The following is a 278,008-nucleotide window of genomic DNA, read 5'->3' on the forward strand; positions in this document are numbered from 1 at the left end:
TTAAAAAAAAACTCAGAACTGATGACCAAGAAGCGTTAATTTTATTGTATATAAATCAAAGCATTATATATATATATATTTCAAGTCATTAGATATTATAACATAAAAGTTTAAGAGATAGATGGTAGGTAGATAGATGGATGATAGATGATAGATAGATAGATAGATAATAGATGGATGATAGGCGATAGGGAGATAGATAGAGGATAGATAGATAAAAGTTTCAAATCTCTAAAAGCCACTATATAATACAAAATGTTCACCAACGGGCAAGACAGTTTTTAAATAAAGACAGCAGATTTTTAAAAAACCATTGCAGATGCCTAATTGCCTATAACATATTGATGAGTAAAGTCTGTGAGGCCCACAGAGCCCTTTCTGGGCCTGGCCGCCTCCACTGCCAGCGGCCCTGCCTGGGTGTCATTAGAGGCGGAACAGCATCTCACGCTGTTTTCAGAGGCCGCGATGGCACCTCTTCGCTGCCTGGCTGAAATCATAGGTCAAGCCACGCAGAAATCCCTCTGGTTTGGGAAACGGGCATTTGGGCTCCGATTGTCCAATGATCGGGGCCGTCAGCCTCCAGCCCGAGCCGCCCGCAGGGACGGTTTCCAGGCCCAAGGCCAAGGCCGCGTAGGCCAGGACAGCCCTCGCTGACGTCAGCAGGCCGAACTGGAGAGGGAGGGAGGGAGGGAGGGAGGAAGGGAGGGAGGGAGGGAAGAACCCTCTGGGGTCCCTGGCCGCCTCGAAGGAGATAGGTGACGTGTGGTGTTCCGATAAGAATTTTTCCCTTTTCAAATCCGTTCACTAGGATACGGCTCCGTGGACAATCACAGTGCCTGCCCGGCTGGTGTGGATCAGTGGTTAGAGCGTCGGCCTGCAGACCCAAGGATTGCGGGTTCGGTTCCCGTTCAAGGGCACATACCCGGGTTGCAGATTCTACCAGGGCAGGTGTAGGAGGCAACCAATTGACGCCTCTCTCACTCATCCACGTTTCTCTCTCCCTCTCTCTCCCCCTCCCTCCCTCCCTCCCACTCTCTCTAAAAATCAGTGGGGAAGATATCCTCCGTCGAGGATTAACAACAAACACAAGAAAGCTGAGAACGATCTCTAGCCACCCCCTCAGTCTCTCCTTCAGTTCTGGAATTTTCCTCTTGCCTCTGAAAGGAAAATCCCCTCATTTTGGTGAAAATATATATAATTCAATATATATATATATATTTTTTATATATATATAATTGAATTTTTTTTTGAGAGAGAGGAAGGGAGAAACATCAACGTGAGAGAGCAGCATCCATCGGTTGCCTCCCACATGGGCCCTTGACCGGGAATCGAACCCTGACTTCCTGGTTCATAGGTTGATGCTCAAGCACTGAGCCACCCAGCCAGGGCCCCGTAGCTTCTTGCTTCTACTCGTGAACTTGGTCCATTGACTTGCTCCTGTTTAGATCAAGATAAAAATTCCAAAAAGAAAAAAAAAGGGGAAGAAAGTGCATTGAGGGCCAGTCAGGTCCAATCACGAATGTCTGAGATCCCACCCCCCCTCCTTCTCCATTTGGGGGGCATAAGTGGTTCCCACACTTTGCGGGCAGCGTGTCTCCTCGGACTCCCTTGGTAATCCATGTGAAACTGCAGGGTTGCCATCAGCGGAGAAGTGAACTCCAGCACCAGGCCCGTAATGTGGATAATTTGACTCGGTAATGACATAGGACGCGCAATCAGATGGCCCTGCCTAAACCCTGGGCCGCCAGACCCTGGGAAATGCCCTGATTTCTGACTGTGGTCTTTCGAGGATCCCCTGGGGCCATGGAGGCAAGGCTAAGAGCCTCCTGGCCGCCGGTGACCCGGCTCAGGGTGGGACCACAGCAGAGGGCACACGCAGGGGGATGCGTGGCAACTCCTGTGTGTGCACGGCTGGTGTGGCCCAGTGGTTGAGCATCGACCTATGAACCAGGAGGTCATGGTTCGATTCCTGGTTGGAAGGAAGGAAGGAAAGAAGGAAGGAAGGAAGGGGAGACCCCCAAAGCCAAGTACAAGGGGTGACCCAGTGGGTCAGACGCTCCATCCTGACCTTGAAGCTGACAGGCAGGGAGGACCAAGCCATTCCCTCCAGCCGGCTCCCGGCTCCCGGGGCCTCTTAGGGGCCTTCATGGAACCCCCTCCACCCTCTGGAACTGGGGCGGCCGCCGCTGATCGCTTTTAATCCAAAACACATTGGCCACTTCCCCTGATACCTAACCAAACCCGGGGGGGAGGGGAGCTCGCCAGGGCGCTCGGACTCCATGATGTGTGTCCGGAAGGCATGCGCACCCAGGGGCTGCGAGGCAGGTGCGTGGCCAGCCATCGGCCAAAGGAAACAGCTCGGAGACCCACCACGCCGGGTCGAGGGCGGAAATGGCCGGAGCTGTGGGCAGCGGAGCCCAGCGAATCCCTCCAGCGTCCTCTCATTTCTCCCCCATCGCGTCATCGCGGGGAGGTGTGGGGGAGCCGGTCAAACCCTATGACTTAAGGGAGCGTTCAGGGCGAAAGGCGCCGTTTTATAGGTCGTGGGTGCGCAGCCAGAAAGCACACGTCGGGTTTATACGTCACGTTTCTTTACGATCAGAAGCAACGCCCTCCCCTGAAGGCGCCAAGCAGAGCAGGGAGGCGGCTGGGGGTGTAGATCCCTTGGAGAGGCTCTAGACATAAAAAGATAAGGGGCGTGCGGCCGGTGTGGCTCAGTGGCTGAGCGTCCACCTAGGAACCAGGAGGTCACGGTTCAATTCCTGGTCAGGGCACATGCCCGGGTTGCGGGCTCCATCCCCAGTGGGGGGCAAGCAGGAGGCAGCCAATCCATGATTCTCTCTCATCACTGAAGTTTCTCTCTCTCTCTCCCCCTCTCCCTTCCTCTCTGAAATCAATAAAAATATATTTTAAAAGAATTGAGCCCAACGTAGAAAATATGCGAGTGCAAGCCCAGAATTCAGCAAACTGGGCTCAAAAGAGGCATTGTAGCTTCCACTGGGTTTAAAGCAGTGGTTCTCAACCTTCTGGCCCTTCAAATACAGTTCCTCATGTTGTGACCCAACCCTTAAATAATTTTCATTGCTACTTCATAGCTGTCATGTTGCTACTGTGATGAATCGTCATGTAAATATCTGATAGGCAGGATGGTCTTAGGCGACCCCTGTGAAAGGGTCATTCGACCGCCAAAGGGGTCGCGACCCACAGGTTGAGAACCGCTGGTTTAAAGGCTTTTTTTTTTCTTATGAATCCTCACCCGAGGTCACTTTTTCATTGATTTTTAGAGAGTGGAAGAGAGAGGCAGAGACAGAGAGAAACATGGATGTGAGAGAGACACATCGATTGGTTGCCTCCTGTATGCACCCCGACTAAGGAGGAGCCTGCAACCGAGGTACGTGCCCTTGACCGGAATCGATCCCGGGACCCTTTGGTCCGAAGGCCGGAGCTCTACCCACTGAGCCACACCGGCCAGGGCAAGGCTTCCGTTCCTGATGGTTGGTTACCTGCTGCCGATTTCCTGGGTTCGAAGGGAACAACCAAAGTGCTCACACCTCCCCAGATAACATTAATCTCGCAGCAAACCTAGCGCCCAGTCCCAGGCGGGCGGGCGGGCGCTGGGGCCGGAGCCTGGGACCTCCTGCGTTATCTCCGCCATCACCGGGCCTGTCAGGCCTGTCGCATACCTGCAGCCCACAGCCTGGAAATCGGGGACTTTGAAGTCCCGGGGCCGCTTTATCTCTGGTCATTTTCGCCAATTCTTAGCGTTCCTGTGTAGGATGCTCGGAGATGCGGGGAATGAGCGAGGGCTTTGTCTGCGGGATCAGAGCGATTTGCAAGCTTCGCTGCAGGGCGGAGGGGGAAGAAAGGGACTGTTGAGCTGGAGTCCGCCAGCAGCACGGGGCCTGGCCGCACGTCAAACTCCCCGATTGCCAATGGCCCAGGCACCGGTGGGCAGGCAGGAGGGCTGTGGGCACGTGGAACTCCTCAGAGCCACACGGGAGAGCGTCCCACATACATCTGTCTTCATCCTAGATTCCTTTATTTTTTTTTTTTAAATATAGTTTTATCGATTTCAGAGAGGAAGGGAGAGGGAGAGAGACACAGAAACACCAATGATGAGAGAGAACCATGGATCGGCTGCCTCCTGCACGCCCCACGCTGGGGATGGAGCCCGCAACCCGGGCCTGTGCCCTGACCACGGAATCGAACCGTGACCTCCTGGTTCATAGGTTGAAGCTCGACCACGGAGCCACGCCAGCCGGGCTAGATTGATTTATTTTTTTTTTAATTAAAAAGGGAATTCATTCACGGGGAAGAAAGAAGTCCAACTGTACCATCCACCGTGTCTCCCTGTGTCCTGAATTCCCAGCCGGTCGGGTTCTCCCCCTTCCTCCTCCTCTGACGAGTCATTATTGCCCAACGTGTGTGGGTGCGACTATTCTAGGAATTCACCAAGAGCGGTCACCCCGCCTTCCACGGCGAAGGGAGGGCTGCCCGCCTGCTCTTTTCACTTATCTGTGTGTTGCGGAGGTTGTGCCTCCGCTGTAATAATGGCCAACTCGTACCTGTTCGAATGATGGCCTTGGCTGTATATATATATATATATATATATATATATATATATATGTATATTAGTCCTAACCCAGGATACTTTTTCCATTGATCTTTAGAGAGATGTAGAAGGGAGCGAGAGACACACACACACACACACATTGGCCGGTTGCCAATTTTAAGGCAAAAGCTGGATACTTTTATTTTTTTTTTTAAATATATCTTGATTGGTTTCAGAGAGGAAGAGAGGATAGAAACATCCATGATGAGAGAGAATCCTGGATCGGCTGCCTCCTGCACGCCCCACACTGGGGATGGAGCCCACAACTTGGGCCTGTGCCCTGACCGGGAATCGAACCGTGACCTCCTGGTTCACGGATGGACGCTCAACCACTGAGCCGCGCCGGCCAGGCTGTATGCGTTTCTTAATACTCTTGATCGCCAATAAATCTTCTAGTAAATTAGATTAACAGCCATTCCTACACATTGGATACTCAGAAAAGCTGAGTTTCCAATTATATACATTTCATTCTTATAAATCTTTATTAATGCGTAGTAACGTATAGATTTATTTAGTTGATATACCAGTGCTATAAGATAAATCTTTACTAATGTGCAGTAACTTACAAATTTATTTCATTGCTATAGTCGTGCTATAATATAAATCTTTATTAATGTGTAGTAACGTATAGATTTATTTAGTTGATATAATAGTGCTATAACATAAATCTTTATTAATGCGTAGTAACGTATAGATTTATTTAGTTGATATAATAGTGCTATAACATAAATCTTTATTAATGCGTAGTAACATATAGATTTATTTAGTTGATATAATAGTGCTATACTATACATCTTTATTAATGTGCATTAACATAGATTCATGTCACGGACATAGTAGTGCTATAATATAAATCATCATTAATGTGTAGCAACTTATAGATTCATTTCATTGATATAGTCATGCTATAATATAAATCCTTATTCATGCATAGTAACGTATAGATTCCCGTAGATGATACGGTAGCGCTACGAATTTAAAAGTCGCTGGAGGGAGATGAATTAATAGAATATGTTTAGGCAAAACCCGTCGGCACCTTAGACAATGCTATTCCTCGGGCTCCCGGTTCTCTTGCCCTCCCCAGTGGATGTGTAGCCGTTGACTGTCAACACCCTTCCCTGATGGCCTCACTCCTCCCACACGGAGCTCTCTGTTCTGCCTTTGGCGTCACGCACGTGAACAGTCGTTAGGAAGATGAACTCAGACGGGATAATGCGGGGCATGGAAACTGTTAGGGGTGTGATCCTTCGAGCCACGCCAGCAAAATTTGCTGGTGACCTTGACCTCAGAGGTGGCTGTGGCCGGGGCAGCCTATTGTCTGCGGTTCTCAGAGGGCTGAGCGCTGCATGAATGAGCTGGGCCTCCCTCCCCCCTCCTCCCCCCGTCCCCCCCCGCCCCCCCCTCCCGCTTTGAGTTTTCCCAGTTACTCCGTGAATCAAATTACGGGCACCTCTGCTGGTTTCCCCTGTGAAACAGCAGCTCTTACTGTAACCAAATCGGACCCTCTCGGAAGAGCCGTGTGCGGCCGCCGAGGACCCTCCATTCTCAGGCCAAGGAGAAAAGCGCCTTTGTTTTGAGGATCAGCACCTGGAACACGTTATCCAAGAGGGGGGCCGGGCTGGGGGGAGCTCCCAGGACCCAACCACACCCCTGCCTGCGGAGGGCCAACCCGCCCAGAGCTTCCTCCGGCTCTGGCTCCCTGTGGCCCAAGTTCGTCAGACCTTGCAGCGGGCAGAAGCCAAGTGCAGAGGGAACCGCACATCGACACGGGAAGGATGGCCCAGCCTGTGGCTCAGTGGTTGAGCTTCAACCCAGGAACCAGGAGGTCACCGGTTTGATTCCCGGTCAGGGCATATGCCCGGGTTGCAGGCTCCATCCCCAGTAGGGGGCGTGCAGGAGGCAGCCGATCCATGATGCTCTCTCATCATGGATGTTTCTATCTCCCTCTCCCTTCCTCTCTGAAATCAATAGAGATATATTTGAAAATTATCTATATATATAAAAGCCTAGGCGACTATCCATCCGTTTGACCGTCCGACCGCTAGCTATGACGCACACTGACCACCAGGGGGCAGACGCTCAACGCAGGAGCTGCTGAGCTGCGGTGACTTGGCAGCTGCGGTTCTCGGGTGACACACCCAGAACCAGAGAGGAGGGAGCCCGATTACGGGGGGCGTCACCCGAAAATCGCCTTTTCGCAATCCAGGGCCCCTCAGGGGATGTCAGAGTGCCGGATTCGGCCCCATCCCTGCAGGTCGGGCCGAGGGACCCCACCGGTGCACGAATCCGTGCACCGGGCCTCTAGTCATCATAATAAAAACAATGGAGAGTGGATCATTCCATTACAAACAGTACGAATGTCACTTTACCTCCCAGACATCAGAGTGTTTGCAGGAAGAAGTCATCTGGGGGCAGTGACAGTCTAGTCCTAAAAACGTTCTCCCAGTTACGGAGACCATCCCCACCCCCGCCCTCTGTGTCAAGGTTTGTGCAGCCCATAGTTTCAACTCCCGGATGTCATCTCCCCAGCAAAGAGCTCTCATTCTAGTCTAATTACCCGGCTGTTGGAAACAGGAAATGAAGGGCTGAGCTATTGAACATGGGGGGAAAAAGAAACGACGAGACCGACTTCTTCCCGATATTTTTACCGTTTCCAAAAGATGGCTGCTTCGTCTCCTCCTCAGGGCGATTCGGCACATGAAAAATCTTCCTGATTCCATATTTTAACAGGGAACCAAAGAAAGGACCAAGAGGGTCACAGTGTGTCCATCTTTAGGACAAATAAAAGCAAATGCGTGGGTGTGGGCTGTACAGAAACAGGTCCTATATTTTAAAACGCCTCATCACATATTTGCTTAAGGAATTGCTGCACCGCGAGGTCAAAATAACAGACTATGTCATATGTATTTTCCTCAGAGAGATATAAATATAAAATTAAATATAAAACACTCTCAAATGTTTGTTTGTGTTGTTGTTGTTGTTAATCCTCACCCGAGGATATTTTTCCCATTGATTTTTAGAGAGAGGAAGGGAGGGGGAGAGACAGAGAGAAACATCGATGTGAGAGAATCATGGATCGGCTGCCTCCTGCACGTCCCCTATTGGGGATCAAGCCCGCAACCCGGGCATGTGCCCTGACCGGGAATCGAACCGTGACCTCGTGGTTCACAGGTCGATGCTCAGCCACTGAGCCACACCGGCCGGGCACCTCTGTGGTTTGAAGCACCCACATCCGGGTATTGGTTACTGCCGCAGAACCAGGCCTATCCTGACTAATACGGGGTCCACGGGCATCTCCCATTCCTCCACCTCCATCTCGTCCCACTTTGGGGGCCCAAGAGAGCCAAGACGTCCCCCGAAGCCCGCGGGATCGCACCCTTCCCGTGGATCGCATCGAGCCCCGTCCAGGAGCCGGCTGGCGGGCTGGGCACTGTCCCCGTGGCTCCGGTGGCTTGCACCCCGGTGGATGGGTGGGGAGAGCTTGGGCACGAGTCAGAGGAGCGGAAGGTGCTAACTGCGGGCGGGATCCGGCTCCCAAGGTCAACATCAACAATGATTGACCCTCTTTGCTTTCTTTTCCAGAACCTCCCAGGACTGGAGGGAAATGCCTGCGTGGCCACCCGGCAAACAAAAGCCCGCGAAGATCCGTTTTCTTTTCTTTCCTCTCCCATCAATCCCCCAGGATCCGTGTGGTTTCGCGCTTCCTACGCCGCCTGTCCTGCCCCTGTCCACACACACACACACACACACACACACACACACCCATGGCGGCCCCTCCCAGCCCCGCCGCCGCCCCCCTCTCCCTCCCCGTCTCCGTCTCCGAGCCGCAGCCTCCTCATTAAGAAGTGTCGGAAAACTGCTGGAGTGAGAAATGAGCCTGTGAACGCTCATGTCCTAATTCAGGGTCAACAGGGAGAGTGACAAGAGGCGACGGGGAGGAAACGGGGGCCCGGGCCCTGAGGCCCTTGTGCCCTCGCAGAACCGAAGCCACCGTCGGTGGGCGTGCGTTCAACCCAACCCAACCGCATCCGAACCAAGTGCCAAAGCCCAGCTCCCAGAGGCCGTCCCGGCTCAAGCCACCTTTTTTTTTTGGTTTTTTTTTTAACCCTCACCCGAGAATATGTCTCCATGGCTTTTTAGGGAGAGTGGGAGAGAGAGGGAGAGACAGAGAGAGACATCGATGTGAGAGAAACACATCTATTGGTTGCCTCCTCCACGTGCCCTGACCAGGGCCCGGGCCGGGTAGGGGTCTACAACGGAGGTACGTGCCCTTGGCCTGAATCGAACCCAGGACCCTTCGGTCTGCAAGCCGATGCTCTATCCACTGAGCTACACCGGCCAGGGCGATGCCACCTTTTTCTGCAGCCCCGTCCATCCCAGCCTGTCAGCCCCGATCAGGGATCAGGGCGCCCCATCAAAGCGTTCTTCCTCCACACACACCTTCTGCTATCAGTGCCCGGCCGGCGTGGCTCAGGGGTTGAGCGTCGACCTACGAACCAGAAGGTCACGGTTCGATTCCCCATCAGGGCACATGCCGGGGTTGCGGGCTTGATCCCCAGTCTGGGGCGTGCAGGAGGCAGCCGATCCACGATTCTCTCTCATCATGGATGTTTCTATCTCTCTCTCCTTCTCCCTTTCTCAGTGATAACAATAATAATAATGATGATGATAATAATAATGATGATAATAATAATAAGATGCATTGTTGTGCCAACTTCCTAAGCTCAGGCCCGGGCTGACCAATGAGGGCCCGGAGCTCCCATGGCATGGCCGGTCCCTACTGGCATTGCCCCTAATGAGCTGGGGGTGGGGGGCGGCCCGACCTAGGCCCCAGCCGGGACTCACATGATCGCATCAAGCTGTTGCATCCGAACAGGCCTGGTCAATTTCCCTGAAAGCGACACAGAGCCCCGCTTCCTGGGAGAGACACAATGCAGCCATTGTCTCTGCCCTCCCCTCCCCTCCCCCTCCCCTCCCTCTCCGCCCTCCCAGCCCCAAACACGGCCGCCGCCCTGTGCAGAGCCGTCTGCTGGTGCCCGAGCCCCCTGAGCAGCGGGTTCCCCTGCAGGCACTGTTCCCACACTGGCCACGTGGCCCAGGGACACCGTCTTTCCCGGCTCAGGAAGGAACCCGGCTTGCGACATGGGACCCTGGTGGCCGGGCCTCTCAGGGGGTGGGGTGGGGAGCCACACGCACCCCCCCCCCCGGGTCTGGGCAGAAGCCAGGCTGCTGAAAGCCTGGGAAGAGGCTCCCAGGGGTCGGGGGCCCTGGATGAGGACAGAGAGCGGCCCCCAAAACCAGCTCCCCACCAAGGCTCTGGGCAGCTTACCCAACCGCTGCTTCCTAACCATCGCCCGGTCCCAAGGGCGCGGGCGGTTTCCCAGAAATGGCTGAGAGGAGAAGGACATTCCTTTCACACCCATCCGATGCCCCCCCCCAATGCCCCCCCTCCCCGCCGACCCTCACCTCTGCCGCCCTACTTCGTGTCCTGAGGAATCAATGTGGGGAGGGGATGGGCCAGGGGAGCCCCGAGGTAGGGAGGCAGGCAGAGCGGGGCCTGGGGCAGGAGCGGAGTCAGGACGAAGTGAGAAATGGGGGAAACCTGCCCTGGCCGGTGTGGCTCAGTGGATAGAGTGTCAGCCCGTGGACTGGGAGGGTCTTGGGTTCCATTCCGGTCAAGGGCACATACCTTGGTTGCAGGCTCCCCAGCCCTGATAGGGGTGCGTGCAGGAGGCCACCAATCGATGTGTCTCTCTCACTTTGATGTTTCTCTCTGCCTCTCCCTCTCCGTTCCACTCTCTCTAAAAAAATCAATGGCCCGGCCGGTGTGGCTCAATGATTGAGCCTCGACCTATGAACCAGGAGGTCACAGTTTGATTCCTAGTCAGGGCACAGGCCCGGGTTGCAGGCTCGATCCCCAGTGGGGGGCGTGCAGGAGGCAGCGGATCCGTGATTCTCTCTCATCACTGCTGTTTCTCTCTCCCTTCCTCTCTGAAATCAACAAAAATATATTTAAATCAATAAATAAATAGATAAATGGACAAATATCCTCGGGTGAGGATTACCCACACACTGATGCTCCATCACTGAGCCACGCCGGCCGGGAGGTGGGAAGGATTTTGCAGGGGGAATGGGGTAGCCAGGAGGTGACGTCTCGGGCAATGTGTTGCTTATAACAAGGGCAGAAGTACCTGCTACCTTCCAGGCTGGGGCTGGCCTGTCTCTCTGCAGCCGGCCCACCGCCTCCTCCCACCCCCACATTTCGCAGCCCGCTGCGCACGGCGGGCACTCAGAAAATACTTTGACGATGAAGCCACCCCGAAGGGCCTGGGGACCTACCAACGGGCCCACTTCCGCAGCTCACTCTTGGCCGCTGGCGAGGGTGAGATCACTCGCGAGGTATTTGGTCGTGTGCTCCTTCTTAACGATCTGAGTGAGGGAAGGGTGGACGCGCAAACGCAGCCCAAGAATCCCTCGGCTCCGGCCCCGCGAGATGAAGCTTCACAGAATGACTGAATGCTGTGTTCGGCTGTGGCCTCTTACAGCCGGGTCGTGTCTCCGCAGAGACGGGAGTCAGACCGCGACGGCGACGGCTTGGGCACGTTTAGGGAGTGATCGCTCCCTGTGCAAAGGAGAAACAATAAACGGTTTGCCCGAGACGGACAGCCGCCTAGACCTTTAATGCCAGTTGGACATACAGCCCGGCCGGCGTGGCTCAGCGGTTGAGCGTCAACCTATAGACCAGGAGGTCAAGTTCGATTCCTGGTCAAGGGCACATGCCCAGGTTGCGGGTTCGATCCCCAGTAGGGGGCGTGCAGGAGGCAGCCGATCCATGATTCTCTCTCATCATGGATGTTTCTATCTCTCTCCTCTCCCTCTCCCTTCCTCTCTGAAACCAATCAAAGTGTTAATTAAAAGAGAAGCAGCAGCCAGTGGGCCTTGCGGGCCAGCCTGGGCACTGACACCAGTTAGCTCTGGCTCTGTGTCTGTGATCCAGGGACAGTGCGGGGGGGTTCTGAGGCCAAGGAGCTTGTGCAACACCCACTTACTGTCATTGGGGAATTCCTGCTTCTCACCTTAAAACAAACTTCCGCGGCAATTTCCTACTCAGTTTGGTCTTGCGACACCTCGTGGCCAAGCGGAGAAGTGCAACGGGGCCGCTGGGCTTTGCAAGCAGGTGCGAAGGCTGGCGCCGCCTGGGGTGGAGGGTGGGCTGCAATTCAGAGTAACCGAGGGGCCCAGGGGAATTATAAGGTGCACATGGAGGCCACGCACAGGCTGTGATTCTGGGTTGTGTTCCTGGTATTGATGCTTCTTTAAAATTACTGGCGAGAAGCACACCTTGTCCAGTCCATTGTCTTTAAATTGATAAGCTACGTTTGATGAGAATAGAATAGAATAGAATAGAATAGAATAGAATAGAATAGAATAGAATAGAATAGAATAGAATAGACTATATAATTAATGTAATATTATATTATGTTACATATAAGTAATATAATATATAAATAATATAATATGTAAATAATATCATAAAATATATAAATAAGATGTGATAGTTTACAAACTCAGTGCTTCTAAACATGCTCAAAATAAAAAGCACTATAAATCTGAAAATGCTATATAGGTAGCTAATTACTCTATTCCCTTGTGCGGGGTGGTTGTTTTGGGGTCACCATAATGCCAGATCAAAAGAAATCAGATGAGCCCAGCTGGCCGGGCTCAGTGGTTGAGCGTCGACCTAGGAACCAGGAGGTCATGGTATGATTCCCACTCAGAGCACAGGCCCGGGTTGCAGGCTCGATCCCCAGTAGGGGGCGTGCGGGAGGCAGCCGATCCGTGATTCTCTCTCGTCATTGATGTTTCTCTCTCTCCCTCTCTCTTCCTCTCTCTGAAATCAATAAAAACATATATTTTTAAAAACTAGACGAAAATATACTTAAGTTGGCGTCCCATCTGTTATGCCTACACGTATGATAAAACATGTGATTCACGGAGTCTTTCTGATCTCAAAAGGACTGCTTGGCTGACTCTGACCCCACAGAGGCACAACGACAAGGAGAACACAGACCTTAACAACTTCTCCACTCCCCACCCTGTGTCCACCCCAGGCTTGGAATCAGGGCAAAAGCCCAAAGGAGATTATTCGATAATTGATGCTCCTTTACAAGGAGTCCGACTGGAAGGCAGAAGGGAGGTCTTGTGGGGCTGGGCTAGATGGACCAGCCCAAACAAACACACTCAACTTTGCTTTCAAATATTTGGGGTTTGGCAACGGCTATCTTGCCACGCCCCCTTCCCCGGACATGTTGTATGTACGCTTGTGGATTCCCAGGGAAACTGAATCTGTATGTTTCTGATTCACTCCGGCTTCCCTCCTCACAGTTTGTTTAGCGAGAGCTACTTTGGGTCCAAGAGAATCTTCCGGAACTCTTTTCTCAGCCCCGTAAAGGACTTTCCTTCTAACCAGGAAGTGCATTTTGTCCCGAGTACATTGAACTCAAACCCCCAAGTGATTTCAGACGCGTCTTAAAGCTCAGGATCCATGGATGTTGAAAGGGGTTGGAAAGTTTGCAAACACTTTCCCACATCACTGAGAAAGTCTAGTGATGGTACGGAGAAGGGGAAGGGGGACATGTTACATGTTGTGAGCTTTAAAACTGAAAGTCTGGCCCGGCCGGTGTGGCTCAGTGGTTGAGCGTTGACCTATGAACCAGGAGGTCACGGGTTCGATTCCCGGTCAGGGCAGGTGCCCAGGTTGCGGGCTCGATCCCCAGTGGGGGGGCGTGCAGGAGGCAGCCGATCCATGATTCTCTCTCATCACTGAGGTTTCTATCTCTCTCTCCCTCTCTCTTCCTCTCTCCCTAAAATCAAGAAAAGCATATTTAAATAAAAAATATAAAGAGAGTTAACCTGGTGTTTATTTTTTTTTTAAAGGTGCAGCGTGGAGGGATGCTGCTAACATTTTGTCCCTGCACCTTCGCTGGGCTCAGCTCTGCCCCCTTGACCTGGGGCTGCAGGACAGGGGCTCCCTGTGGTGAAAGCGGGGTGCAGAGGCAGGTCCGAGAACCCCCTCCGCCGCCGCGCCCTGCATCACCCACCCCCACGCGTCTGTCTGGCCTAGGTTCCCCAATTTGCGGGTGATGTCTGGGGCAGGTACCCACACGCCTCTGTTTACTCACCTGGAAAATGGGAAGAAGCAGCTCTTGCATCCCTCCCACTGCATGGCCAGGGGGAGCAGGGGGAGCTGCTGGTCTCGACAAGCCTGGAACCAGGCCGGTCCTCTGGGAGCCGCCTGCTAGGCTGAGCGCCTCGCTCCGTCCCCGGGCCCCAGGATCACGTGTGTGGGCGCCCGCAGGTGGCACTGCAGTCCGAGCATGAAGTGAGGCCGCCTGCGTTCCTGACTTCACGGTGAGCAAGTGGCCAGCGGCTGTCCACCGCCTTGGAGCGAAGAGACCCCCTAAGGGAGCAGAGATTGGAGGCCCAGCCTGCCTGCCCCCTTCCCTCCATCCATCCAGAAGTTATGCATGAACAGCTTCCTCTACACATTTTCAGATATTTTTTAAAAATATATTTGTGCTGATTTCAGAGAGGAAGGGAGAGGGAGAGAGAGAGAAGCATCAATGATGAGAGAGAGTGATGGATCGCTGCCTCCTGGTTGCCCCCTGGGGGATGGAGGCTGGGGGCCAGGCATGTGCCCTGACTGGGAATCGAACCGTGACCTCCTGGTTCATAGGTCGGTGCTCAACCACTGAGCCACGCCAACCGGCCTCACCTATAACCCATAGGGGCATAGGACCCTGTCACCACCAGAGGGCAGGGGTCTGATGAGAGGTTTGCAAAAGCTTTTATGCTTCCTCCGCCACGCAGAACACCCAGCAGCGGGAAAGGAGAGAGGGGCAGAGATGGACACATGAACCCCCCAAAACAAACAGGAGGGGCCCCGGGCAGCAGGGAGGACCCCATCACTTGAGATTACTTCCGGAAGGAGACGGACTGAGGGGCCGAGTATGGCTTTGTCCCCGACTTCGGGCCCGTGTCATTTGTCCAAAAACTGGAGGGAGGACATGTATGAGCCAGGCTTCCTGTCTCAGATGGGAGCTGGGGCACATCCCTGCATTGCTGGGACACTTCTTTTCTTTCTTCTTCTTTCTTTCTTTTCTTTCTTTCTTTCTTCTTTCTTTCTTTCTTTCTTTCTTTCTTCTTCTTCTTCTTCTTCCTTTCCTTTCTTTTTCTTTTCTTTCTTTTTTTTTTTTAATAAGAGAAGCAGAGCCACGTCCTGCCCCTCTCCCGTTGCGCTTTCAGAAATGCCCCCCGCCCGGCCCGCGTGGCTGGGTGGTTGAGCATCGCCGTAGGAACTAGGAGCTCACGGTTGGATTCCCGGTCAGGGCATCTCTTTTTTCATTATTTAAAAAAAAAAAAATGCGGTCTAATTCGTGCATTTTTCAAAATCAACATCATCGCATCCGGCGCGGCCCCGGGCTGGAGGGCGGTGTGAGCCTCTGAGGTCAAAGGTTCCAGTCGCTTTTCCTCCGCCTTTTGCCCCTTTGCGCGCGAAGCCCCCGGGGCCCGGGGGAAATTCCTGGCCAGCCGACCGGCCGTCCCACCGGCCGTCCCAGCCTGTGGATCCCGGACGCGGAGCAGGCTCCTACCCCCCACCCCCCACCCCCCGGGGCGGACGGACGGGCGCGCATGGCCGGAGCACGGCGCACCGAGCGACCGAAGTTGGCCGAGCGCGCAGAGCGGCGGCGGGCAGCGGGCGCAGGTGCCGCGGGCGCATCCGCCCGACTTCGGGGAGCCAGCCGGGCGCTGCGGTCGGCCCTGGCCCGCTGCCCGCGCCCTGGGACTTTCGGGATCCGGTGGCGCTTCGGGGAGCTCCCCCAGCGCAGCCGCCTGGGCGGTGGAGCGCGCGGCTGTGTGGCCCGGCTCCCGCAGGGGCAGCGGGCGGGCGGGCGGGGTGGGTGGCGGGGGGGGGTGAGGCGGGCCAGCCCCCTCCCCTCCCGCAGGCCCTCCCTCCTTCCCGTCCTGCAGCCAATTAGACGGCCCCCTCGGGTGGGAGGCGTGGGGCTCTCCATAAAGCCGCGCGGAGCTGTCACCCCTGGAACAGACCGCGCAGCGCCCGGGACCTGGACGGAGGGAGCCCTTGGTGCGGACTCGGGCGGGCGCCGGGGGCCGGAGGAGCGCGCGGAGGAGCCATGGCCACCACCAACGGGGCCGTGGAGAACGGGCCGCCCGACAAGAAGCCGCCGGCCCTGCCGCGCCCCATCCGCAACCTGGAGGTCAAGTTCACCAAGGTGAGGGGCGCCCAGCCCGTCCGACGGCAGCCTGGCTGCGCGCGCTGGGACACCCGGCCGGGGAGGAGCGCGGGCCGGGAGCCCCCCGCTGCCCCGTCCGCTCCGAGGGTGTCGGGCGCTGCGGGCAGCCGCTCTCTGCGGAATTCGCCCGGCGCTCGGGACCGAAGCCTCCCCGCCTGGGCCGGGCCGGGCCCTCCTGACGCCGCTGCGGGCGCAGGGCTTCCGAGGCGGGAGTCTGGGTCCCGCGCGCGCGTCCACCGCGCACCCCGAGGCGCCACCCCGCGGTTCCCACCCCCGATGGGCTTGGCTCTTGGGCGGCAACGCTCGGCGCTTTCAAACTTTTAAAAAATATATATATATATGTTCTTATTGATTGGGGAGAGGGAGAGGGAGAGAGATAGAAACATCCATGATGAGAGAGAATCATTGATGGGCTGCCTCCTGCACGCCCCGCACTGGGGATGGGGCCTGTGACCCGGCTACATGCCCTGAACCGGGAATCGAAGCTGGGACCTATCAGTCCACAGGCGGACACTAGCCACTGAGCCAAACTGGCTAGCTTGGGGCTCCCAAACTTTCAACCTCAAAACCGTGCAGACCTTGGGAGCGATGCCCACCCCCCCTCCCCCATGCCCCCCCCCCAGACTCTGCTGTGGGCTTTGCGGCCTGAACCGGTGGGCCTTGGGGAGGGGCAGAGGGTGCCCGGGAACACGAAGAGAGAAGGTCTGAGCCCTGGCAGGTGTGGCTCAGTGGGTAGAGCGTCTGCCTGCAGACGCAAGGGTCCCAGTTGGATTCCGGTCAAGGCCAGGTACTTCGGTCGCAGGCTCCTCCTGGGCCGGGGCCTTGGTCGGGGTGCGTGCAGGAGGCAACCAGTGGATGTGTTTCTCTCACATCGATGTTTCTCTCTGTCTCTGCCTCTCTCTTCCACTCTCTGAAAAAAATCAATGGAAAAATATCCTCGGGGGAGGATTAATTTTTTAAGAGAGAGAGAGAGAGAGGTCTCAGGCTCCTCTGGAAACCTGCCACCGGGAGCAAAGGAGAAACATCAGGCAGCTCTGTGCTTCGCCTGCACCTGGCTGGCCCGTGGAGCGAGGGGAAGTGGGGAGAGGCTCATGGGAGAAGTGGCTCAGGAGCCCAGAGGGCCTGGCGTTGGCAGATGCGCTCACATCTGGGCCTGGGGAGTCGCGGGCGGCAGGGCCCCATCGTCCCGCAGTCCCGGGGCATTCTCTGCCTTTTGGGGAGGCAGCCCGTGGGGAGGCTGGGGTGTCGGCTAAGCAGTGAGATGACCTGCTCCGGGCAGCCAGGGAGAAGGCGAGGCCAGGAGCCCCGCAGCCTGGTGGAGCGCATCCCCAGAGGCCGTGAGGCTGTTTGGAGGCCTGGGCGGGGGCCGGGGGTGGGGGGGGCCTTGGAAGGGGCTCAGACCCAGAGCGCAGTGGCTTTATTTAGACATCACCTAGGTCTCCCTTTATCATTCCTTCATAGCTGTAGCCCCCAGCGGACGCAGCACTGAGAAAATCTCCGTCATCCATTTCACTTTCCAAAGTAGCGATTACGCCTCTCAGCCCGTTTGAATCGGGCGGGGAACAGTGCGGGGTCTCTGGGCACTTCCTGTCCGCTGGGCCTCCCCGCCCATGACTTTGACATTAACCGTGTTCCAGGGGCCTCTCTCCTGCACAGAGGCCCCTCACCATCGATGCCGGGGTTTGTTCTGTTGTGGTTGTTGTTTAAAAACATGTTTATTGATTTCTGAGAGGAAGGGAGAGGGAGAGAGAGAAACAGCCATGATGAGAGAGAATCATTGATGGCTGCCTCCTGCACGCCCCACACGGGGGATCGAGCCCGCAGCCGGGGCATGTGCCCCGACCGGGAATCAGGCTGGTTCATGGGTCCACGCTCAACCACTGAGCCACACGGGCCGGGCTGGGGATCATTTTTAATGTCGTTTCCTTCTCGGTATCAGCTTCAGGGTAAAAATCCCAGCACGGATTTTGTCGGCGCTCACCTCTCGGTAGCAGTGATGTTGTTTGATTTTATTTTTTGTTTTATGGGGTTTTTATAAAAACAATAAAGAGGCCAGAAATTACATAGACGAGTGGGGGTCCTATCAGGGATGCAACTGCATATGGAAGGGTTATGTCTTTCTCCGCGAGTCTATCCAGCGTATAGAAAGCAGCATCTTAGCCCGGCCGAGGTTGAGCATCGACCTAGGAACCAGGAGGTCAGGGTTCGGTTCCCGGTCAGGGCACATTCCCCGGGTTGCAGGCTCCATCCCCAGTGTGGGGCGAGCAGGAGGCAGCTGATCCGTGACTCTCTCTCATCATGGATGTTTCTATCTCTCTCTTCCTCTCCCTTCAATAAAAAATATTTTAAAAGAGAAAGAGAGATGGAGGGGAACGGAGAGGCGGGCTCCTTCGGGGTTCCCAGGCCTTAGGGGTCCCCAGGCCACAGTACCCGCCTTCCCTGGGGAGGGCGAGGCCTCTGCAAGCTCCCACCCCTGCAAAGGCCTCCCCACAGCATCTGTGGGGCCCGCAGCCTGTGCGGTGTGGCGGAGGGTGGGCGGCCAGGGGAGCCAGGCCTGGGGAACCTCAGGCCGGAGAGGCAGCCGGCCCAGCCTGAGAAAGAAGCGGGGACGCAGAGATCCCGCGCGGAGGCCCTCGAGGCCCAAGGCGGGCCGTGGGGAGGTGAGGGGGAGCGTGTGAACCGGCGACGGGTCTGTTACTTTTCAGATCGGATTCTTGGCACTTCTCGCTCAGGGAGGGTGCGCCAGAGGTGGTGGGCCTGAGCCGGGGCCTCGAGGGTGGCATTTCCCAGGGTGAAGTCCAATTTGCAAAAGGAGGACCTTGTCTGACCCACCGCCTTCATTTGCTTCTCACTTTTTTTTGGTTTTTGAATCCTCGCGGAGGATATTTTTTCCATTGATTTTTTTGTTTGTTTTTTTAAGAGAGTAGAGGGGCCGAAACCGGTGTGGCTCAGTGGATAGAGCGTCGGCCTGCGGACTGAAGGGTCCCAGGTTCGATTCCGATCAGGGGCATGTACCTGGGTTGTGGGCACATCCCCAGTGGGAGGTGTGCAGGAGGCAGCTGATCGATGTTTCTCTCTCATTGATGTTTCTAACTCTCTATCTCTCTCCCTTCCTCTCTGTAAAAAATCAATAAAATATATTAAAATATATATATATTAAAAAAGAGAGAGTAGAGGGAAGGGAAGGAAGGAGGGAGGGGGGAGAGGCAGAGAGAGAGAAACAGCGATGTGGGAGAGACACATCCATTGGCTGCCCCCCCCCCCCCCCCCGCAATACCAGGATCGGGGATGACTGCAACCCAGGCACGTGCCCTTGACCAGGAATCGAACCGGGGACCCTTCCGTCTGCAGGCTGGCGTTCTAACCACTGAGCGACCCCGGTCAGGGCGCCAGCTGTATTGTTTCGAGCCCCAAATCAGAACAATGGGCCTAGGACAGAGTCACTCCCCTCGGCTTGCGCGTGGGTATGAGCCAAATCTGACGGAAGCGTAAACGGAGCTTATACTGAGCTGCAGGCGAAATTCAGGGCGGATCCGGCCCCAGGTGGGGTGCGTGCAGGAGGCGACCAATGGGTGTGTCTCTCTCCCATCGCTGTTTCTCTCTCTGTGTCTCTCCCCCTCCCTTCCACTCTCTCTAAAATTCAATGGAGAAAAAAAAATACCCTCGGGTGAGGATGAGCAACCACTAAAAAGCAAAGAAAAGAAACGCAGCCAGCAGACTGGCAGGCCGGCCACGCGGCCCGCCTCCTTCTTCACTTGTGTTTTTGCTTTCTCCTGGAAGCCACAGTGGAAACCGCTTACGAGTGTAGTCTCAAGAAAAAAACGTGGCTAAATTAGAAACATCACGATGGGAAAAATACGGCTGGAGTTGAGCAGTCTGCATTTTTTTTTCTTTTTAAGTTGCTGGTTAGGGCCCGGCTGGCATGAACCAGAAGGTCCCGGTTCGATTCCCGGTCAGGGCACAGGCCCGGGTTTCGGGCTTGATCCCCAGTAGGGGGCCTGCAGGAGGCAGCTGATCAGTGATGCTTTCTCATCATTGATGTTTCTCTCTCTGTCTCCCTCTCCCTTCCTCTCTGAGATCAATAAAGGATATATTTTAAAAACCGTAAGTTGCTGGTGAGAGAGGACTTCCAGGTCAATGTCACGACCGGCCAGGTAATTTTCGGGGGGCAGGAACACGCGTGGAGGTGAAGTCTCACAGACACCCGATCGCTCCCTCGCCTTCAAGTATATTCTCTGCTGCCACCTTCTCACTTTCCGCCCTCCCCCCTGGAACTGATACCGGGAAGCTCTGGATTCAGCAGTTTTCGCTGACAGTCTCTATTATCTCAGCCACGAAATTCCATCCTCCGACAAATGGGCCTCTCCCGCTGCTGGCTGCACGCCCCTCCCGGGCCAGCGTCTCCCTCCCCGGCTTATTAATGTCTCGCTGCTCCCCAGCGAGGGCCGGCTGGATGGCGAAAGTCAACTCTGGGATTCGGTTTCCGCTGGAAGAATAACGCTGTAATTGAAGCTGGCCCCCGTCCGAGGGCGGGTTTACCCTGGGGGCCTGGCGCTGAGCTCCCAAAAGTCAGAAGGGCAGGCACATCGCCGGCGGGCGAGGGGCGCTGGCAGCTCCGGATTCCACACCGCGTGGGTGCGTGGGGGGCGGTGGGGGGCTCTGCCACCTTCCCAGCCAGAGCTGGCCTCTGTATTTTTTTTTAAATCTTCCCTCAAGGATATTTTTCCATTGATCGTTTAGAGAGAGTGGGAGAGAGGAAAAGACAGAGAGAGACCTTGATGTGAGAGACACACATCGATGGGTTGCCTCCTGCACTCGCCCTGACCAGGGCCCAGGTCGGGGAGGAGCCTGCAACCGAGGTATGTGCCCTTGATCAGAATCGAACCCGGGACCCTTTGGTCCACAGGCCAATGCTCTCTCCGCTGAGCCAAACTGGCAATCCGGGACCCCTTTCGAAATCTGGGACCCCCGGGGGATGTCAGACTGCTGGTTTTGTCCTGATCCCCGCAGGCCAGGCCAAGGAACCCCACCAGTGCACAAATCCGTGCACTGGGCCTCTAGTATGCATATAAGGTCTTTGGTTAATCTCTTCCCGCCCTCCTCCCTCCCCGCTTCCCTCTGAGATTCATCAGTCTGTTCCATGTTTCCATGCCTGTATGTTGAGCGTCTGCCCCCTGGTGGTCAGTGCACATCATAGCTACTGGTCGAATGGTCAGATGGTTGCTTGGGCTTTTATATATATAGATATAACTCAGTTATTCCTCTGTGATCCATGCTATTGCTTTAAAAAGAGAGAGAGAGAAGATTTTAGAAAATTTTTTGAATATTTTTTGCTTTCTTGTGACAAAAGTAATTCTCTGAACATGAGACTTGGTCCTGGCCAGTGTGGCTCAGTTGTTTGGGCATCGTCCCGTGCACCAGGGGGTCACCGGTTCGATTCCCGGTCAGGGAAGGTGTCTGGGTTGTGGGCTCGACCCCCAGAATGGGGCGTGCAGGAGGCAGCCGATCCATGTTGCCCTCTCATATCACAGATGTTTCTCTCCCTACCTCTCCCTCTGAAGGTGGGTAAACAGTTCTTTAGAAAAAAAAGAAAAAGAAAGGTTGCCTTGTCCTTAGATGATTGACGGAAGCCTAAAAAGTTACAACTTCCTTTCTTGGGTAGGTGTTCATCAACAACGAATGGCACGAGTCCACCAGCGGGAAAAAGTTCGCCACCTACAACCCTTCAACGCTGGAACAAATCTGCGAGGTGGAGGAAGGCGATAAGGTGGGTGTGCCCCGCGCAACCCCAGGTACCTCAGTTCCAGAGGCAGAAGGATGAGGAGGGGCGTCGGCTCAGGTGTGAGATGGGACTGGTCCCCTCTCGGGTAGGACCTGGGTTCGCTGCTTCTCGGACGCAGGGCCCAGAATTGGGTCAGTTAGGAACCGGGGGCTGCAGATGGACGTTTCCCCATCTGGGAAGATGACTGTATCCACCTCACATGGCGAGAGGGAAGGTTTTCATCCATGATTCCAACCTGCAGGCATTGAGGGGCCTTTCCTGAGAGCATTGCCGGTGGGTGTGTTTCACCACAGGCAACATTCTGGCGAGAGACACTAAAAAAAAAAACAACTTGAAGGAAAAAGACTTGCTAACCAAGTCACTCAGCCATAATAATGTCACGTAATTGCCGGATTTCTTTTCTACGAGGAACGCATGTGATCATGTAACATATTATAATTAGCTCATTATGATAATACTAGTGACCCGGTGCACGGATTCGTGCACATTGAAAGGAAATTTATTAGAAGGTGGCCAGCGGGGCAGGACTGGGTGAGAGAGAAGGGCCAGACACGCCCTGGAGCCAACCTCCCACGGTCCCTCCCCTGCCAGCCGCACCTGGGGCATCGCCATGGCTTGAAGGGCGTCTGTGGAGTGAGCAGGGTCCTTCTGGCAGGTGGGCCCCTTGGCCTGGCCTGGCCGGCGGGGATCGGGCCGAAACCAGCTCTCCGACATCCCCCAAGGGGTCCCGGAGTGCGAGAGGCCATTCTGCAAAGTTGCTGTCACACAGGGTGTGGAACGCAAACACACGTGTGCCGTAAACCAGATTCGGGGCCGACAGAGCCCCAGCAACAACAGAACCCAGGGCCGAAGGTGGAATCACGCAGCCCCGCGAGGAATCGGGCTCCCTCCTCCCTGGTTCTGGGGTGCATCACCTGAGAACCGCCACTGCCCAGTCACCGCTGCTCAGCAGCTCCTGCAATGAGCATCTGCCCCCTGGTGGTCAGTGCGCGTCATAGCTACCAGTTGGACCGACTTTTAGCTTTTTATATATATAGTTTTTTTGTGTTTTTTTTAAATATATTTTATTGATTTTTCACAGAGAGGAAGGGAGAGGGATAGAGAGCTAGAAACATCGATGAGAGAGAAACATCGATCAGCTGCCTCCTGCACATTTCCCACCGGGGATGTGCCCGCAACCAGGGTACATGCCCTTGACCGGAATTGAACCCGGGACCCTTCAGTCCGCTGGCCGATGCTCTGTCCACTGAGCCAAACCGGTCAGGGCTATATATAGTTTTTTTAAAGGTTATTGTGTTAAAAAAAAAAAAAAAAGGAAAGAGAAAGACCGAAGATGTAAAAAAGTAAATTGTCCCTTGAAAGCCCCCAACCACCCCCTCCTTCGTCTGCCACATGCGGGAAGCAGGGCTCTGCTGCCCTCCGTCCCGAACTGCAGTGTCGTCGCGAGCTGACAGGCTCTCTCTTGTTTTGGCCACTCAGCCCGACGTGGACAAGGCCGTGGAGGCCGCACACGCCGCCTTCCAGAGGGGCTCCCCGTGGCGCCGGCTGGACGCCCTGAACCGAGGCCGCCTGCTGCACCAGCTGGCCGACCTGGTGGAGAGGGACCGCGCGGTCCTGGCCGTGAGTACACGCCCATGAGGGGCAGCTCAACTCTTTTACTTTTTATTTCTTTCTGTTGATTTCAGAGAGGAAGGGAGAGGGAGAGGGAGAGGGAGAGAAACATCCATGATGAGAGAGAATCATGGCTCGGCTGCCTCCTGCACGCCCCCTACTGGGGATCGAGGGTACAACCTGGGCATGTGCCCTGACCGGGAATCGAACCGTGACCTCCTGGTTCACAGGTCGACGCTCAACCACTGAGCCACACCGGCCGGGTGGTTATTTCCTTTCCTGATCTGATGGCGGAACGAGCAGTCCATCCCGCACGCAGCCAGGACGCTGCAATTGCTCCTGGGTGGAGGAACACGGGGTGCATCGCCCGGGGACCTGAGCTCTCCTCCCTCCCTCCCTCCCTGGCCCTCGTGCTTGCCCCGAATCCCAGCGAGGGCAGCTCCCTCCCGGGTCAGCGTGGCTCTTCCTGCAAAGACAGCCAGCTGCCAAACTGGCTTTTTCAAGCACAGTTCTGTTCCCCCCCGTGGCGGGCGGTGAGCTCACCCGTCTGCAATGCGTGTGTGGACTCGGAGCCCCGGGCACCCCTCCCCGCCCGTCCTGTCCTCAGTGTCAGTGTCATCGTGGGGAGCGGGGACCGCAGGGCCACCTCCCCCCCTCCCCGGAGGCCTCTCCCCGCCACCCCCATTGTCTGCCAGTCACCGCTGCCGTCGGGACCGCGGTGCCCACGGGATAGTAAGAGCCCGAACTTGGCCACATCATGAAAGCGACACGACACGACCGCGATTGGCACATTCGGTTTTTATGTCTTTGTTGTTGCTGTTGTTGTTAATCCTTCCCCCGAGGGTATTTCTTTTTTCCATGGATCGTTAGAGAGAGTGGCAGGGAGGGCGGGGGAGAGACCGAGAGAGGGAAACGTTGATGTGAGAGAGACACGTGGACTGGTTGCCTCCCGCATGCGCCCCGACGGGGGACGGGGCACGAACTCACAACCCCGGTACGTGCCCTTGACCGGGAATCGAACCCGAGACCCTTCCGTCTGTGGGCCGACGCTCTAACCACTGAGCAAACTGGCCAGGGTGTAAATTCAGGTTTGTGTGTGTGTGTGTGTGGTTTTCTTTTTTTAATATATTTTTATTGATTTCAGAAAGGAAGGGAGAGGGAGAGGGAGAGAAGCATCCATGATGAGAGAGAGTCATGGATGGGCTGCCTCCTGCACGCCCCACACTGGGGATGGAGCCCACAACCCGGGCCTGTGCCCTGACCGGGAATCGAACCGTGACCTCAGGTTCCTAGGTCGATGCTCAACCACTGAGCCACACCGGCCTCTCTTCCTTTATAAATCATCCTCCTCTCGCTCAGCGACCCTAAAAGGAGAATGCAGCCCTGGGCTATGGGTCGGGGCGGCCACTTCCTGCAGAGTCGGATGGCGGGCAGTTGCCGCCCTGGGCCCAACTGGGGCTGCTTGTCTGAGGGACAAAGGGGGCCTCTGAGACCCCGGCTGGAAATAGAAAAGAATCCCCGCCATTGAGGAGCCGCCATCTCCCCCCCATAATGGCCTCCCTCAGCACCGAGGGCCAGGGCGAGCCCGCTCCCTTCCACGGAGCATCCGGCCTTGCCGCCCAGGGAGGGGCCGTTGTCTTTGTGCTGGTGGCCCGACCCTTCTGGGCTCCGTCCCTCGCTCTTTCCACTGCACGCTGGTCGGTCAGCTGGGCCACGAAGGAGGAAACTGTGTCCTCCCTCCCTCTCTCTCTAATATTTTTCCATTGATTTTTAGAGAGAGGGAAAGACAGAGAAAAGCATCAATAAGAGAGAGACAAACTGATTGGTTGCCTCCTGCATGTGCCCCTCTAAAATAAATAAAAACATTTTTTTAAATATATTTTTCAGAGAGGAAAGGAGAGAGAGAGAGAGAGAGAGAGAGAGAGAAGCATCAATGATGAGAGAGAATCATGGATCGGCCGCCTCCTGCGCGCCTCCCACTGGGGATGGAGACCACAGCCCGGGCATGTGCCCTGATCGGAAATCAAACCGCAACCTCCTGGTTCCTAGGTTGACCCTCAACCACCAAGCCTCACTGGTCGGGCAATAAAAACATATTTTTTTAAAAAGAAGAAAGAAGAAAAAGGGCCCTAGCCAGTTTGGCTCAGCGGATAGAGCGTCGGCCTACAGACCGAAGGGTCCTGGGTTCGATTCCGGTCAAAGGCACGTACCTCGGTTGCAGGCTTCTGGCCCTGGCCGGGCGCATGCGAGAGGCAACCGATCGATGTGTCTCTCTCACATCAGTGTTTCTCTCTGTCTCTCCCTCTCCCTTCCACTCTCTCTAAAAACCAACGGAAAAATATCCTTTGGTGAGGATAAAAAAAAAAAAAAAAAGAAAGAAACAAATAGTATAATTAAAAATATTTTTAAAATAATAAAAGAAAAAAGGAAAAACCATCCTGACCGTCGCAACGGGTCTTATTGTAAATGCGGTGTCTTGCCCTCTAAGGGACACAGAGGACTGGGAGGCGTGGAGATCAGTGATCTGGGACCCTAACTCCCTGCCCCCCACCTCGCCCCCTCCCCGCCCCCCCACGGCCCAACCCCTGTTCTTCACCACCTGGCATGTAAGGAGGAGGATGTCTGAGGCTCATGTCTGGTCCTTGCAGACCCTGGAGACCATGGACACGGGCAAGCCGTTCCTTCACGCCTTTTTCATCGACCTGGAGGGCTGCATCAAAACCCTCCGCTACTTTGCGGGGTGGGCAGACAAGATCCAGGGCCGGACCATCCCCACAGGTGAGCCGACACGGGCTGCTGGGCCTCCAATGGAGTCTTTGGGGGGGCCCTGTCTTTCCCTTCCTCTGCGGGCCTCTGGCCATTTCCCCTGTCCCCCCATCCTGCCACTAAGGAATTTTGCTTTTTTAAAAAAAATAATATTTTTTATTGCTTTCAGGGAGGAAGGGAGAGGGAGAGAGAGAAACATCCACGATGAGAGAGACTCCTGGATCGGCTGCCTCCTGCACACCCGCTACTGGGGATCGAGCCTGCAACCTGGGGATGTGCCCCTGACCGGGAATCGAACCGTGACCTCCTGGTTCGTAGGTCGGCGCTTAACCACTGAGCCACACCGGCCAGGCAGGAATTTTTGCTTTTGGAATGGAGTTGAACACCGCCTCTTTGTGTCATAGGCCAGACTCAGAACTGACACCTTCGTGGGCTTCTGGGTTACTGCCCTGTCTTGTTCCTCCTTGAAATTCTTCATCTCGGTCATCGGTTCTCAACCTGTGGGTCGTGACCCCTTTGGGGGTCAAACGACCCTTTCTCAGGGGTCGCCTAAGACCATCGGAAAACACATAGATAATCACATATTGTTTTCGTGATGAATCACTATGCTTTAATGATGTTCAATTTGTAACAATGAAATTGGGGGTCACCACAACATGAGGAACCGTATTAAAGGGTCGCGGCGTTAGGAAGGTTGAGAACCACTGGTCTAGATTCACGTGTCATCCTCTCCCCCATGTCACCTCTCTCGCAGATGACAACGTTGTGTGTTTCACCCGGCATGAGCCCATAGGTGTGTGTGGGGCCATCACTCCTGTAAGTACAGGGTTTCCCCCTGCTGCTCCCATGGGCCCGTTAGAACCAAGGTTTTTGGTTTTGGGTTTTTATTGTTGTTTTTTAAAATATATTTTTATTGATTTCAGAGAGGAAGGGAGAGGGAGAGATGATAGAAACAGCAATGATGAGAGAGAATCACTGATTGGCTGCCTCCTGCACGCCCCACACTGGGGATCGAGCCCACAACTCCTGCAGGACTTCTCAGAGCCTTTAAGGTGCTGATGTCATTGTATGTAAACCTCCGAGGGGAGGAGGCAGTGCTCGCACCGTGGAATCCCTTCTACCAAAGAGTAACTGTCAGCCTCAGTAACTGCACGTAGGAAGCACCAGGCTGGAATGCAATTCTGATCATTGCAAACTCCTATGTTACCCGTTAAGCCCCAAAGCAAGTGTCCTCCATGGAGCAGGGTAGCGGGTGGGTCCGGGTCCCCCACGTTCCCCTGTGCCCTGTTGCAGTGGAACTTCCCTCTGCTGATGCTGGTGTGGAAGTTGGCGCCGGCTCTGTGCTGTGGCAACACCATCGTCGTGAAGCCGGCCGAACAGACGCCCCTCACCGCCCTCTACCTCGGCTCTCTGATCAAAGAGGTGAGCCGTCCAAAAGGAAAATATTGTGTGTTCTCGGTCACATGCCCACTCCCAGGGAGCAGGCCGCCGGCGCGAGATAAAGCTGCCCGGCCGAGCTGGGCCGTGCGTGACAGCAGAGCCGGCTCGACCGCGAGTGGGAAGGGGGTGACGCCTGTTTCACTTGGCAAGAGCCCGTTCGTTCTCTCTCCTGCCAGTGGTCACTGACCCGCAAGAAGCAATTCCGCTCCTCCCACTGAGCTGCTAGGAGCAATTCCGCTCCTCCCACTGACCCACATGAGAAGATGTACCTGGCATGATGGGCTCAAACCTACTTTAGGAGCAAGTGTTTTCTCTAAAGAATTTTTCAGGAGAGTCACCTGTTAGGGAACTGAATAGTCAGAGGTTAGGGCCTGGCATTTGTGGGGTCATCTGGGCAGCTCCCCTAAGTAGCTGTCACCCAGCCAGGCTCACCCGCGATCATTCGCTCCCCGGGCAACCACCATTCAAGGAAACAGGCGGCCCAAGGGACACCTCCCTCCTGTCACACCAGGCAACATGGCTCAGTCACACTGTCCCCAGTGTCCATGTTGCAAAGGGAGAGAAGGTCCCCTCATGTCACTTCCACCAAGCTAAGGATCAGATGCACGACCTTTTTTTTACAAAAAATATATTTTTATTGATTTCAGAGAGGAAGGGAGAAGGAGAGAGGGAGAGAGAAACATCAATGATGAGAGAGAATCATGGATCGGCTGCCTCCTGCACGCCCCTTAGTGGGGATGGAGCCCACAACCCAGGCATGTGCCCCGACCGTGAACTGAACCGTGACCTCCTGGTTCATAGGTCGATGCTCAACCACGGAGCCACGCCGGCTGAGCAGGCCACCACTCTTTGTCCTCAGAGGCCCATTTAGGGTGAAAAATGCTGCTCGGAAGGAGGCGTGTGCACCTCACCCTGGCCCCCTGGCCGTCCGGGTTGGGGTCCTGGGGTGGATGGCTGACCCAGGCCCAGACCGTGCAATGGGGATGCCTCTCTGCTTGGGGACATCGCTCAGCCACGACCCTCTGGGCCCAATCGTGGGTCCATGGTGGTTCCGGTCCCTGGCCTTCCTTCAGTGCCCTCTCGGTCTCCTCCTAGGTCGGCTTCCCTCCTGGCGTGGTGAACATCGTGCCCGGATTCGGACCCACCGTGGGAGCCGCCATGTCCTCCCACCCTCGGATCAGCAAGATCGCGTTCACCGGGTCCATAGAGGTAGCCCCCTCGCCGGCCGTGGGCAGGGGGCTGGGGACCTGTGCCCTGTTCCTGGGAGGGGCCGGCCTGTGACTTGTGTTCCTTCTGAACCGGACCGCGTTTCAGTACGGGGACAGTCAGTCTTCCAAAGTCACTGGGCCAGTTTCCAAACGAAATAAATCCTGAACGGAACCCAGGAGCCCTGGCAGAAAGGATGGCTAGATAAGATAAAATAAAAATGTGAAGCATCCGTAGGACAAACAGTGTCGTAGTTAAGGTTAAAAGGTAAATAACAGCCCGGCCGGTGTGGCCCAGTGGCTGAGCGTCGACCCATCAACCAAGAGGTCACCGGTTCGATTCCCAGTCAGGGCACATGCCTGGGTTTCTGGCTCCATCCCCAGTAGGCATTCAATCAATGATTCTGTCTCAGCAATAAAAAAATTGTTTAGTTAAAATAAAATAAAATGCACCCACACCTCGTTCGGGGGAGCAGCCTCAGCTCTGGGGGAGCCCAGCCCTGCCTCATTTTTGTTGTTGTTGTTAATCCTCACCCGAGGATATTTTCCCATCACTTTCCAGAGAGAGTGGCAGGGAGGGGGAGAGACAGAGAGAGAGAGAGGAACATGGATGTGAGAGAGACACGTCAATTGGTTGCCTCCCTCCTGGGCCCTGACCGGGGCCGGGGATTGAGCCTGCAACCGAGGTACGTGCCCTTGACGGGAATCGAACCCCGACCTCCCGGTTCATAGGTCGACGCTCAATCACTGAGCCACGCCGGCCGGGCTACACACACAAGGTCTTTGGTTGATCACCTCCCACCCACCCACCACCCTCCCTGCCTTTCCTCCGAGACTCCGCATCCATAGAACTGACCCTCATCCTGAAGAGCAGCCCCCCAAATTCCCTAAATATCAGGGGCTCCCTCAGCTTCTACCAGAGTCTAATAGAAGGGTCTGAGGGGTAGAGCAGCTGCCCCCATGCCCCCGGGAGCCCTTTCTCAGAGGGGCCGCCGGCTCCTCTCCTGTCTGGCTGTGTGGCTGGAGGGGACGGGGGGGGGGGGGGGGGGGGGGCCAAATCGCTGGGCCTCCGGACTCCAGCTCCGCCCTGTAAGTGGAGCAGCTGGGCCAGGGGTTCCGGCCAGGCCAGCATCTCAGGGTGCTGGGAGCGGCCGAGGGAGGGAGGGTGACGCACATGTACTTGGGCCACATCTGGCCACGTCCAAGGTTCCATCCGGTCCGGGTTTGTTTTTTTTTTTGTTTGTTTGTTTTTTTCATCCGGAAGGTTGGCAAGCTGGTTAAAGAGGCCGCGTCTCGCAGCAACCTGAAGAGGGTGACGCTGGAACTTGGGGGGAAGAACCCCTGTATCGTGTGTGCCGACGCCGACCGTGAGTCTCTCCCTAGGGGGTTCGAGGGTGTCTCCAGGCTTCCTGGACCAAACTCAGAACCAAGGGGAACACACACACACACACACATACACGCACACACATGCACGCACAGGCACAGGCACAGGCACAGGCACACATTGGGGGTGCGTTTCCACTTTGGGCCCTGCTCACCTAAATAGATGGAGATGAAACGCAAGTTCCATTGGACGCCCGGCCGGTGTGGCTCAGTGGTTGAGCATCGACCTATGAACCAGGAGGTAACTATTCCATTCCCAGTCAGGGCACATGACCAGGTTGCGGCTCGATCCCCAGTAGGGGGCGTGCAGGAGGCAGCTGATTCATGATTCTCTCTCATCATGGATGTTTCTCTCTCTCCCTTCCTCTCTGAAATCAGTAAAGATATTAAAAAAGAAAAAAAGCAAGCTCCATGGGAGGGAGGCATGCCCAGGTGGGACCGCCTGATTCTGCCCTTCAAGGTCAAGTTGACCTTCCCAGCCCCGGGGAGTGGGAGCCATGAGAACAAGGCCAGTTTCTTCTCCAGATGCTCAGGCCCCTGAGCTGGACTGGGGCTGGGGTAAGAGGAGGAGGAACAGGGCAGGTGTGTCCCACTCCTAGGCATTCATCATTCTCTCATTCCTGCCCCTTAGGGCAGGGGTGGGCAAACTTTTTGACTCGAGGGCCACAATGGGTTCTTAAACTGGACCTGAGGGCCGGAACAAAAGCATGGATGGAGTGTTTGTGTGAACTAATATAAATTCAAAGTAAACATCATTACATAAAAGGGTAAGGTCTTTTTATTTGTCTTATAGTTTTATTCATTTCAAACTGTCCTATCCGTGGGCCGTAGTTTGCCTACAGCTGCTTAGGGTCATATTTATGTCTTGCAAAGAACAGCCTCACGACCTGCCCATTAGGGCCAGAAATTCCTTTCTTGAGGAACAAAGCCTTCCATTGCACATGCAGATGAAGGTTGGAATTGCAAATAGCCCTGAGACAAACACTATTTCTCACTAAGGTGTGAATGACTGATAGCATGTCCTCTCCTGGAAGCTGGCTTTCCATGGGACAGAGGCCTGTGGAAATGGACTGTTTATGTTGTTCTGGACTTGGTGTTCCCTTGTGGAAGCATCAGCAGCAGCTTGCTAATGGTTTTGGGAACCGTGTGTGGGTGTGGCCCCACTGTGACCCACCCTCAGAGCTCCAAACGCCAGTCTTAAAGAGCCAGGACTCCCATTTGGTTGAGTGCCGCCATTGCTGGGTACCCCATCTGCCCCGCAGCTCCCCCTCTTTTCCTCCCAGGGAAGCAAACGACAATGAAAACACAAGACTCCTTTTTGGCGGTTGGTCGGACCAGGATCGTAAACACTCAATATAGCCATCTCCTCTTCCCGTGGGCAGTGCCAGGCCACAAAATTAAATCCTGAGGCAGCTGGCATCCCAGGCATGATATCAACGAGAACATGTCGCTTTTCCCCCGCCACGGCGGCCCCGCCCCAGCTCCCAGCAAGAAATGAATGAGTTATTTTGGACGAAGGCCTTTTTAAAAAAAATATTTTTTTATTGATTTCAGAGAGAGAGAGAGAGAAACATCCATGATGAGAGCAAATCATGGATCGGCTGCCTCCTGCACGCCCCCTACACTTGGGATCAAGCCCGAAACGCAGGCATGTGCCCTGGCCAGGAATCAAACCGTGACCTCCTGGTTCATAGGTTGAGGCTCAACCACTGAGCCACACTGGCCCGGCCAGTACCTGGTTTTAATTCAATGCCAGCTCAGCTCTGCAGTTCAGGTTCAGGCCCTGCCAGGCAGAACCCATGCTTTCTCTCCTCTCTAACTCTTCCACGTCCCGCATGGGGCTCTGTTCCCTAATAGGACCCTTCTGTCGCAGAAGGCGCAAAATCTGGGCTCCTTTCAAAGTTCTTGCTGACGGGGCTGCATCCGTACTCAGCAGATGTTATTCCAAAGGACATTTGTCCCACCCGGCCGGCGTGGCTCAGAACCAAGAGGTCATGGTTCGATTCCCGGTCAGGGCACATGCCCGGGTTGTGGGCTCCATCCCCAGTAGAGGGTGTGCAGGAGGCAGCCGATCCATGCTTCTCTCTCATCATGGATGTTTCTCTGTCTGTCTCCCTCTCCCTTCCTCTCTGAAATCAATAAAGATATCGTTTTTAAAAAAGGGGGGGTTGAGGATGGGTCCCTGAGCAAATGAAACGGGGCCTGGGACCATTCTCTGCGCTGATCCGCGTAGTAAACACACTGACAAGTCCTGCAAGGGCGGGGGGGGGGGGGGGACTCTTCAACTCCAAACTCAGCCGACCCCAAAATGTGTGCCCTCCTCCGTGCGTTTGGGGAAATGCTGGGAACGAAATTAACTTCTGAAGTCCGTCCGGGAGCCTGTGTTCCTGTGTGGGTAGAGCTGCAGCTGTGGCCAGTCCTGCCCTAACGACTTGATTGCTTCCTCTGCCCCCGCCGCCCGCCGCCCGTGCTGCCTCGCCCTCCAGTGGACTTGGCCGTGGAGTGCGCCCACCAGGGAATATTCTTCAACCAAGGCCAGTGCTGCACGGCCGCCTCCAGGGTGTTCGTGGAAGAGCAAGTGTACCCCGAGTTCGTCAGGAGGAGCGTGGAGCGCGCCAGGAAGCGGCCCGTCGGGGACCCCTTCGACGCCAGGACGGAACACGGGCCCCAGGTAACCTACTGATGTGTGGGAACCCGGGGGGCGTGTCGGGGCAGCCCCTCTGGCCCTGGTTCGGCCGCTCTGTGCTGGGTAACCCCCGGGTCCCTCCTGGAGCCTTGAGGGGCGCTGATGTGCCTTCCCACTGAATGGTTTTCTTTTTTTAATTAAATCCTTATCGTTGAGAGTATTCCAGCCCGGCCGGTGTGGCTCAGTGGTTGAGCATCGACCTAGGAACCAGGAGGTCACGGTTCGATTCCCGGTCAGGGCACAGGCCCGGGGTGCAGGCTCAATCCCCAGCAGGGGGCGTGCAGGAGGCAGCCGATCCATGATTCTCTCTCCTCATTGATGTTCCTCTCTCTCTCTGAAATCAATAAAAATATATTTAAAGTAAATAATTAAAAAGAAACCACGAAACCCCAGTGCAGACGGACAGCTCCGGGGTGGGGCCTGGTTGGGGCAGCCAAGGACAGGATGAAAATGATCATAAGCACAGGGTTTTATAACCTCTTTAAAGGGCACGTCCTGTATCGCTTTCTCACTAGTGACGCGGGCCGGGCCGGGCCGGGGATAAATATTTCAGAGGGCAGCCTGGCGTGCCATGCATTATGGAAGCGGGCCTCGGCTGCAGCCGCTGTGCCCGGAGCCAAAGTCCGGCCCAGGCGCGAGGTTTCAAATCCTGTGGCAGGACTCGCCCGCTCGCCGCCTGCCCACCGCATGGGTGCCCGTGTGTACGCGGGAGGCTGGGGGTGGGGCATGCGTGTGGCTCCATGGGGGACGTTATGAAAGTCGCAAGCTCCTTCCAAACCTCAGTTGCCTCGACTGGAAAATGGGAGTCATCGAAGGCTCTTTTGGAAATTTCAGGGCACCCAACACGTTGTTATTATTTTATTTTTTTAAATATATTGTTAGTTGATTTCAGAGAGGAGGAGAGAGACAGAGAGAGAAACATCCATGATGAGAGAGAATCATGGATCGGCTGCCTCCTGCACGCCCCCTGCTGGGGATGGAGCCCACAACCCGGGCATGTGCCCCGACCGGGAATCGAACCGGCGACCTCCTGGTTCCTGGGTCGATCGATGAGCTCACTGGCTGGGCCGCCTTTATCATTTCTGCCAGCATTGCCAAATCACCTTCAGAGAGGACGTATCAACCCCCGGCTCCTACCAACCTGCAGCCTCATTACCAGGCTTTGGCATTCCGCCCGTCTGACAGTTAAGCGTGCTATCTCGCTTGGCAACCCGCCTGGCTTTCATGTGTGCGTATCTCTCATCGTGAGTGAGGCCGGACGTCTGGTCAAGTGTTCGCAGCCGTTTGCGTGTCCTGTTCCATCAGCCGTGCGAGCGTGATGCGCTGTGGGGTCGCTCTCCGTGTTTCTTCCTGCTTCTAAGAACGCTTCGCGGACGAGAAAGATCAGCTCTGTCTCTGTGACGTGACCTGTTAAATTTCCCCACTTCGTTTTGCCCTTTGACTTTGCTTGGGATGTTGTTGCTTTTTTTTTACGTACTCAGGTTTATCGGTGTTTGGTTTTTTGTGTGGATTTGTTGTTTTATGTTTGTTTGTTTTTTTTCATATATTTTATTGATTTTTTGCAGAGAGGAAGAGAGAGAGATAGTTAGAAACATCGATCAGCTGCCTCCTGCACATCTCCCACTGGGGATGTGCCCACAACCCAGGTACATGCTCTTGACCGGAATCGAACCCAGGACCTTTCAGTCCGCAGGCTGACACTCTATCCACTGAGCCAAACCGGATTCGACTGTTTTATGTTTTGTTTCTGGATTTTGACTCCTCTACGCCATAATTCTCCTTCCCTTCCTTGTCCCCTTGTCATTCCTTCCCTATAAAGTGAAAAGCTTTGTCCGGCTGGTGTGGCTCAGTGGTTGAGCATCGACCTAGGAACCAGGAGGTCACGGTTCGATTCCCGGTCGGGGCACAGGCCCGGGTTACGGGCTGGATCCCAGTAGGGGGCGTGCAGGAGGCAGCCGATCCGTGATTCTCTCTCATCATGGATGTTTCTCTCTCTCCCTCTCCCTCTCCCTTCCTCTCTGAAATCAACAAAAACACATTTAAAAACGACGACGACCCAAAAGCCTGGCGTTTCTCCCTGTCGTGCTTTGCAGATTGACCAAAACCAGTTCGACAAAATCCTCGCGCTGATCGAGAGTGGCAAGAAGGAGGGAGCCAGGCTGGAATGTGGGGGCTCGGCCATGGAAGACCGGGGGCTCTTCGTCAAGCCCACCGTCTTCTCCGAGGTCACAGACACCATGCGGATCGCCAAAGAGGAGGTACTGGGGGCTGCAGGAGGAGCGACGGCCCAGGGACCTGGTGCTGAGCTGAGGGGAGGGACTGCCGGGGGTCTTCTCGGGGGCTCAGCGACCCCAGATATCTGGCGGGGGGGCGGGGGGCCTTTTCTTTTTTTTAAATATATTTTTTTTATTGATTTAGAGAGGAAGGGAGGGGTGGAGAGAGAGAGAGAGAAACATCAATGATGAGAGGGAGTCACGGATCGGCTGCCTCCTGCACGCCCCCTACTGGGGGTCGAGGGTGCAACACGGGCATGTGCCCTGACAGGGAATCGAACCAACCGTGACCTCCTGGTTCATAGTTGGGCACTCAACCACTGAGCCACCGCCATTCTTGCCATCGATTATAGATTTTTGGGCCGGTGCAGCCGATCCTGAAGTTCAAAACGATCGAAGAAGTGATCAGGAGAGCCAACAGCCTGGAATATGGGCTCACGGCGGCTGTATTCACGAAGAACCTGGACAAAGCCCTGAAGCTGGCTTCCGCCTTGGAGTCTGGCACTGTCTGGTGAGTGTTGGGGGGTGTTTTGGGGGATGGTTCGGGGTCCCGGGCGGCTGGCAGGCTGGCTTCATGACTTCATCAAATCACAGTCATATATTACAGGCCAAGCTCTGTCTTTACTTTGCTGGATCCTCACGACCGCCGTCTGTGAAATAGGCACCATTATCGTCTCCATTTCTACCTGAGGACATGTAGGCTCAGAGAGGTGTAGTGACCTGCCCAGGGTCACACAGCACACCTCTCTGAAATGTTTTTTTTTTTAATGTCTTAAATGTTTATTCATTTCCTGAATTGTTGGGGGAAAAAATAAGCGAGAAGCTTTATGCCAAGAATACTCAGATCTCAGTTTCTGCCGGGAAGCATAGAAGGCGGACATTAAAAGCACACCGTCTCCGTGATTAAAACTCACAGCCGGGTACGTGCAAAATCCAGGCGGGTCCCCTCCGGGTAATCATGAGCATCGTCTCCTTCTCTCTCCAGGATCAACTGCTACAACGCCATCTACGCGCAGGCTCCGTTCGGTGGCTTTAAAATGTCGGGAAACGGCCGAGAATTGTAAGTGCCCCTGTCCCTCCACGCCTGTTTCTGCCTGTCCGGTGGGTCATGTTGGTCACTTATTATTTCTCTATTTATTTCTAAAAATGTATTTTTTAATAGATTGCAGAGAGGTAGGGAGAGGGAGAGAGAGAGAGAGAAACATGAATGATGAGAATCATGGATCGGCTGCCTCCTGCACGCCCCCTACTGGGGATCGAGGGTACAACCCAGGCATGTGCCCTGACTGGGAATCGAACCGTGACCTCCTGGCTCATAGGTCGACGCTCAACCACGGATCCACGCCGGCCGGGCTGCATGTCTGTGTTTCTGACCCTTGGCACATATTTCCCAAGGCTTTTGATAAAGCCCTCGGCCATAATTCACAAGGAGCCCGGACACAGACTTGGAAACCGATTTCCGTGTTCCGCTGTCCCCAGTGAATGTCTTCATGTTGCAAGAAGTTCCCCTTTTTCCCGCTGGCACCCGGTTCGGTGAATTCCATGGTTTTCCCCGGCCCCATCGCCCGGGCTGGGCTGGCAATTTGCCGCCCACCCACGGGCCCTCCGGGGCCTGTGCCTCCCCTGGTCTTAAGAAGAAGCCTGTAATTTCTCTTTCTTCAAGGTGCTTTTTAAATTTATTTTTCATTTTGTTGTTGTTAATCCTCACCCAAGGATATTTTTCCATTGATTTCTGCCCCCCCCCCCATGGATTTTTTTTTTTTTAAGAGCGAGTGGAAGGGATGAGGAGAGACAGAGAGAGAAACATCGATGTGAAGAGACACATCGATTGGTTGCCTCTTGCACGTGCCCCGACCAGGGCCGGGGATGGGGCCTGCAACCCAGGTACATGTCCTTGACTAGGACTCGAACCCGGGACACTTCGGTCTGGGAGCCGATGCTTTAACCACTGAGCATAGCCTCAAAAAAGCCGAGCTAACCCCAAAGGGCCGATTCCGGGTCAGGGCCCATGCCGGGGTTGTGGGCTCCATCCCCAGTAGGAAGCGTGCAGGAGGCGGCCGATCCATGATCCTCTCTCATCATGGATGTTTCTCTCTCTCTCTCTCTCTCTCTCCCTCTCCCGTGTGCCCACAGAGGCGAGTACGCGCTGTCGGAATACACCGAAGTGAAAACAGTCACCATCAAACTGGACGACAAGGACCCGTGAGGGAAAGGCGGGCTCTGTCCTCCGACGTCTGAATGTGGCCCATCCATCCAACCTGCCGGAGAGAGAGCGACCCTGCTCACTCCCTGGCCCTCTCTCTCCTGGAGACCTTACGTCCACTGGATGGAAGGGAGAGATTCTCATTTCCTCCTCATTCCTGTTGCATTGACCAGTATGTTGGGGGGTAGAATTGCAGTTCTGCCTGGAGGTGGCGCTGTGGAGCTTTCCTTTCTTTCTTTCTTTTTTTTTTTTTTTAAATATATTTTATTGATTTTTTACAGAGAGGAAGGGAGAGAGATAGAGAGTCAGAAACATCGATGAGAGAGAAACATCGATCAGCTGCCTCCTGCACACCCCCTACTGGGGATGTGCCCGCAACCCAGGTACATGCCCTTGACCGGAATCGAACCTGGGACCCTTCAATCCGCAGGCCGACGCTCTATCCACTGAGCCAAACCGGTTTCGGCCTTTCTTTCTTTTTTTTTCTAATCGTCACCCGAGGATCTTTTTCCATTGATTTTTAGGGAGAGTGGGAGAGCAGGGAAAGGCAGAGAGAAACATCGATGCACGAGAAACACATCGATGGGTTGCCTCCTGCACGTGCCCGGACTGGGGAGGAGCCTGCCACCGAGATACGTGCCCTTGACTGGAATCGAACCCGGGACCCTTGGGTCCCCAGGCCGATGCTCTATCCACTGAGTCACACCGGCTGGGGCACCTGCTTCCCTTTTCAACCGGGTCCCCTGGGAGGGTGAGGAGGCTCAGGGCGTGCCAACAGGAAGTGGTGGGTGAAGCCTCCGGCGGTCGCTTCAAAATGCTTTGCTGACTCTACTCCAGGAAGAATTTGGGAGGAACGTCCCTGAATGTTCTAGAAACCTGGCCCTGTGTCTGGGGGGCCCTCCCATGTACCTGTGCCTCCCATTCACAAGCCCCTCCTACCTTTTATATGGAAAGGAATAGTACTAAGTTAAAACAAAAAAACAAAAAAAACACCCAAACAAACAGAATTGCAAGGATCCACAAGGGGCCGCTATTGGGAAGCAGGTCCCCTAGAAGGTCGCTGAAGGTCTTGGGTGTGAAGGGGCATAAGTCTTCCTGCCTTTGGTCTAGGACTGAATCAGCAGCCCAAACACCACGGCTGGGGTCCCCGTCCCTGTGGCCGGTCCAATGTCCTGATGCGTACAACAGCAGAGCAAATCCGAGCGTCAGTGCGTCCCGCATGTCCCCAAGCAGGGCCATAACTCAATTTGACAAAGGATGTGTTTCCGTCACTTGGATTAGTGGTTGAGCTAACGTTCCTTTTCCCCAGTTTGATGTGCAAAACATACACAACTCCACAGGCTGCTGTTCTAACACAGCCCTGGTTTAGTAGAGTCCTATAGAGTCCTTTTTTTTTATTTTTATTTTTTTAATCTCAGAGAGGATGGGAGAGGGGGAGAGAGAGAGAGAGAAATAGAGACATCAATGATGAGAGAGAATCATGGATCGGCTGCCTCCTGCACGCCCCCTATTGGGGATGGAGGGTGAACCCGGGCATGTGCCCTGACGGGGAATAGAACCGTGACCCCCTGGTTCATAGGTCGGCACTCAACCACTGAGCCACGCTGGCTGGGCCAGGCTTAGCATTTTTTTTCCAGAAATCTGCAATCCACCATTCACTGTCGCCTCAGCACCAGTTCGTTCTTACCACTTACACTGTCAGTACCTTGTGAAATCAGGACTTAACGCATACACTGAATTTTCAGGATTTTTATCTTAAGTAATTATAGACACTAACCTTGATAGGAATACATTAGAGGGTTCTTATTCTGTCATGGTACAATAATAATGCCTTTAATATGAAACGGGACATTATTTATAATTGATATAGTTAATGTATCTTTTTATAGTTGTAAGTAAACAGAGGTGGTATATTTAACCTTCTGTAATATACTGTATTTAGAAATGGAAATCTATATAGGCTTAGATGTCACTCCTTCGAAGGTTTACTCCTATGGTACGGTTTAAAAAAAATCTATTGGCCTGGGAACTCCGACCCTAACTGCAGACTGTGTTAACAACGCAACCACAATAAAATACAGTTGGATATTTGAGAAACGTTATGTGTGTGTGTGTGTTTTAAGGACCAAATCCACTTTAAGTTATGACTGACCTTTCTCTTTCTTAGACCTTCGGTACAAAACGGCTTATGATAAAGTAGAATCGATCCCTTAAGAATAGCCCTAGCCAGTTTCGTTCAGTGGTTAGAGTGTCGGCCCGTGGACCAAAGGGTCGCAGGTTCGATTCCCGGTCAAGGGTATGTACCTGGGTTGCAAGTTCGATTCCTAGCCCGGTTGGGGTGCGTGTGGGGGGCAACCCATCGATGTGTCTCTCTCACATCGATGTTTCTCTCTCTGTGTCTCTCCTCCTCCCTACCACTCTCTCTAAAAAATCAATGAAAAAAATATCTTTGGGAGAGGAGAAGCAACAAAATAACTTCAGAACAAGATGACAGGTGCTCCACTGAATTTAGCCTGAGTGGGGCATTTCGGGGAGCATTTAGTCCAGACCGGCCGGTGTAGCTCAGTGTTTGAGCATCGACCCATGAACCAGGAGGTCACCGTTCGATTCCCAGTCAGGGCACATGCCCGGGTTGTGGACTCAGTCCCCAGTAGGGTGTATGCAGGAGGCAGCTGATCCATGATTCTCTCTCATCATTGATGTGTCTATCTCTCCCTCTCCTTTCCTCTCTGAAATCAATAAAAATATTTTTTTAAATATATATATATATTTTATTGATTTTTTACAGAGAGGAAGGGAGAGGGATAGAGAGCTAGAAACAGATCAGCTGCCTCCAGCACACCTCCCACTGGGGATGTGCCCGCAACCAAGGTACATGCCCTTGACCGGAATCGAACCTGGGACACCACTCTATCCACTGAGCCAAACCGGTTAGGGCTAAAAAGTATATTTTTAAATAAATAGATAGATGAATAGATAGGTAGATATATAGAGATAAATTAATTAATTAAATGCATTCAATAAATAACGAATGAATGAAGTTGAGTTGATCCTGTCCCCAATGGCCAAGTGGCCACGTCTGCTCCTGTCTGCCCAGGCGCTGCACTGGCGTGCGCTTCCTCGCGGCGCCGCTAGATGGCGCAGCCACAGCGCTATGGCCGCCACGCCCTGCCAATTAGGGACTCTTCCTCCCTGCCCGCGGCCCCCCAAATCCTACCGCCGGTTGTTTTTCTTATTTATTTGCTTGCATGCTGGAATGAGGACCGCAGTGGTGGGACGGGATTGCAAAGCTGCACCCCTCCTTCTGGAAGGGCGTCCCGTGGCTGGAGAGCTGGGGGGGGCAACTTCTTGGGAGCGAAGCCAGGCTGCCCCCCGCCCTGGTCCCCTTGCCCGCCAGGCGGGGTGTCGGCGAGGTCGTGCCGGGGAGGGGGGAAACGATGGGGGGGACCTGGGGGTGCCCGGCTTTTGTGAAATGGCCGGGAGGGTGGTGGCGATTTGTCTGTGCCTTGAGCTAAATCTTGGGAATGCCCCCGGAAATGCCAGGGTGGAAAACCATCACCATTTTCCCCTCCCCGAGCCGCGTCTCTTTCTCCCGGGGGCACCTGGAGCCGAATCTGACGCCCGCCCGTCGCGCGAACTTGAACTTGCGTCTTTATGATCTGCGTTCGGGTAATGGTCTCAGGGGTGCGATGCACATACTTGTATTAGGGGGGAACATGCATAATACATTGCCAACCTCCCTCTATGCTTTATCTACACTTCCCCCTCCCCATTAAAGAACAGCAATTTATTTGTTTTTTTAAGTATTTGAAAATTGATTTTTAGAGAGAGAGTAACGTCCATGTGAGAAGAAAACATGAATGGGCTGCCTCCTGCACGCCCCCTGCCGGGGACCGACCGAGCTTGCAACCCGGCTGACCGGGAATTGAACTGGCAACCTTTGCAGCGGTTCTCAACCTGTGGGTCGCGACCCCTTTGGCGGTGGAACGACCCTTTCACAGGGGTCGCCTAAGACCATCCTGCATATCAGACATTTACATGACGATTCATCACAGTAGCAACATGACAGTTCTGAAGTAGCAACGAAAATAATTTTAATGGTTGGGTCACACCATGAGGAACTGTATTTAAAGGGCCAGAAGGTTGAGAACCACTGCTTTAGGGGCTCCGGACAACGCCCAACCAACTGAGCCACATTGGCCAGGGCAAGATCCCCAATTTAAAGTAGCTCACCACGCCCTGGCCTGTTTGGCTCAGTGGACAGAGCACCGGCCTGCGGACTGAAGGGTCCCAGGTTCGATTCCCGCTCAAGCGCACATGCCCAGGTTGCGGGCTCGACCCCCAGTAGGGGGCGTGCAGGAGGCAGTCGATCCATGATTCTCTCTCTCCATGGATGTTTCTCTAGGCCCTTCCTCTCTGAAATCAATAAAAGTATAGATTCTAAAAAGATGCATCATCATAAGATAAATCTTTCAAAAACATGAAAGACAAGAATCCACCAAATAGTAACATCTTGGTATACATACAGCCATCACTAAATTGGCAAACTCCTGTAGTCGGGCGGGCGCCCGAGGCGGGCCATCCCGCGGACGCGCGGTGCGGGTTCCGGATCGGCCGCGGCCACTCCCGGCCCTGCGCGCCCGACGCGCCGCCTGCGCGCCCGCCTCCCGCGGCCCCCGCCGTCCCCGCCCGAGGCGGCTCAGGATTGAGGAAGTGCGTCTGGCCCGCCCGGCCCGGCCCCCGCGCGCGGCCGGAGCGCAGGGGGCGCAGGGCAGTGGCACCGCCAGGCCCCGGCCCGCCCGCGGGTGTCCGCCCGGCCCTGGCGCCCAGCCCCGCCGCCGCCGCCGCAGGTAAGCGCTGCCCGTGCCGCGCCCCGCACCCGGCGCCCCGCACCCCGCGCCCTCCGGCCGGTCCGCCTGGCGCGTGTGTGCATGGAGTGAGGGTGAGTGTGGGCGCGTGTGTGCATGTGAGTGTAAGTGCCTGCGTGTTGGGAAGGGACTCGGAGGAGTCTCTCTTTGCCCAGGGGACGGCGTGGTGATACAGGAGGGCCCAGCACACCTCAAAGTCTGGGGCCTGCTCTGTGCCCCTGGGGGGCGTCTCTGGTCCCTAAAAACAGCCACGTCTACGGGGACTCTGCCAGCCACCTCCCCTGCGGCAGATGAGGGCTGTCAGGTTAGGCTGCAGGTGTGTGGGGGGGGTGGGGGAGAATTGGGGGACCTCTGGGGATCAGGGGGAGGTGGTGATGGAGAACTGGGAGACTCCTAGGGGTGGGAGGGAGAGAGTGACTGGGGATTGGGGATTTCTGTGGACAGAGCAACCTGCCCCTTCACAGCCTGAGGCCACAGATTTTTCCCCCCACAAATGTCCCGTGCAGGTGACAGGGAGGTAGAGAAGCAGGTGCCTCGCCCCAGACCCCCTGCTTTTCGTGTTTGCCCCTGTTCGTCTCAGAGTGCCCTGGGCATGAGAAGGGGAAGATTAGAACATGCACAGTTTGGGACAGTGTTAGCATCCAATGCCTTTTGTAACCTGACTTCTCTTTGCTCATGTCCCGGAAGAATAAAGGAAAGAAATGAACATACCCCTGGAGTTCATACAAAATAATGTCGAATGCAAACTGTCGTGGAAAAATCACAATTTAAAAGAAGTAAGACCACAAAAACAGCCCGGCCAGCGTGGCTCCGTGGTTGAGCGTCGACCTATGAACCAGGAGGTCAGGGTTGGATTCCCAGTTAGGGCACGTGCCCAGGTTGTGAGTTCGATCCCCAGTAGGGAGTGTGCAGGAGGCAGCGGACCCATGATTCTCTCATCGTTGATGTTTCTGTCGCTCTCTCTTTCTCTCTGAAATCAATTTGTAAAAGCTTTTTAAATAATAAAAATAGGTAAATCAGCCCTAGCCGGTGTGGCTCAGTGGATAGAGTGTCGGCCTGAGGACTGAAGGGTCCCAGGTTCGATTCCAGTCAAGGGCACGGACCTTGGTTGCAGGTTCCATCCTGGTCAGAGACATGAAGGAGGCCACCAACTGATGTGTCTGTCTCACATCAATGTTTCTCTCTCTCTCTCTCTCTCTCTCTCTCTCTCTCTCTCTCTCTCTCTCCCCCCTTCCCCTTCCCTTCCCTCCCCTCCCTGCCCCTTCCCTTCGATTCTCTCCATAAATCAATGGGAAAATATCCTCGGGTGAGGATTAACTACAACCACAAAAATAGTCACATCAGATAGTCACTTCCGTAGCTTCTCCTTGTTGAGCGGCATGAAATCCAGGAGAACTTCCCTTCACACCCCAGCTGGTCTGGCCTCTGCCACCTTGGGCCACCTGGCCATTGCCCCCAGCCACCCTGGCCCATCTCCATCCCGTGGCCTCAGCTGCCCGCCCCCCCCCCCGCCCCCCAACTCCACATGCCAGCACCCTCTCTAAACCCAGCCTCTCTCTGTGTCCTCCTTAGGGCCTCTGCCGTGTTCCTACTTGATCTGTTCGACTTTTTTCTTTTCTTCTTTTTTTAATATAAATTTTTAAAAATATTTTTTTTTTACAAAAAAGAGCTGGGTGACATGAGCATTTGTAACATGCTTAACGTCCAAGTCTTCCAACTGGTTTTTGCATTGATTTTAAAATATGTATTTTTTTTATTGATTTCAAGAGAGGAAGGGGGAGGGAAGGAGAGAGAAACATCACTGATGAGAGAGAATCGTGGATCGGCTGCCTCCTGCACGCCCCCTACTTGGGATCCAGCCCACAACCCGGGCATGTGCCCTGAATGGGAATCAAACCGTGACCTCCTGGTTCATAGGTTGATGCTCAGCCACTGAGCCACACCAGCCAGGCTCCACTGATTTTTTAGAGCGAGTGGAGGGAGAGGGAGAGACAGAGAGAAACATCGATGTGAGAGTCACATCGATCGGTTGCCTCCCGCACGCACCCCGTCCAGGGCCCCGGGGAACCTGCAACCAGGGCATGTGCCCTTGATGGGAATCGAACCCGGGACCCTTCAGACCGCAGGCCGGCGCTCTATCCACTGAGCCACACCGGCTAGGGCTCAGCTTTCCTTTTGAAGTTCTTTTTCATTAAAGTGTTTGGGTGTCTTCCTTCGGGCAGGTCTGGAGAGTTGGCCGTAGAACACTGGTGAGGTTTTAAGATGTGTGAAAGGAATGATCCTGGCAGGAAACTCCCAGAAGCCCTCGCTAGGGTGTCTGTGCCAAGAAGGAAAAGAAAATGTGACATTTCCAGCCCCACAAACCCGTTGCGGGGCCCTTGAGCAACCCCGGGCGTTACCTCATCTCCAAACTTCTACCTTAAGCGCCTCGGCCAAAAGACAGATCATAACTGAAAAGCTGCTTCCGTGGCACAGGTCCTCCCTGGTAAAGTGATTTTCAGAAGGAAAGTGAAAATGAAAAGGGGAACAGAATGTACTGGGTGAGGGGTGGCCTGAAATATTTTAAAGGTTTAAAAAGAAAACACTTAAGCAGAATTACAGGGTAAGTCAGACACTTCTCTTTTCAGAAGGGGCGCCCGCCTGCCTTTGGGGGTTGGAAGGGAGTGGGATTCCTCTGCCAGCCGATGGAAGAGGTTAGGAGCAGATAGCAACGGTTCTCCTTGATTTCCGAACGTTCTTGGAGCCTTGGTTCCCTTTGTTTTGTGTGTATTTTTTTGTTCCTCCTCACCCGAGGATATTTTTCCATTAATTTTTTAGAGAGAGTAGAGGGAGTGGGGGAGACACAGAGAGAGAGAGAAGCATCGATGTGAGAGAGACACATGGATTGGTTGCTGCCTCCATGAGCCCTGACCAGGGAATCGAACCCGGGACCCTTCAGGCCACGGGCCGATGCTCTGTCCACTGAGCCAAACCAGCTAGGGCTGGAGCCTTGGTTTGGTTTTGTTAATATATATTTTTATTGATTTCAGAGAGGAAAGGAGAGGGGGAGAGAGAGAAACATCCACGATGAGAGAGAATCGTGGATCGGCTTGCCTCCTGCACGCCCCCCACTGGGGATGGAACCTGCAACCCGGGCCTGTGCCCTGACCGGGAATCGAACCAGCAACCTCTTGGTTCATAGGGCGACCGCTGAGCCAGGCCGGCTGGGCACCAGCTTGGCTGTAACACGGAGGTTCTGTTGTGCGGCTTCTCCCTGTCCCCATCTCGAGCTGATTTGGCTCAGGGGCCGTTCTAGAACCTGCTCGCTGGGGAGCTGGCCCTGGTGTAGACATCTTAACCCTCACAGCTGCCCAGTGAGCTTGCCCGGGAGGAGGGTACGCATCTATTTTTAACAGATGAGCAAACTGAGGCCCTTGTAAGTTTCGCCTTGAGGTTACGCTGCCGGCACGGGACACAGATCACCCTCGCCTTTGACCTCCACACATCATTTGCATGACCTTCGCTTTTTTTTTTTTTTTTTTTTAGCTGCGCTATATCTCTCTCCGTTTCTGAGGACGGTGGCTAATCATTGATGTTTCTCTCCCTCTGACCCTCTCTCTTCCTCTTTGAAATCAATAAAAAGATACTTTAGCCCTAGGCCGTTTGGCTCAGCGGATAGAGCGTCGGCCCACGGACTGAAGGGTCCCAGGTTCGATTCCGGTCAAGGGCACGTACCTCGGTTGCAGGCTCCCTGGCCCTGGGTGCGTGCAGGAGGCAACCAATCAATGTGTCTCTCTCACATCAACGATTCTCTCTCCCCCTACCCTCTACTCTCTCTATAAATCAATGGGAAAATGTCATCGGGTGAAGATTTTCAAAAATTTAAAAATAATAATAAATATATTTTAAAAAAAGAAAAGCTTTCTGATTTTCTGATGGTTTTCTTTTTACCACCAGAGCGAGACGGCCTTCCGCTCAGCCATGACCAAACGTCCGTGCCTTCGACCCCACCTCGGGCAGCCACAGCGGTGACCACGGCCAACGTGGATTTGGGGGAGCAGCCACCCCGAGGCTTCATGGCTGGCATGTCGGGGCGACCGCCCAGCATGTACTGGTGTGTGGGGCCGGAGGGGTCAGCCGTGAGTCCAGAACGCGCCATGGACACGCACAATGGTAAGGACGGGGCTGGCCGAACCTGCCACACGTGTCCCGGGGGGAGCCCAGGCCACGTGAGCACAAGGGGTTCTCAACGGAAGGATCTAGCATGGCTGTGAGGGGGTGACTTGTTGATTACAAAATGTACCCGGGGATTCTCACTTAAATTCTAAAAATTAGCCCCGGCCGGCGTGGCTCAGTGGTTGAGCGTCGACCTAGGAACCAGGAGGTCACGGTTCGATTCCCGGTCAGGGCATGTGCCCGGGTGGCGGGCTCCATCCCCAGCAGGGGGCGTGCAGGAGGCAGCCGGTCCGTGATGCTTCTCTCTCATTGGTGTTCCTATCTCTCTCCCTTTCTCTCTCTCTCTGAAAATCAATAAAAATGTATTTAAAATATTTTGAAAATAATAATAATAATAATCATAAAAGCCCTTGGAGGCTGGCATGCTTTGGAAATGACGTGGACATATCTCTTTGGGGCTTTCTTGGTGAATCCTCACCCAGCCATATTTTTCCGTTGATTTTTAGAGAGAGGGGAAGGGAAGGGGAGAGACAGAAACAAAAGAACCCTTCCAGGTGGCGTTTAGAAAAAGATCTAAACGGGAATGAAACACGTAGCTTTACTTTGGGGGGGGTTGGTGATGTGTGCGTGTGTGTGTGTGTATGTGTGTGTGCGCGTGCAGGCTAGGTGGTTTTCTTCACACTGCTACCTGTTTTTCTTTGTTTTTGATTTTTTTTTAAAAATATATTTTATTGATTTTTTACAGAGAGGAAGGGAGAGAGATAGAGAGTTAGAAACATCGATGAGAGAGAAACATCGATCAGCCGCCTCCTGCACGCCCCCTACTGGGGATGTGCCCGCAACCTAGGCACATGCCCTTGACCGGAATCGAACCCGGGACCTTTCAGTCCGCAGGCCGACGCTCTATCCACTGAGCCAAACCGGTTTCGGCTATATTTTTTAAATTGACTTCAGAGAGGAAGGGAGAGGGAGAGAGTGAGAGAGGAACATCCATGATAAGACAGAATCATCGATCGACTGCCTCCTGCACGCCCCCTACTGGGGACGGAGCCCGCCACCCCGGCATGTGCCCTGACCGGGAATCGAACCTGGGACCCTTCAGTCCGCAGGCTGATACTCTATCCATTGAGCCAACCCGGCCAGGGCGACTGCTCCCTGCTTCGACCTGCACCCCACCCCGCCTTGTGTCTGTGGAGCACAGTTCAGGCTTCCAAAGGCCAGGGCTGTGTGAGCGCGTGCCTGCCGGCTGCCCGGTGGCGCCCAGCTGGTGTGTGTGTATCTGTCCCGTGTTTCGGCCTCACTCCTGTACCCCGGAAGGAAGGCAGGTAAGGTTGTGGGGGCTGTGCCCTCGCCTGAGCCCTGGGCCGGGCCTGCAGGGCAATCCATCCTGACAAACAGGCCAGGGCACATTCCCATCCATGAACACGGTCGGAGTGGACAGACCTGTCCGGCCGGCTGGGGAGGCTGCCTGGAAAGAGGAGAAGGGAGGAAACGGAGATCCTTCAGGCCCAGGCCCCTCGGGGAGCAGACTTGTGCGCATGGAGGGTGAGGGGTGCTCGGACAGACAGAGGGACGGACAGAGGGACGGACGGACGCCCCCAGGGTGGCTCACGCCCCCCTCCTCTCTGTGAGGGGTCCTGGCGTCAGCAGCCCGCCGCTCAGAGCATGGTCCTCCCCTCCCCCAGACCCAGCATGGACCAGAGGAGGACAAGGAACATTCTAGAAGGTCTGCAAGTCCCAGTGTCCTTTTCTTATTCCTTTGACTTGTCCAAATCTGTATATTTAAAAAAACTTATTTCCCTAGCTGGTGTGGCTCAGTGGATAGAGCATCGGCCTGTGGTCTGAAGGGGCCTGCGTTCTATTCCGGTCAAGGACACATGCCCGGGTTGCGGACTCGAACCCCAGTTGGGGGCCTGCAGGAGGAGGCCGATCATTGGTTCTCTCTCATCATTGATGTTTCTCTCTCTCTCCCTCTCCCTGCCTCTTTGAAATCAATAAAAATATATTTAAAATAATAATAATAACTTCGCCCTAGCTGGTTTGGCTCAGTGGATAGAACTGAGGTCTGAAGGGTCCCGGGTTCAAATCCGGTCAAGGGCATGTACCTTGGTTGTAGGCACATCCCCAGTTGGGGGCAGGGGTGTGCAGGAGACAGCTGATCGATGCTTCTCTCTCATCGATGTATCCAGCTCTCTATCCCTCTCCCTTCCTCTCTGTAAAAAAATCAATGAAATACTTTAAAAAGTAAAAAAATAATAATAATAACTTCTTGCCCTGGCCGGTTTGGCTCAGTGGATAGAGCATCGGCCTGCGGACTGAAGAGTCCTGGGTTCGAGTCCCGGCCGAGGGCATGTACCTCGGTTGCAGGTTCCATCCCCGCCCCCAGTTGGGCACCGTGGAGGAGCCAGCCAGTCATGTGTCTCTCATACATCGATGTTTCTCTCTCTCTCCTCCACTCTCCCTAAAAATCAATGGGAAGATGCCCTTGGGTGAGGATTAACAACAACAAAAAGGTGATGAAGAAGAAATGTAGGTCTGCTCTGGCTGGTATTTCTCAGCGGTTAGAGCGTCAGCCCATGAACCAAAGGGTCCCCGGTTCGATTCCCAATCAAGGGCACGTACCTGGATTGCAGGTTCAATCCCCGCCCTCCCCCCAACCCCCACCGTCTCAGTGTGTGCGGGAAGCGACCAATCTATGTGTCCCTCCCACATCGAAGCTTCTCTCTCTCTCCCTCCCCTCCCTTCCACTCTTTCTAAAAAAAAATCAATGGGAAAAATATGCTCGGGTGAGAATTCACAAAAAAAAAAGAGGAAATGCCAGCTCTCAGATCAGATAGGACCCTGTCTTGCTTTGTCTCTGCCCACTTCCCCTTGGGGACTCTGAGGCCCAAGATCTGCCCCATCTGTCCCTGCCCCGGGGGGTCCTGCTCCCAGGAGTCCCTGGTCCTTGGCTCCATAAGCTGGAAACTCGGTTCTGTTTTGCTTCCTGGGGGGTCAGGGGAGTGGGAGAGGGGGATGGGGAGGGCTCCCTCCCTGCCCTCTCCGCTGCCCGCCCAGCTTGCAGACTCAGTGGGTGAGGCCGGGCATTTCTCCTTTACGGCCTTCATCTTCCTCAAAAGCTTGTGGGAACCTGGTTGGGTGCTGGCGTTCGAGTTGGGATTCCCCGTTGCTGTGGGCCGCAGCCCGCAGCGACGGGTGGGAGGCAGGGAGGCTGCGGTGGGCTGCCGGGGGGGTTCGCCTGGACTGTTTCTTTCTTTAAAAAAAAAAAAAATGGCCCTGGCCGGTGTGGGTCAGTGGATAGAGCATCAGCCTGCAGACCAAAGGGTCCCGGGTTCGATTCCGGTCAAGGGCACGTACCTCGGTTGCAGGCTCCTCCCGGGCCCGGGCCCTGGTCGGGGTGCGTGCAGGAGGCAGCCCATGGATGTGTTTCTGTCACATCCATGTTTCTCTCTGTCTCTCCCTCTCTCTCACTCTCCCTGAAAGTCCATGGGAAAGTAAAAATAAATGAAATTAAGTTAAACAGGGTGTTTTGCATGGTTTCATATGAATTTCTCTTTTTTTAAAAAAAAAAATATATTTTATTGATTCTTTTACAGAGAGGAAGGGAGAAGAATAGAGAGTTAGAAACATGGATGAGAGAGAAACATCGATCAGCTGCCTCCTGCACACCCCCTACTGGGGATGTGCCCGCAACCAAGGTACATGCCCTTGACCGGAATCGAACCCGGGACCCTTGAGTCCACAGGCCGACGCTCTACCCACTGAGCCACACCGGTGAGGGCCGAATTTCTCTTGTGCAGTAGGTGAGGCTCAGCATGTTTTGGCATGCGTGACTCTGGTTATATCTACTTTCATGTAACTTCCCGCGCGCCCCAAGGTTGTGGGTTCGATTCCCGGTCACGGCACAGACCTCGGTTGCTGGTAGGAGTTGGAAAGCCCCGGGTACTATCCTGAGACAGGCTGGCCGCTGACCTGACATGAACCCCGCTGCCCGTGTGCCAAAGCGGCCAGACCCCAGGGCAGGCGGTGTGGACAGGGGCCGTGCGACCGCGTGGAGCTGCTCTCGGAAAGCAGGATCCAGAAGGGCCTGAGGCACCTTTGTCCGTGTTGAGCGAGAGGATTCTGTGCCCGCTGGCCGTGCTGAGCGAGGCAGCCGATGGCCAGGGTCATAGGCCAGCATTTCCGTCGCTCTGGGTTTCAGCACAGGTCACTGTTCTCCGTAAAAGAATCCACGGTTCTCTCTCATCATGGATGTTTCTCTCTCTCCGTCCCACTCCCTTCCTCTCTGAAATCAATTTAAAAAAATATATTTAAAAAAATACATTGGTGCCTCACTCTAAATGTCCATCTGCATTGCAATCGTGTCTTCCTTCCCTGGTGCCCAGCTTTGCCGATAGCGAGTTGAATCCGGTTCGAAATTTTGCTTGGTTACGCTGGAAAGTATATATTTTTATTTAAAATAATGTTTTATTGATTTCAGAGAGGAAGGAAGAGAGAGAGAAAAACATGGATCGGCTGCCTCCTGCACGCCCCCTGACTGGGGATGGAGCCCACAACCTGGGCCTGTGCCCCGACCGGGAATCGAACCCTGACCTCCTGGTTCACTGGTCGATGCTCAACCACTGAGCCACACGGGCTGGGCTCGATTGTACTTTTTCTCTCCGGGGAAAATAGCAGCTCTCTGTGTGCTACCCCGCTGCGGGATCGGTTTGTATAGACGTACACACGGGGCTGGGCGAAAGTAAGCTCCCCAGCATCATCCAGAAGACAGTCCTTAGTAAATAAATAATAAGCCGGGAACCGGCTGTGTGTCTCGCGCACTCACGGCTGTCAGTCTACTGGTGCCCACCCCGTAGCGCCATCCATCGGCCTTTGACGAAGGGCACGGTGTCCCCAGGGGCCAGATGGGGAGACCCACAGAGAGGCTGTCTGTCTGGCTGCGAGGCTGGGCTGGGCTGGGTGTGGCGTGGCTGTCGGGTGTGAGGGAGCCAGGCCCCCGGTGAAGGTCACCGCTGATCGCTCTCCCGAAGCCGGGGGTCCGAGGGGCCTGGCGTGATGGGGCCGGGCACCCGCCATCTGGAGCCGGGGAGGAATGACCGCGAGGGTCACCCCGGGGGTCACGCCGCCCTCCAGCCACGAGCATCTTCCCCGAAGGAAGAAAGGCTTGGATTTCACCGTAATCCGACCCAGAGATGAAACTGCTGCGCAGGCTGAGGCTCTGGAGCCGGAGCTGGCAAAGGCGGCAGCGTCCCCCGCGAGGAAGGCCTGGCGAGTCCGGGCTGAACCCCGCGGGCCCCGGGAGGGTGTGACCTGCGGGGAGGGTCCGTCCCCGTGGCCCCCCACCCCACCCCTCTGGCTTCGGCCACATGGGGACGCCCTGGAGGATGTCCCGGAAGGTCGTTAAGCAGTGATGAACAGGTCAGTAGCATCCTGGGGTTGACTTGGGTGTGTTCTGCAGAGAACTGTGCGTTGATAGATACATTTTTATTTTATTTTGTTGTTCTTATTATTTTCCTTCGTCCTCACCCAAGGATATTTTCCCATTGATTTTTAGAGGGAGTGGAAGGGAGAGGGAGAGACAGAGAGAAACACATGCATTGGTTGTCTCCCCCACAAGCCCTGACCAGGGCCCGGGCCCGGGAGGAGCCTGCAGCCGAACGAGGTGCATGCCCTTGACCGGAATTAAACCCGGGACCCTTTGGTCTGCAGGCCGGCGTTCTACCCACTGAGCCAAACCAGCCAGGACGATAGATATATTTTTACTGTGTGCCGCCCTGTGCGTGGAGACGACTGTGATTTTTTAAATGTTATGGGTGTGCAAATAAGACCTGCGTGTCTTTTATAGGGTGTACAGGGAATGCCACAGATTTTAAATCGACTGACCGTATTTAGTCATGTTTTCTTTGGTGAGGGTGAGAGAATTCAGTGTTGTATATATAAATATATAGAGAGAGAGCCCAGCTGGCACGGCGCAGTGGTTAAGCATCGACCTAGGAACCAGGAGGTCAGGGTTCGATTCCCGGTCAGGGCACAGGCCCGGGTTGCGGGCTCGATCCCCAGTGTGGGGCGTGCAGGAGGCAGCCGATCCATGATTCTCTCTCCTCATGGATGTTTCTCTCTCTCCCTCTGAAACCAAGAAAAATATATTTTAAAGAAACAAAAGCCTTTCTAACGATTCCCATGAGCCAGCAGTGATGGTCAGGCAGCCTGTGTGCGCTTCCCTCCACCCAGGTGCCGGGGACATGGGCAGCAAACTGGCCACACCGGATGGCGACCCCGGCGGGCGGCGTCCTGGGATGGAAGACATTCACGCCGCGTACAAGCGGGGAGACCCCAGCACAGCCCGCCACCTTCTCCGGGAAGCCTGTGAAGAGTGCGCCTCCCAGCGGGAAAAGGTAAGGTCCAAGCCGGACCCTCCGGCCGGAACGGGGCACCCGGCGTGGACGAACCCGATTATAGACCCAGGTTATAGACACACAGTATACTAACATCAAATTACTGGTGTGTTGTTGTTTTTTAAAATATATTTTTATTGATGTCAGAGAGGAAGGGAGAAGGAAAGAGAGAGAGAAACATCAATGATGAGAGAGAATCATGGACCGGCTGCCTCCTGCACGCCCCCTACTGGGAATAGAGCTCACAGCCTGCACATGTGCCCTGACCAGGAATTGAACCGTGACCTCCTGGTTCAGAGGTTGCAAAGATCAATCACTGAGCCACTAGGGCTGGGCTGGAGTGGCTTTCTTTGCAGACGGGTTTGGGAGGTAGAGGTATGGGGCCGGGGCTCCTCATTTTGCACTGTTTATGCTGTTGGAATTAATTTTTTTGGAGGGATTAATCCTCACCCGAGGATATTTTTCCATTGATTTTTAGAGAGAGTGGAGGAGAGAGGGAGAGACAGAGAGGAACATGGATGTGAGAGAGACATATCAATTGGTTGCCTCCTGCACGAGCCACGACCTGGGCCCGGGCCAGGGAGGAGCCTGCAACCGAGGCACGTGCCCTTGACCAGAATCGAACCCGGGACTCTTCGGTCCGCAGGCGGACGCTCTATCCACTGAGCCAAACCAGCTAGGGCATGTTTTTTAAAAATATCTTCGAGTGAGGATTTTTTTTAAAAAGATCGTCATTTTAAAGGTGATTGATATTAACATGACAATCACTGATGAACTCCTTTGCCTTTTTGGGGGGCCACGTCTTGGAAATCGCATGTGCCTTACACCGTTGGCACCTCGGGGCCACATTTCAGGTCCTCAATAGCCGCGCGTGGCCAGGAGGGAGCGCCCTCCCCCACAGCTCGGCGCTAGCCTTCCCCGGGGGGCTCGGTAAAGCACGCAGAGACGATTCTCTCGGCGATTTCCCACAGCGCTGGCCTCCCCGGGGCCCTCTTGCTGTTTGCTTTGACCAGGGCCAGCTCCTGAGCATCGCAGCGGCCTACGGGGACCTGGAGACCGTCCGCTATCTTCTCACCGAGAGGCAGGTGGAGCTGCCCACCGAGCCCACGGACGACAACCCCGCGGTGGTGGCGGCGCACTTCGGGCACACGGAGGTCGTGCAGGAGTTGCTCGAGTCTTTCCGAGGTAAGTCCCAGGACGTGAGCTCTTCCCCGCCCCTCAGGGGCCCCTCTTCTTTAGGAATCAGACAGGCATGGGGCGGGGGCTGCACCCCAAAAGGCTTATCTCTTCTTCTCACCTTTACCCATGCTGAGTTCCGGTGCTTACACTGTAGGCATCTATGTGCCTTTTTATAAAATCTAATCGAGAATTCCCATGGCCCGCTCTCCCCGCCGATTCCCCTCTGGTTTACATTTCGCGTGAATGTGCTACATTTGTTCCAACGGTTGAGCCTATATTGATAACATTACCACTCACCAAAGTCCTTTTCATCACTGAATCCTGTTCCATGTTTTGGATGTGCCGTCTGATGTTGCTTTTTTAGTAGCAAGTGATTTTTTTTCTTCTGGGAGACTCAGGGTGCTCTGGTCTCCTTTAATTTCCCATGGTGGCCTCGGATCTGCAATACCGTACAAGTGCAGGCATCGCTGCAGTTATAGGCTGAGGCATTGCCTTACCAGTGGTCATTGAAAATGAGGATTATTTTGGGGGAGTGTAGAGCAGGCTTCAAGGATGTGCAACAGTGGTGCCACACGGGGCCCTTTGCTTGCAAGGGCCCCCCACACTTGGGTCCGACGCTCAACCACTGAGCCACGCCAGCCTGGCACAGTATCTCATGTTCTGAATGCTGCCTTCTCTCCCTTGGCATTATGGGATGAGCAGGTGGGTTTGTGATAATACGCAGATTCAGAGGGACTGTTCCAGAAAAACGCGATCAAACTCGGCAGAAGCGAATTCCATCTGGAAACAGGACAGCTGGGTTTCATTGATGATCCAGGGGGGCGGTCAGCGTAGGGGCCACCAGTGCCATTTGGGGCCACTGTCCCTTTGCCCTTCTGTCTCCCGCCAGGTCCTTGCAGCCTCCAGCGGCTGCTGAACTGGATGCTGGCCCTGGCTTGTCAGCGAGGCCACCTGGGGCTGGTGAAACTCCTGGTCCTGACGTACGGGGCCGACCCCGAGAGCTACGCGGTCAGGAAGAACGAGTTCCCTGTCATTGTGCGCTTACCCCTGTACGCGGCCATCAAGGCGGGTGAGTCCCCCGCTCAGTCCTGCCCCTGGGAACTGGCATGGTTCTGAGGCATGAGACAGTGTCTCCTCCCTACCCCCGCCTGTCAGTTACCTGCGTGGAGACATAACAACTCCTGCTATTTGTTTTTTTGTTGGTTTGTTTGTTTAACATGTTTTTATTGATTTCAGATAAGAAGGGAGAGGGAGAGGGAGAGAAACATCAATGAGGAGAGAGAATCACTGATCAGCTGCCCCCTGCACGCCCCCTTCTGGGGATCAAGCGTACAACCCGGGCATCAAACCAGTGACCTCCTGGTTCATAGGTCGATGCTCAACCACTGAGCCACCAAATGTCTGCATCCTCCCTTATTCCTGCCCAGTGTCACCCGGTCAAGGGGATTTCAAGGACAGCAACCGGCTGTGGCCAGTGGCACCGTTGCAGGCGGCCCTGCAAAGGGCAGAGTCCCAGACACATTCACACTGATCGGTGGATCCGGGAGGTTATAGAGACCTGAACCAGCACAAGTTGAACATGTTTCGTTCTTCGTGGCGGTGTGCCTCAGCGCCCCCTCCTGGCCACGTGTGGTTGTTCAGGATGGGGGCGACGTCGGAGACATCCTGAGGGTCCCACGTCTGCCCCCCAGGGAATGAAGACATCGCCATCTTCCTGCTTCGCCACGGCGCTTTCTTCTGCTCCTACATCCTACTGGACAGTCCCGAGCCCAGCAAACACCTGCTCCGGAGACACTTCATCGAGGCCAGCGCCCTGCCCAGCAGCTGTTCAGGGAAAGTGGTGAGTAGTCCCTGCCCGTGGATAAGCCGAGAGAGAAGACGGGAGAGAGCCCGGCCGGTGTGGCTCAGTGGTTGAGCGTCGACCTATGAACAGTGAGGTCGCGGTTCCATTCCCGGTCAGGGCACAGGCCTGGGTTACAAGCTCGATCCCCAGTTGGGGGCGTGCAGGAGGCGGCCGATCTGGCTCTCTGTTCTAGATAGATGGGCAGTTATTCCAGCAGAATTTGTACAATGAAGCTTTCTTGTCCCTGTGAATTGAAATGTCACCATCGTCACTTTCCCCCAAGATGTACCTGTGTGCCTCACGAGGTCCCGGTACTGGTCTCCTGGCCTCTTACTCTGTTAATGCGAGTTTTCTATTTGCTATTTGATTTTTCTCAGCACTATCTTGACTGCTGCTATATACGTATTTGTTCTCCCGTTTTGCACATTTTTCGCGGCGACTGGATCGACGCTCATTTCTGTCCTTCAATGACATTGTGTCGTTTTCTCCATGAAGGCCCCAGGCCTGTGTTGCTCATTTGTGTCTCTTTATTGATTTAGGCGCTATTTGCACGGAAATATATAATTCTTTATTATCCCCTTTTCCGACCGACCTGATGGTACTGGTCTGGAGAGAAGTTCTTTAGTTTCTTGTTTGTTGGTTTGGTTGCTTTTTAAAAATAACTTATGTTTATTCATTTCAGAGAGGAAGGGAGCGGGAGAGATACAGAAATATCAGTGATGAGATTCATTGATCAGCTGCCTCCTGCACGCCCCCTACGGGGGAACGAGCCCACAACCCAGGCATGTGCCCTAATTGGGATTCAAACTGTCACCTCCTGGTTCATAGGTCAGTGCTCAACCATTGAGCCACACCGGCCGGGCTTCTCTTATTGAATCTAATAGTTTTTAGAAGAGTTCCTGGGGGGGTTTTAGGTATCGGATCAAGTCACCTGCAAATTGCAAACAGGTTTGTCTCCTCTAATATTTAGACAACTTTTTTGAGTTGATGTCTTACTGTGAATAACTAGACATTTTGAAAGTGGAATCATTGTGATGGTAGATCTGTCTGTCTTGTTCCTGATTTTAAAGGTCTTGCCTGCAGCAAGTTAGGGGCGTTTGCTGTAGATTTTCTGGAAAATAGATTATTGTTATATGCAGGTAGTTTCCATGTTATTTCTTTTTGCTCAGAGCTTTTATTAGGAAAAGTTTGCTGAATGATGTCAAACCCCATTTCTATACTTCTGGAGGTTTTCTGCTTTGTTTATTCATGGAATGAATGAGGGTGATGGATGTTGGCTCTCTAACTTCTGTAATAAATGCTAATTGGCTTTTTTGCTGTTGAATTGGACCCACTGATATTTTATTGACGATTTTTTTGCATCGGTAACGTTTCGCTGAACGGGTCTACAGTTTTGTGTTGTTTTTACGAGACGTTGCATAAGGCTACGTGAATTTGACAAAACGACTTCGGGAACTTTCCGTCTTATTCAGGAAGTTTCATTAGAACTTGAATTGTTAAGGGTGACATTAAGCCCGGCCAGTGTGGCTCAGTGGTTGAGCATCTACCTATGAACCAGGCGGTCTCGGTTCAATTGCCGGTCAAGGACACAGGCCCGGGTTGCGGGCTCGATCCCCAGTAGGGGGTGTGCAGGAGGCAGCCGATCCATGATTCTCTCTCAATCATGGATGTTTCTATCTCTCTCTCTCCCTCTCCCTTCCTCTCTGAAATCAATAAAAAAATATATATATTTTAAAGAAAGAAGTAGTTGGCATCTACACTGAGTGGCCAGATTATGATGCCCACCCCATCAGTGCTTCATTGACACTTCCAAAAACACTGAATATTGAAAACTTCCTCAGCAAAGACTCTCCAGGTTTTATTATTATTATTATTTGCATAATTCATTCACTTCATTGTACTGATGGGGTGGTCATCACAATCTGGCCACCCAGTGTATATCTGTGATCAGACACAGAGAGACGACGTGGCTTCCCTTCTCCTTGGCCCTGCGGCGTAGACTCCGAAGAGAAAATGAAAGTGCAGAGCAGCTGGAGTCAGCAGGGCTCGCTGGGCTTCCCCAGAGCACCTGGGACTTTTTTCTTATTATTCAAGTGACTTTCAAAAGGCGAGCACCTTGCAGGGGGAGTGTCCGGCTGCCCGGGGTCTCGAACCTGGGAGGGCACAGTCCTTCTGAGCTGCCGGCGGAAGGGAGGGTCCGTTCACAGGGTCCAGCGATGAGTCAGGAGCCAGAGGTAAGTGTTCCTGCCCCTCCAGGTGCCCAGTGGGGGTGGAGCCGGCATTTGGGGTTCGGAATGTCAGGCGAGGGCAAGGCATGAGAAGGGTGCTTTGCCGCCAGGTATGTACAAGGCCGGGAAACGCCCTTGACTTCACTGACAGTGACCTTGCTGAAGTAGTTGTCTCATTCTTGAGTGTGTGTGTGTGTGTGTGTGTGTGTGTTAACCTCACCCAAGGGTATTTTTTCCCCCCATTAATTTTTAGAGAGCGTGGAGGGGAATGAGAGAGAGAGAGAGACAGCAATGTGAGAGAGACACAACAATTGGTTGCCTCCTTCACACGCCCCACCGGGGCCAAGCATCGAACCTGCAACCCAGGGACATGCCCTCGATGGGGAATCAAACCTGCCATTGCTCAGTGTGAGGGCTGGCGCTCTATCCACTGAGCCACACGAGCCAAGGCAATTTTTTTTTTCTGATTCTTTTTAGAGAGAATGGAAGGGAGGGAAGGTGGGGGGAGAGAGAGATGTGAGAGCCACACTTCTGTTCGTTGCCTCCCTCACACGCTCCAACCGTACCTGCAACCCAGGTACGTGTCCTTATAACCGGGAATTGAACCCGCGGCCCTTCCGTGCACAGTCCGACGCTCTATCCAGTGGGCCACACTGGCCAAGGCGAGTTGGTATTTTTTTAATGTCATCGTGCTGCCTCTGTGGAGACAGGCCGGTGGAGCCCAGAGCCCTCCTGCATGTCTCCGTGCCTGGCATCGCCTGGTTCTCAGGCTTCTAGAACCTTCCTCGGACAGCAGACAGGGGACTGCCGAGAAACCCCCGTGGATCTCCACTGTCCGCTGAGGTTTTTAGCGTGTGTGTTGTTTAATATGTTTTCATTGCTGTCAGAGAGGACGGGAGAGGGAGAGAGGGGTAGAAACATCATTGATGAGAGAGAATCATCGATGGATCGGCTGCCTCCTGCACGCCCCACACTGGGGATCGAGCCCACAACCCAGGCCTGTGCCCTGACCGGGAATCGAACCGGGACCTCCTGGTTCGTAGCTTTGAGAGGGTGTAAGACAGTGGTTCTCAACCTTGTGGCCCTTTAAATACAGTTCCTCCTGTTGGGACCCAACCATAAAATTATTTTCGTGGCTACTTCGTCACTGTCATGTTGCTGCTGTGATGAATCGTCATGTAAATATCTGATAGGCAGGATGGTCTTAGGCGACCCCTGTGAAAGGGTCGTTGGACCGCCAAAGGGGTCGCGACCCACAGGTTGAGAACCGCTGGTGTAAGCGATGGGGCGGGTGCGGAGTCTGATGACTTTAGCTCAGGAGTTGCAGACAAGACACGCAGCGCCACCTCGTGGCCAGAGCGGGAAGTGCGCCACCGCCGCCGATGTTGAACAGCAAACTCATGGCCATTGACGGGTGTCAGCCCGCGGGTGGCACGGTCCCGTCTGGGGAGCGCTGACGTCTGTCTGTCTGTCTCTCTGACCCGCCCAGCCTCTCCGTGTGAAGTGGGCCCACCTCAAGCTGCCCTGGGTGGACATCGACTGGCTCATCGACATCTCCTGCCAGATCACGGAGCTGGACCTATCGGCCAACTGCCTGGCCTCCCTCCCGTCCGTCGTCCCCTGGGGGCTCATCAACCTGCGGAAGCTGAACCTCTCGGACAACCACCTGGGCGAGCTGCCCGGCGTGCAGTCCTCCGACGAAATCATCTGCTCCAGGTGGGCCTCCCTCGTGGCCGGGGCGCGGGGGGGCGTGAGCCGGGGGAGGGTGGAGTCTGCACCCCAGTTGCTGGCACCAGCCTCTGCTGCCTCTGGTCCCTGGCTGTGTGTGTGTTTTTATGTTTTTTTTTTTAATATTTTTTATTGATTTCAGAGAGGAAGGGAGAGGGAGAGAGAGAGAGAAACATCAATGATGAGAGAGAATCATGGATCGGCTGCCTCCTGCACGCCCCCCACTGGGGATCAAGCCCGCAACCCCGGGCATGTGCCCTTGACTGGAATCGAACCCGGGACCCTTCAGTCTGCAGGCTGACGCTCTATCCACTGAGCCAAACTAGCTAGGGCTGTGTGTTTGTTTTTAAAATGTATTTTTATTGATGTCAGAGAGGAAGGGAGAGGGAGAGAGAGAGGGAAACATCAATGATGGGAGAATCATGGATCAGCTGCCTCCTGCACGCCCCCTACTGGGGATCAAGCCCGCAACCCGGGCACGTGCCCTGACCGGGAATCGAACTGTGACCTCCTGGTTCCTAGGTCGACGCTCTATCCACTGAGCCACACCAGCTGGCCTCTTGCTACATTTCGAACGCACACCCTCCTTTAGCCTCCTGCACACGGAGAGAAAGGGCGGCCTCCGTGTCTGCAGGACCGGTTTCCCTCTTCCTTCTGATGCCTTCACTTCCTTCTCCCTCCCTCAGGCTCCTGGAAGTCGACATTTCCAGCAACAAGCTGGCCCACCTCCCGCCGGGGTTCTTGCACCTCTCAAAGCTGCAAAAGCTGACAGCTTCGAAAAACTACTTAGAGAAATTGTTTGAGGAAGAGAGTGGTATGTCCCGCCCTCCGTCACCTGACCTGATGGGTCGTCTCCTTCCTGGTGCGGATCTTTTGACCAAGGCACCCTTTCCCTCCCCCGTCTAGCCACCAACTGGATTGGTCTGCGGAAGCTGCAGGAGCTGGATGTTTCTGATAATAAACTGACCGAGCTCCCGGCGACGTTTCTTCATTCTTTCAAGTCACTCCACTGCCTGAATGTCTCCAGAAACAAGCTGAAGGTGTTCCCAGATGCCTGGGCCTGCCCGTTGGTGAGTCTCAGACCGGAAATCCCAGAGGGCTCAGTGCGCTGCCTGCGGAGTGTCACCCACCAGGAATGTCACTCAGGCCCGGCTGGCGTGGCTCAGTGGGTTGAATGTCGATCTAGGAACCAGGAGGTCACCAGTTCAATTCCCGGTCAGGGCACAGGCCTGTGTTGCAGGCTCAACTTCCAGTGTGGGGCGTGCAGGAGGCAGCCGATCCATGATTCTCTCTCATCACGGATGTTTCTATCTCTCTCTCCCTCTCCCTTCCTCTCTGAAATCAATAAAAAATAGGTTTAAAACAAAAAAGAAAAGAAAGACATGTCACTCAGCATCCAGCAACTGAGTGTCTGAGGCAGGTAACTCACCGGAAAGCCAGACCATGTGGCTCTGGGCTTGAGATTTGCACCGTCAGACCCACAGACGTTTCCATGGTTACAGCGTGCAGATGGGGCAGAGGATGGCTTCTGCCCAAGGAAGGGGGGCTCGGTCCCTTTCAGACGGCTCTAAACTAAGAATGAAGCAGAGCCCTGGCCAGTGTGCCTAAGTGGTTAGAGTAGCAGCCCTCCCGCCAAAGGGTCACGGGTTCGATTCCCAGTCCAGGGCACGTACCTGGGTTGCAGGTTCGTCCCTGGCCCTGATTGGGGCGCGTACAGGAGGCAACCAATGGATGTGTCTCTCTCGTGTCGATGTGTCTCTCTCTGTCTCTCCTCCTCCCTCTTTTCCTTCCACTCTTTTTTTAAAAAAATACATTTTTATGGATTTCAGAGAGGAAGGGAGAGGGAGAGAGAGATCGAAACAGCAGTGATGAGAGAGGATCATGGATCAGCTGCCTCCTGCACGCCCCCCACTGGGGAGGGAGCCCACAACCCGACCTCCTGGTTCATCGGTCGGCGCTCAACCACTGAGCCACACCGGACAGGCCCTCCTGCTCTCCCTAAAAATCAATGGAAGACATCTCCTTGGGTCGAGGATTAACAAAACAAAACAAAAATAATAATAAAGAGGAAAGAATCCGCCTCCGTCGCACCGCCAACGAAATGGTGTTTCTGTTTCTTGGGAAGTTTGCTCGTTGGGGCGGACGGAACGGCAGAGGGAGTCTCTTCTCGCTGTGGGTTCAGAGCCAGGAAACTCGCCATCAGCAGCGCCGGCGTTTCCAGTTTAAACATCTGCGTGTGGGAATCCGGCTGCTCTCCAGAGCGCGGGCCTGAATGGTCCCATTATCTCCAAAGACAATGGGCCAGATGTTCTGGGCGGGAGGAGAAGGGCTAGGAGTCCCCCTCACCGCCCCCCCGCCCCCCTCCACCCCGTCTCCGTCCCTTCCTTGGAGCCAGGACGGGAAAACGAAGCAACCACAGTGTGTAGCCTCTTAGTGAACTGAGTCCTATTTGTCACGGAGCCATGGTGCAGCGGTCTTGTTGCTATTTTGTTGTTAATCCTCACCCGAGGCTATTTTTCCACTGATTTTTAGAGAGGGTGGAAGGGAGGGAGAGAGAGACACAGAGAGAGAAACATCCATGTGAGAGAGGCACATCGGTTGGTTGCCTCCTGCACGTGCCCCGACCAGGGCCGGGGAGCGAACCCGCAATGGAAGTACGTGCCCTTGACCGGGAATCGAACCCGGGACCCTTCTCTCAGCAGGCCAACGCTCTGTCCACTGAGCCAAACCGGCTAGGGCTAGAGGTCTGATTTTTTTTTAAATCAAATTTGGGAAGTCTTTCTCATCGGCAACGTCATGTTTACAAAGCAAATTCAGCCCGGGGCCGGTGTGGTGCAGTGGTTAGAGCGACGGCCCGTGTGCCCAAGGGTCGGATGTGCGTTTCCCGGTCAAGGCCACGTGCCCTGGGTTGCAGGTTCAATCCCCAGCCCCAGTCTGGGTGGGTGGGGGAGGCAACCAATGGATGTGTCTCTCTCACATCGATGTCTCTCTCTCTCTTTCACCCTTCCCACTTCCCATTCTCTCTAAAAATCCATGGGGGGAAAAATAGCTAATTCATGTCTTTCTCTTTCTCGGCAAACGGCTAGAAATGCTGCAAAGCATCCCAGAATGCCCTGGAGTGTCTGCCGGACAGAATGGCCGTGTTCTGGAAAAACCACCTAAGAGACGTGGATTTCTCGGAAAACGCACTCAGAGACGTCCCCCTGGGCCTCTTCCAGCTCGACGTGAGTCCCCGCGCCCCTCCCTGCCTCCCTCGCAGCGTCTGTGGGAAAACCACCCCGGTCGCTTCTCCCGTGGTTCCGAGGCACAAGGGGTGAAGGAAAGTTAAACACCTGTCCCCTGGCTGGTGTGGCTCAGTGGTGGAGCATCGACTTACGAACCAGGAGGTCACGGTTCGATTCCCGGTCAGGGCCCATGCCCGGGTTGGGGGCTCGATCCCTGGCCAGGCTAATTTCCTGCATCCTAAGACAACTCTCGAACCCACGCTATGGAATCTCGGTCAAGGTACATCGGTCATGACCTATGGCTGCCCTTGGCCGGGAAACTGACTTCTCTCATCGGCTCTCCCTTCCTTTAGCATTTTGAAAAAAGATATATATGTTTATTGATTTCAGAGAAGAAGGGAGAGAGAGAGAGAGCGAGAGAGAGAGAGAGAGAGAGAGAGAGAGAGAGAGAAACATCAATGAGGCGAGAGAATCATGGATCGTCAGCCTCCTGCACACCCCCTGATGGGGATCAAGGGTACAACCCGGGCATGTGCTCTGATGGGGGATCCAGCGTGACCTCCTGGTTCTTAGGTTGACGCTCAACCACTGAGCCAGGCCGGCCGGGCTCCCTTTGGCGGGTAACGGCGCCGTTAACTCCCTCCCTCTCTGCCCCAGGCCCTGGTGTCCTTGAAGTTGCAGGGCAACCAGCTGGTGGCCGTGCCCCCTGCGGAGAAGTGGACCTGCACGCAGCTGAAGACCCTGGATCTCTCCAGAAACCACTTTGGCAAGTAAGCGAGTCTCCGTCCCACAGGTTCTGAGTCCCGTGTGACCCCGCCCAGCAGCCCTTCAGGGTGGGTCTCTCTCTTCCTTGGTTCGTGGGCATCACGAAGCGACCCAGCTGGGGGCTTAAACAGCGGACATTTGCCCGGCTGGCAGGGCTCAGGGGTTGAGCGTCAACCTATGAACCAGGAGGTCACGGTTCGATTCCCGGTCAGGGCACAGGCCCGGGTTGCGGGCTAGGTCCCTAGTAGGGGCCGTGCAGGAGGCAGCCGATCCATGATTCTCTCTCATCATCGATATTTCTCTCTCTCTCCCCATCTTCCTTCCTCTCTCTGAAATCAATAAAAACATACTTTAACATAAACGAAGAAATAAAATGAATAAAGCAAAAAAACTTTTTTTAACGTTTTTGCCCATTGCTAAGCAATATGTATATAGGATGATTTTGAGAGAGAGAGGAGGAGGAGGAGAGAGAGAGGAACATTGATGTGAGAGAGACTGAATAAAAAGGTGAAAATCTCCCAGCTGGTGTAGCTCAGTGGTTGAGCGTTGACCTAGGAACCAGGAGGTCACCCGCCGGTTTGATTCCTGGTCGGGCATATGCCCGACACGTTTTAAAATAAATAAATACATAGTTTTGAAAATATACGGAAACTCAGCAGAATGTACACCCCAGTAGACGTGGTGAGATTCACTTTCCTCAAAGTGGCATCCGCTGGAGCGGACATTCCCGCCGGGCCCGCCCCGCTCACACCTGCCCGCAGTGGGAAGCCGGGAACCGGAAACCCGGAGTCAGGCCGGCCTTAGGTCGCCTTCTCCAGCCGTTTCTTTCCCCAAAGATTCAAACGTGCGCACGACCGGCGTCCTTCGCAGGCTGGGGGCACAGGAATCTCGGTGGAATTCTCCCCCTTCTCTCTGCAGGCTCGGGCATTATACAGTCCAGGCCCCAATAGTAAGGTCTTTGTCCTGCTTTCCTCAAATCTTGACTTTTTTTTTTTTTCCTTCTCCTCCCCACAGAAATGAAGATGGACTGAAAACAAAGCGCATTTCCTTCTTCACCACCAGGGGGCGCCAGCGGTCAGGGACTGAGACAGGTGTGTGTGTAGGTGCTGGTGATGAGGATGCTGGGGGTGATGAGGATGGTGGTACCCTGCTTTCTCCCGCAACCCGGGCATGTGCCCTGACCGGGAATCGAACCGTGACCTCCTGGTTCCGTGGGTCGACGCTCAGCCACTGGGCCACTGTGACATTCTTACAGCCACACTGTGGGATCCTGTGGAATCTACACGCAAGTACGGCCACCCTCGGTCCCCTAGGGCACCCCGCTGGGCTGGCATTCCGCGGGGAGTTAGGGTCTTTTCCCCCCGAACTCATCAGAGACAGAACTGTTTCGCTAGAATGTTAGAGCTGGTCGCACGACAAGGCCCGTTCAGCGGGGACTATTTCTAGGAAAACCAATTCGTGTTCATTCTCTTCTGTGAGGTGAGGTGGGGAGGCATAAGGTGGGGGGCGGAGTGTATGTAGGTACGCCAGCCTTGTTTTTTTAAAAAAAAAAAATATGTTTTTATTGATTACAAAGAGAGGAAGGGAGAGCGAGAGGGGGATGGAAACATCTGGAAAGTTGAGGCCCTCATCGGGGTGAACAGAAAGAGGCCCACCCTAGCCGGTGTGGCTCAGTGGATAGAACATTAGCCTGTGGACTGAGGGGTCCCGGGTTCGATTTTGGCCAAGGGCACGTACCTCGGCTGCAGGCTTAACCTGGTTGGGGCGTGTGCGGGAGCCAACCAGTTGATGTGTCTCTCTCACAGCGATGTGTCTCTCTCTCTCTCCCCCTCGCCCCCTCCCTTCCACTCTCTCTAAAAATCAATGGAAATATATCCTCAGGTGAGGGTTAACAAAGTTAAAAAAAAAAAGCAACTCATGGCACACCTCTTCCCTCAGTGCTGTTATGCTCTCGGGCTGTTGGGCCTCGGGGAAGGAATGAGCCATAAAAGATAACTTGTTTGCAGAAGGATAGTAAAATTCCAAGTGAATTCACGCGCGCTCAAGTAGTCCTATTTGTGCAGCGGCCTCGTCCAAAAATAATTTGGAACGGCCGATTTTCCGGTAACATGCAGGCGCGCGGAGTCATAAATAACTTAGGGATAAATCCTTGCCGTTCATAAACGCCCCGAGCCGTGCTCCCCCCCAAGCCGGGCCAGGCGATCCGGGGCAGGTGCCGCCTCCGTCTGGAGCAAAGGTCCTTCTCCACCCGTCTGTCCCTCAAAGAGGCTTCGTAAACACCAGGGCGAAACGGTAACGTTGGAAGGCGCCCCGGCCGACACTCAGATGCGTTTCCCGCGGAGAAAGCCAGCCTTTTCTCTTCGTGAGGGTCTTCCGGGTGAACGAGGGCAGGTTGAGGGTGATCATTCTTTTTCATTGAAAAAAAAAGAGACTTTTTAAAAATATATACGCACATATACAGTTTTATTGATTTCAGAGTGGAAAGGAGAGGGAGAGAGAGAGAGAAACATCCATGATGAGATGAGAGGGAATCATGGATCGGCTGCCTCCTGCACGCCCCCTACTGGGAATCGAGCCCGCAACCCCGGGCACGTGCCCTGACCGGGAATCGAACCGGTGACCTCCTGGTTCCTAGGTCGACCCTCAACCCCTGAGCCACAGCCTTTCGTCTTCGTGATGGTCTTCGGGGTGAGTGCGGGCAGGCTAACGTTGGTCATTCTTTTTCATTGAAGAAAAGAAAAAGGAAGGGTTTTGAGGGTTTTTTGTTAATCCTCACTTGAGGACATTTTCCCATTGATTTTTAGAGAGAGGAGAAGGCAGGGGAGACAGAGAGAGAGAAACATCGATGTGAGAGAGACACATCCACTGGTTGCCTCCCCCACACACCCCAGCCAGGGCCAGGGATTGAGCCTGCAACCGAAGTACGTGTCCTTGGCTGGAATCAAACCCAGGACCCTTTATCTGTGGGTCGACGCTGTGTCCAGTGAGCCAAACCAGCTCCAGGGCGATCATTCTTTCTAATTAAAAAAAAAAAAAAAAAAAAGGCTTGCCCTGGCTGGTTTGGCTCAGTGGACAGAGCGTCGGCCTGCAGACTGAAGGGTCCCAGGTTCGATTCCGGTCAAGGGCATGTACCTGGGTTGCAGGCACATCCCCAGTAGGGGGTGTGCAGGAGGCAGCTGATCGATGCTTCTCTCTCATCGATGTTTCTAACTCTCTACCCTCTCCCTTCCTCTCTGTAAAAAATCAATAAAAAAAAAAAAAGATTACCTTTAAAAAAAAAAAGGCATTTTGAACATTTTCGTATGCAACAGGGTAGTCCCGTACCAAGCCATCTCTACGTCAGTTGCGTGCTTATTCCCATAGGGGGCGCTGCACGGCGCCCCATTCAACACTGTCGCTAACCAGGCAGCCTTCCGGGCACCGGTTTGGGTATTCCGCTATCGTCTCCCCCGGAGCAGTCTCAGATGCCAGCTACCCTGTTCCCACTGACTCTGCAGCTCCGTGTGTGGGAAAAGCCAGAGTTGGGGGGTGGATGGAGGGGGCGGGTGCTGAGATGAGGGCAAGGGGGCAGCCTTTCAGCCCAACAAGAGCGTCTGGCTTCTCCCTCTCACTGGTCTGGCGGAGACCCAGGCAGCAGGGCTTTGGGCAGCGGCTTCAGCTTGAAAACTCTGAGCCGAAAGGGACCCTCTGGGGCCGGCCCCCCCCCTCCCCTCCCCTCCCCCCGCCCCCGCCCCAGGAGGGAGGGTAAGGCGTTTCAGAGATTCTGCCGAAACCCAGCCCGCTGACCCCCATTAGTGTGGGTTTCCAGGCCCGGAGCCAGGTTCTCTCCACTCACACACACTCGGGGCCCTGAAGACACAGGTCGGATGTGACCGTCATGCTGATCGCGTCATCACCCGGATGAATGAAATCGCTTAAATGCGAGAGAGTTGGCCTGTGGGGTGTTTGTTTGTTTGTTTGTTTGTGATAAATGTATTTTTATTGCTTTCAGAGAGGAAGGGAGAGGGGGAGAGAGAAACATCAATGACGAGAATCATGGATCGGCTGCCTCCTGCACGCCCCCTACTGGGGATGGAGCCTGCAACCCGGGCACGTGCCCTGACCGGAATCGAACCTGGGACCCTTTAGTCTGGGGCTGAGGCTCTATCCACTGAGCCACACCGGCCAGGGCCTTGTTCCCCCATCTTGGCCGCATCTCCAAGGCCACCTGGTGGACGACACGCTAGGATTAGCATCCCTAGGCCAGCGGCAGGAGTGTCGTACTCTGAGGTGGGGCCAGTTCACCCCCACGTGGCCCCCCGGGCCAGGATGGTCCCCGGGTCCGTCTCAGACGCGCCCCCCGCTCTCCCGTGTCTCCGCAGCGTGCCCGCTGGACTTCCCGGCCTTCCTCAGCGAGTCCCTGGAGGTCCTCTGCCTGAACGACAACCACCTGGACGCCGTGCCCCCCTCGGTGTGCCTGCTGAGGAGCCTGTCGGAACTCTACCTGGGAAAGTAAGTGTGCGGCCCTGGGAGGCAGAGTGTCTGTCCGTCCGTCCATCATCTACCTGCAGACACAGCCAGGAGTCTGGGAGGGGGCATTCAGGGATGGGGCTTAGTCAAGGACAAGCAGGAGGGGACGCAGGGGGGAGGGATGCAATGCGGCCGCCAGGGCTACTCTGCTCAGTTATAAAGAGAAGAACTACCTGGCCAGCGTGGCCCAGTGGTTGAGCCAGCAGGTCCCGGTTCGATTCCCAGTCAGGACACATGCCTGGGTTGTAAGCTTGATCCCCAGTAGAGGGCGTGCAGGAGGCAGCCGATCAGTGATTCTCTCTCATCATTGATGTTTCTATCTCTCCCTTCCTCTCTGAAATCACTAAAAATATTTAATACACACACACACACACTCTAGAGGCCCGGTGCACAAAATTCGTGCACAGGTAGGATCCCTAGGCATGGCCAGCTATCAGGGCTGATCTGTGGAGCAACCAACGGGGCAATCAGGGAGCCCCTGCTGGCACCCGGCTTGGCTGGCCTGGGGTCTGCGGGCTGGGGGCAGCTCCTGCGTTAAGCGTCTGCCCCCTGGTGGCCAGTGTGCCTCATAGCCACCAGTCGTTCTGCCAGTCCTTCTGCAGTTTGGTTGATTGCATATTAGGCTTTTATTATATAGAATGGTGTTGCTGTTTTTAAAGAGAAGAACTATTCATTCATGCTTTCCTTTACTGAACACCTCTTGGCAGGCACTGCCCCGGGGTTCAGACAGTGTGAAAATCTCCATGAAAAAACTAAATGATTCAAGTTGCTCTGCCTTTTTGAAAAGAGGTAGTGATTGAGTATCTTTTATTTTTAATATATTTGTATTGATGTCAGTGAGGAAGGGAGAGGGGGAGAAGAGAGAGAGAGAGAGACATCTATGATGAGAGAAACTCATGGATCGGCTGCCTCCTGCACACCCCACACTGGGGATTGAGTACATGACCTGGTGCATGTGCCCTGACCGGGAATCGAACCAGTGACCTCCTGGTTCCTAGGTCGACGCTCAACCACTGACCCACGCCCTCAGGCCGTGATTGATCATCTTTAAGGTAGTGACCAGACGAGAAAGTGGGGGGAGGAGGCCCAGTACTAAGCCACAGGGATGTGCAGAAGGCAGGGCTGCTCTTCCCACCCCCCCGCCTTTCCAGGGAGAACGGCTTTGGGATGAGGGTTTCAGTGGGATGCTCAAACTAGGGGCCCACGACATTGGGCTCGGGGTGCAGGCTCTCAGTGGCCCCTGCGGGCCTCTGAGGCTGACCAGCTGCTGCATGTGCGTGTGCGTGTGCGTGTGCGTGTCCTGTCCTCAGCAATCCAGGCCTGAGAGAGCTCCCTCCCGAGCTGGGGCAGCTGGGCAACCTCTGGCAGTTGGACATCGAAGATCTGAACATCAGCAACGTGCCCGCGGAGATCAGGAAAGAAGGTAAATAAACCGACGAAACAGAGTAGATCCAGAGACATAGATAGAACCCAGGGAACAGCCTGCGGAATCTCAGAGTCTCAGAGGGGAGGTGAGGGTGCGGGGAGGCGGGGGAGAGAGATTAACGGGGAACTTGCATGGCCCACAGACACGGGCAAGAGTGTGGCCAAGGCTTGGGGGGGGCGGGTGCAGGGAGGAGGGGGTGAATGGGGAGAAAAACATAAAAACAACAACAAAAGGGACATCTGTAACACTTTCAAAAAATTAATAGAAGTCGGGCCCAGACGGTGTGGCTCAGTGGTTGAGCATCGACCTATGAACCCGGAGGTCACGGTTCGATTCCCGGTCAAGGGCACACGCCCGGGTTGCGGGCTTGATCCCAGGAGGGGGCGTGCGGGAGGATTAGGGTTAGCGTTAGACGTTGGGTCCGACGGTCTAGCCAGGGGTGGGCAAACGTTTTGACTCGAGGGCCACAATGGGTTCTTAAACTGGACCGGAGGGCCGGAACAAAAGCACGGATGGAGTGTTTGTGTGAACTAATATAAATTCAAAGTAAACATCATGACATAAAAGGGTACGGTCTTTTTTTTTTTTTAGTTTTATTCATTTCAAACGGGCCGGATCCGGCCCGCGGGCCGTAGTTTGCCCACGGCTGGTCTAGCCACTGAGCCAAACCGGCTAGGGCAGTGGTCGGCAAACCGCGGCTCGCGAGCCACATGCGGCTCTTTGGCCCCTTGAGTGTGGCTCTTCCACAAGATACCACGTGCAGGCACGCACATACAGTGTGATTGAAACTTCCCGGCCCATGCGCAGAAGTCGGTTTTACGAGAGGAGAGAGACGAAACAAGTACACAAGATGCGTGTGGATGGGAGAGTTGGAAGGGGTCGACCTCAGCGAACGTACCTCCATCAGATGGAGGACGTTTTTAGCTAAGGCCGGCTTAGGAGTTACCCTAATGAAGTGAATAACAATGTACCTACCTATATAGTTTAAGTTTAAAAAATGTGGCTCTCAAAAGGAATTTCAGTCGTTGTACTGTTGATATTTGGCTCTGTTGACTAATGAGTTTGCCAACCACTGGGCTAGGGCTGCCATTGATTATTGGAGAGAGTAGAAGGGAAGGGGAGAGACAGAGAGAGAGAGATATGGACGTGAGAAAGAGACACACCGATGGGTTGCCTCCCTCCTGCACAGGCCCCCAACCGGGGGGGTGGGCTGGGGATCGATCCTGCAACCGGAGTCCGTGCCCTTGACTGGGAATCAAACCAGGGACCCTTCTGCTCAAAGGCCGGCGCCCTACCCACTGAGCCACCCTGCCCTGTGCCCTGTGCCCAGGCCCCAAGGCCATGCTGTCCTACCTGCGCGCCCAGCTGCGGAAGGCGGAGAAGTGCAGGCTGATGAAGATGATCGTGGTGGGGCCCCCGCGCCAGGGCAAGTCCACGCTGCTGGAGATCCTGCAGACGGGGCGCGCCCCCCAGCCGGGGCACGGCGAGGCCACCATCCGGACCACCAAGTGGGAGCTGCAGCGGCCGGCGGGCGCCAGAGCGAAGGTCAGGGACAGTCTGGGTGCAGAGGCCCCGAGGGAGGAAGGCAGCTTCCCCGGCCACCTCTCCCTCCTCCGCAGAGAGCCCGGGAGGCCCCCAGCCTGGGTCTGAGGCCCAGGACATGGGCAGGGCCCGCCCCCGGGTGCTGTTTCCACCCAGCTCTGGCCGAGGGCAGCAAATTTCTTTCTTTTTTAATATATTTTTACTGATGTCAGAGAGGAAGGGAGAGAGAGAGAGAGAGAAACATCCATGATGAGAGAGAACCATGGATCGGCTGCCTCCTGCACGCCCCGCACTGGGGATGGAACCCACAACCCGGGCATGTGCCCCGAACGGGAATCGAACCGTGACCTCCAGGTTCATAGGTCGATGCTCAACCACGGAGCCACACCGGTCGGACAAGGGCAGGGAATTTCTTAAATGTGACCTTGAAGTTTCTCTCTTAGAACTAAGTTGAGCCTCCGGGCCATTGACTCTTAGTCCTGGCTGTCAGTCAGATTTCTTTGATGAGCTTTTATGTATATTTTTAAAATATGTTGTTATTGATTTCAGAGAGAAAGGGAGGGAGAAGGAGAGAGAAACATCCATGATTCTCTCTCACCGTGGATGTGTCTATCTCTCTCTCCCTCTCCCGTCCTCTCTGAAATCAATAAAAATAATTTTGTTTAAAAAAAGGCAAACTATTGCCGAAACCGGTTTGGCTCAGTGGATAGAGCGTCGGCCTGCGGACTGAAGGGTCCCGGGTTCCATTCCCGGTCAGGGCGCATGCCTGGCTTGCAGGCTCGATCCCCAGTAGGGGGTGGTGCAGGAGGCAGTCAGTCCATGATTCTCTCTCATCATGGATGTGTCTCTCTCTCTTTTCCTCTCCCTTCCTCTCTGAAATCAATAAAAATATATGTTAAAAATAAAGAAAGAATAAAAAGGGCAAACTATTAAAAGAAAGAGAGAAAGGACAACCCCCCTCGTCTCTGGAACGCGGAGCCCGTCCCTCCGGCCAGCGGAGAACAGCTGGCCGCGTTCATCTTTCTCCAAAGGCAGGTCAGGGGGGGCCCGGGCAGCTTCGTGGGAAGGCGCTGGGCTCCAGAAAACCGCAGCCGGGGCCGCGCGGGCCAGACGCTGACCTCACAGGGCGATAGAGAAACCGCCGTGTACACAGCCCTTCCCAGCAGCCCAACAGGCAGCTTTTGTTTCCCTGCCTCCTGGGGGGGCGCCGCCCTCTGACCTACGTGACTGCGTCCGGAGGCCCCTCTCCTCTGCCTGGGCCTGGGCCTTGGCCTTGGCCTTGACCGCCCGGCTCCCAGCAGCAAGCTGTCTCCCAACCGTCTGCAGCCCAGAGGCAGGCCAGACAATGCCCCCCAATGTTCCGCAGACACAGGCGGACTCGGGGCTCAGGGCCCGGCCCCCTGCTCCGTCAGCAGGAGATAGAGGCCCCCCCCTAAATCCACCTGTACCCTCCCGCCCCCCGGGGTCCCTTTCCCTCTCACTTGGGTTACGGTCTCTGAGCACAAAGAGGGAGACGGGCAAAGGTTTCCATGGTCCGGCCTTTTGTTGTTTTTTTGCTAATCTGCACCTGAGAATTTTGTTTTTTATTGATTTCTTTCTTTTTTCTTTTGGTTAATCCTCACCTGAGGATATTTTTCCATTGATTTTTAGAGAGAGAGGAAGAGAGAGAGAGAAACATCGATGTGAGAGAGACTCATCAATTGTTTGCTTCCTGCACTTGCCCGGACCAGGGCCGGGGATCGAGCCTGCAACTGAGGTACATGCCCTTGACCGGAATCGAACCCAGGACCCTTCAGTCTGCAGGCCATTGCTCTATCCACTGAGCCAAACTGGCTAGGGCTCCATTAATTTTTTTTAATATATTTTTATTGATTTTTTACAGAGAGGAAGGGAGAAGGATAGAAAGCTAGAAACATCGATGAGAGAGACATCGATCAGCTGCCTCCTGCACACCCCCCACTGGGGATGTGCCCGCAACCAAGGTACATGCCCTTTCCCGGACTCGAACCCGGGACCCTTCAGTCCGCAGGCCGACGCTCTATCCACTGAGCCAAACTGGCTAGGGCTCCATTCATTTTTTTTAGAGAGAGAGTGGAAGGGAAGGAGGGAGGGAGAGAGACGCATCGATTGGCTGCCTCCGGCACACACCCGGACCAGGGCCGGGGATTGGACCTGCCACCCAGGCACATGTCCTTGACCAGGAATCAAACCCGAGACCCTTGGTGTGTGGGGCGATGCTGTAACCACTGACCCACGCCGGCCGGGCTGTCGTGCCTGGTTTAGGCCCTAAAACACAGCGTTCCGCGCGATGGGCTGTCTGGATCTGGCCGCCTGGAACCCGGGTGTGTCATATGCCCCTCCCTGCCCCCGCCTTGTTGCTCAAGTAGGTTGAGTCCATCGAGTTCAGCGTCTGGGACATCGGCGGGCCAGCCAGCATGGCCACCGTCAACCAGTGCTTCTTCACCGACAAGGCCCTGTACGTGGTGGTGTGGAACCTGGCGCTGGGCGAGGAGGCCGTGGCCAGCCTGCAGTTCTGGCTGCTCAACATCGAGGTGAGAGACCCGGCCCCACCGTCTTTGGGCCTCGGACACCCCAGGGCCCGGCCGCTTCGCTAGAGCGCCCCCCATTGACAGAGAAGAAGAAAAAGGAGAAGAAATGGTCAGGAAGACGCGCTTGGCATCTTTTTTGTTGTTGTTAATCCTCAGCTGAGGGTATTTTTTCCATTGATTTTTAGAGAGAGTGGAAGGGAAGGACGAAGGGGGAGACAGAGAGAGAGAAACATCGATGTGTGAGAGAGACATCGATCAGCTGCCTCCTGCACGCCCCCCCTATAGGGTGTGCAGCCGAGGTACATGCCCTTGACCAGAATCGAACCTGGGACCCTTCAGTCTGCAGGCCGACGCTCTCTCCACTGAGCCACACTCACTAGGGCCCTTGTCCCTTCATTTAAGAGCCCCTCACTATTGGGTAAAAGGCGACAGGGCTCCCCTCTCAGGTGGAAAGGTGACAGACCCGTATGCAGCTGCACTGTCTGACGCGACCAGAAACCCAGCCCCCGGGGGAGTCCCGGGGGGGCCCCAGGCACCCCTCCGTCAGTGCCTGACAGCCCCTGGGGGTTTACAGACAGGCGTGCAGTGGGGGCCCTGGGTGAGTGACAGGCTCAGGGCCACAGGCGTCCAGGTGGGCGCACCTGCTCACCTGGCAGGGGGCTCCCCTCCCCGGTGCAGGCGACGGGGGCAGGTGCTCAGCCCAGCCTGGGGCCGGGGGGTCCTCTGTCGCAGGCCAAGGCCCCGAACGCCGTGGTGCTGGTGGTGGGAACCCACCTGGACTTGATCGAAAGCAAGTTCCGCGTGGAGAGGATCGCGACGCTGCGGGCCTACGTGCTGGCGCTCTGCCGCTCCCCCTCGGGGTCCCGGGCCACGGGCTTCCCAGACATCACCTTCAAGCACTTACAGTGAGTGTCCCAGGCCGTCTCGCTCCCTCTGACCTCACCTGTGGCTGTGGCTGTGGCTGTGGCTGCTGGTCCCTGTCTTGTCCACCTTCCCTGCAGTACCTGGTATCTGCCTGCAGGGGGCGCCGAACCAAGGGCTGGGCTCCTCTGGGGCATCTTCTGGCTTAAAGGGCTGCAGACCAGCCCTAGGGAGGGCAAGGAGCCTCGAGAGGTGTGGCAGGGCAAGGCACCGTCTCTGTGCGTCCTTCCTGGGTCACCCCACCAGCCCTGTGGCCAGCGCTGAGCCTGCACGGCCCATCCCATGTGGTTGAGCATCGACCCATGAACCAGGAGGTCACGGTTCGATTCCCGGTCAGGGCACTTGCCCAGGTTGTGGGCTCGATCCCCAGTAGAGGGCGTGGAGGAGGCGGCTGCTCAGTGATTCTCTCTCATCATGGATGTTTCTCCCTCCCTCTCCCTTCCTCTCTGAAATCAGTAAAAATTATATTTCGCTCTCACAGCGAGATTTCCTGCAAGACCCTGGAGGGCCTGGAGGGGCTGCGGCAGCTGATTTTCCACGTCACGTGCAACATGAGGGACGTGGGCAGCACCATCGGCTGCCAGCGGCTGGTGGGGAGGCTGGTGGGTACCGCAGGCTCCCTGGGCCCAGTGCAGGCAGCCTCTTGGGGGGAAAGGGAGGGATGGGCGGTGAGGCCTCCCACCTGCTCGGGGGCGCAGGAGGGCAACGGCCTGCCCACCTGCCCACCTGCCCACCTGCCCCAGGTCCCCAGGAGCTACCTGAGCCTCCAGGAGGCCGTGCTGGCGGAGCACCAGCGCCGCAGGCTGAGCGATGACGTGCAGTACCTGACGGACAGGCAGCTGGAGCAGCTGGTGGAGCAGACGCCCGGCAACGACATCAGCGACTACGAGGACCTGCAGTCCGGTGGGTGGGCCGCGGGCAGGGGGAGGGGCAGAAGGGGATGGCCGCGGGCACGGGGACCCTGGAGAAGGGTCCCCGCTCTGCGCCCGTCTGCAGAGGACCGCAGGTGCACCGCGGGGATTGAGTTTGGGGTCACAAATTGACTTTTTAAAAATATGCCTCTATTTTTTTTTAATTGCTTTTCTTTTTCTTTTCTTTTTTAAGTATATTTTATTGATTTTTTACAGAAAGGAAGGGAAATGAATAGAGAATTAGAAACATCGGTGAGAGAGAAACATCGATCAGCTGCCTCCTGCACACTCCCTACTGGGGATGTGCCTGCAACCAAGGTCCATGCCCTTGACCGGATTCGAACCTGGGACCCTTGAGTCTGCAGGCCGAAGCTCTATCCACTGATCCAAACCGGTCAGGGAAAAAATATGTCTCTATTGATTTCATACAGAGGAAGGGAGAGAGAGAGAAACATCAACGATGAGAGAGAATCATGGATCGGCTGCCTCCTGCATGTCCCCTACTGGGGACCAAGCCCGCAGCCCAGGCATATGCCCTGACTGGGAATTGACCCATGACCTCCTGTTTCATAGGTGGATGCTCAACCACTGAGCCACACCGGTCAGGCCACCAATCAATTTTCATGAATACACAAATTTGCAAAGATGGAATCCGGCCCTGGCCGGTGTGCCTCAGTGGATAGAGCATAAGCCCGTGGACTGAAAGGTTCTGGATTCGATTCCCAGTCAGGGCACATGCCCGGGTTGCAGGCTCGATCCCCAGCATGGGGCGTGCAGGAGGCAGCCGATCCATGGTTCCCTTCATCATTGATGTTTCTATGTCTCCCTCTCCTTTCCTCTCTGAAATCAATAGAAATAAATTAAAATTTAAAAAAGACAGAATCTGGGAAGAACAGGAATCAATCGTTTCAGCATATAGGCAGCTGTCACGGGGCGGGCGGCCCACCACCTGGAAGGGCCCATGTGTTGGTCTGTCCTGGCCGCCCTGACAGTCGGTCACCCCCGAGTCCCCTCTGCGCTCTGTCTGATGCCTCCCCCTCTCCCCCTACTGTGCGCAGCCATCAGCTTCCTCATCGAAACCGGCGCGCTGCTGCACTTCCCGGACACCAGCCACGGCCTGCGGAACCTCTACTTCCTGGACCCCATCTGGCTGTCCGAGTGCCTGCAGCGCATCTTCAGCATCAAAGGCTCCCGCTCCGTGGCCAAGAACGGGGTGATCCGGGCGGAGGACCTGCGCCTGCTGCTGGTGGGGACCGGCTTCACGCAGCAGACGGAGGAGCAGTACTTCCAGTTCCTGGCCAAGTTTGAGATCGCCCTGCCCGTGGCCAACGACAGGTGCGTCCGCAGGCCGGGCTGTGCGGGCGGCTCCCGGGAGGGAGGAGTCCGGGGCCGAGGCCACTGGGGCCTCGAACCGGGTTTCCCCAGAGATGGGCCGTGGTGACCTCCGGCCCGTTCGGCTGGCTGTTTCTTTCTATGCACGGGGGTCTTTTTTTGTTGTTGTGAGTCCTCACCCGAGAATATTTTTTCATTAATTTTTAGAGAGAGTGGAAGGGAGGGGGAGAGACAGAGAGAAACATCCATGTGAGAGAGACACATCGATGGGTTGCCTCCTGCATGGGCCCCATCCAGGGCCCGGGCCGGGGAGGAGCCTGCAATCGGGGTACGTGCCCTTGACCGGAATTGAACCCAGGACCCTTTGGTCTGCAGCCAGGGCACATGCCTGGGTTATGAGCCTGATCCCCCATTAGGGGGCGTGCAGGAGGCAGCCGATCCATGATCCTCTCTCATCATTGATGTTTCTCTCTCTCTCCTTCTCCCTTCCTCGCTCTGAAATCAATAATTTAATCCTCACCCGAGGATATTTTTCCATTGATTTTTAGACAGAGTAGAAGAGAGAGGGAAATAAAAATATCCCCCAAATAAATAAAGGGAAAGACAGAGAGAAATATTGATGTGAGAGAAACACATCATGGGTTGCCTCCTGCTCCTGCCCTGCCCAACCAAGGCCCTGGCCAGGGAGGAGCCTGCAACCGACGTATGTGCCCTTGATTGGAATCAAACCTGGGACCCTTCAGTCTGCAGACCCACCCTCTGTCGACTGAGCAAAACTGGCTAGGGCTCAATAAAAACTTTTAAATATATGTAAAAATAATAGAAAGAAAGAAAGAAAAAGAAATACATATATATAAAAGTAAATGTTAAAAAAATAAAGCAATCAACAAATGTACGTGAATCTGAAGTTTGCATTTAAAAAAAGAAAGAAAGAAAGAGAGAGAGAGAGACACGCCGAAGGCTCGGCTGGAGCCTGCCCCTCACAGCCACTGGGGGGGGCGGGGGGGCCTCCCACGTCCAGCTGTTTGCATGCGACACACGGCCAAGAACAGCTGAGTGAGCGACACGGTGATGCACCGCTTTTCTGCAGAGCGAGAGCGCGGGCACCCGACGCCCCTCTTTTGCACAAACAGCCTCCTCTGGCTTTGAAGGCGGCCGCGCCGTCTCCATTCGCCAAGAGCAATAAACAGCGGGGAGAGCCAGCAGGCGCTCTGACCCCAGCATGGGCATTGTCCCCGGACCCGTGCGGCTGTGTTTGTTACTCCTCGGCCGCGTCCCAAGTTCACTGTGAGCAGTTCCCCCGTCCCGGCCCCGGGTGCGGGGCAGCCCCGTCACGGCGGCGATGGGCTCTGTCTGGCGCATTTAGGACCACGGATGGTTTCGAAGGGTCTTTTGCCAGCCTTGGTCTCGCCTCTGTCTTGGCGACCTCGCTAGATGCAGTCACGGTGCCCATCCTCATGTTCTCTTGGAGCATGTATCCTTTTAAAAACATATAGGTTTGTGTGGGGTTTTTCTATTGATTTTAGAGAGGAAGGGAGAGAGAAACATCAATGATGAGAGAGAATCGTGGATCGGCTGCCTCCTGCACGCCTCCTACTGGGGATCGTAGCACACAGCACGGGCACGTGCCCCGACTGGGAATCAAAACTGTGACCTCCTGGTTCCTGGGTCGATGCTCAACCACTGAGCCACACCAGCCACTGGGGGGACATTGGAGCACTTATTCCTCACATGGAAACTGCTCTCTTTCTAAAAATAAAATTCCAAGGCCTTAGAAAGAAGGCCCCTTTCTACCGGGGTTAGGGCCCTGCCACAGAACTGAGGGTTCACAGTGCCATTTATTTATTTATTTATTTGGGGGATTTTTATTTATTTATAGTAATGGGATGCTTTTCTCATTTTTAGAGAGGGTGGAAGGGAGGGCGAGAGACAGAGAGGGAGAGAAACATCGATGTGAGAGAGACACGTCGATGGGTTGCCTCCCGCACGTGCCCCGACCAGGGCCAGGGATCGAGCCTTGACCAGGAATCGAACCCGGGACCCTTGGACGGCTCACCGAGCCCTTCGGTGCGTTTCAGCTACCTCCTGCCGCACCTGCTCCCATCCAAGCCCGGCCTGGACACCCACAGCATGCGGTACCCCACGGCCAACACCATCCAGAGGGTGTTCAAGATGAGCTTCGTGCCCGTCGGCTTCTGGCAAAGGTTCATAGCGCGGATGCTGATCAGCTTGGCGGAGATGGACCTCCAGGTAGCGGCGGGTTTCTCCGTGGGGCGGGGGAGGGGAGGATGCAGGTAAGGCACCTGCCGCCGGGCCCTCACGGGAGAGAGATGCCCTTGGCTGGAAGGGTTTGACCAAAAACCGTTTTCCTGCCGGCCGGCGTGGCTCGGTGGTTGAGCGTCGACCTATGAACCAGGAGGTCACGGTTCAGTGTCAGCGCACAGGCCCGGGTTGCAGGCTCGGTCCCCAGTAGGGGACGTGCAGGAGGCAGCCGATCCGTGATTCACTCTCATCGTGGATGTTTCTATCTCCCTCTCCCTCTTCCTCCCTCTCTGAAATCAATAAAAAAATATTTTTTTAAAAAAAGAAAAAGAAACCATTCTTTCCCCAGCATCACAGTCCAGGAGAGAAAGCTTATGCCCTGACCTTCGCTCGAACCCACAACCCGGGCACGTGTTCGCAGGATGCCCTAGAGCAGTGATGGCGAACCTATGACACGCGTGTCAGGGGTGACACGCGAACTCATTTTTTTGGTTGATTTTTCTTTGTTAAATGGCATTTAAATATATAAAATAAATATCAAAAATATAAGTCTTTGTTTTACTACGGTTGCAAAGATCAAAAAATGTCCATAGGTGACACGGCACCAGAGTTAAGTTAGGGTTTTTCAAAATGCTGCCACGCTGAGCTCAGAAGGTTCGCCATCACTGGCCCAGAGGCCCCTGCCCATCACGCAGACGTCCCCTGGGCAGCTGGATGGGCGGGGTGGGAGGACGGGGTGCGGGAGACCGGGATCAGTTGTCATGATGGGGCCCAGCTGCCGGCTGCGGAGCTCTGCCCGGGGCCGGCGAGGGGCTCGGGGTCCTGACGCCGGGCCTGCCTCTGTCCCGGCAGCTGTTCGAGACGAAGAAGAACAGCAAGAGCCGCCACCGGAAGGTCACCATCTACAGCTTTGCCGGGAATCAGAGGAATCGCTGCAGCACCTTCCGGGTGAAGAGGAACCAGACCATCTACTGGCAGGAAGGCCTCCTGGTCACGTTTGATGGGGGCTACCTCAGGTGGGTGCCCGGATGGGGCCTCCCCCGAGGGGATGGGGGGGACCGGCCACCGGGTGTCCAGCTCTGCTCCCGAGAGCGGCTCATGACGGCAGCTTGTGAGAGATAGGGTGCCCCGGCGCCCACGGTTTGGGGATCATTGGGAGGATGGCGCCGAGCTTTTCCCACGTGCCTTGCTCTCTGCATCGCCTGCCTGTGGCCGCTCCTGTGGACTAGCCTTTTGTAATAACCGGTGCTCTCGTTCCTACACTTGTCAACTGTCCCTGCCATCCCTCAGCCGGGAAAAGGGGGCGTTCCGTGGAATTTATTAGATCGGGGGAAAAAGATGGCCCAGGAAGCCATTGTTTTAAAGGAAGCACTTACGCCCTGGCCGGTGTGGCTCAGTGGATAGAGCGTCGGCCCTCGGACTGAAGGGTCCCGGGTTCGGTTCCGCTCAAGGGCACGTGCCTCGGTTGCGGGGTCGATCCGATCGCCCTGGTCTGGGAGGCACCCAATCGGTGTGTCTCTCTCCCATTGATGTTCCTCTCTCTGTGTCTCTCTCCTTCCCGTCCACTCTCTCTATAAATCAATGGAAAAATACCCTCAGGCGAGAATTAACCAAAAAATAAATTAAATAAAGGAAGAACTTACTGCTATGCTGGAGGAAGTTCCTCGCAAAGAAAAGTGGGAGGAAGAGGGAGAGAGAGAGAGAAACATCCATGATGAGAGGGAGTCATGGATCGGCTGCCTCCTGCACGCCCCACACTGGGGATGGAGCCTGCAATCCGGGCATGTGCCCCGACCGGGAATTGAACCGTGACCTCCTGGTTCATAGATCAACACTCAACCACGGAACCACGCCAGCAGTATATTTACAATGAGTTTTTTGAAATATTCTACAGTGAGAAAAGCAGGGAGTAGGGGAAGGTGACTTCCTTCAAGGGCCTGATCTGGCCCATTCTCAGTGCCTGCTGCCTTCATGGCGATGTTTCTAGTTCAGGGTCACGGTGGCCACTTGGCCGATGAGAATGCCGTGGTCCCGAGAAGAAAGAACGTTCCCAGGTCGCACCTGAGGGCCAGGTCCCTTGCTGCAAAGCCCTCAGGCTGTTCAGGTCACCATGTCGGGGGCCGTATGGGGACAAGGCAGGGCCATGCACACGAATACACAAATGCAGGATCCCCCCTCCCCAACCCCAGATAGTCCTGCCCGGGCACAAGGAGCCTGGGGGCCCCTGGGAGTCGGTCCTCACCCCAGGGGCAAAGAGAGGTCCCAGGGCCCTGCACGGTCCGATTACAGTGGACTCCTCCTTGTCTCTGGCGGCAGCGTGGAGTCCTCGGACGTGAACTGGAAAAAGAAGAAGAGCGGGGGAATAAAGATCATCTGCCAGTCGGAAGTGAGGGACTTCTCCGCCATGGCCTTCATCACCGACCACGTCAACTCCTTGATCGATCAGTGGTTTCCCGGTAAGAGAACGTTTGCTTGTTTTAATATTTTTTTTTAATGATTTCAGAGAGGAAGGGAGAGGGGGGCGAGAGAAGCATCCATGATGAGAGAGAATCATGGATCGGCTGCCTCCTGCACGCCCCCAACTGGGGATCGAGCCCGCAACCGTCCTGACCTGACCGGGAATCGAACTGTGATCTCCTGGTTCATAGGTCGACGCTCAACCCCTGAGCCGCGCCAACGGAACTGAGAGGAAGTTCTCGGAACCCGTCTTTATTCGTGTTAGTGTAGCGCCTCTTGAACAAGGTGGGTTTGAACCGTGGGGGTTCACTCATATGCCAGTATTTTTTGTTGTTCACCCTCATTCAGGCATATTTTTCCATTTATTTTTAGAGAGAGTGGAAGGGGAGAGACAGAGAGAGAGAAACATCGATGTGAGAGAGACGCACCGATTGGTTGCCTCCCACACAAAGACCCGACCAGGGCTGGGGATTGAGCCTGCAGCTGAGGTACGTGCCCTTGACCGGAATCGAGCCTGCAGTCCACGGGCCGACGCTCTATCCACTGAGCCACACCAACGAGGGCTGGGGATTCCGCCGATGGAGCCACACCCACCAAAGACCCCCTCCCCCTTCCCTGCCTGCCTTCCACCCCCCAATCCCACAGGAGCTCAACCACCCACACGGCCCTTTTCAAAGCCTTTGACTGTCCGCCCAAAGAAAATACTCTTTGAAGTGACGGTTCGGCCCTCTGTTTGTTTTGTTCCGGGAACAGACACGGAACCACGGGGTATTCTCCAGGGAGGAGGCCATGGGGCAACACTGGGCTGCCTCCTCCCAGGAGCCCTCCCCTTCCCTCTGAAGACTGGCGGCTGAGCAAGCAGAGGATAGGTCTGTGTGAGCCCGGCCAGTGTGGCTCAGTGGTTGAGCATTGACCTATGAACCAGGAGGTCTCAGTTCGATTCCCAGTCAGGGCACATGCCCAGGTTGCAGGCTCGATCCCCAGTAGGGGGCATGCAGGAAGCAGCCGATCCACGATTCTCTCTCCTCATTGATGTTTCTCTCTCTCTCTCCCTCTCCCTTCCTCTCTGAAATCCATAAAAATATTTTTTAAGAAGGAACCTAAGTGCAATAGTCATGTTTCAGGCACAATCTGGGCGCTGACGAGAGCACACAGACCCCCCCTTCCGGGAAGGCCACCCACCAGGCTGGGTTTGCAGGTGCTGCCCCAGCAGCTGCCATCCTCTGAGCTGTCCCCCACTCTGTCCCCACTTAGCCCTGACGGCCACGGAAAGCGACGGGACCCCCCTCATGGAGCAGTACGTGCCCTGCCCGGTCTGCGAGACCTCCTGGGCCCGGCACACCGACCCCGGCGAGAAGGCGGAGGGCGTGCAGTACTTCGACATGGAGGACTGCGTGCTGACGGCCATCGAGCGGGACTTCATCGCCTGCCCCAGGCACCCCGACCTCCCCGTGCCCCTCCAGGAGCTGGTGCCCGAGCTGTTCATGACCGACTTCCCGGCCAGGTACGCCGCCCTGGCTGCTGGCGGCTGCTGCAGCCACCGCCTCCCGCCCCGTCCCAGGGGACTTTTAGTTATTTATTTATTTTTTGGTTAATCCTTATGCAGGGATATTTTTTCTGCCTCCTGCACGCCCCCTACTGGGGATGGAGCCTGCAACCCGGGCCTGTGCCCTGACCGGGAGTCGAACCCTGACCTCCTGGTTCCTAGGTCGACGCTCAACCACTGGGCCACACCGGCTGGGCTGCAGCGTGGTTCCTAAATGGGGTCCTTGTCCAGGGGTTGCGGAGCCCGCCGGTCTGAGCAGGATCCAGGGTCCAGCACACGTTCTCTGGGAACTGCAGCTGTGGCCCCACCCCGCCCGAAAGACGCCTCCCTCCTCCCCTGGGCGCTCGGGCGGGTGGGCGCCTGTTCTGACCGGAGCCCCCATGTCCCCCGCAGGCTCTTCCTGGAGAACAGCGAGCTGGAACACAGCGAGGACGAGAGCAGCGTCCTGGGCCAGGGCGGCAGCGGCACCATCATCTACCGCGCCTGCTACCAAGGCCGGCCGGTGGCGGTGAAGCGCTTCCAGATCAAGAAGTTCAAGAACTTCGCTAACGTCCCGGCCGGTGAGCAGGGCCCTGCCTCCTTGCTTTTCTTCTTCCTCTTTTTTTTTTTTAATACATATACACTTTTTAAAATGGATTTCAGAGAGAGAGAAACATCAACCAGGAGAGAGAATCCTGGATCGGCTGCCTCCTGCACGCCCCCTCCTGTGGGTGGAGCCCGCAACCCGGGCCTGTGCCCGGACCGGGAATGGAACCACGCAGGCCGGGCTGTCATTTCTGTTCAGACGTGTGCCCCTCCGCTTAACACCCAGCGCGGGCACTGGGAGCCTCTCACCACCGGGCGGCTGAGGGTCACCTGGGCCACTGCCCCTGGCTTGCCATGGTCACCTTGCTGATCCTAATAGTCACTGGCCCTCTTGGTAGAAAAATTAGGGCCGTCGAACAATACAAAGAACGCGGGTCCGAGAGGAAGAGACGAAATTGTAACTTTGTGATGAGCATGCGACTTTCTGCCCAGAAAAACGAAGGGACCGTTGACCGAGCTCTCAGAGTCAGGGAGAGTTTCTTAAAATGGGGATGAGAGAGAGAGAGAGAGAGAGAGAGAGAGAGAGAGAGATCAAAGATTCTAAAAAGCATATAGCCCAGCTGGTGTGATTCACTGGTTGAGCACTGACCTTTGAACCAAGACAGCACGGTTCGATTCCCGGTCAGGGCACACGCCCAGGTAGCGGGCTCCATCCCCAGTGTGGGGCGTGCAGGAGGCAGCCGATCCGTGATTCTCTCTCATCCTTGATGTTTCTGTCTCTCCCTCTCCCTCTCTGAAATCAATTTTTTTTAAAAAAAATTGTTTTTTTGAATAAAATGCGTGTGAACTGACGCCGCGCCGCCCCCTGCAGACACGATGCTGAGGCACCTGCGGGCCACGGACGCCATGAAGAACTTCTCGGAGTTCCGGCAGGAGGCCAGCATGCTGCACGCCCTGCAGCACCCCTGCATCGTGTCCCTGATCGGCATCAGCATCCACCCGCTCTGCTTCGCCCTGGAGCTCGCCCCGCTGGGCAGCCTCAACACCGTGCTGTCCGAGAACGCCAAAGGTGCCCGCCGCTCCGGAACCTTCCATGGGGGGAGGGCGGGGGAAGGGTTGCTGGCCCGGCTGGTGTGGCTCAGCTGGTGTGTCTCCTGGTCAATCTATGAACCAGGAGGTCATGGTTCAATTCCCAGTCAAGGGCACATGTCCAGGTTTCAGGCTCGATCCCCAGTGCAGGAGGCAGCCAGTCCATGATTCTCTCTCCTCATTGATGTTTCTCCCCCCCCCCTCCCTCTCTCCTCTCTCCCTCTCTCTCTCTCTCTCCCTTCCTCTCTGAAAGCAATTAAAAATACATTTTTAAAATGAATAAATGAAAAAGAAAGGAGGACAGTCGTGCTGATGATCGTCTGATGTGTCTTTCTTTGCAAAGATTCTTCGTTCATGCCCCTGGGCCACATGCTCACCCAGAAGACGGCCTACCAGATCGCCGCGGGCCTGGCCTACCTGCACAAGAAGAACATCATCTTCTGTGACCTGAAGTCGGACAACATCCTGGTCTGGTCCCTGGACGTCAAGGAGCACGTGAACATCAAGCTGTCGGACTACGGCATCTCCAGGCAGTCCTTCCACGAGGGCGCCCTGGGCGTGGAGGGCACGCCCGGCTACCAGGCCCCGGAGATCAGGCCCCGCATTGTGTACGATGAGAAGGTACCCAGCTCAGGACCCCGGGCCCATGTCAGGCAAGCCATGGATGGATGGATGGATGGATGGACAGATGAGTGATAGATAGATGGACAGATGGATGATGGATGGAGGCGTGGGTGGGTGGATGATGGATGGGTGGGCAGGTGGATGGATGGATGGGTGGGCGGGTGGATGGATAGATGTGTGGGCGGGTGGTTGGATAGATGTAGAGATGGATGATGGATGGTTGGATGGATGATGGATGGAGGGGTGGATGGATGGATAATGGATGATGGATGGGTGGGCGGGTGGATGGATAGATATAGAGATGGATGATGGGTGGGTGGATGAATGGATGGACAGATGGATGATGGGTGGATGGATGGGTGGGTGGATGGATATATAGAGATGGATGATGATGGGTGGACGGATGATGGATGGGTGGGCAGGTGGATGGGTAGATGAAGAGATGGATGATGGGTGGATGGATGGATGGATGGATGGATGAGTAGGCTGCAGGATGGATAGAAAAATGGATGAGGAATGGGCGATGTAGGTGGGTGGAAGGAAGGAAGTACAGATGGACGGACTGGAAGGTGGATGGATAAAGGGACAGAAGGATGGATGGTCGGGTGGTTCGTCATACGTTTGGACAGGTGCAGAGAGGTGGATGATGGGTGGATGGATGGGTGAGTGCCTCCCTTTGCACAGGGCCCCTGATCTCCTTGCCTAAAGGTACCTCCCTTCTCCGTCCACCTGAGGGCCAGCTCGTGAGAGCGGCTGGGCCCAGGGGGGGACCTGACCCTCCTGCCGCCCCGCCAGGTAGACATGTTCTCCTACGGAATGGTGCTCTACGAGCTGCTGTCGGGACAGCGGCCCGCGCTCGGCCACCACCAGCTGCAGATCGCCAAGAAGCTGTCCAAGGGCATCCGCCCGGTGCTGGGGCAGCCGGAGGAGGTGCAGTTCCATCGGCTGCAGGCACTCATGATGGAGTGCTGGGACACGAAGCCCGAGAAGGTACCCGGGGCACAGGACCTGGCGCCCAGCACCTCCAACCGCTGTGGTGGATGGAGGCCGTGGGTCTCCTGGGGCCCAGTGGACGGCTGCCCCGAAGGGCTCAGAACCCATAGGGCCACTCCCCGCTGCTCACCTCTTCTAGAAAGAGGTCTTTCCTGCTCCTCAGACGTTCCGATCAGTGCTGTGGGGTGTGTATCACTCTCAGGACCAGTGAGCTTGCTTTTCCTCTCCAGCGTCTGTGTAGCATCCTCATGCGGGTAAAGCGTGTCCGCCCCTGGATGGCAAGGCGGTCCCCTTGCAGGAGCAGGGGACGTAGGTGTGGCTCTGTGGAGAGTAACGGGGAGCAAGCAGGTTTGCTCAAGAAAAACAGGAGCCTCATTGTCTTTTTAAAGCCAGTGGCTGTCCGTTTGGTGTGGCTCAGTGGTCAGGGCACATGCCCGGGTTGCAGGCTCGATCCCCAGTGGGGGGCGTGCAGGAGGCAGCCGGTCCATGATTCTCTCCCATCCTTGATGTTTCTGTCTCTCCCTCTCCCTTCCTCTCTGACATCAATAATAATATTTCATGACTAGATAGTCAATAAAGCGAGTTGTTTTCAGAAAAGGCCAGCGGTTTCAAGTTTTAACCACACGGGTCACTTTTGAAAGTGTGAGTGTAAAGTGTTGGCAGTAAATGAGGTCTGAGAACATTTCTTTACAAGATTCAAAGATTCCGCACTCCCAGGATTAGGGGGTTTAATATCAGAGGTTTTAGACCAACCTGGTCACGGGAGTTCTAGTTGTCGGAGGGTCTGCTTCTGGTGTCTGTTTTGTTCTCTTGTTTCAGTTGAGTCTTGTGTTGTTTTTTTAATTGATTTTAGAAAGGAAGGGAGATGGAGAGAGAGATAGGAACGTCACTCATGAGAGAGAATCATCGATCGGCTGCCTCCTGCTCGCCCTGTAACCCGGGCAAGTGCCCTTGACCGGAATCGAACCCGGGATGCTTCAGTCCGCAGGCCGATGCTCTATCCACTGAGCCGAACCAGCCAGGGCTCTGTTGAGCCTTGAATGAGTAGATTCCGCTCCTTCCTTCCTGGTTCAAGACGGTTGGTTTCCTGGGCAGAATGGGCACCCGTCTGGTTGGTGAGTGACCCCGCTCACGGCCATGGCGGCCTCTCTCCCTCAGCGACCGCTGGCCCTGTCCGTGGTGAGCCAGATGAAGGACCCGACCTTCGCAACCTTCATGTACCAGCTGCCCTGTGGGAAGCAGACCGCCTTCTTCTCGTCCCAGAGCCAGGAGTACACGGTGGTGTTCTGGGACGGCAAGGAGGAGTCCAGGTAAGGCCTTGAGGCTTGCCACACCCTGCTGGTGTCAGAGAGGGGGCGACCATGGCATGGGGGGAAGTCGGGGGTGACCACAGTGAGAGATGGTTGGTGCATGATGGGTTGGGAGCCTGATGGAGACTCCTCAGGAGAGAAAACTGCCCCCCAGCCAGTGTGGCTCAGTTGGTTGAGCAGCATCCCATGAACCAAACGGTCGCCGGTTTGATTCCCGGTCAGGGTACATGCCCAGGTTTTGGGCTCCATCCTTGATTGGGGCATGTGAGAGTGCGGGAGGTGGCCGATCAATGTTTCTCGCATCAATGTTTCTCTGTCTCTCCCTTTGTCTCTCTCTTAAAAAAAAAAAATCAATAAAAACTTATTTTAGCCCTAGCCGGTTTGACTCAGTGGATAGAGTGTCCGCCTGCGGACTGAAGGGTCCCGGGTTCGATTCCAGTCAAGGGCACATGCCTGGGTTGCGGGCTTGATCCCCAGTAGGAGGCGTACAGGAGGCAGCTGATCAGTGATTGATCTCTCATCATTGATGTTTCTCTCCCTTCCTCTCTGAAATTAATAAAAATATATCTTTTTTAAAAAGCATATTTTTAAAAAAAGAAAGAAAACTGAGCCCACACATATAGACATGCACATATAGGTCTGTGATTAAGAGAAGCAAAGAAGCCCGGCCAGTGTGGCTCAGTGGTTGAGCATCAACCCGTGAACCAGGAGGTCTGGTTCCGCCCATCGCCGATTCTCCTCCTCCACGGTTGCCACAGGCCAGGCCGGGATGAGGGGGGCGGCCCCCGGCCCTGCGGAGCTGACCACGCCATCGCCACCCCTTGCAGGAACTACACGGTGGTGAACACGGAGAAGGGCCTCCTGGAAGTGCAGAGGATGGGCTGCCCGGGCATGAGGCTCAGCTGCCAGATCAAAGTCCAGAACTCTCTGTGGACGGCCACCGAGGTACCCCCCACCTCTCCACCCCCACCCCCCGATCCCCTACCTCATGCAGGGCTCTCGTCAGGCAGGCAACCCCGGGAGCCAGATCTACCACCTCTAAATACAGGACACTGGGCCCAGCAGGCTCAGTAGTTGAGCGTCGACCTAGGAACCAGGAGGTCACGGTTCCATTCCTGGTCAGGGCACATGCCCGGGCTGCGGGCTCCATCCCTAGTAGGGAGTGTGCAGGAGGCAGCCGATCCATGATTCTCTCTCATCGTGGATGTTTCTCTCTCTCTTCCTCTCTGAAATCAATAAAAAATATATTAAAAAGAAAAAAGAAAGAACGTCGGTGCCTCAGACCCCATCAGTGGTTTTCTCTGGGGAGCAGATGATGGGCAATTTCACTTTTCTTCTTTAGACGACGCTGTCGTTTTCAAAGTTTCTACAGAGGACAGAGATGCGACAACAAGCAACCAGAGAGCCTTTAGACGTTTCCTCTCTAAGGCCCGGAGGGTTTCCGAGGCGGAGTGGGCCCCGTAGGGACGTCCGGCCCGCGTCCGCCGGGTCTCACGCCGCCCGTCTGCCTCTGCAGGACCAGAAGATCTACATCTACAGCCTCAAGGGCATGTGCCCCTTAAACACGCCGCAGCGGGCCTTGGACACGCCGGCCGTGGTCACCTGCTTCCTGGCGGTGCCTGTGTTGAAGAAGGTGAGGTGTGGGCCGGGGGTGGGTGAGTGCACAGGGTCTGGCTCTCCCTGCCGGTTCTTTTGGGGGCGGGGATAGGGGATTGGGGGGGGGGGGCATAGCCACACCCTCCTGGGCCACCAAGCCCCATCACTGTCAGCCTTAACCCAGGAGCCCTGGGCCGTCCTCAGGGCCCTTCCTGTTGGGGAAAACCCACGTGACCAGTAAGACTAAGGGCTCAGTGGACAGCTGTCCATGCAAATACCACAGCCCTGGATTTTGGCAAAATGCTTTTATACTAGTACATATACTAGAGGCCCAGTGCATGGATTCATGCACCAGTGGGATCCCTCGGCCTGGCCTGCGGGGATCAGGCCGAAACCGGCTCTCCGACATCCCCCGAGGGGACCCGGATTGCGAGAGGGCGCAGGCCAGGCCCAGGGGCCACACTGGTGCACAGTCGGGGCCGGGGAGGGACTGAGGGAGGGCTCCAAGGCGTGTCCGGCCCATCTCGCCCAGTCCCTATCAGCCAGACCCCAGCAGCAAGTTAACCTACCGGTTGGAGGATCTACCCCCTGGTGGTCAGTGCGTGTCATAGCAAATGGTCGAATGAACGGTCGGACACTTTGCGTAGTAGGCTTTTATTATATAGGATATTTATTTAGTTTTAAGTTTCCTGTTTTTATTTTTTTTATTTAATTACATTTTTTATTGTTGACAGTATTACAGATATCTCCCATTTCTCCCCTAGATATATATACATATATATATATATATATTTTTTTTTTTTTTTTTTTTTTATTGATTTCAGAGAGGAAGGGAGGGAGAGAGAGAGAGAGAGAGAGGGAGAAACCTCAATGATGAGAGAGAATCATGGATCGGCTGCCTCCTGCACGCCCCCTCCTGGGATCGAGTCCGAAACCCAGGCATGTGACCTGAAGGGGCTCTTCCACTCTCTCTTAAAAAGAAGGAAAAAAACCATGTTGGCGGTCATAATCCAATGTAAGTTTTCCCATCTGTAAAATGGGCGTAAGAAGAGACTGTGAAAAGGATCTCTGGGCATTAGGGACCCAGAGCTCCAGGCCATGGCGCTGGGTGAGCACGATCTTATTCGTACTTTCCGAGGGTCCCGAAATATATTACGCTCTCTGCCCTCCACCCGACATAGGTTCATTTCTTTAAAAAAAAAAGTCTGAACTCAGCCTTAGAGTCATTTATGACGGTGGCCCCACGGGCGAGGCAGGGGCAGCTCGGGCCCCAAGTGCCGGAGAATAGGACACAAAGCGTCATTTAAGGCCATGGCCGGCCGGAGCCCCCGAGCCAGGGCACCACCGCCCGCACGACCAGAGGGAATAAAGCTGGCTCTGTGCGGAGCCTCCCTGCCCGGGTACCTGCCCTCGGAGGCCGCGGACGGGACGGCTGACCCCTGCATTCTTGCACGCACTCACACCCAGCCGGCCTGGCGCTCGCTGCCCTGGCTGGGGCCTGCGCTGGGGCTCAACAGAGACACAGCTCCTGTTTGCCTGGGCTGCTTCCTGTCCTAAAACCCTGTGAGGATTTCGATAGACATCCTTTTTGTTTGTTTTTTTAATATATTTTATTGATCTTTTTACAGAGAGGCAGGGAGAGGGATAGAGAGTTAGAAACATCGATGAGAGAGAAACATCGATCAGCTGCCTCCTGCACACTCCCTACTGGGGATGTGCCCGCAACCAAGGTACATGCCCTTGACCGGAATCGAACCTGGGACCTTTCAGTCCGCAGGCCGACGCTCTATCCACTGAGCCAAACCAGTTAGGGCAATAGACATCCTTTTTTATTGTGCATCTTCACCTTCTTTTTCTTGTTTGTTTTTTTTAATATATTTTTATTGATTTCAGAGAGGGAGAGAGAGAAACCTCAATGATGAGAGAGAATCATGGATCGGCTGCCTCCTGCACGTCCCCTACTGGGGATGGAGCCTGCAACCCAAGCATGTGCCTTGACTGGGATTCGAACCAGCGACCTCTTGGTTCGTTGGTTGATGCTTAACCACTGAGCCACACTGGCTGGGCTGCCTGGGCTGCTTTCTTTCCTAAAACCCTGATGAAGGATTTCGATAAATGTTCTTTTTTTGAAAATATATTTTTATTGATTTCAGAGAGGAAGGGAGAGGGAGAGGGAGAGAAAGAGAGAGAAACATCAATGATGAGAATCCTGAATCAGCCGCCTCCTGCATGCCCCCTACTGGGGATCGAGCTCACAACCCAGGCATGTGCCCTGACTGGGATTCGAACCCTGACCTTCCGGCTCATAGGTTGACGCTCAACCCCTGAGCTCCGCCGGCCAGGCACCCCTGCCTTTTCAAGACCCTTATTCCTGTTCTCCCGGCAGAATTCCTTCCTGTTGCTGGCGGGCCTGGCGGACGGGCTGGTGGCAGCGTTCCCCGTGGTGCGGGGCGCCCCTGAGGACAGCTGCTCCTACCTGTGCTCGCACACGGCCAACAGGTCCAAGTTCAGCATCCCGGACGAGGACGTGCGGCAGAACCCCTACCCCGTGACGGCCATGGAGGTGGTGAACAGCGGGTCCGAGGTCTGGTACAGCAACGGGCCGGGCCTGCTGGTCATCGACTGCGCCGGCCTGGACATCAGCCGGCGGCTGGAGCCCTACGCGGCCCCGTCGGCGGTCACCTCGCTCGTGTGCAGCTCGGACTGCGGGGGCGAGGAGGTGGTCTGGTGCCTGGACGACAGGGCCAACCTCTTGGTCATGTACCACTCGGCCACCTACCAGCTGTGCGCCCGCTACTTCTGCGGGGACCCGAACCCCGGGAGGGACGTGTTTCCCGTGCGCCCCTCGGGCCTGGAGCCGCCGGACGGCCCCGGGGCCAGCCGGCAGGAGCCCGAGGCGGACTCCATCGCCGACGTGAGCATCATGTACAGCAAGGAGCTGGGCACACAGATCCTGACGCACCAGGACTCGCTGACCGACTACTGCTCCATGTCGTCATACTCCTCGTCCCCCCCGCGGCGGGCCCCCCTGTCCCCGGACAGTTCCTCCAGCGTCCTCTTCTCCACCGACGGGGAGGGCTCGGACCGGCTGCTCGAGCCCACGGCCGGTTCCGACAGGTCCGAGCAGGAGCTGAGCCCCGTGGACGGCGAGGCGTTCAGCCAGCACCTGCAGGCCGTGAAGGTCCTGGCTGTGAGGGACGTCATCTGGGTGCCCAGGTAGGTCTCCCCGCAGCGGGGGGTGCGAGCTTGGGGGCGCCCGTCTCCCGCTCTGACTTTGGGGGCGGAGTGACGGAAGCTTGGGGGCACTGTGGCCATCCATTGGAGCTGCGCCCCCTGTTCTGAAATTGGGAGCAATCTGTTTTAAAACATACTTTTATTGATTTCAGAGAGGAAGAGGGAGAGAGATATCAATGATGAGAGAGAATTATGGATCGGCTGCCTCCTGCACGCCCCCTCCTGGGGGTCGAGCCCACAATCCCGGGCATGTGCCCTGACCGGGAATCGAACCGTGACCTCCTGGTTCATAGATCGGTGCTCAACCACTGAGCCACGCCAGCCCGGCCAATCTCTTTTTATTTTTTTTAATATGTTTTTATTGATATCTGAGAGAGAAGAGAGGGAGAGACAGTTAGAAACATCAATGATGAGAGAGAATCCTGGATTGGCTGCCTCCTGCTGACCCCCTACTGGGGATGGAGCCTGCAACCTGGGCATGTGCCCTTGACCGGAACTGAACCCAAATACCCTTTGGTCTGAGGGCCAACGCTCTAACCACTGAGTAAACCAGTCAGGGCAGTAGCTGTATTGTGGGGGGTTTTTTAATTTTTTTTTTTTATTGATTTCAGAGAGGGGAGAGAGAAACATCAATGATGAGGTGAGAGAGAATCATGGACCGGCTGCCTCCTGCACGCCCCCTACTGGGGATGGAGCCCACGATCCCGGGCATGTGCCCTGACCGGGAATCGAACCGTGACCTCCTAGTTCATAGGTCGACGCTCAACCACTGAGCCACGCCGGCCGGGCTGGAGCGATGTCATGGGCAGAGCCAGCCGAGAAGGGCTGTGCTAGCTGAGGGCACCATGGTCAAGTGCGATCAGGTTTCCTGCTGGGAAAGTGCCTGCCGGCCCCGCTCCGGTGCCCCCTGTGCCACTCATTCCATTAGCAGAAACCCCTTGTTTGTTGCCCTGCGCGCCCTGCCAGCTCCGCTTCCCCTGGCGAGCCGGCCCCGGACAAAGCGCTTCCCCTCGCGGGTTCTGGTTTCGCAGGCGCGGAGGAGATGTTATCGTCATCGGCCTGGAGCGGGACGCGGGCGCCCAGCGGGGCCGAGTCATCGCCATCTTGAAAGCCCGAGAGCTGACGTCAAGGGGGTAAGACAGGACGGCTCTCGCTCCCCAGGCTGGGGCGGGGAGGATGGGGAGAGATCCAGGCCCTCTGCCCCGTCCCTGCACAGTGGCCATCTGTCTGCCCTCCTGTCCTCCCCAAACTAGCGTTACTCCCACCGCCCTGGCCGGTGTGGCCCAGTGGATAGAGCATCGGCCTGCGGACTGGAGGGTCCCGAGTTCGATTCCGGTCAAGGGCACGTGCCTCGGTGGCGGGCTCAATCCGAGGCCCTGGTCTGGGCGGGGCCCGTGCGGGAGGCAATCTACCAGCACATCTCTCTCACATCAATGTTCCTCTCTCTGTGTGTCTCCCGATCCTTTCCATCCCCCTCTCTCTAAACAATCAATGGAAAAATAGCCTCGGGGGAGGATTCACCAAAAATAGTGCCTATGGTTAGGACCTGGTGCGGGGTGTTGGCCTAATCCACGGCCCTGCGTTCCCTAAGCACGTGGACAGGGAGAGCTTCGGGAAAAGAATCCTGACGAGGCAGGGCCGTTGAGCTCAGGCCCAAATCCATCCCGGGCCCTTGGCGAGCAGGAGTTGGAGTGGGTGGTGTTTTCTGCACCGTTTGGGGTCTGAGACCCATCACGAAACACAGCTGCTCTGATGGGATCGGGGTTCTTCCCGGGAGTTGGTCCCTTACAGACAATCCCTGGGATCCTAAACTAATGCCCTTGGCTTGCCTTTTTATTTATTTATTTTTTGAGTATATTTTTATGGATTTCAGAGAGGAAGGGAGAGGGAGAGAGAGAAACATCAACGATGAGAGCGAATCATGGATCGGCTGCCTCCCGCACGCCCCCTACTGGGGATCAAGCCCACAACCCGGGCACGTGCCCTGACCGGGAATCGAACCGTGACCTCCTGGTTCACAGGTCAGTGCTCAACCATTGAGCTACACAGGCCGGCCTTGCGCATCTTTCGATGAGTAGGCCTCTGCCCACAGGCTGCACCCCCAGGGAGAAGCAGGGCACTGAAACACATGGCGGGGGGGGGGGGGGGGTGCCCGGCTGGCGTGCCCCGGTGTCCCCCTAGGCCATGCTCTGGCCTCCCGAGATGGTACAGGGCGAGGGGCCCGGCCTGACCTCGTGGGCACCCCGGTGGGTGTTCTCAGACCCCGCCCCCTCTCCGCAGGGCTCTGGTGGATGCGGCCGTGGTGGCCAAGGACACCGTCGTGTGTGGCTTCGAGGACGAAAGCAGCGAGTGGTGCCTGGCCGTGTGGCGGGGCTGGGGCACCCGGGAGTTTGACGTCTTCTTCCAGGCCTACGAGGAGCTGGGCCGGCTGGAGGCCTGTGGGCGCAAGAGGAGGTAGCGCCCGGCCGCGGAAGAAGGAGCGTCGCCCGGACCTGGCTGGCCCAGGCCCGCGGGCTGCCCCCTCCACCTGCCGCCACAGCCCTCCTCTGCGGACCCAGAAGAGAAACCGTGTTCTCCCACGAACGGCTTGCTGCTAAGAAGTGCTGAGACGTCCCCGCCCCAGCCCTGGCCGGTGTGGCTCAGTGGACAGAGCGTGTCGGGCCTGCAGACGGAAGGGTCCCGGGTTCGATTCCGACCCAGGGCACGTACCTCGGTGGCAGGCTCCTCCCCGGCCGGGGCCAGGCCCTGGTCGGGGCGCATGCAGGAGGCAACCCATCGATGTGTTTCTCTCACATCGATGTCTCTCCCTCTCTCTTCCACTCTCTCTCAAAATCAATGGGAAAAATATCCGCCGGTGAGGATTCACCAAAAAAAAAAAAAGGAAAATGAAGCCCGCACGCCAGCAATGGTTTCGGGGTTCTCTTCTTCTCCAGGGCAGTCATCTGGCTACCCCCACCCCCCATAGCTGCTTTTACAGCCCAGGGGACCATGCTTTCGCTTCCAGGAGAAGAGGGGGCCCCTGGTCTGGGCCCGGACACAAAAGAAGGGGGGCTGGGCCTCTCCAGCATCCAGGGCCAGGGATGGAATTACACGAGCTGCTCTCCGTCGGGAGGCACTTCGGGGCAGAGCGGGAGGCGCGCTGTGACCCCTTCCCCTTCCCCTGGTGCCCCCCCCCTCTTCTAAATACATTTCACAAGCTCCCCAGTCCCCCAGGCCTGGGGCCCTGCTAGGGGAAGCTGCCTGCGATCATGTGTCTGCAGCTCAGCACAGTCTGTGTCAGAAACTCCTAGAAGGACCCTCGGGGAGCGAAACTATGGCCCAATCTGGGGAATGAATAAATGTCTTGAAGTGGCCCCCACCCGTCCCCCCGGGAAAGCCAAGCGCTGGGCCAGCCCGGCTCAGCCTTGACGGGTACCTTCCTCTTCTGCCGACAAAAGGACCCAGCGGCAGGACTTGGAGAAAGGGCCTGTGTTTACAGTTTTGTCCAATCAGCTGGGGCGCAGCTGCCGCCCCAGCCCCATTCTGTTTGCACAGAACAATCTTGTTTACCCTTTGGCCAAATTGCGGGCTTGCGGGGCCGTGGGGCCCCTGGTTGAGCAATTGCATCCTGAGGGGTTTATGGCAAATGACGCGTTTGCTCATGGACCACACGCACCAGGCCCCGCGGCAGAGGAGACCTCAGATGGTCAAGGGGCGTTTGTGGGCGCACCCGTGGGCGCGCGCGCAGGCAACCGTGTGGTTTCCCAGGTAACCATCTGAGGCTGCTTAAACCCAGAACGGGAGCATGGACCCATCCATCACTCTCCCCATTCAGGTTGTTCATCTTTCTTCCAAAGTTTAATTATGAAAATCAAACTAGAGATTTGTGGGGTGTGCGGGCCCATGGGAACTCCTTTTATCTGAAAGTAAACAAACTCCCAAGAAAGAAGGCTGGCCCTGGCCGGTGTGGTTCAGTGGCTAGAGTGGCGGCCTGCGGACCGAAGGGTCCCGGGTTCGATTCCGGTCAGGGCACATTCCTGGGTTGCGGGCTCGATCCCCAGTAGGGGGGCGTGCAGGAGGCAGCCGATCCGTGACTCAGTCTCATCATTGATGTTTCTCTCTCTCTCCCTACCTCTCTGAGACCAATAAAAATATATATTAAAAAAGAATGAAGGCTTGGTCGTCTCTGACCAGCTCTTGGAATAGCAGCCCAGGTTGCCCCCACCCAGACCCACTCCCTTCCTGGGGCAAAATGGTTCTGCCCCCAAGTCGGCTGCCCCCATAGGAGTTTCGGGGGGAAGGGGGCGCAGAAACAGCCAATCTGTCCGTCTCCCTGCTTTCGTTTACTGGCCAGGGTGGCTGAGGATCTGTGCGTCCTGCCAACTCTCCCCCCACACACACCCAGGCTCCTCAGCAGGGCCCCTCACTGGGAACCCCTCACCTCACCCCAGAACCCCACAGTAGCCCAGTAAACCCCCCAATGCAAATTGGGTCCTGTCCTTTCCCCGCCCCAAATCTGCTCCCCATATCACCTATGGCCAGACTGCTATGCCCAGGGAGCCCCCACAATCCAATCCCAGCCTGCCTTTCCTACGTGGGTCCCTCCTGGTCCTGAGCCTAACCCTGACCTTGACCCTGACCCCACCAGGGCCAAGCTGCCCTGAGGAATGGCCTCCAAGCGCCAGCTTAGGGCAGGACTTCATCCCGAAAGTTAGAAACCACACAGGACATGGCGAATGCACCTGACTCTAAAAGTAAGAAACATACATGGGAAAATGATCTCCAGGTCAAAAAAATGGAGAGTCAGCTCAGAAAATAAAAAAATAAAAAAGATCTTTGCGACAAGCGAGAGACAAATGGCTCACTTACCTTGTATACAAAGAATTTGTACCGCCCGGCTGGTGTGGCTCAGTGGTTGAGCATCGACCTATGCACAAGGAGGTCATGGTTGGATTCCCAGTTAGGGCACATGCCCATCCCCAATGGGGGGCATGCTGGAGGCAGCCGGTCAATGATTCTCATCATTGATGTTTCTCCCTCTCTCTCCCTTCCTCTCTGAAATCAATAAAAATATTTTTTTAAAAAAATACAAGAGCTTCTCTCCCTCCCTGGAGTCCAGGGGAGGAGGGGCGCTGATGCTGATCTCTGCACCCCCATTCCTAGGATCCGCCCCCCCCCCAACCAATTTCACTAGATTCTCAGGAGCAGTTCCCTCACCCACAGCCAGGGGGCGCCCCCACCCTCCTGCCTGGCCCAGCCTGGACAAGACCAAGACGGGGGAAATGGATGCCCTAGGCCTCCTGGCATCCGAGAAGAGCTTGTGGGCTTGATGAGTTTACTCTGCTGAGTAGTCCCAAGTACGATCTGCTTGTGGCTGCGTGTTGTGTGGACGAATGTCAACACGGATGCCCACGCTGCCGGGGCCCAAGGAGCCCGAGGAAGGTACGGCTGGCTATAAGCGGGCCAGGGCCACTAGCTGAGCTCCAGAGCTGGGTTTCCTCTCTTTCTATTTTTTATTTTTTTAAATTGATTTCAGAGAGGAAGGGAGAGGGAGAGAGAGAGAAGCATCACTGATGAGAGAGAACCATGGATCGGCTGCCTCCTGCACGCCCCGCACTGGGGATCAAGCCCGCAACCCGGGCATGTGCCCTGATTGGGAATCGAACCGTGACCTCCTGGTTCCTGGGTGGATGCTCAACCCCTGAGCCAGGCCGGCCGGGCTGCTCTATGTGTCTGTGCCGGATGGATGAATGGAGACTCGAGTCACAGGTTCCCACAGCAACCAAGCCCTCACAAGAGGCCGGGAGAAAGCCTCACACCACCGTCTCCTCCGTGCAGGGGTGAGCTTGGAGCGGGCACGGGACTTCCGTCTGCCCTTGATTCCTGGCCTGGGGTCTGCCCTCCTATCAGCTACTCTGACTGCTCAGGAATGGATGGGCGGATGGGTGGGTGGATGGGTAGACGGACAGATGGAAATCTCCAGGACAGAGGCCCCTGGACAAGAGCTCGCGGTGGTGGGGGTCTGAATGGTCCTCTATAAACAGACCCGGGCGGTCAGCAGCCGTCTTCCTTGACCATGGGACGAACGGTTCCCAGGCAACAAGCCCTGGGAACCCCCCACGCAGATGCCTTTTTGTCCTGCTGTGATGCTGGCCCGGGAACTCATCAGCAAGAGAGGGGGGGCGGGGGTGCCTGGCCTCCCAGAATCTGCAGCCGGAAATGACCTTGACCTTCTCCCACCCCCGTGGTGCCTGGGAAACAAAGGCCCAGAGGAGCAGCCAACCCCGAGAAGTGTGTTGTTACCAGGGGCAACGCGGCCCAGGCGCCCCTGGCTCCCACGCCTGGGAATCTGTCCTTGCTCCGCGGCGGGTGGGAGTTTGTTTCGGTTTTTTGTTTTGTTTTTTAAAGGCTGAAGCAGATCGTTTCTTAAAATGCGGCCCCAGGACCGGGCACCCCCGGCGGACCGCCTGAAAAGGCAGATTGAGGCGGAGCGTCCACACCGTCCAACAAGGACCCTCCTGGGTTCCCAGACACCGGGCACCCCGTGCAGGAGGCAGCCGATCAAGGATTCTCTCTCATCATTGATGTCTCTCTCTCTCTCTCCCCCCGCCTCTCTCCCTCTCTCTCTCCTTTTCTCTCTGAAATCAGTAATGAAATATATGTATATTTTTAAATAATATTCTTTTATTTTCAATCCTCACCAGAGGATATTTTTCCCGTTGATTCTTTTTTTTTTTTTTTAATATATTTTATTGATTTTTTTACAGAGAGAAAGGGAGAGAGATAGAGAGTTAGAAACATCGATGAGAGAGAAACATCGATCAGCCGCCTCCTGCACATCTCCCACTGGGGATATGCCCGCAACCCAGGTACATGCCCTTGACCGGAATCGAACCCGGGACCCTTCAGTCCGCAGGCTGACGCTCTATCCACTGAGTCAAACCGGTTTTGGCCCGTTGATTCTTAGAGTGGAAGGAAGGGAAGAGGGAGGGGAGAGAGAAAGAGAGAGAGAAACATCAACGTGAGAGACACATCGATTGGTTGCCTACCACACGTCCCCTGACCAGGGCTTGGGGCTCAAACCATAACCGTGGTATATGCCCTTGCCCAGGAATCGAACCCGAGACCCTTCATTCCCTGGGTGGGTGCTCTAACCACTGAGAAACCCGTCCAGGGTTCCATCCACTCTTTCTGCCCTGGGCATCTCGCTGGGCAAATGTGGAGACTGGTTAAACTGACCAGGGGTGGACACCTTCTCCTTCTTCTTCTTTTTGTTGATTTCAGAAAGGAAAGGAGAGGAAGAGAGAGACGTCGATGAGAGAGCAGCTGCCTCCTGCACGCCCCCTACGGGGGATTGAGCCCGAAACCCAGGCATGTGCCCTGACCGGGAATCGAACCATATGGAGCTTTAGTCTGGGATCCTGGAGACAGACGGTGATGCCTGACGATCGTGCAACACTGGAAATGCACCCACTGGGAATCGGTGACATGAAGCTGTCCGCTCTTTTAAGCGAAATGCTTAAAAGGGTATATTTTGCATCGTGTCTGTTTCACCGCAATAAGAACAAGACGGTCTTGCTTCTGTAAATAAACTCTCCCGACAAGCCCAAGAGGAAGTCAAAACAAAACAGTGCCATTTTGCAATGCGGCCGCCACAGGGCCCAGGGCGGAGGGCGGCAGGCCCGGGCCGCCTTCCCTCGCTGCTGCCCACCCAGGGCCGGCCTGAGCCGGGGCCAAGACGGTCTAGGGCCAGTGGTTCCCAACCTTGTTCCGGCCACGCCCCACCTGAGCTTCCCTAACATCCTGGGTACCCCCACCTCCCACCCCAGTGACATAGAATTCTTATTATTAAAAAAGGGAACTCCTGTTCCCAGGGAGGAAGCATAAAAAGCCATGAACTTGGTCTAAACAAGCTGCCAAAGACCATGGCACCCATGAAAGAGAAAAACCGAAGAGACGAAAGGATAGTGGACGTACTGAGGAAGAAATCACTAAGGAATTGTTAAAAAATATGTTATAATAATGTGAAGTGATATGAAAAAATAGCAAATAAAGTTTCAAAACGTATCATAGAGAACCGAAACGCATAAATATGTCACAGTATATATGTATAGACTGTCTACGAGGCCCCTCGAACCATAAGAAATGCAAAACAGTCACTGTGAATAAAACTCATTCTCGAATTGCCCCCCTTAAACATCAAGTTGCCCTCCAGTGGGGTGTGTGCCCCACATTGGGAACCACAAGTCTAGACAGAGGAGGCTCCAGGCACTGCCTGGGAAGACCCTGGGCCCTGTCCTTCATCCCTGTAGCCTGTGGAAGCAGCTGGTGCCCCCTTCAGGCTCAGGTCGGAAGTTCATCACCTCTGCCTGGCCAGTGTGGCTCAGTGGTTGGTGCCGACCAATGAACCAGGAGGTCACAGTTCTATTCCTAGTCAGGGCACATGCTTGGGTTGCGGGTTCGATCCCTACTTTTTTCAGCTCCCCACCCCCCCTCCCGCATTTGAGGAGGGGCGCCCCGAAGCATCGTCTTCAAAGAAGCCCTTACAGGGAACTCTGTCTGTCGGTTTGTTCCCGGCTGGCTGCCAGCAAACAACTGGGGTATTTACTGAGGGTTTCCAAGAAATTGCTGCATGTTCTTTGAAAGGTTATACCTCTCATGGGCGCTCCATGTGTTAGCCCCAGAGAGAAAAGGAACATGTGTGGGAACAGACTGATTGGTGAGAGAATGTTCAGTTACGTCGGTGGAGATCCATGTTAAGTACCTGCCATAGATGCCCGGCCGGCGTGGCTCAGTGGTTGAGCATCAACCTATGAACCAGGAGGTCACGGTTCGATTCCCGGTCAGGGCACATGCCCGGGTTGCAGGCTCCATCCCCAGTGTGGGGCGTGCAGGAGGCAGCCGATCGATAATTCTCTCTCATCATGGATGTTTCTCTCTTTCCCTCTCCCTTCCTCTCTGAAATCAATTTTTAAAAATATTTTTTTAAAAAAAGAAAACAGCCGAAACCGGTTTGGCTCAGTGGATAGAGCGTCGGCCTGCAGACTGAAAGGTGCCAGGTTCGATTCCGGTCAAGGGCATGTACCTTGGTTGCGGGCACATCCCCAGTAGGAGATGTGCAGGAGGCAGCTGATCGATGTTTCTCTCTCATCGATGTTTCTAACTCTCTATCTCTCTCCCTTCCTCTCTGTAAAAAATCAATAAAATATATTAAAAAAAAAAAGAAAGAAAAGAAAACAGAAAGGAAGTTGTAGGATGTGCTTTTAACACATTTCTCAACCTCAGCCTCGACGCGCTGAGGAGGAACTTTGAACGTGACGTAGTGGAAACACCCAGTGAGAGATGGGGAAACAGCTCCGAGTGGGGACGCAGCTGGCCCAGAGGGAACTTCTGAGCGCGAAGGGAGACGGAAACCCGGGCTCTGTGCCCCTGATCCAGCCCAGGACCCCTCGTGGGCACAGTGCGGGCCAGTAGGAGTCCTCATCATTGAGTCACTGTAGCCTGGGGCTTCCCCTACTAGCCTAACCTGATGGTGATTAAGGACACTCATTTTCCATTTTTTTAGAAAGTATTTGTATTGATTTTAGGGAGAGGAGAGGAGAGGGAGCAAGAGAGAAACATCAATGAGAGAGAAACATTAAAGGGCTGCCTCCTGCACGCCCCCTACTGGGGATAGAGACCCCCCCCAACCCTGGCATGTGCCCTTGACCTCCTGGTTCATAGGTCAATGCTCAACCAACTGAGCCACACTGGCCGGGCAATGTACTTTTCCTTGGATATTAGTCTAGAAGAAGAAATACGGAGTTGAAAGCGGGTTAGACCCGTGGTCAGCAAACTGCGGCTCGCGAACCACATGCGGCTCTTGGGCCCCTTGAGTGTGGCTCTTCCACAAAATACCACATGCAGGCGTGCGCGCGTACAGTGCGATTGAAACTTCGTGGCCCATGCGCAGAAGTCGGTTTTCCGAGTGGGCGAGTCTATTTTGAAGAAGTACTGTTGATATTTGGCTCTGTTGACTGATGAGTTTGCCCACCACTGGGTTGGACTCTTGAAACCACCCCATAGGTCACAAGATGGAACATCTGTGTCTTGTCAGCTGTGTGCTTGATGGAAAGATCATTGTGAATTAGGGGGGTATTGCCGAATTTGGGGGATCCGATGACCGGTCAGGATCTGCGGCTTTTGGCCTTACTAAAAACCTCACTGGGACGGTGTGAGAGCCGGTCGTGTATGGCTGTGGGTCCTGTATTTTCCCCACAACCACGGCCAGGATCCTGCATTATGTATTCACTGCATAATGAGTAATTTTAGACGTGGGTCACCTTGGAGGGAGGGTGTCTGTGGGAAGGCAGGGGATGGCACTATTTTTGACATAAATCACAAGTGCCAGGAAAAGTGATGCTACCCAAAGAATAAACAGGAGCGACGCCATTCAACCGCAGAAACGGCACATGTGCCACCACCCGGCGCTTCCGATTGTGTCATATGTCAATCATCTGATCATATTATTATTATATTCCTAATACGTTTTTATTGATTTCAGAGAGGCAAGGCAAACGTAGGTGGACAGTTGTTCGTATGGGAAAGAATGCACGAATAGTAATAAGACGAGAGTAAACTCGTGTTTCACGTACTCACAACTGTCACCCTACTTCCGCCCCACCCTGTATTGTACTCCCTACAAACATTTGTCATACGGGAATTTCCTCACTTCCGTGGCCTTCGCTGTTGTCTGCTGTTTTTTTAAAATTAGAAACGTATACAATTTAAACTCCAAAGCCTGTCTTCAGAAATCCGCATTACTTTTTGTGGATGGACCACATTAAAATGTTGACAAAGGCCCTAGCCGGTTTGGCTCAGAGGATAGAGCATCGGCCTGAGGACTGAAAGGTCCTGGGTTCGATTTCTGGTCAGAGCACAGGCCCGGGTTGTGGTCTCCATCCCCAGTGTGTGGGGGGGGCGTGCAGGAGGCATTCGATCCATGATTTTCTCTCATCATTGATGTTTCTCTCTCTCTTCCTCTCCCTTCCTCTCTGAAATCAATAAAAAAAAATTTTTTAAAAAAAGTTAACAAAGACTCAGGTTAGGGTACCTGCTGACTATCTTTCCACATAGAATATGGGGAGGGGTGGACTTCACACCCAAGTAGGAACATCCCCTACCATTTATTCCTCATCCATTAAATGCTCGTACTGTTAGGAGCTTGGACATGAAACATACTCGCTTTTTTTAAAAAAGATTTTTATTTTAAGCATCGAAACGGGTGACAGGGAACAAGGCAACTGAATTCACGGTTCACTCCCCAAGCGCGCACGTCGCAAGCGCCTCCTGGAGCTGTTGATTCTATACGTGCTCGTCCCGCCCGCAGAACTGGCGGGAACAAAGGGACAGTGTGAACCGGGACGACGCGGAGAAGCGGGAGGCCAGGTCCGCCGGCTGGAGCGCAGGGCGTGGACGGCGGGTTGAGCCGAGGACAGTCTCGGCCGGGGCGCACCCGCCGATCGGGGACAGTTCAGGAACCAAGAAGCCCCTCCGCACGTTGGCCACGCAGCGGGCTGCCGTGGCGCCGCCTGGGGAAGCGGGGTCGGGGAGGCGGGGTCGCCGGGCGCCTAACGGGCCACTCGGGCGCGCCGGCCCGGGGTCCCCTCCCGCGCCTGTCGGGCCGTGCGCCCCCGCCGCCCGGCGACCCCGGTGCACCCCGCGCGGGTGGGGCAGCGCGCGCGCGCCGGGAGGGCTTTGCTGCTTTTTTTTTTTCTGGTTAAACTTTAGCCACGTGCACCGCCCCCCATTCACTTTTGCACCAATCGGAGGGCGCGGACGGATCCCGAGAGGGGCCACGACGCCTCGCCTCCCCACCGCTTCTTAACGCGCCGTGCGTGACGTGAGGGGCTCCTGTTGCAATGGCGAGCTGAGCCGGAGGATGTGCGGCTGCAGCGGCGGCGCCGGCCACGACGAGGACGGGCACGGGCGCAGCGCGATCGCAGCCGAGCCGGCCGGGGCGCACGCGGACGGGCAGGACCGGGCACCCGGACTCGGCGGCCACTACGGTCGCCGTCGCGCTGGCCCTGCGCCCCCGCGCCCGAGCGGGAGGAGCCGCCCCCGCGGCCCCCGCCCCCGCGGCCGCTTTGCGCCCCAGCCGCCGCCGCCGGCGCGCGCCGGGCATGGTCCCGCCTTAAAGGCGCAGGCCGCGGCGGGGCGCGCGCGGAACAAAGCGGCGGCGCGGGGCCTGCGGGCGGCTCGGGGGCCGCGATGGGCGCGGCGGGCCCCCGGCGGCGGCGGCGCTGCCCGGGCCGGGCCTGGAGGCTCTAGGACGGGCTGGCCTCCGCGGGCGGGGGCGGCGAGCTGAGCGCGCGCGGAGCCGGCGGGCGGAGAGCGGCGCGGACATGGCCGCGCGGGGCCGGCGCGCCTGGCTCAGCGTGCTGCTCGGGCTGGTGCTGGGCTTCGTGCTGGCCTCGCGCCTCGTCCTGCCCCGCGCCTCCGAGCTGAAGCGAGCGGGCCCGCGGCGCCGCGCCAGCCCCGAGGGCTGCCGGGCCGGGCAGGCGGCGGCGGCGGGTTCGCAGGTCGGCGGAGCGCGGAGCGATGCGCGCGGGGCGCAGTCTTGGCCCCACGGCCCGGCTCCCGAGGGCGGCCCGCGCGACAGGAACTTTCTCTTCGTGGGAGTCATGACCGCCCAGAAATACCTGCAGACCCGCGCCGTGGCCGTGTACAGGTGAGCCCCCCTCCTGCAGCCGGCATCCCTCCCACGGCTCCTGCCTTGGCCTGGTTCCCAGGACCCAGGCTCCCGGGGTGCCCCTAGGGTGATGCCCCTCGGGGGAAGCCAGGCATTGGGCAGCAGAGGTCAGAGGCAGGACGTGGAGCTCTCATCACTCATGATGTAGGGGCTTGGGGGTCAGATGGTCGGACCATGGTGACCCTCTGGGTGTGGTTCTCACCCTGACTGTGCAAGGCACTTTCTTTAAAAAAATGTTTTTAATATATTTTATTGATTTCGGAGAGGAAGGGAGAGGGAGAGAGAGGAAAATCAATGATGAGAGAGAATCATGGGCCGCCTGCCTCCTGCACGCCCCCTATTGGGGATGGAGCCGGCAACCCGGGCATGTGCCCTGATCGGGAATCGAACCGTGACCTACTGGTTCCTAGGTCTCTGCTCAACCACTTAGCCCCGCTGGCCAGGCTGCGCAAGGCACTTTAGCTTTCCATGTTCCAACCTGTCTTTTGTTTGAATGGTCCCGACTGAACGGATCTCCCTCAATAAGGCTGTTAGAACAATTCTTTTCCGTGACAGCAGGGGTTGCTAGCTGGTTGGTTGTCTGAAATCTGCCCCATTGCCCTTGCAGAGCCCATGGAAATGAACCTGGTTAGACCCCCTTGTTGGCATGGGTGTAGATTTCACTTTGGGGGCACTGCTGTTCGTGAAAGGGGGTGCCCACTGAGCCCGCCAGTCTGTGCAGTCAGTGGAAAGAGCACCTTTGGGAAAAGCGGTTTCCTGGCCGGCGGGGATGTGCTATTCACCAGCCCCGTTCGGTGATGAGATGCCGGGGGCTGGGCCCTAGTTGGCCAGATGAGTCATAAAAGTGGCCGGAATCATGTTCAGGGATTAGCGACGGGATTAGGCAAAGTCGCCTTTAGCAGGGAGATGGTTTGGGAATGGCAGATGGGTGCTGGGGTGAATTTGAGGTGGGTGGGGCGTGGGTTCCTAATGGAAACCTTACACGATGCGTGAAGTACAGAAATGCTGAGGTGCAAACCCGGCTGGGAGGGCCTCCGGGAGGGAACTTTTGGAGCACAGAGCGCTGAGCAAGGCCAAGCTGGTTGGTTCTTTCTTTAAAATGTATTTTTTATTTCAGAGAGGAAGGAGAGGGAGAGAGAGTCATGGATCAGCTGCCTCCCGCACGCCCCACACCGGGGATGGAGCCCACAACCCGGGCATGTGCCCCGACCGGGAATGGAACCGTGACCTCCTGGTTCCCTTTGCCCTTTCAGTGCCTTGATTCGTGAGTGTCCCCGCTTTAGGATCTTGTCTAAATCCAGAGCTGAGGTCCTGCCCAGAAGGGCCCTGAGGGACGGGATGCCCCTAAGTGCCATTGGAGACCAAAGTCACAATTTGGGAACCTGCAGATCAAGGTGTGTGTCGTCGTCGTCCCCCCCACCTCCCCCAGATCTAGAGTGAATAATTACCCAGAACTTTACGCGAATTGTGCTTTTTGGCCCGAGAACTATCCACATCAGAAATTGAGGGTGAGCTTTGCCAATCGCTGACAGCGTGGTTTTAAAAAAATCTCCTATCTCATCTTTTTCAGGGGTACCATTTCTTCCCGTTGGGTTTTTTTCTTTCCCTTCAGGCACTTGGGGGAAAGCAACGCAATTTACCGTCTGCCCTCCCTACCCCCTTGCTTCTCTGTGACAGCTAAACTGCCTTTCTGATAAAGAAAGTCCTTATCCAGACACATTGTGTCCTGTCTTCCTTCTTTGTGGACAGCCCTGCCTTTCTGATAAAGGAAAAAACCCTTAGGGGGGGAAACAGTGTATCCTATCCAGTCATTCATCGCTCTCCCACATACCTTTTCATTTATCTCTTTGATCTTAAGGAGTTACAGTTACTTGGAGCCTGAGGGGGACCTGCCCCGCCCTGTGAAGGGCCTGGGCTTCTCCACTGTCCACCCTGTGTTTAGACTGGCTGCAGGAGATGGCACAGGACCGTTTTAGCCTGGAGGAACTCGGGAGGCAGGCCTGAAGTGGGACGGAGGCTGTAGGGTGTAACTTATGATTACGCCTTTGCTGTGCTCTGCAGCCTGAGCCAGGAGTCCACACTCAGCTCTTAGATTGGAAAAAGTTCATGCGCAGCTCGGTGTAAAAGCCAGCTGGGCCCTGGCTGGTTTGGCTCAGTGGATAGAGCGTCGGGCCTGCGGACTAAAGGGTCCCAGGTTCGATTCCAGCCAAGGGCACATTGCCCAGGTTGCGGGCTCAATCCCGCCCCCCCAGTAGGGTGCGTGCAAGGAGGCAACCAATCAATGATTCTCATTAATGTTTCTATCTCTCTCCCTCTCCCTTCCTCTCTGAAATCAATAAAAATAAAAAGTTAGCTGGGATCCTCCTGCACAAGGTGGGACTCCGGTTTGTCATGGGGTGTGGTCAGCTTACATCTCCCCTAAAAGGCAAATTCATTCCAATTCTTCCTTTGCCTTAGCAAACACTCCAGTGTTTCTGGTTTCTTTTTTTTCTTTTTAATTTATTTCAGAGAGGAGGAGAGAGAGAGAGAGAGAGAGAGAGAGAGAGAGAGAGAGAAAGAGAGAGAGAAACATCAATGATGAGAGAGAATTGTTGATCAGCTGCCTCCTTCACACCCCCTACTGGGGATGGAGCCTGCAACCTGGGCATGTGCCCTGACCAGGAATTGAACCGGGACCTCCTGGTTCATAGGTCAAAGCTCAACCCCTGAGCCACACCGGTCGGGTTGTCTGCTGGGGTTTTATTCTGAGTGAATTAGCAAGACCTCATTTTAGGCAGGAAAGGGAGGCGATTGCATTCTGTTCTGAGCAGTAAATTCTGCCTGGCGTGTGGGCGGTCAGTTGTAGGGAAGCAGGGAGATGTTAGGAAGGGGTCTGGGTGGGGGTGCGGCTGGCTGGGGCTAGTGGGGGGCGATGGGGAGAAGCGGGCGGTCCCTGGGCCAGAGTTAAAGATGCGCTGACGGAACGTCCATGACTTGTAAGCAACGAAGAGTTAGCGGGACTTCTAGGATTTTGCCTTGAAAGGCAGGGTGGGTGATTGTGTCACCCCTGGGGGCTGGGAAGGCCTGAGGGGGAATCGGTCTTTAGGGGAAGGAGGTGAGTCAGCAGAGAGCTGGGTTTGCACAGGAAGAGTTGTTATCGCTTTCCGACACACACGGGGGGGGGGGGGGGGGGGGTGTGTGTCCTTGGTTTCATCCACATAATAACTTTATTTTCAAAAATTGAGAGGAGATTTGCATCTAAGGTGATTGTATTGTTGGACCTCCGAACCGATCTTGAGCTAAGATTCCTTAAAGGTTCTGGGTGGCTGGAGATGTGCAAAACACCTGCGACGGTTGTTTTGACTCCTGCAAAGGATTTGTATTCGAGGTCATTTCACTGCAAAATGGTCCCGTGAGTCCCCCGTAACTATGTGTCATGTTGGTTGGTGACAGGTCGTCAGTACGCCTGGGTTCCTTGCGTCTTCCATTACTAGTTGCAACTCATATTCTTCCCTTTAAAAAAATAAAATAAATGACATTGTTTAATATACAGAAGTTACATCTTCAGGCCTCGCCAGTTTGGCTCAGTGGGTAGAGCATTGGCCTGGGGACTGAAGGGTCCCGGGTTCGATTCCAGTCAAGGGCACCTGCCTGGGTTGCAGGTTCCCTGTCCCTGGTCCGGGCACGTGCAGGAGGCAACCCATCGATGTGTGTGTGTGTGTCTCTCTCTCCCTTCCACTCTCTCTAAAAACCAATGGACAAATATTCTCCGGTGAGGATTAACCAAAAAGAAAAATAGTTACATCCTCATGTCGTTCATTTTTTTTATTTTTATTTAAATCCCCACCCCAAGCTCAGAAAGTCATTATCCAGGAGAGAGTTTTAAAAGTAACTTTTTTTTTTCTTCCCTAATCGTAAAAGGGGTAGGAACATCACCAGCCCTACTTTCCCTCCCGGTGGTGAGGCCATCTCCATCCTACTCCGCATTCCTGGGTCTGTTTCTCGAGCTTCCGATTTGGTTCCCTTGATCTTCCTGTCTGTTCTCCGGCCAGTCCCACCCATGGAAGGGACTGGAAGTCAAATAATATTTTAATTTCCGGTGGACAAGGGCCCCTTTGTTACTCTTCTGTCCCCGGCACCTCTTGGCTACACTTCACCTGTTCTTGCCGGGAGAGTTTGGATGTTGTTTAGCGATTTAAAAAAGTAATGGTTGGATTAGAAGCCTACATCGTTAGATTTTCAGTCCGTTTTTAGACCGAGGGCACTGAGCTAACCCAACACCTCTTTTTTTTTTTTTTTCTTTTCTTTTTTTAATTAGTTTTTATTGATTTCAGAGAGGAAGGGGGAGAGAGAGAGAAACATCGATGATGAGAGGATCATGGACCGGCTGCCTCCTGCACGCCCCACACTGGGGATCGAGCCCGCAACCAGGGCCTGTGCCCTGACCGGGAATCGAGCTGTGACCTCCTGGTTCACAGGTGGATGTTCAACCACTGAGCCACACCAGCCGGAATAACCCAACACCTTTTATTTGTCTTGGTTCCGAGCTGCCCTGAGCTGAAGACGAGGAACTGTGTTTCTGTTCCTTTTTGTTGTTGTTGTTATTAATCCTCCCCTGATTTCCATTAATTTTTAGAGAGAGTGGGAGGGAGAGGGAGAGACTGAGAGAAACATCGATGTGAGAGACACACACACATTGATTGGCTGCCTCCTGCACATGCCCCGACCAGGGCTGGGGATCGAGCCTGCAACCGAGATACGTGCCCTGGACTGGAATCAAACCCGGGACCCTTCAGTCCAAAGGCCGACGCTCTATCCACTGAGCCACACCAGCCAGGCCTTGTTCTTTCTTTGCTTTCTCAGAAGATAGAGGGGGATGGTTTCCCTTCGTAGCCCTGGGCGGGACAAAGGGGACAAAGGGCTCCGGGATAGATTAGCATCAGTCTGCAGGGAGTTGCGGGAAGAAAGCTTGAGAAACGCCAGCTCTGGATCCCGGAATCTCATGGCAAGATGTCACCCCCCTGATGGCCTTGTCCCATGTCCCTTTTCCCACCCTCGGTGAGGGTGCCTCTCCCGCCTCCCGGAACCCAGTAGGACTTTGCTTATCTGGAGACTTTAGAGCAGCACTTGCTCTCTCAGAATTCAGTTTGGCACTCTCGGTACTTCTGTATCCATCCAAGTGGTCAGCCTGTAAGGGAGTCTTTGGAGCACAACCCATCGCACGTTCTCAGTTACCTGCCCAAGAAGACGGGCGAAAACGGTGAGTTGGGGAGGCTGGTGGGGGCGGACTCGATGCCCTCAAACGGGTGGAATTGTCTAAGGAGAGTCGCGGTTGTCTACATTATCCCCGATTGTGTTCGTTTCCTTTTAATTATATTTTTCTTGATTTTAGAGAGGAAGGGCTGGGGAGAGAGAGATAAAAGCGATGAGGGCCGGCCAGCGTGGCTCAGTGGTTAAGCGTCGACCTATGAACCAGGAGGTGACGGTTCGATTCCCGATCAGGGCACATGCCCGGGTTGCGGTCTCCATCCCCAATAGGGGGTGTGCAGGAGGCAGCCGGTCCATGAGTCTGTCTCATCATTGATGCTTCTCTCTCTCTCTTTCCCTCTTCCTTCCTCTCTGAAATCAATAAAAAAAAATATATTTTAAAAAATAAAATAAGGGTTCAGGAAAGGCCTGTCCCAGGCTCCTGCCCCTCTTTCTTTTGCTTCGTCTTTTATGTGTACAGGTTTCAGAGAAGAAGGGAGAGAGAGAGAAACATAATGATGACAGAGAATCACGGATTGGCTGCCCCCTGCCCCCACCCTTCCGGGGATAAGCCCGCAACCCGGGCACGTGCCCTGACGGGGAATCGAACCAGTGACCTTTCGGTGCACGCCCAACCCACTGTGCCATACCGGCCAGGGCCAGCGCGGCTCTGAGTGTGTTACATCGTAGGCAGCTGCAAGACTGCTGGGCCCAGATGGCATGCTGGCTCCCGGCTCCCTGGCACTTGGCCGGGGTCATTCTTGTGTCAGTCCGGTAATCCCGTCCGGAAATGTAGGGCTGAGCACGCCTGTCGGGTTACTGGAATTAGATTTTCCTCGGTTACCGGAACATCACGACGTGGAGGGGACCCCCAGGGGAATGGGGTGACCGCACGTGTCACGGGGACCCCGTGTGTTAATGTGCCTTCTCAGCGCTGCCGCCTGCTGTCAGCATTGTTTTTCCCTCTGGCCCCAAATGGAATTGGGGGAACAAGAAACAGCGATGGTGTAGAAGTAGGGGCGCTGTCCACCTTTTCATTTTAACCTGGCAGTGTGTGAAGCATTTATCGCCACCGTCATTTGTTCTGTAGCCCAGTACATTCGTTATTGGTTGATTAAATACAGGCTGTAGGCGGGCCAGTGGGCTCAGTGGTTGGCGTGGGTGGACCTATATGAACCAAAAGGCCACGGTTCGGTTCCCGGTCAAGGGCACATGCCTGGGTTGTGGGCTCCATCCCCAGTAGGGGGTGTGCAGGAGGCAGCCAATCCATGATTCTCTCTCATCATGGATGTTTCTCTCTCCTTCCCTCTCCCTCTTGCTCTCCCTCTCCCTTCCTCTGTAAAAATGAATTTTAGCCCTAGCCAGGCTCAGTGGATAGACCATTGGCCTGTGGACTGAAGGGTCCCGGGTTCGATTCTGGCCAAGGGCACATGCCCCAGTTGTGGGCCCAATCCCCAGTAGAGGGGACGTGCAGGAGGCAGCCAATCAATGGTTCTCTCTCATCACTGATGTTTCTATGTCTCTCTTCCTCTCCCGTCCTCTCTGAAATCAATAAAAATATAAAAAAATATAAAAAAAATAAAAATCAATTTTAAAAAACATTTAAAAATTCCACTTTTCAGTGGTCCATTAGATAGCTTCCCAGCACTTGAACTTGGGGACCATGTCATGAGATCAGAATTCGCCTGTGTGCTCAGTCTCCACAGTCTAATTCTGCCTTTCAGCGAGGGCGTATCTGCGGTCACTGCTCGCAGGGCAGGTTGCTGTTAGCTCCTGATACCCTGGGACCGCTCCTGGGCCGGAGCCCGGGCCATTGTCCAGGTGGGAAACCTGTAATCCACCCGCCAACAGCTTTGTTAAAGCCAAAAAGGAAAAAAAAAAAAGGTGACTGTAATTTGATTTGTCTTTTTTTTTTTTTTTTAATCTCCCCACCTTTGTACCTCCTTTCAAAAAGAATGTGAGATTGCTCACGGCGTAAGGTCCTTGCACAATGAGACAGTTAACGATTTTAAAAGAGGAAACCGCACATCCGGAAGCCACAGGCACAGAAGCAGGCGCCTGCAGCTAAGCGCCCCGGCTGTGCCGCTCCCCGTGTGCGTCAGTCACAGTCAGGCCAGGTAACGGCCTGAATCACGCTCCTGACATCTGCCCGAGCCTGTTCCTTCGGCTTCCGCAAGGCCTGGAGTCATCATTCTGAGGCTTGGTCTTTTCTGTCTTTTTTTAATATATATTTTTATTGATTTCAGAAAGGAAGGGAGAGAGAATCACGGATCGGCTGCCTCCTGCACGTCCCACACTGGGGATCCAGCCCGCAACCCGGGCATGTGGCCTGCCCGGGAATCGAACCGTGACCTCCTGGTTCCTAGGTCGATGCTCAACCACTGAGCCACGCCGGCCGGGCTATTGTATACGTGTAATTCCTGGGATCTGTCAGTTCTCAGGGTAAAACTCTATTCTCCCTCCTTCCCTTGACTCCAAATTCTGAGATGATTTGATCACCTGAGTCCCTTCAAACTTAGCACTGTGACCCTCAGACGTGTCGTCGTGATTTGGTGGAACTCACAGACAGTCTCCCCTTCTTACCTATCGTGAATAGCAAAACTAAAAGTGTAGAAAATTGTGAGAGAAAGTACTCAATCTTACTCCATTTGTCTTTGAGTTTTTGTCCATTGAGTAGAGTGAAGCCTGTTTTTACTGCACAAGTAAAAGTTCCTGTTGTCTCACCTTTTCAGTGTTTTTTGGATGCTCTTTTAGCTTAAAGCTTTCCCCCAAATGTAAATTATTTTTCTAGCCCTAAAAGCACCTCTCTGTGGTTGCAGAAAATTTAGCAGATGTAGAGAACGCAAAGGAGAAAGTGAAATAAATCCTTTCTGATTCTTCATCCAAAAACAGCCAGAGTAGGGCTGGCCGGTGTGGCTCAGCAGTTAGAGCATCGGACCCCAGACCAGAGGGTCATGGGTTCGATTCCAGGTCAAGGGCACATACCTGAGTTGCAGGTTCAATCCCCAGCCCTGCTCAGGGTACGGGTGGGAGGCAACCAATCAGTGTGTCTCTCTCGTCGATATTTCTCTCCCCCCCCCCCCCCTCTCTCTCTCTCTCTCTCTGTCTTTTTCACTACCCACTCTCTTCCGCTCACTCTAAAAAAGTCAATGGAAAAATATTTTCTGATGAGGATTAACAAAAAAAACCAGTAAGCACTTGAAGGTAGAATTATACATTGTTAATAATAGTAATAATCCACACCATGAGTCTATATACCACTGTCTGCTTTGTAAACTTTTAAAAAACATTTTTGTGGGTTTCGTTGTTGTTAATTCTCACACGAGGATATTTTTCCGTTGATTCTTAGAGTGAGTGGAAGCGAAGGGGAGAGAGACAGAGAGAGAGAAACATCGACGTGAGAGAGACATATCAATTGCTTGCCTCCCGCATGAGCCCCAACCAGGGCCGGGGATGGAGCCTGCCCACCCAGGTACGTGCCCTTCCTTGAGCGGACTCGAACCCGGGACCTTTCAGGCCGCAGGCCGGCGCTCCATCCACGGAGCCAAACCGGCCAGGGCCACTTTGTAAACGCATCTCTACATGATGAACGTGGACCCAGGACCGCGGTCACGCCAGAGATGCAATTTCGCCCAGAAATGCATCTGACATCGTCGTTCTTAAAGCGACACGACGTAGAAACGGAAACCCGGGAGATGCCCACCCGGCAGCGGGTTCCACGGCGGGGCTGGCGTGGGCCGGCTGCACTGCCCCGCTGTGATTCCCTCGCTGGCAGGACGGCGCAGCAGCCGGCGGGCGGAAGGCCGCTTGGCACGCTCACATTTCAGGTGTCTTATCTGGGCTCGGGCAAGAGCCGGTTATCAGGCGGCGGAAAGCCGAGCTGGCGGGCAGGGCCTTCGCCAACGCGCTGTGGTTTCAGCCGAGTGGGAGCTCTGTGCCCGGTGGCCACTGTGGCGACGGCAGAGTGGACGTTTGCTGGGGAGCGTGAGGGAGCCGACCTGTTCCCGTCACAGCAGCTTTTCCTTCATTTCTTTCACATCATTAACCCACGTCCGCCCTCTCCCCCCAGGACGGTAGATCACCGGGCGTGTTGAGAGCCCTCTGACGCGGTGGAGCTGTTTAAACAACAGGCGCCCCAAGTGAAAAGATCGTCATTTCTTGAGATTGGAGGGTTTACGAAAACTTCAGATCGCCCTGGCCGGGGTGGCTCAGTGGTTGAGCATCATCCCATGCACCAAAAGGTCGCCGGTGGGATTCCTGGTTAGGGCACAGGCCCGGGTTTCAGGCTTGATCCCCAGGAGGCAGCAATCCATGATTCTCACATCAGTGCTTCTCTCTCTCTCTCTCGCTCTCTCTCATTTCCTCTCTCTACAAAATCAATTTAGCCCGGCCGGCGTGGCTCAGTGTTTCAGCATCGACCTATGAACCAGAAGGTCATACTGTGCCCAGTCAAGGGCACATGCCCGGGTTGCAGGCTCAGTCCCCAGTAGGGGACGTGCAGGAGGCAGCCGATCTGTGATTCTCTCTCTTGTCATGGATGTTTCTATCTCTCTCTCCCTCTCCTTTCCTCTCTGAAATCAATAAAAAATATATTTTTAAAAAATAACATTTTAAAAACACGTCATATTAAGAGATTTGCCTCCAACCACCAGTCATTTAAGATGAGAAAAGGGCCACGCGTTTTCCCCTGGGTTCCCTAAAAAGGAAAAGAGAATGGGGTGGAGTTAACCATACAACTGCACAGAGGCTTTGACGGTGGTTTGAGGTTAGATTGTCTGCCTTTGAAATTAATTGGTTTCTCTTCTTGGACAGTGACCTCATTTCAAGTCATGGTTTAGGCATTCAGCGTGTTGGTGACGGTCGTTCTGGTCTGGCTGGTGGGCCAGATTTTGACCCTCAGTCTCTCTATGAAGGATCCTGGTGTCTTAAGGGAAAACACTTGTCAAGTTTAAAGTCTTGTTCGACTTTGACCCTGACGTTGTCTGAGATGGATAGTACAACGGAATTCTAACCACCCGGCCGGCGTGGCTCAGTGGTTGAGCGTCCACCTATGAACCACGAGGTCACTGTTCGATATCTGGTCAGGGCACATGCCCGGGCTGCAGGCTCGATCCCCAGTGTGGGGCGTGCTGGAGGCAGCTAATCAATGATTCTCTCTCATTGATGTTTCTCTCTCCCTCTCCCTTCCTCTGTGAAATCAATAAAAATATATTATTAAAAAACCCCACAGAATTCTAACCCAGAATAAAAGGTGAAAGTCACCTTTACCCCCTCAGACTTCCCATTAGGAATTCATGCTGTTTTGATCCTTCAAGTCACTGTCACCATAATAAACCCAAATCTAGCAGTTACGGAGAGAAATATACTGGGTGGGACATTTGGGGGGAACCGTGTTTTTTAATCTTACTGTGGCTATATTCACTGATTGAAATATCCTGTATGAGATGTTTTTCCTAGAAGTTGACTATTTCATCTCTTCTTTAAAATATGTTTTTTATTATTTTCCGAGAGGAAGGGAGAGGGAGAGAGAGAGAGAGAAACATCCATGATGAGAGCGAATCATGGATCGGCCGCCTCCTGCACGCCCCACACTGGGGATGGAGCCGACAACCCCGGGCATGTGCCCTGACCAGGAATCGAACCGTGACCTCCCGGTTCATAGGTTGACGCTCAACCACTGAGCCACGCCGGCCGGCCTGGTTGCGTTTTTATTTTGTGGAGTGGAGGAATTTGTAGCCAGAGAGCCGAGAGTATCAGCAAATTCGCCTGAACGTTCCTCCCTCAGTGGCCTGGTCATCGGGTTTCCCACCGTCGCCAAAACCCCGCCGTCCTGGACCCGCTTCAACACTCCCTCGCCCTTTTTTGTTGTTGTTGGGATTCTTCTGAGAATGAATGGGGACTCGGCCGTCCCCCGGCGGCGGCGCGAGGGCTTCCGCTGATCGAGTGGCTTCTTATCAGATCCCCTTTGAAACGCAGCAGCAGCAGCAGATACACGGGGAAACGAGGCGCCCGGCCCGCGCCACCCTCTCACGCCCCCTCCGTTTCCCGTTCCAGGACGTGGTCCAAGACGATCCCCGGGCGGGTGGAGTTCTTCTCGAGCGAGGGCTCCGACACGTCCATCCCCATCCCCATCGTGCCGCTGCGGGGCGTGGACGACTCCTACCCGCCCCAGAAGAAGTCCTTCATGATGCTCAAGTACATGCACGACCACTACCTGGACCAGTACGAGTGGTTCATGCGGGCGGACGACGACGTGTACATCAAGGGGGACCGGCTGGAGAGCTTCCTGCGCAGCCTCAACAGCAGCGAGCCCCTGTTCCTGGGCCAGACGGGCCTGGGCACCACGGAGGAGATGGGCAAGCTGGCCCTGGAGCCTGGGGAGAACTTCTGCATGGGGGGGCCCGGCGTGATCATGAGCCGCGAGGTGCTGCGCCGGATGGTCCCCCACATCGGGAAGTGCCTGCGGGAGATGTACACGACCCACGAGGACGTGGAGGTGGGCCGCTGCGTGCGGAGGTTCGCGGGGGTGCAGTGCGTCTGGTCGTACGAGGTAAGAACGCAGACACAAACCCGTCTGGTTTTTTTGTTTTTAGATTTTTTTATTGACTTGGGAGAGGGAGAGGAAGAGGGAGGGAGAGAGAAACATCGATGATGAGAGAGAATCACGGATCGGCCGCCTCCTGCACGCCCCACACTGGGGATGGAGCCCGCAACCCGGGCGTGTGCCGTTTACCGGGATTCGAACCTGGTTCACAGGTCGATGCGCAACCACTGAGCCACACCTGACGGGCTGCATACCTTCTGTGCTTTTGACCCGATGCCTCAGATAGTAAGTAGATGACATCTGGGGCCCAAAGGAGCGATGGTTTACGCAGCTCGTGCCGATCCTGTCGTGATGATCCAGAAAACGTGTCCGGTCACCTTCTGCTGGTCCCTCAGATGTGATTGCAACAGCGTGGGGGTGCTCCCCCGCTCCCTGTCCCTCCAGAGACCTGGCTTTTCTCCTCTGGTCATGTTGACCCACGCAGTTTACAAACGTCCCTGTTTTCAACCCATAAAATGAGTAATGGTGTTTTCAAAAGCCAATAGCATGGGGCTTTGTACGTCTTTTTCAACCTTGGCTGTTCAGATAGCTGTTTTGATCTGTAAGTCTGCAATATAGTTGTTCCTTTCAGGATCCGTGGTAGGCGGTTTCTGAGTCATCTTGAGACAAAGGTGCAAGATTTATTTTATTTTAATATATTTTTATTGATTTCGGAGGGGGAGGGAGAGGGAGAGACACATCCATGATGAGAGAGAATCACGGATCGGCTGCCTCCGGCCCGCCCCACACTGGGGATCGAGCCCACAACCCGGGCAGGTGCCCTGACCGGGAATCGCACCGTGACCTCCTGGCTCCTAGGTCGACGCTCAGCCCCTGAGCCACGCCGGCCGGGCCAGAGATGCAAGTGTTTGAAGGATGTCTCCACGGGGACGTTTCTAGAGAACATGAGTCCACTTTGACTTCGCTCTGTTTTCATTGGCAGATGCACGCCCCTTGCCTGCGATCACGGGATCCAGTGTTAGTCAGAGTGGAAAGAATTATGTAGGTTGGGTTGTGTTGAGATTGATAAACTCCCGATAGTCGTGAGCAGCAGGGGAAATCGCCGGACCTTTTGTCCAAGAAAAAGAAAACACTCTTTCTGATGTAAATTGTTACCTCTTTTCCCCGGAGTTAATTTTCCAAGGCGCTTGCGGGAGGAAGACGTATTAATGGCCGGACGTGTCTTCCCGCCGGACTTGCTTTTTCCAGTGTCCCCTCATTGCTCTATTTCTTCCTTCTGAACTTCTGGGGACGTGGACGAGATTGAGTACATGGGAAGTCGTCTTCGTGTAGTTTGTGATTACGAAAGATACATTTTCCATTCCAAACGGGAATTCGGCGAGCCCCCTGATCTCCGTGCGCACCCAACACAGGCGACACCTCACCAGATTTAGGGGGGGGTCCCTGTTCTCATGGATTTTTTATTTTTTTTGCTTTTGTTTTTTTTTTTTAATTTTTTTATTGCGTTCAGAGAGAAAGGGGGAAGGAGAAAGACATAGAAACATCCATGATGAGAGAGAATCATCCATCAGCTGCCTCCTGCACGCCCCCCCACCGGGGATCAAACCTGCAACCCGGGCATGTGCCCTTGACCGGGATTCGAACCGTGACCTCCTGGCTCCTAGGTCAGTGCTCGACCACTGACCCACACGGGCCGGGCTGTATCGTGGATTTTGGGCAGCAAGGAAAGCGGGTTGGGTATTTCATGCCGTTTTCGGCAGAATACAGCTGGCAGGCTCCCTCTCCCTTCCTCTCTCTGAAATAAATTTTAAAAAATATTTTTTAAAAAAGAGAGAGAGACAGAGTCACTCGAGATGTTTGTTACAGAGCGAATTTCCAGGCCCAAACCCAGAGCCAGGCTCTTGGCGGTGGAGCCGGAGGACCCCTCTGTTTACGGCTCCTCTGGTCGCTCGTGTCCTGAGCACCATCCGAACCCTTCAAGCTCTGACAGCATTTCCTGTGACACGGTGACGTCTTCCCTGGAGGCGGAGGTTATCTTTCGGTCACTCAGAGAGGGAGGGAGAGGGACAGAGAGAGAGAGAGAGAGAGATTGATTGATTGATTTAGAGAAACATCCATTATGAGAGAGAATCATGGACCAGATGCCTCCCGCACGCCCCGTACTGGGAATCGAGCCCGCAACCCCGGCCTGTGTCCTGACCTGGAATCGAACCGTGACCTCCTGGTTCCTAGGTTGAGGCTCAACCCACTGAGCCACACCGGCCGGGCATCAGAAATGTTTGGCAGGCTAATGCCTGACATGGTTTTTCCCTTTCTCCCCTCCGCTACGCCACCGTGTTAAGTGCAGCGAGTTGTGGAGCCAGCCAGAAGCCCGTGACCGCGAGCGCTGGTCAGCAGTAAATCCCCCGTAACGGCCAGGGAAGGGGCCGTCGTCGATGTGACCCCGCACACAGATCGCACGTGGCCCGAGGTGCAGGCGACAAGCACTTCTCGCCGGAGCAAAGCGGCATTTTCCGTCGCGTGTTGTCCCCGCGGTGGATTTCACAAATGTCTTGTTGATGCGCCCGGGTGATCCATGCTCCCCAGACCTCAGCTGCTTTTTTGTTTTTTTAAGCCTCGGCGATGGTTGGTCGCCATGAACCATAACTTGAGATTTGCTTATCAACAAATTTCATTTAAAAAAAAAAAAAATAGTGGCACCCTGGCTGGCGTGGTTCAGTGGTTAGAACGTCGGTCCCTGCACCAAAGGGTCTTGGGTTCGGTTCCCGGTCAAGGGCACATCCCTGGGTTTCAAGTTCAATCCCTGACCCAATCAGGGCATGTGCAGGAGGCAACCAATTGATGTGTCTCTCGCACACCGATGATTCTCTCTCTCTCCCTCCCTCCCAGTCTCTCTCTTAAAAAAAAAAAAAGAAAAAGAAAGGAAAAAATATAATCGGGTGAGGATTAACAACCAAAAGTAGTTACAAAGCTTTTATTAATGACTGTGGCGCCTCTGACATGCACACATTATTTTGGATAATCTTCCCTCTCGGGGGCGGGACTTAATTCCCCTCCGCTGGCCTGTGACTCATTTTTAATGAATGGCGGAGGGAATGGAAAAAAATATTAAGCCCTGGCTGGTTGGACTCGGCGGATGGAGCGTCGGCCTGCGGACTGTAGGGTCCCAGGTTCGATTCCAGGTCAGGGGCACGGGCCTCGGTTGCAGGCTCGATCCCCAGTAGGGGGCGTGCAGGAGGCATCGGATCCATGATTCTCTCTCATCATTGATTGATGTTTCTCTCTCTCCCTCTCCCTTCCTCTCTGAAATCAATAAAAATATATTTAAAAAGAAAGAAAGCCCTAGCCGGTGTGGCTCAGTGGATAGAGCATCGGCCTGGGGACTGAAGGGTCCCAGTCCCAGGTTCGATTCCGGCCAAGGGCACATGCCTGGGTTGCGGGCTCGATCCCCGGTGTGGGGCATGCAGGAGGCAGCCGATCCATGATTCTCTCTCATCATTGATGTTCCTATCTCTCCCTCTCCCTCTCTGAAATCAATTTTAAAAATAAAGAAGAGCCCTAACCAGTTTGGCTCAGTGGATGGAGCGTCGGCCTGCGGACTGAAGGGTCCCGGGTTCGATTCCGGTCAGGGGCATGGACCTTGGTTGCGGGCACATCTCCAGTGGGGGGTGTGCAGGAGGCAGCTGATCGATGTTTCTCTCTCTTGGATGTTTCTAACTCTCTCTCCTCTCCCTTCCTCTCTGTAAAAAATCAATAAAATATATTTAAAAAAAGAAAGAAAGAAAGAAGAAAAAGGTGTTTCAAACGAAAGGAAGAGTACTTGGGACCCAGGGATGCTCTAACTGGACACAGACGTGAGGTTGCCGCGTCCGCCGCGGTCCCGTGTTCGCTGCCCCGCGCCCCCGGGGAAGCGGGGTGAGGCCTGAAAGAGTGGCCCTCTGTCCGTCTGAGTGGGCATTGTGCAGGATGTGAGTTTTAGCTTCTTGACTTCTAGGAAATCGCAGACAGAGAGGCCTTTGTTTGCGAAGGGCTGCAGACTCCATCCCTCATAAAGAGCTTATCATCGGAGCAAGCCCATAACGCGCCGTGTTATTCCTGTAAGAAATGCGCAATGGTCCCAGGGCAGCGAGCCTGCTCCCGGGCAACAAAGGCCCTTTCAGCGTCCGCGCGGCCAGGCCAGGCCAGCGCCCCCCATCCGTCACGTCGCCACGGCTGACCCCGCGTGGTTCGTTTCTGTTCTCGCTCAGTGAACACTCTCAGGGAGAGAGGGGTTTGTATCAGGTTATTTTCTCTGATGCCTGACATTTATTGCAACGATTTCTCTTTTTTTAAAAAAAAAAATATGACCTAGCATCAGCCTGCGGACTCAGGGTCCCGGGTTCGATTCTGGTCAAGGGCATGTACCTTGGTTGCGGGCACATCCCCAGTAGGGGGTGTGCAGGAGGCGGCTGATCGATGTTTCTAACTCTCTATCCCTCTCCCTTCCTCTCTGTAAAAAATCAATAAAATATATTTAAAAATATATATATATATGTTTCTGTTGATTTCAGAGAGAAAGAGAGAGAGAAACATCAGTGAGGAGAGAGAATCATGGATCGGCTGCCTCATGCACGCCCCACACTGGGGATCGAGCCCGCAGCCCAGGCGTGTGCCCTGACCGGGAATCGAACCGTGGCCTCCTGGTTCATACGTCGATGTTCCACCCCTGAGCCACGCCGGCCGGGCTTAGTGCCTTATTTATAGCTGAGTCCAGGCTGATGTGCTTGTCTTTGGTCCCGTGTTTCTGACCGTTTGTACTTGGGGCCGGTGGCGTTTGATTTTTCGAGTCTTGTTACTATGAAGCCTGGGCAGGCCGCTGCTTGGCTCTCGTGAGGAAACTTGCCGAATCGATCTGCTTGGAGGCCGGGGTTGGTCCCCTCTCCCCACCCCCCACCCCCCGCCCCATTCATTTTATGGCTGTTCAGGTGCCTTAAACGTCTGCACTATTAGTGCAGGTCCGAACAGCTTACAGCAGATAAACACATTCCGTGCGTCCTACCAGGTGAATATTAAGGAGCCGAGAGCGATTTTTTTCTTTATGTAGAAACTTTATTTTTTCTTTATTCATTTCAGAGAGGAAGGGAGAGGGAGAGAGAGAGAGAGAAACCTCCACGATGAGAGAGAATCATGTAGCGGCTGCCTCCTGCGCGCCCCCTACTGGGGATCGCGCCCGTATGCGCTCTGACCCGGGAATCGAACCGGAGACCCCCTGGGTCCAGGGGCAGACGCTCTGACCACTGGGCAACACGGGCCAGGGCTGAGGGCCGGAGTGACCAGTTTTTAAATACAGTTGTTCGCTGGCAGAGTGGGGAGGCACTTGGTGATACTGACTCCTCCCATTCTTAAGTTTTACGTGGGTGTAACTCTTTCCTCCGCTTCCAGCCAAAGATTTTTTGTTTGTTTCCAAAGATGCGGTGTCGGGGAAAAGGTTTATCTTCCCATCTGAGGTGGTGTGTGGTTTCATTTTCCTTTTGAGTATAACTGCTGTGTTAATCTTTAAAAGAAGAATTGTCAGGAGTGGACTAATTCTGAGAAACAGACAAGATTTATTTACGTGTTTCTCCCCCTTTAGGTTTCTTTCTTTGCTTTTGGTTTTGTTTCCTTCCGTCTGTTCTTGTTCCTCTTCAGTAAAAATGTCCATTTTAGCCCGGCCGGCGCGGCGCAGTGGTTGAGCGTCGACCTGTGAACCAAGAGGCTGCCGGTTCGAGTCCCGGTCAGGGCACAGGCCCGGGTTTCGGGCTCCGTCCCCACACGTTTTCTCACGGCTTACAAAGTGTGTGTTTCATCCCTCCCTTCTCTGTCGCCAGGTTACTGAGGTGGCCAAACACGGCTCTCTTCTCTGCCTCCCTGGCTTCCTGTTGAGCATCATTCTTTCAATGAGTGGCTTTTTTGTTTGTTTGTTTGTTTTAAATATATGTTATTGATTTTTTAGAGAGAGGAAGGGAGAGGGATAGAGAGTTAGAAACATCGATGAGAGAGAAACATCGATCAGCTGCCTCCTACACACCCCCCACTGGGGATGTGCCCGCAACCAAGGTACATGCCCTTGGCCGGAATCGAACCTGGGACCCTTCAGTCCGCAGCCCGATGCTCTAGCCACTGAGCCAAACCGGTCAGGGCATGAGTGGTTTTTTTAAGGGTATCTCTTTTTTTGGGGGGGGGGGGGGGTGTTTGTGTTTATAATATTCCCCCAAGGATATTTCTTCATTGATTTTTTTTTTTTTAGGGAGAGTGGAAGGGAGGGGGAATGAGAGAGAAACATTGATGTGAGAGAGACACGTCGATTCTTTGCCTCCCACACGAGCCCCCGGCCAGGCTCGAGCCTGCAGCTGAGGGATGTACGTGCCTTTTACCGGAATCAAACCCGTGACCCTTCAGCCCGCAGGCCGCCGCTCTATCCACTGAGCTGTCAGGAAACGCTGTCGATCCCATGCGGGTTGAGAGCTGCGCTGTGTATACTAAGAGAACGATGAGGACCAGGCTTTCTTACCCGGCTGAAGGGCACGCTGGTTTGGGCAGCACATGCTGGTCGGTCTCTTTTCCCCTCTGAATCATCAGTGTGGACGGAGGTAATTAGGGACCAGGAGGCCCTGGAAATTATCGGTTATAATAAATCGATGTCCTGCCCACGGCCCAGCAGGCAAAAGGGAGGAATTAGAGACAGAAATAGTCACAAATTTTTTTTGTCCAGGAAACCTCTAAGAATATAATGAGGTATTGTCAAGTTGGTAACTTTAATTTAAAAAAAAATTTTTTTTTTGAAGGGAGGAAAATCCAAAGTATAAAATATTGAAAGCTTAGGTTCAACGAAACAGATTTCAGGTTCAAAGACGTCTTACTTCCCGCTTTCGAAAACCTCCGTGGACGGCTAAGGAACCTTTAAGGAATCTCTGACCATAATTCCATGATGTATTCGTTGATGGCGGAGTCATAGAGTGTTGCCAAAAACCACCACTGTCATTTCTCACCACTTTTTGGGGGGGGTAATTCTCTTATTTTAAAATAATTCTAGACTTAGAACAATTCCAAGAATAGGACCCAGACCTCCCATATGTCCGTCACCCAGATTTCTCGAAGGTAGACATTCACCACATCAGCTTTATCGTTTGTTCTCTGTCTGTATACATTCTTTCTCCCTGAACCATTTGAGAGGAAGTTGCAAAGTAAGTTGTAGACCCAATGCCCCCGCTTTATTTATATATATATATATATATAAAATACATTTTTATTGATTTCAGAGAGGAAGGGAGAGAGAGAGAAAAAGCATCCATGATGAGAGAGAATCCTGGATCGGCCGCCTCCTGCACGCCCCCTACTGGGGCCTGCGCCCTGACCGGGACTCGAACCGTGACCTCCTGGTTCCTAGGTTGAATCAGCTCAGCCATTGAGCCACACTGGCCGGGCCCAATGCCCCCTTTTGCCCCTAAATACTTCCCTGTGTACCTGTCTCCTAAAAACAGGAACCCAGCGCGACAGTCGCAGTCGGGAAATTCATGCTGACACAGCACTGGTATCTAATCTCCGGGCTCTATTTATGTTTCACCTAATAACGTCCTTCTTGGCCCAAAACAAAACCCTTCAGCGTCAAGTGATCCGGGGTGCGGGCCAGGGTCACACACACTGTTCAGTGAACAAGTTGCTCAAGTGTCTCTTAACCTTGACCTTGGCATGGCCATTCATGACCTTGACGTTGTCAACAGGTGCGGCCAGTTCTTGTGTGTGTGTGTGTGTGTGTGCGTGTGTTTTCAGGGCCCTCAAGTAAAAAGAAAAAAAATTTCCCTAAATTGGGGTCAGTGAATGCCGCCGGGAGTCACAAATGCCCCCGTACCACTGGGCCCCCACTCGGGCCCAGGGGCAGGCTGGGTAGACGGGATCCTGCACGAGCAGCCTGTGGACCCGCTGCCCCGTTGCCAAGCGTGTCCTCCGCTGCGGAGACGGGCCTTTGGCTGGCGTGCTGCTGGCTTGAGATGATGAGAGAGCATCATGGATCGGCCGCCTCCTGCACGCCCCCCGCTGGGGACGGAGCCCGCAGCCCGGGCCTGTGCCCTGAACGGGAATCGAACCCTGACCCCCTGGTTCGTAGGTCGATGCTCAGCCACGGAGCCAAGGCCGCCTCCAGTTCTCTCTTGGGCTCAGAGTCAGGAAAGGCGGACGGCGACGATCTTCCTTCCTTCCCTCCCTCCCTTTCCATCTGTCAGTCTGGTGGCTCGAGGAAGGACGTGCATCCCTGGGATTAAAAGGGAAGGGCAGCCCTCGCAGCCCAGGCACCACAGGGCCGGGAATGCCTGTCTGCACGTCTTCCCTGCCGCCGGCACTGCCCACCTCATAATCTCGCCATCCGGTGACTCACAGCCGCCACCCTCAGGAGGGATCGAGCTGCTTGAGCTCCTTGTCCACCGGGAAATGCATCACAGTAGCCCCCAAAGGGCCTGAAGGCGGAAGGCGGGGGCCGAGGGAGGAAGCAGTATTAGGCCAGGCGCTCTGAGGCCCCTCTCTGCCTCCCCAAAGCGCGTGGACACATCACTCTGAATCAGCGGTTCTCAACCTGTGGGTCGAGACCCCTCTGGGGTCGCCTAAGAAAACACATGTATAATTACATATTGTTTTTGTGATGAATCACTCTGCTTTCATTATGTTCAATTTGTAACAATGAAATTGGGGGTCACCACAACATGAGGACCTGTATTAAAGGGTCGCAGCATGAGGAAGGTTGAGAACCACTGCTCTGAATGGATGCGGGACCAAGAAAAAATAAACGCCATTCCTGAACAGAAGGATGGAGCACTTTTGTTAGGAAGGGCGGGATTGATGGCTGGACAGTGCCCACGGCCGAGGGATTCAAGCCAATTTCATTCTAACAGAACCCCTTCCCACCACAGCACATTCAGCCCGGCCGGCGTGGCTCAGTGGCTGAGCATCAACCTATGAACCAGGAGGTCACGGATCGATTCCCCGTCAGGGCACAGGCCCGGGTTTCGGGCTCGATCCCCAGTGTGGGGCGTGCAGGAGGCAGCCGATCTGTGATTCTCTCTCCTCATGGCTGTTTCTGTCCTCCCTCTCCCTCTCCCCTCCTCTCTCTGAAATCAATAAAAATATCCTTTAAAATAAGTAAGTTTTTTTTCATGCTCTAAAGCAGCGGTTCTCAACCTGTGGGTCGCGACCCCTTTGGCGGTCGAACGACCCTTTCACAGGGGTCGCCTGAGACCATCGGAAAACACATATTTAATTACATATTGTTTTGGTGATGAATCACTCTGCTTTCATTATGTCCCATTTGTAACCATGACATTGGGGGTCACCACAACATGAGGAACTGTATCAAAGGGTCGGGGCATCAGGAAGGCTGAGAACCGCTGATCTAAAGTATGAGGCGGCTGCGGTGGAACCAGGCCTGGCCTAACGTGGCTGCCGCACAGCTTCCGGCCGTGCGCACCGAACTGTGTGCACGGAGGCGCTCTCCCCGGCCCCTCACCCGTCCCGGGCGATGTGTCCCAGCGCCGTGGTGACTCACGCGGATCCAGTTGCTGATGCAGCTGGAATGCGGGTTGGAAGCGGCCAACAGGGACACAGGGACGGGCCCCGCGGTTCGTGGTCACGGAGGGTTCTATTCTGGGGAGCGCTGCGTCTGTTTTTAGTTTCTCGAAACCGCCTTTCACGCCCAGAACCGAAGAAGAACCAATGTCACCGCCGACGCGTAAGGCAGGCCCAGTGCTTTCCGCTGCTGGCACTTCCGCCCGAAGCGAATGTGTTTAAAGAACTTGGACAGCCCGGCCGGTGTGGCCCAGTGGTTGAGCGTCAACCTGTAGGTCACGGTTTGATTCCCGGTCAGAGCACAGGCCCGGGTTGTGGGGGGCTCCATCCCCAGTGGGGGGCGTGCAGGAGGCAGCCAACCCGTGATTCTCTCTCATCATTGATTTTTTTTTTTTCCTATCCCCCTCTCCTTCTGAAATCAATAAAAATGATTTTTAAAAAAATAGAAGGATAGAAGGACTTGGGGATGTTCTCAGAATACAGTCTGAAACTTAACCAATCAGTCCAGATGGGAAATTTCCCCGAGGGCATCTTTTTAAAAATGTGTAATTTAAACGCAGGTTTCAGCTTGACCCTAACCAGAACCGCGGCGCTGGGGTTGCATTTGGGATTGAACTGGTCGGTGAGAGAGCATGGACATTCCTTATGATTAGTTAATCAACAGGCTGATGTTTAAAGAGGGACTCTAATTAACGGGCTTGCCTGTCAAGTTCATCAGTAATTCGAGGGAGAATCTCACATTAGATTAACGCCCCCAGGTTGGGGAAAAAAGCTGAACGGGGGTCTCGAGTGTTTGTATAGACGCATATTTGTGAGCAAGCTCACACAAAGACGAACTTAAAACGAAACATGCTTTGCTTCTGTGTGTTCCAGGGCTAGGCCTGGTGTTTGCTGCGTTGCTAGGGTCACGAGCACCCAGGGCCACGTTGAAGGCGGCCGATCCACGATGAGAGAGCTCATCGATGTTTCTCTCCCTCTCCCCTCCTCTCTCCGAAATCAATTTTTTTTTTTTTTTAAATTGTACTTCTAGCCTTCGGTTGACATGGGCCTTATTTAAGCTTTCTCCCTGCTATGAAATTTTTGCTTTTCTTGTGGCTTGTGATTGTGGTGTCTTGTGTTGGGCTGAAGTCCTGATTGCCAAGGAGTAGGATAGCTTGGTTTTGCTTAGCGGTCAGTGCGATCAGCTGTTTCAGGAAAATCAGATGATCAGAGTGGATTGATGACTCGGACGTGATCTTCGGGTAACCTCTCGCCCGCTGACGTTTCCTAACGTCGCTGAGATACCTTGGGGACTGAACTCTCATCTATCATGGATGAGCCGGGATAGCAGGGGGCTGCCTATACATCATTTTGCTGAAAGTTGCAGGACCTGTCTGGGACGTTAAGTGAGGACTTACTATACCTGTAAGTTTTTTTGTGTTTTTTTTTTTTAAATACTTTTATTGATTTCAGAGAGGAAGGGAGAAGGAGAGAGAGAGATGGAAACATCAGTGATGAGAGAGAATCATCAATTGGCTTCCTCCTGCACGCCGCCCCTCCCCCCCCCCCCCCCCGCCCACTCCACTGGGCACTGAGCCCGCAACCCGGGCATGTGCCCCGGACCGGAATCGAACCCGGGACCCTTCAGTCCACAGGCCAATGCTCTATCCACTGAGCCACATCGGCCAGGGCTATCCCTTTAAGTTTAGACACATACATATTTGCTTTCTTATTTTACCTTACATGTGAATATGTATCCAAGAACAACATTTTTTTAAATGTCAGCAAGAATAAGCTTGTAAGTCTTTGTCTCTTCAGTATTTTGTAATGAATATATATTGCTTCATAATAAAAACAAAAAAAGATTTAGCCTTAGCTGGTGTGGCTCAGTGGACAGAGCATCAGCCTGCAGACTGAAGGGTCCCGGGCTCGATTCCCAGTCAGGGCACATGCCCGGGTTGCCAGTTTGATCCCCAGTTGGGGGTGTGCAAGAGGCAGCCAGTCAATGATTCTCTCTCATCATGGATGCTTCTCTCTCTCCCTCTCCCTTCCTCTCTGAAATCAATAAAAAAAAAAATTTTTTTTTTAAAGGTTTAAAAAAGTCATAAGTGACGTAAAAAGTTTTACGAGATGGCCTTTTCGGAATCACATGGCTTACAGGTCAGGCTCGTAAAAGGCCGTGTGTCAGGCTCCCCAGGGTTCATGAAATCCCCCTGATTTCATCATCAGAGCCACGTCTTCAGAAGACACACATAGATTCTCCTTATTGTTGTTAATCCTCACCCCAGGATATTTTTCCCATTGATTTTTTTATTTTATTTTATTTTTTTAGAGAGAGAGAGAATGGAAGGGAGGAAGGGGGAGAGAGAAACATAGATGTGAGAGTGACATTATTGACCGGTTGCCTCCTGTACCCGCCCCGACCAGAGGGCTCGAACCTGTCACGTGCCCTCGGCCAGGAATCAAATCGAACCGTGACCTCCTGGTTCGTAGGTCGACGCTCAGCCACTGAGCCACGCCAGGCGGCTCTTTTCCGCTCTCCGACTGAAGCCGCTCTAACGAGGAATGGCTTTCCTGCCTCCGGAGGGCACGGGGTTGGGGGGGGGGGTGGAGTTGCTGAGTTCCTTTGAGTCATTTCCACTTTAAAAGACGCCCAGGCTGGCATTTGGACCGGCTCAGCGCTGGTTCCGGGCCAAGGCAGGGCGGCTGCCGGCTGCCTGCAGGCTGGGAGCGAAGGAAGGGAAGGAAGTGGGTGGAGAGGGAGGCCTGCAATCCCCTCCGACCCCTCCCTGGAGTGGTCCTCCACTCCTGGCCTTCTGTCCCCCATCTCCCCCCCCCCCCCCAGCCCTGCCGAGACTCAGTTTCCCACCTGCCCACAAAGCCCGGGTGCCCGACGATGGGCTCCATCCATCGCCAAGTCAGCGGCTTTTCTCAGGAAGCGCAGGTCCCTGAGGGCTTCACCCCCCCCCGTGTGGACACGGGCGCTGCCGCCGGGGATGGGCTGCGGTGCCACAGGGCACAGGGCGCTTGCCCGCTCCCTCACCGGCTCCCATGCCTCCTCCGGCTGGAATCTGCTTCCGCGGGTTGCACTCGCTTGTCCAGAAAGGTGGGGTCATGGTTTTTAGCTTTTAATCTATTTTTTTATATTTTATTGATTTTAGAGAGGAAGTTGAGAGGGAGAGAGAGAAACATCCATGATGAGAAAGAATCATGGATCGGCTGCCCCCTGCATGCCCCCTACTGGGGATCCAGCCAGCAACCCGGGCACGTGCCCCGAACAGGTGTGGCTCAGGGGTTGAGTATCGTCCTAGGAACCAGGAGGTCAGGGTTCGATTCCTGGTCAGGGCACAGGCCCAGGTTGGGGGCTCGATCCCCAGTGGGGGACGTGCAGGAGGCAGCCGATCCATGATTCTCTCTCATCATGGATGTTTCTCTCTTCCTCTCCCTTCCTTTCAAAAATCAATAAAAAGATATTTATAAAAAACCAAAAGAAAGATAAGGTCTGCCTGCATTCATTCTTCCTATGTGACCCCCTTTGCTTATCTATGAGAAAAGAAAAGCCGGAAAGCGGAAGTGACCCCCCCCACTCCCACCGCCCGGGACGCGCGTTAGCAAAGAGCACAGATGGGGGTTTAGATACGGGTTTCCGGCTGCCCACAGGCCTCTGCTCCCATGGGCACTGTTCACCTGCCCAACCACAAACGGCCCCCTGCACACTCTTTTTTTTTTTTTAAATATATTTTATTGATTTTTTACAGAGAGGAAGGGAGAGGGATAGAGAGTCAGAAACATTGATGAGAGAGAAACATCGATCAGCCGCCTCCTGCACACCCCCTACTGGGGATGTGCCCGCAACCAACGTACATGCCCTTGACCGGAATCGAACCCGGGACCCTTCAGTCCGCAGGCCGACGCTCTATCCCACTGAGCCGAACCGGGCAGGGCTCCCTGCACCCTCTTGGTCCAGCTGCCTCGCGTGGTTGGCAGTTGTCATTTTACTTGCCCAGGCGTCACCCCCAGTTATTTTGAAATGGATCAGACTTTTCCTGAACGGTATTTAGATTCCAGGATTGGACACCAACCATTCAAGACACATATGCACCATCTCTTTCTTACAGCGGGAGACCCAGCTTAATCCCCGTAAAGAATGTGGCTCTTTCTCAATGGAGTCTTTGAAATACAAAGCAGCTACCCCTTGAACGTATTGGATGACAGTTGGCAGCGCCCACAAAAAGCGAATTAGAAGAGACCTAATGGGGGGGACCCCGTGTCCTGGGAGCTGGGGACAGACCCAGTTTATGCCTGTGGTCTTGGCCTGGGTATTTTTTTTTTTTTTTAATATATTGATTTCAAAGAGGGAGAGAGAGGTAGGAACATCAACGATGAGAGAGAATCATTGATCGCTGCCTCCTGCACACCCCAAGCTGGGGATCGAGCCTGCAACCCAGGCATGTGCCCTTGACTGGGAATCGAACCCGTGACCTCCTGGTTCATGGGTCAGTGCTCAACCACTGAGCCACACCGGCCTTGGGGTGTCGAGTTAATGCTGCTTCTTCCTGGGAAAACCTTTCCATCCTTCTCTGTGCCTGCGGAATTACACCGGCCAGTTCTGGTCTGTGAGGAAGTCTCGTTTACACGGTTTATAGTTATGAATCCTTCTAAACTCCTTGGGCTGCTGTAGAGCAGACTTTCCGCAGGCCTCTGGTATGCTGTGGCTCATATATAGGTTGTCCCAAAATTCACGCAAGAACTAATTTTGATAGAAAACACAGGTTTGTAATGAAAAATTGTAAATTTTTTATTGATTCGTAAAGTATACAGTCTAGGGTTATGTATGGAATAGCACATCGGGTCAATGGCCTCCAGGCTTTGCTGGCACAGACGCAAAGCCCTGGTCTTCATTGGTCTTCATGGTCCCTGCTCCTGGGCCATCATTGGTACTTGGTGATGCTTATCAAATTGAAGGGATTGAAATCAAAGGGCAACAGATATTAGAATCTGATTCAATAAACCAAGTAAAATTAGGCTTTTATTTTTTCTTGTTGTTGTTGTTAATGCTCATGCAAAATTCAAATCTTGCGTGAATTTTGGGACACCCTTTAGAAAGATTTCTGATTTTTTTGTTTTTTGTTTTTTAAGTAGGCAGGTAGAACGGTCCGGTGTTGCTCAGTGGTTAGAGTGTCGGCCTGTGTTCCCGAACGGTTGCGGGTTCAATTCCCAGTTAAGGGCACGTACCAGGGTTGCAGCTTTGATCCCTGGCCCCGGTCGGGGCGCTTGTGGGAGGCAACCAATCAATGTGTCTCTCTGACATCAATATCTCTCTCTCTCTCTCTCTCTCTCTCTCTCTCTCTCTCTCTCTCTCTCTGTCTCTCCACCTCCCTCCCTTCCACTCTCTCTCAAAATCACTGGGAAAAAAAAGAAAGTATGCGTGCCGCAGAGAAGCAGGGGGGCGCTCGGTCCCGTCCCACTAAAAACCCCGCCTTGGTTTTTTTGTTTTAATTTTTCTTCCCCCCCGACCCTTTCCAGATGCAGCAGCTGTTCTATGAGAACTACGAGCAGAACAAGAAGGGCTACATCCGGGACCTGCACAACAGCAAGATCCACCGCGCCATCACGCTGCACCCCAACAAGAGCCCGCCCTACCAGTACCGGCTGCACAGCTACGTGCTGAGCGGCCAGATCGCCGCCCTGCGCCACCGCACCCTGCAGCTGCACCGGGAGATCCTGCTCATGGGCCGCTACGGCGGCGGCGGCGGCGGCGGCGAGACGCACAAGGACGACCTGCAGCTGGGCGCGCCCCCGTCCTTCACCCGCTTCCAGCCCCGCCGGCGCGAGGAGATCCTGGAGTGGGAGTTCCTGACGGGCCGGCACCTGTACTCGGCCGCCGACGGCCAGCCCCCCCGGCGGGGGATGGACTCGGCGCAGCGGGAGGCCCTGGACGACATCGTCATGCAGGTCATGGAGATGATCAACGCCAACGCCAAGGCCCGGGGCCGCGTCATCGACTTCAAGGAGATCCAGTACGGCTACCGGCGCGTCAACCCCATGTACGGGGCCGAGTACATCCTGGACCTGCTGCTGCTGTACAAGCGGCACAAGGGCAAGAAGGTGACGGTGCCCGTGCGCCGGCACGCCTACCTGCAGCAGACCTTCACCAAGATCCAGTTCGCCGAGCACGAGGAGCTGGACGCCCGGGAGCTGGCCGAGCAGATCAACCGGGAGTCGGGCTCGCTGTCCTTCCTGTCCAACTCGCTCAAGCGGCTGGTGCCGTTCGGGCTGCCCGGCGCGGGGAGCGAGCGCAAGGAGCCCAAAGAGACCAAGATCAACGTCCTGATCCCGCTGTCGGGCCGCTTCGACATGTTCGCCCGGTTCATGGGCCACTTCGAGAAGACGTGCCTGGCGCCCAACCAGAACGTCAAGCTGGTGGTGCTGCTCTTCAACTCGGACTCGAACCCAGACAAGGCCAAGCAGGTGGAGCTGATGCGGGACTACCGGCTCAAGTACCCCAAGGCCGACATGCAGATCCTGCCCGTGGCCGGGGAGTTCTCTCGGGCCCTGGCCCTGGAGGTGGGGTCGGCGCAGTTCCGCAACGAGTCGCTGCTCTTCTTCTGCGACGTGGACCTGGTGTTCACGGCCGAGTTCCTGCAGCGGTGCCGGGCCAACACGGTGCTGGGCCAGCAGATCTACTTCCCCATCATCTTCAGCCAGTACGACCCCCGGATCGTCTACGGCGGCAAGGCCCCCAGCGACAACCACTTCGCCTTCACGCGGAAGACGGGCTTCTGGAGGAACTACGGGTTCGGCATCACCTGCATCTACAAGGGGGACCTGGTCCGGGTGGGCGGCTTCGACGTCTCCATCCAGGGCTGGGGGCTGGAGGACGTGGACCTCTTCAACAAGGTGGTACAGGCCGGCCTCAAGACGTTCCGCAGCCAGGAGGTCGGGGTGGTCCACGTGCACCACCCCGTCTTCTGCGACCCCAACCTGGACCCCAAGCAGTACAAGATGTGCCTGGGGTCCAAGGCGTCCACCTACGGGTCCACGCAGCAGCTGGCCGAGATGTGGCTGGAGAAGAACGAGCCGGGGTATAGCAAGGCCGGCAGTACCAACGGCTCGGCCAGGACAGCCTGACGTCCAGCCCCCGCGCTGGGCCAAGACCTTTTTAATTCTCTAATTTATTTTTCTGGAAATTGTTTGTTTCTATTTTTTTTTTTTTTTTTTTTGGTACCAACCCCGTTTTGCAAGTCGATTGCACCAGGATCTGTTTTACACGTGACCTTTCTTATACCGAGGACTCCTATTTGAAGATTGAGCTTTTTTTTCTTTTTTTTTTTCTTCTGGGAACAAAAATGTGATGTTTCTGCCTTCGGACACACGTTTCTCCTCGCCGGACACGCTGTAGCAGAACCCCGCTGTTCTCCGTGACTTGAAATGTACCTGATGAATGAATGAGACGTTTTTTTGGTCGTCCTTCCGTTTCTTCCCCCGGCCCCTGCGCTCCCAAGTATTACGGGAACGAAACACTGTACCTCTGCTCACTGTTCTGTTGTAACTGGTCCCCGTCGCACAGTCTCTACCTGTTGCCTCTGCCGCGCGGCCGGCAATGTTTGGAAAGCCACGTTGGGTTCCGATGGTAGAAGAAGGGAGTGGATCATCGTCCGTATCGTCACCCCCCGGAAGGGCCATCTCACGTGCCCTCCTGCTCCCTGCGGTCACGTGGGGCTTTTAGGCAAAAGGGGGCGAGGGAGACACCCTAAGAGAATAGGGCTGTTCTTGCCATGCGTGTGGGCTCAGTGGATCTGGCGTTAAAATCCAAGGTGGATCTGGTATTTCCTCTCTCCTCAAAGGATAAGATATCAATTATTATTTTCTTTTAATCCTTACCTGAGGATGTTTTCCCATTGATTTTTATTTTATTTTTGTAGGGAGAGTGGAAGAGAGAGAGAGAAAGACAAGAGAGAAACGTCGATGTGAGAGAGACACATCCATGGGTTGCCTCCTGCACCCGCCCCGACCAGGGCCCGGGCCCCGGGAGGAGCCTGCCACCGGGGCACCTACCCTTGACCGGAATCGAACCCGGGACCCTTCGGTCCGCAGGCCGACGCTCGATCCACTGAGCCACACCAGCCAGGGCTAACCCATTCATCTTTAGGATGGCAAAGAAGGACGGTGGTGAATCAGCTGTACCCCCCGCTGTACCCTGATGCAAGTGTGTGGGGGCGTGAAATTGTATTTGCTTTTGTTCCTTCATCTCCTGTCTGTGTTATGTCGGTGGAGACGGCTGTTTCATTCTTTACAGTTCCCTTTCTTTCCCCCCCTTTTGCCTCCAGAACACCTTTAATTTATTTGATGCTCGTTGTTAAGCGCGCTGCCGATGTTCCAGGACCTGCTAGGCGATCTAGTATTTATGTGTATCAGGGCGTGTCCAGTGGGTTTTATTTGCAGTAAACCGAACTCCAAAGATTTCATCCCGAAAATGCGCCCCCCCCCCCCCCCACATTCCTTACCATTTTTTGGTTTTTTGACTAAACTATCAAGTGTTCTTTGACAATTTTGGTGCTCACGCGTTTATTAGGAACAAAAGCGAAATGAACCTGTCACCAGGCCAGGACGTCCCGTGTTCCCCTGGCGGCCCGCACGTGCCTTAACCACACGGTGTCCCCCACGTCGATGCCCAGCAGCGACGGACTTGCCACGTCAGTCAGTACTCGTCCTTGGAGGTCTGCCGATCTGTACATAGCCAGTCGCTCCTTCGGCGCAATAAACCCGTCGACAGTATTTTTCTATCGGACTCTGCAGAGCCATTGTGTCTCCTTGACTCCTCTGTTTCGGCCCGAGGGTTGTATGACATCCGGGGAGTAAAAAGCTTAAGCCACGAGTTCACGGCGTTTCTCGGTTGATTTGAGGGCGATATTGAAGCGAACTGCAGGGTGGGAGTGAAATGAAACGAACCTTTTTAAAAAAATATATATTGTTATGGCCCTGGCTGGTTTGGCTCAGTGGATAGAGCATCAGCCTGCGGACTGAAGGGTCCCGGGTTCGATTCCAGCAAAGGGCACATGCCCAGGTAGCAGGCTTGATCCCCAGTGGGGGGCATGCAGGAGGCAGCTGATCCCATGATTCTCTCTCATCATTGATGTTTCTATTTCTCTCGCCCTTCTTCACTGAAATCAATTAAAAAATAGATATGAGCCCTAGCCGGTTTGGCTCAGTGGATAGAGCATCGGCCTGCGGACTGAAAGGTCCCAGGTTCGATTCCGGTCAAGGGCATGGACCTTGGTTGCGGGCACATCCTCAGTGGGGGTGTGCAGGAGGCAGCTGATCGATGTTTCTCTCTCATCGATGTTTCTATCTCCCTTCCTCTCTGTAAAAAATCAATAAAATATATTTTTAAAAAATAGATATGAAAAAAAAATATGTATATATATTTTTAAATATATTTTTATTGATTTCAGAGAGGAAGGGAGAGGGGGAGAGAGAAACATCGATGATGAGAGTTATTGATCGGCTGCCTCCTGCACGCCCCCTACTGGGGATCAAGCCGGCAACCCGGGCGTGTGCCCTGACCTGGGGTGGGAACCGTGACCTCCTGGTTCATAGGTCGATGCTCAGCCACTGAGCCACGCCGGCCAGACTCTCCTGTGCTTGCTTGTCAGTCCTCCCAGCCCTCGGCTGGGGCCCGCCCTGGGGATTAGGCGGCGTGGCTGCCAGCGAGCTGCTGTAATCTGGCTGCAAAGGCGCTTAGGTGCAGCAGGGGCTGGGGGCCGGCGGGGGACCTGCCTGCTGCCGTGGCCCCGCAGGGCTGCACCTGCCTCCCGGGGCCCCCTGCCCTCTCCACGTCCCCAGACGATGTCCCTGCTGTCCCACTCGGGGGAAAAGGCCCCGAGACCCCATCTAACTTGTAATAGACACGCATGAAAATGCAGGTGACAGCGCGATGGTTCAGATGACAGCGACCCCTTCGGTATGACTTCCAGTAAAAGACAAAGCGGCTGCCCTGGCCGGTGTGGCTCAATGGATAGAGCGTCGGCCTGCGGGCTACAGGGTCCCGAGTTTGATTCCCAGTCGAGGGCACGTACCTGGGTTGCAGGCTCTATTCCCTGCTGGCCCTGGCCGGATGCGCGCAGGAGGCAACCAGTCGATGTGTCTCTCTCACATTGATGTCTCTCTGTCTCTCCCCCTCCCTTCCATTCTCTCTAAAAATCAATGGGAAGTATCCTCGGTGAGGATGAACAAAAAATAACTACGAAGGGGAGTCTGCACCCAGTATCTTGGTTGCGTCATCGGGTGAACACGCAGCCCCAGGAGCCCAGCTCCGCCGCTGCAAACGCTGAGTCATGACAGTGAGAAGACGGGCAGACGGATGTCTCGGTGACTCAGGGCCCGAGGAGCGGCCAGTTCCAGACACACGGCCTCCACTCCCAGGCCGCAGACACTGGTCTCCGGAGACCGGAGGTCAGGGCCAGGAACGGAAGCGGCCGGCTCCAGATAACAGCGGCTCTTTCCAGCGCGGCCGCCGTGGCTCAGTGACTGAGCGTTGAACTATGAACCAGGAGGTCACGGTTCGATTCCCGGTCAGGGCACGTGCCCGGGTTGCGGGCTTGATCCCCAGTAGGGAGCGTGCAGGAGGCAGCCGATCCATGATTCTCTCTCGTCATTGATACTTCGCTTCCTCTCTGAAATCAATCCATATATATATATATGTAATTTTTTTTCTTTTTAAAGAAGAATTCACTAAAGTGGGCGTCCCAGGGACAGGACGGGCAGCAGGAGGGAGACTGATTCTGTACTGTTGGGTGTTGCCCAGTATCCCACTGGGCACACCAAGCTGTGGCTCTAGAGACCGGTGAGCGTTTGGGGTGAGGGGCAGTGGGTAACGGCACAGAGACCGGTGTTCACAGGTGTCTGGTTTGTCCCTGTGGCGGGAACGGGGGCCTCTGGGTTGGAGTCAGTGGCTGGCTGGCCCGGCTCGTCCTCGCTCACGACCATCCCTGGTGCACAGCTCTTCCCAACTCCCAAGTTCACCGGCATCCCGCTGGCCGCCTGAAATCAGTGAGGCGGGGGTATTTACACCACAGCAAGTGGCAGCTGCTTCAAATTGGCCTTTTCTCTCTGTTTTAATTTATTTTTTTTAAATGTATTTTTATCGATTTCAGAGAGGAAGGGAGAGAGAGAGAGAAACATCAATGAGAGAGAATCATGGGTCGGCTGCCTCCTGCACGCCCCCTACTGGGGGTGGAGCCCGAAAGCCAGGGATGGAACTGTGACCTCCTGGTTCATAGGTACATGCTCGACCACTGAGCCACACCAGCCAGGTCAGGCCCTACCTCTTCACTATTTTGGGGAGAAGCTCATCCCTGGACCTGGCCTGGCTGCTTGTGAACAGGGGAAGTGTCCGGGTGGCCGGCCTCGGGCCTGTCTCCCTGGCAGGACCGTCCCCTTGAATGATGACCGCTCATCTGCGGCCAGAGGGTCGGAGTGGAGCCTCGCTGTTCCCGGAGCTGGTTTCTCGTCCCTCCCCCGGGGGTGTGGGCCGGGACGGCCGGATGCCTTTGTCCCTGTGGTCGCTGGGAGCTTGGACGCGGTCCCTGGCCAGGCCCGGAGCCACCAGCTGGCTTCCTTCAAAGGAGGACGCTATCTGTCTGCCGACGGGCCTGTGGCAAGGACCCTGGGCAGCCTGCCTCCGGGAGGACCAGCTGCAGGGCGACGAGCTGCGCTTCCTTTTCCACCGAGAGGGGACTCTGGCCGGAGGGCAGCGGGTTTCGGCTCAGGGCTCCCCTGCAGATCGTCACCCTGTCCCCTTCCTGACTTGCTCCTCGCTCTCCCTCCTCTTTTTTTTAAATATATTTTTATTGATGTCAGAGAGGAAGGGAGAGGGGGGGAGAGAGAAACATCTATAATGAGAAAATCATGCATCGGCTGCCTCCTGCACGCCCCCTACTGGGGATCGAGCCCACAACCCGGGCATGTGCCCTGACCAGGAATCGAACCGTGACCTCCTTATTCCTAGGTGGACGCTCAACCACTGAGCCACGCCGGCCACGCTGAGCTAATCTTTTAATCACCAGCATTAAAATGCAGCCAACCAGCTCACCCTTGGCTTTGTGTGCAAGGCCCCCGCCCCCACCCCCGTGTACCCCCCACAGTGCATTGTGGCCCCGGGCCGTTTACATGCGTGTAAAAGGCGCTTCAGGAGGCCCCACGCCTCCTGGCTGTCTGGCGCGTGGATGTGCGTGATGACAGTTCTACCAGAGACTCCCGGGCAGTGTGAGGGGGGGCAGCACCCCCAGGCGGGTCAAAGGCGTTTTGATTTAAGAGGCGTTGCCCTCACCAGTTAAGTGCAAGTTCATGGAGTCCACGGGCAGGGTGGTTTTGTCCAGGCTTGTGGGGTGGTAGGAACAACCCCATGCACCCAGACCTCTCAGTCCACAGCGTCAGAGTGGAAAGGGGACACACGGGGCCCAGCTGGTGTGGCTCAGTGGTTGACCTTTGAACCAGGAGGTCACGGTTTCAATCCGGTCAGGGCACGTTCCCCGAGTTGCTGGCTCGATCCCCAGTAGGGGGCATGCAGGAGGCGGGCAATCTATGATTCTCTCTCATCATTGATGTTTCTATCTCCCTCTCCCTTCCTCTCTGACATCAATAAAATATATTTTAAGAAAAGAAAAAGGACACATGTACTGTGGGCAGCATTTAGTTGGCTCCAGCTGTATACGGTGCCCAGCTAGGCCTTTATGTGCATCTTTATTCTTCAGTCCCCACCGGGGTCTGCAAGGCAGAGGGTCTGCATCTATGTTCCCAGGGGAATCGCAGAGTCAGGCCCCTCCTGCCCCCACCCCCTCCAGGCAGCCAGGTCCCTCACCCCCCACCCGCCAGGCAGCCAGGCTCCTCCCACCCCCCCCACCCCGAGGCAGTGCCTCTGAAGGGAAGGAAGCTCCAGCCACACAGGCAGCCTGGGCCTGGCGCCACCGCAGGTGAGGTCACGCTCTGGGGGTTCCTGGGTTCGCTCCTCTTGGCGGGGCAGAGACTTGGCAGCCTGGAAACCCGGGCCCCAGAGAGGCAGGCGGGGGCTGGCCCCGGCCCGACCTTGGCTTCATGGGGGGTCCCTCAGCCTCCCACAGGCCTCCCTCAGGGTTGGGGGCCAGTCCCAGCCCACCTCGGGAGCTTGGGCTCCTGGAGGAGGAGGGACGGGGGACTCCTCGGGGCTCGCCCCTGTTGAACCTTCGCTGTGTCTGTGGGGCACTCACTCCACAGCCATCAGCGCCCTGACCACACCTCGGAGTTAATTGCTGCTGTTATTATTGCGCTAGTTTTCCTAATATTGACGTGGGAGATGAGCTAGCTTTTTCTCTTTTTTTGTACCCACAGTGCCTAGAAGGTAGGAGTATGGGATGGATGGATGGACGAGTGAATGGATGGGTAGATGAGGGGCGGGTGACTGGCTGGAGGGATGGATGGATGGGGGGTGAGCAGATGAGGAAATTGAAGGCAGAGAGGGCTAGCTGCCCCTCAGCTGCCACAGAAGCCGGCAGCACCCCAGTCCTCACCTAAGCGTTCTGTCTTCCTCCTCGTCCCTGTTGGTCTCTCCTCCCGCAGGTGGGGCACATGCCTGGCCTTTGGCCCCAGCAGCAGGCAGAGGCTCTGGGCACCCTGGCAGGAGCTCCCCGGGGGCGGGCAGCCCAGGTCTGAGCGGGCAGCCCCTCCCCGTGCCCACCCAGGATCCCGGGAGCCTGCCATTGCCCACCTGGGCAACCCCTCCGACCCCGCAGCCTGAGTGTGGGAGAATCGGGAACATATGGCAGGAGGCCCTGACAGATGGGGGAGGCAGTGTAGGCGCCCTGCAGCCGTGGCCAGGCCAGGCGCAGGCCCTGGGCGCTGGGGTCCCGCCAAGCTCAGGAGCCCAATGCGAGAACATGGGGCTGGGGCGGAGGAGGGTCAGGGGTCAGGAAGGGAAAGATCCGTGAGCACAAGGATTATGAAGATTTTTAAATTGATTTTTAGAGACACAGGTGTAGCCTGGCCCATGTGGCTCAGTCGATAGAGCGTCGGCCTTTGGCTGAAGGGTCCCGGGTTCGATTCCGGTCAAGGGCACAGGCCCGGATTGCAGGTCGATCCCCAGTAGGGGGCGTGCAGGAGGCAGCCGATCCATGATTCTCTCTCATCATGGATGTTTCTCTCTCCCTCTCCTTCCTCTCTGAAATGAAAAAAAAAAAAAAGAGCCAGGTGTAGAGACAGAGGCGGTGACCTCTGACCCTCCCCCCACCCCACCCCACCCCCACTGGATCATGTGGCGGAGGCAGCAGCCCCGGGCCAGCTGGTCCCCAGGCGCTGCTCTGGGCTTCGCTCCAATGGGCCTGGCCCGCGCCTGCTCCTCCAGCCCCTCCATCAAGCCCTGAGCCCCTCATTTCCTGTCCAAACTCGCTTTTGCTCCAAATTGTTAGCATGGTGTCTGTTTCCTGTAACTAAGCCCTGGCCGATACGGACTGGAATCTGAAACCTGGAACGCTTTTGTTTCTAAGTCGATAGACATTTTTCCCAGGCTGGCTCCCTGGGCGGTGTGTGCGGAGCATGTGAATGAGCCGTGAGGCGCTGGATGGACGGCGAGAAATGGGCACTTTTTTTTATTTGAAAAATATATTTTTTATTGATTTCAGAGAGAGAGAGGGAGCTGGGGAGAGCGGGAGAAAGAGAACATCAGTGATGAAAGAGAATGATTGATTGGCTGCCTTCTGCACGCCCCGCACTGGGGATGGAGCCCACAACCCAGGCACGTGCCCTGACCGGGAATCGAACCGTTCCCTCCTGGTTCATAGGTCGACGCTGACCATTGAGCTCACCAGTCAGGGAGCCGGCTTCTCTAATATCTTGGTTACACTTCTCCCTGGACCCCGGGGGACATGGCCATGTGTGACATCACAGGCTCGTCCTCTTCTGGAGCCAGCCCGGCCCCCAGCGCTGAAGGCACGAGGGCGCCCCTGTTCCAGCCGCCGAGGGGAGAGCATGCCTCATGGCCTGGCTCGGCTGCACCAATGTAGTGTTTAAATATTTATTTTTAGTGGCCGCTGGTTAAACAAATAGCAGCCTTGGTTTGGTGAGGGCAACCCTGCGAAGTAAAAATAAAGCCGATCTGTGCCTGGTCAGTCACTCCTCCCAGCGCCTGCTGGGAGGACCCTGGGCCTGGAGCCCCGGGCGGCCAGGGCGAGTGGCGGGGCCAGCGATATGCCCGGGCCCTGTGGGGGGCCAGGCCAGCGGGTGACCGCAGCTTCTCGCCGAGAAAATCGCAGCTGGCCCGGCCGGCGTGGCTCAGCGGTTGAGCATCGACCTGTGAACCAGGAGATCACGGTTCGATTCCCGGTCAGGGCTCATGCCCGGGTTGCAGGCTTGATCCCCAATGGGGGCATACAGGAGGCAGCCGATCCATGATTCTCTCTCATCATTGATGCTTCTCTCTCTCCCTCTCCCTTCCTCTCTGAAATCAATAAAGATATATTTTTTTAAAAAAAGAATATGAAAAGCAGCAGCCCCCATTATATTGGGTAACTTGTCTGGTGAAGATGAAACAAAACCACTTCACTTGGAAAGCCTGCTGGGGAGCGAGTCTCTCCTGCCTGGATTGGAGGCCGAGGACCTAAGGGCACGGGTGCTGGTGGGACACATGGATGAATTTCCGAAGCAGAGAAGCCAAGCGGGGCTGACAGGGGTCTGGGTGGCTCTCCGAGCAGCCGGGACCTCCTCACCTGAGCTGAGCTGAGGTCCCAGAGGTCAGCCAGTGCCCCCAGGAGACCCGGGCCCGGGCACCAATCGGGGAGACTCTGCTTCCTGGCCATTGTGGATAGTTTGGCTCAAATCAGCTTGACAGGTTCGCCTGTTTCCTGGGTGAACAGGACCCAGCAGGTGGCCTGAGCAGCCCAGGTTAGGAAAGGCCTCGGTGCAGCGGTGTTTTATAAACAGCATCCCCATCAGCATCCTGTGGCGAGCTGGGCCCAGGGCCCCGCCCCACCCGGCCCCCCGGGGGAGCTGCTCAGGCCTCCAAGCAGCTGCTGCGGAGCCTGGAGCCTCCCCTCTCGGCGCCGGATACTCCCCAGCTGTTCCTGCCGGCCCTGGCGGTCTGTCAGAGATCTCCGCCAGGACCACAGCCAGCCGGCCGGCCTCAAAGGACCGTCCCCAGGGACGCCGCACCTGGCCAGCCTGGGCCGCAGGCCGCCGCCGCCTGGATGGATGGATCCGGCCTTTGTTCGCTCCACGCACCTGGCTGAGGAGGAGGCGGCTCCTGGGAGTTGGGCCTTGGGGCTGGGCTGAAGGGCTCCATCGTGAATGGTGCCCGGGGCGATTCACAGGGAACAACGCCCAGGTGCCCCCTCGGTGGAGAGGAGGGCCTTGAATGCCAGGACTTGGCTTTGCAAGATGTCTAGTGATGTGGGTTGTTTTCTGAGAGGGATTTTGAAAAGTTCTAGTTTGGAAGGAAGCAAAGAGAGAGGGAGGGAGGGAAGGAGAGTGGGAGGAAGGGAAAGAAAAAAAGAAAGGAAGAAAGAGGCCTAGCCGTTGCTCAGTGGTTAGAGCGTCAGCGGCGGACTGAAGGGTCCCGGGTTCGATTCCGGTCAAGGGCATGTATCTCGGCTGCAGGCTCGATCCCCTGGTCAGGGGGCAGGAGGCAACCAATCGATGTCTCTCTCTCACATCGATGTTTCTCTGCCTCTGTCTCTCCCGCTCCCTTCCACTATCTAAAAAAAAAAAAAAGCAGAAAGAGAAAAAAGAGAAGTGTATGGTGAACGCTCTCCCAGCCTCCGCGGGTGCGGGTGTGTGAGCACTGATTTGCATCCAGTTCCTCTGTTATTTTATGGAGCAATCGGGCGCCTGGTGACACCCCCCCCCCCCCCCCCCAGTGCTCTGTTCTGGGGCTGTGCCAGCTAGTGCCTTGACGCCTGCCTTCCCCTAAAAGCAACACAGCCCTTTTGGAAAGTTGCATAAACCATGTCACAATGTCATCGAGATGGTAAGTGCCTCAGACATTTTGGGTCTTGTTGCCGGAGTGTGGTTTGTGCAGCAAATTTCACAAGAAGCCAAAAATGCAGCCAGATACCAGCCCCCCACCCCGAACCCTCCCCAATGCACCCCACCCCCCCCACCCCCCACCCCATCCCCCGCTCCTTGCTGGTAGGAGAGCAAAGCCCTGCAACCTACTTGGAAGGCAGTTTTGTCCAAGCTGCAAATTACAAGTGCATTTACCTTTGACCCGGCCGTCCCACTTCTGGGAATTCTCCTCTTTGCCACGTTGTTTGTGACAGTAAGAGATTAGACCCCAGTGTACATTGATAGAGGAAGAGAGAAGTGTGTGACCCAGCAGCCGTCAAAGAATGAAACACAACTGCAGACGTAAACCCCGGAGCGAGAAGCGCGCCCTCTGGTGGCAGAGAAAGGGTACTGCATGGTGCGGGACAGGAAGCAGAGAGGAGGTTTGTTTTATTTTTTTAAATCTTCACCCGAAGATATTTTTCCATTGATTTTTAGGGAGAGTGGAAAAGAGAGGGAAAGACAGAAATATCCACGTGAGAGACACACATCGATGGGTTGCCTCCTGCATGGGCACTGACCAGGTCCCAGGCAGGGAAGGAGCCTGCAACCGCGGTACATGCCCTTGACCGGAATCGAACCCGGGACGCTTCTGTGTCAGCAGGCTGATGCGCTATCCACTGAGCAAAACAGGCTAGGGCTTGCTAGTGTTTTTATAACAAAACACAACAAGGACGCACAAGAAATCAAAGTGAAACCTTTGGGGGCAGGGGGATTGGTTGAAAGGAAAGATGTGAGTGAGATTTCCCAATGGATAATTTAAACTATGCACCTGGCTTTTTATTCATATAGATGTGTGTTTTTTTATTGATTTCTGAGAGGAAGAGAGAGGGAGAGAGAGAGAGAAACATCAATGAGGAGAGTCATGGATCGGCTGCCTCCTGCACGCTCCACACTGGGGAATCCAGTTCTCAACCCGGACATGTGCCCTGACCATGAACTCCTGGTTCATAGATTGACGCTCAACCCCTGAGCCACGCCTGCCGGGCCTCCACCTGGGTTTTTTCATTATGTGAATGTATTATCTATCTAACTCTCCCCACAAAGCGCCCATTTCCCCCCAGGTGAAGCCCTAAAATGATGAGCAGACTATTGGTCCCCAAGACCATAGATTCGACGGGAGAGCTTATTTGGTGCAAATGCTGCTGTGTAACAGGAGTGGGAACGGGCCCACATGTGTTCCTCCCACGTGGGAATAGCAAGAGCCTCCTCAAACCATCCAAACGCTCACGCTTCCTTCCGAATCCATTTCTCCGTTGGCTTTCTTCTTGCTCCTCCCTGCACTTCATTTTTGCAGCCCCCATAATCCTAGGGCCTCGTGCCAGCTGTGGTTTTTCCTAAAGCCTTAACCATATAAAAGAAAGAATCCCTTTGCCACAGGTTCGTGGACTATTGTGTTAACCAGAGGGCTCAGGTGCTGGAACTCTGTGGCAACGTCGCCCTCTTATGGTTCGGAGCTGTTACTGCTACGAGGAGGTCTCTCTTGGGCCCAAAGAGAGTCCTGACCAGATATTTTACTTCCTGGCCCATACGGCCGGTTCCTAATGACCACCGTCACCAGCATTTTCCAGGGTGACAACGTGGTCCCCGATTTTTGACTGACTAACTGGAACCCGGATTCTTTATCCACCGGAGTGGAAGAAGGAGTCCATGGACAGAGGGTGGTGTAGCAAAGGTGCAGGTTTATTGAAGAACAAGTACAGACTCCCACGTGGGGAGGGGGAAAGGGTACTGGGGGTCGAATCCGCAACCCCGGCATGTGACCTGATAGGGAATGGAACCTTGATCTGGTGCATAGGTCGATGCTGAACCACTGAGCCACACCGGCCAGGCAATGGTTCATCTTTTACAAGTGAAACATCACAAAGGAGGTGTTAAGAAAATTCAGCCCCAGCAGGTTTGGCTCAGTGGCTTGGCCTGCTGACGGAAGGGTCCGGGTTCTATACTGGCCAAGGGCACATGCCTAGGTTAGGGGCTCAATACCCACTAGGGGATCCCCAGTAGGGGGCGCGCAGGAGGCAGCCGATCAATGATTCTCTCTCATCGTTGGTTTCTATCTCTCTCTCCCTCTCCCTTTCTAAAATCAATAAAAATAAAAAATAAATAAATAAATAAAATAAAATCAATAAAAATATATTTTTTTAAAAAACTAGGCTTGGTACCACGAGAGCCTATGGTCTCTCTCTTTCAAAATCATATTGCTATTTGTCAATTAGCTTTTGAGAGAGCTAGGTATGTTCCCTTCAAAACCTTCTGGGGGGTGTCACATTTCAAATAGGTTGAGAGAGGCGAGTGTCAGGCAGCGGGTGCAGGACACTGTGGGCGGAGGACCGGGCCGTAATGACGGGGACTGTCTGTGCCGCCGAGCGCGTGTTGGGGGCCCTCGCTGGGCTCATTCCTCCCCAAGAGGTTTGTCTTGCGGGCGGAGGAGGAGAAACGCGGGGATCAGGGGCCTTTCTCAGCTGAGACGGTGACGGGGCGGCGGGACCGGGCTGCGCGGCTTCCCCACAAACGTAAACATTCGGGGTGAGCGGACGGGGACACCTGTCACGCGTCCAAACCCGGCGGTGCTGCCACTCTGTCGCTGCGCCGCGCCGCCATTGGCCGGGAAGGCCGAAGCCACGCCCCTGAGCGCACGTCGTCTACGTAGGGGCGGGCGCGAGGCCGGAAGCCGGAAGTCGGCAGCCGGAGCTGACGCGGCGCAGCCCCGGCAGCGCAGCGGCCGCCATGGAGCGGGACGGGGAGCAGCTGTCGGCGCGGCCGGCCCTGGAGTCGGAGGGGCTGCGCTTCCTGCACGTCACCGGTGAGCCGCCGCGGGACGCGGGACCCAGAGGGGGCGGGCGGGGGGTCCCCATGGTCGGTGCGTGGTCCTCCGCGGCGGGCCGGCCGGGCCGGGGCCTTGCGAGGCCTTTCCCTCCTGGAGCCGCTCTCCCCAGGGCGGCGGCGGCGTCCGGCCGCTTTCTTTTCTTTCTTTTTTTTTCTTTTTTAATTGGAAAGCAAGCTCTGGGCTTGCGGTCCCTGGGATCCCTGGGGTCCCTGGGCCATTGCGTGCGCCCCCTCCCCGCCCGCCCTTGCGTCCCCGTAGGGTCCCCCGTTTCTCCGTGTCCCCGAGTTGGCTCGGCTTCTCTTTATCCCCAGGAAGGAGTGTTTGTCTTTCCAGTTTTCTCACAAACTGGTTTTTTTGGTGTGTTTTGCTCGCAGTGGGCTCCCTGCTGGCCGCCTACGGCTGGTACCTGGTCTTCGGCTGCGTCCTGCTGTTCGCGGCCTTTCAGAAGCTCTCGGCCCGCCTGAGGGCCTCCAGGCAGAGGCGGCCGGACCCGGCGGCGGCTGCTGTAGGTTCGTACCTGATACCGATAGTGAAACCGAGGCCGTGGTTGGGAGTAAGGAGCCCCGGATGGTGACCGGTGGGGGGGACAGGGGACGGCACCGCTTGGCGCTTCCGAAACAGAACGGGGATGAACGAACGTGCGATCTCGGTTTCGCCAGGGCAGAGATTTTTATTTTTTTAAATATATTTTATTGATTTTTTTTTTTACAGAGAGGAAGGGAGAGGGAGAGAGAGTTAGAAACATCGATCAGCTGCCTCCTGCACACCCCCTACCGGGGATGTGGCCGCAACCAAGGTACATGCCCTTGACCGGAATCGAACCCAGGACCCTCCAGTCCGCAGGCCGATGCTCTATCCACTGAGCCACACCGGTTAGGTCCAGGGCAGGGATTTTTTTTAAAAAAACACACACACACACACACACTCCTCGGTTCGTATCTGAGTCACGGTACCAAAAAAAAAACCCACCCACCCACACACGCACACACACACAAAACAATTTTTATTTCAGAGAGGAAGGGAGAGGGGGTGGGAGATAGAAACATCAATGATGAGAGAGACTTATCGTGCCTCCTGCACGCCCCCTACTGGGGATCAAGCCCGCAATCCAGGCATGTGCCCTGACTGGGAATCGAACCCAGGACCTCTTGGTCCATGGGACAACGCGCAATCCACTGAGCCACCACAGCCGGGCCAGGGCAGGGATTTTTTTTTTTTTTAATATATTTTATTGATTTTTTACAGAGAGGAAGGGAGCGAGATAGAGAGTTAGAAACATCGATGAGAGAGAAACATCCATCAGCTGCCTCCTGCACACCCCCCACTGGGGATGTGCCCGCAACCCAGGTACATGCCCTTGACCGGAATCGAACCTGGGACCTTTCAGTCCGCAGGCCGACGCTCTATCCACTGAGCCAAACCGGTTTCGGCCAGGGCAGGGATTTTTAATGGGGGTGGATTAGGTTGGAAACTTCACTCGCGGGTCTGCCTGTGAACCCCGCGTGACCTCAGGCCTGGGGCGAGGAGGAACTCCGGTGTGGGCTAGTCTGGTCCTTCCCACTCACTTTATGCTGATTGATCACCTTCTCACTAGTGGGACGCAGCGCTGCCGTTTCCATAGCAGCAGCATCAAACACAGGTGGTCATGCAGCGGAGTCACCATAGTTACCGAGGTTGGGGAGGAGGAGCAGAGGTCGTAAAACTCATCAAGCCTGCCTCTCCTTCCCCGTGCCCCGGGCCTTGGGCCTGCATGCCCAGTCAGTCTCTTGGATTGTTGGCCCTATGGGCAACGAGAAACTACAAAGTCCAAGTGTAAACCTTTAAAGCAGGTTGAGAGTGGTGTCGGGAACAGCCCCAGGCACCTGCCACAGCCTCCTCCACCGGTAACTGCAGGGAAAGGTGTGTGGTGTTGCTGTTCAATTTGGGGCATGAAAATGTAGGTTAAAAAACTACACTTGAGACCTGGCTGGTTTGGCTCAGTGGATAGAGCATTGGCCTGGGGACTGAAAGGTCCCAGGTTCGATACCAGTCAAGGGCACGTGCCCGGGCTGTGGGCTCGATCCCCAGTGGGGGTCTTGTGGGAGGCAGCCAATCAGTGATTCTCTCTCATCATTGATATATCTCTCCCTCTCCCTCTCTGGAATCAATAAAAATATATTTAAAAAAACACTACACTTAGTTGATTTTATTCTAAGCTGACAAGTTAGCAAGGTTCCTGTAATCACACCTCCATATCCAAAGTAGAAGTATACTTTTTGTTTCCTTTTTATTTTAAATATCTTTATTGCCCTGGCTGGTTTGGCTCAGTGGATAGAGCCTCAGCCTGCAGACCAAAGGATCCCAGGTTCGATTCTGGTCATGGGCACATGCCTGGGTTGTGGGCTTGGTCCAAGGTGCAGGAGGCAGCCACTCAATGATTCCCTCATCATCATTGATGTCTCTCTCTCTCTCCCTTCCTCTCTGAAAGCAAAAATATTTTTAAAAATATATTTTTACTAGTGACCTGGTGCACGAAATTCGTGTGGGGGGGGGGGCATGCGGGGGGTACGTGTCCCTCCGCCCAGCCTGCACCCTCTCCAATCTGGGAACCCTCTGGGAGATGTCTGACTGCCATTTTAGGTCCGATTCCATAAACCGGCAGTCAAACATCCCTCTTGCAATCCAGAACTGCTGGCTCCTAACTGCTCACCTGCCTGATCATCCCTAACCACTGCCTGCCAGCCTGATTGCCCCCCACCAGCCTTCTCACCCCCATCTGCTCCCCCTGGCAGCCTCATTGTCCTCACCCTGCCTGCCTGCCTGCCCACCCTGCCAGGGCTCTGGGATCAATGGCAGAGCAGAGGTAGGCATTTCCCACGTGGCCTGTGCTCCGCCATTAATCCCCACCCATGGAGGCCCTGCCTGCCCTATGATCGGTCGCTGCCCACCCTGCCATGGCTCTGTGATCAATGCTGCACAGAGGGAGGCCCTGCCCACCCAGTGGGGCTCTGCTATGGGCCCTCCCAGCCACAGCTTGGTCCCGAAGGAGGTCCGGAAGTTTGTCCAGAAGGTCTCCTGGTCTAATTAGCATATTACCCTTTTATTAGTATAGATTGCTTTCAGAGAGGATGGGGGAGATAGAAACATCAATGATGAGAGAGAATCATTGATTGCACCCCCCCCCCCCGCCCCCCAACTGGGGATCAAGCCCACAGCCTGGGTATGTGCCCTTGACCGGAATTGAACCCGGGACCAGGCCAACACTCTATCCGCTGAGCCAGACCAGCTAGGGGCTTGTTTCCTTTTTAAAGTTTTGCTCACCCCTGCCACCACCACCCGCACACACCCCACACTCCTTTGCCAGCCACTTGACCATGACATTTTGACCCGCATTTTATGTGGATTCATTCAGCTGAGGGGCCTTGTCCCTGTGCTGTCTCTAGGTAGTGATCACCTCCCTGTCCTTTGAGTGGCCATGATGGGATATATACCTTCCAACGCGGACTGGAGGGATTTTTCTTTTATGTGGAAACAAGGATAAAGTGATAAAGTACCAGAGGCTCTCGATCGCTTTCTGGTGTCGACTGGACTAGTTTCAGGGATGGCCAGCTGTCTTCTAGAATTCTGGTCAGCCTCGGCACTGGGTGCTGGGAGGTACCCCGGCTGTGGCCTGATACCTCCCACTCACTTTGGTTGCCTCCTGCACGCCCCCTACTGGGGATCAAGCCCAAAACCCAGGTACAGCCAAGTGTGTCTGTCAGAGCACTTACCTTTCAGGCTGGGCCCCCCCAGGTCTTTCTGAATTTGGAGTTGGGGGGAAGGGGCAGGAATCTGCATCTCGGGGAAGTTTCCCGTGCCGAGGGGCAGCCTCCTCCCCCCCCAAACAGCCAAAAGAGATGCAGGGGTCCCACGTCTGTACTCCCACGTCTTTGTAATGATGTGGACTCTGGAGAGTTTCCGTGGTGCACAAGGTGCGTTACCTTCCCTCATTCTTCTCTCCTCGCAGCTCCCGAGGATGTTGTGAGACGGCAGGAGGCTTTAGCGGCCGCGCGCCTGAAAATGCAGGAGGAATTAAATGCCCAAGTAGAAAGGCACAAGGAGAAACTACGACAGGTAGGGCTGCTCCGCCCTCAACCACAAGGGTCTGAGGCTTAGCGGGTAAACACTGTGTGCACAGGGGTGAGTCCTGGGAACGGATTCGGCAGCATCTTTTCAGCTGAGGGCAACGCTCTGCTTGTGCGATTTGTTACGGGGATGTCTTGTACTTACATTTTTGCTTCTTAGTGGCTCTCCCAGCAGGATTTCAGCCACCATCTGCGTGTGGCGGGTGTCATGGCAGCAGAGCACACATATTCTAGTTCAGGCTGCGTGTCTCACATGCCCCGCCTGCTGGGGCCTCTCTTCAGGGGACAGAGGGAGAGCAGTGATGGGCTAAGCCCAGGGCTGAGGTGGCGTTTTGAAAGATTTGTCGGGGGCCCTAGGAGAAGGGAGAGGAAGAACCAAGGATGGAGGACCAGCTGTGACCCAGTCTGACCCAACAAAAGGAAATGCGGACTGGACTGCTTATTCTCCAGCGCAGAGGTTTCTGGGCCCCCTGCACTCCGAGGAAGCCTGTAGGGCAGCAGCCCAGTGGGTCCTCCTGGTGGCTTTTGTTTCTGCGCGGGCTGGAACCGGAATGAGACTGCCCACGCTCTGGTAACTGAAAATTTACCACTGGCACCTTTCCGTGACTTGTTTAAGCATATAGGTTAGAAAGGCAACGGCAGGCTGTGATGTCACAGGCAGGCATTAGGGGAAGTAGGGAAAAGCAAAAAGATAACAGACATTTTTCCCCCAATAGGTAAATCGCACAAGGAGAGGATTAGAGGATTTGGCCCCTTTGCTGCAAACCTTATTTATAAACCTAGTGCACACCACACACACACACACACACACAAACCTATGCAAATAGATTGAACAGCCGAACAGTCACGATGACGTCTGCTGCAGTGAGATGGGGGAACAGGTGAGCAGGGGCACCAGCCCCTGGTCCCCACCTAGGTTCCGCCTGCCGGCGCAGGTCATTTGCGAGAGGCGGCGGCTGCCCATGGTCGGCAGTCGGGGCAGTAAGCTGCTGCTCACACCGGCTGCCGCCCCTCCATTGTTCCACAGTGCGAGCGGCGCTGTGGAGGATGGGCTGCAACCCGCCCCTGTGCCCACCGCAGCCTTGCGCCGCACTGGACCCCTAGTAAAAAATTAAAAAAAAAAAAACAAAAAAAAACCAAACCCAGCAAAAGTGGCTCCTCTGAACCCTTTGCTGCTCTTTTGCCAAATGATAGCCCCTACCCAGATGGCATTGAGGCACGTTCCTGGCATAAATGGGGACCGGGGACTAGTAGGTGGGATGCTTCTGCATGGACTGGCTGGCACCTCCCAGAAACCCGCACCGATGCATTGGGGTAGAGGGTTTGCTTGGGGACTACTGGTCGACCTCAACCTAGGGCATTTTTACCTGACTGGAGCAAGCGTAACTGTTTCTTGCAATATATATATATATATTTTTTTGCTGGGCCATCTGGTCGACCCCAGCAAGGTGCAACCCCCTTCCAGTTCACTTCCCTATACTCCAACCTCTCAGGCCTTTGTACCTGAAAGGCAGAGTGGTCCTGCAGACGCACACTCATCCCCTCTTCACCCCCCTCACAGCTTGAGGAAGAGAAACGGAGAAGGAAGATTGAAATGTGGGACAGCCTGCAAGAGGGGAAAAGCTACAGAGGCCATGCCAGGAAGCCTCAGGTGAGCCCCCCAGGAGATGACAGCAAGCCTCCCCATCCAACTGTCAGGTAGAACGTAATGCTCACTGTGAGCCTTCTCTCTCCCCTCCACACAGGAAGAAGACAACCCCAGCCCTTCTACTTCATCCAGCCTCCCCAAACGGCCAGCCGACAGGAAGCCCCTACGTGGGGGTGGTAAGGACCACCCCCCCTTCCCCCCCAAAGCTCTGCTCTTTCCTCGCTAGGAAGGCCCGAGGGGCAAGGAGGTGGGAGGTTTGGAGAACTTATGCAGAGGGTGGTAATACCCCCTTTCACAAGGCCTGGGAGTTAGCAGCCCTCGGCAAAGCTGCAGGATAAAAGTCTCAAAGTCAGATACCCAAGACATTTTATTGAGAAGGTCCCAAGCAAGGAGAGCATGGTGACCAAAAGCTCAGAGCCGGGTGGACGTGATAAAGGGCCCATTTTCTTTGCTGTCACTGCAGGTTATAACCCTTTGTCTGGGGAAGGAGGAGGAGCCTGCACGTGGAGACCTGGACGCCGAGGCCCATCATCTGGGGGATGAGGCTAAGAAAGCCTTGCCCGTGTCACTTGACACGAAGCAAGCCAGCCCTCACCCCCAACCCCCTTCAATTGCCTTACGCACCCTTTCTCACAGTGACCAACCAAGCCCGGGGGCATGGGGCTCACTTCTGTCCTCCACCTGCACAGCACCCACCAGGCACCAGCGGGTCCCCATCTCCGAAGGAGGCACCTGACCCAATCCAGAACACTGGGACCTAGAGGAACGGCCCCCTCTCACACAGCCCTTTGCTGCTGCTAGGACAGTCTCTGTGATAGGTTGCGTCGAATGACGTCCTCCTTGTAAATGGTGAAGCCACCACCAAGGATTACCGAGGCTCACAGTTGACGGGGTTTCTGTAGACCTGCACAGAACACTTTGCAAGGTATAAACGTTTTTAAAGCTGCTGTCTTTACGCACAAGGCCTCTCTTTCCACAGCCGCCTTCCCCTGTGGTCATTACCCTCGCACTGCGCCTCCTCCCAAGCCCCTATACCCAGGGCTGCCACACTTCTGAGAGGTGTAGTTGCTTCTGCACCAGAACCTCGCCTTGCTCAGAAGGGCAAGGTCCCCCAGCAGCACACAATGCAGCCTGAGGCTGCCCACGGGCACCACACAGCCACTGCGCTCAGCCAGGGGGCTAGGACAAGCCAATTACATTCCATATACGGCAACCGCAACAGGTACACCTGAGTGGGCAAAGCAGCAGCGGGGATGACAAAGCGGCAAAGTCCCTCCACAGGACCACTCAGCAGGAGGGAGCAGGGCACACGCCCGCACAGAGAAGGCCAGCAAAGGCCCCCACAGCACCGGGTGACACCCTGGGTCACTACTCATGACCATCTCAGCCCTCACGGGCTGGTCTCACACGCACTCCAAAACACAAGCCTCCCCGCTGAAGGCCTGTCTGGGGTGATGTCAACAGAGCCTCAAAGCAGGGGCCCAAGGTGCAGCCCTTGCACACGTTCCAAAGAGGGCTCACTGGTAAACCATTCACCAACTTGGGAGCAGACAGCTAACCCCCATGCCAGCCTTGATCACAGGATCCCTGGGCATCTCAAGTCTCCTACATTCAACTGGCTCACCCACTTGACCTCTGCACTGAGAAGGGTCCCACGGGCAAGGCTTACAAGCACAACATGCACACCACCCTGCAAGTGCAAACAGAGGCAACCTACTTACAGAGGAGAGAGCACACGCAGCCCAGTGGGTTTCTCCTCCCTAGGCTGGAGGGGGTTGCCACCAAGTCCCAGCTTATAAAAGCAAGGGCCCATGCACCATGGGTCTCCATCACCCTGGTGCCCTGCAGCACAAGGACCAGCTGCAGGTTAAGACCTTCCCCTCAAACCAGGCACAGCTTCCACCTGGCCCATCCAGAGCACCCACAGCAGGGCTGGGGAGTCCTCACTGTCTGGGGCTTGGTCCCCTTCACATGGGAAGATTAAGTGCTTTCTCCAGAAAGCACAAGGAAATGCAGCCACATAAAAGCATCAAATACACAGAAGCACTTTGGGCAAAGCCATAGGGCAAGCTTCAGTGTGCCACAGCCACCAGCTGGGCACAGCAACAGAGCAAGTACAGGACTTCAAATGCAAGCCCCAAACATCAGGGCCAAATGAGCAATAGAAGCACACCCCGTCAGCAAGAACAGCCATCACACAGGGCCCAGTCCCCAGCGCCACAAGAGCCAGTCTGGAGAGGCCAGGACAACAGCACCGAGGAACAGGCTCCCCTCAGTTCCGAGTCAACAAAAGCCAAGGAACAGGCTTGAAAGGGGAGGTCCCACCATAACTACAGTTCCCAGGGCCCTGAAAGCCACCAGGTCAGAACCACACTCACCCCTTATTGCCTTGGCACAGCTTAGCCACCACTGGCTTTTCAAAGACTTGGGCTTTGTGGGCAGCTGGTTCAGCCACCACACCTTGGATCACCAAGCAGGAACCGCAGCAGTAGCTTTTTCAGAGGTTTCAAAGCAGGACAGGAACTAGAGTGATAACTGAGGACAGCACCCATGGGCATCATCCAAGGCCCAGCAGGGCCCAAGCTCTGCCGGTACGAGCTCCCACACCAGAGGGAGACACAAGCTAAGGAGAGCAAGTGGTCCTCGGGTTCAATTCTGAATGCCAACACCACGAGGACGAGTAGAGAGCAAGGTCCACGGGGTCCACACCCCTGCCCTCCACACACCTCTCCCAGGCAGGCAGCATCAGGGTGAAATGGGCACAACACACTCCCTCAGCAGAGTAGCCAACCACATGTTAGGCCCAGCTCAACAGCCACGAGCAGCAGCCTGGGAAGCTCCCAGCAGAGCCCAGGAAAGCAAGCTCAGAGAGCTCACTCAGCAAGATCGCCACAAGGCCCACCCTGAGCATCAAAGGGCATCAAAGCCCCTGGGTGAGAACACTCACCACCTTTGGTCGCTGGAGCCCATGAAAGCCCAAGGAGGGGCCTCAAAGTGGGGCTCAGCCAGACACATTGAAGAGTGGGTCACACGGCTGAGAACCACACTCACCACCTTTGGGCACCGGAGCCCACAAGAGGCCTGCAGAGTGCGGGTCAACCAGGCACGTTGTTCAAGGCATGGATCACACGGGTGAGAACCGCACTCACCGCCTTTGTGCACCGTGGCCAAGGGCTACAACCACCTCCTGCACCCACTCAGGCATCCCCTGCAGGCAGAGCCTGGTGTCAGGTTGTAGTCAAACCCTGAGGCCTGGTGGTCCACCCACAGAACCAACCTGGTCAGCCATCCACCACAGGGTTATTACTAACCTGGTGGTACAAAACGCCCATTTCTGATAAAAAAATGACCGTGCCTGTTGGCCAGTCCTCAGCACGGGTCACACGGGCATCCTCAAGTGGTGGCTCAGTCACTAATCCCTCCCATCACCCCTTTTTCTACCACCGAGCAACTCACGGCCATCTGGTCAACCCTCATGGCCTGGCAACAGCAAACCAGAGCTGGTGTGGCCCCCAGGAAAGGTCCTGTTTGGGTCCAGGATGGAAACTAACACTTCCACAGAGGTGGCCCCCACAGGGGGACGTGTATGGCCGCCCTTCTACTCCGTGCACCCTTCAACTGTGCTAGCCCTCGCCTCCGGGGAGACCTGGCATCCCAACCAGGGACCCTCTCGACTACCATCAAATGCAGGGCCCTGTCCGTCCGTGTCTGCATCTGAGGACTCAAATTCTACCACCGAGGCGCCTTCTGCTGAGCTGGCCTCCCTCCAATTCCCCGCCAAGCCCCAGCGTCTGGGGGCACCAGCGGCTGCTGGTCCAGGCGACCACACTTTGGGTCAGAAGTTGCGGTGAGACACCCCTTTAACCTGCTGGTACGATACCTGGCGAACCGATAGGGCGCCAACTCCTGGGCATGACGCTGATAGAGCCGCAGGCCTCTGCAGGAACACTTTCCTCGTGCTCTGCCGCCACATTTACCTTTATCTCCCCGGAGAGGAATCAAGAAAGCGACCAGACGCAACTGACCTGACATCCGCGCACACGAGCCGCAGCCCACACCTCCGCTGCACAGGGCGGCAAAGAAGCACAGCCGGCCTCCTGGGGCCCAGACCTCGCCAAAACCTCGTAGCGTGTCTTAAAGCCCGCACAGCAAGCAAAGGCGTCCACCCTCTGTGGGGCGCCTTCCGGGACGGCAGCGGAAGCTGGCGCGTGAGCCTCACCCTTTTCTCTCACGCGAGTGGGCGGCAGCCCAGTGAAGAGGTTGAAACCACGGTCAGTGTCCTTGGCCCCCGAATGAAAGCCAGGCCCAGTGTGGGCCTCTCAGCAGCATAGGCAGAGCCGGGAGGTGGATCAGTTCACGCCAGAGAGCCGTTTGCGATTTACTGCAGGGAGCGAGCCCTTGCCTCCCCCAGGGCAGAAAAGACCGATTCCGGGCCCTGCAAGCTGGTGACAGGGCTGAACCACACACGGCATAGCAGGCTCCCCAAAACGGGATCCCGCTACCCATCCGCCTTCACACCAGTCATTTCGGTCCCCAAGACCCAAGACTGGGCCCCACTCTAGCGGGGGCGCCTGGAGTATGAATTCACTCCCTTTGCCTCACGGAGCCCTGGTTGCCTCCCGGGAGAAGAGGCACTGGCAGATGCAGGGCCACTTCCCTCCGGTTCTCAGAGCCCCGTGGGTTTCCGCGGGCACTGCTTTACCAGGCCGGGAATTGGGAAAACACGCCACAACTCTGCAGACACACATCTCTGAACAAATGACCAAAGCCACCCTGACAGTACACCAAGTCGCATGGCACTTTCCTCGGGCACTGTGGGGCACACTACCGCTATTGTCGGCCCATGAATTCCTCGGAGGTACCTCTGACCCATGGCCAACACCAGGACCACAGCCTCCTTACCGGGAGCCCCACACAGCACCGGTTAGGCCTGTCCACCTCAGAAGCAGGACCCGCAAAAGTTGAAGGGGGAAAAAAACCAATGTGATAGGATCCACGAGTGCTCGCCAAGCCCGTGGTGTGCGCTAGCTGCCCCAATTTGCAGCAATGAGCGCTGGACACCACCTTCGCCTCCCGCGCACCCTCTCGTGGGTGGGGGACACCGTTCAATCTTATTTACTCTTCCGGGCAGCCCCACACTCTGGGCCCAGCAGCGCTCAAGGATATTTTTCCATTGAGTTTTATTACCATTTTTTTTAATTTATTGATTTCAGAAAGGAAGAGGGAGAGAGAGATATAAACATCAATGCTAAGAGAAAATCATGCTCCAGCTGCCTCCTGCATGCCCCCTACTGGGGCTCAAGCCTGCAACCTGGGCATGTGCCCTTGGCTGGAATCGAACCTGGGACCCTTCAGTCCAAGGGCTCTACCCACTGAGCAACACCAGCCAAGGCCCCAGTTTGTCCTTTACAGCCCTACCCTCGCTGTAGCCTCAAGGTGGGGGGGAGTGCATCTCCTGGCCTTTGATCTGGGGTGGCCCTGGCGGCTTCCTCTGGTCAATGGCAAGAGGCATTTGTCAACGGTGAGCACAGGCCTAAGAAGCCTCAGTCATTCCCTCTGTGCGTGGCTGTCAACCAGCTTGTGCAGGAGAAAGAAACAGCTGAGAGCAAACAGCGGCTGCCGTCAACACCAGTTTTATTAAGGTTTAAACATCTAAACATTTTACAGAGGACGAAGGCCTACTCAGAAACGAGGCCTCCTGCGTTTCCAGCTTAAAGGCTCACACACACACACTGCGCGCACAGTCCAGGCAGCAGGAGTCTCTATTTTTACTGTGAGAATCAGGCATTGAGATCTCAGACTGTGTATTAGAAACGACTGTAGCAGTCGGAGCCCTTCAGCGAAGCTCGACACTGTAATTCCACGTTCAAGGCAGGACTTGTCCCCGGTGGCAGGGCCCCTCGCCCCGTGGACACCGGCCCCGCGGACACTCAGGACCCGTTGGCGACGACATCTTCCTCTATCTCCTCCTCCCCGTCGTTGCTGGGGCCTGAGGAGACACAAAGCCAGGGCCACAGGGTTTCAGGGACGGAGCTGCTCGGGGCGAGCGCCCGGCTGAGGCCCTGGGTGCTGGCCCAGGACAGGGCACCCCGGCCAGCAGCCCCCGCCCGAGGCGCTTCCGGTCAGAGACCAGCTGTCACCCGCAGGGACCGAAAGGGACGGTCAGATCCCAAAGGAAAAGGTGGCAAAGGTGTTTGTTTCACGGCGGACATCCTTAAGCGAGACGGGAGCAAGTAATGCCTGGGTTCGGACCTCACAACCCCCAGGGGCCCCAGGACACCCCGTGAGAACCAGCGTCTCCTGAAAGGCTTACTCGCCTTTAGCTTCAGCTCCAACAGTCCTTCCAGCCGCCCGCCTAGCTAGGGGCCCGTCACAGGGTAGCCAACCTGGCAGCGCCCACCACTTGAGTTTCCACTTGACAGCCCGTGCCCAACCCGCCCGACAGAGCTGGCACTCAGGTACCAGAGTACCTGGTGCTAAGTGCTACCTGTAAGCACCTTACTTAGTCCTCCCACAGGCCTTTGAGCCCTGGCCGGTGTGGTTCAGTGGCTAGAGCATCAGCCTGCGGACTGGAGGGTCCTGGGTTCGATTCCAGTCAAGGGCATGACCTTAGTTGCAGGCTCCATCCCCAGCCCGGGCCCTGGTCAGGGCTCCTGTGGAAGGCAACCAATTGACATGTCTCTCTCACATCAATGTTTCTCTCTGTCTCTCCCTCCCTCCCACTCTCTCTAAAAATCAATGGAAAAATATCCTTGGCTGAGGATTAACAAACAAAAAAACAAACAAACAAAAAAAACCCCCACACCAACACCCTCTGAGGCTGGCACTGTTACCACCTCAGGTTTAAAGATGAGAAGGATTCAAGGTTAAGTGGGGACTCAGAAATTCACTGAGGACAGAGCTGGGAGGCTAAGACCTGGGCCTCGCACCCGTGTTCCAACTACTAAGCCATCCTGTACACACAGCGGTCAAGTCCACACTGTCCTCTCACGTTCATGTCACTCCACGGCTGTGAAATACTGTTTGCATCACTGTTTCCATGGAAAAACCCCAGGGCCTGGCCGGTGAGGCTCAGTTGAGCATCAGCCTATGAATCAGGAGGTCACAGTTCGATTTCCGGTCAGGGCACATGCCCGGGTTGCCGGCTCCATCCCCCGTGTGGGGCGTGCAGGAGGCAGCTGATCTATGATTTATGATTGTCTCTCATCATGGATGTTTCTCTCTCTCTCTCTCTCTCTCTCTCTCTCTGAAATCAACAAAAGTATACATTACAAAAAGAGAGAGAGAAAAACCCCAAGGCCCTCTGACACAATATTTATTCTACATCAGATCACTTCCCCTCCAAGAGCATCTAGATCAGTGGTTCTCAACCTTCCTAGTGCCGCGGCCCTTTCATGCAGTTCCTCATGTTGTGGTGACCCCCAATTTCATTGTTACAAATTGAACATAATGAAAGCATAGTGATTCATCACAAAAACAATATGTAATTATAGATGTGTTCTCCAATGGCCTTAGGCGACCCCTGTGAAAGGGGCGTTCGACCCCCAAAGGGGTCGCGACCCACAGGTTGAGAACCGCTGATCTAAAGGGACCCGTGAAGTTCAGGTTAGGCGGCCAGAGGCACTGAGCTGCGGGGGCTCACTGTGGGGGACGTAGACGTGGACTAGGACGTGGACAGACAGACGTGCGTTCTGACCTGCTCGGCGCTCCCTGCCAGGGATCTGGCCGGACTGCAGCAGGCCCTTCAGCCGCTCCACCTCCGCCAGCGTGGACGCGTTCGCTATGGCGTTCTGGGGACACGGAGAGGGACAGTCAGTTTCACCGCGGCCGACCCATCACCCAGACCACACCGTCAGCAAGCAGTTCCAATGCAAACGGCACTGGGGGAAGCATTTTATTGGCACTGCAATCGACCCAAAAACCAAACCAGGAATTTCCGAAATTCGTAAAGACACGCAGACCCTCCCAGAGGAGAGGAAATAATCATTGCGTGTCCTAACATGTGACAAACGGAATTCCGATTGGGATCATGGCACTGGGTAGCGTAGGAGGCAATGTTATAACATCAGCATTTCTCAGTGCACCCCAAGCAGGATCTTTCAGCGTAAATATCCGACAGTAAAAACCGAGAGAAAAAAACCCAGGCAGACACTGACTCTGTGTACAAAGGTCCCAGCTGCTGAAATGCACTCGTCCTGGGAAATTAGAAAAGGCCAGAGCTGCCCCCACTCCGACCGGCTCCTGTACTTAATTCAAGCCCGAGTCTGGTCAGATAATCACTCCAAGCTACTTTTTCCGTTAACAAAAATATCGCTGTGCCCGGCCGGTGTGGCTCAGTGGTTGAGCACCGACCTAGGAACCAGGAGGTCATGGTTTGATCCCCGGTCAGGGCACAGGCCCGGGTTGTGGGCTCGATCCCCAGTGTGGGGCGGGCAGGAGGCAGCCGATCCATGATCTTCTCTCATCATGGATGCTTCCCTTCCCCTCCCTTCCTCTCTCTGAAATCAAAGAAAACATATTTAAAAAAAGAACAGACACCCCCACAAAAATCTAGCTGGGCTCTAACACCTGTGGGGGGGGGGGGGGATCAGAACTGGATTCATTACTGACTCTGAGTCTGAGAGCCCCGCCCGCAGCCCCCCATCCCGAGACCGGCAGCCTCACCTTGATGGCCTCCACGTCCCCGGGCGACGGGCCGCCCTTCTTCTTGTCAGCGGGCAGACCAGCACCGGGGCTGAACCTTGGGAGGGAAGGACAGGCGTTGGGACCGGCCCAGCAGGGGCTGCTCCTCTTACTTTCAAAGCTTTTGAAAGTAGCTCGACCAGCGTAGTATCTTATCTTTGTTAACAAACTGATACGAGAGCCTCTCCTTCAGAAACACCACTCGGGGCACCACCGAGCGCGGGGCACGGGCATGAGACAGCGAGACCGGATCCGAAATGTTGGCCCTGCCCGCCGGCGGGGCAGGAGTGTCACGTGATGCCCGGACCGCTGACGGCCCCGGGCTCGCGTGGCGCCAATTCAGTGCCGGGTCAGGCCCAGGCGTTTGGGAGGCGTTTGCAGGAGGCCCCGTGGCGGCCGGGGTGTTTCTGAAGGGGAAGTGGAGAGAAGGCGGACGTCCGCAGCTTACGTTTTGCTTCTCCTGGCAATATCCTTTGCAAGCTGTGCACCCCGCTTGCCCTTGAACATTTTCTCTGCTTCCTGACGCTCCTACAGCGACACCACACACAGAGTTAATGGAAACAGGAAAGCACACGCGTGTAATGCATTCCTCAGAAACACGGAGGACACTTCTGAGACAGACTGGGCTGCTCACCAAAGCAGAGCCAAGGTCAAGGTCAAGGTCAAAGGCGACACTGGGCTCCTGCCTTCTCTGGTGAAGCTACTGAAGGAAGAGGCCCCTCCTCGCCTCAAGGCGGGGCTCCCAGACAACTAAGGCTCAGCCCGGCCCATGCGGCTCAGTGGTTGAGCATCGACCTATGAACCAGGAGGTCACGGCTCGATTCCCAGTCAGGGCACAGGCCAGGTTTCGGGCTCCATCCCCAGTAGGGGGCGTGCAGGAGGCAGCCGATTGATGGTTTTCCCTCATCATGGATGCTTCTATCTCTCTCCCTCTCCCTTCTTCCCGGCAATCAATTTTTTAAAAAAATACACACACACAAAAACAACAATTAAGGTATAAAACAGGGGTGGGGAACATCCGGCCCAAGAAACCATTTGGCCTGGCCCTGCCAAGGCATGGGGGTGGGGGGGGGGGGGTTAAATGTTGGACCACACAGAGCAGGCTCACGTCTAAGGTGATCGCTCTGCATGGCCCGTGAATGACGCTGTAAAATGGCCAGATGGCGCCTCGCAGAGGAAAGGTTACCACCCCTGGTTTAAAGCAGAAATAACCCTCCCCCGCCCCTCCCACAACGGGAAACCACTCCCGTGATGAGGCTGCTGGACTGGGCACGGCCAGCTCCCACGGAGGGCAGTCTCCTGTGGACCGTGCGACCCGCTGGGATGACTGACAGGAGACAGCTTCGCCCAAAGGCCTGCCAGGAACCAGGCCGCGGGGAAAATTTGATCAAATGTTTGCTTTCCCACGTTACCATTACAAGCCAGCAGCAAAACCCATCAGGCAATTTAAAAAAACAACCACAGTATCAAATATCAAATCCACAGGGGACACCGACTTACTTTGAGCTTCACCTTCTGGAAGTCCAGCACGCGGACCTGGGGGACCTTGTAAATGACGTAGAGGCGGTAGTGCTTCTTGTTGGTCACGGGGTTCCTGAGAATACTGCAAGGAGGGCAGCGTCACCGGCCCGCCGGGGCCTTCCGGGTTGTCCCCACCCCCCCCGCCCCACAACCCACGGATCAGGGCACAGCCGGCTGCTCTTCACACGCAACTCAACGTCACAACAGCTCAGGGAGCATCAGGGAACTGTGAGTGGGCACTGGGCCCGATGGGAATATTTGCAATATTTTGTTTGTGGGGTTTTTATTGATCTGTGAGAGAAACATCCATCGGCTGCCTCCTGCCAGCCCCACACTGGGATTGAGCCTGCAGCTCGGGCCTGGGCCCTGACTGGGAATCAAACTGTGACCTTTTGGTGCCAACCACTGACCCACACCGGCCAGGGCTGCAATATTGTTTCTAAAGGGCGGTCTTTTCCTTTTTATGGTGGTTAAAACCAAATTAGAAGATTTATGAGTTTTAAAAGTAATACATATATGTTTTCTTTAAAATGTTAAACTTTTCCCCGTTCCCATGCACATTCCTCTGTCCTCAGGGTGTTAAGGTCCAGGCCGGGCAGGGGTTGCTGTGAGGGACTCACTGTCACAGGGCGTCTCCTACCTCAGGTAGGTCAGCGACTTGAGCGACGCCAGCGGGTCCAGGTCGCCCTGTGGAGGGAGAGCAGACACCCCCTGAGCCGCTGCGCACGGTGACGCCTCGGAGGAGGACCATCCTGCCCGTCCTTCCCGCTCCGGCGCCCGATGCGCTTCCAGGGAACAAGCTGATGAAGGCACTGGAGCTTCTGCACCCTCCCCTCTCGGCCATGACAGCGTCTCCGCCCACAGCGCCGATGGCTTTAACCAGCGCATTAGACCCACAGCGAGCTGGCGTGTGCTCCCGTCTCCTGGGACCCGGCCCCCCACCCCCGGGGGCTCACCAGCTCCACGAGGCTGTTGTTGGTGAGGACGAGCTCCGTGAGGCAGGGCAGGGCCTGGTCCAGCGCCTCGCCGATGCGGCTGCAACAAAGCAGACGCCCCGAGTCAGATGGCGGGGAAGCCGCAGACCCTGTGACCACGACCTGCTGGGAGGAGCTCAGACTCCCCGTGGCAGGAACCTGGGAGGCTGTTCTCCCCGACACCCGCGACAGAGGCACAAACACAAAACCTTGTTGAGGCCCCAGGACCAGAGAGAGCGGCAGGGTGTTGGGACCCACGCTTCCCGGAGGCTGTTGGGGGCTCTTCCTGCTCCCACGCTGTGTGAGGACACGAAGAAAAGGAGAAACCCCAGCCTGGCCCGTGTGGCTCAGTGGTTGAGCATTGATCTATGAACCAGGAGGTCATGGTCAGGCACACGCCCTGGCTGTAGGGTCCATCCCCAGTGCAGGGCGAGCAGGAGGCATCCGATTAGTGATTCTCTCTCATCAATGATGCTTCTACCTCTCTCCCCTTCTCTCTGAAATCAATATAAATCTATTTTTTGGGGTCAGAGTCTGTGTGCTGCAGAAGTTTAGTACTTAGGTTGTGTGCGCCGTGAGATGAGATGAAAAAGGTTGAAAACCACTGGGCGAGCCCAATGCCAAGCTAAGCTCTCACCTGCACGAGAAAAGCTTCCTCATTTCTCATCTTTAAAAATATATACTTTATTGATTTTTTACAGAGCGGAAGGGAGAGGGATAGAGTTAGGAACATCGATGAGAGAGAAACATCAATCAGCTGCCTCTTGCCCACCCGCTACTGGGGATGTGCCCACAACCAAGGTACATGCCCTTGACCGGAATCGAACCTGGGACCCTTCAGTCCGCAGGCCGACGCTCTATCCACTGAGCCACACCGGTTAGGGCCTCATTTCTCACCTTCAGAGGGAACGTGTCCGGGGCACTGGCAGCAGGTACGACATTTACCCTGGGCACCAGACGCGGCCCCGGCGGCCACTCACCAGATCCTGTTGTTGTTCACCAGGAGAGTCTTCAGTCTCCGCAGCAGCGGGAAGCCGTCCAGCTTCCGGATCTCATTGTCAGAAAAGTCGATCGCATCGAACTGGTCTAAGGTCGCACCCAGGTTCTCGATGACAGGGATCTTATAGCCTGTGAAACGGAGGGAGAACCCACAGGCATGTTAACAGGACTGAGAGGCACTGGGGCACATCAGCAGACCTTCCCGGTCATTCGATTCCAGCCGGCATTCATCCAGAAGGTGTTCGCCTGGGTCGGGCCGGGGTGGCTCAGTGGTTGAGCATTGACCTGCTCAGGGCACAGGCCCGGGTTGGGGGCTCCAACCCCAGTGGGGGGCATGCAGGAGGCAGCCGGTCCATGATTGTCTCTCATCATTGATTTGTCTCTCTCTAAAAATCAATAATAATAATAAAAAAAATGTTTACCGAGCACCCAGGTACCGGCACAGGAAGTGAGGGACACAGAGGCCCAGGCCCCAGCTGCCATGAAGCTTACGGGTCGGCAGTGGCCACGAACACGGTGACGGCGGCGAGGCCGGGGAACTGAGGACGAGGGCGTTTGTTGGGCCGCTGGCAAGGTGCCCCGACCGCTCTCAGCCAGACCCCGAGGGAGACCTGGCAGGAAAGGAGCCTACAAGGCGTTCTGCTCCCACCAGCGTGCGCACGTTTCACACGCGGGACCAGGGCTGCCCTTTGCCCTCCTGGGGCTCGTCAGGACGTGGTCACCATGTGCTGGGTCTCCCCGGGCCCACGGCCCCAGCTCCGATCCACAGGTGAAGGTGAGGGGTGCGGACACAAGCTCACGGGGTCACACAGGAGTCAAAGGTTCGCTCACAACGGTAAGCCTCCCTGTGAGCAATTCCTCCAGGCTCTCACCGACGGGTCTAACTCGGGCGCAGTGATGGCGCCGGACGCCGGCACATACGATGGGAGCCCAGCCGAGGTGAAAGTGCACCCCAAGTCCACGCTACAGACTTGAGAGGCGGTGGCAAACTCCCTGGGCCGGGACCGGGAGAGTGGCCGTTAGCCTTGAATGGAATCTTTCTCTAAGAACCTTAATTTCAGCCCCAGCTGGTTTGGCTCAGTGCAGGGTCGGCCTGCAGACTGGATGGTCCCGGGTTCGATTCCAATTAAAGGCACCGACCTCAGTTGCAGGCTCCGTCCCCGTGTGGGAGGCAACCAGTCGGGGTGTCTCTCCCCCAAACCCAGGTTTCTCTCTGTCTGTCTGTCCCTCTGTCTTCCACTCTCCCTAAGAACCAATGGGAAAATATCCTCGGGTGAAGATTAACCAAAAAAGAAAAAAAAGAAAAAGAAAAAGGGCGGGGGGGGAACAAATTAACTTCATGAAAATAAAAGTACTCCGGCCTTGGCGGGTTGTCCAGTGGTTAGGGCGCCGAGCCGGGCAAGGAAGGGTCAGGGGTTCGAACCCGAGGTGTGGTCACAACTAACTGGTGTCGCTCTCACTGATGTCCCCCGCCCCCCGCACCCGCCCCCCGCCCCCCGGTCTCTCTAAATAAAAGGACCAGCGCGCGCCCTGCCCTCACTCTGACGCTATCACTTTAACGTGTTTCCTGGGAACCAGCCGCTCGCTCTCGAGCAGATCAGACTGAGAAACGGTCCCACGAGGCCGAACCGAACACAGGCCCACGGATCCGGGTCGGGAAGCAATCCGAGTCCCCGTCCCCCGAGCCGGCCGTGCGCGGAGCCTCCGGGATGGTCCTTCCGCCCCGCCGACCACACTCGGGGCGGCCCAGGCGCAGCCCGCCCACTGTGCGGCCCCCACGGCCGGCCCCCGGCTCACCCCGCAGGTCCAGCTCGCGGTCCCGCACGGCGTTGGTGTACTGCGCCGCCTGCTCGATCAGCTCCGCCGTCAGCTTCACCATCCTGCCGCCTCCCTGCTCCCGCTCCGCGGCGCCCGGGACCTCCCGCCAGACAGACCGCCCGGCGTGGCTCAGGCCCGTTACCAGACACACTTCCCGGCGAGCCCCGCGCCGGCAAACCACATACCTTCCGGCGTGCCCGGTCCCCTACTGACACACTTCCGGACTAGCCCTACGCCATCCCCAAGACGCATCTCCCGGCATGCCCCGGGGCAACGCTGCCACACTTCCCGGAGTGCTTCACGACAGACGAAAGACGCACTTCCCAGCATACCTCGCATCCGACCCATGACACACTTCCGGCTTGCCGCCACGCAGCCGCTGACACACTTCCCGGCATGCACCGCGGTCGACGCATGACGCGCTTCACGGCGTGCACTGCCTTGTGCCCGCCCACAGGCAGCATTGATTGATTGGGACGATTTACGCGCTCGCCGCTCAGGCCAAACAATGGAAGATCCAGGTTCCGGGTCTCTTGTGGTTCGGAGGTCCTGGGGCGCCTGGGCTACGTCCCCGGTTCTGGTTGCGTTTCTGGGGCGTCTCTGGAGTCTAGAGGGGCCCTGATTCTAGACGTTGTATCCGCTGGTTAAGCAAAGTGTTAAGCACGCGAGTCTTTAAAAGGTTCCAGGAAGAGGACTGGCGAGAAATAAAGACTCAATGCACAGGGTGCCTCTCCCGGGAAGGGGGTGCAGCGGGGTCTCTGGCCGCCTGCGAAGGGCCTTCCTGGGACAACGGGCCACATGTGAACCCGTCAGGGGATTGGACCGTAGAGACGCTCAGCGTGAACTTCCTGACTCTGATGGTTGTGCAGAAGGCCCTTGTTTATAGGAAATCGCCTCGGAAGTATTTGGGAGGGAAAAAAATTAAAATACTTGGGAGGTGGTAGGGTGTCACCTGGGTGCTGTCAGATCGCTCATGATGAGAATTCTCTGTGCCAGTAACTTGTCTGTAGTTTGCATTGTGATGACTTAAAAAAAAATGTAAACCTCATGCAATTCTAGACATGTCCACAAGGCGGCGCGCTCGGACCACAAAACTGGTTTTACCAGGTTTACCGGTTAATAATGCGGATTTTTTTCAACAGTCACTAGTAATCAATTAAAACTTCCCGCAAATGCTCTTTTTTTTGGCACATTCGACATTTTTATGCATAAAAATATGTATGATGCCGAAAGTGGTTTGGCTCAGTGGATAGAGCGTCGGCCTGCGGACTGAAAGGTCCCAGGTTCGATTCCGGTCAAGGGCATGTACCTGGGTTGCGGGCACATCCCAGGTAGATGTGCAGGAGGCAGCTGATGGATGTTTCTCTCTCATCGATGTTTCTAACTCTCTCTCTCCCTTCCTCTCTGTAAAAAATCAATAAAATATATATATATATATATATTTTTTTAATATATTTTATTGATTTTTTACAGAGAGGAAGGGAGAGAGATAGAGAGTTAGAAACATCGATGAGAGAGAAACATCGATCAGCTGCCTCCTGCACATCTCCTACTGGGATGTGCCCGCAACCCAGGTACATGCCCTTGACTGGAATCGAACCTGGGACCCCTCAGTCCGCAGGCCGACGCTCTATCCACTGAGCCAAACCAGTTTTGGCAATAAAATATATTTTAAAAAAATAAGTAGGATGTTAACTTCAGAGAATTTGACATAGGAAGTTTTGAAGCTTGTTGTCAATACAACAAAATAGCACACATATCAAATCGCATACATATCAACACATGTGCACTGGTACTTGCCATTTCGCTTGCTGGGTTTTAAAAAAGGTTTTGTATATTTGTTTTTTTAAAATATATTATTGATCTCAGAGGGGAAGGGAGAGGGGCAAAGACAAACACCAGCGATGAGAGAGAACCATCAATCGGGGCCTCCTACACCCCACACCAAGGATGGAGCCCACTACCCGGAATCACACCAGAAATCGGATCTGTGACATCCTGGTTCACAGGTCGAAATTCAACCACTGAGCCACACCAGCTGGACAGCGCCAGGTGTCATCGCTGTGCCCAGGAAAGAAACAGGAGCCTTCGCAGGGGGCTGATAACGCTTTATTAACTTAGGGTCAGCACTGCATTTGCTCTGAGGGCGTCTTTCTTGGTGTCGTGGGTTCGATCCACCCCTTTGAGGTGGGGGCCCAGCTCCCAGGGACATGTGGGCTTTGTGAGGACAGAGGGTGGAGCCGGACTGAATGGAAACATTGAAGATCAATAGAAAGTTTAAAGCAAAGGTTACTCCTGGCCCCGGAAGGCGATCCGTGCATTTCCTGGGAAATATTGGGGCTCCCTGTCCACAGGACCCCCCTCAGTGAGAACCGGAACAGGCAGCGGATCCACACGCCCCAACAGGTTCGGCAGGAGGAGGTCCCGCCGTGCCGTCTGGCTTACAGTCTGGGCGGAGGACAGGGGCGGCTGGGCCCTTTGTCACACGTGGGGACGGCCCGTCCCACGGGAGGCTGAGGTTGACCTTGGAGATGCTCAAAGCCCAACAAGAAGGGACGCGAGGCCACGTGCTTGACACTCTGCTTTGGTCCCAACATTCGGTAAACGTGGGGGTCCCAGGCAGAGCCTGAGGGTGCACATTGGGGTCCCGTCCTCACAGGGATGCGGCCGGCGGGTGGAACTCAATGGGCTGTGCCCACGTGCGGGCAGCAGAGCTGAATGAAGAGCTTGCACTCACACAGCCGGTTGGACTTCACCATCTCACAGGTCTCCTCCGCTGGGGAGAAAAAAGGGGGGCCCAGTCAAATTGGGGGGCCGTGGGGCTCCCTGCCCTGAGGTGCCGGGTCCCAGGCCCCGCTCACCATTGCTGCAGGTGGGGTTGGCGACGCGTGAGGCCCGCCTCGCAGCCCAGGCAGTTCTCGTCGCACCTGACCAGGAATTGAACCAGGACCCCCTGGTTCAGAGGTCCACGCTCTAACCACTGAACCACACCAGCTAGGGCTGCAATTTTTTTTCTGCCTCCCCCGCCCCACCCCCATGCTTGTGTCCAAGACCCGACACTGAGAGTACCATCAGGCGGTCAGTGTGCGGGCAGTGGGGCTGCTGTCGCACTGGAATGGAACCCGTGAGCCACAGCACGGCCCACAGGTCACGAACAGTGCTTTGCAGGATTTGTGTTTAAAAGGTGCCCTTTTCTTTTCTTCTCCATAGCGGGTAAAACAATATTAGAAGGCTTATGAGTTTTAAAAACAATATGTATATTTATAAAATTGTAAACCTTTTCCAGTTCGTTCCCAGGCAGCATTCCTGTCCTCAGGGTGTTAAGGTCCAGGCCGGGCAGGGGTTCCTGTGAGGGACTCACTGTCACAGGGCGTCTTAAGCGACTTGAGCGACGCCAGCGGGTCCAGGTCACCCTGTGGAGGGAGAGCAGACACCCCCTGAGCCGCTGTGCACGGGGATGCCTCGGAGGAGGACCATCCTGCCCCGTCCTTCCCGCTCCGGCGCCCGATGCGCTTCCCGGGAACAAGCTGATGAAGGCACTGGGGCTTCTGCACCCTCCCCTCTTGGCCGGAGCAGCTTCTCCACCCACAGCGCCGATGGCTTTAACCAGCGCATCAGACCCACAGCGAGCTGGCCTGCGGGACTGACATGGCTCAGGGCCCTGCACTGTCTGGGAGGGTAGAGGTTACACTGGTCACCTCTCCACTGTGACAAATGTGAGCAGACGCCTGTGGTGGCGGCCGAGGGAGGGGCGGGGGGAGGTGGCAGAGGCGGGAACGGGGCGTCTGTACTGGTGTCAACAAGAGAAGTAGGAACTTGGATGATACACGTTTCCTTCCTAGGAGCTAGGAACAGAGCCAGCTGTTCAATAATTACTCTCTAAGCTGCTCCAGGAAAAACAGAACGACCAGAGAAAGACAGACGGAGCGCACAGGAGTGAGAGGGAGCAAGAGGAGGGAAAACATGAAGGTGAGTGAGACAAGTCCGCTCCAGGAAAAGACGACAAACTCAGATCCGCCAGGAAGCACAGCGAATGCAGAGCCGGGCCATCTCCCTGGAGTCAGATTCCAGGCGGACTTATCCCACCACATGATGGGATAAGCATCGACCTAGGAACCAGGAGGTCACGGTTCCATTCCCGGTCAGGGCACACACCCTGGCTGTGGGCTCCATCCTCAGTGTGGGGTGAGCAGGAGGCAGCCGATCAGTGATTCTCTCTCATTATTAATGCTTCTACCTCTCTCCCCCGCCCTTCCTCTCTGAAATCGATTTAAATCTATTTTTTGGGGTCAGACTCTTGTGCTGCAGTATTTGAGTGACTAGTTGTGTGCGCCCCGAGATGAGATGGAAAAGGTCGGAAACCGCTGGGCGAGCCCGATGCCAAGCTAAGCTCTCACCTGCACGAGGAAAGCTTCCTTGTTTCTCACCTTCAGAGGGAACGTGGAGGTGGCACTGGCAGCGGGTAGGGCGCTCACCCTGGGCACCAGACGCGGCCCCGGCGGCCACTCACCAGATCCTGTTGTTGTTCACCAGGAGGGCCTTCAGTCTCCGCAGCAGCGGGAAGCCGTCCAGCTTCCGGATCTCATTGTCAGAAAAGTCGATCGCATCGAACTGGTCTAAGGTCGCACCCAGGTTCTCGATGACAGGGATCTTATAGCCTGTGAAACGGAGAGGAAAAAAATCCCTAAGTATTAGTAAAACTAAAAGGTGCTAAAGCACATTAGCAGAATTTCCCAGTAATTTAATTTAAAAAGCTAGCATTCATTCAGAAAGTGTTTCCCCAGGCCCAGCCAGTGTGCTCGGTGGTTGGCATCAGCCCATGGCCCAGGAGGTCTTGGGTTGCAGGTTCGATCCCCTGTGGGGGCGTGCAGGAGGCAGCAGACCCATGATGCTCTCTCATCATGGATGTTCCTATCTCTTCCCCCCGTCCCCTCCCTCTCTAAAATCCATGGGAAAATAAGGATTAATAAGAAGATGGGTAGAACGACCTGGCTTTGTCCGAAAGGAGTCTAGGCCAGAAGCTCAGGCAGCAGCAGCTGCGCCGAGACCCCGTGGTCCCTGTGGGATTGGATCCCGGGCACAGACTGGACCAGCTCATCCCCGAGGCGGTGGCTCTTCAGGGTCTTCCTAAGTCCCTTCTGATTTACTGGACAGACAGCTGCCTGTCCCTCCGACTGCTGTGTTGTTGTCCATCTTCACCCTAGGACGCTTCCCCATTGGTTCTTAGAGAGAGTGGGAGGGAGGGGAGAGGAGAGAGAGAGACATGGATGTGAGAGAGACACAGGAATTGGTTGCCTCCTGCACAAGACCCGACCCGTCCCGGATTGAACCTGCAACCCAGGAACCTGCTCTTCACCTGGAATGAACCCCTGACACTTCAGTCCACCGGCCGACGTTCTAACCACTGCGACACCCGGCCAGGGCCAGAACACTTTGCTTTTTATGAACTTCCGTTTGGTGGAGAAGGGGTCATTTCCGGGCTCACTGACTACTGTGCTCACTGCCTCCGGGACATCGCCGCCATCTCCCAAGTAGGAAATGGGCGGGGCGTTGAGGATGCTCATTGGGGTGCGGCCGTGGCCGGGAGGTGCACTCTAACCTTGGCTGGGGTTGCAGCAGCTCCGGATCCGAATGGTTCAGTGTCCGCACTGACAGGGGGGTCACCAGATGACGTGTCTGCGTGAAGGGGCCCGGGGCCGCTGACGCGGCTAAGGAAGCGCGGGGAGCCGGTCCTTCACTTCCTCCCTAATGGCCTCGTCCGCCCCCTGTGGCCAGAGCCCCCGCGGGTCTCGGGTTCGATCCCGGCCCGGTCAGGGCATGTGCGGGAGGCAACCAAACGATGTGTCTCTCTCACGTGCATGTGTTCCTCTCCCCCCCCCCCCCCCCCGCTCTCTCTAAAAAAGAAAAGTAAAAAAAAAGGACTAGCGCGCGCCCTGCCCTCCCTCTGACGCTATCACTTTAACGTGTTTCCTGGGAACCAGCCGCTCGCTCTCGAGCAGATCAGACTGAGAAACGGTCCCACGAGGCCGAACCGAACACAGGCCCACGGACACGGGTCGGGCAGCAATCCGAGTCCCCGTCCCCCGAGCCGGCCGTGCACGGAGCCCACACGACAGGCCCGCGGGCCCGGCGCCAGCCCCCGGCCTCTCCCCCGACTCACCCCGCAGGTCCAGCTCGCGGTCCCGCACGGCGTTGGTGTACTGCGCCGCCTGCTCCATCAGCTCCGCCGTCAGCTTCACCATCCTGCCGCCTCCCTGCTCCCGCTCCGCGGCGCCGGGTCTCCCGCCAGACAGACCTCCCGGGGTGGCTCAGGCCCGTCACCAGACACACTTCCCTCTGTGACCCGCGCTGGGCAGCAAACGACCACTACACGGCCTGCCCGCGCCCGCAAACGACCACTTCCGGGCGACCCGAAATCCTTCTGACACACTTCCGGACTAGCCCCGACTAGACGCACCTCCCGGCATGCCTCGCGCCCCAGTCGTCACACTTACCGGCGTACCTTACGACCGACGCAAAGACGCACTTCCCAGCATGCCCGGCGTACACGCCAGACACATCTCCCGGCATGCCCCGGGTCGATGCCGACACACTTCCCGGCGTGCCCTGCGACTGACGCAAGACGCACTTCCCGGCATGCCCCGCTCGCCGCTAGACTCGCTTCCCGGCGTGCACCGCGCCAACGTCGACACACTTCCGGTGTGCTCGCGCCCAACGCCAGGTACACATCCCAGCGTGCCCTGCGCCCTGCAATAGGCAGCGTTAATTGATTGGGACCATTTACGCGCTCGCCGCTCGGCGCCCAGGCCCAAACAATCGAAGAGCCAGGATCCGGATCTCTTGCGGTTCCGAGGTCCTGGGGCTCCCGGGCTAATTCCCCGGTTCTGGTTGCGATCCTGGGGCGTCTCTGGAATCTGGAGGGGCCCCAGATTTGTATCCGCTGGTTAAGCAAAGTGTTAAGCACGCGAGTCTTTCAAAGGTTCCAGGAAGAGGACTGGCGAGAAATAAAGACTCAATGCACAGGGTGCCTCTCCCGGGAACGGGGTGCAGCGGGGTCTCTGGCCGCCTGCGAAGGGCCTTCCTGGGACAACGGGCCACATGTGAACCCGTCAGGGGATTGGACGGTGAAGACGCTCAGCGTGAACTTCCGGATTCTGATGGTTGTGCAGGAGAAGGCCCTTGTTTATAGGAAATCGCCTCTGAAGTATTGGGAAGGAAAATAGGGTGTCACATGGGTGATGTCAGATCGCTCAGGGAGAGAGTTCTCTGTACCAGTAACTTTTCTGAAGTTTGCATTGTGACGACTTAAAAATAAGTTTAAACCTCATGCAATTCCAGAGATGTCCACAAGGCGGCGCGCTCAGTCCACAAAACTAGTTTTGCTTGCCATTCCGCTAGCTGGGTTTTAAAAAAGGTTTTGTGGGTTTTTTTTCTTATGTTATTGATCTCAGAAGGGAAGAGGGTCAGAGTGAAACACCAATTTTGAGAGAGAATCATAGATCAGCTGCCTCATGCACACCCCACACCCGAAATGGAGCCCCCAACCGGGGCATGTGCCTGACTGGGTTTCCAACCGCGGGACCTCCTGGTTCATAGGTCGACACTCAACCACTGAGCCACACTGGCCGGAGTGTATTCTGTTGTTTTAATGGTCTCCTCTGCAATCAAAGCTCAAAAGAACGGAGACAAAAAAGGACGTTTTCCAGGCACTCGAGACTCCGGGAGGGACTCTGATCTCGAACCCTCACCCTCAGGCTGTGAACCTGCAGCCACGGGCAGGCTGCCCCCAGGACAGGGTCCTCCCAAAGCACTAATTTCTCTGCCTCCTGAGGTGCCTCCTCTAGGCTTCCTGCCGCAACCCCACTGACCTGACAGGCCATCCCCAACCGGAGCCCTGCAAGCTGGACCCAGCTGGCACTGTTTTTTTCCTTTAAAAAAATTTTTTTTAAATTTATTTCAGAAAGGAAGGGAGAGGGATAAACATCCACGATGAGAATCACTGATCAGCTGCCTCCTGCACCCCCAACCGGGAATCCAACTAGGAATCGGACCCTTGACCTCCCGGTTCATAGGTCAAAGCTCAACCACTGAGCCACACCGGCCAGGCAGCACGCACGTGTAATCGCTGTGCCCAGGAAAGAAACAGACACCTTCGCTGTGGGCTGTTAACGGTTATTAACTTAGGGTTAACACTGCATTTGGTCTGAGGGCGTCTTTCTTGGTGTCATGGGTTCGATCCACCCCTATGGGGCCGGGGGGGACCCCCCCCCCACTGCCATACGCGCTAACGGGTCTCTTGTGGTTCTGAGGTCCTGGGGCGCCCGGGCTACGTTCCCGATTCTGGTTGCGTACTTGGGGGGTCTCTGGAGTCTGGAGGGGCCCTGATTCTAGAAATCGCCTCCCAAGTATTTGGGAGGAAAAAATATTAAAATGTTTGCGAGGTGGTAGGGTGTCACATGGGTGATGTCAGATCGCTCAGGGAGAGTTCTCTGTGCCAGTAACTTGTCTGTAGTTTGCATTGTGATGACTTAAAAAAAAATTTAAACAAGCCACATGCAATTCCAGAGATGTCCACAAGGCGGCGCGCTCGGACCACAAAACTGGTTTTGCCAGGTGTACCGGTTAATACTGCGGATTTTTTTCACTCGTCACCAGTCATGACTTAAAACTTCCCGCAAATGCTCTTTGTGGCACGACATTCGACGTTTTTAGGCGTAAAAATATCCATGATGCTAACACCTTCAGCAAACTGGACATAGGAAGTTTTGACGCTTGCTGTCAATACAACAAAATAGCACGCATGTCAAATCGCATACATGTCAACCCATGTGCACTGGCACTTGCCATTCCGCTTGCTGGGGTTTAAAAAAGGTTTTGTAGTTTTGTGGTTTAGAATGTTATTGACCGCAGAGGGGGAGGGGGAGAGAGACATCAGTGATGAGAGTCATCCATGGGCTGCCTCCTGCACCCCCACAGCCAAGGCCTGTGCCCTGACCGGGAATGGAACCCCGCGACCTCCCGGTTCACAGGTCGAAGCGCAACCACTGAGCCACACCGGCCGGGCTGCACCCACGGGTCATCGCTGTGCCCAGGAAAGAAACAGGAGCCTTCGCAGGGGGCTGTTAACTTCTTTATTAACTTAGGGTCAGCACTGCATTTGCTCTGAGGGCGTCTTCCTCGCCGTCATGGGTTCGATCCACCCCTGCGGGGGGCCCAGCTCCCAGGGACACGTGGGCTGCGGGATGGTCCGAGGGGGGAGCTGGACACAACGGGGACGCCCAAGCTCGAGAGAGAGTTTAAGGCAAAGGTTACTCCCGTCCCGGGAGCCGATCTGTGCATTTCCTGGGAAACAGAGGCGCCCCCTGCGTACAGGACGCCCCTCGGGGAGAACCGGAACAGGCAGCTGACGACCGCCGGCCCCACACAGGTTTGGCAGCAGGAGCTCCCGCTGGCCCCGCGGGCTCGCTACCGGGGACCCTGCTCGGAAGACTCTGCGTTGGGAAAGGGGGGGGGGTGGCGGGCATTGGGGCCGGGGGACCCCGAGACCCGGGACGGGCAGCCCCTTCCCCTCGGGGCTGTGGGCTGACTTTCTGGGGCGTCGCGGCCATTTCAAAAGCCACGGACGTTGCAGAAATAGACCCCCCCACCCGCCCCAGGGCCCCGAGTTCACGCCCCCAAACCGGCCTCCACGGCGGCCGGCTGAGGTTGACCTTGGAGATGCTCGAAGCCCGGTGAGAAGCGACGGGGAGGCCACGTGCGTGCCGTTCGCTTTGGTCTGAAGATTCAGTAAACGTGGGGGGTCCCAGGCAGAGCCCGGGGTGCCCATCGGGGTCCCCGAGGGAGGCGGCCGGCGGGCAGAGTTGGAGGGACGTTGCCGTAGGGACACCCCTGGGGGCCGCCACCCTCCAGGCCGGCAGCGCGCCCTGCAGGCCCTGGCCCCGCGGGAGGTGAAGCTGTCAGAGGCGGGCGCCGCCCCGGAAACGGGCTCTGGCCCTCAGTCTGCAGACGGGCGGTCGGACGGACGGACGGACGGACGGACGGACTGGAGCGGCCGGCCCGCCCCTACCCGGCCCGCAGGCACGTGCGGCAGCAGAACTGAATGAAGAGCTTGCGCTCACACAGCCGCTGGGACTTCACCATCTCGCAGAAGGTCTCGTCCGCTGGGGAGAGAGGGGGGGGCCTGGTCAGACTCGGGGGGCCGTGGGGGGCCCTGCCCCGCGGTGCCCGGTCCCAGCCCCGCTCACCGTTGCTGCAGGTGTGGTTGGCGACGCACGAGGCGCCCAGCTGCGTGAGGCCCGCTTTGCAGCGGCTGCAGTTCCGGCTGGAGCCCTCGCAGCTCAGGCAGTTCTCGTCGCACCTGTCGGGGGACACGGAGGGGACAGGGGTTCCCGCGGCCGGATGGGGACCGGGCCGGCCGCTCCAGGAGGTCCCGGGTCCAGTCCCCGTCGGGGCACAGGCCCGGGGTGCGGGCCCGATCCCCAGTGCGGGCCGTGCAGGAGGCAGCCCATCCATGATTCTCTCATCCGTGACGTTTCTCCCTCTCCCTCTCCCTCTCCCTCTCCCGTCCTCTCTGAAATCAATAAAAACAAATAAAAAGACGGCGGGCGGGCACATACCTCCGGCAGACTCGGTGCGGCAGCCCGGGCATGGCCTCGGGGTAGAAGCCCTCGCCGCAGGCGGGCACACACTTCCAGTCCTGGAAGTGGAGGTTGCTGGCGCAGTGGATGCATTCCTCCCTGCTGGGGCCTGGCGGGGGGGAGAGGGGGAGAAGGAGCCGACATCAGGGACAGCCCCCCACCTCCCACCCCGCCCGCTGCCGCCTGAGAGCCGGGGTCCTGGCCCAGCGACCCGAGGCCACGACCTAGCCAGGTCCCAGGTGCCCACCGTGTGCCCGCGCCGGGCCCTCCCCATCCTCACCCTCTAGGGGGCAGCACACACCCATTTCACAGATGGACACACGGAGGCCTGCGCCAAGCTCAGCACAGCTCCCCACAGCCCCCCCAAAAAAAGAAAAAGAGAGAAAAAAAGAAAGGAAAAAAAGGAACCAAAAAACCAAACAAAAAAATATATATTTAAAAAAAGGAAATAAAAAATGGACAAAAGTTCGTGGGCCCTGATTCCAAATGCTTCCTTTCCCAACAGGCCCTGCTCCTGCGAGAGAGCCGCCCCCGTCTGGCTCCGCCCACGTGAAATGGGGCTGGACCCCAATCGAACCCTGACCTCCTGGTTCACGGGGCGACGCTCTAACCACCCAGCCACACCGGCCGGGTCCCACAACCTTGGCGTCTTCCCCAATTCCAGCCTCACACCTATAAACTGTAGCCCTCACCCCCCCCATCTTGGTATTTGATGCCACAAACCTCACAGCCGCCCGGAGGTCCTAAGGCTTCCTCAGGCCCCAGAGAGGGGAGCCACCCACCCACCGGGGAACCGGGGTTCCAGGACTGCGGGCCCCATGCCCCCCGGCACCCGGCCGGCCGTGCACTCACCCACGCAGGTCTTGCAGGTGGGGTGGCACTGCCCGCATCGGACCAGCTCCGAGTCGAAGTAGGTCCCCGGCTCGCAGTCGGGAATGCAGCTGCCCCGAGCGAGGCTGCCGGTGGGAAAAAGAAAAGGCGGTTAAAAACCATTGCGCATTTATTGATTTCGGAAAGGAAGAGAGAAGGAGAGAGAGAGAAGCATCCATGATGAGAGAGAATCATGGATCGGCCGCCTCCTGCACACCCCCAACTGGGGACCGAGCCCGCAACCCGGGCCTGTGCCCTGACCAGGATTCGAACTCGGGACCTCCTGGTTCACAGGTAGATGCTGAACCCCTGAGCCACGCCGGCCGGGCCCCGGTAAAATGTGTTCAGAGGAGACGTGTGTGGAGCGGAGAGAAGAGAGAAGACCAGAGTGTGATGTGGACAGACGCTAAACCTTTACCCTGCAGAGGTAGCTTTCAGTAAAAACTGGCCAAGACACGGCGATTCAAGTATAAACGCGAAAAGGAAAAGAAAAGCAGGAACAGGTGGCCGTGCGGAGGGGGGAGAGGGGGTCCCACCTGAACCCCTCCTTGCAGACGGTGCATTTCTCGGGGTCGTCAACGCACTTCTGACAGCTGGGGTGGCACTTCAGGCATTTTCTCTGGCCTGGAGAAAAGGAGACGGGGGTGCGGTGGGGGGGAGTGGGGAGAATGGACGCGATCCAATCCGGGCCAGCGAGCCCGCCGGTGTGGGAAATTCACCCCAGAGAGGGGACCCCCGCCCACCCCAGTGAGGCGGCCGACTCGTCACTTCTATGCCCAGCGAAGCCACATGCACTTTTTCTTCTTAATCTATTCTTTTATTTTTAAATATATTTTTATTGATTTCAGAGAGGAAGGAAGGGAGAGGGTGAGAGAGAGAGAAACATCAATGAGGGGAGAGAATCATGGATCGGCTGCCTCCTGCACGCCCCCTACTGGATGGGGATGGAGCCTGCAACCCGGGCATGTGTTCTGACTGGGACTCGAACGGGGACGTCCTGGTTCATACTAGTAGGCCGACGCCCTAACCACTGGACAGCACCAGCCGGGGCCGCACTTACTGTCCGACGCGTAGAACCCGGCGGGGCAGGGGTTCACGCAGGTGCTCGTCTCCTGGTGGTGGAAGAAGCCGCGGCGGCAGGACAGGCACTGGGTGGGGCTCCGGCCCGAGCAGGTCTCGCAGCCCCTGTGGCACCGGCGGCAGCGTCTGGCGGCCGCGTCCCCGAAGTAGCCCAGGGGGCACTCGCTCACGCACTTCCTGCCGGAGCCAGAGCAGAGGGCACCTTCTCCCTCAGCCACGCCCGCGCTCTCCACCCGCAGCCCAAGTCCCACGGCCAAGGCCCTGCCCAGGAAGGGCCTGAGCAGCAGGGACCTCAGCTGCCCCCCAAAACCCCCAGCACCCCAGGAAACAAAGGCCCCGGGGGAGAAGATTAAACCGTGAATGCCCGTTGTCCTTTTTGTTCTCCTAAATAATACATTTTTATTGATTTCAGAGAGGAAGGGAGAGGGAGAGAGAGAGAAACATCCATGAGGAGAGAGAATCATGGATCGGCTGCCTCCTGCACGCCCCCCACTGGATGGGGATGGAGCCTGCAACCCGGGATGTGCCCTGAGCGGGAATCAAACCGGGACTTCCCCGTTCATAGGTCTATGCTCAACCACTGAGCCACACTGTCCAGGCATCACCAGGATTCTTTTCAAACTAGTGGCCCGGTGCACAAAATTTGTGCACTCAGGGGAGGGGGTCGCCCAGCCTGGCCTGTGCCCTGTCACAGTGCGGGAGCCTCTTGATTCATCGCCCCAAAGAGGTAGGCCCCGCCCACCCATCTGGGGCTCCTCGATGGATTGCCCCAAAGAAGTAGGGCGGAGCCTGTGGAGGCCTATGGACCCCCGGCACAGGTGCATGGAGAGGCCTCCGCCGTGCCCTGCCCCCGTCCCAGACGCTGGAAGTCCCCGCACACCTGTGCCTGCAGCACACGCAGCCTGCTGATTGGTTGTTATGTGTGAGGGCATCCCGACCAATTTGCATATAACCCTATTGTTAGTATAGATTTTTGATATTTTTATTTTTTTTACATGGATTTTTTTCCTTATACATTTTCTTTTTCACTCGAATTTTTAAGTAGGGTGCCGGGTGTGTGTGTGTGTGTGTGTGTGTGTGTGTGTGTGTGTGGAGGGGCTGAGAACACAGCTCAAAACAGACCCCTTTTGCCCTGTCTGGTGTTGCTCAGTGGTTAGAGTCGGTCCAAGCACCGAAGGGCCTCAGGTTTGATTCCCGGTCCCGGTCGAGGCGCACTTGGGAGGCAACCAATCGATGTGTCTCTCCCCCCCCCCCCCTGCCCTCCCTCCCACTCGCTCTAGAAATCAATGGAAAAATACCCTTGGGAGGATTAACATAAAACAGCAAAGCCAGTTCCCGTGGGACCCCGCCCGCCCTTACCTGCCGGTCTTGGCGTTGCCCAGGCTGAAGTGCACACAGTTGAGGCACTGATCCGCGCCGGGGCCGTCACAGCCCTGGTCCCCACACTCCGGGTGGCACATGCCTGCAAGAGACAAGCCCTGCCTTTCACCCACGCACACACCGGCTCCGTCCCGCCCGTCCCCCAGGAGCGCGGTGGGCCTGCGGGGCTGCGCTGTGAGGGGCAGGAAGAGAATGCTGGGGACCAGCTGTCACTGTAAGGAATATGAATCACGCTCTGTGACCGCGGCTGTGCTGTTCTGATTAAAAAGGCACCTTCTGACCTGGCTGGGAGCTGCACGCGGGCCCCGGGAGCTCCCCTGGAAATGGGGCCCCTCCTCCCCACTGGGAGCTGCCGGTGATCATGGAAGGACTGGAAGGACGAACAGTTTTGCTGCAGAAACGCTGGGCCGCCAGCCCTTTGAGGACCCCCAGCCTTTGCACACCCACAGGCCTTTGCAGACCCCCAGCCTTTGCACACCCACAGGCCTTTGCAGACCCCCAGCCTTTGCAAACCCCCAGCCTTTGCACACCCACAGGCCTTTGCAGACCCCCAGCCCGCTCACCTGTAAACTGCCCATCTGGCATAACCCTTCTGCCAACTTCCCATGTAACCTTTGTCCTTCCACCCACCATCAGCAGCTGGCTTATGGGGGGGGGGGCAGAGCAGATGTTTGTGGGTGCCCTGCTGCTCCCCCACGCTGCCGGCAGGATCGGAATCAACGCTCTGGTAGGATTCCACCCTGTCTCTGCTGAATGGGCTCAGGGAGTGACAGGCAGCCCGGACCCCATGGTTGTCGGGCTACAAGCGGATCCGCCTCTCCCTCCCTCAGGCTGGCGTGGGGCGTGTCCCCACGTGGCCTCTCCCCGGGACCTCGGCCTCAGCGTGCCCGCGCCCACCCTGAGCTGCGCCTCCTGCTCTAGAAGAGGCCGGGGAAGCCCCGTCTGCCCAGGGAGGGCCCGGGCCGTTCTGAAGGCATTGGCGTCTTTAGGAAGAGAAGGAAAACAGCCTCCTGTCAGGTCTGCGTTCGGGGTGGGAGGGCTCCCCGGCCAGCAGCACAGGGGACGGAGGGGAGGACAAAGGCCCATTCTCCGGGCACAATGGGGCTTTGCTGGCGCACAAAGCCGGCTCCTCCCCTCCCCACAGGGCCTCGGACCGCCCGCTGGGCAGGTTCATTCTGCTTCCCTCCCCGAGGGTTGGATGTTGTTGGCGTTTCCAACATTTGCACTGGGGGGGGTCCCCTTTCTAGGGGGCGGACCCCTGTCTAAGGGGTGTTTGTCCCAGGGACGCTCACAGCACAGGACACAGCCACCCCTCCCCGACCTGCCTCCTTCTCTCCTCCCCCCCAACCCTCCCCTAACGCCAGGCTTTTTGCAATGCGAGGTCCATGCCCATCTGATCGGACTCCTGTCCACTCTAGTCCAGCCCATTCCCGGGGAAATCCTCCGAAACCCAGCTCCCTCGCACTGTTTTGGCTGAAAACACATTGAACTTGGCCACCGGCTGCCCCCTCCCCAGCCCGGACATGGCCCTGGGGACACCCGGCCTCGCTAGGAGCCCAGGGCGTCACCAGGCCGGTCTTGCTTGGATCGGCTGCCTCCTGCACACCCCGCACTGGGGATCGAGCCCGAAACCCGGGCACGTGCCCTGATCGGGAATTGAACCGTGACCTCCTGGTTCCTAGGTCGATGCTCAACCCCTGAGCCACACCGGACGGGCCTTCTCTCCCTCTTCCTCCTCCAAGCCCCCCCCCTTTGCCCCCCACACCATGAAACCCTCCCTGGCTCTTGTAGCCGCTGCTGGCCCACCTGTCCCTCTGGCCCGAGAACTCGGGGGCTTCTGAGCCTCAGAAACACGCCCTCACCCCACAGACCCTCACCCCGACCCCCCACCCCTCCATCATTCTAGACTTGGGCTGCAGACCAGTCTTATATGGGGAGATTCCCGGGTGGTGGAAGGTTAGAGTCGGGAGCAGATTTTATGGGGGAAAAGAAAGCGTTCATTTATGAATTATGACCGAATCTGATTTACAAATCACAGGGGGAAACAGCGCCGATCAGCCCATAATTCATAATTCAACAGTCCGTGTCAAAGGAAATTTGAATGGAATCGCCCATCATTTATGCTCGCGATGCTGGGGGTGGGGAAGCTCCATGGTGTCACCGCCCGACCCCCGGGTCCCCGAAGCGATGACCTAGCTCAGAGCATCAAGGGTGTTGGAGAGCACCCTCCACGCGTCTGGCAGCTGGAGGACTGAGCGCAGGAAACTATGCCCCAACCAGAAGCTCGGTTTCTCGCCCATCGCTGTGGGATGGTTCGGGGAAGGAACGGCTTGCTGCGTAGCCTGCTGATCACAGGGGAGGGTCTGAGGCCTCGCCCTGCGGCTGGGGAGCCGGCTGAGCCGAACGGGCCGCCTGGCAACGAATGACATAGCTGGGCCCGGCCGGCGTGGCTCCGTGGTTGAGCGTCAACCTGTGAACCAGGAGGTCACGGCTCGATTCCCGTTCAGGGCACAGGCCCGGGTTGCGGGCTCCATCCCCACTGGGGGGCGTGCAGGAGGCAGCCGATGGACGTTTCGCTCTCACATTGATGTCTCTCTCTCTCTCTCTCTCTCTTCTCTCTCTAAAAAATCAATTTAAAAATCTTTGGGAAGGAATCTTTACCGTGAGGCATTTTTACTTTCTGGGCGACGCTGCAGCCGCTTTGTTGGCCTGGATACCCAGTCATGGGTCTCTCTGGCAGCCCCTGAGGCCGGTCCACGTCTCTGCCTGGCTGTGCCCGTTCGACTGCACCCGCCTGGGCCCCCCGAGGACCCGGGTCCTGGCCACGGGGTCGGAGGGTGGGTGGGTTTGAGAGGGTCAGGCCGTGAGACGGGAGCCCGGGGCGGAGGCCCCTGCACCACAGGGCGGGTCCGGTTCTGGTTGGGCATAGAGAGGACCCTCGATTTCCCGGCCTGGGGCGAGGGGACATACTTACGAGCTGGACGCATACTTACTGGTCTGAGAAACGCTAGGAGGGCCCTGGGAGGACCGAGCTGTGTGAGTGCAAATCAGCAGCGTTACTGCGGCTCCCGGATGCGGAGCAGCCCCCGTCCTGACCCCCCTGTCAGCCAGGAGGAGCCCCACGATTTTTTAAAAGTATATTTTAAAAATTGATTTCAGAGAGGAAGGGAGAGAGAGGGAGAGAGAAACATCCATGATGAGAGAGAACCATGGATCGGCCGCCTCCTGCACGCCCCCTACAGGGGATCGAGCCCGAAACCCGGGTACGTGCCCTGACCGGGAATCGAACCCTGACCTCCTGGTTCATGAGTTGATGCTCAACCACTGAGCCACACCAGCCAGGCCAGCCCCACGATTTCAGAGTGGAAAACAAGCCCCATCTGGTGTGGCTCAGTGGATAGAGCGTCGGCCTGCGGACCAAAGGGTCCCGGGTTCGATTCCGCTCAAGGGCACGTACCTCGGTGGCAGGCTCCTCCCCGGCCGGGCCCTGGTCGGGGAGCGTGCAGGAGGCAACCCCTCGATGTGTCTCTCTCACATCCATGTTTCTCTCCGTCTCTCCCACTCTCCGTAAAGGTCGATGGGAAGATATCCTCAGGGGAGGATCCACAAAACAAAGCAACAAGAAAGAAAACAGGGGAAAACCAGCCCCCGCAAGAGGCGGGCCGTGCCCCTGGACTCAGGCGCGTTACCTGTGTAGTCCTCCTCGTCCTCCGGGCCCTCGGCCGGGGCGGGCGGCCGGGCGGCCTTGGGCGGCTCCTGCGCGGGCGTGGACAGCTCCAGCACGCGGGCGCGGGCCTGGTGCGCGCTGAAGGTGTGGTAGGGGTGCTCGGCCGTGCCGTACAGGACGAGGCTCCACTCCTTCAGCTTCCCTGCAAGGCACCCAGCCCCCGCGTCAGGAGCCCTCCCACGCACCCTCTCCCGCTGGGCCGGCCGTGGAGGGTGTAGGTCGGTGAGTTTTGAAAAAAACCCACTCCTGAGCTAATACTTCTTAGGATACAGCCTCCCAGAGGGTGGTTTTAAAGGTATGTTTATTATTGATTTCAGAGACGATGGGAGAGAGGGAGAGAGGGACAGAGAGAAACATCCGTGAGGAGAGAGAACCATGGACCGGCCGCCTCCTGCACGCCCCCTTCCTGGGCCTCGAACCCGCACCCCGGGCCTGTGCCCTGACCGGGACTCGAACCGGGACCTCCTGGTTCCTTGGTCGGCGCTCAACCACGGAGCCACCCCGGCCGGGCGGTGCCTTCCATTTGTGAGCGAGGAAGGGAGAGGGAGAGGAAGGCCCAGGAAAAAATCAAGGAATCTGTTTCAGGCGTACGCCCCAGCGGACGCTTCTCCCTGCCGTGAACCCGAGTTGCCGAGTTTACCGCCGAGGGTCGGGCGGAAGGGATGAAAACGGCTCCGTCTACTTATAAAAACATAAAAACATACAAGCACGCTTTGAAAGAGCGGGTTTTCCGGCCCGGGCGCTGCATTTCCATAGAGCCGTTCTACGACCGACCGCAAAACACACACACACACAGAGAAATGCCACCCGCTGCCCAAGGCATTTAACACAGAGTTAAAAATACACAGGCGGCCCCGGCCGGTGTGGCTCAGTGGATAGAGCGCGGGCCCTCGGACGGAGGGGTCCCGGGTTCGATTCCGGCCAAGGGCACGTACCCCGGCTGCAGGCTCCATTCCCGGGCCCCGGGCGGGGTACATTTCAAGGCCACCCATCCATGTGTTTCTCTCACATCGATGTTTCCCTCTCTCTCTCCCCTCCCTCCCTCCCTCTAAAAATCAATGGGAAAGATCCTTGGGATTAACAACAACAATAATAGAACGATAGTAAATAAGCAAAGGAAATAAATCACAGAGGTCAAACAGCAGACAAAAACCGCCTTCCCAGGAGCCAGGACGCATCAAGGGTTAGCGCGTCCGTATGCCACCTGGAGGGGCTCATTAGGAAAAGCGCTCACCCTCGTTCGAAGGATCACACGACATAAATGAGGGGAAAAAAGACCATTTCTCCAACTGGCACCGGCGAAGGCACATGCCGGCCCCACGCCCCGAGCGAGACGCTGTGGTCTCCGCCTCTTATTTGACTTCAAGTTCACGTGTCTCCCTGTGAACAAACCCTAAGGAAATAACTTTAAACTTAGGAGAGATCTCTCTGCCTGAAGCTGACTCCTTGTACCGGCCACAGCCCAGAAAGCCACGGGCGTGGCCACAGCCCAGAAAGCCACGGGCGTGTCCGACGACGACAGAGGAGGCTGAAAGGAATGGTGGCATTTCTCCCGGGCGACGTCTGATACAATTCGCACTCGGCTCGCGATGGCATTAAAGGCTGCCTGCTGTGCCCAGAGCAGAGATAAGTCAAGAGGGACGCGCAGAGCTCTGTGAGATGTCACGTGGACGTGGCGACATCTTTTGGAAGGTGATACATTTCTGCTTTTTATTACCGATTTTTAGAGAGAGAGAGGAAGGGGGAGGGAGAGAGAGAGCGAAACATCAATCGGCTGCCTCCTTCGCACCCCCCTAACCGGGGATCAAACCGGAAACCTGGGCGTGTGCCCTTGACCGGGAATCGAACCGGCCGCCTGTTGGTGCCTGGGATGACACCCAACCCACTGAGCAACACAGGCCAGGGACCATTCGAGTGACAGGAGTGGTTGAGCATCGACCTAGGAGCCAGGAGGGCACCTTCGCTTCCCAGTCAGGGCACACGTCCATGAGGGGGCAGCCGATCCATGATTCTCTGTCATCATTGATGTTTTCTATCTCTCCCTCCCTCTTCCTTCCTCTCTGAAGTCAATAAAACTACATTAAAAATAAATAAAAAGTAGAAGGAAGGCCAAGAGCCCTGGCGGGGCAGCTCAGAGGGTTAGAGCATCGTCCCTAAACGCCAAGGGACGTTTGATCCTGGGTCAGGGCACTTACGCTGGATGCATAAATAAGTGGAACAAATCAATGCTCCTCCCCTCCCCCCTCCTCTTTAAAATCAATAAAAAGCTGTACGTGCCCCAGCCAGTTTGGCTCAGTGGCTAGAGCAGCCGTGGGCAAACTACGGCCCGCGGGCCGGATCCGGCCCGTTTGAAATGAATAAAACTGGAAAAAAAAAAGACCGTACCCTTTTATGTAATGATGTTTACTTTGAATTTATATTAGTTCACACAAACACTCCATCCATGCTTCTGTTCCGGCCCTCGGTCCAGTTTAAGAACCCATTGTGGCCCTCGAGTCAAAAAGTTTGCCCACCCCTGGGATAGAGTGTCGGCCTGCGGACTGAAGGGTCCCAGGTTCGATTCCCCATCAGGGCACAGGCCCGGGTCGCGGGCTCGATCCCCAGCAGGGGGCGTGCAGGAGGCAGCCGATCCGTGATTCTCTCTCATCATGGATGTTACTCTCTCTCTCCCTCTCCCTTCCTCTCTGACATCAATAAAAAAATATATTTAAAAAAAATAAAATAGAAAGAAGGGAGGCAAAGAGTACGATGGACGGAAACACTGCGGGGCCCTGACTCACGGGGGGTAACGCGTGGAATCCGCGGACAGACAGCCGAGCGCGTGGAGACGGGGACCTCGCCGAGCTGTCCCCGGGGGAGCGGGGGCGAGGCCCGTCTCCCGGAAACGGGTGTCAGGGCCGAACCTGGACGCCGGCACAGAAGGCACGGGTTCTGCATGTGTCTTTCTCTCCGGCCACCAGCACGGGTTCGCTGGGGCCATCGACCTGGGACTGCGAAACGCCAGCGTTTCCTGGGAGATGACACGGGACGTGGACGGCCACGCTCTTAGGGGGAAAGTGCGAAAGAGCCACGGGAGGCAATCGAGAAAGTATGGGACTTTCGATGATGGAAAAGGGGGGGAAACGTCACCCGGGAGAGGCTAATTTCTCCTGCCTTTTTTTTTTTTTTTAATCCTCATCTGAGGATATTTTTTGCTAGAGCGGGAGGGAGAGGGAGAGACAGAGAGAAATTTCATGGGAGAGAAACACGCCGACCGCTTGCCTCCCGCACGAGCCCTGACCAGGGCCGGAACTGCAACCCGGGCACGTGCCCTCGAATGGAATCGAACCCGGGACCCCTCGGTCCGCAGGCCGACGCTCTATCCACTGAGCCGCACCAGACAGGGCTCTCCTGCTCTTAACCGATGATTAAACATTTCACCGGGCCCCGCTGTTCCACCCGCTGAACCAAACCGGCTAAGGCACATATATTCAGCTTTTTTTTCTTTTTAAATCCTCACCCGAGGGTATTTTTCCCTTGATTTTTAGAGAGAGTGGAAGAGAGAGGGAAAGACAGGGAGAAACATCGATTGAGAGGAACACGTCGATGGGTTGCCTCCTGCATGAGCCCCGACCAGGGGGCCTGGGCTGGGGAGGAGCCTGCCACCGAGGTACGTGCCCTGGATCGGAATCGAACCCGGGACCCTTCCGTCCACAGGCAGACGCTCTATCCACTGAGCCAGACCGGCCAGGGCAGGCTATTCAGGTTTTTTTAAAAAAAGGTTTTAAAACGAGGGACCTGAACCGAGTTCAACGTGCCAGAGGTGGTATTACTGCAGCTCGCGTATCACTCAGCCGCCCTAATTGCTTCATAAACCCCAGGTCTTATCTGGGATTTGGAAACATTTTACTCAGCACGCCACTGGCACGGAGCTGGCTTTTTTTTTTTGGTTTGTTTGTTTGAAATCGAACAGTGAGAGATTGAATAAGTAAAAGAGAGAACAGAACATGCAGTGGGGTGGCCAGGAGCCATCGGAACTGAGTTGGCTTAAAAAAACGAAGCAAAACAATTAAGTTGTAGAGATTTGAGGGGGAGCCTGGCCGGTGAGGCTCAGGGGTGGAGCATCGACCTGTGAACCAGGAGGTCAGGGTTCGAGTCCCGGTCCGGGCACAGGCCCGGGTTGCGGGCTCCATCCCCAGGGTGGGGCGTGTAGGAGGCAGCCGATCCGTGATTCTCTCTCATCATGGATGTTTCTCTCTCTCTCTCTCCCTCTCCCGTCCTCTCTGAAATCAGTAAAAACATATTTTTATTTTTTTTAAACATTTTAAATGGATGTATTTATCCTTTTAACCCTCACCCGAGGGTATTTTCCCATTGATCTTTTAGGGAGAGTGGAAGCGAGAGGGAAGGACAGAGAGACACATGGATCTGAGAGAGACCCATCGATGGGTTGCCTCCTGCTCGCACCGTGACCAGGGCCCGGGCCGGGGAGGAGCCTGCAACCGAGGTCCGTGCCCTGGACCGGGGACTCGAACCCGGGACCCTTCCGTCCGCAGGCCGACGCTCTATCCACTGAGCCACACCGGCCAGGGCAATAAAAAAAAATATTTTGACAAAATGATGAAAACTGTGAAGTGTGTATCATGTGCATTTTTAACTTCATTTTTAAAAAAATGAAAAGGGCTAGAGACGACGGGGGCGGCTGCAGGAGGAGAGGAACGCCGCGCCTCTGACCTTGCCTCCCCGGGTTGCGGACCTGCGACGGCATGTCCTGGATCTCCAGCGTCCACTCCCCCTCGGCCTTCTCTCCCCAGCTGTGCACCGTCATGAACTCCCAGTTGGAAAACCCTTCGTTGGAATGGTCCAGCAGCCTGCGAGGGGAGACGCGGTCAGGACACGGGGAGCCAGGGCAGCAGGTGTGAGGGCAGCCTTTGCCGTCGGAGGGGAAGGGGCGGGGAAGACCCTGACTGCTTTCCCACCCTTGTTTTTATTTTAGTTTTAGTTTTAAAATATTTTTATTGATTTCAGAGAGGAAAAGAGAGGGAGAGAGGTACATCCATGATGAGAGAATCATGGATCGGCTGCCTCCTGCACGCCCCACTCTGGGGATGGAGCCTGCAACCCGGGCATGTTCCCTGACCGGGAATCGAACTCGGGACCCTTCCGTCGGCAGGCCGACGCTCTATCCACTGAGCCACACCGGCCAGGACTAAAAATACCTATTTTTCAAAACACGTTGTCTATGATGTAAGATTCGATTCTCGGTTGGAGGGGGCGGGCGGGGATTTCTCCGAACATCCCCTGTAGGAAGATGCTTATCCGGGGAGCCTCCCTGACCCGGCAAAGAGTGAGGGCAGGGGGCACCCCCTCTTTCTTCTAAGAAGCGGCAAAGGGCGGACTGGGTTCCCCACGTGATGCCGGGCGGAATCCAAGACCCGGGGCACAGAACAGACGGCCTTTGAAGGGCTGTGGGAGTCCGGGGTGCAAACTCACCCTCCGGGAAAGGGAACGCCTGGCAGGCAGCACGCGCTGCCGACTGGGGCAAGGTGTGGGACCCTGGCCGAGGCCACAGAGCCGACGATCACACGATCTGCCTTGGGGGCGGGGGGGGGGAGGGCTGCCAACGCCCAGGGCTCACACGGCTGCCAAGAGGCCTCAAGTGGGTGGACAGCAGCACCTCGCACAGGGGGGGTGCACCAGGGCACCCCAGGACCCGCCCTCTAAGAACCCGGGGGCTGAAACGCTGGGGCCCTGGGCAGTTCTCGAAGGTCAGGCAGGCGACGTGAGCCGGACAGAAGGGCAGCCAGGAGCCTGTGCCAGGAATTGCGCCCGGCATTGCCGTCTATCAGGGGTGGGGGGGGGGGGCCTTTCTTCTGCCAAGGGCCACTGGGATATTAATAACATCATCACTCGCAGGCCACACACAATCGCCCACTTAAACATCAGCCTGTTCGCCCAGCTGGTGTGGCTCAGTGGATTGAGCGTCGTCCCAGGAAACCAGGAGGTCAGGGTTCGATTCCCCGTCAGGGCACATGCCCGGGTTGCAGGCTTGATCCCCACTAGGGGGCGTGCAGGAGGCAGCCGATCCATGATTCCCTCTCCTCATGGATATTTCTCTCTCTCTCCCCCTCTCCCTTCCTCTCTGAAATCAATACAAATACATTTTTTAAAAAAGGTAATTTTCTTAAAAAAACCCCAGCACATTTCCAGAGCTGAGGGCTAGAGAGAGAAGAAGGAGGAGAGAGAGACCGAGGGAAACACCAATGATGAGAGAGAGTCATGGATCGGCTGCCTGGTTGCCTGGGGAAGCAGCCGGGGTGCCCATGCGAGTCCAGGCTGCGATGATGCCCACGTGGGTCCCTGAAGGCCACGGACACCCGCTACCCGGCCCCTGCCCCCTGCCCGGCTGTGTGCGAGGCCAGGCCGGCCTTACCTCTTCGCCAACAGCTGGGACTTGGTCCCCGAGGGGGAGATGAGGTGGATCTGCAGGTCCCCGCGGCGCGGGTGCGAGATGGAGATGCGGGCCACCACGTGCTCCAGGTAGCCCACCCGCTGGTCGGAGTGGTCGGCGCAGGCGGTGGTCAGGGCCGTGGTCCGCAGCGTCTGCACCACGGGGATGCTCCTGGGGGGGAGGGGGAGCTCCAGGTCACCCACGAGGGCGAAGAGTGCCAGGTGTGGCCTCTGGGGTCCCGCCCACTGCGGGGGGAGCGCGGCTTCGCCCTCCCGTACGGGACACTCTCAGATGTTCCTGCTGGAGTGAGACCTCCGGCCCAGGAGACGGTTGTCCTTCTGGGAGTTGCTGAGAGAAGTTCTCGCCCCCGGCCGGGGTGGCTCAGTCGGCTGGAGCATCCTCCGTGCACCGAAGGGTCACGGGTTCAAGTCCCGGTCAGGGCATATGCCCGGGTTGTGGGTTTGATCCCCAGTTGGGAGGCAACCGATCCATGTTTCTCTCTCTCCCTCTCCCTTCTTCTCTACAATCAATGGAAATGTAGGTGAGAATTAAAAAAAAAGAATGGATCCTGGCCAGTGTGGCTCAGCGGTTGAGCATCGACCTATGAACCAGGAGGTCACAATTCGATTCCCGGTCAGGGCACAGGCCCGGGTTGTGGGCTCGATCCCCAGGGTGGGGCAGGCGGGAGGCAGCCGATCCATGACTCCCTCTCCTCATGGATGTTTCTCTCTCCCCCTCTCCCTTCCTCTCTGAAATCAATACCAATATATTTAAAATATAGATTAAGAAAGAAGGGTCCTCTGGCTGCACGGCCGCCCAGGGACACACCCCCAAGGCTGGGCAGGCGCCGGGCCTGTTTTGGGGAACGCTGTTCCCGTGATGCCGACCTTCCTCTCGGCGGGAGGGAGGCGTGAAGCCAAGGTCGAGTGTCTCCCAGGAATTACATCGCTCGGCTCCGCGGGGCCTGAGTCATAAGAAACCCTCAGACACGGTCACAAACAGCGACGTCATTCCCCCCGAGACCGTCAACACGCGACGCATGACGCGTGTGCATCGCGCGTGGGTTGGGGCGGCTGACGGCTGGCGTGGGCCGCTCCCAAAGTTCACCGTGAGCCTGACCAGCCCGCAGGCCCAAAGCTGTGGCGGACGCAGGGCACGGGAGAAAGCTCTGGAGGGTCCTGGAAGGTTCCATCCAGCCCTGCAGGGGCCACGGGGGTAGGTCCCCCGGTGAAGACCTCCCCCCCCACCCTGTACGAAGAAGGCAGCGTGGGTGAGCTGTGGGGAGGGGGCTCTGGGTGCAGTCTCACCCATGGGTGTCGTCGCAGGAACACCCTACGCTTTCAAGCTCCGAGCACATCTCTGGGTCCAAGAGCAAGATCAAGGCCAGGGTGGCTCAGTGGTTGAGTGTCGCCCTATGAACCAGGAGGCCCCGGGTTAGATTCCCGGTCAGGGCACAGGCCCGGGTTGCGGGCTCCGTCCCCAGTGTGGGGCGTGCAGGAGGCAGCCGATCCGTGATTCTCTCTCATCACTGATGTTTCTCTCTCTCGCCCTCTCCCTTCCTCTCTGAAATCAATAAAAATATGCTTTTTCTTTTTTAAAAAAGGGTCCTAGCCAGTTTGGTTCAGTGGATAGAGCATGGGCCCTTGGACTGAAGGGTCCCGGGTTCAATTCCGGTCAAGGGCACGAACCTCGGTGGCAGGTTCGATTCCCAGCCCTGCCCAGGAGCACCTTGCAGCCGAGTCAGGGTCAGGGTCTGGGTCAGGGTCAGGGCCAGGCGCCTGGGGAGCCCCGCGGGGCCGGGCCTCACCTGGGCCTCTTGTCGGTGAAGGCGATGCAGGTGTGCTGCGAGGGCACCGCCGTCCACTTCTTCGCCTGCAGGACCAGGGCTTCCGCGTCCACCAGGCCGAACCCGTACAGATGGCTGACTGGAGAGACAGCCCTTCAGACCTGGCGCCCCTCCCCACCGGCCCCCCGACTCCCGCCTACGGAGGGCACCTGACTCGTGACCCCCATGGCTCCGGGACAGACCACCTGGGCTGCTCCCAAGATCCTTTGCACTACTCAGTCTAAACACTCTATTCCTGCCCGGGCCGGTGTGGCTCAGTGGAAAGAGCGTCGGCCTGCGGATGGACGGAAGGGTCCGGGGTTCGATCCTTGGTCAAGGGCATGTACCTGGGTTGCAGGCTGGATCCCCACCCAGCCCTGGTCCCGGCGTGTGGGGGAGGCAACCCATCGATGTGTCTCTCTCCCTTCCACTTTCTCTAAAAACCAATGGGAAAATACCCTCACGTGAGTTTTAACAACAACAACAACAAATAAAAATAATAAAAACTCTACTCCTTGCCCGGCCTGGGTGGCTCAGTGGTTGAGCGTCGACCTAGGAACCAGGAGGTCACGGTTGGTTCGATTCCCGGTCAGGGCACAGGCCCGGGTTGTGGGCTCGATCCCCAGTGTGGGGCGTGCAGGAGGCAGCCGATCCACGGTTCTCTCTCCTCATGGATGTTTCCATCTCCCTCTCCTTTCCTCTCTGAAATCAATAACATCTATTTTTAAAAAACAACAAAATAAAACAAAACCAGAGGAAGAAGCAACCGGAGGCCCCTGGGTTGAGCCCTTGCTTCTTCCCTTTTGCCCTTTAGCTCCCGGCCGAACGCCAGGCCGTCAGGGGACAGTGGCACAGGCCAGTGGGCACTAGTGAACTGACCCCTCCCGATGTTGAACTTGGCCCGTGCGAGACGGTTCCAAAGTCTCATTTAAGAGGCCCGGGGGCGGCACCAGATACGATCTATTTTCCTCGTGAACGAGGCCAACACCCAAATGTGGGTCAGCTCTCGTTACGGCCCAGCCTGCCCCCCGCATTCCTGCGGGACGAGGACACGCTGGCCCTGGTCAGTGGCCTCCTTATAAGAAGAGGAACGGCCCTGACCGGTGTGGCTCAGTGGATAGAGCGCCGGCCTGCGGACTCAAGGGTCCCAGGTTCGATTCCCGTCAAGGGCACACGCCAGGGTGACGGGCGCAATCCCCAGTAGCCAGAGCGGTGATTCTCTCTCATCACTGACGTTTCTCTCTCTCTCCTTCTCCCTTCCTCTCTGCCATCAGTAAGAATATGTCTTTAAAAAAAAGCCGCTAAGTCTGGGGCTCCCTGAACTCTAGCGACCGTAGGTATTTTCTCATTGAGGTTCCAGGATACGTTTCTTAAATCGCCGGACAGACTTTTCGTCCTTGTGACACACATTCAGTGTTCTCCGGGGATCATCGAGAACTCACGGCTCCCTCGAGACAGACTGCAGCCCCCCCCAGGGCCACCAGCACGGGGTGCCTGGCCCCGCCCCGCCCCCCGGGGCCCCGCACCTTTGTGGCCGGCCCCGTTGACCTTCCAGTCATTCGCCTTCAGGTGGGCCGGCCGGGAAGTCTTCACCAGCAGATGCTGCACATCGCGCCAGGTGAGCTGGCTGCTGCAAGGACAGAGGGACACAGGCTGCAGGCGCACAGGTCACACGGACGGACGGACAGACAGCGGCACAGGGGAGGGGGACCAGCCCCCAGCCTGCACGCGAGGAAGCCACGTGGAATGCACTCTCGCCTGGGCAGAGGGTGCATTCACACCCTCTTTTTTTTTTTTTTTTTTTTTAAATACATTTTTATTGATGTCAGAGAGGAAGGGAGAGACAGAGAGAGACAGAAACATCCATGATGAGAGAGAATCATGGATCCGCTGCCTCCTGCACGACCCACCCTGGGGATCAAGCCCACAACCCGGGCACGTGCCCTGACTGGGAATCGAACCCTGACCTTCTGGTCCATAAGTCGATGCTCAACCACGGAGCCACGCCGGCCGGGCATCAAATACCCCCTATTTGATCTCAGGGCTTACTCCCTGGAAACCATTCTTCACAAAGAGGGGGTGAACTGCCCAGCCTGTGTGGCTCAGTGGTTAAGTGGTCAGGGCACAAGCCCAGGTTGCACTGTGGCTCGATCCCCAGTGTGGGGCGTGCAGGAGGCAGCCGATCCATGATTCTCTCTCTCATTGATGTTTCTCTCTCTCTCTCTCCCTCCCTTCCTCTCTGAAATCAATAAAAATATATATTTCTTAAAAAACTTACCTTCTTTGATGACTCATTTTTTAAAAAAAAGTCTGGAGATGGACGGTGGTGCGGGTGACGATGTAGTGAACGAACCCTGGACTTACAAATGGTTCACGTGGTACGTTTTGTGCTGTGTGTTATTTTACTACAATAAAAACTTGAAAAAGAAAGAGAAGGGCAAGTGAGTGGGAACTTACTTTGCTTCTAACGCCAGGGCGATGATCCCCGCCACCATGGGGGCCGAGACCGAGGTGCCCGTGTGCCCGTCCGTGCAGCGCTGACGCAGGTCCGTGGTGACCTGGCGGGAGGGGGGCCAGAGGGGAGGTCAGCTCCCAGGAGAACTCCGGGGCCGGGACCCTCAAGATGCTGGTCCTGCCCGGCCTGGGTGGCTCAGTGGTTGAGCGTTGACCTATGAACCAAGTGGTCACGGTTTGATTCCCGGTCAAGGGCACACGCCCGGGTTGTATTGCGGCTCAACCCCCACTAGGGGGCGTGCAGGAGGCAGCCGATCCATGATTCTCTCTCTTCATTGATGTTTCTCTCTCCCTCTCTCTCCTTTCTTCTCTGAAATCAGTAAAAATATATTTAAAATAAAAAGATGCTGGCCCTGGGCAGGTGTGGTCCTGGGGCTCAGGGATGGAGAAGGCGCTACCTGGACACATTCTTTAAAACCGATTTTTTACTGATTTCAAAGAGGAAGGGAGAGGGAGAGAGAGGGAGAGAAAGAGAGAGAAACATCCATGATGACAGAGAATCATGGGTCGGCTGCCTCCTGCACGCCCCACACTGGGGATGGAGCCTGCAACCCGGGCCTGTGCCCCAACCGGGAATCGAACCCGTGACCTCCTGGTTCCTAGGTCGACGCTCAACCACTAAGCCACGCCGACTGGGCTGGACACGTTCCAGGGGACCAAGCTTTCCTTCGTGCCTGGAACTCGGTGCTGGAGGGCTTCGCTCTCATAGGTAACAAATGGACCCGCGATAGGAACGAACAAGCCCATCACGGGGAGAGGATGGGGGGGGGGCGGGGCAGCGGGAGGAGCCCCCCTGGTCCGGCCGGTGTGGCTCAGTGGTTGAGCGTCCACCTATGAACCAGGAGGTCAGGCACCAATTGTCCAACGACACAGCCCCGCCCTGCTCCCCTCTACCCGGCAGCCCCCCCCCAACATCAGGCTCCGGACGGGCGTCTGTTTAACGAGACTCCAGCCAGTCCCCGTGCAGCTGGGCTGGGTTCCTACGTGAACAGGACGCCATTCAGGACCCGGCGGCCCGTCCCAGGGGCGCGTGCTCCAGTGGGAAAGAAAAATAACTTAAATTAATACCTTCGTGAGCCGGCCTGGCCGCTGCCAAGCTGGCGGCCGCCGTGAGGACCGGCCTTTCCGTCCGTGCAGAGAGCGAAGGGGGAGAAGAGGGGGCCTGTGTGCTCCCCCCGAAAAATGTAAAAATAAACCCGCACGTCGTTTGTAAAGACGTGGCTGAGCAGCAGGAGGAATGAGAAGATTAAAAAAAAAAAATGGCGTTGCCCGGCCGGCGTGGCTGAGTGGCTGAGCGCCGGCCCATGACCCAGGAGGTCACGGTTCCATTCCCGGTCAAGGGCACACGCCCGGGCTGCGGGCTCGACCCCCAATAGGGGGCGTGCAGGGGGCAGCCGGTCCATGATTCTCTGTCATCCCTGATGTTCCTCTCTCTCTCCCTCTCCCTTCCTCTCTCTGAAATCAATACACATATATATATATATTTAAATTAAGCCATGTCTGGCCGGCTCCATGATCTTGTTTTTCCAATGTCTGAAACCCAACGTAATGGCTGGGCACTGGAATTCTCTGCATTAGTCTCAACTCAGCACCCATCCCTCCTGATTTATCTAATTATCATTATTTTTAATCCTCCCCCGAAGATGCTTTTCCCACTGATTTTTAGAGAGTAGGAACGGAAAGGAAGAGAGAGAGAAACATGGATGTGAGAGAGACACACTGAGGGGTGGCCCCCTCCCCTGTGCATGCCTCGACCAGGGACAGGGATCGAGGCTGCAACCAGGGCACGTGCCCTTGACCGGAATCGAACCCGGGACCCTTCAGTCCGTGGGCTGATGCTCTAGCCACTGAGCCAAACCGGCTAGGGCTCCTCTTTCTTTTTAAAGTCAGAACGCACGAAGGGAAGGAGCAAATGCAAATCCCGACTCTCTGCCAAATGAACACAAGGACTTTATCAAAGACAAATCACACTTATGTCCGCCTCCGTGAGCGCAGCGGGCGCACACCACCGCTCAGCTCAGCTCAGCTCAGCGTCCAGAGAAAGTCCTTTTGTTCGGAAGGGAATGCCCGGGGGGCCAGCGGGATTCCGACCGTCTTTCAGGAGAGAACCGAGTCTCTCTCTCTGCCTCGGCGCTGCCCGCTGAGGCTGAGCCGGTCGGGTGGGCTGGCTCCCAAGCCAGGCGACCACAGAATTTGAGAAAGCCATTCGGAGACGCCGTGGTGAGAATGCACCTCATTCTTAAAGGGTATTTTTAGACCTCGAGAGCCGGAGAGGGTTTTAATGGGCATTTTGTGCAAAAATTAGCCAGGCGGGGACTGGGGAAGGTTGCCAAGGGACGGAGGGTGTACAGCTAGTTCGCTGATGGGTGAGGGTGGCACCCTGGGACCCGGCACACAACGGCCTGGACCTGGCTCACCTATTTTTGTTGTTGTTGTTAATCTTCACTGGAGGATATTTTTCCATTGGTTTGTATTTATTTTTTATTTTCTTAAAAGACAGATCATTTAAAAAAACAAACAAAACTATATATATATAAAAGCCTAGTGACTGAACAGCGGAATGACCAGAACAACCGGTCGACCAGTCGCTATGACACGCACTGACCACCAGGGGGCAGACGCTCAACACAGGAGCTGCCCTCTAGTGGTCAGTGCGCTCCCACAGTGGTAGCACAGCTCGCTGACTGGGATGAGCAGCGCGCCCACAGCAGGCCAATCCCTACAGGCCACACCCCACCAGTGCACGAATCACTGCCTCTAGCATATATATTTGTACTGATTTCAGAGAGGAAGGGAGAGGGATAGAGCGATAGAAAAGTCAAGGATGAGAGAGACTCATGGATCGGCTGCCTCCTGCATGCCCCCTACTGGGGATTGAGCCCGCAACCCAGGCATGTGCCCTTGACAGGGAATCGGACCCGGGACCCTTCAGTTTGCAGGCTGATGCTCTATCCACTGAGCCAACCCACCTAGGGCTCCATTGATATTTAGAGAGAGTAGAAGGGAGGGAGGAAGGGGAGGAAAAAAGAGGAGGAGGAGGAAGAGAAGAAGAAGGAAGAGAGACAGACAGAGAGAGAGAAACATGGATGTGAGAGAGACACACTGATTGGTTGCCCCCCACATGCGCCCAGACCTGGGCCAGGGATCGAGCCTGCAACCCAGGTACGTGCCCGTGACCAGAATCGAACCCGAGACTCTCCAGTCTGCAGACCGACGCCCTATCCACTGAGCCGCACCGGCCAGGGCTCATCTTTTTGTTACGAGCAAAAGGAACTGGTCCCCAGAGGGCCGGGGCTCCTGCCCGAGCTCCATCCCCCCCCCATTCCCCCCCCCCCCCGCCCCAGAGCACTCACGATCTTCCGCTCGTAGAAGGCGCCGCTGCTGTAGGTGGTGGCCAGCGTGGACGGGCACTCCTCCAGGTACCAGGGCTTGTAGCCGTTCTCCGTGGTACTGCTCACGGAGATGGTGTAGATGCTGTTGGTGTAGCCGTCGCAGGAGCAGTGGTCCCCCTCTCGCCCGCCGTTCCCCGAGGCCCAGACGAAGATGGAGCCCAAGCCCTGCCGGCCCTGGGGGGGAAGAGCAGCCGTCTGTCTGTCAGCCCGTCGCCGGGGCCGCGCAGGCGGGCCTCGCACGGAGGCCTGGGGCCCCTCTTTCCCAAGGTCCCTTCCAAGGGGCCGGGAACGATGTGTTCGAACCATCCGGATGCCACTGGAGACGTGACTCGATTCTTTTTTTTAAATTCTCACCCGAGGCCCAGCCGGCGTGGCTCAGTGGTGAGCGTGGACCTATGACCCATGAGGTCAGGGTTCGATTCCCCAGCAGGGCCCATGTCCGGGTTGTGGGCTCCATCCCCAGTGTGGGGCGTGCAGGAGGCAGCCGATCCATGCTTCTCTCTCATCGTGGATGTTTCTCTCTCTCTCTCCCTTCCTCTCTGAAATCAATAAAAAAATATTTTTTAAAAATTCTCACCCGAGGACATGCTTAGAGAAAGGAGAGAGAGAGAGAGAGAGAGAGAAACAATGTGAGAGAGAAACATCGATCAGTTGCCTCCTGCACACCCCACACTGGGGATGGAGCTCACAACCCAGGCACCTGCCCTGACTGGGATCGAACTAGCAACCTTTCGTGCACAGGATGATGCTCAACCAACTGAGCCACTCTGGCTGGGGAGGCATGGTTTGATTTTTTTTAAAAATGTATTTTATTGATTTTTTTTACAGAGAGGAAGGGAGAGGAAGAGAGAGTTAGAAACATCGATGAGAGAGAAACATCGATCAGCTGCCTCCTGCACACCCCCCACTGGGGATGTGCCCACAACCAAGGTACATGCCCTTGACCGGAATCGAACCCGGGACCTTTCAGTCCGCAGGCCGACACTCTATCCACTGAGCCAAACCGGTTAGGGCCGTGGTTTGATTTTAACAGAGGGCTCTGTTTTGATTCCCAGGGTTGCACTGAGGACAAGACTCAAAAGGACTACTCTGTTCTTTCTTTTTTTTAAAAAAAAAAATGTTTTTATTGATTTTATAAAGAGAGAAAGGGAGGGAGAGAGAGAGAGAGAGAGAAACAGCTATGCTGAGAGAGAATCATGGATCGGCTGCCTCCTGCACGCCCCCTACTGGGGATCGAGCCCACAACCCGGGCATGTGCCCTGACCGGGAATGGAACCGTGACCCCCTGGTTCATAGGTCGATGCTCAACCACTGAGCCACGCCGGCCGGGCCAGAACACCTGTTGGAGAGGCGAGCTACATCTGACGAGAGAGATGCCACCAGGATCCCTGGGTACGGACGGTGCCGAGTGCCGTCAGCGTGGAAGTGGTCAGGGCGTGGATGCCAGCCAAGGCCAGTGGCTTCCCACGTGCGTAGAGCCCGTGTCTGAGGACGAGCCCATGAAAGCGAGTCTTTGAGGGATGGTGGCAGGTGCAGGTGGCTTCCTGGTCTACCCCACACCCACAGGACCCATGATTTGGGACCAAATCCGAGGGCTCATGCCAGCCACAGGCAGCGGCTCAAGAGCAGCTCACCGGAGACCCAGTCGGTGCAAGGGGGCGGGCCTGCGGGTGGGCACGGCCAGCCCCGTCTCCGCAGGAAACTGGACCCACGGGGCTGGGAGCTCCGGGCGTCCTTGCCAAAGACCCTAATTTCCAAACACGCGGCAGGAAATTGATACTTAGGCCCGACGACGACGGGCCAATTTAGAGAGAAAACTGTCAACACCATCCTGCAATCCGGCCGGCCGGCCAGCGTGGCTCGGTGGTTGGGTGTCCACCTAGGAGCCAGGAGGTCAGGGTTCGATCCCCGTCAGGGCACTTGCCAGGGCTGCGGGCTCCATCCCCAGGAGGGGGCGTGCAGGAGGCAGCCAATCCATGATTCTCTCTCATCACTGATGTTTCTCTCTCACTCCCTTCCTCTCCGGAATCAATAAAAACATATTTCAAAAAAAATTTTTTCTAATTAAAAAAATAAATTCTCTAAGCTGGCACTGTTTTCCATGAGATTCGCTGGCCTTGCCACCAGTAAAATCCCGAGGACGAGCTAAAAGGAGGAGGGAGGTGACTGTCGGAGATTTCACGGGCCCGGGACAATCTGGCACAAAACGAGGTTTTGTTTTCTATTCAGTTTCAAACAAAAAAAACCCTCGTATGTCTCCAGGGCTGGGCATCAGACCTGCAGCCGAGGTCACAGGCCCATGACCGGGCATCGAACCCGGGGCCCTTTTGGGGCGCGCAGGCCGACGCTCTAACCACGGAGCCACGACGGCCAGGGCCTGAGATCTCAGATGGTCCGACATCATCTCATAGGAATGACAGACGGGGCGGCATCAACGCCGCCGACACCAGCAACGGCTCCCCCGGGGGAAGCGCCAGCTCTCATTTACAGCTTAAAATTAGCTCGGTTTTGGGGAGGCGCCGCCTGTCATCACGAGGGGGCGCCGGGTGATGGAGAGGGTGGCGGAGCGGAGTCCAGGGAAGATGAGATGGGTTTATGGGCCTGGAGGGCAGCAGCCATGTGATGCGGACACGCCTGGGTCTTCTGGCATCGCTGGGCTCGGCCCGCACCGGGTCGGGCGGTGAAGGACTCCGGGGGGGGGGGGGGGGGGGGCTGAGCCCTGGAAGGAGGGTCCCTGGGTTGGGGACATTCTAAGACAGCGGTTCTCAACCTGTGGGTCGTGACCCCTTTGGCAGTCGAACGACCCTTTCACAGGGGTCGCCTAAGACCATCCTGCCTATCAGATATTTACATGACGATTCATCACAGTAGCAACATGACAGTGATGAAGTAGCCACGAAAAAATTTTACGGTTGGGGGTCACCACATGAGGAACTGTATTTAAAGGGCCAGAAGGTTGAGAACCACTGGGCTAAGAGATAAGACTCTCCCCCGCCCCCCAACACATAGGAAAATGAATAGAGCCCGGCCGGCGTGGCTCCGTGGTTGAGCACCATCGACCCTGAGCACCATCGACCCACGAACCAAGAGGTCACAGTTCTATTCCCGGTCAAGGGCACATGCCCGAGGGGGAGGTGGTTCCAGTAGGGGGCATGCAGGAGGCAGCCGATCCATGATTCTCTCTCATCACCGATGTTTCTCTCTCCTTCTCCCTTCCTCTCTCTGAAATCAATAAGAATGTATTTTAAAACAAATAAATGAAAGGGCCTGCCCCCTGTCCCCTCGACCCCCCACCCCCACCCCACCCCTCTCTCCTCTCTCCAATAGGACAAGGCAGAGGCATCAGGCTGCCTGGGATGCCTCAGTCTCCTACCGGAACCCCTGCCAGCGTCACCGGGCACTGGGGCTTGTTGGGCCACCCAGGGCCACGGGGACGCTGACCACAGCCCCACGTCTGTTCCAAGAAGCTGTCCTCGCCCTGAAACCCGCCTCGCCACCCTGCTTGTTATAGCTGGGTCAGCGCCAGTCCCCTCCTCCCCCGGCCTTTCTGACTCAGAGCGACTGGGACGGACCTCCCGGGAGGAGCCTGCAGCGCCCCCGTCCTCTGCGTCCCCGAGCCTGTCACTGGAGGCCCAGCACCCAGAAGTCTGCTCTGTGCAGTCCCTGGGGAGGTGACACCCCCAAAATTCTACACGTCTCACGCTGCCTGCTGGCAGGGAGGGGTAGCAAGCAAGATCAAGACTTCCTGTCCGGCCGGTGTGGCTCAATGGTGGAGCACCGACCTAGGAACCAGGAGGTCCCGGTTCGATTCCCGGTCAGGCTCCAACCCCATTCGGGGGCGTGCAGGAGGCAGCCGGTCCGTGATTCTCTCTCTCATTCATCATCGGTGTTTCTTTGAACAAAGTAACGGAGACTCGAAACGAGATTATTTTGGCACACCTTCCCCGCTAGTATCTTATCCGTGGGTTGATTCATTTTCTACATGAATCGGTGTTTTCTGACCCAGACTCTATTGCTTGGGGGGGGTTTTGAAAGTACAAAAAGCTACAGTTTTCCCAGAAAGGTTTCAAAACCAAAGATGAATTTCCAACTTGTACGTTTGTTTTTTATTTTCCACCGAGGACTTGACTGCTCTTAGAGCTGCTGTCCGACAGTAATTAAATATGTGGCCCTTGACTATAAACCTGTTTGGTTCAACAAACTACAATGACTGTCACAGGCAGTGCTTTCTTCTTCCTGTTGGTGTCACCGATGTGGGAGCAGGCTTTCAGATGAAAAACCACGGCCCGGCCAGCGTGGCTCAGTGGCTGAGGGTCGACCTACGAACCAGGAGGTTATGGTTCGATTCCGGTCAAGGGCACAGGCCCGAGTTGCGGGCTCCATCCCCAGTGCGGGGCGTGCAGGAGGCAGCTGATATGCGATTCTCTCTCATCATGGATGTTCCTTCCTCTCTCCCCCTCTCCCTTCCTCTCTGAAATCAATAAAAATCTTTAAAAGAAAAAAAAAAAAAGACCAGAAAGCATGAATGGTAGCTACCTTAAAAAGACGCGGCCTCCAATTCAGATATTTTGTCCTGACTTTTTTTGTTGCTGTTGTTCTGATTTTAGAGCTGGTTGGTGTCGTGCTAATAAAACCTGATTCCGTCTATTTCCTTTTTTAAAACTTGCACACTCGCTGCTTGGGGTGCCCTCACTGCAGCAACGGAGAAGGAGTAGGAGAGCCTTAGGATTTTCGAGGGGAAAAGAAAGCCCGTAACATACAACACACTGTATCAAACTAGTTTACACGCATGACACAAGTATTCTGAATTTTACAGAATTCGAACATGGTTAGGAACAAGGTGTCATGTGATAAGTTTATTTTTCATAAACAAAAAGCACATATATATGTATCTATGTTTATTGATTGATTTCAGAGAGGAAGAGAGAGAGGGAGAAACATCCACAATGAGAGAGAATCACTGATCGGCTGCCTCCTGCACGCCCCCTACTGGGGACCGAGCCCGCAACCCCGGCCTGTGCCCTTGACCGGGAATCGAACCTGGGACCCTTTGGGCCGCAGGCCGATGCTCTATCCACTGAGCCAGATCGGCTAGGGCTGAATCCATCTTGGGGCGACCCCCGTGCCCCCCGAGAGCGTCCGGCAGCCCTGGGTTACTCACACCTTTTTAATGCCGTACTCGAAGGCCTGCTTGGCCAGCCGGCCCGGGCCGTCCACCGTCTTCCCGTCGTCGTCGGGCCCCCAGCTCGCGCTGTAAATGTCGATGTAGTTGGGCCGGACGCCCAGCGACTTGGCCTCCACCACGTCGGTCACGTCCCCGTCCAGCATGCGGATGCCTGGAAGCACAGAGGGCTGGGTGCGTGCGCGTCCCCCAGACACCGGCCCGGGAGCAGGGACGCGGCTGGGGGAGCCCCAAACCGCTGGGGAGCTTGTCCGGCATCATTTTGGTTTTCTTCGCTTTTTAAAAATATATTTTTACTGATTTCAGAGAGGAAGGGAGAGGGAGAGAGAGACAGAAACATCCATTATGAGAGAGAATCATGGATCGGCTGCCTCCTGCACGCCCCACACTGGGGATGGAGCCTGCAACCCGGGCCTGTGCCACGACTGGGAATCGAACCCTGACCTCCTGGTTCCCAGGTCCACGCTCAACCACCGAGCCACAGCGGCCAGGCAGGAATGTCTACTTTTTTAAAAAAACATATTTTTGTTGGTTTCAGAGAGGAAGGGAGAGGGAGAGAGAGCTAGACATCAATGATGAGAATCATTGACTGGCTGCCTCCTGCACGCCCCCCACTGAGGGGGATCGAACCTGGGACCCTTTGGTCCGCAGGCCGACGCTCTATCCACTGAGCCAAACCGGCCGGGGCAGGAATGCCAGTTTTCGAAAAGGGGGAACGAGATGCCAGAAGACAGTCCAGAGCACATAAAAGCACCAGACCAGACCGACACCCCTCCCAATGCCTTCATGGGGGGGTGGGGTGTGACGGGGGAAAGGGCGAGTGATGGATGAGGAAGAAAGCCTGATGTATTTAGGGTTTAATGAGCCATCTCATTTCCGCGACGCTGCCAGGTCGCCCGCAAAGCAAAGGTAAATATTTCCCATAGAAACCCGCTGTTCCAAGATTAGCAGGAAACACCGACGGCTCCCTGGAAACGCCAAAGGGAAGGGACACAGGAGAGACAGGCCCGTTTACCCCGAAGGATCAGGTACAGGAATGATCTGGACAAATGGGCAACCACGTCTTTTCCTGTCGGTATTCAAATGCCTTGATATGCGGGGGCCTGGCCGAGTCTGGAGGGACCGGCCCCCCCCTCCCCGCCCGCCCCCCAATCGGCCAATTCCTAGAGACCTCCGTGCCCTACGTGGGTTCCTTTCGAGGCCACGCCCAACCACCTGCCTATGGGCTCCTACACCCTACACCCAGAGCCCCTACACCCAGAGCCCCTACGCCCACAGCCCCTACGCCCAGAGCCCTTACACCCACAGCCCCTACACCCACAGCCCCTACACCCAGAGCTGGGAGATTATTCCAACCTTCCAACCAGCCAATCCTAAACCTGCAGAACTTGCCTGGCCTGTTCGTTCCTGCAGAAACCATAGTGACACTTTGGGTGCACGAGTCATCCCCCGCCTCCTGCCTGACCCTGTGTTTCCGTGTGTGTGTGTGTGTGTGTGTGTGTGTGTGTGTGTCCGTGTGTCTGTGTGTGCGCGGTGTGGCCCCGCCTGGAGAATCCGGGGAACAAACTGTGCAATGCCCTTGCTTCCTGGTCTGCTGGGCTTACCATTCCTGAGTGAACGATAATGAAAACTCTATTTAAAACAGGAGTCCTGCCCTAGCCTGTTTAGCTCAGTGGGTAGAACGTCAGCCTACGGACTGAAGGGTCCCGGATTCGATTCAGGTCAGGGGCACATACCTCGGTTGCAGGTTCAATCCCCAGCCCTGGTCCGGACACATGTGGGAGGCAACCAATCAATCTCTCTCTCTCACACTGACGTTTCTCTCTCTGTCTCTCCCTCTCCTTCCCACGCTCTAAAAAATCAATGGAAAAATATCCTCGGGTGAGGATTAACAAACAAATAAAATAATAATAATCTATCTCTCTATATAAAACCCTAATATGCAAATAGACCAAAGAGCAGACCAACCAAACAACCAGTCGCCATGTCGTGCGCTGACCACCGGGGGGCGCGTGTGGACCATGGAGGGTGTTGGCAGCAGGCGGCAGAGCACCGAACGTGGCGGGCACCGGCCGTGGTGGGATGGTGGAGCAGGTGAGTGGGGGTGCTAGACCAAGGCGGGGCGCCGGGCGCTGTCATCGGGCACAGTCTCTGGTGGTCACTGAAAATTCTTTGCTCCCGCACGCCACAGTCCCACCAGGCACTTGCACCGGCTGCCAGCGCCAGCCCCGTTCGCACCCGCTGCCGGCCCCCGGCACCAGCCCGGATCCCCTGAGGCTGTCGGTGGGTGCGGGTGGCAGCTGCCTGCCCCGGTTGCCCCTGAAGGCTTCTCTACCTCCCCCTGCTCCTGAGGGGCGATCGGGGCAGCTGCTGCTGCCGCTGCTCATCCCCACTGACGGCACCAGCCCTGCTCGCACCCACTCGCTCCTCGCCAGCCGAGGCCAACAAAGGTGAAGCTGCCGAGACCCCCAGAATGGGACGCCCTGGCCCCTGCCCGGCCCGGAAGCTCCCAGCCCCCCACCCCGGGCCTTACCTCCGATCTTCGCGTTGTACGCGATGCCCACGATGCAGTAGGAGTTGTTGGCGGAGGCCGCCACTTCGCCTGCGCAGCGCGTGCCATGCCTGAAACCACAGGCGAGGCAGTGAGGACTCAGCCCGGCAATTTGGGGGAATCTGGTGAGTCGCTCGGGCCTCGTCCCGGGAGGGTCACACCAGCCCTGGCACAGCCCCGGGCAGCCCTGTCCCTTCCCCACCTGCCGGCGATGAGGCCCGCCCGTGACCTTGGAAATGGCTCAGGGGTCGTATCTTCCTTTATCCCACATCTGAGTGGGCGGCTCCTCCCCAGGTCCCCGCTCCCAGCTCCCATCCTCCCAAACTCTGCATTCCTCTAACACCACTCTGCCTGGCACCCATAGGATGGAAGGAAGAACACAGTGAGGACACTTGGCCCTGGCCGGGGTGGCTCAGTGGTGAGGCATCTACCTAGAAACCAGGAGGTCACGGTCGTCAGGGCACAGGCCCGGGTGGCGGGCTCCATCCCCAGAACGGGGCGTGCAGGGGGCAGCCGAACCATGATTCTCTCTCCTCATTGATGTTTCTCTCTCTCCCTCTCCCTTCCTCTCTGAAATCAGTAAAAATATATTTAAGGGAAAAGAAAAAAAAAAGGAAGACATATGGATCTAGCCGGTTTGGCTCAGTGCATATCGCATCAGCCTGAAGGATTCCAGGCTTGATCCCGGACACTGGCCCGGGCAGGAGACAACCCATCGATGTCTGTCTCTGTCTCTCTGTCTCTCGCTCTCTCTCTCTACCTCTCTACCTCCTTCCCTCCCTCTTTTCCACTCTCTCTAAAAGTCAATGAAAAAATATCCTTGGGTGAGGATTAACGAAAAAAATTAAAAAAAAAAAAAGAGGACTTAGTATGTCTCGTGCCTGGTGTACCTGCCACCCCCACGCTCACCCCACACAGCCCTCCTGTCATTCCCACGTCACTGACGCAGGCGCTGAGGGAGAACACCCTCTGTGGACTGCCCCACCCCAGCGGAGGAACTGGGAAGAAATCGCCAGAAAAACAAACTGCTCCCCCTCCTCCCCCCGCAATGACCCCATCAGCCACTGTGCCGGCCGCTCAATTCCTCCCGCAAAAACAGCGCCTCTTTGAGACGCGTCCCCAGGGGACGAGAACCAGGGATGCCCATCTAAACCCGCCTTTAAAAACCGCCCGGGGCCTGCGTGCCCTGGGCCCCAGCCCTCCACCCTCAGCCCCACGCCCGGCGGCTGGCGGGGTCAGGCAGCTCAGGGTCTGTCTGGCCCCGGATGAGTCCTGCCCGGCAAAGGTCACTCGGGGGCGGTTTCTGGGTCACGCCTCTTTGCCCTGTGGATGTGAGGCTGGGAATCGAGGCGCCCTGCACCCCAGGCGGGCTGCCTGCTGAGCGGGAAGGGCACCTGGGGATGTGAGGCAGGGACAGCAGTTCCCGCCCAACACCCCGGGGCGGGCCTCTGCGGGTTCCTGGAGCTGCCAAACCTCCCCGCTCAGTGCCATGTGGGCACCGGCCTCTGCCCCTCGGAATCGAATCAACCGCAAAGGGAAAGGGGACGTGGGTAGGACGCATCCGGGCCAACGGCCGTCGGGTCAACAGTGGGGAAGAGAGAAAGGGCTTTTGTTCTTCTCCTGGAAATGTTTTTGGAAGAACGACGCGAATAGCTCAGGCATGGGACACCCTGACGGAGAGAGGACAGGCAGGACACAGCCCGTCAAGTCCCAGGAGCGGGTCTGAGCAACTGAACTCCGACCCGGGGCTGCCATGGACGGCGCCCCAGTCACCTGGCGCCTCCTGAGGCCACGCCCTTCGTCAGCAAAGAGACGGAGACAACCTTGTTGTGTGTATTTTTAAAATATACTTCTTATTGATTTCGGAGAGGATGGGAGATGGACAGAGAGATAGAAACATCCATGATGAGAGAGACTCATGGATCGGCTGCCTCCTGCACGCCCCCTACTGGGAATGGAGCCTGCAACTCGGACAGGTGCCCTGACCGGGAATCGCACCGTGACCTCCTGGTTCCTAGGCTGACACTCAAGCACTGAGCCACACCAGCCGGGCCCTTCTGGGGGCCAGCAGGAAAGAGGGACCGACAGACATACTTGTTTTCGTTGCTGGCATCGTAGCGTGGCGATGGGTCATAATCATTTCCATTGACGTCGTAACTTGCGTAGGAATCCTACGGAATGAGATCTTAATGAGAGGAGAGGTGAGGCACAGGTAGGGCAAGCCTGCCCAAAGTATTATTATGCCTCCATTGGAAAACAGATGAAAAAAGGCACTTGGTACTCCGTCCCTGCAACTGTCACCTTATCTATGTTTCCTTTTTTTTAAAACTCAATTTATTGGGGTGACATCTATATAATAAAAGCCTCCGTGACCGTTACGGCGGAATGACCAGAATGACCGGTTGCTATGATGCACACTGATCACCGGGGAGCAGATGTTCAAAGCAGGAGCTGCCCCCTGGTGGTCAGTGCACTCCCACAGGGGGAGCGCCACTCAGCCAGAAGCTGGGCTCAGAGCTGATGAGCGCAGCGGTGATGGCGGGAGCCTCTCCTGCCTCTGCTGTAGGCGGGCGATAAGGAGCGAGGCGTCCTGGACTGCGAGAGGGATGTCTGACTGCAAGCTTAGGCCTAGGGGGATTGGGCCTAAGCTGGCAGGCAGACATCCCCCAAGGGGTCCCAGATTGTGAGAGGTTGAGGGATCCACCTAGTACACGAGTTTCATGCATTGGGCTTCTAGTTGGTCAATAAAATTACATAGGTTTCAGATGTACAAATCTATAATGCATCATCTTTATTTAGGGTATCCAAAAAAAATGTATACACGTACTTTGAGTAACAATAAAGGCAATGTTTACAAAAATACAGTTCGCTTTCAAAACTGAGCTATTGGTGCTGGCCAGTGTGGCTCAGTGGTTGAGCATCAACCTATGAACCAGGGGGTCAAAGTTCGATTCCCAGTCGGGGCACATGCCCGGGTTGCAGGCTCAACCCCAGTAGACAGCTGATCCCTGCTTCTCTCTCATCATTGATGTCTCTCTCTCTCTCTCTCTTCCTCTTTCTTCCTCTCTGAAATCAATAAAAATATTTTTAAAAAATAAAAATAAAAAATACTTTGTGTGCAATAGACTTTAAAAACAAAAAATTCAAATGAAAAACAAAAAAAAAAGAAAAGAAAACCATACGGTGACAGTATCTATGGGGGGAAAGTCCGTCGATAAGGGGATCTGGGCGGTCCCCACCTGTGCTGCTCAAGGGTCCCCTGTGCTGATTGAATGACGAGCACGTGAATGCCAAGGCCAGACTCACGTAATTGGGGGCCAGGTCCGGGTGGTTCCTCTCGATGCCGTCATCCAAGATGGTGACCACCACGTTCTTCCCCGTGTAGCCTCTCTTCCATGCCGCCTGCACGTTCATCTCCGAGCGGCAGCGGCTGTGCTTGTCCCCGCAGTGCTGCGCAGAAAGACACACGGACAGTCCTGACCCGGGCAGACACAAAGCCAGACCCAGCAGAGGCACCCCATGCGGGTCAGAGGAAATGCTCTCTGGCGACCCCTAGAGTCAGATCTGAGGAAGCACTCTGGCGCCCCCGATAGCCTAGATGCGTGGTCAGCAAACCGCGGCTCCTGAGCCACAGGCGGCTCTTTGGCCCCTTGAGTGTGGCTCTTCCACAAAATACCACGTACGGGCACGCACATACAGTGCGATTGAAACCTCGTGGCCCATGCGCAGAAGTAGGTATTCTGTGCAAGAGCCACACTCAAGGGGCCAAAGAGCCGCATGTGGCTCGCGAGTCGCGGTTTGCCGACCACTGTCCTAGGGCATTGTCTTTCTTCGGGGCCTCTGTCCAGGGCTCTGCATCTCCACCGAATCAGCCCTACGGCTGCGATCCCATTGCTTCCCTGCTCAATGAGCCCCGCAGGGACTTTCGTATCATTTCAAAAAGAATTCACTCCTAGCTGGTTTGGCTCAGTGGACCAGAGGGTCCTGGGTTCGATTCTAGTCAAGGGCACAGGCCCGGGTTGTGGGCTGGATCCGAAGTAGGGGGCGTGCAGGAGGCAGCCGATCCATGATTCTCTCTCATCATTGATGTTTCCCTCTCTCCCTCTCCTTTCCTCTCTGAAATAAAAATAAAACCATCCTATATAATAAAAGGGTAATATGCAAATCGACCAAACAGCAGAACGACCGGTCGCTATGACGCTCACTGACCACCAGGGGGCAGCTCCTGCATTGAGCGTCTGCCCCCTGGTGGTCAGTGCGCTCCCACAGGGGAGCACTGCTCAGCCAGAAGCCGGGCTCACGGCTGGTGAGCACAGCAACGGTGGCAGGAACCTCTCCCGCTTCCATGGCAGCGCTAAGGATGTCCAACTGGCAGCTTAGGCCCATTCCCCGGGCCTAAGCTGTCAGTCGGACATCCCCCAAGGGCTCCCAGACTGTGAAAGGGTGCAGGCCAGGCTGAGGGATCCCCCCGCCCCCCAGTGCACAAATGTCATGCACCGGGCCTCTAGCACAGCGGTCGCCAACCTTTCGGACCTCACGGACCACCGGTTGGCGACCGCTGCTCTAGTATAATAATAATTCACAAGAAAGCTTGGGCCGCCAAGCCCAGGGTGAAAGAAGTGTTTTCCACTCGAGATGAAGGCTGTCTGTCTGGAGTCACTGTGCGAATTCAGCTTTGCTGGGGGAAACGAACCCCTCCCGGGAGCAGGGCCCCTGCGAACGCCCACTCACCAGGTACCACATGCTGGGCCAAATGGGGTCGTTGAAGTAAAGGGCCTGGGGATCACTGCGCACCAGCCTCTTCACCCTGCGTTTGACTTCCTGTTGCTGGAGCCATTTCACCTGTTTGGGGGGAAACGCAGTTACGAAATATTTAATTAGTTAACTAATTTATTTATTTATTAAATATATGTGTATTGATTTCAGAGAGGAAGGGAGAGGGGGAGAGAAACATCCATGATGAGAGAATCATTGATTGGCTGCCTCCTGCACGGCCCCTATTGGGAATGGAGCCCGCAACCCGGGCCTGTGCCCTTGACCGGGAATCGAACCCTGACCTCCTGGTTCCTAGGTCCCGATGCTCAACCACGGAGCCACTCAGGCCAGGCACAGTTTTAGGATTTATTTTAAATGATCCCCCTGATTGTATGCAGCTTCCGCATGGGTGTTACGGGCAGCTGTGTTTTTCATGAATATCTGAGTCCTCTTCGATGTCTCCCCTGGTCAAGTTCCAAGGAGACGTTTTCATGTCAAAGGCACCCCCCCCGTTGGAAAAATGACAACTTGTCTGTGTCTGTGGAGGTTTGGCTGCCCCCAGCCCGGGACCCAGTTCGTCGACCCCACGATCGGCCTGGTCACTTTCCGTCTCCCGGCCTGGACTTGCCAGGAACTCCTTGTTCGTGTGCACGTCCCACGGTGCAAGCACACAGAGCCGCCTGGTACCATCCCAGCTGCGGTTCAGGGAAAGGCCTTACTGACGTGTTGCCTCAGGACTAGGAGGAACCCGGGCCCCAATTAAACTCTGTGGGCAAAGTCCCAGGTTACGGAACAGCACGCCAGCTCCTGTCCTGGAAATCAACATATTGCAACCCCAGAGAGCGAAAGCGCTGAAATCGCCCCGGCCGGTGTAGCCCAGTGGGTAGAGCGTCAGCCTGTGGACTGAAGGGTCCCGGGTTCCATTCCGGGCAAGGGCGCGTACCTTGGTTGCGGGCTCCAGCCCTGGCCCGGGTCAGGGCGTGTGTGGGAGGCAGCCAATAGATGTGTCTCTCTCACATCGACGTTTCTCTCTGTCTCTGCCCACCTCCCTTCCACTCTCTCTAAAAAATAACGGACAAATATCCTTGAGTGAGGATTCACACACACACACACAGGCTCAGTGGAAATCGCTGAAATGAAGGCTTGAGCCCGGCAGGCATGGCTCAGTGGTTAGAGTGTTGATCTATGAACCAGGAGGTCACGGTTCGATTCCCAGTCAGGGCACACGCCTGGGTTGTGGGCTCGATCCCCAATAGGGGGCGTGCAGGAGGCAGCCGATCCATGGTTCTCTCTCATCATTGATGTTTCTCTCTCTCTCTCTCTCTCTGCCTCTCCCTTCCTCTCTGAAATCAATAAGAACATATTTACAATGAAGCCTCGAGCTGGAGGCTCCCACGGCCCCCGGACAAGCCGCCGAATAACATCTTTATCTTTCTATTTCTGTCACCCATCTGGCCGGGAGCTGCAGGGCGGGCCAGGGCCGAGCCAGAATCATCACCCTGCAATGTGAGGGCTGGGAGACGCGGGCAGCAACATCGGACCGTCCCAACGCCAGCTTGGAAGGGAATCAGAACGAGTAATTTAAGAAAAATGTGGGAGGCCTCACGGCCATTGGCCGGCGCCTCTGCAACATCCACCCTTCTCCAGACGTTTGGCCAAAGGACAAGTCAAAAACAAATGCTTTCAGTTTGCTTCAATGACAGGCTCTGGAAAAAGCCCAGCGGCCGGTCCCGGGCCCTCAGAGCAGCCGGGCTGCGCTCCCAAGGAAGGCGCTGAGCAACACGGCGCTGCGAGCCCGGACTGGTGTGCTCAATGGTTAGCGCCCCGGCCCACGCACGGAAGGGTCCCGCGTTCCCTTCCTGCTCCAGGGCACGTACCTGGGTTGCAGGTTTGGCTCCCGGCCCAGGTCAGGGTGCGTGCATGAGGCAACCAATCGGTGTGCCTCTCACATCAATGTTTCTCTCACTTTCTCCCTCTCTCTTTCTGCCTTCCTTCCACTCTCTCTAAAAATCAATGAAAAAAATATCCTCTGGTCAGGATTTAAAAAAAGAAAGAAAAAAAGTACTTTGAGCCCAGCTGGTGTGGCTCAGTGTTTGAGCCTCAACCTAGGAACCAGGAGGTCACAGCTGGATTCCCGGTCAGGGCACAGGCCCGGGTTGTGGGCTCGATCCCCAGTGTGGGGCGTGCAGGAGGCAGCCGATCCATGATTCCCTCTCATCATTTATGTTTCTATCTCTCTCTCCCTCTCTCTTCCTCTCTTTAAAAGTGAATTGAAAAAAAAAAGAAAGTACTTCAAGCAAACTGGCCTTTTATTTATTTTATTTTTAAAAACACATTTTTATTGAAATATATTTTTATTCCCAGAGAGGAAGGGAGAGGGAGAGAGAGAAACATCAATGATGAAAGAGAATCATTGATCGGCTGCCCCCTGCCCGCCCCCGAGTGGGGATGGAGCCAGCAACCCGGGCATGTGCCCTTGACCGGGAATCACAAACCCTTCAGTCTGATGGCCAATGCTCTATCCACTGAGCCAAACCGGCTAGGGCAGGGCAAGGCCTTTTAAATTTAATTTTGTGATTTACCATTTTGGTAAAAAAAAAAAAAAAAAAAAAAAAGGGAGAGGAATTAAGAATGTAAGGAGAACCGGTGACGAAAGCTGTCTGAACTCTTCCTCCTCCTCTTGTTTTGACAAAAGGACGCGCTATCAGTCCTTCTGGGAGGCGGGGGGTGCGCTGTAAATTCCATCCCTTTCCGAGGCACTTGATACATACAATGGGGACTGGAGCTCATTAAAATGAAATGCTGCCTGCGTTGGTTCGACCGACCTTTACCCTCAGCTCCGTAACATTCATTTCCAGTTCGGTCAGCCCCACACGCTGGAGACTTGGCGTTCCCAAGCCCCTCGATAATCTTAAACCGTCTTTGCCTTTTCATAATCCTATTAACAACACAGCAAAAAAGGCCTGGCTGCCCTGGCCTGTGTGGCTCAGCGGTTGGAGCATCGACCTGCAGACTGAAGGGTCCTGGGTTCGATTCCAGTCAAGGGCAGGTACCTCGGTTTGCAGGCTCGATCCCCGGCCCCGGTCGGGGGAACCTACCGGAGGCAACCCATCGGTGTGTCTCTCTCACATCGATGTTTCCCTCTCTCTCTCTCTCTCTCTCTCTCTCTCCCCCCCTCTTTTCCACTCTCTCTAAAAATCAAACGGAAAAATAACAACAAGAACGTTTCATTTTCCAAACTGAGCTCTCAGCCGTGAGAATGCGTACACACTTTGGGGGGAACAGCCTGAATTTAATCAGAACGAGGAGGAGGAGTGGCGATGAGTCGGACCGACAGCAAAGGGGCTGGGTCTGCACGGGAACTGAGCGGTTTCCGCAGAGGCTGCCCGGCCCTGCTGTCCATCACGCTCTCCGGGGCCGAACGCTGAGCGAGAGCCGCCAGACGCAACGGGCAGCGGTGGAACGCCCGGCCACTCCCTTCTCTCTTTCCTCTTTATTGGCTGCAAGGATGCTCCGATAGCGGCCCTGCCAAGAGTCTACTCAGAAGTCCTGTAGCCCGGCTGGTGTGGCTCAGTGGTTGAGCATCGACCTAGGAACCTGGAGGTCACGGTTCCATTCCGATCGGGGCACATACCTGGGTAGCGGGCTCGATCCCCACTACGGGGCCTGCAGGAGGCAGCCGATCCATGATTCTTTCTCATCACTGATGTTTCTCTCTCTCTCTCCATCTCCCTTCCTTCCTCTCTGAAACCAATTAAAAAAAAAAAAGAAGTCCTGTAGAAAAGGGATGTTTATAGGAGAAAACCTAAATGCCAGGGCCTTTGCCTAGGAAATCTTTTCTTACTCTCATCTCCCTCCTTCGAGGACACAATTGGCAATATGTTGCCCGCACACTCAAACTGAAGATAGTACTTTACTTTTATTTTAATACTAGAGGCCCGGTGCACGAAATCCATGCACGGGGTGGGGGGGCTGGTCCCTCAGCCTGACCTGCACCCCCTCCAATTCGGGATCCCTCAGGGGATGTCCTACTGACGGCTTGGGCCCGCTCCCCGTGGTTCTGTGCTCTCTGCGGGGCCTGCCTGCTCCACATCACGGGGATGGCCAAGCAGGCCCTGCTGGGTGCTGCCTGCAGGCGCGCTTGCCTGCTGGGCTCACATTGCCGGGTGACGCCACCAGCGTCCTGCCCTGGCTGCTATGGGTGCCGCCAAATTTTTTCATGGAGTGACGGTTAATTTGCATATTGCTCTTTTATTAGATAGGTTTTTAAAAAAATTTCAGAGAGGGAGAGAGAGAGAAAGATCAATGTTGAGCAAGAATCCTTGACCGGCTGCTTCCTGCACGCCCCACACTGGGGATGGAGCCCGCAATCTGGGCATGATTCTCTCTCATCATTGATGTTTCTGTCTCTCTCTCCCCCTCTTCCTTCCTCTCTGAAATCAATAAAAATATATTTTAAAAAACAAAACAGCCAGCAACACCCTAGGCACCCACCCTGCCCAGGGAGCAGGCTGTACCTGGGGGTCCATTCGGAGGAAGGTGTGAGGGCCTCTGCTACTGAAGGTCGACCTCTTGAAGGTCTTGCTGTGATAAAAGTGGTAGTAGTTTTCCAGGTTTCCGATCTGCAAGACAAGAAACAGGACGTCAGTCGTGAATACAGTCCTGCAAACGGTTTCCAAAACCCTGCATCCCACCCGGCCGGCCGGCGTGGCTCCGTGGTTGAGCGTCGACCTATGAACCAGGAGGTCACGGTTCCATTCCCGGTCAAGGGCACATGCCCGGGTTGTGGGCTCCATCCCCAGTAGGGGGCGTGCAGGAGGCAGCCGATCCAGGATTCTCTCTCATCGTGGATGCTTCTCTCTCTCTCTCCCCCTCTCCCTCCCTCTCTCCGAAATCCATAAAAACATCTCTGAAAAAGCCACACAAAACCCTGCAGCCCACACAAGCCTTCTGGTCCCCTCTCTAAGAAGGTCCGCCTGCTCCCAGAGGCAGCACCGCCTTGGACCTGCACCCCTGCGCTTGGAGACGTGGACAGGGTGTCCATTCAGGGTCACGCGTCCCCGAAGCAGCTGAGTGAGTGTCACGCCAGGTCTACACCAAAACACTCCTCCGTAAACAAACCACGTGCTCCCCGCCCCCCGGGCGAGCGGGAATCTCTAAGAACGAACAGTTGCTCCGTCCGCTCCAGGGCGACACGGGAGCCAAGGAAAGCACGCGGGTCCGGCGTGGGGACTGGGCAGAGGTCAGCTGAGCACGTCGCGCTCCCCGGGGGGGTCCCCTCCTTTCTGAGGGGGCGGGGGTCCGAGGAAGCCTGGGGAAAGCATGTGGCCTGGGGGACAGACGGACGGACGGACGGACGGCCCTCCCGGGAGCAGTCACTTGCCCTTGTGTGTGACGAGACGACCCCTGCACGTCGGGTCCCTGCTCTCCCAAGGCCTCTGTCTTGCTCTTTACTGGCTGTTGGAAAGAGCCGGGGTGGCGTGGCTCAGTGGTTGAGCATCGACCTAGGAGCCAGGAGGTCGCTGGTTCCATTCCCGGTCAGGGCACGAGCCCGGGTTGCGGGCTCCATCCCCAGTGGGGGGCGTGCAGGAGGCGGCCCATCACTGATTCTCTCTCATCACGGATGCCTCTCTCTCTCTCCCCTTCTCCCTGCCTCTCTGAAATCAATAAAAATATATTCAAAACAAACTAACAAACAAAACAGCTATGGCACCAAAGAAGGAAGGGGCAGGCGCCAAGGCAGGAAGAGCCAGTTTTTTTGGGGGTTTTTTTTGTGTGTGTGTTTTTCCTGCAAATACGAGGACAGCCAGCTTCATGTGTCCTCCCTGCCCATGCAGGTCGGGTGTGAGGTCGGGGGACTGGATCAGGGAGGGAGCCTGGCCGGCAGGGTGGCTGGGAGGCGGGGGGAGGGGGGGAGCGATTACTCCTTGGGGACTCCACACCCTTTCGTACAGAGCGGGGCGCACAGTGAGGTTACAGTCGTTCATGTGAAAAACAACAGTGTTGCCCAGTGGTTAGAGCGCCGGCCTGGGCACTGAAGGGTCATGGGTTCGATTCCCGGTCAAGGGCACGCACCTGGGTTGCAGGTTCGATCCCTGGCCCCGGTCAGGGTGGGTCTGGGTGGGTGTGTGCATGAGGCAACCAGTTGAGGTGTGTTTGTCGGTGGCAGAGAGGAAGTGAGAGGGAGAGATAGAAACCACCAATGGATGTGCGTCTCTCACATCGGTGTTTCTCTCCGCCCTCCCCCCCCCCCACTTCTTCCCCCTCTTCCTGAAGGAAGGAAAAAGACGACGCGGCACTTTTTTCCGGGGCCCCGAGGAGCGGAGGGGGAGAGCCCTAACGTATTGATCCCCTTTGATGGCAGCAAAGGCGCTGAGGCGCGGCGGATCCCACCCCAGATGACATCCGATCGTTCCAAAGTCCCCCCGCCCGCCCGCTCGGGCCTCCAATGGACGTGACCTCAGACGCAGGTGCAGTTCTGTGAGCTCTGCAGTCAGCAAGCTGGGGTGGGGGGTGGGGGGAGGAAAAGGGGGCGTGGGGCCAAGCACATACTTTGGTCAGGACACCAGAGTCCCACCCCGGCCGCCCTCCCCGGCCAGCGGGGTGAGAGCCGCCCGCCCGCCTCCGGGGAGCAGCCGATAAGCAGCCGGGAAAGGTCCCAATTCAAGGTCTCAGCGATGACGATTCGCTGTCTCGCTCCCCGGCCTGCCCTTGGCTCAAACAGATGTTCTGCTGGTGGTGGTTGCTGTTCTGTTTTGCTTTTTAATAAAAAGAAATTTCTATTTATTAATTTGAGAAAGAGAGAGAGAGAGAGGAAGGGAGAGAGTGAGAGAGAAACATTGATAGGGTGTTCCACCCATTCATGCACTCATTGGTAGATTCTTTTATTTATTTTTATTCTTTTTATAGATCTCAGAGAGGTAGGGAGAGGGAGAGAGAGAAACATCAATGATGAGAGAGAATCATGGATCGGCTGCCTCCTGCACGCCGCCCACTGGGGATCGAGCCCGCGACCCAGGCATGTGCCCTGATCAGGAATCAAACTGTGACCTCCTGGCTCCTAGGTCGACGCTCAACCACTGAGCCACACCAGCCGGGCTCTTTTTTCTTTAAAAAAAATTTTTTTTTAATTTAATAATTTTACAGAGAGAGAGGGGAAGGGAAAGAGAGACAGAGAGAAACATCGACGTGTTGTTCCACTCATTCATTGGCTGATTCTTGTAAGTGCCCTGCCCGGGGATCGAACCGGCAACCTTGGCGTATCGGGGCGCAATGCTCTAACCCACTGGGCTCCCCGGCCAGGGCCTGACGCGGATGTCCTGAGCCCTGTCTGCTTGGGGCCTCTGCAGCTTTTGGGGAAGAGTCTGTCTCAAAGTCGCAGGCGACGGGAGTTCAGTTATATAACGTTACGGATCCCCGCGGGGGGGGGGGGGAGGGGGGGGCGCGCTGCTTAAGAGAAACACGACTAATTAGCCCATAAAAACCGACACACCAAATGAATTCCGTCCTGCTCCGGTGACTTCCGCCCGGAGAAAGTTATAAACACACGGTGGATGGCCACGGAACCTATATTTAGCCGGCGCGGGGCTACCTGGTATTTATAATTAAGGAGGTCCAGGGAGAGAGAGAGAGAGAGAGAGAATGGGCAGTTTGTTGTTAATTTTTTTTTTTTAAAGCATTAAAAAAAAATTTTTTTTTTTTTTAATGAAAGGAATTAAAACCCCTGCTTCCCATTTCGCTCACACAGACACAGAGCAACACGCTCTCACTGCGGTAATTATAATGCCGACCCTCGTTAGGTTGCTTGCCTAATTTCCCGGTCTCCCAAACTTGCCTTCTGCAACACGTAGTCCTCCCCCCCCATCCCCCCCGGAGCATGCAATTAAGCTGCTGGACTTCCTGCGGGTTCCTGAAAAGGCCTTCATTTCGACAGAGTCAAGTTCATTTTCTCTTCCCCGAAGCCAGAGGGGGCTGGCTTCGGAGGAGGGAACTGACTTATATCCCCGGCCTCACCCTCTACCTTTCACGTCCACAAAGGCCCCACGTGTGGCAAACTCCACCACCTTCGCCCTGGAGATCGTCCTTCTGTTTTTTTTTTAATTTTTACACTAGTGGCCCCGGTGCACGAAATTCGTGCACATTAAAAGGGGGATTAATGAGAGGAAATATCTTAATATTGCTATTTGCCCTTTCTCCATAATAGAAGTGTCAGAGATGAAAGAAAATTACTAAAATGTATATGAATATTCCCCCTCCTGTCAGAGTCTGGGGCGCGCCGAAGGACCCAGAGTCAAGTCCCCGCCCAGCCACGTGCGCCTCGAAACCGGCTGCCTCCTGCACGCCCCCGGTGGAGATCGAGCCCGCAACCCGGGCCTGTGCCCTGACCGGGAATCGAACCGTGACCTCCTGGTTCACTGGTCGATGCTCAACCACTGAGCCACGCCGGCCGGCTGGCAGGCCGTGGCTTTCCCTCCTGAGTGTGCTTTTAAATTCCTCACTTTAGGAAATCCTCACTCATTCATCAATTCATTCATTGCATCGCCTTCGTGCGAATCCAGCTTTGCTCCTTGGAGGGGCTGTGGACTTGGTGTCTCCTCTGATCAGGGTCCTATCTAAGGAAGCCGGAACCCCTGGTCTTCGAGGCAGGAAGCCCTGGCCGCCAGGACAGAGCCGGCACCATGTATGCCTATTTACATATTTTATCACACTTAGCACGTTTTCATTTTGCCAACTCCCCTTAAAGCCCATTAAGCACTTAATTGGTTTGACTTCCTTGTACAACCAGGACATTTTATTTTTTTTTGCTTGCCTAATGCAATTACCATAATCTCTGCCTCTGCTTCTCCCTGGAGTCATCTTAACACTTTCTCCTTTAAAAAAATAAAATTAATATATATATATTTATATATTGATTGATTGATTGATTTCAGAGAAGGGCGAGGGAGAGAAACATCCATGATGAGAGAGAATCACAGACCAGCTGCCTCCTGCACGTCCCCTACTGGGGACGGAGCCCACAACCCGGGCCTGTGCCCCGACTGGGAATCAAACCGTGACCTCCTGGTTCCTAGGTCGACGCTCACCACTGAGCCATGCCAGCCGGGCAACCCTTGCTCATTTTCATGACTAAATATTTTATGTTTTTCTCCTTATTTTCTCGGACTCTCCCTCTAGAGCAGTGGTTCTCAACCTTCCTCACGCCACGACCCTTTCAGACAGCTCCTCGTGTCGTGGGGACCCCCGGCCATAAAATTATCTTCGTGGCTGCTTCATCACTGTCATGTTGCTACTGTGATGAATCGTCATGTAAAGATCTGATAGGCAGGATGGATTTTCATGGTTACACATGGAACATCATGAAAGCGCAGTGATTCATCACAAAAACAACATGTAATTATCTATGTGTTTTCCGACGGTCTTAGGCGACCCCTGTGAAAGGGTCGTTCGACCCCCCAAGGGGCCGCGGCCCACAGGTTGAGAACCGCTGCTCTAGAGCAGGCCCCCCCTCGACCGTTTTCAGGAAAATGTCCCACCCTCCTCTCGGTCCCTAAGCTCCCGGCTCACTGGGCCACTGTTCCCCGTTTTAGCTTCACGTGCCTTCATTCCTATTATGTGTTACGTGTTCCAAGTTTCATGTCCCTGGGGCGTTCATGTTAATAGAACAAGGAGAATCTATAAATAAGGGCAGCTTCGAGGAATAATGCACTCATTCTTCCCCCCGGCCCCTGCCCCCACTTCTCGTCCGTGCCCTGAATTCACCAGGAGGCGCGGGGCTCCTAGGAGGGACGCCTTACTTTCAGAAATCACCATTCTGGCCCTGGCCAGTGTGGCTCCGTGGGTAGAGCGTCAGCCTGCGGCACGAAGGGTCCCGGGTTCGACCCCCGTTCAGGGCACACGTCCAGGCTGCAAGCTTGATCCCCAGTGTGGGGGGCGTGCAGGAGGCAGCGATCCAAGAGTCTCTCTCTTCCTGTCCCTTCCTCTCTGAAATCAATAAATAGCCTATATAATAAAGAGCTAAGATGCAAATGGTTGTTGCGCCCTTGTGCCGGGGCCAGGGGGCCTGAGGCCGCGCCCCCCCCCCCCCCCACCCCACCGCGGGGCTTGACAGGGATGGGGTGGCCGGGTCTGGATCTTGTGCGATTCTGAGGCATGCGCAGGTGGACGGGGACTTGACTCTGGGTCCCGCAGCACACCCCAGACTCTGACAGGAGGGAGGTTTTCAAATACATTTTACTAATTTTCTTTCATCTCTGACACTTCTATTATAAAGGGCACGTAGCAATATGAAAATATTTCCTCTAATGAATTCCCGTGCAGCAGGCCACTGGTGTGTGTGTGTGTGTGTGTGTGTGTGTGTGTGTATTTATTTAGTTATTTTTGTTGTTGTTGTTAATCCTCACCTGATTGATTTTCAGGGTTAGCGGAAGGGAGGGCGGCGGAGAGAGACAGACAGAGAGAGGGAGAGAAAAGGAAACATCCATGTGAAATAAACAATCAGTTGGTTGCCTCCCCCACTGGGGCTGGGGAAGGAACCTGCAACCCACATATGTGCCCTTGACCGGGAATCAAACCCAGGACTCTGGTGGGTAGGCCGACACCGTAACCACTGAGCCACACTGGCCAGGCCGGGTGCCTGCTGGGGCCCCTCCGTCCGCGGCGGGCAGGCCCGGGAGCTGCCGGCCTCCGCCGGCTTATGAGCTTTATGGGCGTGCTGCTCCCCGGGGCTCAGTGCCTCTGCCCCTGGGGCACCAGCAAGTTATGGGGTCCCGGAGCCACACTAATCCTCGGGGATGCCAGACCGACCCCGGAACACACCTCGTAAACGCCGAGGCCCCCGAGGCCAGATTCCACGGGGATTTCTTGGATGACATCACCGGCCCCGTTCAATAGGCCCCTGGGCTTCGAACCCTCATCTCTAGACACGAATGTACGATGTCTCCGAGGGGAACGGGAGGTTTCTCCCAAGTCTCCCCTGCCCCCACCCCACAACCCTAAGAATCTTGTTGTTCTCCCGACATCTGTTAATCCTCACCCAAGGATATTTTCCCACTGATTTTTAGAGAGAGTGGAAGGGAGGGAAGGAGAACGGGAGGAGAGAGAGAGAGAGAGAGAGAGGGAAAGAGGAACATCGATGTGAGAGAGACACATCGATTGGTTGCCTCCTGAACGTGCCCTGACCGGAGCCGGGGATCGAACCTGAAACCCAGGTGCGTGCCCTTGACGGGGAATCGAACCCACAACACTTAGGTGCCAGGGGCGACGCCCTAACCACTGAGCTGCCGGCCAGGGTTCTCCCAACATTTGATTATGAAACACTTGTTGGCTGGACTCTTGCCTCTAAGCACCATGACTCCGCCCCCTCCCGGGGAAGGCATACCACCGGCTCCTGCATGTGCCCTGACCAGGAATCGAACTCGGGACCTCCTGGTCCAATCCACTGGACGACGCTCAATCCATTGAGCAACACCAGCCAGGCCCCCTCAGGATCTCTGAGCATCACTTCCGTGCCCGCGGTACATGCAGAAACACACCCTGCGGCATCTGAGATCTTGCTTCCCAGCAACTGTCAGTTTGGGCTGGAATACACTTCTATAAAAATGCCAAAAAACCTGCCCTAGCCGGATTGGCTCAGTGGATAGAGCTTTGGCCTGCGGACTGAAAGGTCCCGGGCTCAATTCTGGTCAAGGGCACATGCCCGGGTTGTGGGCTCGATCCCCAGTGTGGGGCATGCAGGAGGCAGCTGATCAATGATTCTCTCTCATCATGGATGTTTCTATCTCTCTCTCCCTCTCCCTTCCTCTCTGAAATCAATAAAAATATGTAAGAAATAAATCAATCAAAAAAAAAAGGAAAAATAATGCAAACAACATAAATAAATAACAAATAAAACAGCCCTGCTTTGAGACCCGCCGTCTAATGCACCCATAAGCATCCTGACCACATGGGGTAGATAAAACAGACGCCATGGGGCAGTGGGGGGGAAACAGTGGCAGCAAATCCACAAAGTCCCTCGGCCTCGGGGCGTGGGGGTGGGAGAAAGATCTCCCCGTGTCCCCAGGAAAGCCGGGCAGCTGCCGGCAGGGGGGACGCGCCGGGGCTGGCGGGCCGTCCATCCGCACCGACCAAGAACAAAGCGCCACAAATGCCTGACTCAGGACGGGAGCCCATTGCTGGAAAGTAAAAGCAACTTTGAGCAAGACAAAAAAAACCAAAAAAAAACTGGCTGGAAGGTAGGAGTGTCTGTAGTTCTCTGTAGCCACTGCTTCTGACTCAGGAAAACAGAAACACGGCCAGGGTGCTTTGTCAGAGCGAATCAAGATGGGAACTGGAGCCCGGCCGGCCTGGCTCCGTGGTGGAGCGTCAACCTAGGAACCAGGAGGTCAGGGTTCAATTCCCGGTCAGGGCACAGGCCCGGGTTGCGGGTTCGATCCCCAGTGTGGGGCGTGCAGGAGGCAGCTGATGCATGATTCTCATCATTTATGTTTATCTCCCTCTCTCTGAAATCAATCTATAATAATAATAAAAGCGTAATATGCTAATTAGACCAGACAACCAAGCGACCTTCCGGACGTCCTTCCGGACAACTTTCCAGACGAAGCCAGGGCTGAGCCCCTTGCATGAATTTCACGCACTGGGCCTCTAGTAAAAATATATTTTTAAAAAGAGGAAGAAACAATTATTTCCCCACTTCTTATTCCTCCGACTATGGAAAATCCTGTGGCCGGGCGGCTCAAATGCCATCGGCCGAAAAGCCTTCTGGGAACTTCCCAGGTGACACCAGCCCCGGCCGCCTCCGTTAGCCTAAGGCCTCTGGATTCCGCCTCCATCCCTTTTGCAACAGTGACTTAGGTTCTTGTCAGTTGTAGGTTGTTCCCTGCCTTGGTCGTCTCCGAATCACACGGAGGGGGACCAGCCCTGGCCGGCGTGGCTCGGTGGATAGTGCGTCAGCCTACGGACTGAAGGGTCCCGGGTTCGAATCCGGTCTAGGGCACGTACCTCGGTTACAGGCTTGATCCCTGGCCCTGGTCCGGGCACGTGCAGGAAGCAACCAATCGATGTGTCTCTCTCACATCGATGTTCCTCTCTCTCTCTCTGTCTCTCCCCTCCCTTCCAGTCTTTCTAAAAATGAATGGAAAAATGTCTTTGGGCGAGGATGCACAACAACAACAAAAAAATGACAGGCGCGAGAAACATCTGCCATACACTTACACCAGGAGATTAATATGCGTAAGACAGAGACGACACCCACAAGTTATGGAGATAAAAGATAACCCGATGGAAAAATGGGCAAAGAATACACATGAGCGATTCAGAGAGGAATTAGAATGACTAATCACGGTATGAGGAGGCATTTAACGTCCAGGGTCTTCGAAAGCAAAGCGAATACAAACAGCAAGCCCAGCAGGCGATCCGTGATTCTCTCTCATCATCGATGTTTCTCTCTCTCTCTCTCTCTCCCCCCGTCTCCCTTCCTGTCTGAAATCAATAAAAAAAAAATATATATATATATATATATATTTTTTTTTAAATCCACAGTCAGTCAATTCCAGGGAACTAGGTCCCAGGCGACTGCTATGCTGGGCCTCCCCCTGTCCCGCCCGAGCCCCCCGATACTCTGGTTGGAAAAGATTCCGGTCCGGGATTTTAACACCGGGCTCGGCCTCAGCTTAGGAAGACGCGCTGTGGGCAGACGAGTTTTGTTGTGCTGACACGGACGAACGCGGCGGGCTCGCTTGCAATTCTGGGCCAGGTACGGCCCGCTCCGGAGCTATTTCGGGGAAACTACGGAAGGCAAGCTGAGAATCCTTTAAGGCTCTCACATCTCCCAGGCCCCCTGGCATCCGGCCTGCCTGTGTCTAGGCCCAGTCTCAGAACCAACACCTTAGCTCAATGCAGGGGAAGGTACGGGCCCCACCCGGCACCCTCAGGTTAAACATTCCAAAACTCAGCCACCAGCTGTGGGGACTGGGTCTGAGAGAATCTCTCTCTCTTTTTTTTTTAATGTATTTTCATCATTTCAGAGAGGAAGGGAGAGGGAAATAGGGATAGAAACCTCAATGATGAGAGGGAATCATTGCACGCCTCCTGCACGCCCCCCACTGGGGATCGAGCCCGCAACCCAGGCATGTGCCCTTGGCTGGAGTCGAACCCAGGACCCTTCAGTTCACAGTCCGATGCTCTATCCACTTAGCCGAACCAGCCAGGGCAATATCTCTTTTTTTTTTTTTTTTAAGAAAAAAAGAGAGTGGAAGGGAGAGGGAGAGACACACACATAGAGAGAGAGAGAAACATTGATGTGAGAGAGACACATCGATTGGTTGCCTCCCACACGCGCCCCAACCAGGGCTGGGGATCAAGCCTGCAAGCCAGGTATGAGGGGTCCGATCCATGATTCTCTCCCATCATTGATGTTTCTCTCTCTCTCTCTCTCTCCCCCTTCCTCTCTGAAATCAATAAAAATATAAATTTTTTTAAAAAGCACCCCACTACAGATGAAGCTTGACATTTCTCTCCCCAGTTCCTCTCCCCCACTGCCTCCGTGTCCAAGCATTCGTAAATAACAGACTGGATCGACATGTTTCTTTTTAAAATCCACATGCACAGGCCCTCCACCTGCACCCTGCCTTTCGCTTGGCCCCGTGTCTGCCCCGTGTCTGCGTTATCTGTGCAGATCGGTATCTGCTTCATTCCTTCCCAATCGCCCTGAGCTACTCCACAGGGCGATCCACTTTTCCCCTCCTCGACAGATGGGGGGTTAGACTGTGACTCCCGCCACCTGCAAAGCGCCCCTGGACATTCCTAAACCCATCTCCGCAGGCGCCTGTGCAAGAAGGTCACTCCTGGATGTGAACTCGCTGACCCGACGCGACCTCCCGGTGGCCGGCCAGCTGACCCTCTCCAAAGTCCGGATGCCGCCCTAGCCGGTGTGGCTCAGTGGACAGAGCGCCAGCCTGAGGACTGAAGGGTCCCGGGTTCGATTCCCGGTCAGGGCACATGCCCGGGTGGCGGGCTCGATCCCCAGTGTGGGGCGTGCAGGAGGCAGCCGATCCGTGATTCTCTCTCATCATGGATGTTTCTCTCTCTCTCTCCCTCTCCCCTTCTCTCTGAGATCAATAAAAAATACAGTAACAACAACAACAAAAAAGTCGAGATGCCACCAAGAACTTTCAGCAGTGGCACCTGAGCGTGCCCGCTGCTCTGTGCCCTGGCCAGCACTGGACGCTAACATTTTCCCACGCTGGCCAATCAGAGAGGCGTGAAAACGCATTACTGCCTTAAACCACACCCGCCCCAGGAACTCCCCGGGACCTGGCCGCCCCTTCTCATGTGTACTTTTTATTTTATTTTTTGGTTAATCCTCACCTGAGGATATTTTTCCATTGCTTTTTCAGAGAGAGATTGGGAAGGAGGAAGGAGGAGGTTGGGGGAGAGAGAGAGAGAGAGAAACATCGATGTGAGAGAAACACATCAACCTGTTGCCTCCCGCACACGCCCCCCCTCCCCCCACCTGAATGTCTTATCTTCTCAGATGTTGCTGTGGTTAAAGGTACTGTTAACCAAGCAACCGCTCACCTCCCTTCACATGATCCGTGTAGTTAGTTCTGTCCTCTGTCCGTAATGACATTTGATTCTTTCCTCTTTTTTTTTTAATATATTTTATTGATTTTTTACAGAGAGGAAGGGAGAGAGATAGAGTCAGAAACATCGATCAGCTGCCTTCTGCACATCTCCCACTGGGGATATGCCCACAACCAAGGCACATGCCCCCGACCGGAATCGAACCTGGGACCTTTCAGTCTGCAGGCCGACGCTCTATCCACTGAGCCAAACCAGCCTCAGCTTTCCTCTTTTTTAAGGCCTGGTGTGTTATGGGCAATCTCTCGTAGGATGACAAATAGAGGCGCAGAAAGAGGCTAATTGGTCTTGTCCCTGGCACCGCATATATTTTCTTAATTAATCATCCCCTGAGGATATTTTTCCCCGTTGCTTTTTAGAGACTTTTCAGAGAGTGAGAGGGAGGGAGGAGAGAGAGACATCCATGTGAGAAAAACACATTGATTGGTTGCCTCACACACGTATCCTGATGGGGGTAGGGATCGAACCTGCAACCCAGGTATGTGCCCTTGACCGGGAATCGAACCTGTGACTCTTCGATGGGTGAGCCGACACCCCAACCACTGAGCCAAACCAGCCAAGGCACGATGCCTATTTTTCTTTCTTTGATTTCAGAGAGGAAGAAAGAGAGAGAGAGAAGAACCAATAATGAGAGAGAATCATGAATCAGCTGACTCCTGCACACCCCCTACTGGGGATCAAGCCCTCAACCTGGGCCTGTGCCCTGACGGGGAATCGAACCTGTGACCCTTCAGTGTCTAACCCAGCCCTGGGCAAACTACGGCCCGTGGGCCGGATCCGGCCCGTTTGAAATGAATAAAACTATTGAAATTAAAGACCGTACCCTTTTATGTAATGATGTTTACTTTGAATTTATATTAGTTCACACAAACACTCCATCCATGCTTTTGTCCCGGCCTCCGGTCCAGTTTAAGAACCCATTGTGGCCCTCGAGTCAAAAAGTTTGCCCACCCCTGGTCTAACCACTGAGCCACAACGGCCAGGGCGCGATGCCTAATTTTGACCGGAGAAGGCTCAGAGCTTTGATCAGACTCTCACAGGCCTCCAGGATTGGAGGGAGGCGAGCAACCAAGCCCGTCTCAATGACCTCTGCCCCACGTCACAACAAACAGAATCACGTTATCAGCTGAACAGAGGAAACGTAAAAAGAACCAGGCCAGGACTTAGGGCCGCGTGCCCAGATCCACCACCCAGGCAGGGCTGTGCGTCGGGGCAGGTACCAGGAGCGCCAATGGCCCCGCAAGGCTTTAGGGAGGGGAGCTCACACCGGACAGAGACTGTGGCCGCAGACGATGAGCGGGGACCGGGCTGGCCGGCCGGCCGGGGGGTAACACACGCTAACTGTGCGGACGCGAAACCGCTTCCATCCCTGGCCTCTGCTCCCTCGTGGACTCGCCCGTAAATCAAAGCTAAGAATATCTCCGTCGTCACGTTTATGAGTCACAAAACCTCCAGGGTTGGGAAGGCACGGGAGGTTCTTAAAGAGTTCTCACCGAGGAGGAGGGAGAGGCCGCAACGCCCGCCCAGGGCCTTTTCCACCGAAGACCTGCCGGTGGGGGGAGGGGGACAAAGGCTGGTTTTCAATAAAGAGTAACAGGCCCGGCCCGGCCGTGTGGCTCAGTGGTTGAGCACCGACCTAGGGAACCAGGAGGTCAGGGTCCGATTCCTGGTCAGGACACATGGCCGGGTGACACGCTGGATCCCCAGGAGGGGGCGTGCAGGAGGCAGCTGATCAGTGATTCTCTCTCATCATGGATGTTTCCTATTTCTCTGTCTCTCCCTTCCTCCCCGAAATCAATAAAAATATATTTTAAAAACAAATAAATAAATCGAACCCAGGACCCTTCAGTCCGCAGGCCGGTGCTCTATCCAACTGAGCCAAAAGGGTTAGGGCCAGCATTTTTTTTTTTAATATGGCTTATTGATTTTTTTTTTTTTTAGAGAGAGAGAGGAAGGAAGCGGGAGAGAGAGAGATAGAAACATCTATGATTGGTTGCCTCCTGCAGGCAATCGAGGCATGTGCCACCTTGACCAGACTCGAACCCGGGACCCTTCCGTCTGCAGGCCGACGCTCTATCCACTGAACCACACCGGCTAGCCTCTCTTGCTAAGTGCCAGCCTGAGTGCCAGCCGGGGCCGCGGGACGGCTGCTGGCTCCCCCGCCAGCTCATTCCCAGCCTGGCACTTGGCGACAGTCACCCCGGATCAGTCCAACAACTTGTTGACTGTGTGCACACTGTCCCTGGCCCTGGCCCTGTCCCTACACAAGCTCGGGAAATGACTTGTCCAGGGTCACACTGCCCGTCTGCGGAGCCATTGCAGAAGCCTAGAAACCGAGCACACGACCCCACCCCACGCCCTGCATCTCCCACCACCACCCGCTCCCGCGCGCCTCCGGCCACCCCCGGGGCTACTGGGTCCCGAGCTGTCCCGACAGCCGCCCTCATAGCGACTCCCAGGCACAGGCACCCGGGGGTCCCCCTCCAGGAGCCGGGGCCACAGAGGGCGCAGGGGTCCCAGGGAAGCCCGGCCACGCACCACGCGCCTGTCACCCAGCAAACGCCCAGCCGCCCTGGCGCGCGCTCAGGGTCCAGTTCTCCGTCGAGGGCAGCGGGGGGCGGGGGGGTCTCAGGCCCGGAGAGCCCGGTGGGCACGGAGGACAGCGCCCGCGGGCAGAACGCTGCGCTCCACCGCCCCGCCTCGGGCCGCCCCGGGCAGGTGTCCGCTCAGGGTCACCCCGCCCGGGGCCGCGCCACCTGGTGGCCCCCGCCCGCCTCCCGTGCGCCGCGCTCCCGGGCGACTCCCCGCCGGGTGCCCGGGCCCCCACCACCGCGCGCGCGGGCCGAGCTGGGTCCATCCAGGGGCCCAGGAAAGTTTGGGGCGCCGGGCCCGCGGCACTCACCTGGCCCAAGTTGAGGTAGCCGTGCGCCTGGGCCACGCGGTCCGCCTGCGCCGGGCCGCCCAGCACTTGCACTGCCCAGTGGTTGGTGTAGACGGGGCGCGGCGGCGGCGGCGCGGAGCAGGCGGCGGGCAGCGCCAGCAGCAGCAGCCACTTCCAGGGGCGCAGCGCCAGCGGCCGGGGCGCGGGCCGGTCGGCGTCCCCCGCGTCCTCGGCGGCGGCGGCGGCGCGGGGCCCGGGCGCAGGCGGCGCGCGCGGAGGCATGGCAGCGGCAGGCAGGCTCCGCGGCGGGCGCCCGAGCGGTGAGTGCGCCGGGGGGGCGGGGTGCCGCCTTTTAAAGCCGCTCCGCGCGCCGGGGAAGCGCCGCCGCCGCCGCCGCCGCTGCCGCCGTCGCCGCCGCAGCGGGCGGGAGCGAGGGGAGGGGAGGGGAGGGGGAGGCGGCGCGTTCCCGCCCGCGCGCCCCGGTGGCGCCCCTGCGCCCGTCCGCACGCGGGACCCGGGACGCCCCTCGCCGGGAACTTCTCGCAGACTTTTTGGGGGGTTCGCGGGACGCAGGCACGGACGCCGGGCAGCCCGAGCGAGCGGCGGCCGTGACCCCGCGTGACCTCCTGGGAGGCGGGAGGGAGGGAGGCGGGGAGGGCCCAGGGCGCATCCCCGGTGAGTCCAGTTCCCGGAGCGCTGGGGGCGGGCCGCGCCCTCCCACCTGGTGGGCGGCTTCTAGCGTCCCCATTGGCCCGGTCCGGTTGGGCCTCCTGCACAGGTGGCCTGGCTCCTTCCTGCGTGAGGCCGTGGACTGGCACAGGGTCGGGGTTCCAGGGGGAAAGGGAGTCACCAGGGCCCCGGCCGGCCTGGCCCAGTGGCTGAGCGTCCACCTGTGAGCCAGGCGGTCACGGTTCCATTCCGGTGAAGGGCACGTGCCTGGGTTGCGGGCTCGATCCCCAGTAGGGGGCGCGCAGGAGGCAGCCGATCCATGGTTCTCTCTCACCATTGATTCTCTCCCTCTCCCTTCCTGTCTGAAATCAATAAAAATATTTAGATATTAAAAAAAGGGCGGGATCATGGCACCGTCCCCCCAAACGAGACCTAGTTGTAGGGGCACAGACATCCGACCCATCAGCTGGGCTCCTGGGGTGTCCAGGAGACACCCAGTGGTGCAGCGAAGCTGGGGCCCACCTCAGGAAGCGGGGTGCGGCCGCCTCGCCAAGCTGCCCCCTGGATATCTGTGGGATCGCGGGGAGGGAGCGCAGTGTCCCTCCTGCAGATGCCTGATGGCAGTATCTACCCCAGAGGGCTGTGAGAGAATGCCATGAGCCCAGGGGCATGGAATAAGCTGTTAATAAATGTTGGTTTTTGTGAGCCAGCCCAGGGGCCTGCTACCCAGTGGAGCTCACACGGGGCTGGGCCAGTCCCTGGGAAAGTGAGGCGAATCTTTCCCGGGGCTGCTGCCCGGGGCAGCCTAGAACCCAGGGATACGGATTCGGTGCCTCCTGGAGAACTATGTAAATGGGTTTTCCTTGTTTGGTTTGAAATATATTTTTATAGATTTCAGAGAGGAAGGGAGAGGGAGAGAGAGAGAGAGAAACATCAATGATAACAGAGAATCATGGATCGGCTGCCTCCTGCACGCCCCCCACACTGGGGATCGAGCCTGCAACCCGGGCCTGTGCCCTGACCAGGAATCGAACCGTGACTTCCTGGTCCATCGGTCGACGTTCATGCACCGAGCCACACTGGCCGGGCAAATGGTCACAGGCAAACAAGCAAATGGCTTCAGGATCTCCTCTCCCTTCCTCCCAAGATGCCGGTCCCTCCCGGCCCCATGTGGGAAGTCAGCCTTTATTTTCCCAATTCCTACAGAAACCAGGCCCAGCAGGCCTGGAGGTGGGAGGAGAGGGCTGACCGGGGCTCAGTGTCCAGGGGTGTCCCCTTTCGTGTGGGGTGCTGTAGAGAACTCGCTGGAGTCTGTGGCTAGGCAGGTAGAAAGGGTGGGCGAGGAGGGATGGGAGAGGCCTGGAAGAGGGCGGGGCCGTGCAGGTGGCTCCCCCAGGTCCTCCCCAGCCTCCCTGTCAGGAGCCCTTTGGTTTCGTAACCCCATGACTCATTCTGCAGGCATGAGTCACCCCAGTAGAGGTGGGGGAAAAGGAGGCCTGGCGGGAGGCCCTACCGGGACAAGCCAAGTCCCTGTCCACCGGGGCCTCTCTTGGCACTTGCAGGTGGGTTTCCCACACGTTCTCCGCGCCCCCCTTTATGTTAATATATATTTTTTATTGATTTGAGAGAGGAAGGGAGAGAAAGAGAAACATTCATGATGAGAGAGAATCATGGATCCGCTGCCTCCTGCACACCCCCTACTGGGGATCGAGCCCGCATCCCGGGCATGTGCCCTTGACGGGAATCGAACCCGGGACCCTTCAGTCTGCAGGCCGATGCTCTATCCACTGAGCCAAACCAGCCAGGGCTCTGGGGGATGTTTGACCATCCGGCGGGGGGTGGGGGAGGGCATGGAGCAGCTCCAAGCCCACTCTGGCCCACCCCCCCCCACCCCCTACTCTTGGCCTCTCTGATGAGACTCTCCCTTTCTATCCAGAAGATCATCACTGTCTTAAGAAGGAGCCTTGTGAAAAACACTGCTCCTGTAAAACAGTGATCTTGGATCTAGCAATTATGTGTCACAGTGTTCCCTTCGTAAACTCCCACGTGGAAATACAGTGTCAAACAAGGCGTTTTGGAGTAAAAAAAAATAAATAAAAAGAAATAAAAATCTGAAACGCCCTGAGGTGCCCTTCCCAACTAAGAGTGAGAGCTTTGCAATTCAGCTGGTTTCCCTTTTTGCCTTGGCTTCCAGGAGGCTCACGGCCCCATGTGCTAGAAAAGCACAATAGTTTATTTCCTCCTTGCCAGCCACGGCAGTTAGGATACCTAGAGTACCCATCTCAAAGAAACACAAACAGAAATCGGGTGAGAACCAGGAGAGAGTGGAGAAAGGCATGCGGGGAGAGCATGGGAAAGCCAAGCTGCCTGGCCGGAATGGCCAGTCTGTCTAGGAGCAGCCTGTGGCTCCACAGGGGAGGTGGGGGGAGCGGCGGGGGCAGGACGAGCAAGAAAGACAGCCCCATCTTGCTAGGGGCCAAGAGGGCTGTGCCCTGAGCCTGGTCTCCACCCTGCGGGCGGCAAAAACTCGTGACAGTGTGAGTGCACAAGAGTCCTTGGGAACCCAGACTGAGAACAGGCCTGGCCGGTGTGGCTCAGTGGTTGAGTGTTGACCTATGAACCAGGAGGTCACCGGTTGGATTCCCGGTCAGGGCACAGGCCCGGGTTGCGGGCTCCATCCCCAGTGGGGGGCGTGCAGGAGGCAGCCGATCGATGTGATGTTTCTATCTCACTCTCCCTTTCCCTTCCTCTCTAAAAATCAATAAAAACATATATTTTTTTAAAAAGGCAAAGAGCTATTGAAATGGCACAAACTTTTGCTACCAACTCATCATTTATTTTTTAATACATATTTTTATTGATTTTGGAGAGAAATGGAGAGGGAGAGAGAGAGATAGAAACATCAATGATGAGAGAAAATCTTGGATCGGCTGCCTCCTGCACGCCCCCCCCCCCCCCCACTGGGATGGAGCCCAGAGCCCCGGGCATGTGCCCTGGCCGGGAATCGAAACCTGACCTCCTGGTTCATAGGTCGACGCTCAACCACTGAGCCACGCCGGCCGGGCAGCCCATCATTTAAAGGCTTTGCCAGCCCAGCGTGTCTGGTGTGACATTCTGGCCTCCCGGCTCCGCCAGGCAAGTGGACCTCCTGCCAACCACTCCGGGGGCGTGGACCGCACTGTGCCAAGCGGATCATCCCGGTGTCTCAGGAGCCATTGGGATGCGTCACATCAGTAGGTGATAGGCGACCCACCTGTTAGTTCGGGCACGAATAGCCCATCTTGGCCCCCGTGATTCTCACACAGCCACGATCTGAGCTTATCTCCTGGGCGTGATGTGCGTGACGGTGTTGCGGCTTCACTGCTGTTGTTTTTTTAATTGATTTCAGAGAGGATGAGAGAGGGAGAGAGAGAGAGAAAAACATCCGTGATGAGAGAGAATCACAGATCGGCTGCCTCCTGCAGGCCCCCTACTGGGGATCGAGCCTGCAACAGAGGTACGTGCCCCTGACCAGAATCGAACCTGGGACCCTCCAGTCCACAGGCTGACTCTTTTTTTAAAAAAATATATTTTATTGATTTTTTTTACAGAGAGGAAGGGAGAGGGATAGAGAGTTAGAAACATCAATGAGAGAGAAACATCGATCAGCTGCCTCCTGCACACTCCCCATTGGGGATGTGCCCGCAACCAAGGTACATGCCCCAGACTGGAATCGAACCCGGGACCCTTTAGTCCGCAGGCTGACGCTCCAGCCACTGAGCCAAACCGGTCAGGGCCACAGGCTGACTCTCTATCCACGGAGCCAAACGGGCGAGGGCCTGCTTCTCATCTTGGACGATGCGGCCGTGCCCTCTGACCTCCATGCCAACGTGCTTTCCTCAGAGCTATTTCCCATAGAGGCCGGGCGAGGGGTGTGGCCCACAGTCCCAGGGAGACAGGCGCCCAAGTGGTCATTAAAACGAAGAAAAATGCAAGCCCGGTGACATGCTGAGTGTCAGTAAGAGATGCTGACGACATTGAAAACAGCCGGGGGCGTCAGCGAGATGACCTGAATTTCTGGCCGGGGTGAGAATCCTTTCCATGTGAAATAGGTAAGTGATCCGTGGGGCTCTGCCCTCACCCCGAAACAGCAGACTTGATTTAAAGGTCAGAGCGGTGCCTGGCCGGCGTGGCTCCGTGGTGGAGCGTCGACCTAGGAACCAGGAGGTTCCATTCCCGGTCGGGGCACATGCCAGGGGTGCGGGCTCCATCCCCAGTGTGGGAGGGTGTGCAAGAGGCAGCCGATCCATGATTCTCTTCCTGAATGTTGGGGTCGGAAATACCGATGAGGAAGAGCTCCCCCCCACTCCTGCAGCCCAGGTGACAAAGGGAGGACAGATGCTGAGTAGCCTCGCGCCCCGAGGGTCCGAGAGTCGTCCCCATCAACGTGTTTTCGGAGCCAGGTCTCAGCACAGGGAAGCGTCCCACATCCGCCGTTTATTTTACCCACGGAAAGCACCTCAGAACGGTTTCCTGCGTGTGCACGGCAGGGGAAGGCATGTGATGAAAAGCAAAAGTCGCCCGGGCCATTCCCTTTTCCCGTGGATAGGCCCAGAAGACACCACCTCCGACCCTTTCTGCATTTGGCTTTCCTGGTGGTTAGCATCCCGATTCTATCTATCATCTATCTATCTATCTATCTATCTATCTATCTATCTATCTATCTATCATCATCTATCTATCCATCCACACTAGTGCCTGGTGCACGGATTCCTGCACATTGAAAGGGAAATAATTAGAGGAAATATTTTCATATTGCTAGTTGCCCTTTCTCCCTCAGCCCCTGGGAGCCAGGTGGCAGCCCCGCCCCTCACCATTGCTGCTCCTCCCAGTCTGTGGGGTGATGGGGGGGGGGCGGGCGTGTGAGCAGGCCCAGCTCCCACCTGCCTTGGTCTGGCACCGCCCACTCACTAGCTCCACCATCCCACTGCAGCCCCATTCTCGTAGGGGCCCATTGGGGCTGGCAGCACCTCCACTGCCACTGCCGCCCCCTGCCACCGCCTCATCGCCGACACCGCCATGTTCTGCGCCGCCCCCTGGCGGTCAGTGCACGTCATAACGAGCGGTCGAACTCCTCGTCTCCCGGTCGAATCACTGCCCCAGGGGACAATTTGCATATTAGGCTTTTATTTTATAGGATTTCTTAAAAAAATTGATTTCAGAGAGAAAGAGAGAGAGAGAAACATCCATGATGAGAGAGAATCATGGATCGGCTGCCTCCTGCACACCCCACACTGGGGTTGGAGCCTGCAACCCGGGCCTGTGTCCTGACCGGGAATCGAACCGCGACCTCCTGGTTCATAGGTCGATGCTCAACCACTGAGCCACCCTGTGGGGCCGGGATTCTGTTTGGAGTCACAAACATTGCTGCGGCAAATTTGGCCTCACTCAGATCCCTCCCCGGTGACCATGCCCCCCCCCCCCCCGGGGAGCAGTGGACAGGAAGTTCATGTGGCTCAGACACACGGCACCGACCGGCTCAGAACTTTAAAGGTCCCACGGCTCCCCCTCAGACATTTCTCCGAGTTAAGGCAAAACCAATTACGTGTTTATCCTGCCGAAGCTTAAGGGCTCATCATGCTAGGGGCAGGCGGACTTGTGGTTTCAGTCGGTGGATTTTGCAAATGGGTTTTCCTTTTGCCTCCCACGTCCCAATAAAGAGGGACCGAATGAAAAACAAAACAAGCTCCCACACAGGATGGGGCCGAGGGCCGAGGGGCTGGGGGTGGGGGGGGTGGAGGGTAGGAGAAGGGGTTCCAGGCAACCAAGACACTAAGAGGAATCGGAGGGGTGCAGAGCAGGGGGCGCAGGGAACAGAGGGCACAGCGCCAGGCCGGGTCTCAGAGGGTATCAGCGATGGTCACAGCAGGGCCCACCTGGCCAGTGAACACAGAGAGGGAGGGAGGGTGTTAAACAGGATGTTGAACCAAAGGTTTGCTAACAAAACCGAGGCACCGCCCGCCCAGCGTGGCTCGGTGGTTGAGCATCACCCTATGAACCAGGAGGTCACGGTTCGATTCCCGGTCAGGGCACATGCCCGGGTGGCAGGCTCCATCCCCACCCAGTGTGGGGCGTGCAGGAGGCAGCCGATCCATGGTTCTCTCTCATCATGGATGTTTCCATCTCTCTCTCTGTTCCTCTCTGAAATCAGTAAAATACATTAATATATATATATCCTCAGGTGAGGATTAACCAAAAAACAAAACAACAACTAATTCTTCAGATCCACCCTCCAATGACAAAGAAGCTCTGGTTCCCTGGGTGTCGCTGAGGCCCCACGGATGCAGGGGTGGGATGCAGGGATGGGCAGGCACTGAGATGCCACCGTCCCTGGACTCGGTCCTTTTCAATTTCCTGTTTCCCAGCTGCGGGAGGCAATTTCCAGCATGAAACGCTCTGCCTGGGGGTGGCGATGGAGGGGGGAGGTTGGAAGGGGGGAGAGCGCCCCGCTCCACACCTGCAGCTGCCCGCCCGCCTTCCGCTGGTTCGTTTTTTTTTTTAAATACACACACACACACACACACACACACACCGTTTCAATCGACACGGCCGCTTCCTGCGAAACCTTGGCTGTAGCCACCGGCCAGAAATACGGCCCCGGGTGGCGGGTGGCGAGGGAGGAGAGCGGGTCTCTGTATACAAAGGCCTAGCATAACAAACACGCCGAGGCATTTCCTGGTAAACAGCGCCAGGCAAACATTCCTAGCCTGAGCCTCCGCTGCATTCAAAATATTTGGAGGAGACCAAGCGCGAGGTATTATTATCATTAATATGAAGGTTGTCCTTCCTGGTTGGGGGGACCCAGGCCGCCCCGTCCTAACGGGGCCTCGATGGCAGTGACTTTGGCTTGAATTCTCTCTCTCTCTCTTAAAATATATTTTTATTGATTTCAGAGAGGAAAGGAGAGAGAGAGGGAGAGAGAGGGAGAGAGACATCAAGGAAGAGAATCACGGATCCGCTGCTTCCTGCACGCCCCCTACTGGGGATGGAGCCCGCAACCCCGGGCACGTGCCCTGACCGGGAATCGAACTCGGGACCCTTCAGTCTGCAGGCCGACGCTCTATCCACTGAGCCACACTGGCCAGGGCCAGAAACATGTTCTGAGAAGGGCAGCTCGTGAGCAAACCAGCCCACGTTGAAAGCCACGTTTTTCTTGAGAAACCGGTTCAATTTTTCTAAGATAGTTCGTTCGGGGCCTGAGGCTGTCATTGTTCTGTGCCTTCTGGGGGAGAGGTGAGGGCAGGGGGGCAGGGAGGCCCATGGATCCTAAACAGCTCTCTCATCAGTCCTGCCACAGTCACACTCCCCTGGCCCCTCCCAGCCGGCCAGCTTGCAGCAGCCCGTGCCCCCGGGACCGGCCCCGACCCCAGAACGCCAACCTCTGGCAACGTTCTGAGCTGCGGGCTCAGCCTCTCTCCTCCCTGCTGACCCGTCCATTTGCTTTTCAGCTCGTGAGCAGTTTTCTCAAATCGTCTGACGGTGAACGAGTGACCCGGTGCCCAGCTGGCCTTGCCAGACGGCCGCCCCTCCCACTGCGGACCCTGCGGGCACCTGGATGCCCCCTGCCCCCGCTCCCCCCAGACCAGAGCTGGCCGCCAGGCCGTGGCTCCATCGCACGCTGTTGGCGTATTGTGTCCCGGCCCCGGCCTCTGCTGACAGGGTCTGAGGAGACGCAGTGTATACCTGCAAGGCTGGCACTTTGCTTTTCTCCGGTTAGAAACAGGGCTGGCCGGTGTGGCTCAGTGGTTGAGTGTCGGTCGACCTAGGAACCAGGAGGTCACGGTTCGATTCCGGTCAGGGCACATGCCTGGGTTGTGGGCTCCATCCCCAGTAGGGGGCGTGCGGGAGGCAGCCGATGGATGGTTCTCTCTCATCATTGATGCTTCTTTCTCTCTCTCCCTCTCCCTTTAAATAAGCAAACAAACACATTATCAAAAAACAATCTTATGCTGAGGATGCTAAGATCCACGGTTAAGAGTGGGTCCTCTGTGTGGGACCAGGATATTCGTGCCATAAAGAGAATGAGAGAGAAAGAGAGAGCGAGAGAGAAAGAGAGAGAGAGGTGGGGAGAGAAAGTGAGTAATGGAGTGGAGGAGTGGAAAGGTTTGCCGCTTCCCGCCGCGTGGTAACCGGGGGGGGGGGGGGGGGGGGGGGGGGGGGGCCCGAGCATCGCAGAGCAGGGCTGCCGATGGGTCGCGTGGGGACAGAACGGCGATGACTTAAATATTTAAAGCGCGGGCCGCGAGCCCCTGTGCAGGCCGCTCTCTGTTAATATTTAACGCTGGGAAAACAACTGTTTACGGGAGAGATTAGCAAACCCTGCAGATGGCTCAAGGTTTTGGGGGGTGAGGGGGGGGGACCGTCAGGGGACGCCCAGCTGCTGGCGTTCCTGGAGTTTTGGGAAGCGCAGCAGCTCAGGCCTCGAGGCCGAGGCCGCAGGGGCAGGGGCGGGAGGCCCACAGCCGTCCCTGGGGTCAGGGAGAACCATAAACACGGTCACGGGGTGGGCGGCCCTGCTCCAGCATCGCCGTTTGCAGGAAACCCAGCCCTGCAGCTGGGCCTGGGAGGTGGCTCCTGGCGAGTCAGCCGGGCCCTCGTCACTGGGGCAGCTGCGTCCTGCGGCCCCTGGCGGGGCGGGGCTCTGGGCTCCTGCACGGCGACCTCGTGGTTCATAGGTCGATGCTCAACCGCGGAGGCACAGCTGCTGGGCCAGGCGGGGTCCCTGGCGGCAGCCCCGGGGCAGGTGCTTGAGTCACGAGTTGGCCTGAAGGTTGCCCGGGTCACCCTGGCCCCGGCAGGGACACCGGGGCAGGCTGTCCCCACAGGTGGCACAGGAGCCTGTTTGCAGGGACTGCGGGATAGGCGTCTTTAAAAAAAAATTAAAAAAATAGTTTTTAAAAGATGCCCTGGCCGGTTTGGTTCAGTGGATAGAGCATCGGCCTGTGGACCAAAGGGTCCTGGGTTCGATTTCGGTCAAAGGCAGGTACCTCGCACTGGCTCGTGTGGCTCAGTGGATAGAGGCCGGCCTGCGGACTGAAGGGTCCCGGGTTCGATTCCCGTCAAGGGCACATGCCCGGGTTGTGGGCTCGATCCCCAGTAGGGGACGTGCAGGAGGCAGCTGATCCAAGATTCTCTCTCTCTCTCTCTCATCATTGATGTTTCCCTCTATCTCTCCCTCTCCCTCTCCCTCCCTTTCTGAAATCAATAAATATATTTTAAAAAAATAAAAAATAAAAAAAAGCACGTACCTCAGCTGCAGGCTCCATCCCTGGCCCTGGTCGAGGCACATGAGGGAGGCAACCAATCAATGCCTCTCTCTCACATTGATGTTTCTCTCTCTCTGTCTCTCCCTCTCCCTTCCACTCTCTCTAAAAACAACACACACACACACACACACACACACACACACACACACCCTAGCTCAGTCCTTGAGAAACGGATGTGGTGATTCCTGTGGCTGCTGAGTATGGGAGTGGGGTTTATCCCGCCAGGTCCGGGGATCCTGAATGGAAAACAGGGTCACATTCCAGGTCAGGGGAGTCCCCACCCCCCCATGTCCATCACACATCCTCACCCGGTGGCCACACAGAGCACCCACTGCAGGCGGGGCACGTGGACGCTGCGCTGTCCGTGGTCCTGGCACGGGAGCCTCTGTGGCCCCGTGGCCCGCCAGGCTGGGAGGGACGAGCTTTGGGGGACGCTGGTGTTTGGTTCCGGACAGAGGAGAAGGAGACCCCCAGGCAGTAGTGAAGGCGTTTGTGGGAACTGAGGTTTGGAGAGACGCGTGGGAGCCACCCCAGCCTGCACCTGCTCGCTCCTGGCTGCGTCCGGGGCGGGCAGAGCGCCCCTGTCTGCCTGCACCTCGGTCCTGCGCTCATTATGGCCCATTTATTCCTTTTATTTCTTTTTTTTTTTAAATATATATTTTATTGATTTTTTATAGAGAGGAAGGGAGAGGGACAGAGAGTCAGAAACATCAATGAGAGAGAAGCATCGATCAGCTGCCTCCTGCACACCCCCCACTGGGGATATGCCCGAAACCCAGGTACATGCCCTTGACCGGAATCGAACCTGGGACCCTTCAATCCCCAGGCCGACGCTCTATCCACTGAGCCAAACCGGTTTCGGCCTTTTATTTCTTTTTAAAACTTTCTTAAAATATACTTTATTGATTTCAGAGAGGAAGGGAGAGGGAGAGAGAAATAGCAACATCCATGATGAGAGAGAATCATGGATCAGCTGCCTTCTGCACGCCCCACACTGGGGATGAAGCCCGCAACCCGGGCCTGTGCCCTGACCGGGGACGGAACCGTGACCTCTTGGTTCCTAGGTTGACCCTCAACCACTGAGCCACGCCGGCCGGGCCCCAGCCGGGCCCCAAGGGCCTCTTTGGACGCAGAGCCTTTGACGCCGTTACCTGTGGACGGGCATAGGGGCCACCGTCACTTGGTCAGGTCTCTTGGGTGCTGGCTGGCCTGCCTGTTACCTGTGGACCGTTTTCCGTGTGACTCGGGAGCTCCGCCCACCTTTTCCCTCCTGTGGATCCGTCCTGGGACATGGTCCCGGGCAGGGCGTGGGGCCGCCGCTCTGAGCCCACTGCTCCCCCGCTCAGCAGCTCAGCAGCGCTGTGGTGGCCGGGAACTGGGCCCCGGGGACGCAGGCGGGAGCGACACAGACCTACGCCCTGTTCTCTCGGGTGGACATTCTGTTTGGCTCTCATGGGGGAGGCAGACGTAAACAGGGTGTTTAATGAAACGTGAGCGCGCAAACACACACACACACACACACACACACACACACACACACACACGCGGAGACGGGATGAAGAGGAAGCTGCCGTAGGAAAGAGGACAGAGGGGCCCCGGGAGGCGGCAATGACATGGGCTGGCGGGGTGGGTGGGGCCCTCCGCCCTGGTGACATGTGAGAGACGCAGGAAATGAAGTCGGAAGCCCTGGAGGGGGCAGCAGGCCCTGGGGCTGGGGGTAGCCACGTGGGGAGCAGGGCCGGGGGATGATGTCCCTGGGGGATGGGGGGGTCATGCGGGCCTGTCACCCTTGTACGGGCTGTGGCTCTCTCTCGGTGGGAGCCAGGGAGCTGGGGGAGGGGGGGGAGGTACTTGGCAGAGCACAGGGACACGTGAGCCTCTGTGACAGGGTCTGTGTGTGAGCTGGACAAGGCTGCAGGGGACACGCTGGACGCGGGAGGCCATTGGAGGGTCCGCAGTGATCCAGGCACGGGCAGTGACCACAGGGACCGGCACAGGGGCCGTGGTGGTGGGACAGTGGTCCCGCGGTGAGTGCACTTCGGAGGAGCCGAGGATGAAAGAAGGGGCGTCCAGCCCGGCCGGGGTGGCTCAGTGGTGAGCATCAACCTAGGAGCCAGGAGGTCACGGTTCGATTCCCACTCAGGGCACATGCCCAGGTTGCGGGCTCGATCCCCAGTGTGGGGCGGGCAGGAGGCAGCTGATCCATTGATTCTCTCTCATCGTGGATGTTTCTCTCTCTCTCAGCCTCTTTCTCTCTAAAAAAAAAAAAAAAAAAAAAAAAAAGAAAGAAAGTCGTCAGCGGGGAGAGCCAGTCTGCGAATCACAATATGGAAAAAATGTCGCGGAGACGAGGGCGAGTGAGGGATCCCGCGAGCCCCCTTTGTTCCAGTGAAGAGGAAGGAGAGTTGGCAGGGAAGCGAGGAAAAGCGCAGGGCACTTCCTGCGGGAAGAGGTGGGCCGTCCTTGGAAACTTCTGGAGGCATAAGCCAAGTACTGTTCCTCTTCCCCGAAAAGCCCTTCCCGTGGCTCACCTGTCCCTCCCTCCCCCGAAAGCAGTGATTTATGGGTGTCACATACTCCCCGTTGGGAGCAGCTGGACCGGCGCTGCTGGGCCAGCCTCCAGGCGGGGAGCCTTTGGCGCTCGTGGGGAGCTGAGGTTTGGGTTTTTGCTCGCAGTCGCGAATGGCCGGACGCGGCCTCCGAAAAGAGCCGTGGGCCATGTCTCAGCTATAAAAGCCCGTTTGGAACCCATGGGAACCTGGACTTCAAGTCTACAGAGACTCCGGTCCCCAAGCAGGAACTGCCAACCACACATTTACTGCATTAATATAGGGGGTTCCTTGGGGGTCATTACCCTCCCATGTGGGTGCTCAGAGGGGCCACCTCTAAGACCACAATGGACCCCAAAAAGAATGGAGAAGGGAGAGGGAGAGAGAAACATCAATGATGAGAGAGAATCATGGATTGGCTGCCTCCTGCACGCCCCACACTGAGGATGGAGCCTGCAACCCGGGCATGTGCCCTGACTGGGAATCGAACCATGACCTCTTGGTTCATAGGTCCACCCTCAACCACTGAGCCACGCGGGCCGGGCTGGAGGCCTCATTTCCGCCTCGCATTCCTCTCCGTAACTCAAGTGTCAAGCACAGCCAGTCTACAGGGGCACGTTGCAATAGAAAAGCCACAGAAACCAAATTGAAAAGAAAATTTATGACCCTTTTCCAAACCAATATCCTAAAGCTGACCGAGACAGCCAACCAGATACGGCCCCTGGATTGCAGGAGGAATTTAAGGGGCACTTCTGGCTAACCACACGCACACGGGGGCGTCTGGCCATCTCCCAGGCCCCCAGGGCACGGATGAAGGACGTCCAAAGGACCTCGCTGGGGATGGAGAGCGAGGCTCTGCTCGCCGACGATGGTCTCACCTCCTACTTCTTTCTGCTCATCACACTGATTGCTCATCCGTTACGGGTCCTCAGGCCCCCGTGCTGGCCCGTCACGGCCACAGGAAGTTCTGAAGCAGCCGGAGGGCTTGAGTTTCTGTGCCTTAGAGATGGAGGCGGTGCGGCAGGTACGGGGCCAGATGTCTAGAGACGACGCCCCATTCTTTTTCTTTTTTAAAAATGTTTTTATTCATTTCAGAGAGGAAGGGAGAGGGATACAAACATCCATGATGAGAGAATCATGGATCGGCTGCCTCCTGCACGCCTCTCACTGGGGATGGAGCCTGCATTCCAGGCATGTGCCCTGACCGGGAATCAAACTGTGACTTCCTAGATCAGAGGTCGATGCTCAACCACTGAGCCACACCGGCCAGGCCGCCCTGCTTCTTGTTGGATTAGGTAACAGCTCATGTATTGCATGCGACGGCATTATATTCTGTTACTTGCTGCTCAAGGCCACCAACTGCGATCAATGCTCACAGTTGCCCAGCTGGCTTGAGACGGAACCAGGATAAATGCCAGGCCAGCGTCCATCTTACTAACTTGCAATTGCACATGTGTTTCCCACCCCGGGTGGAGCATACACCACATGGCGGACACACACTTGCTTTGGGGCCCCATCTTCATCTGAACTGTCAGGAAGAATTCCTACCGACAGGCCCGGCTCCCAGCTCCATCCACCAGGGATGCCTAGTGCTCTGCCCACAGGCCTGGCTGGTGCCATAGTTTTCCTGGGTTGTTTGGCTGATTAGAGCAGGTACTGATGGTAAGTTTTCTGTGTGTGTGTGTGTGTGTGAGACTGTGATTGAGTGTGAATGTAAGCAGGTGTGTGTTGTGTGTGCACGTGTGAATATGAACATGTGAGCTGAGTGCGTGTGTGTGTGAATGTGAGCATGTGTGTGAGCTGAGTGTGTGCTATGGTGACGGCTCAGCCTGAGGCGGAGGGGTCTCTGACCCTGCACCTGAGAGCACTGGGGATCCTAGAAACAGCCAAATGTGCTAATTGCGGGATGAACGGCCCTGGGCGCTGTGTCTATGGGGCTCCGATTGGACGTCATAACGGAGATCCTGATAAAAGAGTGAGTTCACCCAAGTGACACCTCGTTAGTTCAGCCCTGGTGGGAGGCACCGGAATCTAATTTTGCAGGTAACGGCCATCACTCACACTTACAAATGAGCCCTCTATCGGGGACAACTTCATCCGTACCCACAGCCTCCCACACCCCGCTCCCCGCTCCTCTGGTGCCTCGTGGCTTCCCTGCCTGTGGATGGGCCGCCCCACGGGCCGCTGTCGGAGGGCTTCGGCGGTGAGTGTGACCGTCACGGCCCCTTCCAGCCCCACAGGGAGCCAGAGCCATTTACACAGGCGCCTGGGGATCAATGACAGCAAAATGGCCCCGATTAACAGCATCATCAGCCATTGAAATGCTCTGGCTGAGCTGACACATCACCGATTGCACCGTCGCCCGGTGAAGTCAGAGCCTGTAGGAGGGGAGAGCGGGCTGGAGTCGGGGTTCAGGGGGACAGGGACACCCCCATCTCAGAGCCCCAGGGAGCTGGGAGTCAGGACTCGGGCCCGGCCAGCAGGTCTGTGTTGTGGGGCTGAGCTCAGAGAGCAAACGTAAAGGGGACGCGCCACCTCGTGGCCGGAGCTGGAACTGCGGCTCGGCGACACCAAGACACACCTGAGGGGATCCTCAAGGGCAAGGTATCCCCAGAGGGAGCCGTCCCCTTTCAGGTAAGTGGCGGTGAATAAGCTGGTGAAGAAAATCCCACGAGATTTTTGGAGACATTCTCCAAAACTACTTCACAGCTTCCCAACCTGACGGCCGGTTAACCCTGCTGCCTGTTCACATGCCCAATCGGAAGGAAAATGCCGAAATCGGAGCGTTTCGTAAGAAACCTTGGGAAAACCCACTTTGGATTAGTAACTGCTTTTCTGGCCTGGGCCGGTGCAGCTCAGTTGGTGGGCGGCGTCCCGTGCACTGAAAGGATGCCGGTTCGATTCCCGGTCGGGTTGTGGCTCAATCCCCAGTGGGGGGCGTGCAGGAGGCAGCCGATTGAAGTTGTGCTGTCACATCGAAATTCCGCTCCCTCTCCTTTCCTCTCTCTCTCTGGAAATCAATAAAAAAAATTTTTTTTAAAAAATTGCTTTTCTTGCCCATAAAGGGTCTGTGGACTCACAAACACTCGTGGCGCTAAAACACGCTGAACACTCCACGGTATGCCAGCGACCCAGGCGGCTGTGAGTACAGCTGACCCGCGAGCAAGGGCCTGGCCTGTGCGGTCCCTGCTATGCAGACGTTAGGGGGCCCACGCAGCTCACACTTGTGTTGCTCGAGGGTCAACTGTACTTTCCATTTTTCCATTGATCTTTAGAGAGAGTGGGAGGGGGAGAGACAGAGACATCCGTGTGAGAGGACGCATCAACTGGTTGTGTCCCGGGGATCGAGCCTGCAACTGAGGTGCGTGCCCTTGACCGGAATCGAAGCCAGGACCCTCCAGTCCCCAGGCCAAACCGGCTAGGGCACATCATACCTCTTAATGGTAACAGCCGCTAGGATGACTCAAGATGATCGATTCATACAGAAAACAGTCTCTGATGTTTCTTAGAGCCAGTTATAACTTTATTAATTCTTCAGTCCTCTCACAACCTTTTACATTGCTAATCAAGTTCAAACCACAGCCATCAGGCGTGAAAGCTCTAGTTCACGTTAAACAGTCACAGACGAAGACCAGACATACACACGACATCGCAAAACTCACGGAGCACTGAGGTGCGGGTGGTCCCTTATTGGGCTAAAGAATAAACCGGCCCACTTCCCGTGTCACAGCTGAAAGGCTCCTGCAGGCCCATCCCGTCCAGGCCGAGATCCAAGCGATAGACTTCGACTTAAGCAACAGAAAACTGAAGTTTTGGGAACGAAATCGATTTCCAGTCACTGCAGAGTTTGTTCCTCCAGTTTAATCGAGTCCCAGTTTTTTCACAGGAAAAAATATTTCAGGCAAATGAAACCGAATTCCGAGAAGCATGGTTCAGTGTTTTTTTCTTTTTTAATTTTACCTTCATCAAGGCAGGCCACGTACAGATGCTGTACATTAAAAACATACAAATACGTCACTCGCGACATCACTTCCTCCGGGCCAAGGCTTCTTCTTCTAGGCACCGCTCCCCCAAAGCACCGATCGCCACTAAATGTACAGAGAGCCGTCTGCCGGCCCCACGTAGCCGACGCCAATCAGCAGCACGTCGATCAGCGTCCATATCCCCAGGCCGCCGAAGTGAAGAGCTTGCCGAGGCCTTCTCTCCACTGGCCCAGGTAGAACCGGTCCGCGCCGAAGCCGCCGAGGGTGATGCTGGAACACCAAACAGGACCGGGTCCACCAGACGTCCCCCCGCCGCCCGGCCAGGTTAGCTCCATGGCCCTGCGAGGTCACACCTGGGAAGGATCTCATGACCCCAAGCCTCTGGGGATCACAAGGATTAGTACACACTTTGCAACACCAAATCTTTTCCATTTCCGATCCTTGGTGGGATCAGCGTACGTGGGGGGCTGGCTTTCAGTTAGACTCGGATTTCTGACGGTGCGGGGGCTCACACCCCTACCCCAGTGTTGTTCAAGGGCCAGCTGTAACCACAGGCCACAGACTGTTAAAATGCCCACAGTAAACATACGACCTTTAGCGGGACTGAAACCTAGGGTTTCTTTTTAAAGAAAAGTAATGCCCGCTTTGCATTTTATTCCGGAAAATGGCACATGCCTAGAACAAAGCGCGAGCGTGAGTCAGGAGTTGGCACCGGAAGGCCAACAGCCCACCGGCCCTGCTGCCCGGTCCAGCTGTTCCAGTCACTCGTCTCTAAGCATTTAGTGTTAAGGCCCAGCCGGTGGCTCACAGGCTGAGCGCCGACCTGTGAGCCAAGAGGTCGCAGTTCCATTCCCGGTCAGGGCACATGCCTGGGCTGTGGGCTCCATCCCCAGTGGGGGTGTGAGGGGGCAGCTGACCCATGATGTTCCTATCCCTCATCATTGATGTTTCCCTCTCTCCCTCTCCTCCCTGCCTCTCTGAAATCACTAACAATATATTTTTTTTAAAAATGTAGTGTGAGGAATGAATGACTTTCAAGATTCCTTCCCGTGCTGAGATCTACGTCATGTGTGGGCTTCCTGGGAGAGGTAACATTCCACTCCATACAGGGTGGGCTCTGACCCCTAAGCATTTCCCACAGCTGCTCCCTCGGATCTGGAGGAGGCGCTGGTTGGAGCTCAGGGTCTGGAAGATTCCACGGACCCCCACACATTCCCAACGGCCCTCTAGCTTACTGGTGACACAGCTCACCTCAGAGCCAGGGCCGTGGACCACTTGTAGCCACTGGTCCAGTTGCAATACAGCATCTTGGGAAACGTCCGGTTACCTTTAAGGAAAAAGAAAGCTCTCCATTTAGACACATGGGTCTAAACATACCCTTACACAGAGACTTAACGGAACAGTGGCCTTGTAACTAAAAATCTAACAACAGCCTCTTTACAATAATGCCCACTACGGTGAATGGCAAGAAAAAAGACCTGATCATCCCTAAGCGCAGACTTAAAATTTAAATGTTAGGTCAGGCCCGGCCAGTGTGGCTCAGTGGTTGAGCGTCAACCTATGAACCAGGAGGTCACCATTCCATTCCCGTCAGGGCAAATGCCCAGTAGGAAGAGTGCAGGAGGCAGCAGATCAATGTTATGGTCTCACATCAATGTTTTTCTCTCCCTCTCCCTTCCTCTTTCTCTAAAAATTAATAAGCTATTCAATGACAGTGCATTAGACTTCATACCTTAAGGATTTTGTCTTGTTTTATTGCTCCATTTTAAAAGATAAGAGCATTGCAAATGTTCTGGATTTTTATAGTTCATGTTCGTATTAATGAAGCTTGGCATAACTCCAAAGTGCTGATAAATGCTCCCGGTGAAATAATTTAACCCAGATTCTCCAATGTGTGACTGAAGTTCCATACACAAGCTTAGAGAAAAGCATCTCGCTCCCCAGGCCCGCTGACGCAGCTCACCCAGGCCATGCACGTGGTCCCGCACCCTGCAGTTGGCGGTGTAGCGCTACCAAGGACAGGACCCCGTCATGCAGCTGGTGGAGGTGGAGCACTCGTAGTCGATTTCCGGGAGCTGCCAGCAAAATCGGCAAGTCATGTTGATGACGAAGTGCTTTTGCGATCGGAAGTCCTGATCCTGCGTAGCACAGGACACAGAGCTCATCAGTCATCACAGGGAAGCTTATCAACATGTCCGCAAAACTACAGTCACATGGCACAAAGCGTGCCAAATACTCCATGATCTGGCAGGGAGTGGCAAGAAAATATCTGGATACAAACCATTATGTAGCCAAAGCAAATAACTATGGTATGATCCTATGATCCTAAAAACGTACACCCATAAATATACAGGAAAAACATCTAGAGAAAGGCACATCCAAATCACTAAGGTTATTTCAGGGTGGTGAGATTAAGTCATCCCTTTTACCTGGCTAACTTTTTTTTTTTTTTTAAATATGTTTTATTGATTTTTTACAGAGAGGAAGGGAGAGAGATAGAGAGTTAGAAACACCGATGAGAGAGAAACATCGACCAGCCGCCTCCTGCACACCCCCCACTGGGGATGTGCCCACAACCCAGGTCCATGCCCTTGACCGGAATCGAACCTAGGACCCTTCAGTCCGCAGGCCGACGCTCTATCCACTGAGCCAAACCGGTTTCGGCTACCTGGCTAACTTTGTAATAAGAAACAAGCATACTTCTTACAAAAAAGTAGGAAATTTTATAAAGCTAGAGCCATGTACAGCTGGAAGGACAGATGGGACATCTGTTCAAGGTCACTGAACTGCAAGTTCGGAGAGGAGTCCAGGCCCCACCAGTCTCCAATTGCCCCTAATATCCCGACCACAGTCCAGGGCTGTCACTGCTGCTCCCAACACGAGCACATGGTCCACCCACAGGCAGCCCCAGAAAACCACTCAATTCAGGAGACCCACGAGAGAGACTCAGCACGTGTTCACTGGGGGCCTGAGCTGTTGAGACCAGACTTTCTAATTCCACTGTTAAGGGTCATTATTTTGTCGTCTGATTACACAAGGAGCATGTGCTCTTTGTAAGTTGCACAAATTACAGGGGAAAAAACCCTGGGGCTCTCCAGAGAGACCCACTCTTAATTTTTTTGCCACTTTTTTCTTCTGTAATACAGATTCATAGAAGTGGACTTACACTGAATGCATTTTGTAGCCTTTCTTATCTGCACTTGACATTACATTGTCATATGTACTTCTCAAAACCGTCTTTAAATGGTCACACAATCTCCTCTGGAAGTTATCATATTTATTAATTTTTTTCATCTATGCAAAACTGCTCTTTTGTACAGAGTATTGCTGTAAACATCTGCGTATTTATAGTGGTGCATTCATAAGACACATTTCTTAGCAACTGATTTTTGTTTTTAAATATATTTTTATTATTGATTTCAGAGAGGAAGGGGGAGAGATAGAAAGATCCATGATGAGAGAGATTTACTGATCGGCTGCCTCCTGCACGCCCTCCACTGGGGATGGAGCCCACAACCCAGGCATGTGCCCTGACTGGGAATCAAACCATGACCTCCTGGTTCATAGGTTTGTCGGCCGGGCAGCAACTGTTTTTTGAATTAGTTAATAAATGTATGTCTCACTAAGTAGTCAGTTTTGGGAGATAAAGTCAAAGAAGATGAAACAAACAACAAAGGAAGTGAATTCTGGAAAGGTTCCCCTTCCACAGCAAAGTTTTCCCATTTTCAATAAGTACCTACGATGTGCCAGACCCATCACACATAATTCTAAAAGCCTTTACATAGACCAGATGGCTTGGCTCAGTGGTTGAGTGTCAACCTATGAACCAGGAGGTCACGGTTCAATTCCTGGTCAAGGGCACAGGCCTCGGTTGCGGGCTCGGTCCCCAGTAGGGGACGTGCAGGAGGCAGCCGATCCATGATTCTCTCCCATCATTGATATTTCTCTCTCTTTTCTCCCTCTCTGAAATCAATAAAAAAAATATACATATATTTTTAAAAACTGCCATCTGAACCCTTGTAACCAAGCCTCACCTGGAAGCTCTGGTCTTCAGATCAAGCTGGCTTTCACCCTAAAATATTACTTACAAAACGCAGAGCACCTTCTTTCAGAATCTTTCCCGCCCTCCAGTCTAAACGCTCCTGAGAGCTCCAGGTTTACAGCGAGTTCACCTAGAACGAGCCGGTGGCGGCACTTACCACACAGGTAACGGAAGGCTTGACTGTGCAGTCGAAGGCGACGGGCTTCCCGTAGGCACAGAAGTTGGTCCTGCACTCCACGCAGTCGGCAGGGAGCCTGCTGCACAAGCCATTGCTGGGGCACTTCATCACGTAGGGCGGGATGTCGGTGCTTTCTGCAAGAGGCCGGAGACAGGCTCATTCTCTCAGGACGCGGACTTAACAGACAGACACACCATTTCCCAAAGTCAGGGGGCATGATGGGGAGCAAGGAGAGAGGAGGCTGGCATGGGAAAAGAGGAGCCGGGGCGAGAGACAGCTGCAGCCACAGCAGGGCTCTGCCACCAGCCGGCTCTGGACCCGACGAAGGAGCTCAACAGCTTAGGGGAAAAAAAGCATTCAGCCCGGCCAGGGTGGCTCAGTGGTTGAGCATCGACCTAGGAACCAGGAGGTCACGGTGAGAAAGGGCACCAGCCGGGGTTGCGGGCTCGATCCCCAGTAGGGGGCGTGCAGGAGGCAGCCGATTCGTGATTCTCTCTCATCATGGATGTTTCTCTCTCTCTCTCTCCCTAAATCAATTAATAAAAAAGGGGGGGGGGGAAGGAAAGCGATCTCATACACTAAAAGACCTGTCATCCAAAAAGAAAAAGCGAGGGAGAACCCAGCAGAGAGAAGTGCACACATTTATAGAACGTAAGACGCCCAGTACCTGCCGCCCTGGGAACCACTGTGAACGTGCGCGTGGCGCCCGGATCCCGCACCGCCCGAGCCCGCGGCTGCGAGTGCTCTAGGTTTAAGGACCCTACGATCAGAGACACCGGTTACCCCGGGACAGGAAAACGCCCGCGGGAGGTTAAAGGCGGGGTCCCCGCCACGCAGTGACTTGCTCGTGAAAGACCTAAAACTCAACTGCCGAGAAAGCGGAAGAATAAGACGCCAACAGGGTCCACGCCCATCGAGGCCCGTGGGCAAATGGGGAGCAAAGCGCGGTGTCGGGGACCCCCCCCCCCACAGCCCTCCGTCTCCCGCCCGTAGGGGAACTTGCGGCCCGGGTGTCCCCGCGCGGAGGGGCGTCCCCCAACCGGCGGCCAGACTTGGGCCGCAGCGCCCCGCCACCCCTCGGCCCTCTTCCCGTGGGTTTCGGGGGTCCCCCGGGCCACCCAGCCAGACCCACACCCGACGTGGCCGCCGCCTTGAACTCACCACCGCCCGACAAGATATAAAACTGTGAGAGGAAGAGCAGCACACGGCAGAGGCGGCCCAGGACCGCCGGCCGGCCCGCCGCAGCCGCCATCTTGCCGGCGTGACGCACTTCCGGGGCGCGGGCTAGAGGTCGGCTGCGGGGCGGGGCGCCGGCCTGCGCGCCGGAAAGGGCGGAGCCGGGAGCGTTTCGGCCCCGCCCCCTCGCCCCAAGGGCATCCAGGGCGCAGGCGCAAGGTGGCTCTGGCAGCTGCGACGCTGACTGGTTGCCTTGGTTTCCAAGCGCCTCCTATGCCCGAGGACTAGGCGCTCGCCCCTCTAGAGACCGGGAAAGGTCACCGGGACCGAAATGCACACCTGAAATGGCAAAGCAGAGGCGGGCTCGTTGGGGAGGTGGCACCACTCACATGTGGCTGGATGGATCTATTTAGACAAAAGCCGCCACGTCCAGGTACTGTGCGACAGTTTTGATGACATTCCATTGCCTTGTCTGCCGATGAAGAAACTATGGGAAGTGACTGAGGCTCTCCGATGGGCCAGCTGGCCCCGCGATCCTGCGGCTGGCCCAGCCTGTACCCAGCTGGCATCTCTCTGCAGCTGCCATGGGTTCAAGACACTTGTTACCTCCAGATGTTCCTCTAAGACTGGGAGAGGCCGGACGTTAAGTCAGCAGGATTCCAGGCCCCCAGGCACCCGGACAGGAGCCCTGGATGTAAGATGAGGGTCCAAAGCCTGGGTCCCTCCCTGGAGGCCAGCCTTGGGGATGGGAGAGGCCCCCAGGCATCCTGCGTGCTCATGTGACAAACAGTAGATTCCACAATACTGGACCTGAATCCTTTGTCAATACCCCAATGTTTAGTGTTAGCTTCTCTTGTGGTTGTTGGTTATTTAAAACAGATGAGAACATACTGTTACTAGAAAATAAGATGTTCTGCCATATTCTAAAGAGGTTGCAGACTTTTATTTAAAACCTATATTTTGAAAATCACAAAACTTAGCAATAACACTTCATCATCCTCATTTCCTGATATTTCCCTTTTTTTCAATGAATAACATTTTCCCATATAAGTCTCTCAAGACTTTTGGGAAATTAAAAATTTCCCCAAGCTTGTTCTCAGACACATTAGTGAATTAAACTTCATACATATCGGCTACTCATTCATTGCCTCCTCTTCCACTGTCCCCGCAGAGGAACCGTCAGTGGGCCCAAAGTTCTCAGAAGTACTAATTTTAATTAAGAAAAATGCATTTTTTTTGGGGGGGTGGGGGTGTCAAAACAAGGTTACACAGAAGGGAGAGCAAGGAAAGACTTCAGAATTCTTCCTCAGCATTTAGTGTCCGCGATTTCTTGAGATTCTTCAATTTCTCGATGGCAGAAGCGAGTGATACCTCTCCATGAATTCTGTTGTCCCTTGTTCGAACGTTGACAGCATTGTTTGCTTTTTCCTTTTCTCCAACCACTGTAGAAAAGAAAGGGAAGTAAGATTGTAAATCAATTTACAAAAGACTGAGCGAGCAGTCACATGACTGGTGTCTTGAGTTTTTCTTCAGTATGGAATTAAAGTGCAAAAAAACAAGCATTTAGGAGAACAGATGCAACTTGAAATTACCCAAAATAAAATTATACTGAGCCAGCTGTGCGTTTCGGATTTTCTTATTCAGTGTACAGCTATGATCTAAATCGACGTCGGCCATGAATCCTTCTTCAAAAAATGTGCTGGACACCTACAAGAATAGAAAATGCTCTATTATTGCATTGGCCTGTGGACTGAAGGGTCCCAGGTTTGATTCCGGTCAAGGGCACATGCTCAGGTTGTGGGCTAGAGCCCCAGTAGCAGGCGTGCAGGAGGCAGCCTATCAGCGATTCTCCCTCATCACTGATGTTACTATCTCTCTCTCCCTTCCCCTTCCTCTCTGAAATCAATAAAAATATATTAAACGACAAAAAAGAAGCGTTTGTTGTTTTAAGCTGCTAAATTTTGGGGTAATTTGTTACACAGCAATAGATAATATAAGTATTCTGTCCAAATAGAGCCACATGGAAAAGAATAACAAATATGAGATGTTTTAAAACAGCAATTTCTCAAAAACATCCAGAAATAAAATAGTTCTGATACAGTACATAGGCATTACTCCCAATGGCTAAAAACATGGGCTGGCAGTGAATGCATTAGTTACGCAGTATTTTCAGGCATGAATACGTTTCAGGTAAAAAACCTTCACACACTAGATGCCAAGATTGTTCTGTGCTTGGCTGTGCACTTAGATTGGACAGAAGGTGACAAGTGGGTTTGTCATTAAATGCGTCTGATTTTACCTGAAGTGCATACTTGTCACAAGTCGGACCCACAGGGATGACCATCACCTGACGCGGAGACAGCCAGAAAGGCCTGAGAAATAGAAAAAATAGGTATTTTCAGAATGACCATTTGTTGCATGATTAAAAATTACCAAAGATTTTTTTGTGAGCTTTCTCATTCAATGGTTTTTAAAAAATATTTGATTTCAGAGAGAAAGGGAGAGGGAGCGAGAGAGAGAAACATCAATGATGAGAATCATCGATCTGCTGCCTCCTGCACGCCCCCTGCTGGGGATCCAGCCCGCAACCTGAGAATGTGCCTTTGACTGGAATGGAAACTGGGACCCTTCAGTTGCGAGCCAATGCTGTACCCACTGAGCCAAACCGGCTAGGGCTCATCACTGATGTTTCTCTCTCTCTCTCTCCCCCTCCCCGTCCTCTCTGAAATCAATTAAAGATATATATATATATATTACACCCCGCACTTGAGGGCATTTCCCTTCCCCACTTCGCCCCTAAGCGCGGGGCTGGGCCTGGGGAGCAGTTCTCTCTGGTTTGTGCCAACGTGCTGCTCAGGGCCATTTGTGCTGCGGGGTTTCCTCCAAAGTCAGTGGTCACAGGGCGCCCCACGAGGCAAACACCGGGTTGAAGGAGGGACGGCAGTGTGGCAGGAGGGGGTACCCCCCTGGAGTGTGGGCCTTGTGATTCCCAGAGTTCGACTTTCAAAGGCGTGAAATGGTGAGAACAGGACTGTGTAAGTCTACTGAGTCCCCAGAAGGCAAAGAGACAGCTTCATGTTGCTCGGCCTTTACTTCCTGACTCGGCAGCGGGAGCGGGAATCTTTCACTTGCCGTGTGATGCTGGCTAAGGATAAGGCGGGAGCCACCAGTTTGTTTTCACGTTAGTTTCTCTCTCAGACGTGACTGCTAAGGAATAACAGACACGTTTCCTTTTCCACGTCACTTACCACTTCCCCCCGTAGTTTTCCGACAGGATGGCTATCATTCTTTCCACTGAGCCCAGAACGGCTCGGTGAATGATCACAGGGCTCTTCTTGTCATCCCCGTCCTTACTAACGAAGGAAAATGACACATTTCAGGGTGTTTTTTTTTTAAATACACTTTTTATTGATTTCAGAGAAGTGAGTAAGGGAGAGAAATATCAATAATGAGAATCATTGATCGGCTGCCTCCTGCACGCCCCCTAGTGGGGATCGAGCCCGCAACCCAGGCATGTGCTCTGACTGAGAATCTAACCATGACCTCCTGGTTCATAGGTCAATGTCCAACCACTGAGCCACACCACCCAGGCCTGCTGACTGATTTTTGATAAAAGCACAACAGCAAGTCAATGGAGAAAGGATGCTCTCTACAATCAATGATGCTAGAATAATTAGACATCTAGATGTAACCAATGAACTCTGACCTAAACTTTCACATCTCAGACAGAAATTGGACTCCAAATGGATCTTAGACCTACATGTAAAACTCAATACTAGAAAATTTTTAAGATAAAACATAGGGGAAATCTTCATTGCCTGTGCTTAGGCAAAGAGTGTGCAGACATGATGCCAAAAACATGACCCGTAAGAGAAAAACTCTATGACTTAGACATCAGTGAAATACAAAACTTAAAATGAATGGAAAAGTGAAGACACTATTAAAAAAAAAAAGAAGAAGACGCTACAGCCTGGCCAGGGTGGGTCAGTGGTTGAGTATCCATCTTTGAACCAGGAGGTCACGGTTCAATTCCCAATCAGGGCACATGCCCAGGTTGCGGGCTTGATCCCCAGTGGGGGGCGTACAGGAGGCAGCCGATCAATGATTCTCCCTCATCATGGATGTTTCTCTCCCTCTCCCTTCCTCTCTGAAATCAATATATATATATATATTTAAAAAAAAAAAGCTACAGCTTAGGAGAAAATACTAGCAAATCACATACACATCCAAGGGCTTACATCTAGACTCTATAAAGAGCTCTCGACACTCACAGCGCCACGTGACGAGGATGTCAGCCTGCACTGTTCCCCACATCCAACCACTCACCTGACATAGGTGAGATTAAACCTCCGCGGGAGCTGGAAGTCCAGCTGGATGGTCGCACACTGATGGGACCTGCCCAAGGCGTCCTTGATGTTGATGTCAATCTGCAAAGCAGGTGAGGTTTGCTTAGACACGGTTTCTATTTCTCTTTTCCACCGTCCTCTTTGTTGGAGCACAGGGTCCACTTACTTTAGGGCCATAAAATGCTCCATCTCCTGGGTTCAGCTTCCATGGTTTTCCAAATTCCATCAAGCTCTTCTGCAGTTGCTATTAAGAAAAGAAAAGAGAAAGATGAGAACGTGCCTGGCTGGCGTGACATTGACCTATGAACCAGGAGATTGCTGGTTCAATTCCCGGTCAGGGCACGTGCCTGGTTGCGGGCTCGATCCCCAGTAGGGGGCGTGCAGGAGGCAGCCAGTCAATGATTCTCCTCACTGATGTTTCTCTTTCTCCTTACCTCTCCCTGAAATCAATAAAAAACATATATATATATATATATATATGAAAGAAAAAAATTAAATTCAAAAAGAACAAAAAAACCCAGCCTTAGCTGGTTTGGCTCAATGGATAGCACATTGGCCTGCGAACTGATGGGTCCCAGGTTTGATTCCGGCCAAGAGCACATGCCCGGTAGGGGGCATGCAGGAGGCAGCTGATCAATAATTCTCTCTTATCATTGATGTTTTTCTCTCTCTCTTCCTTCCTTTCTGAAATCAATACAAATATATTTAAAACAAATAAAAACAAACAATGACAGCGGTTATTAGTGATTGGCACTGGAAAGAGTAGACCTTGCTATGAACTGTGAAGTGTGAAACGCACGTACGGTGGTGCTGTCATCACCGTGACGAGGACAGCTGGGTAACTGCGTTATGCAGCTGGTTTGTCTGGCCCAGAGCTTCCCACGTCCAACCCCACGGCAGGGCGCTGCCCTTCGCACAGGTGAGTGCAGCCACGCGAGCATTACCCTGAGTCAGTGCTCCGTCCCGCCTACCTTTTCAGCCTCGTCCCATAGCTCGAGCTCGCCTAAGAAGTTCTCCGGCCGTGTTGACAGATTCAGTTGAAAGGAGAAGCCGAACGTGGAGTAAACAGACTGCAAGAACTGCAGACACCCCCGGATTTCCTCTTCAATCTGAAATGAGAGCAAATGAAATGTCTTATTAAAAAAAATTTTTTTTAAATTATTTTTACTGATTTCAGCCCTAACTGGTTTGGGTCAGTGGATAGAGCATCGGCCTGCAGACTGAAGGGTCCCGGGGTTCAATTCCAGTCAAGGGCACATGCCCGGGTTACGGGCTCAGTCCCTGTTAGGGCGTGTGTAGGAGGCTACTGATCCATGATTCTCTCTCATCATTGATGTTTCTCTCTCTCCCTCTCCGAAATATATATATATATTTTAAAAGAGATTACTGATCTGAGACCCCAATTTGAGAATCACAGACTGTTAGGCTGAAGGAGACCTCAGAGATGAAACTGAACTTTGTAGTTTACAGTGACTCTGAGAGACTGAGAGATGCTGTGAGACGAGGAGAGCAGGCAGCACGGAGTTGGCGCCGCCCAGGCCCGCCCGGCACTGCTCACCTGCTCCACGGTGCAGAAGATGTGGGCGTCGTCCTGCTGGAAGCGTCGAACCCGGGTCAGGCCACTCAAGGTTCCCGACAGCTCGTTTCTATGAAGAACCCCAAAGTCGGCAAATCGAATGGGCATTTCCCTCCAAGACCGCGGGTGGTGGGCAAACATGAGACTAGAAAAGAGGCGGTAACACACAGCTTTTACTCAGCGGGGAGATGGTGAGTGATTAGCTAAACAGCAACAAGTTATGATTAAGCCTCAAGACGGATCCATTTTTATTCTGGTTCTCAGATCACGAGCTTTAAAGAAACTTCTCCTGAATTACCGCACCTTGGATTTGCATTGCTCTGGTGCCCTAAGAACTTGTCTACCATATCTCCCAGAATGCATCTCTCCCAGAATGCAGCCTCCTATTCTCATTCACCCAGGGAATTCCCACTCACCGTTTACCACTCATTTCAAAGACCACTTTTTTTTCTTTTAAAGAATAGTTTATTGTGGCCTGCATGGCTCAGTGGTTGAGCATCAACCTATGAACCAGGAGGTCACAGTTCAATTCCCAGTCAGGACACATGCCTCGATTGCAGGCTCAATCCCTAGTGTGGGGCGTGCAGGGGGCAGCCAATCTATGATTCTCTCTCATCATTGATGTTTCCATCTCTTCCTCCCTCTCTCTTCCTCTCTGAAATCAATAAAAAAAATTTAAAAAAAGAGAATAGTTTGTTGATTTTTAGAGAGCTGGGAAGGGAGAGGGAGAGAGAAAGATTGACGGGAGGGCAAAATACCCATCGGCTGCCTCCTGCACGCCCCCTACTGGGGATCGAACCCGCAATCCAGGCATGTGCCCTGACTGGGAATGGAACTGGCGACCTCTCGGTGCACAGACAACACCCAACCCACGGAGCCACACTGACCGGGCCTACTTGACAGTTAATACTCACCAGTGCCCTGGGCAGTTCATGGGTTTAAGGGCAAAAGTGTCCTTGTCCACATGGAAGGTGAACATGTTCTGGCTGTAGTGCTGCCAGTGGCCTGAGGCCTCCCAGAGTTTACTGTTGAGGACGTTGGGAGAGAGCACTTCCGTGAAGTCCCGGCGGTGATACTCCTCCTGCGAGGAAAGGCATGGCGAGGTCAAGGCCACGCGGAGCCCGACTGCGCGCACGCCGTGTGGACGCAGGATCACCTCGTGTGACGTGTGGTGAGCGTGCCCGCAGTGGGGGGGTGGTCCCTTCGCACCGTGGGAGGTGAACGCACTCTCTGTTTTTCATGTGAAGTATGTCTATCACGACAGCACGTGATGCTCTGATTCTCTGTGACTTAGGAGCTGGAATACTCCACAGAGAGCATTTATAAAAGCATAGCTCTCCAAGGCCAGTGAGCAGGGAGAGGAGGAAAGCTACGTTCTTCAGGGTCAGGGTTGCCTCCGCCGGCTGGGAGAGCTGCAACCACACGGGAGGATCCGAAGCAGGCCTGCGTCAGCTGACAGAGGCTTCTAGGACCCACAGTTATTATTATTGGGGGTTTTTAAAAAGTGATTTTTACAGAGAGAGGAAGGGAGAGGGAGAGAGGGATAGAAACATCGATGAGAGGGAAACGTCAATCGGCCGCCTCCTGCACGCCCAACACTGGGGATCGAGCCTGCAACCCGGGCCTGTGCCCTGACTGGGAAATGAACCGCGACATCCTAGTTAATAGGTTGATGCTCAACCACTGAGCCACACCGGCCAGGCTGTAGGACCCACCTGTTTAAGGCACTGGTTCTGTCTCCTATCGGAAATACCCTTGCCATTCTGATACCCAGTGCCACGTCTATGGCTTTCTCTCTCAGGAAGCTTTTAGAGTATTTTCTTTCTCTCTCAAGCTCTAGAATCTCTCAGCAATGTGCACGGTGGCCAAGGACAGCATGCTTTCACACACAGAACCCCCGACACCAGACCTGCCCCTTGCCCACGTGGGGCCCCCGATGCTACGGACCCACAGGCAGAGACCGACTGGCTCTCTGGCCAGGATGACGGGCCGCGATTCCTGGGGACACTGATACACAGTAGAGTGAGGGCTGCGTCTGGGGTGCAGGGAGGAGCCTCAAGCGCTTCCATATCCAACAACGGCCAGCGGAGAGCCCCAGCGACCCAGTTAAGACAGTCTCGCTAAGAACCCGGGTCCTTTGGGGAGAAGATGGAGGTCACCCACAGTCATGGGTGGAGTATATCCCTCCCCCCAAGAAGCTAGGTGGGAGCTCGGGATGCGACCTTATTTGAAAACATCTTTATCGAGGGGGTCAAGTTCAGAGGAGGTCATTGGAGAGGGTCTTAATCCAATGGGACTGGTGTCCTCATAAAAAGAGGTTTGGAGAGAGAGAAAGGAGGCGAGAGAGAGAGAGAGAGAGAGAGAATGAGAATCACGTAGAGGAAGATGACGTGAAGACACGCAGGGAGAATGCCAAGGGAAGGCAGGAGACTGGAGTGAGGCACTGACACGCCAAGGAAGCCCAGCGGTGACTGACACCCCGCCCCTGGCTGGGAAAGGGCAGGGAGGACGGGTTCCCCGCGGGTCTCAGAGGGAGCACAGCTCTGCCAACGCCTGGATTTCACGCTTCCCGCCTTCAGAACAGCAGAGGACACATTCCTGCTTTAGGCCACTCGTTGTGTGTGTGTGTGTGTGTGTGTGTTAAAATATCTTTTTCTTGATTTCAGACAGGAAGGGGGAGGGAGAGAGATAGAAACATCGAAGATGAGAGAGAATCATGGATCAGCTGCCTCCTGCACGCCCCCTACTGGGGATGGAGCCCACTACCCGGGCATGTGCCCTGACCGGGAAAGGAACCGTGACCTCCTGGTTCATAGGTCGATGCTCAACCACTGGGCCACGCTGGCCGGGCAGATTTTGCAGCTTTATGTGTGTGCTGCATGCACAGGCCACTTCCTTCCGCCAAGGGTACCTGGGCGTTCACGGCACCCACCTCAGCTGCGTCTGCCCCACAGGCCCATCCCAAGACGCGGGGCGCAGGCCTCCCCCGGCACCCTTACCTTGGCACGAGAGGCCTGGGGCTGTGTGTCTAAAGGGCTGCGCACCCTGCACCTCACACAGGGAGACCTGGGGCCGCCCCCAGCCAGGTCTGTGTTGCATCTACGAGAGATAAGAGATCCTGTAAGGCCGCCCCGGAGGCCCCGCCTCGTCTCTGCGCTCCTCCCACGGCCTGGAGAGTTCCAGGTGCAAGGGGCCAGGATGCTTTCCCAGCAAAGACGGCGGCGCATTGGGATCAGCAGTCATGACGGTCCTCGCCCCCCGCTGGCGCCTCTGATCACAGTGATTCCTCCGGCCTCGCCTCCCTGCCCTCTGGTCGCCTCCTTCGGCTTCGCGGGGGCCAGCCCCTAGGAAAGACGGCAGCCCAGGTGAGCGAGTCCAGCGTGGGCAGCGTCCAGGGGGGCAGCGGGAGAAGAGGGGACAAAACGAGACTAGTGTCTCAGACACAACCTCCCGCACAGGCCACGTGCTGTCCCTGGGAAGTTCTTCTTTTTTTAAAAAAAATATTTTTACTGATTTCAGAGAGGAAGGGAGAGGGAGAGAGAGAGAGAGAGAGAGAAATATCAATGATGAGAGAAGCATGGATCGGCCGCCTCTTGCACGTCCCACACTGGGGATGGAGCCTGCACCCCAGGCACGTGCCCTGACTGGGAATCGAACCCTGACCTTCTGGTTCATAGGTCGACGCTCAACCACTGAGCCACGCCGGGCGGGCTCATCAGGAAGTTCTTGAAGAAAGTGCTTCCCCCAATGAGAGGGCTAAGGAGGAGGAAGACGCGACAGCAGGAGAGAAGAGCATGAGCACAGGATGGCGATGAGGGGAGCAGCCAGGATGACGGCAAGAAGACGTCTGAAGACCTCACTCTGGAGCGAGAAGACCCAAGTGGGAAACAGAATCACCGAGAGACGCCCCAGGTCATCAGCATGTGCCGCAGGGCTTCCCGGGTGCTCACAGGGAGCGGAGGGTGAACTAGTGACAGGCACTCAGGGAGCGGAGTCAGGGAACCTGTAGCTGGTTAGTGATGATAAAGACAGCGCAGGAAAGGGAACGCCACCCCAGCAGTCCACGTGGTCGCCCGCAGCAGCAGCCACAGCACACGGTCCCGTGACAGACTCTCACTACGCGTGTACTACAACTGAGTATCTTACAGAACTCTTTCCCTCCTTGCTCTGGGGCTGCCCGATCACACCAGACGATGAAGGGGCCCCGTGACCCCCGGGCCGCAGTGAGAAGCAGTGCTTCTGGCTGAGCATCCTGTGCCAGCACGACCCCCCTGCTCTCTCCCAGGAGGAGGCCCTCCCTGCGTCTGACGCTCACCTCCGCGCTGCACCTGCCCTAGAAGCTTACAGGCACAGCGGAGGCATTGGACAAAACCCAAGGATGCATCTGATTTAGGAAAATGCAAATCATCTCCACGTTTTTATTAGGAGGCACAATCGGTATCAGGCTCCAAATCCTCACTGTGACTGAAATAAAGTCAATGGGGGGCCTGGCCATGTGACCATGAGAGGACACGGTAAGAGGCAAGGTGGCGCTGACGAGGACGGGAGAGTCCACTTACGCGGATGAAATCCATCAGTGTGTTATAGATGAAGGCTCCCCTGGGAAGGAAGAAACAGCTGCCCGGACTCAGGTCGTGGAAAAAGAAAAGCTCTTGGTCCTGAAACGAAACCATAAATTGATGTCAAATGCCACAGTGGGTGCTTAATGTTTACTACACATGTGACACGCCAGACATGAAATGTGCACAGTCCTCATTTCCATTCTCTGACCATTGTACCCAAGGCCCCTCAATACTCCCACCTCACTGTCCTGCATAGCACACGGGAAACGACCCTTTGTATTGACTGTCTCACTAACTAAGCTTTGAACAGTAGCTTTTCCTTCGCCTTCTATTTACTGCTACTTTCTTACTTGGCCTCTTGGAGGATGGGTGTCATGGGGAGAAAACACGGCAAAAAGATCAGAAATATTCACCCCTGGCCCGGCCCGTGTGGCTCAGTGGTTGAGCATCGTCCAATGAACTGGGTGCGATTCCCGGTCAGGGCACAGGCCCGGGTTGTGGGCTCGATCCCCAGTGGGGAGCATGCAGGAGGCAGCCGATCTATGATTCTCTCTCATCACTGATGTTTCTCTCTCTCTCTCTCCCTTTCTGAAATCAATAAAATATATTTTTTAAAAGCTATTTAAGAACACAGGAGGAGAAATGTTACTTTTGGAACCGTTTACTTTTGGGACGGAATCGCGAGCCGACAGAGGCACGCGCCATCGCAGGGGTGACGAGGATGCTGGCCCACCTTCCCGATTCGCCGGTGGTCTCGGCTCTTGGCCTCCTCTTGGACCTTCTCCCAGGCTCTCATCGCCTTGCTCTCGGGGAAGGATATCCCGTAGACCCGCTGCAGCACTTCCATGGCGGGGTTGCCCTCCCAGTAGGTGGAGGAATTCTAAGCATCCAACAACGTTCTGGTGAGCGTAGCTAATATTCGGTTATAAATAAAACCTGTCTTACATATGCACAGCTTTCCGATACAGCATCAACACAGCTTACATGACGGCGACCTATTGCAGCGCTGGAAAGACTCTTCAGTTGGTTCTAACTAAACCTTCCCAGTCCAAATGCACCAGTACATCACGTAAAGAGCCCAGCCGGGGTGGCTCAGTGGTTGAGCATCAACCCATGAACAGGAGGTCACGGTTCAATTCCCGGTCAGGGCATATGCCCGGGTTGCGGGCTCAATCCCAGTGGGGGGCGTGCAGGAGGCAGCCGATGGACGATTTTCCATCATCGATGTTTCTGTCTCCTCTCCCTCTCCCTTTCTCTCTAAAAACCAATTTAAAAAAAAGACATATATATATATAAAAAAAGACATATAGCCCTAGGCTGGTTTGGCTCAGTGGACAGAGCGTTGGCCTGTGGGATGAAGGGTCCCGGGTTCAATTCAGTCAGGGGCACATGCCCGAGTTGTGGGCTCAATCCTCAGTACGGGGCGTGCAGGAGGCAGCCAATCAATGATTCTTTCTCATCATTGATGTTTCTCTCTCTCTCTCTCTCTCTCTCTCTTCCTCTCTGAAATCAATAAAAATGTATGTATATAAAAAAATTAAAAAGACATATAAAAAAAAGAAAACCAGTATGTACCACAATATCATAACCAGTTAACTGCCACGATGTTTTGAATTTAATTAAAAAAGGTCCGCCGCTTGCGTCTATAGACGCTTATGGAGTACAAACGGTAAAATATCACATGAACAAGAAAAATGCATTGCAACACAGTAAGGTTAAATGAAAACTATAAAAGCTACATATAATGTCCTAATAATCAAAACTCTAAAAAAAAAATTACACTGTTTTTATAGAAGCCCATGTAAACATCAAATAATGAAGGGTTTTTAAAAGTAGCATGATGTTCAGATTATAAAACATATGACTGAAATTCCTAATTATTTAGTTGATCTTCAGTCTGCCCTATTAACAGCAATAGGCCCTCACCTTGAAAATTTTTATGGTTTTGATTTTTCCGGTGTGTCTCACGTGGGGGCCTTTACAAAGGTCGATGAGCGGGCCGCACCTGTAAGGAGATATTTCAGACAGGGCCAGTGCCATCCTGAGAGACAAAGGAAAAGCAGTGGCTGCCTTCGTGATAACATTTCCGAGCCCCTAACTAAAGTGACACGTCGACGTGCACATTTACAAGTAGACACCGCCCCAGGCCAACTGCTTCTCCTGCTGATCCTTCAAGAGAACCACTGAGCCCTAGCAGGTTTGGCTCAGTGGGTAGAGTGTCAGCCTGCGGACTGAAGGGTTCTGGGTTCGATTCCAGTCAAGGGCACATGCCCGGGCTGCGGGCTCGATGCCCAGTGGGGTGCATGCAGGAGGCAGCCGATCCATGATTCTCTCCCATTACTGTTTCTATCTCTCTCTCCCTCTCCCCTCCTCTGACATCAATAAAAATCTATTTTTTTTAAAAAGAGAACCACTGGGCAGGTTTAAGCTTTACATGCACGTTACCTGTAAACCGTGGTGGTTGGAGTGTTAACCTTCTCGTTCAAAATGCGGCACTTAAACTTATTGTACTACAAAGAAAAACAAATTTGTATGTTATTACGTAAAAAGTTTACGTGGGAAAGTATTTTCTTTTTTGCAACAAACACTGAATGGGTGTTCACTGCATTCTAGGTGCTCAGATCCTGGGGATATACAGAGCTCACAGCCCGGTCGGCGTGGCTCCGTGGTCAGAGCGTCAGCCTGCACAGCGGATGGTCACAGATTCTGTTCCTGGTCAAGGGCACGTACCTGGGTTGCAGGTTCCAAACCTGCCCCTGGTCAGGGTGCATGTGGGAGGCAAACACTGGATGTGTTTACCTCCCATGGATGTTTCTCTCTCTCTCTCTCTCTCTGTCTGTCTGTCTCTCTCTCTCTCTCTGTCCCCGTCTGCCCGCCCTTCCACTTGCTCTAAAAATCAATGGAAAAAAGATCCTCAGGTAAGGATTAACAACAAAAAGTTGTCTATGTTAATTACCTTTAATCTTCCTATAACCAGGTTTTCTCCTCCTAAACAGCTTCTTGAAATTATCTGGCCCTAGCTGGTTTGGCTCAGAGCATCGGCCTGTAGACTGAAGGGTCCCGGGTTTGATTCCCGGTCAGGGCACATGCCCCGTTGCAGGTTCGATCCCCAGTAGGGGGCGTGCTGGAGGCAGCCGATCCATGATTCTCTCTCATCATGGATGTTTCTCTCTCTCTCTCTTCCTCTCCCTTCCTCTCTGAAACCAATAAAATACACACACACACACATATATATATATTTTTTTGTTTTAAGAAGAAGTTACCTTAAACATCTCCAGAAGGACGTCCTTGCTGACTTCCAACCTTTCAAAAGGCTGCTTTTCCTTTGTAATCGTCTTGCAGATGCTCTCCAGCGCCGGCAGCTCCGTGCTGGACACGGCTCTGCAGGGGGGAGCAGGTGAGAATCAACACTTTCCGGTCCTCGCCGCGTGCCTGTGTGGCCTTGGTCCTGCAGCCTGTCACTCACCGACAAGCTTTCTCGGCGGAGGAACTTGGTGGCTTTTTAAAATTTATATGTTTATTGATTTCAGAGAGGAAGGGAGAGGGAGAGAGAGACATCAATGATGAGAGAGAATCACGGATGGGCTGCCTCCTGCACGCCCCCTACCGGGGCTCGAGCCCGCAACCCGGGCCTGTGCCCTGACTGGGAATCGAACCGTGACCTCCTGGTTCCTAGGTCCCCACTCAACCACGGAGCCACGCCGGTCAGTCGGGACTTGGTGTTTTGATGCACCAGGACTTCAGAAAATCAGACATTCACCCGAAGGCAGATAACTTTTCCCGGATAGGGAGACGGGCATTAATGGATGGAATGATCTGCCTTCAGGCTCTTCGATGAGGCCTGCACTTTGAAAGCCCCGTTGGGCCTGAACGGCATGGCTCAGTGGTTGAGCGTCGAATTATGAACCAGGGCACATGCCTGAGTTTCGGGCTCGATCCCCGGTGTGGGGATTGCAGGAGGCAGCTGATCCATGGTTTTCTTTCACCATTGATGTTTCTATCTCTTCCACTCTGAAATCAATAAAAATATCATTTATAAAAAATGTAACCGTGATAAAACAATGAGCCCGATCCACGTGCACTCCGAAGTGAACGTTCAGTGGTGTTACCTGTCTTCGATGAACATGTCGTAATAAAACCCGTCCTCGATGGGTGGACCGTAGCACAGGTGGCCTCCATAGTAGAGCTCCATGGCCTCGCCCAGGACGTGGGCGCTGGAGTGCCAGTACACCTGCGGGCACAGGACACAGACACACGCTGCTGGCAATCAAATCACATCATGCAAAGGGAGTTAAGACGTGGTTCGGTGTTAACACCAGGCCTCAGGGCGACATCGGTTTGGAAACAAAACCAATGATATTGCCAACCAGAAAGCTGTGTCCTTTGATAAAAGGGCCCTTGTTCCTGGTGTGCACATTGATCAACTTTACAAGAACATTTTTACTCTGTCATTTTCTCCGTGCGTTTACCCAGAAGGCAGAAAGTATTTCTGTCCTGTGGTACATCATGCGCTACATTATAGATAGGATCATCTTTTAAAACAAAAGCTGGTTTTGCTCTGTGGATAGAGCACCAGCCCGTGGACTGAAGGGTCCCAGGTTTGATTCCGGTCAAGGCCACATACCGGACTGCAGGCTTGATCCCTGACCTTGGTTGGGTGCATGTGCAGGAGGCAACCAATCGATGTGTCTCTCTCTCTGTCTGTCCCCATCCCTTCCACTCTCTCTAAAAATCAATAGAAAAATATCCTCAGGTGAGGGTTAACCAGGAAAATAAATAAAGTTAAATTAAAGTGTAAGGGTTTGCTTTATAAAGGACCCTTAGATTTTTCAGTCAAACAGAAACTGCTTTTACAAAGTCATTATCACTTCGTAGACCTGAGTTTTCTAGACTTGTTTTGCTATAGCGTTTCTTTCTCATGGGTATGCACTCAATATTCGTAAATTGGTTGATAATCATAATAATAGGAAAATAAAACCCAGGGGGAAAAAATAAATTTTTGATGCTAAATTACACTAAAAGAAGCATCAGGCCTGGCCGGTGTAGTTCTGTGGTTGAGCGTCGACATGAACCAGGAGGTCACGGTTCAATTCCTGGTCAGGGCATATGCCCAGGGTCGTGGGTTCCATCCCCAGTGTGGGGCGTGCAGGAGGCAGCCGATCCATGATTCTCTCTCATCTTTCTCTCCCTCTCCCTTCCTCTCTGAAATCAATAAAAATACATTTTTTTAAAAAGTTACTGAATACCTATTAAATTGCGATAGACACGTTTTAAACCTTAGAGCGCCACAACACTCCTCGTGCCTGACTTCGATAGGTGGCTTTTTTGTTTAATATATATGTATATATTTTTTTGTTTGTTTGTTTAATATATTTTATTGATTTTTTACAGAGAGGAAGGGAGAGGGATAGAGAGTTAGAAACATCGATGAGAGAGAAACATCGATCAGCTGCCTCTTACACACCCCCTACTAGGGATGTGCCTGCAACCAAGGTACATGCCTTTGACAGGAATCGAACCTGGGACCCTTAAGTCCGCAGGCCGACGCTCTACCCACTGAGCCAAACCAGTTAGGGCTCGATAGGTGGTTTTGTACACGTTGTTTACAAACCACAGTCGAGTTGCTGGCTGTTGAAATACTCACAGCCTGTGCCTCCTCACTGTCAAACGTAAGCAGCTCCAGCGTGGAGTCCCCCTCCAGCGGGCGGTCCAAGTCCCATAATTCACCATTGACCTTGGCTATTACGGTGCTTTCGGCCAGCTCTCGACTGGTGAGAGAAAAAATCACCGGGCAGTTAACCTCGTCACGGGCTGTCATGATCTGTTAAAGCACAAGAATAAAGTCACTCCCGGGGTTTTTTCTTTGTTCCTTTGTTTGCTTGCTTTTTGAAATCCTCATCCAAGGATATTTTCCCATTGAATTTTAGAGAGAGTGGAAGGGAGGTGGAGAGACAGAGAGAGAAACATCAATGGGAGAGAGACACATCGATTGGTTGCTTCCTGCACGTGCCCCAACCAGGGTGGGGGATTGAGCCTGCAGCTAGGTATGTACACTCGACCGGGAATCGAACCTGGGACCCTTCAGTCCGAGGGCCGATGCTCTAACCAGTAGCCACACCGGCCAGGGCAAGAACAACACATTTTCAACAAGCTCTGGCCCAACACTTACTGCTGAACATCGCCCGGCACGGGTGGCTCAGTGGTTGAGCGTCGACCTATGAACCAGGAGGTCAGGGTCTGATTCCCGGGTTGCAGGCTGGATCCCCAGTGGGGGGCATGCAGGAGGCAGCCGATCGATGATTCTCTCTCATCGATGTTTCTCTCTCGCCCTCTTCCCTCCTCTCTCTGAAATCAATGAAAACGTATTTTTTTAAAAAGGCTCACAATAGCCAAAAAAAACCCCACCTGAAATCTTCTCCAACCTATGGTTTACCTGATGTCAGCAGCCACCTGGTACGGTGTGGTTTTCCACGCCTCCCCTTCCGCGGTTTTCCCATCGGCCACCCTCACTGTGATGGCTTCGCCTGCGCTCCCCTGGCTCCCACCGGGGGCACGTGACAGCTGATGCTCTTTCTTCAATGTCTCAAACAGGGCCAGTCTTTCCTTTATGAAGTCTGGTTGGTTTCTCACCTGAAAATCATTGGCATGCACTCAGGTTAGCGTACACACCCCACCTTTTCCTTTTTAAAAAAAAAAATTTTTTTTTTAAGTTTCAGAAAGAGGAAGGGAGAGGGAGAGAGAGAAACTTCAGTGACGAGAGAGCATCGTGCATCGGCTGCCTCCTGCACGCCCCGAGCACGTCTCAATGACAGGCAGCGTCTTATACCATTTCCAGAGCAACGGCTGACCTCGCTCTCAGGCTCCCGTTCCTCCGTCGCATTTTGAATGTCCTTTCCTTGGTTTTGGCGAGGAGGAGGCTGGGAGGGAAAGGCAAACGGTAAACAGCTCATGCCCGTGACACGAAAGAGCAACACATCTGAGACACGAGGGAGGAGGGGGACATGCCAGCAAGTGCCCCCCGTGTCGTGTCGGGGCCCTTAGCTGGGCTGTCCTGAGCACCCCCTGCAGCCCTCCATGGGCAAGTTGTTTTCTGAGGTTTGGTCCTTCCTGTCTGGGAATTCTCCTATATTCTTGCTAAAAACAGGATATATAGGGTGTCCCAAATGTCACGCAAGATTTGAATTTTGCGTGAACGTTAACAACAACAAAAAAATAAAAGCCTCATTTTACTTGGTTTATTGAATCAGATTCTCATATCTGTTGCCCTTTGATGTCAATCCCTTCCATTTGATAAGCATCAACAAGTACCAATGATGGCCCAGGAGCAGGGACAAGGAAGACCCATGAAGACCGCGGCGTTGTGTCTGTGCCAGCAGAGCCGGGGAGGCCATTTACCCGATGTGCTATTCCACACATAACCCTAGACTGTGTCCTTTATGAATCAATAAAAAATTTACAATTTTTAATTATAAACCTGTGTTTTCTATCAAAATTACTTCTTGCGTGAATTTTGGGACAACCTATATATATATATATATATATATATATATATATATATATATACACATATATATACACACACACACATATACATACATATATATATTTAAATATGTTTTTATTGATTTCAGAAAGGAAAGGAGAGGGAGATAGACACATCCATGATGAGAGAGCATCACAGATCGGCTGCCTCCTGCACGCCCCCCACCCGGGATCTAGCCCGAAACCCGGCCCGTGCTCTGATCGGGAATCGAACCCTGACCTCCTGGTTCATGGGTTGATGCTCAACCACTGAGCCACACCAGCCGGGCTATTTTTATATGCTTATTGTATTTTAAATCTAAATAGATTTAATGTATTTTAAAGTCCCCCCCCCCCCCGCCCTAAACTTTAAACAAATAATGGCACTGGAAAACGGGTGTGTGGCTGCCACCAGAGACTTTAAGCCCATTATTTCATGAAGATGTGGATAGGGCTCCCTGGTTTTCAAGGACTGTCTCGCCCCCACCGCCCCCACCCGGGTCTGAGAAAGCCTTCAAAACGCAGGAAATTCATCTGCCCATCAATGAACTGAAACAGTACAATCCTGCATGAAATACGGATGCTCCATACCCAGACCTCAAGACAGCAAGACCCCAACCTGCCCAAGCGAGGAACAGAGCTTTCAACGCGCCAGCATTTTCTTTTCTTTCCAAGCAAAGGAAGCTGCTGTTCCAGCTCCTACAGAAACGGGGGGGGCGGCGATGGATCGGGGAGCTGAGCCAGGGCACCCCGAGGTCAGCCGGGCGGCTGCGGGGAAGGCAGCGTCCCGGGGTACCCGGAGGAAGGACCGCGCCCCGCACAGCCCTCCGGGCGCCGCCCGCACCCGCACCCGCCCTTCCCGGGGAGAAACACGCTCAGTGTGCACCTCGGGGCGCCCTACCGAGCCCCCCGCCGGGAGTCCCCAGCGCCCCGCTACCTGCGCGCCGGCAGCCGCGCGCCCGGCCTCCTCCGGCGCCGCCTGGTGGCTCTGCTCCTCCGCGAGGCACAGCCGCAGGCGGGACAGGCGGCGCCGCAGGTCGCGGTTCTCCGCCCGCAGCTGCGCCACCTCCCGCGTGAGGCAGGGCCCCTCGGCCGGGCCGCGGTCCGGCGCGTTCAGCTGCGCGTCCCTCAGGCGCTGGACCTCGGCCCACAGCCAGCGGATGTCCTCCTCCTGCCGCTGCAGGCGCGAAGCCACCGCCTCGGCCGCCAGGGCCTCGGCCGCCATGGCGCCCGCCTCCCTCGGCAAGAGCGCCGCGCGGGGTGGCAGGTGGTGGCAGTGGCGGCGGGGACGGGGAGGACGGAGGGGCAGCGGGGACGGGACACAGCGCGAGGGGCAGGGCGACGGGGAGGGCCGGGGCCATGGGAACTGGGGAGGCGGGGCTGCGGTTACGTATAGCGCAGGGGCGGGGCTATGGGAACCGGAAAGGCGGGACTGCGGTTACGTACAGCGCAGGGGCGGGGCTATGGGAACCGGAAAGGCGGGGCTGCCGTTACGTACAGCGTACCGGAGCTGCTACGGGAACCGGGAAGGCGGGGCTACGGTTACGTACAGCGTACCGGCGCGGCTACGGGAACCGGGAAGGCGGGGCTACGGTTACGTACACCGCAGAGGCGGAGCGACGGAAACTGGTGAGGCGGGGTTACGTACAGCGAAGGGGCGGGAATATGCAAACTAGGGGGCGTGGCGATGTTGAGAGGCGGGGCTGCGGCTACGTACAGCGTAGGGGCGGGGCTATGGGAACTGGGTAGGCGGGGCGACTGGGGGAGGCGGGGCTGCGGTTACGTAACCGCAGGGGCGGGGCCGAGGCGGGGCACACTGGCGGAGTAGGGGCCGCTGGGGGTGATACCCCGCGCTAGCTGGGTCTGGAGGGTGGTGAGGGGCCCGAATAAGCTCAAGGTGCTTTCAGGGCTCTTAGCTTGCCGCCAGGCGTCGGTTGAAACGCAAATGGTCCAAAACCTTGGAAAGGCCAACGCCTTTGGCTCTTGTGGCTCCTGTGTCCACCCTCAGGAATTCTGGCTTCCACTGTTCTCTCATCTGGCTTCAAGCCTGATAATTAGACAAAGATCTTATATGCGTGTATGCATTCCCTATGGACACAGACAATAGGGTGGCGAGGGCCTGGGGTGGGGCGGGAACCGGGTGGAGGGGAGCTATGGGGGGAAAAAAGAGGGACATCTGTAATAATCTCAATAATAAACATGAAAAAAAAAGTGGCCACTGAGAACCAGCCTTCTTTGGCCTTCATGCCACGGCTGGCCAAGTGCAGAGGCTGCTGGGCCAGGGTACCTAGAAGAGATCTGACAAAACTTTAAATCTGACCCGCAGGTGCGAGTTCCTGGAGGCCAGGGAAAATGCCACACGTACATTATTGGTATCGCTCACAACCAAGAGCAAAAATGGATTTTTATGAACCTCCTTAGGGGTTAGAACGTGGCAAACATTGTGCTGAGCTCTTCGCAGATAGTAACTCTAATGCTTATAACAGGAGAAAACCAGGCCCATGCATATAGATGGAGAAGCCGGAGCACAGAGAGGCTAAGTAACTTGACTGAGGTCACACAGCCACACTGCATGACGGCTGAGATTCAGACTCCGACCGAGGCTGGTGCCTTGCGGCCTTGGTGAGGCTGAACTGAATGTGTCATGTGACGAGATCCAGGTGATAAATGCCAGGAGCGCTCCCAAGCTGTTTGCATTAAGCTCCCGGGAATCACAAGGAGCCCCCAGGAAGAGGCGCCATGTAGAAGGGCCCTAAAACATTGTACCTTTCCCCTCCCCCTCCCTGGTAAGTGTTATGCCCAGAATTCAAGATCCCCAAGAAACCATGCCAGGGAGTCAGTCCGATGCAAAAGCAGAAGGTCCTTTATTGAGTTAGCTAACCCGACCCGGGCCTCCAGTCAACGCAGTGACCGGAAACCGAGTGCGACCCATGTGAAAATCCGGGCTTTCATAGTGAGGGGAGGGGAGCTGGCTGTGACCCTGCCGATTGGCCAGGCGCAAGTCTGAGCAAATGGCCTCTGCCCCATCATTCCCCCCTTGTCTTGGAACTTCCGGCTCAATCATGAGACGGACTGCACTTTTATTTCACCGTCGCTAGGGGCCCGTAGTGAGCACACAGAACTATCAACTGAGCTATTTTATACACTTAACAAATGGTCCGGTGGAAGGGAAAGAAACCATTTTAGCTTTAACAACTTCTATTGAAATAGGATTTTTCTTCTTAAAATTCCTCCATGGCTATTAAAAAGCCAAATAAAGATTATACTGTCCTGATGTTTGCATAAACACAACAAGAATGGTAACTGACTACCTTTGCTGGAATTTCATGGTTGAACCTTAATGTGCCCCGTAGGGCCAGGAAGCCAAGCCATCCAGCTGCCATCAGGCCTGCCTGCAGTATCTGCTGAGTTAGGTGAATCCCTCACCTGTAGCAACTCCACCTGAGCCCATGCTCCAGGCTTTAAGGCCCATCTCAGTAGCCCTCCTACTCGTTGCGGCCCAGAGTGTGTGGGGGTTCTGCAGGGATGCAGAGGCATCTTTACTGCTCCCCTTCTACTCTTACCAACCGCCAGTGATGGTAGGGCATGGGCCTGACGCTCCAGCGCCAGCCGTCTTCAGGGCTCCCAGGCAGGATACCAGGCTTTCTTCGTGGCATTCTTAGTGGCTTCAAGTCTTTAGAGCTCAGATAGGGCTCTTTAAAACATGATACTCCAGTCAAAGTTTTCCGTTAATAAAACCACTACTAGGCACCAGTCTTACTGAATCTATGCAAAGAAACGTACTTACTTAGCATTGCCAGATTTTGGAGGAATTACATAAGGAGAAAAACATACTGATTTACTCTAAGATTTTCTGACTTTCCTTGCTAATTTCTTTTCATGGATTTAAAACAAAACAGTAATTGTTGGTCCATGCCTCAGACTTTCTAATCTAAACAGGCTTTTTCCAGCTTTACTACCCCTGACATGGGCATGGTGACTCAGGCCTGCAAGACAGTATTACAGGCTGTCAACTGTTAGCTGTCTCTCAACAGAGACCAAAACCTGATGGGCACCCTTCCCTGCCCAGTTGGGCACTTGTCCTCTTGGCAGCTAGACACCCTTTACTTTTGGGGGTCACCCCACACAGCTCCCTTCCAGGACAGCCAACATACAGTCAAACCTGCAAAAGAATCAAAGGTCAATATAACATATCAATACAATAAAACATGATACTAGACATGTGATCCTATGAATTGTCCTTGTCATTTTGGAGCCGTGTCCATGAAGGCGCAGGCATTATCTAAATCTATTTAATGTTACCAGCATCACGCAGGTCGAGCACGCCGTAGCTTGAGCTTGAGCGGGTTGCGTGGATCTCGATCGACGCTCTATTTGGTGATGAAGTCTTTCCGGATGGACCCAGGTCGTGACGCCGTCTACCTTGAGAGCGGTGGGGGTCTTCAGCACCACACCCTTCCAACGTGGCTCTAGGGTCTCCCAGCAGTACCTTCTGATGTAGACCCAATCTCCTGGTCTGTGCTGATGAGGAGTTGGGGTTGGGCTGGTCCCATAGATGGCGCGGAGGCGCGACCAAATGTCCTCGTGCGCCCTCTGGAGCCCTCTCAAGGAAAGAGTCCTCCTCTCTTGGAGAACTTCAAAGTCCTGATGGAACCCTGTTTATCAGTTACAGGGCTCTGCTTTCTTGTCTTTCTACCAGTTCCCTTTTTGGCAGAGCAGCAACCAGGCCTCTTTCAAGGGAGTGTGCTAGAAGTGGGTATCAGCCCCTCCTTTGCTAGCAGCAACAGGTACCAAACTCTTTCAGTACATTTGACCAGCTTCATTCCCGCCCACCTTTACAGATTCTAAGGTCCATTGTTTTCCTTTAACCAGCAAGCTAAATGACACTGGCCTGTATTATTTAATTCAGCACAGGCAGGGGGAAGGGCCCATGGAATCTCTGCCCTGAGGAACTGTGAGCCCTACCCTTAAATGTCCCAATCAGACTAGAAAAGTCACAAATATCTTTTAAATCTACCCCAGAATTCCAAAATCCCAACCTAGCACAGAATATACTTCCACATTTATATGAACAAATAATTATACCCAAGTAGACATACAAACATCAAATAAACATTTACACCCTTTTAGTGAACAAGTACCTTTACAGTCTTGGGATCTTGAGCAGACAGGAACAGATGTGGAGGCCTCCCTTTCTCACATCCTAGGACAGGACTTTTGACCTATGTCTCATCCAGATAGAAACGGTCCACATTTATACCACAAAATACCAACAAATCAGTTTCAGTTGTGTAGCCAGTTCGAGTTTTGACTTCTCTCTGGAAGTCTCAGAGATGGTGAATGCCATCTAGAAGCCATTAATCCATTCACACAATCCCCCAAAAGTTAAAGAGGAAGGAAAGAATCATTCAATGTCATTCAAGATGATTTCGGCTAAACAACAAAATTGACAGATTAAACACATTGGAAAACCAAGGCCAGAAGTACCCTCTGACGTTTCAGGGGTACCAAGGAAAGAGAAGTTAGGCCACGTTCAGCCCTTCTCACAATTCACCATTAGTGACCAGTCCCAGCTCACTGGTATATTATTCACTTAACATTTCTTTTTTTCTCCTATCACACCAAGGCCATGCTTTCCAGGTAGCTAGAACTTTTAGCCTTAATTTTTAGGTGATTAGCACTAGTTAAACAATTTTAAACAACAAAGATACATATTTAAGTAAACACATTATCTAGAACCTAGGTTAAACTTAGGCATATCCTGGGTCTCCCAAACACTGAGTTGGCAAGGTAACTGGAGCCCTTTAAGATCAGTATGAAACCACAGTTTCTACCTGAAATCCTTTTAAAGACTTTGACATAACCTTTAATTGTCCTTAGTTTAAGGGAAGCAGGGTTTTCTGGATTTCATTTCTCAATACTTAACCAACAGATTTAATTCTGTCTTCTAGATTTTTCATGAGGCAAATTACTTTTTACTTTCAAGCGGCTCTGGAGAACCACATTCGAGCCTTGCAAGACAGGTTTTTGGCCTCCCTGGTCTTTTCAGATGTAAATTGACGACATTCTTTAAGATTTTCCTGCAGGCAGGAGGCGACTATCTCCTCCCTCCATTAAGAAAAGCTTTCTTAATTAACAAAGGACCAGTTTTTGTGTGTGTGTTTTTTTTTTTTTTTCCCTCTTTGGAAAAACTGTTCTTTATTATGGGTTAGGCTTGGGATTTATCCTGCACATTTGAAAGGAGACGCTAGCCCAAAACCCTATCCAAAATCGGACGGTGCGCACATTAGTTTTAAGCCAGCTTTTCTCCTTACACGTGCATAGAAATCCCAGACGCATTTACTTGGGGAGGGGGTGACCTGTTTACACAGACCCTCACTCAGGCGGCCGCCCTACCGCCACACAAAGGAGGGGGGAGGGCAGTCCCCCTCCCTCCACACTCACACACTTTCACCAGACATTTATTCAGAGTTTAAACAATCCATTCAATTCCTAACAACTTCCCCATTCCTGAGGGAGCTCTAAAGCCTCCCCCAATCTCCTTGAAATTATTAATCCAGCAAGTCCACAAAATAAAACGGAAACACAAACAACTAAAGGGCCCAAAAAAGTACAGCCTTCCAACTCCATGGAAGCAAAAACCGAAAGCTAGACGATGGCTGCGCGCCAACCAGCAGGAGCGACCCGCCTTTTCTCAGATTGAGGGGTTCCTACAGACCTTCCGACTCCGCAGAAGCAAATTTTCCCCTCTTCAGATGGAGGATGGGGGGGCGCCCCCCGACTCTCCTCCTGCCTGTCTCAGATTAAGGGGTTTCCTACAGACCTTCCGACTCCGCGGAAGCAAAGCTATACCCCTTCAGATGGAGGACCAGGGCGTCCCCCGGCTCCTCCCGCCTATTGATCCTGTGCATCCACTCAGATCATTATTACAGGCATTTACAGGCATTTACAGATTTCAGAAGTGAGCTCACACCGGATAGATACAAAACAAAACACACGACACAAACAAAACATAGACCTACCGCGGTCAGTCAGGCCCTCCGGACTGGGGGTCCCTCCTCATGGTGTTGGGGATCCCGGCGAGCCCCCAAAATGTTATGCCCAGAATTCAAGATCCCCAAGAAACCATGCCAGGGAGTCAGTCCGATGCAAAAGCAGAAGGTCCTTTATTGAGTTAGCTAACCCGACCCGGGCCTCCAGTCAACGCAGTGACCGGAAACCGAGTGCGACCCATGTGAAAATCCGGGCTTTCATAGTGAGGGGAGGGGAGCTGGCTGTGACCCTGCCGATTGGCCAGGCGCAAGTCTGAGCAAATGGCCTCTGCCCCATCAGTAAGCGTCTGGGCTGGTCCACAGACCCCATCCCTCCTGGTCGCTCCCACCGATTTCTGACATGACCTTTGCATTGCCACCCGCTATGACCTTGCTGAGGCGCCCCACACATTTCCTCTGGCTTCTTTGCAGTTTGTCTTTCTTGCCTCCTACCCCCTACCCCCCAAACCACCACCCATCGCTTTCTGTCCCCATGGGTTAGTTTATATTTTCTACACATTTCTGTAAAGGAATTACTCCTTTTGTTTGGCTTCTTGCCCTTAACATAACAACTCTGAGATCTACCCATGCTGTTGGGTGTATAACAAACCCCATATTCCCATAGGCTAATGGATACAAGGAAGCGTTGCGTTCCTACGCCACCTCATCAACGTCATTAAAAAAAGACACCGGGCCGAAACCGGTTTGGCTCAGTGGATAGAGCGTCGGCCTGCGGACTGAAGGGTCCCAGGTTCGATTCCGGTCAAGGGCATGTACCTGGGTTGCGGGCATATCCCCAGTAGGAGATGTGCAGGAGGCAGCTGATCGATGTTTCTCTCTCATCGATGTTTCTAACTCTCTATCTCACTCCCTTCCTCTCTGTAAAAAATCAATAAAAAAAATATATTAAAAAAAAAAAAAGACACCGGATGAAATGGTGTTGTTCGAGGACCTGCTGTACATCCTGTGGGACGCTGCTGTGAACCTAAAACTGCTCCAAAAAAGTCTATTTAAAAAAGAAGGAAAAAAAAAAAAGTGGCCTGTAATACTGAAAAAGCACCACAAGATGGCACCATTTCCCTCAGAATTTTCAACTCTCCAATGAACTCCGCGGCTGGCCAGGAGGAAAGCAGCCAGTTCTGGGACTGCCTGTCCAGGCTTCATGAAGCTCAAAAGTGCTTCACCATGTCTATTGCCACAGCCCAGCCCTCGGGGTGTACTTTACCAGGAAATGGATATTTTATTTTTTATTTTATTTTATTTTTTAAATATATTTTATTGATTTTTCACAGAGAGGAAGGGAGAGAGATAGAGAGTCAGAAACATCGATGAGAGAGAAACATCGATCAGCCACCTCCTGCACATCTCCCAGTGGGGATGTGCCCGCAACCCAGGTACATGCCCTTGACCGGAATCGAACCCGGGACCTTTCAGTCCACAGGCCGATGCTCTATCCACTGAGCCAAACCGGTTTTGGCAGGAAATGGATATTTTAAACGTAAGTTTATGCCCTGGCCGGTGTGAGTGGATAAGCGTGGGTCCACGGACTAAAGGGTCCCGGGTTCGATTCTGGCCAAGGGCACGTATCTCGGTTGCAGGCTCGATCCCTGGCCCCAGTTGGGGCTCGTGCGTCTCTCTCTCCATGTGTCTCTCTCACATCAATGTTTCTCTCTCTCTCTTCCCCTCCCTTCCACTCTCTCTAAAACTCAATGAAAAAAAAAATGTCCTCAGGCCCTGGCTGGGTTGGCTCAGTGGATAGTGCACCGGCCTGCGGACCAAAGGGTCCCGGGTTCAATTCTGATCAAGGGCACATGCCTAGGTTGTGGGCTTGATCCCCAGTAGGGGGCGTGCAGGAGGCAGCTGATCAATAATTCTCTCTCATTGTTGATGTTTCTCTCTCTCCCTTTCCTTTTCTCTAAAAACCAATTTAAAAAAACATTAAAAAAAAAAAAAAAAGGCTCTACAGCTAAAGGGCAGAGCCAGTACCCAGACCCCGGCCATATGCTCCTTCAACCCACAGTCCCCAGTGCCATCTCCCCCATTCGATCATGAG

General features: G+C 55.2%; 9 protein-coding genes, 2 long non-coding RNA genes and 1 other non-coding gene across 29 annotated transcripts; 6 read left to right on the forward strand and 6 right to left on the reverse strand.

The window, feature by feature from the left end:
* Positions 1-15,707: 15,707 nt before the first annotated feature.
* On the forward strand, positions 15,708-37,593 carry ALDH1A3 (aldehyde dehydrogenase 1 family member A3). Its single transcript, XM_036355822.1, has 13 exons — positions 15,708-15,906; positions 21,590-21,694; positions 23,189-23,329; positions 25,969-26,098; positions 26,841-26,902; positions 27,380-27,508; positions 28,622-28,735; positions 29,996-30,098; positions 32,601-32,785; positions 34,894-35,058; positions 35,427-35,584; positions 36,059-36,133; positions 37,207-37,593. Exons 1-13 carry the CDS (start codon positions 15,808-15,810, stop codon positions 37,277-37,279), a joined length of 1,539 nt encoding a protein of 512 aa, XP_036211715.1. The 5' UTR covers positions 15,708-15,807; the 3' UTR covers positions 37,280-37,593.
* A 4,388-nt stretch (positions 37,594-41,981) lies between these two features.
* Positions 41,982-95,220, forward strand: LRRK1 (leucine rich repeat kinase 1). Of its 4 annotated transcripts, none has more exons than XM_036355780.1 (34): positions 41,982-42,126; positions 46,081-46,296; positions 52,531-52,694; positions 53,666-53,879; positions 54,763-54,942; positions 55,565-55,713; positions 59,434-59,660; positions 60,359-60,486; positions 60,579-60,742; positions 62,759-62,896; positions 63,554-63,666; positions 64,676-64,752; positions 68,023-68,152; positions 69,481-69,593; positions 70,927-71,141; positions 73,526-73,690; positions 74,420-74,592; positions 75,090-75,210; positions 75,352-75,511; positions 76,578-76,854; positions 78,930-79,101; positions 79,966-80,129; positions 81,430-81,569; positions 82,825-83,074; positions 83,510-83,676; positions 84,513-84,710; positions 85,074-85,351; positions 86,150-86,344; positions 87,506-87,657; positions 88,416-88,602; positions 89,174-89,290; positions 91,640-92,469; positions 93,519-93,620; positions 94,768-95,220. In XM_036355780.1, exons 2-34 carry the CDS (start codon positions 46,200-46,202, stop codon positions 94,943-94,945), a joined length of 6,135 nt encoding a protein of 2,044 aa, XP_036211673.1. In that variant the 5' UTR covers positions 41,982-42,126; positions 46,081-46,199; the 3' UTR covers positions 94,946-95,220. The 4 variants fall into 4 exon arrangements, with proteins under 4 accessions (XP_036211673.1, XP_036211675.1, XP_036211674.1 ...); XM_036355782.1 differs by having other exon boundaries at positions 88,485-88,602; XM_036355781.1 differs by having other exon boundaries at positions 53,708-53,879.
* A 9,462-nt stretch (positions 95,221-104,682) lies between these two features.
* Positions 104,683-134,496, forward strand: CHSY1 (chondroitin sulfate synthase 1). Its single transcript, XM_036355738.1, has 3 exons — positions 104,683-105,175; positions 116,477-116,972; positions 132,042-134,496. Exons 1-3 carry the CDS (start codon positions 104,850-104,852, stop codon positions 133,644-133,646), a joined length of 2,427 nt encoding a protein of 808 aa, XP_036211631.1. The 5' UTR covers positions 104,683-104,849; the 3' UTR covers positions 133,647-134,496.
* Positions 134,497-146,238: 11,742 nt separating this feature from the next.
* On the forward strand, positions 146,239-153,114 carry SELENOS (selenoprotein S). 2 transcript variants are annotated; one of them, XM_036355612.1, is made up of 6 exons: positions 146,239-146,388; positions 146,787-146,921; positions 150,398-150,504; positions 152,009-152,166; positions 152,261-152,339; positions 152,627-153,114. In XM_036355612.1, the coding sequence occupies exons 1-6, from the start codon at positions 146,313-146,315 to the stop codon at positions 152,897-152,899; spliced, it is 828 nt and encodes a 275-aa protein (XP_036211505.1). In that variant the 5' UTR covers positions 146,239-146,312; the 3' UTR covers positions 152,900-153,114. The 2 variants fall into 2 exon arrangements, with proteins under 2 accessions (XP_036211505.1, XP_036211506.1); XM_036355613.1 differs by having other exon boundaries at positions 146,240-146,388; positions 152,077-152,166; positions 152,627-152,850.
* On the reverse strand, positions 151,295-166,437 carry SNRPA1 (small nuclear ribonucleoprotein polypeptide A'). Of its 3 annotated transcripts, XR_004975173.1 has the most exons (10): positions 166,137-166,396; positions 164,321-164,468; positions 163,323-163,401; positions 163,007-163,053; positions 162,346-162,448; positions 161,294-161,373; positions 160,828-160,903; positions 159,860-159,953; positions 157,887-158,152; positions 151,295-151,330 (listed from the first exon to the last, which is right to left on the reverse strand). XR_004975173.1 is itself a non-coding variant. In XM_036355615.1 (9 exons), the coding sequence occupies exons 1-9, from the start codon at positions 166,216-166,218 to the stop codon at positions 158,094-158,096; spliced, it is 768 nt and encodes a 255-aa protein (XP_036211508.1). In that variant the 5' UTR covers positions 166,219-166,396; the 3' UTR covers positions 157,781-158,093. The 3 variants fall into 3 exon arrangements, 2 of the variants coding, with proteins under 2 accessions (XP_036211508.1, XP_036211507.1); XM_036355615.1 differs by lacking the exon at positions 151,295-151,330 and having other exon boundaries at positions 157,781-158,152; XM_036355614.1 differs by lacking the exons at positions 151,295-151,330; positions 157,887-158,152 and having other exon boundaries at positions 159,750-159,953; positions 166,137-166,437.
* On the forward strand, positions 162,446-164,010 carry LOC118679188. Its single transcript, XR_004975174.1, has 2 exons — positions 162,446-162,594; positions 162,942-164,010. It is a non-coding gene; the product is annotated as an uncharacterized LOC118679188 (long non-coding RNA).
* Positions 166,438-168,244: 1,807 nt separating the features above from the next.
* Positions 168,245-172,613, reverse strand: LOC118679258 (U2 small nuclear ribonucleoprotein A'-like). Of its 3 annotated transcripts, none has more exons than XM_036355807.1 (5): positions 172,318-172,613; positions 170,668-170,815; positions 169,435-169,570; positions 169,019-169,110; positions 168,245-168,933 (listed from the first exon to the last, which is right to left on the reverse strand). In XM_036355807.1, the coding sequence occupies exons 1-5, from the start codon at positions 172,397-172,399 to the stop codon at positions 168,918-168,920; spliced, it is 474 nt and encodes a 157-aa protein (XP_036211700.1). In that variant the 5' UTR covers positions 172,400-172,613; the 3' UTR covers positions 168,245-168,917. The 3 variants fall into 3 exon arrangements, with proteins under 3 accessions (XP_036211700.1, XP_036211701.1, XP_036211702.1); XM_036355808.1 differs by having other exon boundaries at positions 169,019-169,084; positions 172,318-172,612; XM_036355809.1 differs by lacking the exon at positions 169,019-169,110 and having other exon boundaries at positions 172,318-172,605.
* Positions 169,196-169,320, reverse strand: LOC118679291. Its single transcript, XR_004975201.1, has one exon. It is a non-coding gene; the product is annotated as a small nucleolar RNA SNORA54 (small nucleolar RNA).
* On the forward strand, positions 169,565-174,696 carry LOC118679259. The gene is made up of 2 exons (XR_004975191.1): positions 169,565-169,873; positions 170,000-174,696. It is a non-coding gene; the product is annotated as an uncharacterized LOC118679259 (long non-coding RNA).
* A 573-nt stretch (positions 174,697-175,269) lies between these two features.
* Positions 175,270-229,647, reverse strand: PCSK6 (proprotein convertase subtilisin/kexin type 6). 9 transcript variants are annotated; one of them, XM_036355798.1, is made up of 22 exons: positions 229,039-229,416; positions 215,018-215,122; positions 210,477-210,587; positions 209,052-209,195; positions 207,840-207,916; positions 205,728-205,816; positions 203,176-203,348; positions 197,974-198,186; positions 194,564-194,664; positions 193,633-193,736; positions 192,089-192,206; positions 190,264-190,452; positions 188,565-188,701; positions 183,814-183,993; positions 183,118-183,156; positions 180,104-180,206; positions 178,725-178,921; positions 178,201-178,288; positions 177,647-177,750; positions 176,774-176,903; positions 176,402-176,514; positions 175,270-176,317 (listed from the first exon to the last, which is right to left on the reverse strand). In XM_036355798.1, the coding sequence occupies exons 1-22, from the start codon at positions 229,297-229,299 to the stop codon at positions 176,220-176,222; spliced, it is 2,874 nt and encodes a 957-aa protein (XP_036211691.1). In that variant the 5' UTR covers positions 229,300-229,416; the 3' UTR covers positions 175,270-176,219. The 9 variants fall into 9 exon arrangements, 5 of the variants coding, with proteins under 5 accessions (XP_036211691.1, XP_036211692.1, XP_036211693.1 ...); XM_036355799.1 differs by lacking the exon at positions 183,118-183,156 and having other exon boundaries at positions 229,039-229,414; XM_036355800.1 differs by lacking the exons at positions 188,565-188,701; positions 190,264-190,452; positions 192,089-192,206 and having other exon boundaries at positions 229,039-229,647.
* Positions 229,648-245,451: 15,804 nt separating this feature from the next.
* On the reverse strand, positions 245,452-251,965 carry TM2D3 (TM2 domain containing 3). Its single transcript, XM_036355806.1, is given in 7 exon segments — positions 245,452-245,720; positions 245,723-245,793; positions 246,775-246,850; positions 247,487-247,661; positions 249,723-249,877; positions 250,411-250,503; positions 250,905-251,965. Coding segments are annotated over 7 exon segments (753 nt in total). The 5' UTR covers positions 250,996-251,965; the 3' UTR covers positions 245,452-245,628.
* A 196-nt stretch (positions 251,966-252,161) lies between these two features.
* On the reverse strand, positions 252,162-270,275 carry TARS3 (threonyl-tRNA synthetase 3). Of its 2 annotated transcripts, XM_036355804.1 has the most exons (20): positions 269,862-270,275; positions 269,516-269,623; positions 268,252-268,320; positions 267,837-268,033; positions 267,048-267,171; positions 265,513-265,634; positions 264,667-264,784; positions 263,849-263,913; positions 263,330-263,408; positions 262,137-262,283; positions 261,401-261,499; positions 257,756-257,922; positions 256,824-256,986; positions 256,237-256,374; positions 255,432-255,509; positions 255,246-255,346; positions 254,168-254,272; positions 253,219-253,291; positions 252,512-252,626; positions 252,162-252,361 (listed from the first exon to the last, which is right to left on the reverse strand). In XM_036355804.1, the coding sequence occupies exons 1-20, from the start codon at positions 270,147-270,149 to the stop codon at positions 252,213-252,215; spliced, it is 2,505 nt and encodes an 834-aa protein (XP_036211697.1). In that variant the 5' UTR covers positions 270,150-270,275; the 3' UTR covers positions 252,162-252,212. The 2 variants fall into 2 exon arrangements, with proteins under 2 accessions (XP_036211697.1, XP_036211698.1); XM_036355805.1 differs by lacking the exon at positions 269,516-269,623 and having other exon boundaries at positions 269,862-270,274.
* Positions 270,276-278,008: the final 7,733 nt, after the last annotated feature.

Source organism: Myotis myotis, unplaced genomic scaffold, assembly GCF_014108235.1.
Source record: "Myotis myotis isolate mMyoMyo1 unplaced genomic scaffold, mMyoMyo1.p scaffold_m19_p_23, whole genome shotgun sequence".
NCBI lineage: Eukaryota > Metazoa > Chordata > Mammalia > Chiroptera > Vespertilionidae > Myotis > Myotis myotis.

Excerpts from the sequence above, each read along its gene's own strand:
- ALDH1A3 (XM_036355822.1), top strand. The coding sequence starts at position 15,808 with ATGGCCACCACCAACGGGGCCGTGGAGAACGGGCCGCCCGACAAGAAG. Across the intron at positions 23,330-25,968 it reads GGGACCGCGCGGTCCTGGCC|ACCCTGGAGACCATGGACAC; the intron begins GTGAGTACACGC and ends TGGTCCTTGCAG. Across the intron at positions 26,099-26,840 it reads GGGCCGGACCATCCCCACAG|ATGACAACGTTGTGTGTTTC; the intron begins GTGAGCCGACAC and ends CCTCTCTCGCAG.
- SNRPA1 (XM_036355614.1), bottom strand. The coding sequence starts at position 166,218 with ATGGTGAAGCTGACGGCGGAGCTGATCGAGCAGGCGGCGCAGTACACC. Across the intron at positions 162,449-163,006 it reads AAGTCGCTGACCTACCTGAG|TATTCTCAGGAACCCCGTGA; the intron begins GTAGGAGACGCC and ends CCCTCCTTGCAG. Across the intron at positions 159,954-160,827 it reads GGGACGTGGAGGCCATCAAG|AACGCCATAGCGAACGCGTC; the intron begins GTGAGGCTGCCG and ends CCGTGTCCCCAG.
- SELENOS (XM_036355612.1), top strand. The coding sequence starts at position 146,313 with ATGGAGCGGGACGGGGAGCAGCTGTCGGCGCGGCCGGCCCTGGAGTCG. Across the intron at positions 150,505-152,008 it reads ACAAGGAGAAACTACGACAG|GCCTTTGTACCTGAAAGGCA; the intron begins GTAGGGCTGCTC and ends CCAACCTCTCAG. Across the intron at positions 152,167-152,260 it reads GCCATGCCAGGAAGCCTCAG|GAAGAAGACAACCCCAGCCC; the intron begins GTGAGCCCCCCA and ends CCCTCCACACAG.
- TARS3 (XM_036355804.1), bottom strand. The coding sequence starts at position 270,149 with ATGGCGGCCGAGGCCCTGGCGGCCGAGGCGGTGGCTTCGCGCCTGCAG. Across the intron at positions 256,375-256,823 it reads TCTTCTGCACCGTGGAGCAG|ATTGAAGAGGAAATCCGGGG; the intron begins GTGAGCAGTGCC and ends CTCTCATTTCAG. Across the intron at positions 254,273-255,245 it reads TTTAATCTCACCTATGTCAG|TAAGGACGGGGATGACAAGA; the intron begins GTGAGTGGTTGG and ends TTCCTTCGTTAG.
- LOC118679258 (XM_036355807.1), bottom strand. The coding sequence starts at position 172,399 with ATGGTGAAGCTGACGGCGGAGCTGATGGAGCAGGCGGCGCAGTACACC. Across the intron at positions 169,571-170,667 it reads GTGAACAACAACAGGATCTG|GGTGACCTGGACCCGCTGGC; the intron begins GTGAGTGGCCGC and ends CTCCCTCCACAG. Across the intron at positions 169,111-169,434 it reads CTGGGAACGAACTGGAAAAG|GGGGTCCTGGTTCAATTCCT; the intron begins GTTTACAATTTT and ends CCTCTGAACCAG.
- PCSK6 (XM_036355798.1), bottom strand. The coding sequence starts at position 229,299 with ATGCCTCCGCGCGCGCCGCCTGCGCCCGGGCCCCGCGCCGCCGCCGCC. Across the intron at positions 209,196-210,476 it reads GGCCCAGCATGTGGTACCTG|CACTGCGGGGACAAGCACAG; the intron begins GTGAGTGGGCGT and ends CTTTCTGCGCAG. Across the intron at positions 176,904-177,646 it reads CACCTGCAAGACCTGCGTGG|GCCCCAGCAGGGAGGAATGC; the intron begins GTGAGTGCACGG and ends CCCCCCCGCCAG.
- LRRK1 (XM_036355780.1), top strand. The coding sequence starts at position 46,200 with ATGGCTGGCATGTCGGGGCGACCGCCCAGCATGTACTGGTGTGTGGGG. Across the intron at positions 71,142-73,525 it reads CGGCGGGCGCCAGAGCGAAG|GTTGAGTCCATCGAGTTCAG; the intron begins GTCAGGGACAGT and ends TTGCTCAAGTAG. Across the intron at positions 92,470-93,518 it reads GACGTCATCTGGGTGCCCAG|GCGCGGAGGAGATGTTATCG; the intron begins GTAGGTCTCCCC and ends CTGGTTTCGCAG.
- CHSY1 (XM_036355738.1), top strand. The coding sequence starts at position 104,850 with ATGGCCGCGCGGGGCCGGCGCGCCTGGCTCAGCGTGCTGCTCGGGCTG. Across the intron at positions 105,176-116,476 it reads CGCGCCGTGGCCGTGTACAG|GACGTGGTCCAAGACGATCC; the intron begins GTGAGCCCCCCT and ends TTCCCGTTCCAG. Across the intron at positions 116,973-132,041 it reads AGTGCGTCTGGTCGTACGAG|ATGCAGCAGCTGTTCTATGA; the intron begins GTAAGAACGCAG and ends GACCCTTTCCAG.